This window comes from Motacilla alba, chromosome 1, assembly GCF_015832195.1.
Source record: "Motacilla alba alba isolate MOTALB_02 chromosome 1, Motacilla_alba_V1.0_pri, whole genome shotgun sequence".
Taxonomy (NCBI): Eukaryota; Metazoa; Chordata; class Aves; order Passeriformes; family Motacillidae; genus Motacilla; species Motacilla alba.
In genome coordinates this window covers 35,200,355-35,488,712 of record NC_052016.1, presented here as the reverse complement: position 1 = coordinate 35,488,712, position 288,358 = coordinate 35,200,355, and the positions used below count along the sequence as shown (strand labels likewise).

The window sequence follows — 288,358 nt, the reverse complement described above, 5'->3', positions numbered from 1 at the left end:
AGGCAGCAAGGTACAGAGGAATAAAATGAAGGAGACAAAGAATTGTGTGCTTTTCTATTTCTGACCTGTGTAAATATGAGATTTAAAAAAAAAAGACATTTTTTCTTTGAGCTAACCATATCAAAAATGTGGAAACTCTCACTGAGAGCATCCTTTTGAAACCTGTGAAATCTGCTTTCTGGCCATAATGCTGTCCAGCTGTATCAGGGCTGTTTCTTTCTGAACATATTCAGCTGACTCAGTAAAGTGCAGGGCTTTAAAAATCCCTGCTACGGGGAGATCTGCAGCTACACAGCCTCTCTTAGGCTACAGGGAACTACTGGGGGAAAGTATCCAAGAAACCATGTGCACAATCCAAACGATTCAGCACTGACCTTCTAGTGTAGTGTTTATTAGCTCTTAACTATTAGCATTTGCTCAGTGTGCTTCATTGGGTGAGACTGACATAATCCAAGAGTGTGGTGTGGCATCTGGATGATGTTATCACACATACTCTTGCGTGCGCAATCACATTCATCCACAGCTGTGTGTGCGCACACGCACAGAGATCTACAAGCACGGCTCAAAAGGCTTTTCTTTTTCCAATGTTGTGGGTGACAAACTGGGGAGGAGGAGTGGAATCAATGTCTTTCTTTCCTCTCTTGTTGGAAAAGGCCATTTGCAGCATCATCAACAAGTTTTGAAAATCCACAGAAAAGTACGAGAGTACACAAGAAATACAGAGGGAAACGGTTTTGTGGAGCTGGAGGGTAACAACTGCACTGTGTGTTTCTGGTCAGGCTTTAAAGGCAGCAACCTCTGACTTTCCACACTGAGATGGAAGAAGCCCTTTTATGCTTATATTCATTTGACAGTGAACAGACTAGTGGTTACTCCTGGGCATGACCGCATGTCTCCAGATACAGCCCTTAGTCCCTTAGGATAGGGCACCACAAACTGAAATGATAATCTACTACATTGCTTTATTTATCATTTCACTTGCCTTGGGAAACTGATGTTACATGGGAGTATTGCAGCCAGAGCCAGAAAGAACACTGACATTAAATGTTCCTCTGATCTTCCCATGACACCTTTGTCCTATCTCTCTTAATGAACTGTGCTGAACCTGGGTCACTGTTAGAGTTGTTGGAACAGATTTCTGCCCCCTTGAGGGTGCTGTTCAGGTTTATTTGTCCCAGGAAACTGACTAGGCAGAAAAATACTGTTTCATCCCTGGTGTGAATTTACGACAGGATTTTCACCAAGAGTTTGGTGCTTCAAAACTTAGAAATCAGCAGCAGTGGGAGCTCAGATGGAGGGGTAGATACAGGCTTGGGGAAGAGGGAGAGGCTGAGAGAGGATACTAGGAGATGGAAGGGGAGGTTGGGACTCAATGAAGCAGCTGGTGACTGGAAACTGAGATGAGGAGGTGGAGATAAGGAGTTGAAAGTAGGGGAGGATGGGAACAGGACAGAGCCTGGAGTGTCATGGAAAACCTGGAAGGGGAGAAGAAATTAAATGATTGCAATTATTTGATCCGGTGCTTCCATACCGGGAAAATGGTCTTCCCTGTAGAGACACAGGCACAGCTGCATGCAGAGTCCTGGGCCCTGCCAGCCTCCCAGCTGCTTCTGTGTGGGGCTGGATGGGCACCTCTGTACCACTGTCCTCAAGGTGGGAGTAGGTGACCGTGGCACCTCAGGGCAAGGCAGGGGGGACCCTGAGCCCTCAGGGACCCAAATTTCTCAGGTGAGGTCCAGCTGGGGTTCTGGGATCATCTGGTATTAGCAAATTGGTGCAGCCTTCCTGGGCCTGTTTGTCCCCTTGTCCCTCAGTCCATATATAAAAATGACCACTTTTTGGATCGTTTTCATGCTGCTCCCTCAAGGAGGGCTATGGAAACCTGTGCTTGTCTGAGGAAAAAAACCACCACCACTGACTCCAGCATGTGTTGATATTACTCAACCATTTTCATTGCTGTGAAAATCCTGAAAAATCTAAATGTCTCATTCAAACCCTTTGAAAATGAGGAATTTTGATTTGTACATGTGGATTTACATATTGTTTTAGTTTGAACCAGAATTATTAATATGTCACATGAAAAAAAAAAAAACAGAATGAAACTACTTTGCTTGACCTCTGTGATTCTTTTACATTTCTGACAGCCATGAGCAAAGGAACCAGTCATCCTGATAGTCCATGTGAGAGTAGTTATTGCTTCCCATAAAGAAATTCCCAAGCTGTTTTTTTAAAAGTTTAGTCTTTAAAAAACTGAGAAAATTTCTTTAAAAATTACATTTAAAGATCATTAGGGTTGTAAAACCAAACAGTTAAAATTTAGGAGGGACAGAAATTAAGATACCCATAAAATTTGAGTCCTCTTACACATGCACACTATAAAAATGTATTATGAACACAACCATTTATCTTCAGGATCCTCATCTCATGCAATATGCAGATGGATGGTGCCATAAAAGGGGGTTGAACTATGAAAAAAGCTGTTTTCTACCCGACTTTGCACAACTGCTGAAGAAGACAGAACCTTCAAAGTAAGTATGAAAAAAGAGAGAGGATGAGAGAGGGAGAGAGGATCATGCTATGTCTTAGACTACTGAAAGCCATTCTGAGTGAGCTGGAGCCCAGCCTTGCTTTTGCCTCAGAGCTCCAAAGCAGTGCCTGTCAAACCACTCCACCTGTTGTTTTTGGGTGGTGGTCAGTAGGTGTGCACTGCTGTCTTGGTTTGAAAAGACAGGTGTCTGCTAAGGAAGACAGGAGCCTCCCCTGAAATGGAAAATATAAACCCCCTACTTCCAAATTATTATAATTTTGAAAATAAGGGGCTCTCGGGCTAAGATATAGGAGTGGGAATAACAGTTCTTTATTAAGGAAGAAAAGAAAAATAAATTAAAAATGCAGTAATACAAAACAACACTGACAGAGTCAGAATAAATCTGACACCCTGTTGGTCAAGGTGCTGGTAGCAGTCCAATTGAAATGGTGGCTGCAGTCCTCCTGGAGTGACAGATGTGGTTCTGTTGAAGCCATGATCCTGTAGAAGGGTGTAGTCTTCCTCTGAAGATCCAGTGGTAGTTTTAATGGGCCTGATCTTCCTTGGAATCCAGTGGGAAAGTGCTGCTCCTCTGGGAATCCAGTGGAAAAGGCTGCTGCAGTCTTCCAAATCTCTGACTATATCCAGGTAGGAATGCTTGGCTCCTCCCTCTGGGTGGAGCTTCTCACAATTTTATCAGTCATGCTGTGGCACTCAGGGGCCCATTAACAGAAGATATCTCCCCGGAGGGAGGATTGGTTGTGGAAGGGATAAAGTAAACTGCTCAATTAACAGAAGATAACTGCCCCACCTCTAACAGATGGGAAATAGAATAGACAACCCCAGCTACGCCTTTCAACCTAAGACAACTGCTCCCTCCTCTGTGTGCCAAGGGTGAGAGGCCAAGCCTGCAGTGCGGAGCTGAGCGCTGAGTCAGTGGGGGCTCTCCTCTGAAGATGATGGTGTGCCATGAAAGCAGTCACTTATTTATTTTGTTATTTATTTAACATTAGGCTTTCAGATGTGTCCCTTGCATGTTCAGGAAGCGTGTTGCACAAAAAGCCTACTCATGGTCTGACAGCTTTGCCTTTGGCCCCAGGGCTGAGAAGCGATCGGTAGCGCAGGGCCAGGGACTGCACAGTGAACAGTGAGGAGGATTACAACAAAACTCTGAACAACTTGTCAGTAACTGAACACCATGCGCTGAGTGAGGGGCATCTGTGGAAAGAAGATGATGTGATCTCACAATAAAAGACTGCAGCACCTTAATTGAGGAATTTCTTAACTTTTGGTGCCAGACTGTGCAATTTTAATATTTTTATAATCAATTTAACTTATGGTGATAAATCAGTGTAGCTCATTTCTAAAGCACGTTAAGAATGTCCACATGTTCAGCTGAATCAGTGGCAAATCATATGCCTTTATGTATGGAGAGACTCTTGGATTAAATTCCTTATGGCCATCAGTTTTGTTGAGCTGCAAAATAGTCACACAGGGGTTTGTATTGGTTTAGATTCATTATTATTTTAAACCAGTTTATTCTAAGCTGGTGCAAACTCATCACAAGCATGTCTCTGGGGAGATTTTGTGGGAGATCTCCAAAGGCACATATAGCAGTTCAAGCATTTAACTCTCTGTGAACCAGCAACATGCAAGGTTCATAAACAGGCTGACCTTTTCTCGTTTCTTCTGGTCACAGCAGATCCATCTGTAATGGCTCAGCTGTTCTCAAACTATGTTAGATCTACTTGTTTTATCACGTTATCTTCAGGAGGAAAGCATTTGCGGAGCTGTTTATTAACAGAAAATTGCCTCTACAATAGAAAAGTTTCACCTTAGACGCATTTCTCAAACATGAAGGAATCCCTGCCATCATGAACCTATTTTAGCTGTCTCTTGTCTAATTGCTGCTCTGTATATCTTCCTTTTCCTCTCTTTCATTTCCCTGAAGTTCTCTTTGTTTTTAATTGGTGACGCCAGCCCAGCCATCTGGAAAGCGAAACAGGAAGGAGAGTTTTCAGAGGAACAAACTTTGGGTGCTTCTTCCCATGCAGTTCTCACTGTACTACTCAACTTGCAGATGGGCATCTGAGACACAGAGGAGGCCAGCACAGACCCAAGCAGTGGCACATCACCTGGCTTCCAGATGCCCACTCCCAGCTACATAGCAGGCAGCAGTGGGTGCCTCAGTTCATGTCTTTGGAAATTAATTTCCTATTATCTCCAGAATTATTTCTTTCCCAGGTTGGGCATATGCATGCACACACGCACGCACGCACGCACACACATTCACTCACTCACTTTCCTTTGTCAGCTTAATGACACCCAAAGAGTTTCTATCTGCTGTCATTCCCTAGTTCTGGCATTACCAGATCTTGCCTCTGACATGGGGTTTTCCGTATCATGGCTTCAATCCCTGGGACCAGGACACTGCTAGTCCTGTGTTTTCCACCTCCCCTCAGATGGAGACTCATTGTCTACTGAGAACATGTAGCCTCCTCTGCTCTTCTCTTGTCACTGCTCGAGGCTGAAACTGCCCAGCCAGTGCACTGAAGGTACCCTGACACCTGCCAGTCCCCCTGAGGTGCTGGCAGCTGGTGGCACTCTGGGGTTTTGTGGAGAAGGCTGCTCCATACTCATTTCCCTTTACCCTTGAGCATAAGTGGAAGTGAACCTGCATTCCTCAATTCACAATGAACCCCAGGCTGAGCATGGGGGGTGCACAGGGCAGAGAACTCCAGCTGAGAAAAATGAGCTGTATCCACACTTAATGCAAAAGCTTCCAAATCCAGGTATGACTGAGGGACTGGCCTTACAACAGGATGACTTTTAGTGGGTTGAGTTCAAGGGTTTGGTCTGGCGGTATACAGTCTCACGTGTCATCTTTCCAGGTACTTTTATGGGGCAGTGGATTACAAGGAGGGAGGCTATATCTGTGAAAACATTCACAGACAATACTCTCCAAGGAGAAAAAGCAATTTGTAATTGCTAAATTATGTGCTCTTCAAAGGCAACAATATTCTCTGCAGCTAGGAAAAAGACTCAGCTGTGCTGTGGACAGTGAACTCGGTATCCAGACATAAGGATGAAATTTGCTAATGACAGGAAAATGGCTCTCCTGAGTCCACAGTCCCATTTTTCTATTACACCGTGCGGGATGATTTAGCTTCAATGCATGACAGGTCCCACAAAGGGAATGATGCTATTAACTTCTGAACCAAAATTAATATAATCATATAAATAAAACACACAGTTTCCTGACTGCACAGTGAATAAAGCTGAAAATTAAAAAGGTCTCACTCATTTTCTACTTTACATTTAAAAGACCCTGCAACCTACATGCTTTCTTCTTCCATCTTCCCTCTTTATACCCATCTCTACACACAAAGTCACACAGAGTCAACAGATCAGTTTAGAAACTTAGAGCTACATTTTTATAGCTAAATGTAAGGAGGCCTTGCATAGAGTTAGTGTAATCAGTGATGAATCCAGGCAAATGAAACAAATAGAAGTTACTTCTTAACCTTTCCAATTGCTTCCTGAATTGATTATAGTGATATAATTTTGAGTGTGGAGGTGGTCCATGTGCCAGCATTTCACTTGCTCTTCCAGGCCAGAAGAGCAGAGCAGCGTCTCAGTCTTCAGCAGATTTGCCTGCAGATAAAGAGAGAGAGATCTTCCAGGGTCCTTATTCCTATTACAGAGTTATTTAAAAAGTTAAAATCAAGCAACCACTTCAGAGAAAATCGAATGTCTTAATGCCTCCAAAGTTGCCTCTGGAGATGTGTGTTCAAAATGTTTATTTCTCACAATGATTGCAAATATTCACCGGTTATTCTTCTCTCTCACTTAGTCTGTTTCTTTAAAAAAGTATATGCAAAGTGCAAACTTTCTGGCTGTACAATTTACTTTAAATATTTGAGTTTTCTGTTTAAATCTGTACTGACATATCCTGGAAAAAAAGCAATAACTCATTTACTAGTGGAATTCTTCGAGTCACTTAACCTATTCGCCTTTCAGATGGGCATCTGAGTTTGTTACCTGAAGGCAAAGAAGTTTTTATTTTCTGACAGAAGGACACTGGCACCTTGCCCTTCCTCATGCTCTGGGGAAAAACACACAGAGGAACCTGTTCCCATTTGTATGGTATTCTATGGCTCAAGTACCACACCTGGGGCCTTAACATGTTACACTTGGATGTTTCCCTTTCAAACCACCTTCCTGCAGTGGACCTATTCCCACTGTTTAGATGCCACAGCCTAAAACAAATTAGGAAAGCAGAACATCCAGACAAGTGGTTTCAGTCTCTTTAAGGCTATTAATATTCACCTTTTGAAGAGTTTTCTTTCAATTTGCTGCACAGAGATGCTGCTTTAGTAAGTGACATCATGAGTGCACAGTACTCCTCTGGTTGGTGTGGAGTAGGTCTGTGAATAACTTTCAAGTCCACTTTCAAGTGTATTTTTTGGTAGGATTAACAACAACTATGAAAAAAACTTTTAACTTCTTTCAGTGGAAGTTTCTGGGTTTTGTTTTTTCCTAATAATGGAGTTCTGATTTACAGTGGAATGAGCAGAGAATCTGTACACTGTGCCTAATTAAAGCCAAAATGAAGGATCATGCTCAAAGCTTGCTCTACTTTCCTCTGGCAGATGTGCCAGTCTGAATGCCTTAGGTGCAACCCTCAGTGTTACTAGCAGCAAATGCACTTGGAATAGCAGAGGGGAGAGTTTTCCTTCCTGGATCAGGAAGTAATCATGGGTTGCTGCTGAGAATGTGAAATAAGCCATTTTGGTGTCATTGACAGGTTTCTGCTTATCACCATCCCAAATATCTATAACAAAGTGTACCAGTGCAGGAACACAACCCTTTTAATACAATCCACCCTACAGGCTGAGAACATCACCATCACCATGTACTGCTTTACCAGTCTTTAGGGAGAAGAAGTATTTATCTCAGCAAACCTTCATTATCTCTCTCCATACCCAGTGAGACTAAAACACTCACTAGTGGACTTGTGCACAAAGTAAATCTCAGTGAAACTATAACCTCCTTTGCTCCTGTCTTTTTTTTTTTTCCCTTTCTTTTCCCCACCCCCATGCATCTTCCATGCAATTTCCACTGTCAAGTATTTAAATCTAAAATGCAAGCCACAGGAGCAGAGGCTCACTACTCATTTTTTTCTGCTCTACCTGTAGAAATCACCACCAAAATCCACTGTAAATGAAAAAAGCCAAATCAGTTTTTCCTCACCTAGGCTGACTGTGTTGGTCAGCAGTTACTGAGACTAGCCAGGCTGTTTTAAGGTAAGCTACTCTAAATTAGGTGCTGTTTTAAGAATCTAGCTTGGCCTATTTTCTGTTATATTAACACTTCAACATACTCCATATGCTTACAAGATGGGTGTGAGAGAAGAAGAGAAACACAGCTGGCCCAGAGTGGGAAGAATGTAAGTTTAAGCAACCTCACCCCTTCCCAAATGTCTTTTTGGCGGCACTTTGTGACTTTCTGGATATTTTCAGTTCTCGCTTTCCTTTACAAAAGCTCATCATACCCAATTTAATTTTTTACAATAAAAAAATGAACTGAGAATTGTTGCCAGCCCCCTTTACGGCTGCTGAAAGTGCGCTGGTATTCAAGATTAAAAAGAGAAAGAAAGGGCCTGTAAGAAGTCTTAAGAAGGGACACATTATCCATTATATTTAAATGTGAAGATGCTAAAAGTTGCAAAGGAAAGACATTCTCCTTTATCTCCTGTTTTAACAGTTCCTTTTGATCCTTTTTCTTGCAGTTATTTATTTGAAGACAAATGTTTTATTACTTAAAGCCTTGGACCTTTTCTTTTGTAAAGGATATAAAGAGCCAAATTTAGGGATATATTCCAGAAGTCATTGCAATAGTTTGCTCAATTTCTTGCCATGTGATCTTAAATTACATGCCCCAGAAAGCATATCCTTCCATGGCTCATTGCTAATTTCTTCCTTGCCTGAGACAGGCCAGCTTGCAGTTTCCTATGATGATTTAATCCATCCAGCCCACGAAGCTGGAGGCACAATGGGTGCCACGCTCAGGCAGGTTCAGCCTTGGTAACTTGGAGCCAGATTACAGTCAATATTTTTTGCCGTGCACCTTAGGTTGCTCCCAGTGGTGTCCCAGGAACCAGAGGAGAAGGGGATGTGGTGTCCTTCCAAGCTCCACCTATTGAAATAAATCCTAAGCATGCACCTAAACAAGAGCTGCTCACAGCATATTTTATAGAGATTTAGGGTATGACGTGTGCTTTCTGGGATCCCATCAGCTCAGCTTTCACTGGATATGCCCAGGGGCTCTTGACCTTGGCTCCTTTATGACTAGGGGTAGAAACATAAGATGCAGTACCTCCCAAAAGCCACCAATTAATGGCTCAGTAAACTGTGCAGTTCTGCAACTCTCCATCTTCTTTTCACATGAATAATGACATCACTGACAATCATGATGTTTAAATACCCATATTTAATGTATTATTTTGCTGGACTGAAGGAGGTCATTTACCTTTCCAAGCTGGCTGCTGACTCCCATGTGTATCTCCCACTCAGATATGGTCAAGTCCTGCTTCTGTGTTTTCTTGACATTTGTACAAATGGAAGTCTTGCTCTCCTTTCACAAGCTGAGATGGTGTGGAGCAGAACAAGAGAGACACTGCACTGAAATCTATTTCTTGCAAAACATGAAAGCACCCTTCCTTCACCTTGCTTTTGTCTCTGCTGGCTGACCCTTTCCATGCTGTATGCAGCAGAAGCAGTGCAGGATTCAATCACATGTTGTAGCCTGTCCTCCCATGTCTTGGTAAATAGTCAGACTTCTTGTCTTCAATTCTGCTGCCCCTCTTCTACATGTGCAGGTTAGAAGATGCTAATTCTGGATTCTTTCAAGCATTTTTCAACTAAGGAGACTGTAAAACAAGTGTGAAACATTTTTTATATATCCAGAACAGAGCAAACCTTCATCAGAGATGAATTTCACCAGGCTCAATTGCAGTTTAAAACAAAGATCAGCTCTTTATCTGGGCTTGGTTCCAGCCCAGAGGCATCCCCTTTTTGAAGGAGTAATGAATACAAAAGGTCTGGCATGCACCTGAAACCTGGTACTTTCTATCAAGATGGGGTTTCAGGAAATAACTCTGGAGATCGCTTCTAGCCCTCAGTAACTCCCTATGCTTGTTACAGGGTTTCATGTTTGGGTGAAGGCTACGAAGGATTATGGACAACTTGAAACACTGAAGTCAGAAGTGCCTCAGGCCTCTGTTTTCCCCTCCAACTAATCCATCATTCCTGCTGTGATTTCAGGAAAGTGATATAGTAACCTGTCTCCTTAGAAGAAAGGATGGCCCACTGCTGTCTTTTATATTCTGTTGAATTATAACACTTTCCTTTTTCATCTGGCCTTTCATCACAGACCTAAGTGTTTTTCTTTCTGTGTATACAACTGTGCCGCTTTCTCATTCATTATCCACACAGGGATGGACACACTGATCCCATATGCAATCCTTCCTCTCTGCTCCCATAGGACTTTCTGGGGAGTGAAAGTTTTCTAATTCAGAACAGATTTCCAATTCCTTACCAGAACCTTATCAACAAATGCATCTGATCTCACCACAGACAGGAATTTCATGCAAAAAAATTCTGCCTTCCCCCTCATTTCCACAGCAGCAGACATAACACTATCTTCCAGCACTGCATTCAAGAGTCAGAGACAGCTCAGTGAAGCATGGGAGGTCAGTTCTTCTGGTCTTTCACATTGCATGTGGTCAAAAAAATCCCATCAAAATCTAGGTATGGGTGCAATTTCAGTAGCTTTAATGTGTGGTTTTACTGTGCACAGGTAAGTTTTTACCCTGATTAAGAGGTACCAAATATCTCACATTCTGAGACCACGTTTAAAGATATTATCAGATATGGTAAGATATCAGATATGGTAAGATTTTATGGGTAATTCATTAAAGATTTGATTTAAATGTGTCCTACTCCTTGGTCAAGCAATTACTGAATCTTTGCTCATGCATTATCATATTGTGTAGTCTCAAGAGGAAAGCAAAGGCATGGGGGAATGATGCAGTTTTTCATTCAGAATGTACAAAACAGATTTACTTGTGAGGCAACAGGATTACAGGGAACTCGCAGGTATGTCAGATGGATTTTCTGAGTTGTGGAAGTTGTTGGCAAGGTGCCCTGCAGTCAGCTGGCTCCCTGTCTCTCATTAAATCCACAAATTTGCTGTTGATCTTTTGAGGATCCTTTAAATTCAGAGGAGTGCCTGACCCAGCCCCTGTGTGAAAGTGCTCGGTGAGGATTCCTCTGCAGGGTGAGACCTACTGAAGTCACAGAGTCACAATGAAAACAGAGCCACAATCATGAGAAACCACACAGCAGAAAGCATCACCAAGAACTTCTCTCTCAGTTTGTGCCTCTCTGCACTCCATTTCCCTCTCAGAGGATGCTGCCTCCAGCCTGTTGTGTAAAGCACCCACAGAAATGGGTCGGGGGATAAAATACCGAAGTATGGGAATACAGGTGTATATGTGATGCTTCAGTAGTTGTTCTGAGGTGTGCATCTATTCCCCAACTTATTTAATCTTATTTAATCAACCCTGCCAATAAATAGCCCTAATGAGGTCACCATTCCTATATTTTATTTATTTGAGAAACAGGCATCAGTAGAGAGTGTGGTTTTAGTTTGGAAGTGTCCCTCTGTTCTTCTCAGTTTCAGTTGCTTAAAAGTCGAAACCTGGCATGGATTGCACTTCACCTAACTCATATAATGCCGCTACCTCCACATGGGCTGGTTGCTATCAACTCTGGTGCTGTTCATAACCTATTTTGGATAAATTTTTTCTTTCTAAGACTACAAAAGGAGCCCAAACTATCACAGCTGAAGAAACCTGTATTCTTCACTCCTCAGCTTAGGGAGTGACAGATTCCACAGCTTCAGCTTGGAGCTCCAGTCCTGATTTTCACTGCCCAGGGCAAAAGAATTTTGCAGGAACAGAAACAGGCCATGGTCTTTTGAGTCAGTATCTTCACATACTGGACAAGCCCTTCATCTAGTACTGGCACTCAATTCTTTTGTTTGAGCACAAAGACATTTTCTTCTCCTGGGTAGTCTCTCCCTTTGCAACTGTTGATACATAACACTGCAATAACCTCTTCTGTTCCCTTCCCACTATCCCATTCCCAGATGCTTGTATCATGCAAAAATCTCTGTTTTTAAAGACCATTTCATGTGCTACCATTTATTTACATTCCCTAAGTTCTATTGTAGAATAGTTTTGTGTGTTTTGCACTGTTTTGGGTACTTTTCTTACTCCTCTCTTCAGTAAAAACTTCTTGAAAGTTTTGCTTGTCCAACAGCTTTGCTGATAACTCTGGGATTTTATAAATTGAACTCCCATACTCTCAGTAAAGACTCACATATCATGTCTAGAGCTGTGTGTCTGTGGCATATTCTTTAATGCTTTCCTGCACCTGTTAGATTCTCATGAGGAAAATGAATTTTTCATATGATGCATTCTTCTGGTAGATACAATAGGTTTCAGTTTGTGCAATGATCCTATCAATTTCTGTGCAGCTGTGAGCAAGATCAAGATGTAACTGAAGATATACAGGACATTTGCAACAATGACAATAAAAATAAGAATTATTTTTCAATTAAGAATATTTGCAAGCAAAAAATTCTTGGCACTGTTCAGCACCTCTGTTGTTGTTCCAAATATACAAAGGAAAAAAATCCTATTGAAAATGGTACAAGGATCCCACAAAACAAAAAGCTCAATTCAGGATTCAATTTCATGCTGTCTGGCCTCATTAGCTGTGCTCTGTATGTTGTCCTCATCAGATACTGGGCAGGTACATTTCATGGGAAAAAAAAAGTCCCTTGTATCTGCACTTTAAATGATTTTTATTTTTAGATGGCTTTAAGGAACAGAAACTAGACCCTTCTGTTAAAATGTGTAATCCAGATCTCTGTCCAAGACCTTCTGGCATTTCTGTGCTCTAGCAGGTAAAGGTGCAGCCACCAAGCTGATGGACACTGCAGAGCTTCTTCTCCAAGACTCCTGACTGCCTGAGAGGATGCAGAGGGAGAGGAGCAGGGGGCAGGGTGTTTATTTATTGCATCCCAGTATACTTTCTGTATCACTGCTTACTCCCAAAGCAGTGAGTTCAGCTGCATGTGGCAAGTCTGGATTTGGAGCCCCACAGAATGGAGATTTCTGTTCATCCACAGTGCAGGAATATCTGCCAAGGTTTCTCCCAATGCTCTGCACACCAGACTTGCTTCTGGCTGACTGAAAACCCTCTCCCCCTCTCCCATAAGGACATCTCACAGAAAGCCTGTCCAGTCAGACAGTGCAGCAGCAGTGCAGGAGCATTTTGCCATCTGTTGTGCTTTGCCAGCTGAGCTGCTCAGTCTGTTTCTGGGAACAGGTGCCTTTTGCCAGCCCTATCTGCTGCTTCCATCCTCAGCTCGCCCTGGCAGGATGATGAGCAGAGAGGTACAGACCTGCTGAGACCTCTTCTCTCTTTGAGGACCACAAGTGTATGCACTCCTGACACCCTCCAGGTGTGGACCACATGGTCCCAGCCCATGCGTTTCATCTTTGGTGGCCCCAGTCTCATCTTCCTGAAGAAATACAGCTGTTTTCAAAAGAGAGGCGACTCCTCCTGTGGAACTGGTCCAATATTAATCAGTCAGAAGATGGGGATTTTCAAAATAGGTATATAGACAAGATAACCTCACCATTTTGCCCCATTCAGGGACGTGGATCCTCTTTGCTCCTTTCTGTCACCTTCTGTTTACTGTCCCATCTCCTTGGTCCCTTAAATTTATGCAAGGACAATTTAATATCGTGCCAGAGGGCCATGAAATGAATTTCCTCATGCAGCAGATTTCAGGATTTTTAGCAATGACATCAGAGGCCATCTGGAAAGGCCAGCAGCAGCCACATATCATCCCAGAACACACACATACCCAACACCTCCTTCCTATGTGGAAAAATGCAATCAAGTCCTTCTGGCTCAATGGAGTTGTAAATGTCCTTTAAATCTGTCACTTTAATGTCCTCCTTGGAAGATGCAGAATGAGGAGGTAGTTTTTTTTCCTTATGGCTCTTTATATTATAAACCAGAGGAATTCAAAGTACTCTGCGGGTTTGTTACAGGAGTTCTTTGAAAATATTGTGTTCTGGCAGGAGCAGCAATAAAGTTTTGCACTGTGTTTCCTTCTGACATTCAGGAGAGCCAGAAGTCGACCTGGCTGCGAGCAGCTGAGACAAGATAAATCTTTCGTGGCAGTAGACTTGCAAAGTCAGGCATGCTCTGTAGGGAAGGCTTTATTCTCTCAAAGCACGTGTAGGAAAGGTGTAAAACTCAGATTTTCCATCCCAGGGCAGAACTTCATGCTGGAGTACGGGACTCCAGTGCCTGCTGACTGTGGACTATTGTCAAATCTGTAAAAAAACGTATTGCAAAACTGTAGAGCAGCTAGCCATCCTCACAATCACATAATACCTCCAAAATTGTGTCAGCAAAACCAGGAGTAGTCAAACACAGTATAGCTGTACCCCAGGGCACCAGCGTTTTAAGCACCTTTCCTGACCATTGGAACTACAATGGTTTATTGTACTGAGTTAAACAGAAAACTGCATGGAATGAGGAGAACAGCACAACGGGACAAATAGCAAACATAACACATGGAACAACCAGCAAGCACAACATGGAAATCATCAAATCAGTAAGGTGCTGTAATGGGAAAACCAGGTATTTTGATGTTGACAACTTCAGACAAGCATTCTTTTCAGTTCAATTATTGCCTCCATACATAGGGAAGTTACACGACATTCATTTTTGTATTTTTTTCACTTTAATGCTTTTTCCTCCACTGGATATTTATTTTTCAGTCCAGCTTTTTCTTTCTTTTTCCTTTAATTTCTTTTTCCTCTACAGTTCATTTTAGCATAGTGGCATGCTTGACTGGTGTACCTGGCAGACATGAAACATTCCAGGTCTGTATTTATGAAAGCAATAGATGAAATAGTTTCCCTGCTCAATAGTTTCCTTGCATTTTATTTAATTCCTGAGAATGCAGTAAAAGACATAACCAGCTTTTGTGTTTTGATTTTCATAGATTTGTCTTTTGCAAACCTTTTTTGCCTAGTAATTTCTCACTCGTCTTGGTTTGATCTGCAGTCAGCTCCATCGTCTTCTCTTCCAAGTCTGCAGTAACTGTCATATGACTTTTCTTGTTCTTGTTTTTTGCTCTGATTTTGTTTTCTTATTCATCCTGAATTTGAGTCCTGAATTTGAGTTTCATCCTTGTACTTACTAGCCCAGCAAAAGACTTGGACCTAAAGGACCCTGAACACAATGTCCCCACTTGAAAAACATGTCACAGAAAGTGCTCAGAATTTCTGATCCCAAACATGCATGAGGTGTTTTCTGTACATGAGTAACTCTTTGGTTTGCTTCTGATTACTGTACTCATTTTCCTTAAAATAGTTTTGCATCTCAGCCACTGCAACCTCTCATCTGCATCCATTAGGATTCTATTACTGTGGTTTTTACTCATTTATTGCAATTTCCTTTTTTTTTTTTTTTTTTTTTTTTTTTTTTTTGTGGTCAGTCGTTGTTTCACTGTTGTGTGGGCAGAAGAAGAGGTTTTGTGCTGACAATGTTGATTAATCAGTATGGCCACATGTTGGGATAATTTTAGAGGGAAAAACCCCCAAGTTTTGAAACATGTTATACATGGAAAATGAAAAATCATTGTAACTCTAACTAATATTTAGGTGACCATTCTTGAAAGCAAATAATTATTCAGTGTAAAGGACTGATGAAATTAAAATAATTTTGAAATTTTCTTCAGCCCTTATAAAACTTTGGTTCTGGCTGTTTTAAAATGGTTCTGGTAAAGCAGACTGGAAAGTGAAGGAATGTATATAGACCATGTAATTATCTGTGAAAAGGGAGAACAGTGAGACTGCTATTTCCACAGACTGATTTCTTAAGAAACTTTCCTTAGAAGAAATTGGAAATGAGTTTTCAGGACTCAGTCAACTTAAAAATTATAAACAAACACAATGAAGATCCCAGAATGCAAAACCTTTTTAGGCAAGTAGCCCCATGAGCACTAGACAGAAAGGGCAAGTGATACTTTTAAACCCTTTTAAAACATAAAGTTTATCTGCAATTCAAGTGAGAGTTTTTAATGTATACAGGGAAATTATATTTAGGTTTGGCTATTGCAGGTCCACCAAAAGTGGATCACTTTGATTTGCATATGTGGCTGTGACTTCTGTCATTGTTAAATTGGACTGGTACATCAAGGGAAATGGTTTGGAAGCTGACAGACAATTACAACTCCTCCAGATAGACTTTTTCCACAAGGATGTTGTATGGTCCTGTTCTTGTAATACCTCTCACTCTGTTAATCCAAAAGCACAGTTAAGGGCTGTGTGTCAGCATCAAGTGCAGAACACCTGGAGGACAGCAGCATACTTTCAGTCTTTCTTACATACAACATCCAAGAAGGGATTAGGAGACCCCCAGCAGAGCAGATGTGCTGGTAATCTTTTTCTACCTCCTCTGTTTCATTGGATGATTCCCTAGGTGCTAGTGAGAGTATATGCCCCGGGAGGAGAATAAGTGAGCAGGAGAAGGCATAAACTATAATGTGCAAAAATGTTTGTTTTTATTATGGAAAACAATGGGAAAATTCCTATTGTGAAAGTCCTTCTATGGGAAATGAATGTAATGACAAGAAGTGTGATCTGCAGGGCAGAAATTTTAGAGCAATCTGGAAAACTCCAATTATTTAAATCACTGCAAGCTGATGGGTCTGTCAAAGGGTTTAGAAGGAAAGAAAATATAAAATTTCACAGGTATTTCTAAGAATGCAGAGGTTGTGCAGAAGTGTAGCAACTGTTTGTGGAGCCTAGAAATCCTCTTCTATGTTAATTTGTTCAGTTTTTGACAAGGGGCAAGAAAGAGCTGAGGAATTGAAGATGAGTCACCTATCTCTGTACTAAAGAGACATAAAGACTTTCTCCTTAGAAGCAGATAGGAGCACTCCTCCTTTATTTATTTTCCTTAGGGAGAGGTGAGTTCCACTAAGCAGGACATCTTTTGCAGCATTCCCATGATATTTGAGCATGTCAGCATCACCTTTGCAGCACCTTGATTCTTACTGCAGTGCTTCAGTGAAAATGATCCTTGTGTATGCCAGGATAAATCACAACTTTTTGCATCATAGGCAAGAACAAACCACATTCAGATTTTAACAGCAAACAGCTCACACAAAAGATATGTGTAACACACATCTTCACAACATCATATATATTCAAAATGAGGTTGTAGAAGACAATTCAGCTTCCTTTTAATCTATATTACTTCTCCAGATAGAAATTCTACAGATACTTATAAAGGGCCTACAGACTGTCCATATTTCTTTAGTGGTGCTGCAGGAACCAATTTATATCCAGAGACATAGTGAGCTATCAAACCTTGTGCAGTGTCAAATAAGTGAGCAAAGATGCAATCTCCACACTAGCATTACCTAACTTGCTGTTTAATGCTTAATTACTGATGTTTAGTCACATAATGTAAACTGCCATTTCAGAGAGTGTTGTGGGGTTTTAAAACCTTGATGCTATTATCAATGATCCATAGAGAATACAATTTTTGGTATTAATTTTTTTTGTTATTCCAACTACTAAAGTTATTAATGGAAGTATATAAAGGAAATGAATATAACTATGTACCACAGCCTTTTCAAATAAAAATTCTTTCAATAAAAAGTAAATATATAAATAAAAATCACTTATTAATACCAATGTCTTTTAAAGCAAATGTCGTGAATTATGCCAGAAATCCAAAGGGGAGCGGGTGCCTGGGCACTGGGTGCCAGAATGTTGCCACAGGGTTCATTATATGACAGAAGTACAACCAACTGAAATTCATCAAATATTTCCTGTTGAAGAGTGGAATTTGCAAAAAATAAAAATTTTGGTAAAACTCTCAGGGTGTTATTTCACAAATACACACACACACACACACGTTCATACCAAAACTTTCTTTTGTAGAGTTATTGAGAATAACTGCTCAAGGAGAGACAAAAGGGGTCTTTACACTCTGTAACTACTGGTTTCTGCTATTGTCCTGCTCTTATTTTTGTCATAATTTTTGGCATCCTAGATCAATTTGTGTCCCTAAGCCTGATTAAGCACTAACACTTCCCCGCAAGACTCGTATTTCTCACCCATATCCTTCTGCAAACCTTTCTTTCCATTTGCACGATGACAACTGGTACCCATAGGTAGAGAAGAGAAACACCAGGTAGAGTGACCTCTCCAGTCATGCACCAGTCACCAGGCTGATGCAGCTGCCTCACACCTTTCTCTTCTGAGCTCAGAGAAGGTCCCTGCAAGAGCTATTTCTTGGTCCTGAAGATCTATGACTACATGTTTTTTTTTGCTCCAACACAGAGTGGAAGCACAGAAAAGGCCTTAAACTCAAAATCTGTGGTAACATTAAGATGCTCAAGTGAATAAACGAAAGAATTTCCGCAAAAAGGAGTGCAAGTGGTTTTATTCCAGCTTTGGGGGTATCTCTGAACACCCTCAGCAGTAGAAAAAAAAAAATTGATAGAGGAAAAAAGACATTCTTTAAAAAATCAACTCCTTTGCAACTTAATAGGACTCTGATCACCCATGTAAAATGAGTCATGTTTTATTGCAATCTTCTCTAACCCTGACCTCCTTCACTCAGACACACCTCACGGAAAGAGAGGTGGAAGCACAATTTCAAGGGCAAGAAGCAGGTAATAATATTAAATGGCCACGGTGGGACTGCAGCAATGGATCGAGCAGATTGGATTTGCCCAGTGCACCAAAATGCCCATTCAGTCCTCACTTCTTTACAGGCTGCCTTTCCAGTCCCTCTGTGCTATATTTCATGGTCAAATTCAGGTGATGACATGGACAATTTAGTGTCTGAGTTCTTTCTAACCCAGGACATGGTGTTGTAATTACACGCTCCGGCGCAGGCCTGCATTCCGAGATAACAAACAACCTTGTAAAAGAGGGGGAAAAAATCCTTTAATAGAGTGCAGTTCCCTTCTCCACGGGCTGAGAGAGCTGAACAGCAAAGGAAATTCCTCTGCATTGTTGTGTACCTGGAAGCACCAAACAGAATGAGCCCAAGTCACGCCAGAAATTACTCACCAGGAGCTAATGGCCACTAAAAGCATGATTTCTTCCTTTGTGCTAAGTGCTTTGCTACAGGCTTGATGCAAATGCAGTTTTCATAAGCAGCTCTTTCCCAGACGCATTACCTCTGACAACACTACTTCAGTATCTGGTCTTGCTCGAAACACTCCTCATTGAGCATCAGAGGCTCATTCCATAAAGCAGTTTTCACGCAGGCAAATTATCTCCCAGCACACACTCAATAAATCTACACGCAAATCATCTGCATTTCCATGCTTTGGCCTCAAGACAGTCATAAAGGACTACAGGTTAACACTGCAAAGTACTGTGGGATGCAAATTACAGGAAAAAATACCCATGTATCAGAACGTAGAAGAAACAGGAATGTAGAAGATCACACTCAATTTTTTAAAAGATATAATTAATGGAGACTTCATAGGGGCAAGATGAGTCTTGTAGGTAGCAATATAATTTCATAGCTGCTTGGAAAATTTGCCTTTTTTTTTTAAAGCCAGGGTCAGCTTTAACTTTCACCAAAAACGTGAGTTGTTGCCTGGTGTATTTGTTAAAAAAACTAAAAGTTACCACTGCCTCAGCCACAGGTTAGATCTCTTTTTAGGTCCTTCACATCTTAGTCTTTTGTCCAAGTATGAAAAAACAAAACATTTCCCCCTCTGGACTGGGTTGTTGAAGCTTGTCTTTCTGCCATTTGCCTTTTGCCCTTGGGTATTTGTATTCTTTAATTTGAACCTCTTCTTACTTCCCTTTTTAATTTTTTTCCTTATTAACTACTTATAGATATGAATGCATTCACAGCAAACATCCCAAAAATCAAGATACAGTATTTGTGTATGGAGAAGACATTTCCTTTCCCTTATATTTTTTCAAACTCTGTCATGAACAGATGTTATTTTATCTTCTGGCTAACTGGAACAACAGTTCTAAGAAGTATGAACCTTATTATTCATCTCAGCATGGTGTTAATTCAGGGTTGATCTATATGTAGGCTGGAACTAAAAGAAGACCTATAAATCATACCTGCAGTTCAAGTGTGTAGATGAATATTTTGGTGGCTCATCCACATAATGACCTGATTTTGTTAGTAAATCATGACCAGAATAGGTAATAGACAAATCCCTACCTTAGCCCCAGTGTTTCCCGTGCAAATCTGATGGAGATTTTTTTAACAGAGAAAGGCCACTCTGAATGGAAAACCACAACGTTGTCACACCAACATTCACTGGTAAGCTCAGATTTAAACTCAAGTTGCCATTTTGGTTCCAGTTTGGATGCACTGATGCCCTCCAACACCTGAAGATAACAGTTATGATGTCACTAATATTAACCTTTTCATTCCTGCTCCCAGGCCCCCATTACTGATTCACTGTGCATCACTCCATTGCCACATATAAACAGGCACAGGAAACACAATGCCTTACATCTCTCCTTGTGTTTCTCTGCAAAGAGCTAAACTCACCAGAACTCTGGGATCTTCTGGGATAGATCATCAGGTATCACCCCAAGCTGGAAGGGTTGCTCTGGTGCTCCAAAAGATGGTCCTTCCTGGAGCCACCTCTTCTCCCCAGGCAGCTCCCAGAGAGAAACAGACTAAGACCTTGGACTTTTCTCACACTGTTCCCATAAACCTGTCTCCCTTTCTGCTGTACAGAGAGGAAGAATGTATTTGGGGTGCAGGGAGGATCAAGGTAGTTGTGGGCAGAGACTGAAGGAGGGTGAAAAAGGGAATGATTGTTCACCAGAAGATCTAAAATAAGGCAATAGAGCAGCTGGTCTGCTCTGTTGAAGGAGAGGATGAAAGAAGCAGAGACCAGACAAGAAGGAAAGTGGTTTATGAATGCATGGCCCACAGGAAGGTGAGGGTGGGGATGAAAAGAAAATTAATTTTCAGGTGAAGATAGAGTAGAGAGGGAATGAAGATGAAGCAGGGGAAGAATTAAACTTGTGACAGCAAAATGCTGGCCCTAGCAGAGAACTGGCACTGCCTCAGTGGTGATTAATTACAGTGCCTTTTTTCATCACAGGCTTGTTCCTTTTGGAATACAACAATATATGGTTTCATTATATGCAGACTCTGAGAACAAATTTTAAAAAAACGCTCCTCATCCACATTACTGCAAATATGGCTTCAGCACTCTGTGCAAGACCTGCTGTGTTTTATGGGTGCTGAGCCTCAAAAGCTGGCTTGATACATGGCAGGATGTTTTTTAAAGGCCAGCAGAGTGAAACTGCTAGTGATGTAAACAACAATGTTTACAATATTTATTATGTGATTGAGCACGTTGCATAAACACACCCAAGCTCTGTGCACAAGCAATCACTGACATATTTACACCGTGGCTCTGGAGCCCAAATGCAAATGTGTACAATAAAGCAGCAGACTGAGACTGTCAGGCACGAGGGAACAATCAAGTACCGCGTGGTGAAACAAAATTGGAAGCCATTACATCTTCTGGATTCTGAAAGCAGATTTTTTAAAGAATATTTTAGAGCTAAATGCTGCTTTAAAAGACATCATAAAAATTTATTTTCAGATGAAAGAGGAGGGGAAAAAAGGGATCCCTCCCTTTTGAAATGACAGACGTTCCTAGGAGCTGCGCTTCACTACAGAAGTTTCCAGGGACAGCAAATAACATTGTATTGGCAAGGTCTTAGTGGCAGGATGCATTGCATGTCCAGAACTGCTATCTGATCGTGATTTCACAGGGGGAACGAGCATCTCTTATGCCAAGCCATTATCTTAAGCCTATGATAACAAAACTGAAATGACTGAATATAAAATGCATGCTATAAAGTAGGGATAAAGTTAAAAAATTCAGCTGGATGATGACCTTGTAATTCAGCTAGCAGAGGATTTAGATAAATGTGACTGTTTTTTTCATTTGTTTCAATGACATCATTGATATAAGGTCTGTAACACAGCTACACACATGCACAGAGTGCCACAGCAACATACATATAGCTACCAGATGCTGAAATAAAAAATGTACCAGTGACATTGCCTAATTTCAAGAGCCAGCTGAAGGTTAAGATGTGTCTACAGACCAAGAATGAAGTAGGTATTTATGTATCAAAGGTTTTCAGCATTGTTATCGATGCTCATGAGGTATGATCAATAAAAAAATTTGATTTGATACCAACTTGTGGCACTACATGTTACAGTGTACAAAGAAGCATTGGGGATGAACAAGGATTAAAAAAAGGGAGACATGATAGTGAGACTTTAACCAAAGTTGTGTTGATTCATGTCGTAGTTGAGACGGTCACAATACAAAGCAACACTCCATTTTCAGAAGGCTTCAAACCCATTTTTATTTTAGCATGCATGCTTTTTATACATTCTTACAAAACTCCTAAGTTTACACTTTACTCATTGGTCACAAGAGACAAAGTGCTTATTGGAATGGACAGTTACAGGTTTCTTTTATTTATCCTTCTTGGTTGGTTTCTATGTCAATGACCTTGGTAGAAAATTCTCTTAGGGGTAAGCATGGATCCTCTTATCAAACTTCTCTCTGGCTCACAGAAGTCGCTGTAAAACCTCTTCCACAGCTTCACATAGGTTGACTCTTCACTTAGGGTGAAGAGGATGGATAACATCTTCACCTAGGACCATTTATGTGAAGTTGCCCCACAAAAAGAAAGCACTTAACAAGCAAGGTCATTGATTTGCAACAGCAAGCAGCCCCTTTGCTAAGGGTTTGAAGAAAACAAGCCCATTTCTGGAAGACGAAGGAAATAAGTGACACTGATCCAAGAAAAAACAAAAAACCTCAAGTATTTTCAAGATCTATCCTTACCTTCCCTGTTCAATAGACTCTTTTTGCTTCTTCTCAGACTTTGTGTCCTTTGCTCATACAGCTAAACAATCTGAGGCAAAAGAAAGAGAAAGAAGTTCCTGCCTTTCTTCTTTCTCTAGACCAGAAAACTTCCTCATCTTGAGGCAACTACAGCAGTCTCTTTTTTCACTGGCCTAGCCTCCTCAAACTTCTCCCCACTGAAAAGCAACATCACTAAAGATAAGTTCCAAGTCCATAGTTTTGGCCACTAACCGGTGACATGCAGCCGAAGTCTTGTGAAGGGCCCTCCCACTCCTACCAAATGTTCTCCATTTCAGCTGTGGGTCTGTGACGTGCAGGCTAATCCCAAATCATGAGCCTCCCTCCATGAAGTAACTCATTTTTAATCCCTCATGACTCTTACTGACACTGTAAATCTCCCACACCCAGCATCTATTTCTTGGCTGTAAGAAAAGTCAGCGTCAGCCTCCCCCTAACATGCCCATGCTGAGGGAGTAATGCAGCCTGTGCAACAATTTAAAGGTCTGTTTGCCCAACTTAAAGGACAGAAAAAAGTCAAGTACAAGAAGTAATTGCTATAAAGCTGTGGCCACCAAGAGACAGGAGACCCCACTCCTCTTCTTCCTTGATACGTTCCCACATTTCCCCAATGCCCGCTAGTTCCTAAAATGCAAGATGTCCTCTTAAATGCACTCAAACTTTCCTTCTCTGACTTTGCAATTTTTAAGCTAATTTTAAAATAAATGTCCTTAGCATTTTTTCTAGATTCATTAATATTTATAACCCCATAGGAAGCTCTGTCAGATCGAGACTCATTACTCCCATGTCCCAGGGGAAAAAAAATTCCCAGAATTACAAAACCAAAGCAACCCCAGTGAAAATTCTCTCTCAAGAAACCTTTCTTCTGTGAATCTGGTTGCAGGAAGCAGGTTGAGAATAGCCCAACAGCAATTTCAACAGGCCCTTCTGCAATTTTAGCGGGCCATTTTCTTGAATAGCACATTTCCATCTGCCATAAACTTTTCCCTCTCCTCCCTTGTCTTATCCTGCATCCACTGAGTAGTGACATCAGAGGGGACGGCATTTGCCCCGGCACTAGTGCAAATCAAGGCCACACAAAGCAGTGAGATTGTCAGGAAGAAGCCAGAACGGGGCTGCCATATGAGTGGAGATCAAAGGGTGATCCCAGCCCACACAGGGTGGTGGAGATGGAGGGCAGTGCCAGGGGGCTGATAGCCACTTCTGTTGACACCCCCAAGGAAGGCAAGGTGATGGATCCTGCCCAGACTCCGCCTGGGGAGTTCCGTCAGGAACATCTGGAGAAGGGGGACAGAGATAAGACTGGATATGAGGCTACAGCACAGGTCTGTAGATTCCAGAGCCGAGACAGAGCCCCAGGCCCATGAAAAGTGTTGGTGGGTGGAGTGACCTCACTGCTCAGGACTGATAGAGCATGAGTCTTACGAGGAGCAGCTGAGGGAAATGGGAGTGTTCAGCCTGGAGAGAAGGAGGCTCAAGGGGGATCTTATTGCTCTCTACAACTCCCTGTAAGAAGATTGCTGCAGCAAAGTGGGGATCATCTCTTCTCCCAAGTAACCAGTGATAGGACAAGAGGAAATGTCCTCAAGTTGCAGCAGGGGAGGTTTAGGCTGGATATTAGAAAAATTTCTTCATATAAAGGGTTAGCAAGCCCTGGTACAGGCTTCCCAGTGAAGTGGTTGAGTTGCCATCCTTGAAGGTGTTTGAAAGATGTAGATGTGGCCCCTTGGGGACCTGGTTTACTGGTGGACTTGGCACCGCAAGGTTGGACTTGATGGTCTCAAAGGTCTCTTCCAAGCTAAATTCTGTAATTCTATAATTAGTGCATTAAGGACCCTGACCAAATATATCTTGATAAATTAGGTTGAATATCTTTTTAAATGAAGTCTCTGGAGGAACTCCCCAACAGTGATCTCTAGTCCCCAAGCTGCAGTTTTTGTACTTCCCACACAAAGCATCAGTGAATTATTGCAGAACCAGCACACAACCCCAGTAATAATAATAGCAATGATGTATAGTCTCTTGTGTGTTGGTCTGAAAGAGGATTGGGACTCCTGAGCAGAGGCTTGTGGAAGCCAGATATTGCCAGTGGAGGGGAGAGATGATCCCCTGCCATGACAAGACACCACAAAGATGAACAGAGAATATTTCTGTAAATTTTTGTTGTTTTTTTTTTCCCCTTAAAAGCAATCTTATTTGAGCTGAACTCTTCCTTTGCTTGCAAGAAGATCTGTCAGCTTTCTTCAGTTTTCTGGGGCTTTAATGAACTTGATGGTTTGTGGGTACCTTAACTTGCGGTATCTTCTGGATCTCTGGCCTGTAGTACTACACAGCTCCTAATTTTGATGTGTACCCGCTGTGAAACATCTGGGCTGCAAAGCAGCAGTCTCTGCTCTCACCAGATAAGGAATTGTTCTGCATTAAGATGAATGTTATTCCTTTCATTTTCTCTCTCACTGACTTCTCTAAGAAATTTCCCTGCCCCCTCTCCTGCATCTCCTCTGCAGTGTTTAAAGGCAAGAGACTAACCCTGACTTACCTCCACTCTTACCGTGGACCAGCTGTCACTAGAGGACACGAAAAAAAATGACACAGACACTGGAACCTCCAAGGTAAAAGAGGGGAAGTTTAATTTCTGACTCCAATATTTATAGATTTTTAAAAGTGACAGTGGATTGAAGGATGACAGTGCCACCTCTCCAATGCTACGGGATAAATCAACAGTCCATCAAAATTTTCCTCCTCCAGAAAAGAATGTAAAACAATAATTATTTACATAAAACTGTGTGAGAAAGTTTGTTGCAAGAATGTAAACATCAGAAGGCTTAGAAGAACTTAGAAGAACAGGGTGACAGACCAACCTTTCTGTGAATCCACACCTCCCTTCATCTGCAATCCCACTCATGTGGGATCTCTACTCACCCTTTTTGTGAAAAAGGACACACATCCTTCATCTGTACTTCTCACCAAATGGGCTGCAGGCCAAGGCACCACCCTACACAGGGGCAGGCAGGTAAGACTACATGTTGTCATTGCTTTTTTGTCAGAGAAATCCTAAGCAACATTTATTTTTTGCTTGGATTCTCTCTCTGCATATTTTGCTCTGCATAACTTTGCTATATATATTTTTAATTTACTTTCATGCTATTAATAAATCAATCTTTTTCTCTTTTGCACAACATGATGAAACTTTCCTCAGGAAAGACTGTGTTCTGAAGAGACATTCTACACTTTGTCTTCCCCTTAAAGAACTTACTAACATGGATCACTTTTTTCCTTTCTCTTTTTTTCTTTCCTTTTCTTTCTCTATTTTCTCATTACAATCTGCATATTTGTTTTGTAATTCTGCTTTGTGGGCTGCTTTGCTTATTTAGGGGTGATTCCGTAATTTAACTTAGATTCTCCTTACTTCCCCTTAGCTGCCTGCATTGTTTATGGCACATGTGTTTCTCATAAAAAAACATACTGGCAGTGCTTTGTTAGGGTTGGTTCTAGCTGGTTCCTGTGTGTTGGGAAATGAAAAAAAAAAATAAAGACGAAGAACCAGGCTTGTGGTAGAAGAAGGTATGGTGTTTGGAAAAGCATTTTCCCACCATCCTCACTACTATGCAGTTACCCTGGCATCCTGCCAACACTTTTTGTGTCCAAATTTGTCAAATTGTCAAATTTGTGTCCAAGTTTGAAAACCTGGCCAGCCTGCTAGCCAGGAAAAGAAAGATTGGAGGTGTGGTGGGGAGGGCCAGCCTCTTGCATTAGTTTCTGCCACCGGCCATGCAAGATGAAAGACCCCGGTGTTTAGGACACAGTTTGATGTATCTGCAGGGAGAACTGAAATTCAAGCAGAGGAAGACACTTCCAGAGGCAGCCAGGCACAGGTCTGCAGACTGGAAACAGAAAACAGGTGTCAGATGATATTGATTCCTTGATGTCCCTCTCTCGCCCGTGTATTCTCCCCATCTGAGCTCCATTCACATTAGGACGGGGCTGTGTAATCTGTCTTCCATATGTTCTGAGGGGAAACTGTCTCTTCAATGGCAAAACCATATCAATTGTTCCCTGCCAGACCCCTCCCCGTGGCTTGTGATGAATGGCCCCAGCATGCAGCCTGCTCTGGGAGAGATGCACTTTGCTCACTGGAGATTGCAGCCTTTCCCCAAACCTTTCAGCAAGGTTTAACAAGTTCATATTTCTTAACCAGACCTTGCTTGCAGAACTCTGTCAGAAGTGGATAAATCAGGCTGGAGAGTTACAAAGAGGCATTATCTTGTCACGTGGGCTAAGTTCCTGGTAGGTACTTGGGATCCTGACTACCACTCCCACTGCAATCCATAGCAGAGGGCTTAGTAAGTGCTTTTGGACCCTGAGCCTTAGTGGCTGAAGTAGATTTTTATGCATTTTAGGATATTACTGTTACATTTTTATGCTATTACCTTCAATATCAATTCAGTGGTTGGGGAGTCGTCCCATGCTTTAGGGGGCAGGAAACTACTTTTACTCATCAATATTTCTAGTGAAATCACTTTGTGCCTTTATCACTTTATTTTTGATTGACAATATTACTCCGTTTCCTACTTAGAAGTATGGCTTTAAAGATGAATGATTTGAGGTTCCACAATTTGGATCCTACAAAAAGTTCAGCAAAATCAGAAATCTTGTACTTTGTGAATCTGTAGACACCAGTTGCCACAGTAACAGGAAAATGGTATGTCAGGTCCAAGCTGCTGAGCAGCATCCCCGGCAGAGTGGAGTCAGGGCACTCATTGTGTCAGTGCTCGTTGTCTGAATGTCTGTAACATTATCTGACACAAAGATGGTGTGACTGACCCTAATCCATGGTTTGTGAAAACAAGGTTTGTGAAAGTCAGAGTGAACATGGGGCACACAGTGTGGCACAGAGAGGGACAGAATGGTCAAGTGCTCCTTTTCACAGGAGAATCATGACCTTGCATCTTCTAACAAGCAGTCCTTCTTCTCTACTTGTGTTACTTTCTCTTGTTGTTCTCACCTCACCAAAACCCTTGTTTCTTCTATTACTCCATGTTTTAATGTTTTGCCATGCTCACTCACTGCATCTGAGATTTTTGCACCTGCTGCTGACTGCCCATGTCACATCATGGGACCCTGTCTGCCCCTCCCATCAGAGCTCTTGTGGGATCAGAACCTTAAATAAACCAGGTGAAGCAGTTGCATCAGGAAAGGCTCACAGAAAGTCAGATCCAGAGTCCAGGGAAATGATTTAGCAGCCCAGCTGCCTCCTTACTCGGTTAAAGCAGTGCAGGCGGGCTTAAGGCAGAAAAAGCTGAGGTGGGTGCTCTGTGCTCAGCTTCATCACTGTGACATGAAGCTGCTGCTGCCAGCAGGAGCATCTGAAGGTCTCTGCTCTCAGCATTTCTGTGGCCAGGTGCAAATATTCTAAAGGAAGGCAGTGGGGGGCAAAAGGAGCAGGACCATTGTTGCTGCAGGCCATTAACGCCTCCTGTAGCTGTGCACATACTTCAGGTCATCTAACTTGGGTCTGGCTGGGCTGCACAACCCTCCCATTCCTCCTAGCTCCAGATCCTTCCATGGTCCATGTGCAGAGTGTGTAACATACAAGAAATTTGACATGCCCACCTAACCATTCCTTAGGGAATAAGGGGCACTGACTACACCCATAAAATTATTAGTTTAAAACTGGGGAAGTAGGGGGAAAAGATAGGGGGTTGGTTGATTTTCTTCTTTTTAAGTAGAAATGCTGAACATGCGAGATTCACTGTACCACAGAGGCCAACAGTTTGTTGTTGTTCAGAAAGGGATTAGGGATTTATATGGATAATGAGAGCATATACAGTTTTATTGGACAGACTCGGAAAAAATGTTTTGAGACAAGATCTAAGTCCATCTCATGTTTCAGGGCATAAGCTAAATATTAAGTGATAGAGACTGGAAAGAAAAATGCTGTATTCAGTAATCACCTACTTCATCACTCCTTTCTGCCTCCTCTGATACAGCAGTAACCAAAAAGAGACCCTGAACTTCAGATTGCTGGTACCTCCCAGTCCATGTCAGGGTTGTTTCTAAGATAGGACAGAATCAAGGGACTTGAGTTTTCCAACACAGCAGCACATGTGCCCCTACCCACCAAAACAGGGGCAAGTAAGTATTCATCCCTACCCAGGCACAAATGCAGGTCTCTTGAAAAATAGGCACAGCGTTTCCCCATTTTTTTACAGCAGGATGTTGTTCAGTTTGTGGCACGTTAATTACTATTTACGGGGCTGCTATAAAAATTAGTTACCTTTTTATAACAAAAGGCCCACAGCCAATATTTTATAGACAACACACGAAGAAGTTTGGAATTGATGATTTACAGATCAGGAAATAACACTTAATCAGCTTCCCTACCTTCTCAAGCACGACTGTGCAGTTTTACGCCACCTTGCTGTTTTCAACTCATTATTTATTGATGTTGATTGCTTGACATTTCATGACAGGATATGCTTGTTCTGAGAGGTGCACTCTGGGATTTATCCCGGCGTGGCAGAGAGGTGTGGGTTATATTATTTTGCCCGCAAGTCAGCTGTATCATGTGTCCCAGCACATAGAGTGGTCCCTAGCGTTTATGTCACACAACATAAAACCTACTTTCACGGAGGGTGACCGCCTTCCCTGCACCACACACGAAGGGAGCCCAAGAATGCGAAGCAAATACCTCATTTACACCATCCACACGGCATGGAACACACTGCCAAAACACCGCTCCTGCTCACCACCACTGACTTCTGTAACATCTTTCATCGGGTGGTCTGAAAGCTCTTTACCTCCATGAATCAATTGACTGCACACCGTCACCATGATGTGGAAAGACAGGGGATAGCTGTAGGTAATTTATAGATAAGTAAATGGAGGCACTTCTTATGATCATATTCCATCCTAAGTGCTACAAATCACAGCCGGTTGATTAATGTCTGTGAACCCCTCGGAGTGCTTGTGCTTTGTGCATCACTGGTGAAACACTGCTAGAGCAGCTTGTGCCAGTGTGGAGCAAGGGATAGTCTGACGTGCTGCCAGCAGCAGCAGGAGAAGGTGAGAAACCAGCTCAGTGTCACACCTGATGGCTCTGTGGAGCTGTCAATTACAGCGTGCAGCATGGAAGATGCATTGCCAGGGTTCTGCCCTCACCACTTTGCAACCCTCCCTTGCTGCACGAGACATGGAAGAAGAAGGATCAAATAAAAGCCTACAGTCGCCAATACTGCAGCCTGCCATCTGCATGGAACACGGGGTTACGCAGTGATCATCCACACCCAGAGCACAGCACTCCTAGCAGAGGCAGTTTTACCTTGAGAGCTTCCAAACCACAGCTGTCACCATCTCTTGGGGAACAGAAATTGTAAAAGCAGGCATGTAGCCCAAGTTAAATCAAAATAAAAACAAAAAGTTGCTCCTGCTGGTTTTAGACTCCAGCGCAGACTTGCATTAGGTTTTGGAGCCACATGCTGTCCTCTGGAAAGAGTGTGATTACTTTTGAAATAGGCACAGCTTTACATTCATACACACTGACAAACAAAAGGATGGGACCACCATCTTCCACGAGAGGATGATTTTACTAATTCGTTTTCCTGGAATTAATTTTTAAGGTAATCAAATTTCATGTGAGTGTTTGGCAAGCCAAAAGGTAAAGATCCCAAGGATAGTTTATTGATGTACTTTGCTAGCTATGTTTTTGAAGAGGAAGTTGTTCAAATCTGTAAAGTTTTACTTCAGTGACTTTTCATTTTACTGACTGGGTTAGGAGATTTTTTTTTCTATTCCCTTCTTTTCTTTATATTTTATTTAAAATTATACACAAAACTATTTAGTATTTGTTGACAAGCATTGCTTTAAGATAAATGAGTCAACACACATTTTTATCAGACAGTATGAAACATATTCCAGCAGTATTTATGCTACAGCTGTCTGAACTGGAAAAAAAGCATCTGCAAACATGCCAGCAAACCCCCCTCCTTCGATGCAGTCCCACAATCTGTTGAACCTTTCCAGTCATTTTCCATCATCCAGTAGTACAGCAACTTCTCGTTTCTTTAAGTGCTTAACCCAGGGCACACACATGCATAGGCATTTGTTACAGATTGAGTTTGAAAGTACTTAGCACCTATTTAAACTCCACATGCTTGCACGAAGTAATTGCTCAGAGTTCATCTTGAAAAGGAGACAATATGGGCAAAGCAAACAAAATATATCATATTCCACAAGTCCATGAATGTGCTGAAGCTCGAACAGAACACAAAAGAGAAAACCTTTAGGAGCTTTAAGTCATGAAGACAAAATGTATGGCCCACCGAGTCTGAATTTTTTGAGAGCTTTGCAGTGAATGACATCCTGACTTTTAACAAATGTCATTTATTGTTAATGTAATTTATTAATGTCATTTCATTAGGAAAGATTTTCAGTGACACTGAGGCGAGAGCACAAGCCCAAAACCCTAGTGAGGCTTTATGAGCGTACAGAAAAATAAAGCTATTGAGAAATTTAAATTAGTAATTAATATATCTGTAACATGTAGTGGACAAGAGGAGTTGGGTTACAAGGCTTTATGAGGAATGACAAACCAGTCTGTTACACAGAGGCATGGAATGTTTCTGGTGTCCCCACTGCAAAAGACCCCTGGAAAACCTAAGAGCATCCACATGGCACCTGTACTGATACAATGAATCTGTCCGAACTCACTAATGTTACAGAAATTGAGAGCAGCAATTCGAAGGTAAGGTATTCCAATGTCTTGGAATCTGTCTATTCCAATATGCCTTACTGGAGAAAGCTATAGCAAATGTTTTTTTATCAAAATAAAGAGGTGATTCAACCCACAGCTCAAGAAAACTAAAGAGCATTTCAACATCAAATCTGTTCTCATGGTTACCACAAGACAGAGTAACAGACTCACAAAATCATCAAGATTGGACAAGACCATGAAAGTTATCTAGTCCAATCCAGCACCACCATAATCACCTCTAAACCATATCCCCAAATGCCACATCCAGACACCTCTTAAACACTTCCAGAGCTGGTGACTCCTCCACCTCCCTGGGCAACACATTCAAATGCCAACACACTTCCAGTGATTTTTTTTTTTCCTAGTATTTGATCTGAAACTCCCTTGGCACAACTTCAGGCTATTTTCACTTATCCTTTCACTTGAAACGTGATGGGAGACCTCAAAATTCAACCCTATGCATTTTTATTAGTACACATATCTAAAGATAGGAAGAAATAAAGACTCCCAACATTGTTCCTGGTAATTTCCAGTGACTATCTTTATTATCAAAATATTTCTCTATTTTCAGTTTGGATTTGTCTGGCTTTATCTTTCTGTCATCAGTACTAATTAAGCCTTCCTATGATAAAGTAAAACCCCTAAGGCATTTATTGTTTGTTTTCTTTCCATGGAAGTATTTCCACAGTGTATCACACTCACCTCTGACTAGTCTATTCAACAGAAGAGAGCAATGGGCTCTCAAAGTTTCTCCACTTTTTCTATAGCTGAAGTATCCATAGCACCCAGACAATTGTTATGACTCTTTTCTGCTTTCTTGTCAATTTTGAAAATATTTAAAATTAAGGAAGCTGGAATTGCATGAATTATCCTCAACCCATTTTCACCAGTGCTCCTTACAGGGGTGAAGTCTCTGTTCTTCCACACACTTCCACACCCACCTAATGGCTGTGCCAGCTTTGTCTGCCACCTGAACTGGGTGGAGATATAGAGAGGTCACGTCTCGAAGATGGAACTTCACCTTTGACCTATGTCTGGATGGTATGGAGTTAACTTCCTTTACAGTGGCGGGGAGTCAGTGAGTGGCTGTGGGGTCACTTGTGTGGGGCCCATCCATGGCAATACTTGATAATACATTTTGTGACAAAAATAAATAATAAACACTTGTTTTGAAACACTATTGAAATTAAATTGCTGGCTGCATGAAACCTTAAATGCTTACCCCAAATTGAGGTCTCCATTACAGTATGCTGATAAACTCTATAGTATCACCCTTGTTAATTGCATTGATTGGACCACTGAAGAGATTCTTGCATAACTGATCTATACACTTCAAATATTCCCTGTTAAATTTCACCTTTGTTCCTGACAGGGAGGAATTAATCATTCCAGATCTTCAAACAGTGTATATCTGGGAGAAGATGTCTGATATTAATTAAGCCAGCAAATGAAAAAATCCAGTGAATGTAACTTGAATTTAAGCAAGGGGAACCATGCACTATTTAACCTTTGGAATGAGCAGAAGACTCTCAGCTCCCAAAGTCTTGAGGTTACTGCTATGTTTCTTTCAAAAATGTATGACATGGATCAGAGGTGATCCATGGAGCACCTGAACAATTCAACCTGCTCAGAGACTGCCTTGGATGGTCCTGTCTCCTAAGTATGGGGTAAACTGCTGGTAGCTGCTTCATCTAGCTGAGTATGCCAGAATGATCCCTCCATCATGTAGAGGGCACCCTGAACCTCATGACACAGACTTCTGTCTCACTGAGAGGCTGATGTGGGAGAATCCAGTGGTATTCATGGAAGAAGTTACCTGGGAAAAAACCTGAAGAATTTCCTCTTGAGGTAGAAGTCTGTTTCCAGCCTGCATCTTTACTAGGGGCAATTTAAACTCAAGAAACAGGCAATGAGAATGAAAGGGATGCATGAGATGGACAGCTAACTATAGGAAATGTTATACCTACAAGGCCTGCCCAGCCTAGCTCTGTATGATTCCCTACTCCTGGAATAACGTTTGTGATTTCTTTGTTCAGAAAATGATCAGCATCTTTGGCCTAGTTGAGGCTCAAGTTAAACAGCTCAGTGCAGAAGTTAGGGTTGACATTCTCTGGCTAGTGCTGTGCAGGGTTATGTTTAGGACTGGTTTTAAAACTGATTAATCAACTGAAGGAAGACTAAAAGAAGAAACACATCAGGCTTCAATCTGTTGCAGTGTCGAGATGACACTAGTAATCCCTCCAAGGCTTCAGAGATTATAGGGAGAAAGTATCACTGCTACAGGTGACTTACATGGGCACAAGTAAAAGCAAGGGGTATATTAAGGCAAATGAAAGATATTTCCCATCCTGCCATGAAGATGTGTCAAGAAGTGATCTACACCTCTATGGGGAGAGTAGAAACTCCACTACTGCGGTCTTGCTAACTGGCAAAAGACTGGAAATCCCCTGAGAACCTTCTTCTCAGAGTACTGCCATCAGCACTCTTGCCTTATCCCAAGTCAATCCTCCCTGCTGCTTGCCATGGTGGCAGGAATACCCTTTCCCTGAGACCCTGCTCTGTTTGCTCCCAGCTGGTGAGTGGGGTCCCTCTTCAGTCACCCTTGCACATGTGCACTTCATTGTACTAAAGCTATGTAACAGTGCTGGCTTGATTTATGAGGGCTGCATTTCTTCCAGTGATCCCTGCTGGTACAGGACTCACTACTTCCCTTTTATGTGTCTGTGTCAGAGGGCAACTGGCAACCAGCTGTTGGAAACTGATGTAAAAAAAAAAACCTAACACAGCAAAACCTTTTATTATCATTGTGATATTATTTTAAGTCCCAGTACCTGCCTATAGCCTCTGTAAGGAGGGCCATGGAGACTCTGGCTGCGGGCTGACTTTATCACTGCTGTGAAGAAATTAAAACTATATCATTGAATTTCCAACTTGGACAAGTGACTGGGGTTGGAAAACCAAAACACATCCCCACTACAAAGTTACACTGCTTCAGACTGAGGGTATGTTTTCTCAGTAGTCTTTATACTCAGAGACCATATGATATACATATTTCCTTCTCCTAGGTGTCTGTTAATAAGAGGATATCAAAAGCTCAGTAACAGTAATTATAATAATCTTTTCTTAAGGGCAATCTCCTCTCATATATCAAATCCAGTCGATCTATTGTGCTGTTGTACATTGTACAGATACAGCAGGGCTGGAGAGAAGAGGGTGCTGCTCCACAAACACTCTGCCTTCTTCCCTTGCCAGGCAAACACAAGGGTCCTGACACTCCTTAGCTGGCTCTGCTCTCTTTGTGTGCACCCACCCCGGGGGTGGCTTCCCAGTTCAAAGAGTCTCAAATTCCAGCTGTGTCAGGATTACTGGGGTGACTGGCCCAGGATGCACAGCGAGACATCAGCAAATGGCCCAGGCATTACAGGAATGTACTGGAGAGAAGTGGCCAAAATCATCAGTTTGAATGTTGTGGCCTCGTATGAATTGTGCAGAAATGTGTATTTACAAAGCCACACATGGTGTTTGCAGAACACACTTCAGTCTACTTTGCAAAATGAAAAGCATTTATAATTGCAGCATCCATCCTCTTGAACATGTCAGTCCGTCCCCCAGGATCTGCTGAACCTTTAGGACAGAATCAAGCAAATCTGAGGGAAGTTGAATGGCTCTGAGATAAGTTACTGAAAATTTCATGTAAATGGACAGCTAAAGAATCGAGAAAGGGACATATGAGTATTTTCAGTAATTGAAAGGCATAGGAAGGAGCTGGGAATATTGTGGTCAGGTGGAGAGAATAGGGGAAGGTCTAGGAGAATCCAGGAGCACTGGAGGTACTGCCAAGGGAGTTGGCTTTGGGCAACAGCAGAATAAGAGAAGAACTGTAGGAATGTAGGATACAAATCCATAGAACATCAGGCTCGTGGAGTTGGATGGCTTACGGATCTAACTAGAATTCTGAAAAATTAATTTGCTAAAAAAATAAAATTAAAAAATCTACTTTATCTGATGCTCTGATACTCTTTATCTCTCTGTGATGTGCACCAACTCTCAGTACACACACACCCGCTCTCGTGAGGTGCTGTGTCACTGTGGCACAAGTGAGATAAAACAAACAGGACAACAGAAGTGACAGAATCAAATTGAGATGGCCTGGCAGGAATCACCCGGGTCCCTGGCAGATACAGGCAGAGTCAGGGGATCTCACAAGTTCCTTTAGACCCAGTGAGGTAAATCATGCTGGAGCTGGACAAACACTCTGTTGTCTTTCTCCTGCTGTTATCTTCCCCACAGAGGGAAGGTGTTCTAAGCCAAAGAGAAAGCCAAGCTCCTTCATGCAGCCCAGCACCCTGTGCCTCCCAAGCTGTTCCTGTCCTTCTCCCGTCACCTCCTGTGCCTATGCACATGCCAGGTGACAGCCTGTCTCAGGAAGATATTTATTTTTGCATTATTGGTTAGCTTTGTTTTACCTCCTAAGTAAACCTTCCAGTATTTATAGCCTCGCCTCCGCACTTGTAGTATATATTAGCCTTTTATGCCTTCTCTGTCACCTGTTGAAATGAGAACTCAGGGTCTTCGGGCCTCTGCGGCCCTTCCCTTACATTAACTTAAATCACACCAGATGTGGGCCCTTACTGCAGAGGAAGACTAATTGATTTCGCCAGTCACAATACGCCTATTGTTTTTTAACACAAATAAACACTGTGGTGTGGGGGGCTTGGGGTTGATTTTTTTTTTGTTGTTTTTTCCTTTTTTTTCCCTTTGCCACAAATGCCAAAGGTTATTCAATTAAAGGACTCCAGAAAGTGTGACTAATAATCCACGGGCAGGGTATTTCTACAGTAAAAAAAAAAAAAAAAAGGAAAAAGAAAAAAAAATAATCTCCACGCTACCCTGAGAACAGCAGCCTCACCAGGGCTGGCCATAACTGTGATGGATGGCTGGTGTGTGTAAGACGTTATTATTTGTTATGTGAGTGGGGGGACATGGCAGGCACATTGGGCAGTACACCTGCTGGGCTCCAAGAAGCAAGAACAGCTGTGTGCATTGATTTAGACGCTTGCTACTTGGGGCTCCAGGAACGAATCAAGCGACAGCTCATAAAAAGAGAGGGTTTTATGATTTTTTCCCCCTTCTTTCTGCAAACAAACGGCCACATCATATGTTTTCCTAACGCTGCTATAACTCAAAATTAAATCCCAGCCCAAGGTGTCAGGCTGGTACCATGTCAGAATTGTAACGGCTTACTTTAAAGGTCATTATGGATGTACCGGGGAAACACTGGGGGTTTCTGCACAAAGGTGCCATTTCGTTTTGCTGGAGCTCAGGCACTTAAGGGCAATTAGCTCCACTGTTAAAAAATGAGCTGAGAGTGTTTTAACTGGTGATTTTATGCTAATAACAACTACTAATTCATATTGTTAAAAAAGAAAGTGCGGGCTGCCAAAACAGTGTACTGTATGGCCCCAAAGCTTCCCCTTGTCTTGGGTCCTGCCCGCAGCAGAAGGTGCAAGACACGCTGAGGTGCGTCTCAGGGTCAGCAAACCTCTTCCAGAGTGCAGGAGACCAAAGCCTGAGCACACACCCTGCAGCAGGGTCATCCAGACCCTTTTCACCATCCTGCACACCTCTGTGGCACTACAGGGCTGTAGTTATTCCCAGATCCTCTCACTCAGCACCAGGAAAATGCCACTGTTCTTCCAGAGCATCCTGCAGGCTGCTGCCTAGGCTTTGCTAGTCCCTGCTCACCGGTTCTCGTGCACCAGGGTGCCTGAGAGAGCACAGCAGCTGTGCCCTCAGGGACACATCTGCAGTCCCATGAGCAGCTGGGGTCAGGGGAGGTGCCACCAAAAAAGATCTCAGATGCTGCCTTTGGAGGAGCCAGCTCCAACAGCTTCTGTCTTGGCTGTGCTGGCACTGCTTGGAACCAAAGATAAAACCTCACCATAAAAGGTGCATCTGAACTGAGCACATACAGCTCTGGCACACGAGAAAAAAGATCTCTCGTATGAGCACTCATTTCTCTGCTCATACGAGAAAAAAGATCTCTCGTATGAGCACTCTGTGCACAGATGCTGTTCAGGACAAAAGGCTACTTTAAATGCTACCCTAACATCCATTCCTCCAAGTGGGTGCAGAAGAAGTCATCAGAGAAGAGCAGCTCCTGTTCCTTGCCCTTTAGATCTTTCTTTTCCTTTTTTAAATCTCTTACTGATGCAGAAGATCCCAGCCCTCAAACCACAGATTTCACTCATTGCATTATGCTTGTGATAAAGAACTAACATTTGGCCACTTGTACAAAAGCACGTACAACAAATAGGCATAGACACTTAAACAAGGAGAGTCTTATAGGAAGACAAGACCACTTGGCTGGCTTATCCAAGAAAATGCAATTGGTTTTGCTTTTCTTAAAGAGGAAAGAAGATGATCAGCTTTCAGAACTGGTAGAAAGTTGATCTATTTCTGCTAACTGACAAACAATGTGGTGCAAAGCCATAAAAATTATAAAAATGAAATTAATCTGAAAATTGTAACATTATCTGGTCTTTTAGACTTTCAGACTTGCCTTTTATTTATGAGAATAGCAACAGTGAAAAAGTATAAAAATGAAATTAATCTGAAAATTGTAACATTATCTGGTCTTTTAGACTTTCAGACTTGCCTTTTATTTATGAGAATAGCAACAGTGAAAAAGAAAAAAGGTCTTTGCAAACATGAATTTGCACTAGGGGAGCTGTTTGTGAAGCTTCTTCTCTGGCCTTCTTCTCAGCATAAAAGCCAGCAGACAGAAAATTTCAAAAATTTCAAAATAAAAAATTTCAAAAATAAATAGAAAGCACTCTAACAAATGGAAAATTGTATCAATTTCAGAATGAAATTCTGAAAACAAAACCATTATATCCCTTCCTTCCATAGACATGGATGTGTAAGCCACAGCTGACACAGAGCAGCAAAAAGCTTCAGAGACCTTTGCAAGCAGCAGAGAAACCTTTGCTTCTCCTCCTTGTTCCAGCTTGACACAGTCTTAGGTCTTTTAGCTGTATTTCTTCCACAATCAGCAGACATCCTTGGGAGCCCTGGCTCTTCTCTGTGTCTTCTCTGTATCTTCTCCATCCTGACAGCAGACAGATCTCAGGCTCCCCTTACCCTTTGCTGAAAGCATTATGTATTGAGCTGTTCACAGTAACACCAAAAAAAAAAAAAAAAAAAAAAAAAAAAAAAAAAAAAAAAAAAGAGGAGAAAATTTCAGTTTTCCATATTAAAGGTTGGATTAAATAAATTCTGAGTCCACAGAGTGGATGGAAAAAATTCTTGCCTGCAAGGCCAGAGCTGAAGTCCCTCTAGCTCTCAGGCAAGCTGATTTTGTAGCTGGTTGCTGGCAGTAGCAACAGGATATGCAGTTTTGAGGTAAGACACAAACCCAGCCATTACCTGAGGTCCTCAGGACACACCATCATTAAATTAAGGATGCTAATGACCCCATCCCTTACTAGCCCTGTTAGTCCATTTCATGGACTCACTATTCACAAATTTGCCTAAGTCCTGAGTTCTGTCTGTCCCTACAACTTCCTGTGGCAATGCATGCCAGAAGTTTGCATTGTGTTAAAAACTTGTGTACTTCCATTTGTTTTAAAACTGTGTGCTACCACTTTCATCATATGCAATTTTTAGAGTAACAGTTCTCAATTCACTTTATCTGCCACTGATATGATTTAGTGGGGTGCTGAATAAGGGAAAACACTACAATAGCTTTCATGGAAATACAGGGTCAAGGGTCAGGAGATAGGATAGGATGGGATGGGATGGGATGGGATGGGATGGGATGGGATGGGATGGGATGGGATGGGATGGGATGGGATGGGATGGGGTGGTGTCATTTGGGTATTGAGTGCAACTCAACATAACAAAGCCATGTGTTTTACTGAAGGTAAAACCTTGGAGGGACATTGAGACACAAGAGAAGGTGATACATATCTTAACCTTTGGGACTCAGAAATCTCTTTTTCTTTCAAACAGAGCAATAGTCACTGTACCCTGGCACAATACATATACACAAATAACAAAAACCACTGTGGAGCAAAACCTCAACTAAAAATGCCATAAACTTCACTGTCATCAATAATATAATGACACTTTCCAACATATTTTTGTTTTAATAAAATAAAGAAAGAAACAAAAAAAAATTAAGGTTCAAAGGCTGCTGTGGTCTTTGTATGCTGTGAATCGTAGTGTCTTCTCACAGACTCAAGAGCTGTAATTCTCATTGCCTAAAAACAGGAATTAGAATAAAATATGAAATCATTACCTCAGCTTCTTTTTTAATTGGTAGACTTCATTTATGTAACTTTTTATGCATAAAAATGCTAAGATGATAAATATTTCCTGTTTTTTCCTGAAAAGTTCCTCCATATAGAGCGTACCTGTGAAATGTGATCAGCTCACAGAGTCCTTATTTCTTCTGATGTTCTATGGAAACAAAAAGCTGGGGAGGAGATGCTTAGAAGCATTGTAAAAATTATTTTTAATGTGTGTTAAATGAATATGCTTATGCAGCTGAGATTATGTGCTAGAACAGAATCCCACTTCTCAAATTTTTACGTCAAAATTCTGCATATGCATTGCCTCTTAGACATCTCAGACTTTAAGGTTGTGATAAATCCTGGTGAAGAAATGGAATTGCAGCAGCAAGGGAAAACAAGACAACTCATGCAACTAAAATAATCTAAACACATGTGAAGCACCTCTTCTTCCACTACCAAGATGAAGCAAAGCACAAAAGGTAAAAAGCTGCTATCTTAGAGATAAGCCCTCTAAGTCCTGAACTTACCCAATACTGAAACAATAAGACTGTCATTTCCTATAGGAATTTGGACATGAGATAAACCTACAGGCTTCTGTTAAGTGGAAGAGGACTTACAGAAGATAGATAGAACAGCCACAATGTAAATTTTATACTCTGTATAAATAAAAAATACAGTGTATGCATTAAACAAAACAGGTACTACCTGCATCTCCTGAAGGACATGCATCTCTCTTGGTAGAAGCTCTAGGTGGTATTTAATGAAACAACACAGCCTTTTAAAACAGCATGAGGAAGACAGTGGAAAATCCCCAGTCCTACAGGAGTAAAGTTAGAACATGAGATGGCACCAGTGGTAAAATTTGTCTGAGAATTGGGTTTAATATTTTAATTTTAGCAAATAGCTCTGTAAAATCTTCAATAGTCTCACTTTTTTTCTATGGCTAAAAATTTTCAAGCAATAGAAACAAAATTCTTCATAATTTCTTTAATTGTCTGATATGAAACAATTACTTCATTCATGAACAATTTTTTGCCCAGAAGTAGGCAGAAGAAGTATTTTATTTCTAATTTGAGAGTGGATGTCTCCAATAACCCTAATGCATTTATTCTTTGCCTCATGAAAACCATGTTGTCTTCTCAGCTTCTGATGTCTTCTTCTGACACTCTTCAAGCAGTTCAAAGTTTTTTGGGAGCTCCCCAATTATGTGCTGAACACAGTCTCTTTATAGAATGCAAATTCTGATAGGATTGTAGTCCACAGGAGAATTTTTGTTTTTAAAATACAAAACAGTTACCTCCTTCCCTTTTCAGGGTTTTGCATAGGGGCAGGCTGCCAAGGCTTGACATGTTCCAGATGGATACACAGAACGGCAGTGGTGCCTTGTTCTGTGGTCAGACCTCAACACAGAAGGGTAGGAAACAATGGCGAAAGAGTAGAAATTAGGCAAAGTGTCCTAGTTTTGGAAAGGACCACGGGCTTTTTGTTCATTTGCAAGCACTTTCTCACATTACGAGCTGACGGGTTTCTACTGAAGCCTTTGTCAGTCAATCTCTTTGTGTATTTCTCCCTGGTGCTCCGTTAAAGCCAAATAAAACCTATTTGCCTCTGCTTTCCCTCCTTGTTGATGTATGTAGAGTTATCAGCTTCTTGCAGGTGTCTGCTTCTTGCATTTGTAATGACAGTTTAACAAAAAAATCAACCAAACTCGAGGCCATAGAAAAGCTTTCACAAGAGGGGTCAAAAGGGTTTCCTCTTCTGCTAAAGGTCTGCTACATTATTAGCAGTGCCGTGATAGAGATATTTACCTGTTGGTTGCTTTTCAATTGATTCAACATGTGGCTACAGGGAGGTTGGAGTCCTTAGATTAAACCCACTTGAAGTTAAAATCCTGGGATAATTCCGGGGGGGGGGGGGTGGGGTGGGGGGAAGAAAAGAGTGCTCATCTTGCTTTGGCTCCATTGTGACTTTTCGCTCTGATGGGCTCCATTGTGAATTTTCACTCTGTTTTTAAGTTTAGCTTCAATTAAAAGAAAACAAGCAAATAACAAATTGAGAACAACAATCTCAAACAATTAGGGTTTTGACATCTTAGGAAGGCAATGTTGGATGAGGTCATCTCATCACAGCCCATAAAGCTATCTCTTCCTCCCTTTGTTAATACCCATGTTCCAGTCCAAGTTCCTCCTTAGTTTTTTTGTGGCTAAAGTGAACTAAACATCCCAAGCAAAATATGTCTCTGATTTATTGGTTGTCTGGGAGAATTAATGCTACAAATGCAATCATGTCTAATTTCAATTCAATAGGAAAAGCAAAGCCCAAAAGAACAGACCTCCCCATGAAAGAATTAAGGAACAGATTCAAGGTTTATAAAGCCAGATGGGAGCAGCCTGCACATCGATCTTGACCTCTAGGAGAGCACAGGCCAGACCACTACTTCCCTGAATTACTTCCTTTTGGAAGTATGGCACATATCTTTAAGAGAAACAGTCAATCTTTATTTTTCAAATTGCCAGTGATAGAGAACCTTGTATAGCCACCACATCTATTCCTTTGGTGATTAAGTGCCCCTCTCTGGTAAAAACATGTGTGTTTTATTTTTGGTCTGAAGCTACCATATTTGTATTTCCAGACACTGGATGCTCTGATGTCTTTATCCAATAGATAAAAAACCCCAAACCCAAACAAAACAAGAAAAAGTTCTCTATGTGGAGATACATGGACAGTCATTTCTATAAAATTCTTCAAGAAACCAAGCTCTTTTACAGTCTTCTGCTCTGGTGCAAGTTTTCTAGCCTTTTAACCATCCTCTAGATTATCCTATGAGACTTTTTCTCCTATTCAATGTCCCCAGTTTGGATTATGCACACCAGGGAATATAGATGTTATGGCCACATTGTCACCAAATGCCATACCTAAATTCTATTTTCTCATTTCTAGTTCATGTCCAGAATCCTTTCTGGAGGTCTTCAGGGAACCTCTAGTGGACTGTGTACCCACTGTAGTCCCAGCTATCACCCAGAGTACACAATAAGTATATTCTGTCATTCTGTCTGTATTCTGTCTGTATGGCTTTGTTCTTTTTTTTTTTTTTTTTTTTTTTTTTTTTTTTTTTTTCAGAAGATTGCCTTTACTTCCTAATATGTTGCTAGCATCTGTTTCACCAGGCAATCTGGTCTGCATCACTATTTTATCTTCCTGCCTTTTTTTCTTTCTCCCACTCCATAATATTTGTGTCATATCCAGTCTTTGTCAGTGGTTAGGGCATTTTTTTTTTCTTGAACATTGATACTAATACTAAATAGTTTAATTCTTAAAACTGAACCATGCAAGGCTCCAGATAAAACTCAGTTATTTAACAAAGAGTCCAGATTTATAGTATTTCCAATTTCCAATTTGATTTTTAAAATACTTAAGTTGCATTCATTTTTTATTATGCTAGTTTCTGAACAAAAACATATCATGACACCAAAGGAAATTTCATTCTGAAGGTTATTTTATTGACATACAAAGCTCTATGCCATATATTTAGAACCTCATCTCCCTTATATCCAAGGCTGCTTGGAAAAGATCTATTTTACATACACCCATTTTGAACATACTGGTTTTTGATTCCAGAAGCTCTGTCTCAGCCTCCACTATTTAATCTATCCGTTTTAGACAGGCATCTGCTTATTTCAATCATTTTACTTTCCCCTTTATAAGCAAGTGTTGTCAGAAAGCTTTTACACAGATATGTACATATTTTACATTTTTAAAGATTGCCAGAATTTACAGCCCTGTTTTCAAAGCCCAAAATTCTCCCTTTCATCTTTAGGCTTTTTAATGTGGTCCTTTGGCCAAGGAGGGGCTTTTGCATAATTTCCATCTTTCATGCAGAGCACAAACTTCAACAGTCTGGAACATCTGCATTGGCGCTTACAGAGCAGCATGTCTGGTGAGTGCAGTGACCAGAGACACAACCAGCCCTCTACTCTTTTCTGCAAAGTGCATTTCACAGATATGCATGAAAAGCAGGGCCTAGGAAAAAAAATGAACAAGTAGAAATATGGGAAGACAGCAACCAGCAAAGTGTCCAACCACATCTTTAGCCATCCTCTTCCTCTTCTCAGAAGCGCAACAACAAGCAAGGGAGGCAATACTGACAGCTTTGTGAATGGAGCAAATATATGAATTTTGATGAAGCTGTGTGGCTTGTGTGTATTCTACCATGAATACATGATAGACAGACCTTATTTGAGCTGCACACATTGCTTTTGTGCCAAGTGTCTTACCTACAACATCCATGCTTTGTCCTCAGGGTACCAAAGACAAAATGTCCACTGCATTCAGGAGTTTTAAAAGAATTGGCTAAGGAGTTTTCTGATCCACTGACATAGCTTCTAAATTAATCTCAGTCTCCTGAGGATGTTGCACAGGGAAAAACAAAAAGGCTATCTCCTGCCAGTAATTATAAATGATCAACAGGAAGGCTCAGGAAACTATAATCCCCATGAAACTCGGCTTAGCAGGCCAGGGTCTGGGCAGGTGGAAAAGAAAGATTGGAAGAGATACTCGTAGAGAGAGAAAAGAAGATGTACATTTCCCAGTGGAACATCTAACATCTCCCCGAAGTATTTTGCTTTCTCTTTGACTGAAAAGTGGAAAATATCCTTAGCTAATCATTTCTGGAAGAAATGGGAGACTCAGAGTTCAACATATGGAGAAATCCTTTGGTTCCAACAGTCTACTTTTCATGTGCATGTCTGAGGCTGCCAGACACATGCTTCCTTCACAATAAAGTATTTCATCTGACCGCTGGTCTTCCTTTTCTTTTTCTTCTCTTGAGACTGGGTGGTGGAGGGAACGCTTCATTACAGAGGGGGGAGGTTTTGTTTGTCTCGCACTTTTTATTTACTCCTATCTGTTGTGTATAACAAGGGCTCTTATTCAACTTGCTCTGGAGAGTATTTACCAGATATCAAATATCACAGTTAATTTGATATGGAACTTTAATCCTAAAACACCTGCTTTGACCCTGTTTTGGCTAAACTGTAACAGGCATTAGTCTCGGTGCAGAAGGGGATATTTTTGGAAGTCACAAGAAAAACGTCAGTTTTCATGTTACACAACATATGGCTTTTCTGAATTGTTTTTAGGTTTGTTTATATATATATAATATATATATATAAAATATTAAATATATATATAAATATATATAAATATAGATTTTATTTATATATATATATATATATATATATATATATATATATATATATATATATATATGCTTGTTCTAAAAAGATACTATTTTTGTGCCTTCATAAACAAAGAACATCTGAACTTTTCCAGTTGAAACTTCCCAGGTGTTTACTTCATGCTGTTCTCATGTTGCAAATAAACAAGTTAAAATAATGGAAACACAATCCATTTAACACACTTCTGTGCACATCCATATTCCAAAACCTCTTTAAGAAGAAAAGAGAAGACTCCAGACTCCTGGGGCTATTAACCTCCATGTCATCAAAGACAACTCATTCCAAGATTCAGACCTTGCATAGCACAGATGAAAATATGGGGAGATACGTTACGAAATCAGCATAGTTTAGGAGTTTTTTGCTGCTGCCATTTGGTTGAGGCTGGCCCCACTGCTGTTATAAGCAGACTGTGACATTTCTTGGCATAGAGTTTCAGACTGGTTCATGGAAAGCTGATAGTTAGTAGGTCTCACAGATTTAATCATGAATCATGTGATTGGTTTTGTTCAGAAATTTCTCTCTAGCATGAATGAATAGTGGGAAAATTTAAGCAGTAATAGTTCAAATTGAAAAAAGTTTTAATACCCCTTGTGTTTGCCTATGTTTTCAATAAATATTTAAACTGCACCAGGATTAGTGCATTAAGCTTCACTCCATTGATCCACCTGTTCCATCTTTCCATCTATGTCAGCAGTCAATATACACACTTATTAGGCAAAACTTGCCAAATAGATTAAAAAAACCACTTATATTTTTAATCTTTTTTTTCCTATATATGCTGATTAGGAAATGAGCTTACGTGTTCAAAGTGCAAGGTATTTGCCCATTATCAGCTTTGATTTAATTATATTTTACATTTGGCACACAGTTTTACCTGTGTTGCCTGGCATCATAGTTGTTAAGCACTAAGCAAAGGCTGTGATGGAAAAAGCTGCACTGGTAACATTTTTTTTTTTGTTATATGGATAATAAGGACTGACAGCTACTAATAAGGACTGACAGATGATTTCTTCTGTCATGCACAGCTTCTTCCCAGCATTGACTGTTACTCATCCACTGAGAATTCAATGGCGAGAAAAGCCTCCATTGCACCAGGTTTGTTGGTAGGACCAGGACCCCAAGGGGGACCCATGCTGAAGGGACTGCACCCTGTGGAAAGCACCCATGCTGGAGCACTTCTTGAGGAAGGACTCACACTGGAGAAGTTTGTGGAGGACTGTCTCCCATGACTGGAGCAGGGAGAGAGTGTGAGGAATCGTCCCCCTGAGTAGGAAGGAGCAGCAGAGAACAGTGTGGACTGACCTGCCCACAGAGGCTGAGAACTCCCCATCCCTGGATGAGAAGCTGTGGCTGCCCCAACCCTCAAAGTGTCCAGGATCAGGCTGGATGTGGCTCTGAGCAGCCTGGTGTAATGGAAGGTGTCCCAGCCCATGGCAGTGGGGTTGGAACTAAATGATCTTTAAAGTCCCTTAAAGGTCCCTCCCACCACTCTATGATTCTTTAACCTCAATCACTTCTCCCTACTTTCCTGAGCTGCTCTAAGGGAGGAGATGGACAAAACCAGAAGTCAAACGAAATCTGGGAAGAAGGAAGAGGTGGAGAGGAGGCGTTTTTAAGATTCTGTTTTATTTCTTGATGTCCTACTCTTGATTTGATTAGTAGTAAACTAAACCAACTTCCCAAAATGAAGTATGTTTCCCCTGTGATGATAACTGGTGGGTGGTCTCTCCCTGTCCTTATCTCAGGCCATGAACCTTCCATTGTATTTTCTCTCTCCCATCTGGCTGGAGAGGGAGTGACATAATGGCTTTGGGGGGGCATCTGATGTCCAGCTGGCGTCAACCTATCCCCCCACCCTATGGAATCATCTAATACTTGGGGTTGGAGGGGACTTCAAAGTCATCTAGTTCCGACCCCCTCGTCATGGCAGGAACACCAGCCCTCTACCCATCTTTGTGGCTCCCCTCTAGACTCGCTCCAGCCGGTCCATGTGTTTCCTGAGCTGAGGCCCACAGAGCTGGATGCACTAGTCCAGCTGGATTATCACAAGTGCCAAGCAGAGAGACAGAATCACCCACCTCAATCTGCTGGCCACTCTGTGTTTGATGCAGCCCAGGACACCTGGATTTTGATCCATGGTGTTCTCGGGGTGGCTGTTGGAGGGCAGCACCTGGATGTGATGCAGCATATGTGTGGAACTTTCCCATAGGGTGGGAGGTGCATTTTGCCATGATGCTGTAAGGAGGCTGAGGCTGCAGCTTCCACCAGGGATGGGCTCCTCCTGAGGCAGCTGGAACAACCACCCCTTCACAGGCAAAGCCTTTTGTCCCAGTGGAAGCTGAATGTGATGAAAATCTGCCGGGAATTACCCATGTGAAGACTATAAATAATTGGGGGGAAAAAGGTGGAAATGGCAGGAATGTAAAAATCTGGCATCTCCCTTCGTGATTTGCAAAGCAACACCCGGAGTCCAGCTGATAACACAAAGAAGATCCTGAGATTTGGCTTGCCAGAAACAGAGGCAGGAACCAGCCACCTGAATTATGTGAAGTCCATCAGGTGCTGGCACTGGTAAAAAGAAGGGAAATTTCAAATAAATAGGGTGAAATGGGAAGACTTCCTTAAAGCACATGTACAAAATTTCATTATTGTTAAACTAGGGAGCCAAGCACAGCTTTTCATTTTCAGCTCCCTGCAAGATTGATTTGACTCGTATATAGTGAGGGACTTCAGTCTTTTGTAGCCACCTGGAGCAGGGGACCAGCAAAGGCCAAGGTATTTCCCTATCCAGGTGGCCCTCATAAATATCTCGGTGGAATTTATTTTCTTTCATTTACTTTGGCATTGCTTGGGCACTGCTTGATTAAGGGGCGGTGTGTAGGAACTGATATGCCCAGAGATAGACAGCCACATCTGCTAACCATTTGGATTAATTATTACACCTGTACCATAAAACACATGTTAATAAAGGGTTGGTGAACAGGTTCAGGTTGCAGTTTTTAAAAGGCCCAAAGAAAGCACAATGCTAGTCACATACAAGAGTGAGCCAAACCTTTTGCTGATAAGATGCTGCGGGTTCCAACCACATCCAAGGAAGAGGCATCATCAGATACACATGAAAAATAAATCACACTCAGGAGGAAAGTGAATATCCTGGCAAGCTATGCCTTTGTAGTCTATTGGCTAGAAGGTGAGCGACAGTACACATTCTTTCTTCCCTTCTTTCTTTGCTGTTAAATGTAGAAGGAAAAAAATCATTAATCACTCTGCAGGATACAGCACTTAAATGGGTAAAGTTGCTGAAGGGGTCTGGTTAGCATCAGCCGATTTTTCATTTCCTTTCAGTGGGGACAGTGTGGTGCTCTGGAATCCCTAGAGCCCAGGAGCATGAATGCAGGTATTGAATTTTCAGGAGGAGACAATTAAGACCAAGCATGTGAGATACAATCATATTTAAATTAATTCAGATACCTCAGCTGAAGACCTAAACCCTCTGCCTTCCTTCTTAGGGAGGCATATTTGGGAGGGCTTTACTGGGCTGGCATTAATCATTAATCATATAAACCTTGTGTCAGTTATGATGGAACACAATGGAGCTCTGTATTTATTATTTCTTCCCCTGAAAAGGTTTACCATATTATTTCTGTCTGTGGAAAATCACTTTCCTGAACAATCACTGCAAATATCTTTTCCTGTTTTTTGCAGCTCTTTATTCTGAGATGGACTGAAGTCAGAATGGAGTGAATGTGGGCCCTGAGCCTGGTGCCAATTCTTTATTATTTTCCAGATATCTCCTTAACCAAACTAGCTTCCATTGTGATCTGCAGATGAGCTGAAGAAAGAGCATAGGACCATTGTGAGGACACCTCAGTGTCATCTCATCTGCAATCCTTCTCACTCTGGGCTTCATCTGTGGTCGATGCTGGTGTTTACCTGGTATCTTTGATGGGTAGTGATAACCAACACTGCAAATACCACTAACAGAGGGGCACGTCGTGGGCTGCTCTGATGTCCAGCACCACTGGGCAACAGTGCGTGGTTAAGGAAATCTTTCCAAAAAGAGGAGGCCAGAACATGCTCCTGTCCCTTAAACCTGTTCAAATGATATTTCAATGACAAACCCAAGAGCTCAAAACATTTTGTCCTGACCTGTGGCAAATGCTCTAGCCAAACACTTCCCAAGCTGAGTTTGACACTGAGAGATTGGCAAAAGATTTGTAACTCAGCCGAAAAAAGCTTTCCACTGGGGAAAGACACCTTCAAAAGGAGGATGGATCTTTCATGTCATCGCAACTCCACCTTCAGACTCTACTAGAATGCCTGCAGCAAGGACAGTTTATAAGTAGTAATAAGCCTACCTTTGGGAAAGTCCTGGAAAGACAGTCTGGCCGTCCAAAGTGAAGGATGCTCTTTCAAAGAGATTTTTCATGAATCAGGACAAGAAGATAAAGTTAAATGTCTACCTCATCTGTCCAAAGAAATATTTGTATGGAACTATGGCAATGTACAGGGGAAAGGAGTATAGACATGTGAAATACACCGGGATATAATTTTAAGAGTTAAGGGATAGCCCACGATAAGTCTGATGAGGCTATTTATCTTGAGATATATGTTTCAGTGTCGGAGGTTTACTTTCCCCTGCAGCCTCAATTTAAGATTTTATGGTCTTTACCTGTATATGCATATACTTCAACATTTTGGAGGCTTGGAATTAAAATTAGCATTTTGTTTTCTTTATTTTCAAACCATATTTCTGCAGTCTTTTTTTTCATATTACCAATAATATATAATAATGTACACTTTTGTGGCTACTCTGATCATTTGAGCTCTGTCCAGGTAATAGGTGCCAGTTGAAGTATATGAATTGCAGTGGATAGGAACTACTGGTACATCAACAACATTCATTTTTCTGTACTGGAATAATCCTTGGAATGTATTCATTTCAAGCTATTGTTGTTTAGATTTACTATCCAGCTCCACCTTCTGGTAAACTTGAATTAAATCTAAGTTTCTCTCTACTTGCAAATACTGAAAGAAAATTCTTTCTGCTGTAACTATGCTAGTGATCAACACTTAGCATAGTTACAATTATACTGACCTGTATTAACCTGGCCAGTCATTGAATTTGTACCCCATGTCCTTTTTCAGGGATACACGAAATAAAAGCACTTTCAGAATAAGCTTTAAAGCTTTAAGGGAGATAATCTGCATTCTCAAGTCATTAAATTTCTGATTTGAGACATTTCTTCATGAATAGGTCCCAGGCTCCAAAATTACAGAATTGCTTCCTTAGACTTGTACTGCCACACTTCTTTTAATCTTGGCTGCTTTTGAAAAAGAACGTATAAAAGTGTCTAGTGAGATATCCATTCATTCTCAAAGAGTTTCTGAAAAAAAAAGAGCACGAATACTCAAAACTGAGCATAAATTTTAAATTGCTCATTTATCCCTTTGCTTCTCATCCGTTTTGTAAAATATATAAATAATCAGACAATTAGATGTCACATACAAGGGACATCCAATACTACTGAGTTGTGAAGAACATAGGAGAGCTGCATTCCTGTCTTGGACAGGGCATGTGGATGCTATAAATTTCAAAACCAGTTATTTAATTAATCCATTTATCCAGGCTCCTATCTATGGTGTTTGGGTTTTCATTCACTCATCTTACCTGTGCATTTGCAGTTTCTTTTGAATCCTCACCTTTTTTATTTGTATACTTATAGTATATAAGCTGTATCTCTACTAATAAACTAACTAGGGCTCAAGGGTTAGTCAACAATCATCTATAATGTTAAATTTTGGTACACACGCTGACACAGCTTCCCCAAACCAGCTAGATCCTCACGGACAAAGCCAAGGCACAGTCTAAGGGGCAGCACAGGCCAGTGAGAATTTTCCCCAGGCATTTTGGGCAGTGGTAAGCATACCGCTCCACTGCTCACTTTATTTTTAAGGATTGACATTGTCTATCACTCTTATTTTCTGTTCCTGAGAACACAGAAGACTGACAGCCTGGCTCATCTTGTGACTGGGCAGAAGGTGCAGCAGGACATACAGCCCTGGTATACAGCTTGTACAAACCAAACTGAAACTATGCAGTTTATTTCCACTTACTCCCCATGAGCAGACCAGCTCTGTGTCTGACTGTGGCCTGTAATGTGCTAAGAAAGGTCTCTTCATTATACTAGTGTGGAGATTGTAAGGTTCTCAATATGCAGAAGGCTGAGGGCAGTGTGCATTTTTATTTATTTTCTCTTGACCCAAATACCTATCTTCTTCCTGTGTTTCTACTCAAAGAGTGTTCGGCTGCACTACAGCTATTGGAGGTTTGCCTGAGTAAGAACTTAACATTTGTCCTCTTACTGAAAAAAAGCATCCCATTGTTTCTTGCTTGTATTACCATAGGGCATAAGATGTCTGTTTTTCAACCAAAGTCCCATAGGTCTGAGGACAAAAGGAAAACACAGTTCCGCCCTTCAAAGTGATCATAAGGCAAAACACAATGGGCAGCTACAGACAGATGAATGAGCACACAGACACAGAGAGACAGCGCTGGTCAGTGCGATGTGCTGCAACCTAACCATTGTCACCGTGGGCATCACTGGAAGGAAAACAATTGGAAAGAGAACTGAGCCAAGAGAGACATTTTATTTGCAGAGGAATTTGCATCTCAGCACTTGGTGACAGTCCAGCCAGAACAAAAACCGGAACTGTTGCAACGTTGAGTGAGAAGGGGCACGGAGCCCCTGCTGGGGACGTTCTCCTGGCAGGCTGGCCCTCACGGGACTTGCACAACCTTCCAGTTGCAGCGAACTGGCACATGCCAGCAACCACAAAAACACTTCCGTCACAATTTTTCCAGCCAGTGAAGCCTGAAAGAGAGTGGTGGAACAGATTTTGTCTCCTATTACAGGGAACGCCTCCAGGAATGAGAGGCAAAAAAGGAGAAAATGTGGTCATTAGATCTTAAAATGTAACATACAGGCACTATGGTGTGGCACCATAGTCTGGCCAAAGATCCAGTAGCTTCCAAGTGAATGAGAGATGACGGGTAGTGTAAGAACCAACTGCAGATAGCTAGAAAGGATAGACCAGTTCCAACCCCAGGCGGTAGCACAGGCTGGGGGCATAGTGGCTGGGAAGCTGCCCAGAGGAAACGGACCTGGGGGTGCTGGTGACAGCAGCTGAACACAAGCCAGCTGTGCTCAGGTGGCTGAGAAGGCCAATGGCACCTGGCCTGGATCAGCAATAGTGTGGCAGCGGGACCAGGACGGGGATTGTCCTCTTGTATTCGGCACTGGTGAGGAGTGCTGGATCCAGTTGTGGGCCCTCATTGAAAAAGCATTGAGGGGCTGGAGTGAGTCTAGAGAAGGACAATGAAAATGGTAAAAAATCTGGAGCACAAGACCTGTGAAGAGTGGCTGAGGGAGCTGGGGTTTAGCCTGGAGAAAAGAAGGCTCAGGGGGACCTTATTGCACACCACAACTCCCTTAAAGGAGATTGTAGCCAGGTGGGAGTTGGTCTCTGCTCCCAGCAATCAGTGACAGGACAAGGGGAAATAGCTTCAAGCTGTGCTAGGAAAGGTTCACATTTGACATCATGAGGAATTTCTACAGAAAGGATTGTAAAGCAGTGGAACAGGCTACCCAGGGAGGTGGTGAAATCATCATCCCTAAAAGTTTTCAAGAAATGACTGGATGAAGCACTTAGTGCTGTGGTTTAGTCCATATGGTGGTGATTGGTCAGAAGTTGGACTTGATGATCTTGGAGGTTCTTTCCAACCGTAATGATTCTATGATTTAATGCAGGAGGTACAGAAGAAGCAGGAGAAGGTTGCAAACAAAAAATTACATGATCACAGTGGCAGTCTGTGAAGACAGAAATGCAAACTGACAGAACTGGGATGAGTTTATCTGTGTACATGGAAGCTCAAACACCTTTTGCACATGGAAGTGCAAAGTATGTGCATGGTCTGAACAGGATTCATGAGTCACAGGCTCTGCCCAGGCAGACTCTGAGTGACCAGCAGAATGGTGATGCTCTCCCAAAGAATTGAAAAGCAAGTTTTATTCAACTTGAATTCAAGGTATTAATTAACTGTACATAAAGAAGTGTAGCTGATGCATGTGAGATTTTTAATTGGAAGGGAAAGTGATTTTTCTCTGGCAGTGACATGAATTGCTGACACGGAATGATTTGTGTGGAGACACTCAATGGATTTTTGCCTTTGTCTGACTAGAAATTTGAGGGATTTTTACATTGAAAGAGGTGTCAAAAAGGATCACACTCATAAGGAAATTTGAGTCTGACCAGGCTCTGGCCAGAGGAAAGAGAAGTTACCTCTGAATTCAATTATCTGCAGGATATTTTTGTCCTAGAGTGTCAAAAAGACTGCAGAATGGTCAGCCAACACCACCATCAGACTGAAATGGCTGGGACATTTCCTCTGCTTTGACAGCTCCTCTTTCCCTTAAGTGGAAGGCAACTGACCCAAAAATACCCTGAAATATGATTAAAAGGAAACTGCTTGGCTACAGTTTCTCCTTGCCTTTCCCTGCTTTTTGCAGTCTCTTCCTCTGACCTATTGTTCCTTTTTTAAAAAATTTCTGTCCTGGCAAGCAATACTAAGAGGCTCCAGACAGGCAGGGATGTGTCAGACATACAGGTGAATCAGAAAATCAGGGTTGCATCTCCTCTGGTTGCTGGCACAAGTTTGCTTGAGAAATCTAGGTGGAGACCACAGTTTTCTTTGTAAGTTCCCAATGCTCTTCTTTTCTCACAAAAAAAAATTTGATGTTCTCTTCAAAGGGTTGCCTGTTGACCTCATTTTACTCTACATCATTTTGGAGGTCAGTAGGAGAGCTGTTTTGCTGATGCACAAATTTATTCTCATTGGTAATTTGGTGCCTTGGGTTTTGGCCTATAATGACAACAGTTGCCAGTCTAAAAAGTACTTCATCTCACTTTTTATTGCCAGTAGAGTTTAAATGTCTTACATGCTACGTGGAGACTCATTACGCTTAACAATTTTTAACTCTTTTCTTAAGCCTAAATGGAAGTTTCCACACATCTAATGTGTAACAGGATACAAAAATTACAACTGTGATTAAAAAACACAACTTGTAGTCTGTCACAGTATTCTAAGTTTCTTTGTGTTTAGATACTCAGTTCAAAATTGTACATGCTAGACCTCTTAGTGGTTAGAGAAAACAGTGGGGAGTTACTAGTCTGGAGCCAGAGGGTGTCTGATTTTCATTGGAAGCTGGAATATCCAAGGCAGGAGTTGGAGAAGCCAAAAGTCCTTCAGAATAATTTTTCTGTTTTGCAAAATAAACAAAGGAGGATTCAAATGAAAGCAGTGCTGGGACAGATTCCCATAGGAACACACAGCATATTCTGGCAGAATCCTGGGGCTCTTTTCTGCTCTGATTTATATCAGCAGGATAAACACTCTTTATTATTTACCAGCTGCCAAGGACCAGCAGTATCTATAGGAAAAATATTATTCAGTAATCTACAATACATCTATTTCTTGTATTTTCTTGTATTTCCTTGTCATTGCCCCAGCTCTGTGCTCTCATGATCTCTGTGCATATGATCTGACTGACTTCCTCAGTAGGAGAAATGAGATCCACTACAATGTCCTGCCTTCTGGCACTTTTCTGTCCTTCTGCAACAAACAGATTTTACAGCGGCTGAGATATGGTCCCTATAGAGCAGATAGTTACACCAATGCCTTACACCACTGATCATGTGTTGTATAAGGACAAACTGTATAACTGTGATATTAACTACCACATATGATATAGTTACACTGGAGTAACTGCATCCACAGCCATAGAATGCTCCACCAATTTAACTGTGCTGAAATAATCAAATCAATGCCAACCTCACATTCAGGCATGTTCTTACAAATCCTAACCTTAAGCAGGAAGTTGCCTATTTCCTTAAACTCTGATCCAGATTCAGAGGAAGATCTCACCTCCAGTTCCATGTCTGCCTTGTCACCCATCATAAATGGCCAGCTAAGATCCCCAGGGCAGCTGGGGGGAACTGCTGTTCTTCAGGATATTTTTCAGATTACAAATGGATCAGGATCAGCACAAAGTCCCATTCCATCTCCTCTTATTCTCCTTCCTCCAGCCTCTTCAGCTGCATGGCAAGCTATTAGGAACTGAGAGTTGATCAGACTCTGCTCATCTTGCACGAAAGCAAGACTGTACTGCACTGAAGCTCTGGGCAACCTCTTAACAACATGTGATTTTACTGTCTTCTCCACCTAGTCCAGTGCTTTGTGCACACAAGGAAGATACAGTGTACAATGCAATAATGTATATCCTCTAAAGAAAAAACACATAATGGACTCCTTTTTAAGAAAGAGAACTGGTTTTACTACTCACATGTTACTTCATCTACTTGTAATGATTTTTTTGGGATTAGAATACACCATTATTGGCTGTTTAAAACAATTCTTGAAGTAGGATATTTGTTAAAGTTCTTTCATTCTTTCTGCCAGACACTTTAAACTATACAATGCACTGCTGCCAAAAGGTCACTTCCTGCAAATGAAAACTAATTGCAATGTCATAAACTTCAAACACCAGAATAGACTCAAGGTCTTCTATTCTCAACTCATCATTTTACCCCTCACAACCAGAGAATCCCAGGAAATTGTCCCAAAAACGATCTCTAGAGGTCATCTTCTGCATTCCCCTGGCTCACAAAGTATCAACTCCACCCACATCATCCCCAGTAGCTATTTTTCTCTCTGTGCAGACACAGCAGTGAAAATGAATGCCACCTTCATTTCCTCTGGAGCCAAGAGAGTTGGAGATAGGCAACACTAGAAGGTGTTCAACATATCAGTGAATGGAGAAAGACCTTACTTAAAAGCAGGATTTCCTATGCAAAACACAGGAGATCAGAGATTTAGGCATCTTCATGTTATGACCAGGTCAGTCTGTCCAGCTGCTACTGAAAGACATTCATCTCCTGGGTCCTAGTTCCATTTCCTGACTGCTCCAGTCCCAACACCTTGTCACCTACTCCTGTCTTGGTGCTTACCTAATCCCACTGGAGCCTGGTTCACACAACTAACCCAGCTGTAACATCAGTATTATGGTGTTTAAACAGTGTGGAATCAAACTTGCTCAAGAGAGGTGCAAAAGCAACAGCAGGAGCACAGAAATGGAAAGATGTTTATGGTGTGGAAGAGGAAGCAGGCCCCCACAAACATCTTTCCTGACTACTGTGTCTTAGGTTTAGTTGTAGCCTGGAATGGCACCATCAACCTGCTCTTGGCTTTTTAGGTAAAGGACATATGCTGTCACTGCTACAAAAACAGCTGCGCCATTGCCAGCTGCGAAGTCCACTCCCCATCCCACCCCTCCTCGCGCTACTCTGTGCGTCTGTGCACCCTCACAAGCAGCCAGGCAAAGGAACCAGGGCTAATAGCTGATGGGATATGAGGAAAAGGACAAGGCAGCTCCTGTTCTGTAGGGAAAATGTTTTGTTAGCCAGCACCAGGGGAAAAATCCATCTATTTTATTGTGAGTATGGCACTGATCTCTCTCATCCAGTGGTTGACGTTCTAGTAAACTACTCAGATGTGCTGGCCAAGCAGCACTTCATGATTTATTTTAAAATTCATCTAAAAAGAGGCAAAGAATAGAGGGATAAAAAGCTAGAAGTTGATCTATTAAAGTCATCATTGCCTGCCATGATTGGGGATTTCATGGGAGGTATTTTTGGAGGCAAACTGATCAGGAACCAGAGCTAAGTGGTACTTTGTTAATTCCATGTTAAGGGAATGGCATTGGGATGGTTGATATGGAATCATGCCAGTTCCCCACTGCTCACCTGTCTCAGATGTCTTACACTGTAAATACACCAACTGTACATTCGTTATGTTTTCTTAGCACTCCCATTGCTTCTGCCTTCAGTAAGGTGCTGTGGCATCCTACAGCCACAGTACAACAGCATTTGTCCAAGATGTGATCTCTCTCAACACCAATTGCTGCTGTTGGTGTTGTTGTTATCATTTGCAGGCTAATTTTGCAACAAGACTCTGAACTATTTCCTGTGATGGCTCCAATCCACATTATGTGCTCTAGCACCATCACCTGCTTGTGCTCCAGAGAACTGGATCATCAGGGAAAGTTTTACAGCTTATACCTCTTCAATAACATCTTGGTACCTGCAGGGACTCCATCGACTGCCATCTCATCTGTACAGCACAGAGCCCTACAGAAACTTCAGGCAGTAGGACATGGGGGAAGGGTGAGCAGCTGCAAACCTTTACTGGTAGCAGAAACTGAACTCCCTGGCCATTTCTGTTCACAGCTTGTGATATGAAAAAGCTTGGTGCAAACAAAAACATGGCAGAGGAATGCTGTGTTCACAGAACAACACATTTTTCTCTGCTTCTGTGAAGGCGCCGTGGCCTGGAAGACAAAATGCTACTGCTGAGTGAAGACTGCCTGCCTGAGCCACAGTCTAACCAAGCACTCTGCTTGGACTTAGATTTTCCTCGAACCACAACCCTGCATGAATTCTAAATTATCCAGAGAAAGGAAAGGCATAAATGAGGTGTTTGTGGTGAGACAGTCTCCACTTAAATAGAACCGAAGCGACAAGGAGTTTTCTGCAGGCCTGGTGAAGAGAAGCCTCGCGGGGCAAGGATGGGGAGTTTGGGGTGACCCAGGAAGCAGGCTGGGCAGGATGCTCAGAAGCAGGAGGGACACCTGCAAACAGTCAGTGCTGCTGTCAGTGCCTTGGAGATGGAGAGATGAGCCATGGCCCCGAGCTAGAGCAGATTTGGCTGCTACACCTCCCAGGCCCTGGTCAGGCCTGTGGGAGGGTGTCCTTGGTACTGCCCCGTGGGGCAATTCAGTGTCAACCTCCTTGACCTGCAGGCAGGAGTTTTGCCAGCCCAACAAACACAAACCTTCTCTGACTAAGTACACAGAAACCGTAGTCTCTGCTGGAAATTACTTTCTAAAGTCCTGGGGCCTCTCTCAAAAGTCGAGTCAGCATTTTATCCCTGTCTGGGTACCAGAACTACAGTTCAAATTGCACTGTCACTTGTTGAAGGTGTCTAACAGAACTCTTTGCTATTGGGGAATTAATTTTCTTGCAGTGGAATTGTTTTACAAGTCTGTGACAATTTCATGGAAGTTTTGCTTCAGAGAGAAAGCTGGAGGAGATAACTATCCTACATTATCAAAGGTTCCTCTGAACGAAGCCTTGGGGTGTGGCCTTGAATCTCCTTTCTGTGATGTTTTTCTTTGCAGTGTATATGTGAATATTTTTAAAAGATTGTGTTGAAATGAAATGCTTTTATCTATCAGAAATCAGTATTTCCTAGCATATTATTTCACAGGAATATCTATATTTCAGAGGCAGAGGAGTGAGTCCTGACTTATTTAATTTCTAGATTAAAAAATAAAACAGATACTGCATTTTTCACGTGTCCCAAAGCTATTATCTGTGTGAGCCAAAACTCTATTTTCTCATACTTTTTACTAGGACAAGTGTGTAATTCTCCACAGGAATATACTTAGTGGAAAGAGTAATTTAGGAGTGCAGCAATCTTCCTAGGGAAGGTGTATGAATCTCCCCAAATGTTTGACCTTCCTATAGCCTGCAAAAACGCTAATGACTCTAATGCCTCTCACACTCTGTGCCTAATGACAGCCACTTCTGTTGCCAATTAGATGAGATTAGGGGAGAGCTGTCTTGTGCATACTGTACATGACAGCCTATTCCTAGAGCCGTATATTGCCTCTAAATTGGCTAATGCTGAAGTCAGGATGGAAATGGAAAGCTATTTGTGGGAGGCTTGTCCTGAGTCCCCAGCAGGGTGTGAGAATTTGTACTTAGTGCTGATGGTATGGTTATGCTGCATTGCTGATGAATGTAAAAGAGAGCTGCCAAATAGAGACTCCAGAACCATTTCCTAAATAGCAGTGATAAAAATTACTGTTAGAGACTAAATCTGCACTGTTTTCTTATTTTCTAGGCAACTTCGAGCTGCCTAGGGAAGCAAGGACATAATTTGCCCTCAGAGTATCATTATGTGAGTTTTTGTACACTAAGCTTTTTCATACCCACCTCACAAGAAGGAAGACTGAAAGGGAAAACCTGGCAGGAGAGTGAGAAAGAAGAAAGTGGAGAAAGAAGAAAAACAGTGGAGCGGACTCCCCGGGAGTGGATAATGCGAGAGCGCCGTCGCGTCAGACCACATCGGATCGCCGCGCGCTCAGAGGTGTCTTAGGAGCCCATGAAAAACCTGTACTAGAGTAACCAAACCCAATTCTCACACATTCCATTCCCTTTATGGAGTCTAGGTGGGTACTGCTTTTAAAACACAAATTTTGGAATTTGGAATATCATCTTCTGGTGTGCCTTATCTGTTTTAAACATGATGCGAAATTCTTGTCAGTCAGAAATTTCTGTTGAATATTTGTGTTACACAAAAAATAACTCTTTTTTAGGAGCAGAATTTTCTTTAGAAGCATTTTTTTCCTGCTGTCTGACCAAATGTTTCAAACCAAATAGTCCAAACCAAAACATTTCCAACCCTTGGAATATGAGTTACAACAGAGTGTATTCTAATTTAAAATGTTGTTGGTATTTATGTTGTTCTAATTTTTCCTTTTTTCTTGATCTGTATTTTTTCTTCAAAATTTCTTTCTTTTCAAATTCTTCACAGCACTGGAAAATTTGCAAGAAAAAAAATCTACAATTTAGAAGCTCTTTTTCAAAGCTGGTGAAGTTGCAGGTTAGCAGTTTCAGTTTCAATTATTTTCCTTCTCAAACCAGTTTTTCTAATTTTACATAGTCCTAAAAAGTCATATAATTCAAAATTAGAAACTAAAAAGTGAAATAAAAGCATTGACATTCTCAATGTTGTTTGCTTTCAGTGACCTAAATTAAATCAGCAAAAAAGAATTTCTTTGGGAGAAATAGAAGAAGGTGTACAAACATTAAAAACGGTAAAACATCCTGCTGTTATTCACTTGAAGGTGAAGCAATTTTGTATTTGGGGCTTTTATGTGAAATAGTTTTGCTGTTTGTGTAGCGGTTTTAAGCCATGCATGTGTTTTAGCAGTAAAAAAACCAAACCAAACCAAAAAAAGGCACATTCAAAGCTACTCTCATTTTCTCGAGCATGAGTGGAAATTGTCCTTCCTGGTGCCTAGAGTAGATACACTTTTTTATTGTACAAACAGAAAATACATCTACCCTCCACAAGCACTCACTTTAATAAGAGAGTATTTTAAAAAGAGGAATGGACATAAAAATGTTCGGAGTGTACAAGAATTAAATCTCCTTCAGTTTTATTTTCACATATGGCAAAGTGGCAAAATCACATCACAGACAAGTAATATTAAAAAAAAAAAGAATGCATATCTGCTAGCACATTCTTATTTGTATTTTTTATTTACACACTATCTAAAAGAGTTCTGTGCTTGGCAATCCAATCTAGTTTTAACTTGCACCCTCCAGAAACCATATTTGTTTACAGCTTGTTCCCCTTGTTGGTCACAAGGAAGAATTTGTTTTCAGGCAATTTTTAGATCCCCTCTGCCCTTCTGTTGCAATTCAATTATATCCTATCAGGAGGTTCTGAGATATTCCCAACACTGGACTCCTCTACTGGGGAAAATCTCGGGCTCTATATTCTTTCTTCCTTATCTTCAGCTAGATAAAAATTAAAATTATTTCTAAGAAAGAATGCAAGATATATTTATCTCCTTTAACTTCTTAATTCAGGTTTATATTATCATGTTAAGATCAAGAACATGTTGATTACAACTTCAAGATTATAGAGAGCATGATACAATAAATAAAGAATACTAATCCCCTCATCCTTCTCTTTTTTGCCATCTTTACTAAATTTCATCCTGCAACATGAAGCCATTATTGAGAAAAATTTTTTCCCTCATCCTCTTTTCCTTGTATCCACACCCAAGTCTTTGCCTATTTCCTGTTTTTTCTCTTTCCAGCTATTAGGCTGAAAGTGTTGTACAGGACCTTCACATAGAGACAGCTTTTGCCATCTATAGCTGGGACTCTCTAGACACTTCCTTGTTAAGTTTCATTGGTGTGTTGGTATAGAGGAATAACTTCAGATAATATTTCGAGCTGTGTAGACTGGAAATTCATGTCATAATCACAGTAACAATCTCCATATTAATAATTAATTAAGCAACCTGCTTCTATTTTATCTCAAAGCTCCTAGGAATATTTTTCACAGCATAATGCTCAGATTTGTTTCCTGTGGTATACTGAACCAGAAATAAACATGACCTGCAGTCATAATATCTCTTGTTTATCTCCTGTGCTGTGATTTATGGAGAATTGGGAAATGAAGACTGAAGAAATCAATATTTCTTTTGGAGGACTCCTTTGCCTCCCCACCCCACAGCTGTGAGATCCTGGGGAAAGTCACACAGCAGATCAGATGCTGGTTCATCTGCAGCCAGTAACAGAATATTTTGGGCAAGTGTATATCCCACCAGGTCAGCTGCTAATATTTCGCTCTTGCTTTTCAGCGAGCAGGCAGGCATGAGATACTCTGACTAAGACCCAACTTGCACATTCCCACTAAAGCTTAATTTGGCCACATTGCAACATCTGTGTTGTGCTGAGTCCAGTATCTCTCTGTGCTACCAGGGTCAAACTCATCTATCATCACAGGCAGCAGTTTGGAAGATGGTAACTGCTGCTGCCTCCATTCCAAACTTACTGACAAAAAGAAAAGAAAAAAAGGACTAATTCATACTTTAAAAGGTGTTCAGTAGATGAGGCTACCCTTCTAGGCAGAATCAGGCCAAGTTTCTCCCCAGATATTTCTCCCACACAAGAGGTGCATGCCCTTGAAATTTAATAAAGAGAGCAAATGACACTCCATAATTTTCGTCCCAAGCACTGACTGAAAGGTGACATTACACAATAAGAGTAAATCTCCTGCTACGCTTATACCAGCCAAGAACCCAGAGACATTTCTGCCATAACTCCCAAACCAAAATAGCAATTGGTGAAATACAACCTGCATGCTGTTGTTAAAAACAAGTGTGAGTATTGTAGTTAATGCTTGGCAGCAAGCCGGGGAGCCAAAGTTCACCAGAGGGGCCCCGCTGGGGATTCCTGGAGGCACTGCATAAATCTCTGCTCCACTCCCTGTCACTGACACGCTGGGAGTGTATGGGAGCACCCCGAAAAATATGCCCCAGGCTCCCGGCAGCAAACACCAAGCACACGTCACAGCCCAGAATAAATAGCCTGGATGCACATGTCCCCTGTGTGCATGCAGGCACTGAGCAGCAAGGGGCAGCTCTTCGCTTAATGCAACAGATAATCAGTTCTTCCTTCGATGCAATAGAGAATCTTGAGCAGATGATTGTTAACCAATTATGAAGACTCCTTTGGCTCTGGGGTTTTATGTCTGATATTGTGACCTGATCCTTTCAGTCCTCACCAGCTCAGCAACTACCACCAACGTTCCCCAGTAATTTGGTTTCTGACTCAACAGCTCAGAGTCACATCTTCTAGGGAATCATTCAGTCTTATTTTAAAGGTTCCGAGGAATGCAGAATTTACCTTCACTATCCCAAACCTAAATACATCCACTTAAAAAAACCTTATTGAAAAGCTGTACCTTATATTAGATTTGAATGGTTTGGCAGTCAAATCTTGTTATACCTTTGTCTACTGGACCAAAGAGCCCTGTAATATCAGATACCTTCTCTTCACATAAGCAATTGTAGAACACGATTGAATTGTTTCTTAAGCTCTTTTACAATGAAACAAATAGATCCCCTCTAATCTCTCATAGAAAGCATGTTTTCCAGGCCACGATCCATCCTGGCAGGAATCAAGCGGCAGCTGAAGTCAGAGGACCTACACCCATCCTCGTCTCCTTACGATGTGATCCCTAAAATGCTAATGTGAATATTTACAAACTAGAAAGTGCTTAGGTGTGTAACTAGAAACATTCTCCTTTCATACCTTTTATTCAGTTCACAGAAAGCATTCACTGTGTTGACCACAAGTGCTCCATTAAATATAGAATATTCGTACACCTATTCAAACACACAGACTACCTGTAAATGCAAAACTAAGCAAAATTCAGAATATTTATCCAATAGAAAATTCTGAAATCTCACCTTCTTATTTCATCCCAGCTTAAAACCTGAAATGTTAACATTTGTCAGAGAGAAAGTGACATTTTTACACCAAATGACAGAACACTGTGTTTTCATATCCTTCAGTGCAGACATATCAGATCACCGTTTCCCAATGAAAGCACTTCCATGTAGATCAATGCTGTTATGTTCTGCATTCCCTCATCATGGTAAATTGCCTGGCAGGGGCGGCAGGTTGGTAGCCTGATGAATATGCTCAATGCTCTTTGAAGCCCTGCTCCCTCTCCTCAGCTGGCTCATGCCTTCGGGGCCAGGGAGTAACAGGGCAGCAAGAAATCTCTAGGGCATTGTGTGAAATGGGGACTTTCTGGGAGCTTAGCTCTGGGAAAAGGTTATCAGGCTAAGTTATCACACTGGCATTTAGCCTCATGCTGTACCAAGCTGCTCTGGAATATTTTAGGTAAGCAGAACATAGCAGAATTGTCTGATCCAGGCTGAAGGATGAGTGAAGTATTTCATACTTACAGTGCGCTCTGCAGAAACTCCTGCTGGCTGCTTTTCACACAGATAAATATGGGCACAGACATTGCAGAAATGTCTACATGCATTTTGCACATAGAAATAGAACTGCCATGTAAACTCCAACATAAATACAAACCACAAGCAAACACACATCCTGAACACACACAGTCAGCATACCCAAAAATCAGATGGCCAGCCCGAATACAAGCCCAAAATGCCCCCACCATTAGAGGAGATGAGTCTTAGGAGAGGATGATTTCTTTGCTTAGAAAGGCTCTCTCTACTTACTATGAAATACTTAAACATCTGATTTAGACTAGAAGCTAAACCTAATATAGCTAGAATTACACATTATACCCACCAACATGAGGCAAAAACACATAAACATTTAGCTAACCCATGAATGCATGCAAGCATAAAGCACGAGTATATGGTATTGTTATTACAAGCATATACCCAGTTTTTTACTCTGCAAACAGAAACAGAAACTCTTTTTACCAGCTACCAAAATTTAATGCAGATCCAGCTTATCTTCTTCATGCCTCTTAAACTGATCACTGCAGAATCAGAAATCTACTTTTACAATAAAAACGTTGCTTTTCTGTCATCAAAGCTGTAAAGATCATACTGAAAACATGAATTCGACAGGCTAAGAGAAAAGGGGGAAAGTGGTCAAAAGAAACCAAAATCTATCAGTTTCTCAAAACTTATGAGTTACTTACTCAGTCTTGCTCTGTTATTTTTAACACTGTTGGCAGCTCTGCAACAAGCCCATGAACATTAAAAGCACATTCACAAGGAAAACCTAAAAACATAAATACAAGTAGATATTACTGGCACGAACTCAACATATGTGTGCATATCTTACCACCGCTGTGCAAATGTAGATGTACAAACTCTATGGATGAGGGCCCATTCTGCAAAAGTATGTGTGTGTAACACCTGCAAATACTCAACAGGCATCCTGCACAATAGTCACACCGCCACAATTATGCACACACAAACCCTGCAAACCCGCACACCTACAATTTTGGAAGCACAAAACAGTCTGACTTTCTGAGTAGAAGCAACGAAAATATTTTCATTTGTAATTGATACTTTGAAAGTAAATGAAAAATTTTGTTTGGGTTCAAATTAAAATGTCAATTTTTGGCTAGAAAAATAAATGAAACACTTTTACGTCAAAATAACAATTTAAAATGACAGATATGCTTCGGTTTCAATTTAAATTGTTGTTTTGTTTTGAAAAAAAAATATTTAAAGCAGAATGAAAACAAAAATGAGCATTGTGTTTTAACGGGCCGACCCAAGACAAAAATACGGTTTGGAGAAAATGAAAACCGACTGAAGAAATTGTAATGAAAAGTTTTTCATTCAAGTTTTCTCTTGGGAACCTTTATTCTTTAGACAGTGGTAACACACACGTACAACTCACTTCGTATTCTACATACGCATGTGATCCATAAGAATATTTCATAAGAGCACACTCCGAGCCCTTTACACACACACAGAGGCACTCATGGGCACTTTGCGTTCATGCTTTTGATATGTGTGTGAGCATCAAACACACCTTAGCCCACACTGGACACACACATGTGGTCTCTGTTAAGAAACCCAAGAAATAAAGCCAATTTTAGATCAAGTGAGCTGTGGTCCCCTGGCTCAGGTTCTACTGCAGGTGATTCTATAAACAAAGTTTAGTGCCAATGTGAAAGAACAAATATGCTATAAATAGTTCATGACTTCCAAAAGCCCTTGTGTCTTTCCAGTCCTTCTTCTAAACCAAACCAGCAGATGGGCTGAGAGCACTTCAAACTCTCTCCTTGAAATAAAATGCTGGAAATAAAGAAGAACAGCATGAAGGCAGTAAAACAAAATAGGAAAAGGAGGGAGGGGGCAGCAGGGGCAGGGGGAGAAAGGCTTTAATTTATTGGGGAGAGCAGTGGGAATGTAAAAAGAGCGGGAGTGGAAGGAAGAAAGGGGACATCACCCTGCCTGATTGCAATTGTCATTAAGTTGCAGCAGGGGTATTAAGTTGCAGTGTGGGTGCAAGTGCACGCGGCCCACCTCCAACCCAAACCTCCTCGGCATCTGATTCTCCCCCGCCCTGAGTGATTTAGTGCCCCGGCCCATGCGGTTTATTTACTGCCTTTTGCTCCATTTAATGGAACCCAGGGGCCTTCACACCAGTACGGGTCAGTGACGAAGCATTTGTTACCTGTGCCAGGCAGCACACCAGAGGCAGGGGAGAGGAGGGGAATCGGCCACTCAAGCACAAAAAGCAACAGTTGGAGCCTGTGCAGGGGGAATGTGCTTCACTGCGGATTCTGATTAGTTTTATGAAGCAGGAGGTTGCTCTAACATCTGGAGGGAGTTTGCAAGGAACTGAGACAACATGGGCCTGATGCAGCAGTCTCCACACATAATGTGTTTTTACACCCAGCCAGAGGTGTTAGGAGAACTTGAGAAAATCACCGAATTCTCTGGAGCAGATTAAGTGCCCTAAACACGGTTAAGGAGGCAATTGGTTTAACTATAAGCTTTATAGTTGCCAAATGTCAAACAACAATTACCACGCATTTAAGAGAAAGGACTAGAGAATACTGAGGTATTTACCTACACAACAAACTGGGGATTGCAGCAATTAAAGAAGGTGAGACAAATTAGTAATAGGTTATTAAAATTAAGATCTAGTGGGACTAAACAAAACCGGAATCACATATAATGCAATATTTCCTTGTGCTGGCTGAAAAATCAGTCTTCAGTGACAGTGGAAAAGTCTCAACAGAAAAGAAGCAGCAATGATAGTGATAGTGGATCTCCAGGAGAGGTCACTGTGTAATGACAACATCTAAAATTTTAAGGTACACACAGCAGACAGTGCTTGAAAGAAAAAGAACAGTCGGGCTGGGACCACATAACTCAGGAACAGAAACAAGTTGGTCTCATATGCCATGCAGTAAGCAAATAAAAATACAAGTATCAGAGACATGTTGAAGAGCTATGGTCAGTGTACAGACATGGAATTCATGCAGAAAGAAAAAAGGAAAATGGAAAAAGGAAACACACAGTATCATTCTGAGTACTGCAGTAAAGAAGAAATGTGCTATGTGCTGCTGTTTTTATTTTTTCTCCCCACAGGAATCCATGCAAACTACTTTGCTATTTGTTAATGGCTATATAGACTTCTGGCAGCTAAATGGACTGCCAGACATTACAACAGTAGCAATCAGAGACTAAGCAAAGAGGTATTTCAGCAGGCATGGCATACCCAAAAAGCAAAATAGTTCGGTTTTCTTTCAGGAATTATCCATGAAAATTATTATCTCCATCAAATAAAATGGGGACACTGTTAAAATTGCTAAAATTCTTTCAAAGTTGCAGAAATTACTCACTAAGCTATTCCAGAGAAACTAAATGTCCCAGAGGTGCGATATCTGAACAAAAAGTGTCCCAGATTTAACTGTTCTCGTGGGAGAAATTTCATCCTGGGAAAAAAAATCCCAGATGTCAAACAGACAAAATTTTGTTCAGAAATACAAGAGTGGATGGTCATTTTCCCTGCAAGCACAGATAAAACGCAAACACACAATCAAAGCAAGAGCAGAAGAAAAAAGCCCATTTCATTTGTCAGTGCAACATGAGAGAAATTTTGCCACTTTTTTTCTGTATGTCAGCCAAAATAGGTTTTATGGGACAATTACCCAATGTTATATATGTGAACTGATTATCCTCTTTGTGTTTTATTTTATTCCAAGTAATTTTGCAAAAAAAAAAAACAAAAACAAAAAGCCCCACAAAAAAACCCCATCCAAACATGATCTGTAGCAGGACTATTTCTATAAAAATTGCACTCTAATTCTAGATGACAATAGTGAGTGTTTGAGTGTTATGTGGGCATGACTGAATAAAACCTAAATATTGCAGTATTTTATCATGATATCATGCTGAATCAAAACACATAGCAGAAGTGTAGATAATGCCAGTCAAATACTTTGAGAGGATGAAGAATGACATTGGAGTTGCTGAATAAAGGCAGACATTGGAGATTTAAGAAATCCTAAAATATACATGGCTTCTGCAAGAATAGACATCTGAGAATGGGATTCTAAATCAGCATTTTATGTGCAGCAGGAAAAGCATAAAATACTATTTTGGTAATTGGACAAACACTTCTTCCCTGATATCATTCAGTTGTAAAGACTAAAGGGTTTAAATTATAAAAATCAAGTGTGTCTGTGAGCTGCTGCTAGCAGTGGATGAGACTTTGGAGAGGAATGATCTTTTGGGGTTGGACTATATGATCTTTAAGGTTCCTTTTAACTCAAACCATTCTATGATTCTATAATGTTAAAACTATCACTTGTACTGGTGTCAAACTTGCCTGGGATTATAAGGACACACAATGCTTCTCGCGCAAGTGTCAGACAAAATCAGTTTATTCTTTGCTGTCAAGCTGAAAGCAAGATGAGGAAGAAAACAGCAAAACTCTAAGCCATATCCCATAAACTGTAAAGCTTTAAACCATAGCATGTGTATGGTTCTATCACCAAACATTTGGAAAGTTTCAAAAGGAATAAAATCTGCAAAATCAGACTGGTAGCTAGGCAAAGTTGACAGCTTACTAGCATAAACTTTTCCAGTTGATCAATGCCTCAGCTTTAGACTGCAATAGTACAAAGCTGCTACAGTTGAAGAAAGTGAACAACAGGGAATAAAGATTTCTAGTAGGTAATCTGGCCCTGTAGTCATCTGAAAAATAAAAGAAATGGAGTTAGAGTGTCTTTCCTGTTAGAAATTTTCATAAAGAAAAAAAATACGCACTGACAAATGCCACCGGGAAAAAATGTCTTTTGCAGGGTGCCACACTAGAGCTGGTTTTACCACGTGAAAATGTTTCCACTAAAGGCCATTCTGAACTTTATCAAATGGAAGGGGAGCTGATTATAGAACAGAAGGCTTCAATTGCTTCAGAGACAAAATCTGAAAGAGGGATCAGGGATTACAGAGAGTTGCCAGGAAATATTTGATAAGCAGCAGACCTAAGGAACTGCTATGTGTCCATTTTTGAAATCCCTTTTTTTCCTGCTGTGCAAAAACAAGAGCATTACTTGGCTATGTGTGAACCACAGAATCTGAAACATCTGGAGGGTAGTTAGACAAAAGGAAGGACAAAGAAGGAAGCATTTATGTATTCTTGTTCCCTCAACAAAATGGATATTTTTCTGCAATGTGCGCTCCATAAGCTCTGGGTATGCTGCAGTATGGGGAAAAGGGGCTGGAGTCTGTCTAAATGTCTCTGCTGAGGACAGACACAGCTTCAGCAGAGTAAGGGGCCTTGCATATTCCTGGCAACAGAATGAATAAAATAAAGGTGTCATAGAGAAATACGATTGGTTTGGATTCATGGGTTTGTAGCAAAGACAAGAGAGATGAGAAACTGGGAGAAAGCAGGTATCAGGAAATGCCCATTAAAGCTGTTTCCAGTTTGCTTGAAATGGGAAATATCCATGCAATGAAAGTCCACACCAGTCAGAGCTCCTTGGATCATGGGTCTCCACAGGCATTCAGCCTGCCCTGCAGCTGGGGATCCCAGAGGGACACTTGGGCTTCTGTGGGATGCATCAGGGTTTCAAACGTGTTCCCATGGTAAAACAGAACAGTTAAGGCTGCCATGGGAGTATAAGGGAGCATTAGTTAAATGATTTTTAAGTGCTTACCTGGGTTTCCTTTTCCCAGGCCCCATCAGGTAGTTCCCTGTTGTGGTAAAAATTAGGTAATTTGTTTCCTCCTCCTTCACCACAGCGAGCATCCTCCTGTGAGAAATTATGAGACTTGACACCCCATTTTTGACCTTTTTGTATCCATTCATTGATCCTGCTAATTAAAGGGATGGCAGTAGGTAGTAGTGAGGAGCAGAGGAAAGGAAATGGGCTTTAAGTGGTGAGGTTTGACCATTGAGGATTCCTGCAGAGAGAAAACTCATAGGAGAGCACCTCCTCCATTAGTTTCTCTTGCACCACCTTTGCTGTGGCTCTATTGCATCAGGACTCTGCTTGTCACTCATTCACCTCTAAGAAAAATCCTGAAGCACAGCAGGAGAGATTTGGAGGTGGTCACCAGCACAGCAGGAGCAGCTGACAGATCAGTCAGCACAGAGCAGTAGGAAGGATTAACACTTTGTGAGAGCAATAGCGAAGGATGTTCACCTTGTGCTGAGTTGAGAAATGCACACAAGCCTCTTCAACAGAACCTTTCGTGCGGGGGTGGGAACAAAGATTCAAACAAAAACAAATGATATCTGCAAACTGTGATTACAAGCTATGAACAAGGTACGAAGAGAGAGGGACAACAGCTTCTGTCTGGACAGAAATGATTAGCTTCCATGTTTCTGGGTGTGGGCTCAAAGTGGGCTTTCCTCACATGCCCTAAAAACTGGACCAGTAGCTAATTTTGGACACTATGCATATTTGCCTTGGGTCTTTTTCTGATGACAGTGTGGCAGTAGGCAAACCAGGGAGAGAAATGATTCCCTGAACACTAGGTTGGACCACTGCTTGCAAACATCTGTCCTGCTTCACTACTGAGGTGGAGACCTGGGATAGCTATGTCACCAGCTGCTACTGCCAATTTATGTACCATGTCATTGAACCCTGCTTGGAACAAGTCTAATTGACATGCTGCTTAAAACAGTGGTAGCAGCAGATTTCCCCCCATTTGCGCAGGGCTTTAGGGACAGCAGGAGTGCTCGTCCAACACAGGTGTCTTGTAACTCTCCCAGTGTCACAGCTTGGTGCTGGAAAGGGGAGCTGTAAGCCCATTGTTCAGGGGCCTTTCCAGCTAGGGGTAACGGGTCAGTTATTTGTCCTACAGCCAGTGGGGCGCAGCGGAAGAGATGACAGTAGACCCTCGTGTCCCATGAAGTGGCTGTGGGGCTTGACATAAGACATCTGCCTAGCAAAGGCAGCACTTAAAATACTTGGGCATAAAGGGTAAAAGGACAAGTAGCTTCTACTTAGGCTATAGAACATTAGTTTTTATTTGATTTTGTCCACAGCCACCTTGTTGAAGTGCTCTTTTTATCAGCTCAAAGGAAACAATTCAACATATCTTCACTATTAAGAATTTCGAATCAGCATCTCTGGGTATTTCCAGCAAGGAATTTTAGCAAGCATGATGAACAAGAACTTGTATGTATGATATTCCCAAGGTTTGAAATAAAGCAAATAAACCCCCAAATCTGTCTGACAAGACATTTTCAGTTGAACACACTACTACTTTATAAACATTGTAGGCTGAGCTATACATAAACTAGAATTTACAGGGCATAAGATTTTACTCTTTTTTTGTTTGTTTGTTTACATACTTCATTTAAGCTGTGTTGCAATGATGTTTCCTGTATTTTAAGACGTCCATGAAGAGACTCAGATGCTGTCTACACAATAGTATAAGAACATGAGAGCAGGACAAGGAAATACAGAATACATTCTTTCTCAGCTTTTGTGAATCAAAAGCATCTTGAACAAGTAGCATGGCCATTGAAGGAACCAAAACCATACAGGGGACATCTCTTGTAGTTGCTTATACAATAAATGAATGGAAGAACCAGAATCTGAGTCCAGCATTCTTGCTTCCTCATGCCTTTCCCTATGTCATTAGCCATGGCAATGTCGTTAGCCATAGCTAAAGCAGGAAGGAAGCCTATAGGATTAAGTGCTCATCAGTAAATACAGAAATCAATTTTCACTGGCTTTGGTGGGGGGTTGGAGATTAAACACTGATAGACCAGACCCACACATAGCACATGGCATTTGGATGTGATGCACTGCCATGATGACAAATTTCTATCCAAGATATGGTTTAGTGGATCAGCCAAAACAGAATTTCACTGCAGCATTGAAAACCACATTAGTTATTTTCCTCACATCATATCTCAGAATCAGGTGAGTGCTCTAGATGTGATGAAAATTTGCAAGAATAGTTCAAAAGTGGGAACATTCTTTATTCCCTGCTCCACTAAATGGTTGGTGCTTTCTTCCAAAATATGGCCTATGCAAAGGGTTACGTCTGAACGGTTATGTAAATGGAACTGGAAAAACTTAACCTTGGGCAAAATTAAATATGTATCTGTCAATTTGTTTATTGTGATACTTCATAGATGTTAACACCAGAGGACTGTTACTGCTGCATCTGATGTAATGCAAATCACATCCTCACTCAAAGATTTGTTTCCTTACTTATGTAATATCCTCTATTGAAATGGGCCAAAAATTCTCATTTCCATGACCTGGAGAAGGCTTTCATGATGAATTGCCCAGCAGCCCATCATTTCATGATGAATTGCCCAGCAGCAGACCAGGGACTGGTCTGGAAAGCAACTTTAAAATAGACATTCATTCCTAATTTGAAGTTTCCAATCCATTACAAATTCAGCTTTTTGAAAGCTTGATTGATAAGCTGATTAATTATACTGAAGGTTAAGAAGCTGTATGTTTTATTCAAATTTTCATCTTTCTAACCTCAGTTTCTAGATGCCACATTTTACTGTACCACCATCAGCTAGACTAAAGGGTCTCAAAATGACACACATCTCTGCCTTTTGTAGACTTTTGTAGACTTCTACTGATGATGATTTATTTACTGTTAATGTTCCCAATTATGGGCTAAAAAAATAAGCTCTTTTAATCTCTCATTTTAAGGCATGTTTTCCAGAATTCTTTCTTTCTGTTTTTCATACCTTCTTCAATGTTCCAACATTATTTTGTGTACCAACACCAACATCAAGCATAGCACCTAGTAACCTTTGGAGTAACCTACACAGAGGTTTCATCACCACCTCAGAACAAAATCATTTGAACTGCTTCTGGTTTTCTTCTTGGCTCCTTTTCTGTAGTCCCCTTGAATAATCAGAGTGTCTGTACTAATTTTCAAATCACAAACTTAGTCATTCAGGGGATTGAGGCTGTGACGTTTCTTAAAACGTTTACTAGAAGAAAACGCCTTACTCTAAACTTGATTTAACATTTAGTGTTGGTCAGTAATCTTACAAAAAAGAGACAAAGGATGTTACAATTAATGCTAAAAGTTAAAGGAGCTAATAATAACACAAAGATTACACAAACATGTATTGAATTTAGACATTCTTATATTGTAATACATAGAATTTTGAGGAATTGTTCCTATTTAAAATTTTTTGATTCTGCTTTAGAGATGTGTGGATGTACAGCTTAGAATAAATACAGGAGATTGTTTTGTCAAAAGTGTGAATAAGCCTTGTAGCAAATAAGAAACATATAGAGAAATGATTGAATAGTCACATGTGTGCAGTACGAATTCAAGAAACAGGCAGACACAAATGTGAGGTTTTATGTGATTACACATTGCACAGTCTCTGCTACTGTCAAATGATATTTGCACTGACTTAAAGAAACTCAAAAACATATACTGTGAAACAGTACATTTTCCAGAATAAAGAGGAGAAAATAAAACAGTAACCAGGAAAAAACTTTTCACTTCAGAATGCCTCATCTCTTTTTTGCCTCAAGAATAAAATATCCTTTTACAGACTCACAGCAGCTCTCTCCAAGCAAGCTACAGGGCACTTATTTATAACACTCATGTTTGTATAAGGCAGTCTGTCCAGTGAAATATTTTTTAAAATAAAAAAAGCAGCATATATAAATCTTTCTTGCACATATTTAAATCTGCAATCATTCCCTTAAGTGACATGTTTCTGTAATTTGGAAGTTTGAGAGAAATCTTTATAGGCAAATCTAACTGATTTCTTTTTCATTAATTAGGCTAATTCAGGAAATAAGTGGTTTAGGAACCATCCTGATTGTTAGAGAACGATCATTTGGAAGAGGTATATACTGAGATACACTCACTGTGTCTGACTTATGGTCTCAGTTCAAAAAGCACCACTGAGATCAGCCAGGAAAGTACATGTGCACAGTTCGGCAAAGCAGAATAATTCTGTTTAAAATAATAAATTCTAGTAAACCTGGGGAGAAAATACAGATGTCATGTCAGTCTGCAAGTGAACTTTCAGTGAATCATTAGGTGGTACTAATTTGTTGAAGTCAGGAGTCAATGAAGACAGTGAAGTCATGGGAGAATTGTGCTCCAATGGTTACATCATTGATTATTTCATTTTAATGTCCATGAACCAAAACTATCAGGATGTCCCAGCATTCATGCAGGACTCTTTATGGAGTAATCAATAGCCAGTGCCAAGGATGCCACTGGCCTTGAGATCTGTTTTTTACTTACTTTTACTTGTCATTCATAATTTCCTGCATATTTTTTGCAAACAGTGACAGGAACATAAGGATGAGAGGAATTTAAATCCCCTAAAAGTAGGCTGTTGAACAAGCCAGGAAAAAGAGGATTCAGCTTCTAATAGATAACAGTTCCTTAGATATACTTCCATCTCAAAGTACCATTTGTACAGAGAACAAACGTGCTGATGATGTGGTAACTCACTTGGCCCAAAAGAGGAAATTACATTCAAGTCCAAAATATTGAATCACTTGGATACAGTTTTCATACTGAAAAGAAGAAAGTTTTTTTTCTGCAATTGGCACTAAAGAATACAATTTTAGAAAGGCCTGTCCTTGCCAGTTTTTGTAAACAGCTGTGCCAGGTCACCCTCTGAGTGTGAGGAGGGCACTTTGGGGTAGAAAAGAGGAGAAGGCACATGCCAGTATGAAGTTACCAATGCAAGCATGGCCTTCATCCAACTCCATTATGTCAGCCCAGGAGTCCTGATGTTAAGGATTAGTTCTGCTTTGTATGACCTTCTGAGTTTCTAATATCACATCTGACAAAAATCACAAGATGTTACTGGGTCTCTCAGCTCTAACTGGTATTGATCTACGTGAAGGTTTCTGGTATGTGTCAGTTAAGACAAAGCCCCACACAGAAACAAATTGTGAACATGAGATTCTCCCACTTACAGCGAGATGTTAACATTTATAGTGAAACACTTACACTTTTCAGGAACTGCAAGGGCCAAGTTTTCTTACAGTTGAAGGAAGAACACTTACTAGAGTGTATCTCAAACTACTGCTACTCTACAGGAATAGCTGTGACATGTCACCCACTGTGACAATACCCTATCCATTGCAACACCTCTAAAGTAAGGTAAAGTGCAGGGGGTTGTTTTATTTCTTTTCTGTGACCCACTGTATTGCCTGTAGCAAGTTCACTTCTCTCTCTTGAAATAGCATTCACAAACTTTTTATGAAATAAGCTGTATGAAGTACACTCTTTCATTGTGGGGAAAAATTCTTTCAAGCTTGTCACATTGTCATATGATAGCACAGATGTCCTACAGCCATTACTTCATACAAATCATCAGAGCAATGCTAAGCTTCTTAGAAGCTTTTCTATATGTGCATGCTACCTATATGTAAAAAAACCCCAAAAGCCTAAGTCTAGGATGGCTGATAAGTCATTTGTTTGATTTATAGACTAAAAGAGGAATGTCCAGAATGGCACATTGGCCACTGTTATGTTATTAAATATTTTTTCTGGTCATTCTGAGCTAATCTGCTGACATGCTGCCAGGAAAACAACATGCTATGCTCCCAGATTGCTTGGGGTTAGGATAACTAATGACATCAGATGGATTTGTCGCAAACTTGAGTTTGAAACAAACTTTGTGATGCATGAGTGATTCTTAGAGAAATTATCAGTTCTCGCAGATCAATGCAAAAGACACAAATTAAAAAAATGGTTAGATCATGGGGGTGACAAGAAGGTAGCCTAAAAAATGGCAGGGAGATTGGACAGAGTAGCAGGATGATGTGCTGCTGGCAGCCAGTACTGCCACACACATATTTGACTGCATGGCGCTTCTTGTGTGATGGATTCCAGTGGATGTGATTATCTTCATCACCACAGGAGAATGACATTGTTAACTGGCTGTTACCAAAGGCAGTGTGTGTCCATGAACCCTTGCCTTCCCAGGAAGCCCCCTTTTCCACAATGTGCTCAGAGAACCGCCAGCAGTCAATCTTCTTGTCATGTGGAAAGTGTTGGCAGAGAGTGCCCTGATGAATTACAAACTCCAAATTGCATATGATTTGAAACAGCTCATGATTTAAAATTGTAAGGGGTTGCTCAGATTTAGGGACAATATGGCTATTGATTGAAAATAATTTTTTGTGCTGGTTGTGATGCACACCATAAGTAAGAGAGAAACTTCTATGAGCACAATAGAGGAAGCCAAAACTACTTATGAGAAACTCAGATAACAACAAAGTTGTCAATCCTTGTCCAAGCCTTGAGGTAAACTCCTGGTTTTACTAGTGCAGTGCTTCCTTGCCTACCCACACCTGCCTTCCCTTTTTCAACAACATTCTTCTGCCTGACCTGGAAGACTATGAAATGTGTTGTCCACCTTCCACCATCTGTAAGAAGGGAGGCCCAAGCAGCCATACCTCCTTAATAATCTCACCCTGATCCAGTCCCTGAGCACCCTTTCTCTGTGCACTGAAAGAAGCAAAAAAAGCAAATTCACAATTAAGTTAGTGAAGTCAACATTGCAACACACTTCCAAAATAGGTTGAGCTAAGCTTGGGCAGGCAACTTTAATCCCTTGATTTCTTAACTTTTGTATACATAACTCCTTATAATTTTTTATTCATTTAATATTTTTAAGCAATTGGGCATAGAGAGGCATATCAAGTATGAACTTCTGCAAAAGCTTGCATGTGGCTGCATGTCTGAAAACCCACTCAGTAATGAAATTGTGTCTATTGTGTCTCCTGCACATATCTGCAGGATTACTTTTCAGATTGTCTCATTCAAGTCTCAGTATTTCTCTATACATCATAAGAAAGGCAAGCATAGGCTTGGTCTGCCTATCATACATGTGTAAATACTGGCCAGCGCTTGCACTCAGAGCACAAGGGTGCAGTCTGCATGCATCCATCACATCCTGACTCACACCCAGGGCTATAAAATGCTACTTGAGAAAATGGCAGTTCTCTGCTTTTTGAAGGATGGGCTTTAGTTTAAAGAGACAGACAGAGCCCTAGGGGTGCGTTCTGGGTATTTCCTGCTGGACTATGCAGCTGGAAAGATCAGTCACATTATAAGCCTAACCAACTTGGCAGAGCCCCTTTAACTAAATCTGCAAATGAGGGAAGCCCCTGGCAGGAAGGAAGGGCCACTGTGGCTTAATTAAGTGTTAATGAAAACCCGGACTTTTCCAATACCAGCACAGAACAACTTAAAGTAACACAACCAGTTGAGGGTCACTCTAGGGACAGAAGTAGGCTTGAAGCCACCTTTGCAGAAATTATACTTCTCTTCCTTTTAGTGATTCTGGTATGCCCCAAAAGCCTCCAAAATATGAGATGTAAGGTACAATTTTAGCTGACCATTGCAAATTACCCTCTTATCCTACCCTGCTGTTCCCCTCTCTCCACATCAATGTCCTAGCCATGCTTACAGAGTTTTCAAACCTAGAAATTATCTTCTCCTGTAAAATACATTGCAAAGCGCGGAAGTCACTTCAAATCTACCATCTGAATCCCTTTTAACATTGCCTTGAGGGATGGCCTCAATTCAGCCCGTTAATTTCTAGATACCAAGCAATGGTTAGATGTGGTGAGGCCCTCAGTTACAAAGGTTATGCCTGCCAGTCTCAGGTACTGATCTGCTGAGAGACTGAGCGATCAATTTCTGTCTTTCCACAGTAGTCAAGTGACCTGCAGCATTCACTGATCTACTGTGGCAAAAGAAATGAGGAAGGAAAATAAACCATTGGTGATATTAACTTCTTTGCTGCTGACAAAGGTTTGCTACAGGCACAAGATGAACATGCCCATGGATGTTCAGTCACCAGCAGTAATTTTCCCATGAGCTAGCTCTTCATTAATATTGTCCAAATTTTCCACACTGTGAAACAATCATGGGAGTAGAAGTGGGAAAGTCCATTGTTTTAATAGTCTGTTAGACTATTAAAGAAGGCATACTCCTTTTGCTACATTAAGCAATTCTGTACTACTTTCAAATGCATCACTGTTTCAAATGACTCAAGAACTGGCTTTCACCATCTCTTGTAGATGGAGTTCCACAGCTAATAAATGTCACTTTTTTTTTTTTTTCCCTTAGTAGACCACCTATGTTAAGGTTTCTTCATTCTTATCTCATTAGTCAAACTGTAGTACTTTACCCTCTTTGGTGTTTGATGCTGGAATTACATGTGGATTGCTCACACAGATTTATAGAGTTTAGAAGGGAACTCCGTGATGATTTAGTTTGACTTCTATATAACATAGGAAAAAAAATGCCAAGCAATTGCTCCATCTCAGCCATTAATTTTTGGCAGAATCAAAGCATAACTTTTAAAAAGACAATGAGTCCCCATTAAGAGTCTTCAAGTGCAAAGAATTTACGATGTCCCTGGGTAAAGTGCTAAAAACAGATCATTATTCTTATGGTTGCAATTTTAATTCTGAGTTTTAGTGACCTGAACACTGAGTCACCAACACTTGCTAAAACTTTTGCCATTAAAGAATTCTCTATTTTCAACTCTGCTTGAGTAACACATTAGTTTTCATTTTACTTATACCAATTGTGAGTAACACATTAGTTTTCATTTTACTTATACCAATTGTGAGTTTTATGCTGTCACTCATGTAGTGTTGCAGTCGTCAAAGAAACAGAGATCTCCAGATTACTCAGAACTACCCAGCAAATGTCACTCATGACTGACAGGGATCTTTTCCCCATACCTTAAAAGATCAATTTTTGTGCCTGCTGTCTTTCCAGCCCCCCATCTTTCCATCAAAATGGCCAAAAGAAAGAAAATTAATTTTGAATGAGTAATCATTACCAATTTTTCTATTCTACCTCTGTGACACTTTTCATTCAGAAGATCCAAATTATCTGTCCCAAGAAGAACAATGAGACGCATAGATCATTTCCATGAAGAGAAGGAGCTGGAAGGGAAGGATCTGATGAATTTATGCACCAGTTCAGAAAGGAGGAGAGGGCAACCCTTTTCCCCAGAATACTACTGTTACTAAGATAAATTGTTTTTTATAGAAACTTTCATGTGCCTTTTTCAGACTAACATCAACTCTGAGTAAATAGGATCCTGGCTTTTAAGGATTCCTCCCAAAAGCCTTTTCACATGCAGAACAGAAAGGAATTTATCCTAAGCACCCAAAAAACTTTGACAATATATAAAAAAAAAAAATAATCTTTCACCATGGTTTACACATTTGGCCTTGTTGGACTTACATTTCTGTACCAGCATAAACTGAGGCTTGACTTTATTTTTACCTTTGAGTTATTGCCTCAGCTGTTGATACAGTCACACTTCATGCTTATCGTGGTATAGATTATCTTCCTCTGGTAAAGAACTAAGCTACACCAATGGAAAGAGGTGTGGATTCACTCACCTCAGGTGACTACCCAGAGCACCACCTGCAGTCTGCTTGGGCCTGGATCAGACATGCATTAATGGCCACGCAGTCACCTCCTCCACCCATCCTGTCCAACTATTAGCACTCTACCTTCCACAGGAGAGGACGGATACAAGTGAGAGACTGCGTGCAGTGTTTAACTAAAGCAACAGGACACTCATCTCTAAATAAGGGGATTGCATAATAAATCCACTCTTCACAAAGGGAATTGGTCAAAGTACAGAGATTGCTTGTAGCTCAACCTCCTAGGCTGATTCAACCTCCATTTTAAGATAAAGTCAGGAGAACATCAATGCAAAATCACAGAATTCAGACCAGAAAACAATGAGGACATTCTGAGCTCCTCCATCTCCTACAGAGAATTTTGTTAGATTTCATTGTATGACCTTGCTGTCCTTTGGCACTGCTACTCGGTGTCTGGTTTGACTAAGACATACCAGCCAAGAAAGATCTAGTACAAAAGATTACCTACAAAGGGAGCAGAAGGTTTTCTGATAATACAGTAGTATGATATCTGACTAAAACTGAGATGAAACAGTGAGCACAAGTCACTTTTCCATTTCTAACTGAGCAAGAGACGGAAAATGCTCCAGTATGGGTCAACAGGACCATTTTATGTAGTGCAATACTTCCAGCATCAGGTAGCATCAGGAGCTGTGTACAGCACACTGCCAGCTACTGACTGCAGCAGCTGCCATCTCCCTTGGACACGAGGCAAAATCCAAACAAGGAGCCTACTCAGTTCTACAGAGATAAAAATTAATGAGTTATCATTCCATGATGGTACATATCAGACAACAGAAATGAGTGTAATACCTACAGAAATCTCATCTGGTATCTGGGCTGACTAAAACAAGGCCTAGATTCTTTGCTGCAAGATGATGTCTACTCTATGCTGTTTCAGGATTTCTGCAGGTCTTAAAGAGCTATTTAAGTGAAATAAAAATAAATTTTCATAAATAAATAGTTTATTAACCAAACATGCCAAGGCTGCATCTCCCCAAACCTCAGGGGAAGAACTGGCTGTACTGAATCAGCTACACTAAGAAAAGTCCCTCTCTTCATGCCTTCAACACCTACAAATCTTCCAGGGCCTCCTGGGCTGCCCACAAGCTGACAGCATTTCTGCAAATAAAATATACTGGCCTACAGTCAATTTCACAAAAGGAAAGTGGAGGATTTCTTTACAGCTTACAGGAAAGAAGACTGGATTAGAGGTTTGGGGAAAGATAGAGTAGTAGATACAGAGTAGAAGCAGTGTAGCAGAAGAGAGATTAGGTGGATTTGCAAAAAGATGTCCTGTGTTGCCCTCTGTGCCTAGAATTAGTGAGCTTTGGCAGGTGACAAAAATACAAGTCTTTCCACCAAACAAGAAGAGGCTTTTTTTTTTTTTTTTTGGTGTTAAACACCTTGTTAATTTTTCAGCGATTAACAGCCGTTTAGCACATGGAGAGTGTGGTGGGCAACTTATGTAGACGAATGAATTAGGGCTAAGAATGCACACTAAGATGAAATTCAAAGCTGTCTGTTTTATTGGAAAGACATCTGCAAATGAGAAGGGAGGAAATTGGTATCTCATTAAAAATGGGAAAGAGAGCAACAGCAAGGGGGGGAACTGAAATCTCGTTAAAGTAGCAGGAGAGTCTGTCCCAATTATACGTTTCTAATTGCTAACAAGAGGATATTTGTTAGAGGCTCAGAGTGTTTTTCTTCCAACCAAAACAAACTATATTAATGGCATTATTCTGTCTCCTTGGTGCAGTAGCAGTGATGGAATCTTTTGCAAAATAAACACTTCAGGGCTGAAGATCAGCAAAGTTAATGCAAGCAAGAAAAGGTCAATTACTTTTTCTCCTAATGACTAGTTGGAGTTTTGTGGCCTGACCTCTATCCCACTGCACGTGAAGTGGCAGGTGAGGCTTAAAAATTGGCAGCTCATTTTAGTAATGAACAACTCCACAGGGCAGCAGAGGCACCCCTGCCCTGAACCACAAAGCTAAGAGCTCCTTTCAGCCTCACCAGGTGACTGTCTCTGTGCTGGAAAACAGTGAGACTCATCACTCACCTCTGAAGTCAAAGATAAGGCATCCTGTCCAGCAACCTGTGACATTTCATTCTGGTATTTCCACTGGCTGATTCAATTGTTTTGCAAATACAGCCTTGCCTCCAATTGCTTCTGTGTAGATTGAAAGTTAAAAACACTTTCCTCCATTGTTTCAAGACCACAGTAGATATGGGATGAAAATATAAAGTTCTACCACACTGCAGAAGGAAACCTAGAGCCTGCTATCACTACTGGACAAACTGCAACTGATCTTGGCTAAAATGCTCCAGAACATGGCCCTCAAACAAGTCTGGTTTGCAAAACCCATTACAGGTCATAATAGGGCTGAGCTGCATCATTATATTCAGAGCAACTCTAAGCATGTGCTGTGGATACCATGGAACGCACTGGTCAAAGTTGACAAGTCTGTCTTGCCCACGCAAATGCAGAGTGGATCTTTGTCAGACAACCTTCTTTCTGAGCTCCTTTCTTCCCTTCTTCACTTTTTTCTTTTTCACAAGTGATTCCTCTGATAATCCTGCATGCTGGTATTACCAGCAACACACAAGTGTGTCTAAAACCTTGACGACAGTAATTAATGTATTCCATCAGCACCCATGTCTCACAGCCAGCTGTTTTGTTGTGAAACCTGCCAAGCCCTAGAGGCTGAAGACTGTGCCCCCTGCTTTCACTCCATACAAAGTCTGGTGTGACTTTCACTTAATGATTAGTGGCTTTATTCAATCCATCAGCACGGGGCAGGGGTTACAGTGCTCTCAGAGGCATCCAGCAAAACTTGATCTGATAGAAAGCACTCTGCTCAAGGAGAAGCGCCTATCAAAAGAGTAGCTGCAGGTGGAGAAATGAGACAGAAGGCAGAGAGGCCTTTTAGGGAGAGAAATACCACTTCTGTTCTGCTTTGTAATCAGAGCATACAATAGGATGCCTGAGGAAGAAAAATCTTGGCTGTCAGAGTAGGCAGATAAGATAGGGATTCTTGCAGGGACCACCAGACTGTGCATCTGGGATTCTTGTCTTATTCTGCTCCAAGCTTTGTCTAAATAACCTTCTAAGAAACCTGTTTTGTACTGTCAAGCCCCCATAATTTTGCTGGAAAAATGTATGGAAAACTCCATTGTATGGAAAACTCCATTGTTTACAGCACACAAAATAGGAAGAGAGTGTTTTTATACAACACAAGTGTTTTAATACAACTCCAAGTAGAAAAGGAGCTTCTGATCATCTAGAAAGCAAGCCACTTGTTTATCCAAAACATAGAGGAAGTAGAAATGGAAAGTCTCCTTTGCACTTCTGGATTAATAAGTTTATGAATCACTAAGATTACTCCTTCTCTGATTCACAGCAAGAATGTGCATGCAAATGAGTTTTCCACTACTATTATCTCAGTAAAGGCAAAGGAAACTCAGGTAAAATTTCAGGACTTGAATTTTGCCTTTAAAATAGGTAGGTTTATTCCCTTTCTCAAATCAGTAATATCAAGGCAGCAGTATCAAAGCATTCTCCACCAGGAACTTTAAACTTCAAATATGGCAGACAGGAATGTTCCATAAAGTCCTTGTTTGCTTTGTACCCGCTACCCAGCCAAGCCTACCTGGAGGTTCTCAGACTGTGTTGGGTGCCTTAGGAGTCCTTCAAAGCTACCACTTACTCCCTTCCCAAGCTGCACTGCAGGCTGCAGCTGTCATTCCTGGTTCCTGCACTCCATGTCCTTTGTTTGCAGTACCCTTCTCGAGCTAAACCCTTGCACCTTTTGCCTCCTCTCTTTCCGCAGTAAGTCTATGTGCTTTATTTCCAACTTCATAACTCTGCTCTTAATTCTGTGTCATTCATGAATCAGAAAAGATTCTGTTTGATAAACTCTGACCTATGGGGTAGATGAAGAAGCCTGTCTGTCACTGTATGTACTGTATGTAGACTTGCAACACCTGAAGCGGTTGGCACAACTCAGCCTCCCAGTTCAGGGCAGCGCCATGCTGTCAAATGTTGCAAAGAGCAAATGCATTCTATCCTCATGACTTTATGTGCTTTCCTATCCTGTTGTCTTCTTTAAAATATCCTGGACTGTCTATATTTAGGAGCTTTGCTTTTTATCTCCTTGGTAGTTTTTGGTTTTGCTTAAATTTCCAGGACTCTTTTACCAGACCTTACATCTTCTTATTCTCTTTTGCACAACAGATGGCAAAGTACTTTCATAAATTCATGTCAGGGGAGAGGGAAAGCAATCACTTTACAATTTCTAGAAGAAAATCAAGCTTGACACTTCACTGGAAAACAGTCAGCGATGCTACAATATACATGTGAAATATTTTTCATGGACTTTCCAAAGTTTGCCAGACTCAAATCCCAAGGCATGGGCCATGTTGACCAAAGAGGGTGCACCCCATTTGACCCTTTTGCAGAAAAAACACAAATCAGCCTTTACCAATAATCACTCTAGGTGGCAAATACCTTCAATAACTAGGGGTGGTATTTAAGTATAGGTAAAGACTCCCTCCTGTGGAGCTTATGAACTCTGCAAAACCCTATGAGAATTTGAGACTGCTCTGCAGTGGAAGAGGAAACTATTAAACAACTTTTGGGACAGCCATCAGCTTTGGAGGCAAATCCCTAAAAAGACTGTTTGAGTCAGTGGGTGAGAAAAAAAGATTCAGCTGTTGCCAAATCAGTGGGCAGCTACAGCAAGGTGGCTGTGCATCACTAAACCATTTTCAAAACAAATAATGATGGCTGTGATGTTGTCACCACATGCCTGATCTCACACTCTTTGCACTTTTGGTGTCATGAGAGGTATGGGGCCAGAGGCAGCTGGGGGCATTGGTGGCTTGTAGGGGAACTTCTGCCTCATGTTCATGCTTACAACAACTGCTTGGACATTCGAAAACACTGTCTCGTTCAACAGATATGAAGAGCAAAGAGGGCATGATGAAAAACTCTGTGGATGAAAACTGTTGGTCTGGATGAAGTCTGAGCTTCAGAGACAGCTCAGCTTTTCACACTTAGAAGATTCTCAGGTACCTCAATGAGTGTGCAGATCCTGCTCCAGCACAGCCCGCATTGGTCAGTGCCCACCACACACCAAAGCCCTCCCTCTGGCATGGCCAAGAGACCCATGTTGTCCCCATGGCAAGAAGCCCTGAGGACCTTGGCCAGTTTTTGAGAAGAAACATGGAATGGCCACAAAGGACTGGATAGTGGTTGAGGGGAGAAGCTTTTGAAATAGCCACGGCTGGAAGTAAGGCAGGACATGACTGCAGGAAGCCCCAAAGGGGCTCAGTGGAGGATAGTTCATGACCTGTAGCATGTGCATTTCAGAAGCCCAAAGGAACCATCTTCTCTAATTCTTTCCTAAAGGAGACCTCTGTGCATTACTTTTCTCCCAGAGGACTTGCACTCAGCTCTACCATACACTTCCACCCCTGCCAAAAATAGTGTAAACAAGGTCCTTCTGTTTAGTCTGTAGCCAAAGAAATCCCTGTTCTGAACAACTCTGTCCCTGATGATAAGGATTGTTTGACCACCTTTATTTTCCTTTCATTTGTTCTGCATTTAATGGGTGGTAGATGGTGTGTTCTCCTGTATTTGTGCACAGCCTCACTTCTACAGGTCAAACACCTGAGCACAGCTTGAAGGACTGCAATGCTGCACTTAGAGGAGTCTGAGCTTGAAAGCAAAATGTGCTGGTTACACTGACAGCCCTGCAGCAGTGTAGGTGCCTCTTGTAGACAATGTGTGCAGCTCTGTAAAAAGAGAAGGATGCTTTTACTGCTTTCTTCAGCTACCTTCTTCATATAGATCATTATGAGCAGCCAGAGGACAGAAGGGCATCCAGTTAGCAGAAGGCTAAGTCTTAAAACATGATAATTGCTTTAGCTGCAGAGAATTGTTTTAGTGTGATTTAGGATAAACTTCTTATTTCAAAGTGCCTTCATTTTATTGTAATTATTTTTAGTATTCCTTGATTAAAAAGCATCTAAACACATCATGTGATGGGAAACCTTTTTCACTAGCATAACTAAGAAACATACAATGAGATTGTGGTCAAACTTTCTAAAACATTTTACCTCCAGAGCTAAGACCACGCACTGAAATGGGAGATTATAATAAAAGTCCAGACATAACCTTGATGATAGCTTTTGTTGTTTTGAAAGCTATAATATAGAGTAACTACTTGTACCAGCCCACCAAATGGAGTATTTCTTTTGTCTCCGACATATACAAAAGATTCCTTTGGGCTAGGAAAACATCTTTGGGTTCCTTAGCTAAATCACCAAAAGAAATGAGGAAAAAAAAAAGGAGAATAAAATTACAAGAGAAAAAGACTTATTGACTCCATCTAGTTCAATGAGCTCCCAAAATAGCAAGAAAATTTTGCCAAACCTCCAACGCCACAAGGTTGATTTATTCCCTGATCTGATCTGGTGTTTTTCATTCCACACTGGGATAGAAAATTTCACTAACCCTTCCCAGAGCTGCACAAATTGTTGAGCATTGTCTGCTCTTTCTCTGCTGGGAACACCTCTGGTTATAGAAAAATAAGGGCAATAAAGAATATTTGGGGGAGGGAAAGAAAGAGAGAAGAATGGTTATGTGGGAAAGCCCAAAGACAGGAGAAGCTGAAGGGATACACAAAACAAGAAGGAAAACACAAGGGAAGGAGAAGAGGGGAAGGTGATGAGAGGAATAGAGGTGGCCCTCAGAATGAAAAGGAGATTACGAAGAGGTATTTTATTTTCCCATCCATCTGTTAGAAGCAGAGAAAGCTATACAACAGCACTTCTCATTTCATTGTGCATTTGGTGGAATTCTCCCATCTGGTTTGACATGCCAGCTGAATCTACAATCCACCCTGAAGCCTCTACAAATATGTCAATCAAAATGACCTGCTGGGAAAGCTGTGAGAAGGCACTCTTTTGTGTTATCCTCACATGCATGTTAGACCCACACAGAAACCCTGCTGTATCTTAGTTTCAATCACAGGACAATGGAAAGCTCCTGCAGATGTTATTTTTGCCATGCAAGTAAAGGAATATTGTGATGTGACTAAACCATGAAAGATGAGGAAAAGCCATGAAATGGAGTCTGGTGTGTGAGCTAGCAGAGGGGGATCAGTCACACATGGGAGGCTCTGACACAGGAAAAGCTCAGCACTCTTTTACATGACTCATCCTGGAACCAGGGAGACAACCAGCTTTGCAAATACTGCTAAAGAGCCGATGATGAAATTGCTGCAGTCAACCCAGATGTTCCTATAAAGAAGCCCTTCAAGAAACTCCTGAAGCATCAGTGATGGCCAAAGAAAACTTCCCCATTATACCACAGAGCAATTTAAACAAGTTTCACTATCCAGCTGCAGGAACTATCTCAGTGTTATGATCTTTCTTTTGTGCATTTCAGATGTTCTTGGACCCACAAAGTCAGTTCCCTGATTCAATAACAGGTCTAAATCCTTCACCTCACAGGAAGTTTGAGGAATAGTTTCACTGTATTGCAATTTAAGTTTAGATTTTGTTAAATTCTGAGGAAGCTTCCAGGCATATGAGACCTGCTTGGTTTGTCATTGCCAAGCTGGGATTTATCCAGATGCTCAGTTATATTTGTCTGTCCTAGAGCTGTCTCTTACCAGTGTTCACATTATGTGCAAAAGGTGAATGATAGTTGTTCATGTTTGCATACCACTATTCAAATGAAAAATACCTGGTCTGCCAGCTGGTACTGCAGATACCATGAAACTTTAAGCTATAGAAAAGTAATTTGAGGAGTCTGCCCAGTAAAATATCAGGTTTTTTTTCTCACCTCATGACCAAACTTTCAAAGGAGAGCCTGAATAAAAACCCTCTGTTTTCCAAGATCATTTCATGCTGCTAGCTTTTAATCTTCATATGTTTCCTCCATATTTCTATTCTCATCAACATAGTGGGAGAGAGTTCTTTTTATTTTTTTCCAAGCAAATAATGCAATTAATTGTAATCCCATGTTGTAAGTTGACCTCAAGTGAGAAATTCTGACATTTCTGTGAAAAGGACAAAGTCAGTATTGTCACATTTCTTGTGAACAGTTACACAAGTGTAACTTGTGTACACAGTTACACAAGTGAAATCAGAATTATCTTGTGAGCATGCTGAGAAGGAAGGGCTGCAGTGGGACACCCATCATGTTAGGAAGCAGTGATGTAGTTAGAGTGGTAGGGTAGGGACTAACAAATATATAACTAATACATAATAAAGAGGCACTGTTTGCTACTTCCATGGACAGGTAGAATCCAGAACATAATTTTCTTTACATCCTTCATACCAACTTAGGGAAAAGCATAAATGCTCTGTAGCCTTGCTCCCACCTCCTGATTCTGAACATTGGATGTTGATGCCTTCTTGTTGGTATTGTACTGCTGATACCCGGCCTTCTGCAAAAACTGGCATACAGCTCCGTATAGGGCTCTTCTGTGATGAAAGGCACATTATTTCAGAATAGCCAAAACCTTATCAAGGGATGCCTTAGGAAATATTGCCACTATTTCCTTCTGACAGGTAGTCACAACTTAAATAAATGTGTCTGGGTGGAAAATTGATACAGCAATGATCGCTCATACATGACCCCTGATAGAATCCTTGGATGCTTCACTGATTAATTCATTTCAGCTTTAACCACTGGCACTGCTGAAGTTAGTAAAGTTTTCAATTGGCCTGCAATTGGATCTCAATCATCCATCTCAAAGGTATGGGGAGACAATTTGAGCCAACCTGATGACTCACTGTCATGCTAAGCAGGTCACACTTGTCCAGAAGGGTTGCGTAAGGGTGGGGGAAGGGAGGGAGTTCTCCAGAATGATGCTAAACTGATCTGTGCTGATCTCAATCAAGCCTCTGTCCAGCAGTAAATCAGATCCTGTGACACAAGTAATTGAAATAGAAATCTGGTGTCTTTGTGAGCTGAAGACTGTTCCTCTCTTTAGATGGCAGACTGGTAAAACGATGCCTCATGTAAACTGTAGTGGAAATAGTTTTAGTAAGGCCTACTGTATCAAACAGATTTTCTGTTCATAGTGAGAACATTGAAAGTACCACTGGAATTGATTTTGTTGTCAGGTTCTGATAATAAGACTGCCATCTCTCTCATGCATCTTCTGAGAAAACCAAGAACCTCTGATTTAGAAGAAATTGAAAAAAGTTCACTGGGGTCCAGTCTGTGCTTTCCGTATTTATACTGGAGGTTTGAGCATTGGTTAATAGGTTTTCAAAATCTGAATAAATTAAACAGCCACTTAGCTTTTTCTCTTAGGGGATGTCTCATCTTCTTCGGGAGACTTCCTTGCTACCTTGCTTCACAAAATTCCACTCTCTATTCCCTATCAGATAACCAAGGCAAAGTTTTAAATAGGGGAAGCATGGGGCCAACTACACAGCCTCATATGGGAGAGCTGCTCTCTGTTTTCTCCTTTCCTGACATATGATCAGATGCACAGAGGCCATGTGCCAAAAATGCCACCACCCCACATCATGTGAGGGGCACGTATGCAGTGGCATAATGGGGAATAACATTCAGTCATGTGCTCATCTCCCTCCCTGTCACTTGATGGAAGGAAGGGCTGTGGGGACTTGGAAAAGTTGATAGCAACAAAAAACTAACAGAAAAATTATTCCAGTCTGCAGAACACTCCCTCTTCAGACACCTCCAAAAACAGTTTCAAGTGACACATCTTTCCACTAATGGGCAGCTGGGAGGCTGTCCTAGCAGAGAATGCCTTGGCTGTGTCTTCTGTCTTCACCATCCTAAGGCTGAACTACACCAAGGCCACAGACTTTGTGAAGAAGCCTTTAACCCATACGAAATTCTGGTTACATACAGAAGGGAACAGGCTATCATTTCATCCATACAGGTTAGTGAGCCATGATGTCTGATTCCCTTTGTGCTCAGGATGTGTACTCCAAAGATGTGCAAAATGTGAATAAGGATATAGGAAATCAGGATAAACATCTTTACCATCTGCTCCTCCACATGCCCACCATGCTTTTTGATACACTCTTCTCTGATAGAGACCTGTAGCAAAATATTCTTTTTATATTTTACAATAATAAAAAATTACAATCAAAGGGTTTCTTCCCTTGGAACAACCATTCGTCTTCCAGCAGCAGCTTCTTCCACTTTTGTCTCCACTGTTCAGGATCACTTCCTTCACCCATGCATCCTCTGAGCCATCTCTAGTACTGTCTATGGTGTGCCTTCTTGGAGCCACATCCCTTCTGTGTAAGAAAAGATATTATCTTCATTTCATTTTTTGGGGGCAATTACAGGTCCTATCTGACAAAGTGCAAGGATCTGTGTATGCAGTGAGTTTGGCTGAGGCTGTAATAAAGGGGAGAGTACATGCAACTTGTATCAGTTACAATCCTTCTTCTGCCTCCTCTCTTTGTCTCCATCATAATTTTATTTGGAACGGGATTATTTTGTGTTCTTTGTATCACATTTAGCATGGGGAGATCTTCATCCCATCACAAAGGTCTCCAAGGTTATAAGCACAATGATGACAGCGATATATATAGAATGAAATCTACTGTGCCATTCCTGTTACTTCACATGTTCCTAGACAAGCAATGGGAGAAGTTTGGGAGCCTCTGTTTCAGTAAAAGAAGATGTAAGGATGATTGTTCCTTCAAGGCTTTGTTATCTACAACTTGAGGCACCTCAGTTCAGTACATTCTTGATTTGTATTTCCCCATCTGACCATTGCTTCTTTGAGCTCTTTGAACTGTCTGTTCTGTTTGTTTCTTTGAAGTGTCTGCTCTGTCAGATAAGTTCCCTGTGAGTTACCTTCCTCTTCATGTCACGGTGCTTCATTTCTAACCAAAACTTGATCATAGGTGCAGGCTGCAATCCAGCTACTAAGCTATATTCAGAGCTGTGACAAAGGGGCATCAGGCAAGGAACTCCTCAGAGAGCATTGGCTTTAGTGGGGAGAATTCAGTGCATCATGGGTTGATGTTTCATATGGATGAACCATATCAGTTCAAAACAATGTCATCAGTTTCAGGGGTTTAGCTTGGGCAAGATATTAAATAAATATATAAACATTCACTATTTGTGAATCTTTTTTTTTTTTTAAGGAGAAATTTTGGCTGTTAATTTTTTTTAAAGAGAACATCCAAAGGAGGGCCAGAAAAATGGAGAAGGGCCTTGAGGGGAAGCCTTGTGAGGAGCAGCTGAGGTCACTTGGTCTATTCAGCCTGAAGGAGACTGAGGAGAGACCTCATTTCACTCTGCAACTTCCATGAGAGGGAAAAAGGAGAGGCAGGCACTGATCCCTTCTCTGTGGTGACCTGTGACAGGATCTGCGGGAATGGCCTGAGTTGTGTCATGGGAGTTTTACCTTGGACATTAGGAAAAGGGTCTTCACCCAGATGGTGGTTGGGCACTGGAACAGGCTCCCCAGGAAAGTGGTCACAGCACCCAGCCTGACAGAGTTCAAAAAGCATCTGTACAATGTTCTCAGGCACCATGATATGGCTCTTGGGGTGTCCTGTGCAGGACCAGGAGTTGGACTCAATGATCCTTGTGGGTCTCTTCCAACTCAGGATATTCTGTGATGCTATGATTTGTGTTTTGATTTGGGAACAGAAATGCTTCTTGAAATATTAGAATTTCTCAGAATGTCATGCAATGTAAGTAAATCATGTCCTGTTACAGTTCCTTATGATGGGAACTGTTCACTAGTAATCAACTGAGAAGCTCTGCTGAATTTTGCTGAAATGGGAGGACAGACATTATGTCTGTTCCTACCACCCATCACAAAGTGGCTTTGTAGCTTTTGGGCCAAGCTGAAATGCCAGTGTGTGAGCTGCAGATGTACTTCCTATCCTTGCACTTCTGCTAAAACACATGATTGCCTCCAGAAAAGGACTGAAGCAGAAATGCCAGGGGAAAGTGGTTCCTTTGGCCATCTCAGCACATGAAGTTCTTGCGCTTGCTGTACTGCTGAATTTGCATTCCAGGAGACACATATGATCCCCTCACATGAAAGCTATTGCCAAAATATTTCTGTGGTTGGCCTTTGGTTTTGCAACACAGATTTCTTTGCCCTCTCCTCACCTGGTAGTGTGTGAGTTTTTGTTCCCTGACATCTGGCAGAACTCTGTGATATAACTTAGTGTAATGCAAGTGTGATTGAACACTAAAAGAGGAATTTAGGTTTGAGTTTGTGTGGGCATTCCAGTATTTAGCCTTTAATTTCTGCACCAATGTTTGAAATGAGCTAAAAATACTTCCAATATGAAAACAAAATATACCTGATATTTTTTTTAATTAATTCACTGACAATAAGAATATCCTTTCTATATTTATAAGCTATCATGACATGCTGAAGTGGCACTGTTAATGATAATGATAATTATCTGCATATAAGATTAACTCAACAGTCAGAGTTTATTTCAGTGCTGAATTACTTTTCTATAGGCCACCTTGTGAACCACATTTCTTTTCCTTAGCTGATCATTCTTCTCAATATATTTTACTGTGATTTTTTACAAAGAAAGTAAAAAAACTCCTTGATTTGAACACTCATATATCAGCTGATCAGTCAAAATGACAAAAACCAAAAATGAGGTCATATGTTCCAAGAAGCTTTATATTTTCTAATTTCTTTCCATTATATTTTTAAGAATTGTAATATTTGAAAGTATTTATAAGGATAACTTTTAGGAGGATAAAAACTAAAATGGGCTGCTTCAATCTCATAAGCCATTTGCTATTAATATTTTCAAACCTGAAATCAGCCCTGTGAGAACTGTAGAGTGTATTGAGAGCTCTTAAAGGACAGTTTGACAGAACAGCAAAACGATGTTTCTTTCCTACTGGGACCTTTAGCCACAAGCTGAGTCCAAAGTAGTGTCAATGAGCTGATCTTCAAGCTGGGATTGAAACTTCAGACTTCTGTAAGTCCACCATTTGAATATTATTGAAATAACGAAAACAAATAATGAAACCAAACTGGTGTTGTTCCTGCACCAGGCATCCCAGACAGTACTTGCAATTAGCAAAAAAAAGGGAGCATTTTAATTAGGTGAAGATCTTCTGCATTATGAATTTCGGCCTTTGATATCATCTGTGTCTAAGGACAGCGCTGGAAAAATTCCCTCTCTGTTTCAATGTCTGACCGAAGTGAACTCTCAAAACACTGTCTTTTGTGAATTGCATTAGAGGCTAAGATTCCCAAAGAAACAATTGTGTCCAGCACTCAAAGGCCTGTGCTCCAGAGAACATGTCTTTGAACAAAGCAAGGAACATGCAGATACTGAGATATGGAGATCCCTCTCGTGAGTGTTTCCCACCAAGGGGGGAAGATAATCTAGATGCTGTTTCACCTGGAAATGCCACCAGCACTCAAACAGCACAAATTTCTCAAGAAAGGGCATCAGTACTCTGAAGAACCCCATGAATGAAAGAGAACAGCACATTACTATAAACTTTAGTTAATAGCATGAGTATTTAAACCTCTATTTTTTCTGCAGTAAAACTGTTATTATCTGAACTCTCTATCTTGATTCCAAATATCTGGATTTTATCAAACTCACTCATTTTTGAGAAATTACAAAATAACGAAATCCATTTAGAAGGAGACAAGGAATAAAATCCTTCAGGAAAGTTATAGTTCCCTTTAAAAACCTGGAATGAGGCACCAATCTCCAGTGCCAGATTGCAACAATGGCAAAGGAAAAAGTCACCAAGGAAAATGCTGACTTCGTATCACACCTGATGGTAAGAAACCCAGCTGCAGTTTCAAGCAGGGGAACAGTACTTCTCCCTCATCACTTTAAAGTCTGATCTGTTTTAAAGTTCCTGCAAATCTGACAGTTTAAAGGGACATTTAATGGAATTGCTCCTTGTACCTTGTGTTATGCTTTAGCTCTGGAAGGAAAAACTCGCCAGTTTTGCTGAAGTCCTGCCAGGAGTGCGGCAATGTGCGCTATGTGTGATCATCCATTTGGGACAGGAGCGAGATGGTCACTTGCACAGACCTTTTATAGCCATCTGAAGATCGAATGACCTGCTGTGGTTCTAATCAGGGCTCAGCTCGGCAGGAACTGCCAAAAGGAAAAGGCCAAAGGAGAGAGAGAATTCAACGCTCACATCATAACAGCAATCAAGTGGGGCCACAGTTACAGGCAAACCACAGAAATGAGCAGGGTAAAAGAATTATCCAACTATCACAGGCACATTAACACTGGTCGCATTCCAAAGCACTCATTACAGCACTCCAGTGTGGCTCTCTGTACAGCTGGTCAAATAATGCTCATCAAATAAATGATTTGACAAATTTTGCAGAGTTTCAAAAATAAATTATCCAAAAAATGTGCTTTTTAAATTATTCCCACAGCTGTAGTCTTGCAAGTCTAGAAATATGTTCAAACTCTCCTCTTTCCCTGAGCTTTCTCACTCTCTCCATTTTCTTAATTCATGCTCCCCAATTGCACCTTCTGAGCAACCCTGTTAAAATCTCTGGGTGCACATTGCAGGCTTCCTAAGAAACTCAAAAGAGTAGCACAGTGCACCTTGTTCAGTTCTCCTGTGCACCCCTAAATTTTAATAATAAATCAGCATGTCAGTACACATGACAAAGCCCGGAACCATCCCAGTTTCTCCCAGACAATTTAGGCATCCAGTGGCACCTCACCAGCACTGCACTGCAGTTAAGGGCACCATGTCGGATTACATTATGTGAGGATCTGCTCCATCATCACCATGACTCAGGGCAAGGCACATTTTAAAAAGGGTCCTGCTTACTTGCCTGCCTGAGTATGGTCCTCTGTTGTCTGGTACTCTGGGATTTGCTAGTAAGTACATTTCTGCATATTTGTATTTTTCCATGATAATCTCATTTGAATAAACAACCAAAAACTAGAGCATATATTTATTGACTCTAATGGATTTTTTAAAAAAAGATATTACTGGAGCCAGGAAAATGGCTTTTTATACATAACAATGCATTCTGAGGGCTTGTCCCAAAAAAGTACGAAAGAACAGGTTCAGCAATTTTTTTCTACTTTTTCTGAGTGGCTTCAAATGATAACTGTGTTAATAGAGCCAAGGTGGTGCAGTCATACCTAAATACTCGACCCAGTTCTTGATTAAGTTCTCCACAGCTCCTGTTTGAAGGCGCTTCAGGTAAGAAACATGTAGGCCAAAGTTTTTCCTTTCTTCACTGTCATTAGGAACAGAGACACAACACCAGAAAGACGATTTATTCTGTATCAAAAGAAAGAATTAGTTTTCCTAGTCCTGCTGGACCAACTCATTCAACAGTATAAGCATACATTTAATCAACAAAAATAAGTCAGTGTAGAGACTATTCAAAACTGTGCAGATAAAATTTTTACTTTTTTTATTTTGTTGGCATATTTCAAGACCATTTGCAAGAGGTCCCAGATACCTGGCAGATCAGGTCCTGTTCCTGCTTCTGGCCAAAGCTCCCTCCTCCTGAACAGTGAGATTATTGGTCGATAGAGGGAGGCTTCTGACCACGGGAAGCAGGAGCCTGGCCAGGACCCAGGTCAGGCTGCAGAACTTTTCTGTCTGATGAAAAGTGAATGTTCAGTCTTCCCACTTTCAGAAACAAATGCAATACCTATATATTTGGAAAGGCTTGGGTTTTGTCGTTTATTTGGGGGGGTGGTTGTTTTTGCTGCTATTTTTGAGTAATAATACTTTTTCTGGTGCATTCATTTAGAAAATCAATCCAAACTTAACATTTCCCCATAGGAAAGGGAGAGCATAATGTTTTTTATCACTTACTCACTACAGTCATGATAATGAGGGATGTACAAGCATCATGGTTATTAGCAGAATTACATAATATCACATTTAGAAGGAAATTACCACTTCACTGCTGTCCACTAAAAATATGTATCCAATATATTTGAAACACAGAAATACAAGCTTCTCAAAATTTCTCTTTTATTTTTGACTATTTCTTTTTCCAAACTTGAAAAAATTACTGTGGCTAAGAGATGACAATGGAGAGACACACACTATTTCTTTAAATCCAGAGCAGGAAAAAGTCACATGCAATAGTAAGCCTAGAGAGTAACTTTGGAGATAGATCAATTTTCCTTAATCTAATAAAGTTTAGAGGCAGCAGGAGTGTGCTTGTACTGATCCATATCATTCTGGTAGTTCAAACCCTTCAAAAATACTCTATCAAAATGGGTGTTAAGCAAGGTTGCAGTCTCACTGGGAAATTAAGTTGTAGATTGTTCTTACGATTAGGACAGGAAGAGTAGTGTGTGCCAAAGGAAGCGGTGTTGGTGATTTTAGGCACATGACCAGTTTAAATTTGCTAAGATCTGGACAAAGATGTGCCAGTTCACTCCATAAAAGCTCCCAAGCAGTCAAAGAAGTTCAGTAAAGTCAGTGGAAAATTAAGCATAAGAAAAAACAGTACAGTAACACAAACGTGTATCTGAAATGGTACCATGATGTCAAAAGCAGAGGAAAAAAAAAACCAAAGATTTTGACCTTTCTAATTCTGTATGTATTGCAAAAGTTCTTAAAAATCTTACACATTTTACATTTCTTTCTCTTTCCTCAGTTGTGTATTTTTTTCACCTTTATAGAAATGGATTCCAAAGCCACATTTATTACCCAAGAAGGAGCTTTCAATTGTGTCAGAATATTTAGTCTTTAAAATATGGGAGAAGGAGGGGAAAGGAAAAAAAGGTCTAGGAGTGAGAGAGGCCAGAAAGCACCAGACTGTTATTTTCCAGATGCAGGATAACCATCTATTTCTATTTTTATAGGCCAGTCCTGAAACACAAAGGACATGCTTCCATTTTACAGGATTGCAGATTGGGACTGTCAGACTTGCAGATCCAAAGGCTGCAGCCCTTTTGGGAGGCTCTCTCATCTTACTGTCCACATACACAAACTAGTTGTACATGGGATAATTAGGTCTGGGCTTTAGTGTAGCTGTTATGAAACCTCAGGAATATTCCACGAGGCTGAGGGATGATGGAGCTGGGCCTGATGTGTGGCCTCCATGCAGCATCCTGCAATGTTTGTGGTGCTTCTCAGCTAAGTCACTGCAGGTATAACAGCTGCTGCTGCAGCTTCATGGATGAGGAAAGCTGGAAATAGCTTTTCTTTCCTAAGTCATCTACACAAGTCCTAAAGGAAACTCAGAGAACAGGGCTGAAAACACATTTATTTGGGGCAACAAAGGAGTCAACAGGAAAACAAGGCAAAAAACATGTCAAAGATAAACGAAGCAGAGTAGGTATAAGCACAGATGCTAGAGATATTGTTAGGGAAGCAGACCCCACCAAGATTCTAAAAGGGCTGAGAGAGAAGTGAGGAAGAAATGAAATAAAGAGGAAGAAATTTAGAGAGACCTATCAGAAGGCAGGGTGTCACAGAAAATATGCTGTAAGAACATCTGAGTGGGAGCATAAGAATATTGGACCAACATTGAAGAGTATGAAAGAGAAAAGAAATCTAAGTTCAAAACATCACTAGGGCAACCAGGGATGTCATTCAACATAAGGACTGGGCATCAATGAAGGAGAAAGGGATAGGCAGATAAAAAATTCAGAGAAAGAAATTAGAGACACAGGAAACAGAGCAAGAAGAAGATTCATCAACAACAGTCATCCAGGATCCTCAATGCAGCAGCTGAGTCAGGCTTTTCATCAGGGGAAAACTTTGGTCTCAGTGGCAGAGGGTAGAACCATAAAAAGATCCCAAGGTCTAAATAAACATTTTAACAATCAAGCAGGGATTTGAGAGGAAGCAAATAGAGAGAAGAGGGAAGAGGCATAAAGCTGGACAGACTAAGTCAAGGAGAAGGAGAGGCTGTAGGAATAACTTGGTATTTAGAGTCTGCATATTTCTTCCTTAAAGTGATGAGGCAATTTATTTTGGATAGGTTTGTACTGTGTGGAGGGCAAAGGGGCTGTAGATGATCTGTCTCATGCAAGCTACAATTGAGCCATCGGTGTCAGGTGGCACAGGAAGAGTTAACTTGAAGTCCCACCAAGTGGCAGTACAGCTGCTGAAATGCATCTGTCAACAGAACTATTACTGTCATCAGATCAGCACAATGTCCTTGACCCTGGAGGTCAACTGTGAGGCATTAGCTGCTACACAGACAGAGCTGTCATGCTCCTGTGGGAACCCAAAGGTTACAAGACCAATTGGACCAGCCCCAAAAGCAAAACCATCCTTCCTCATCCAATAGAGGTGCAGGTGGAGCGGTGTGACAGAGTTCCGCCAGTGCCTTTTCCCTTCGGAAACCTAGATTTAAACATTCCCTTTCAAACAGGCAAGGAGAGGGACTCTGCTTATTGCTTTTCATAGTCCCCATTTTTGCACATCACTAAACCATTGTGTAGTTTGTTGGGTGCAAAGCCTGCACTAGACATTGAATGGCTGAAGGCTGGAAGAGGGTGGGAAGTAGATTTGCCATGGGGAAATGGCAGCAGTGGAAAGGCTTGGGGAAAATAAGTAGCATGGGATGGAGGTTTTAGGACTGCAAGAGTGAAGAGTTGCAGGACAGGACTAAGATGTCTGTGCTTTCAACCATAAGGAGATGAACGCAGGTGCTAAAAACTCCTTTTTAAGTAACTGATGGCATTCACATTGACTTCAGCAATGTTTTACATGATTTGTTTACAGTAAAATCTACTGTAGACTACTGTAAATCTACTGTAATGTTTTACTGAGTAAAATCTCAGTGAAAGTTCTTGGCTGTCATAGAGGCAGAGGGCTCTTAATGTCACATTTCTCTGAAGGGATGTGAAGTCTTAAAGCTAAGATTTCATTAGTGAACAATTTCATTAAATCTCCTCTGCTGATATATATAGACACATAATCCAGTGCTGTTCAATTTTCAAGCCTGGCAATTTCAACCCAGCTTAACTGAAATATTATCTAAATTGCATTTTTAAACAGGTGATTGGCAGTGAAATGGCAGCATTTCACTCAATAGTAGAATATGGCAGCATTTAAGGGAGATGAGAGAAGGCAGAGCAAGAAGGGAATGAAGACAGAAAAGGTCAAAGGGAAAAGGAAAATCATCAGCATTTTTTTTTTTTAATTTGGTAAAGTGATTGTAAACTGTTAGTCTCACATCACATTTTTCAGCTGGTGGAGGTGCCTCCCCTCATGCTCTTCCAGCTTACCTCCCCCAAAGTGTGTTTTTTTTCTTTTGAAACAGCTCACACTAGCAAGTCATATATGTATGACTTAAACCAGGCACAGCCTCCCACTACATGCCAAGCAGGGAGAGGACTCTACCCTTTTGTTCATCTTCAGGTTCTGCAAATCCTGCAGCACTCGCGAAGTCAGCTCAGCCCTCACAGCAGGTGGAAGCTCCCAGCCCCACAGCAGCTGCGCACAGACTTGATCTTCAGGTTTTCACACACAGTCCTCAACTCCTCAACCTCCCCTGCCCAAGCTTTTTTTCCCTGCTTTTTTTTTTTTTTCTTTTTTCTTTTTTTTTTTTTTTTTTTTTTTTTTTTTAATGCAGAAAGCAGTAACCCTTTGGCCCAGCTAGCCCCTCGCTATCAGATTCCAACAGAGGAATTCTGGGCATGAAGCTTCACAGAGCAAACAGGTCTCCCGCCTTCTCTAAATGTCTCCCCCTCCCTCTCTCCCTCCCTCTCTGCTGCTGGGAATCCGCCCTTACCCAGTGCAGCAGGGATGATATTTTTGAATTGTGTTTATTTGTTGGCACCCTGGTGTGAAAGCGTTTCCCATCAACTCCATATTAATCTTGTCAGCAGTTTGTGAACATTTTCCTCTCTGCCCTAAGCAGTCCATGACTTTTGGGTCTCTTGCTCTTTTCCATTCCCACTTCTCATTTTATTTAAAGAGAAACTAATCCTCCTGGTTTTTGTTAAATTGACATCAACCATGCCAAAATAGTAAGACAGGGATTGTTTTAGCCTTAGGAAAAGTGAAGTTAGAAAAGTTGTAGATTGGCTTTTAGAAAAACATAGATGGGGATGCAGGTACCTAGTCTTTGCATGTTCAGATGATCTTTAAAAATCCTCAGTCATTTGTGCCTGTACTCATTGGAAGCTATGCTAGGTTTTCCTTATCTTGAAAACTCCAGGGACACTGCAAACACAAAAAACTGTATAACTTGAAAATGTTGAGTCCATTACCTATATTCATTGATACAGCCTTTTGTTCACTATATCCATCAATACATTCGTACTTCTTTACTTGATTACCCAAACAAGCCTGGGCATTTTTTGCAACCCCAGATTCATGATCTCTATTTCTTGGGTACATTGTGATTTTTATTTCAGGCTTATTTTGGAGAACTGAATTGAGAATATTTGCACTGAACAGTACTCCTCAGAAAAAGGCACTATTAAAATTTCTCTGACAGATGATACAATATTGGGTATGGATGGGGACATTGGATATTGGGAATTATAAAAGAGGTAACTGAGAGCACCCATCACATAGGGACTGGACATATCCATCTCCCCCACACCCATCAGAGAGGAAGGTGGTCTCCCCACCCCACTGGGAGACTGAAAATAGCAGAAACCCTGTATTTGTTTTGCTCATGAAGATTCAGATGTCCAGATGGGATCTGGAGCCATTACCAGAACACCCAGCTATATCTAGGATGGGTAGTACCAGCTTGAAATAAGCTCTAGCTGATTAAAAGTGGAACTGCTTGCTTATACAGCACCCCAGGCTGTATTTACCATCTTATTTTCCCAGGACCCTTGCTAAATAGCCCAACCAAATGCAGAGCTTCAGACCTTCTGGTTCCTCTATGATAAGAGACCTAGGCATTTGGAAAACCCAGCACATGCAGTCTCATCCTTCCAGATCCAAACCACAGATGGTCAGAATTCAGAGAAGCCTCTGAACTATGCCCATCTGTGAGCTAACAAAAAGTCTTCTGTAGCTGTTTTGCATTCATATGATGGTAGTAACTCTCAGCCTTTCCACCTGAACTAGGGTGTGACTTTTGTGGGGACTCAGCCACTGTGCCATTACAATTCAAGCTTTCATTACTTCACAAGCAGATCACTGTTATGTACCAGGGAAGGGCTGATACTTGAAGTAAATTCATATTTGATGATATTGATGATATTGATGGGAGTGGGAAGTATTACTTGCCCTCTAAAGGAGCATCTTCCTGAGATAATATGTCCCCACAGCCCTAGGATTTGTACCACATGCCTATTAGGCTCCAACTTTCTCTTTTTGACCCAAAATAGGTAGAACCAACACGCATAAAACATCCCCTCTTGCCAGGATCCTGTCCTCACTGAAGCTAGGGATGGCTGACAAATCCAGATTCAGAATCTCCATATCAATCATATCATATCATATCATATCATATCATATCATATCATATCACATCACATCACATCATATCATATCATAGCATATCTCATATAATATCAATCATATAATACCTTTTCTTCTTTGTGGTGTCCAAAATTCCCCAGATCTGTCAGCCTTTTTGGTACACTGTATAAATTGTTTATATGACTAGTGTTTCAGGAAAAGGATCAGCTATAGAATAGAAGGCAAAGAATGAGCTTTTTATCTGTGTGAAGGAAAGTGGATAGTGGTTTGAATTCCTAGTGTTGGGCTATCTCAGTAAGAATACTTTGTGATGCTGGCTGACAGATGTTTTGTAAGAATTTGATAAGTACCTTATCAATGCTGTATTCAGAATTCTTTTGTTACGAAGCATTTTGCAGTAGGCAAACAGATTATCATCCCAGAGAGGCCAATGACTTGACTGCAAAATTAACAACCTGCTTCCTGTGGACTGAAAGTTACTCTGATTTTTCTCTTTGACAGCCAGGTTTTTCTACCACACTGTGGAGCTGTCTGCTTCAAGGTAGTTTCTGCCTCCCTTCAGATATCAAGAGAAAGATTGTACTAAGCACTGAAAAGTGCAGCAAGGTGAGTAATCTTGTACTGGTTAAAGATTGGAAATGCAACAGGCAGAGGGCATGTGACCATTTAGATGCTTTAAATTCAACTAATTCCATAACTCAGCCTCTTCCTGCAAGATTTCATTGGCAAGGAAGATTTAATTTGCTTCCTGTCTGAATACTCATCTCCTTGTTCTGCTAACAGAGCTACATATTTCCATTCTGAGCTCTGATAGCACCTCTCCTACCAAATTTACATCAGACACTTGTGCCACTTTACATGTGCCACTTTGTTATTTATGTCAGCATCACCCTGGCTGGGACTACTGAGGCTTTGTGTGCCACAGGGCTGCAGATTTTTCTTTTTTTTTATGTTAATGAGTCCTGCATAAAAGGTTTTGCCAAAGTCTAAAAACATGCAAAACTGATGACATAATTGTGGGAGAGTCTACAGAATATGAAGCAGGATTAGGATACTATCAACAAATCAGAATTTAAGTATTGTTCCACTGGGCAAGGAGTGTTTTCAATTAATTTGTAATTAAATAAGGGAAGCAATTTAGTGAACTCGGAGAGATATTCCAGCAAACGGTTTATCTCATCAGTCTGAACCACACATTCCTCCAGAACAGGATCATTGTTTAGATCTTGGGCATGTTATATGATCTGACCTATAGGAGTAATTCAATAAAACATCAATATTTTCCTTCTATTAACCCTCAGTGTCATGCTGAATGGAGAGAGCTGCCTCTGCCTCCCTTCACAGTCCGCATTAGATCTGTACCCTCTCTAACTGGTTGGACAGGTGTTATCACTAAGCAGCCTGGGGCTTTCAAACCAGACACATTCTCCAGCCAATTTGCAGCACAGCACTGATGTGGGGAGGAATGGAGATAAAGCAACGGAGGGACAAACAGAGGACAGAGAATGATAAAGGGGAAACATACACTGCTTTCACAGTGGAAAATATAGTGTCGGAAGAGAAGAGATTTCCAACTGACAAGATTTGCTAATTTTTTCTCAAAGTATTCTTTATAAAATCCTTTTTCAATCAGACCCAGAAGTATAAGGTGGTTTAAGAGGACCTGAGAAAAGACGAGCAATTCCAGATGGAGTTCTATGCATTAATATATTCAGGCAGGCACAGCAGGGATTTGTTGATTGTTTAAAGGGCTTAGTGCAACAGCTGGGCACATTTTGTGTATGACCAAAAGTAAGAGCACAAGTGAATGCTGATGTCCAGACATCTGGCCTTATAGCTATTGTTCTTGGCTTTTTCTTTTTTTTTTTCATAGCCAGAATTATTCCATTAAGTAGACTGAGGGGGGAAAGAAAATTATGACATGAGAGAGGAGCCAATATAAGAGATTTAGGAGATAATTAAAAGGCAGAGTAAGAAAGAAAAACAAAATGAGGTGCAAAGTGAGCATAAGGAGATACAGCAGGAGACTAAACAGGTATAGAACTGAAGAATAAAAATGTTGGGGCCAGGGAATTAGAGAAAGGATTGAATGAAGTAGTAGGAGACAACACAGGCAGAGGAGTAAAAGAGGACCATAATAACCATAGGCTGTTAAAGACTTACTGAAACTGCTGCTAAAGAAATGAAGACGTAGACACATTTGGGATAGATTTTTTTCCTTTTCAGGTCTCCACTCACTTTTCCTTCTCCTCTCCCTCTCTGTTCCTAGCCTTCCCTGCCTGGTCATGGTCATATTCATGGTAAGACACTCGTTTGAAAAAAGTATCTTTAAAAAAAAATTAATTTATGGACTTTTTTTCCTCATATTGATCATATTCTGAGAATTTTTTTTTTAATTTGTAGTAGTATCAATGTTCAAAGGAAAATGTAGTCCCATCAGAAAGAATGGCTGTTGAGTCAGGACTGTTCCTCATTTTCTAATTGTGAAAACTATCAAAGCTTGGCCAAGTTCAAAGGTCACATTTTGATATGCGCAGGTCAGAACTGTGCATGTGAAGTCACTAAAGATTTTGTGCATTCCCTGCATGCATAAGAAGTCAAGTCAGTTGCTTCTAATAGTTACTGCTCCTGTAGTTAATAGTGGTAGGACAGACTCCCCTTAGGATTGGGATGATCTGCTACTGGCAATCAGAGAAAATGGTGGAGAAGACATACTGAATGGAAGCAAATGTGGAGGGAAGAGGGAAGAGGGAAGGAATAAAACCCAATTGATACTGAGAAGGAAATTGACCGCAATGCTCAGGACAGGAATCTGAGTAAAAGGGAAGGCCACATTCAGAAGAGTAGAGGAGGAGGCATCTGAAAGGAAAGACTCAGCTTGGGAAGAAGGACGGAGTCACAAGCTATTTGGAAACCTGTCAGATGAAGAGGTGTGCAGGAGAGAGATTAATTCTAGTAAGAGCTGTATGCAAGGTAAAAGAGTTGGTCTACATAAAGCCCAAGGCTGGAGAGGGAGAAGGGCACACAGAAGACAGAAAAGAGAGTGAACACCAAGGGGGATTGAAGATTCTGAGAAGCTGGAGTGGGACAGAGCAACAGAGAAAGTGAGAAACACAGGTAGGGAGAAATTAATGTAAACTCAGCGTGGAAGAGAAACACTAATCAGTGAACTAGTCAATGCTAGTGACAGAAATCAGAGGCAAGCTGAGCCAAGAACCTGGGGCAGGCATGGGGGAGAAGGGATTTAACTTCAATACGTACCTATGAACAGGAAAAAGGAAAAACTGCAGCAAGGTTCAGGGAACAGAGATGGAACACAAGGATCACAGCTTGTTTGGAGCTGGCAGAGGGGATCCACTGTGATCACAGTCCCCATGGGAACAGAGTCTACATCTGACCACTCCTCTCCTGCCACACATTCTCTCCAAAATCCAATAGTTTCGGGTAGTACAAATTGTATGACCTCATCTCTTTTTGATGTTCCTTCACCATCACATAGCAAACCTCTGCTGTTACCAGTTGTTTCAGTTAGCTCAAGTGAGAGGGGCTTCAGAAAGTGACCTTAAGTTATCAGTTGTTAAGAATGTCAGTGTGATCCTACATAACTGGTTTATTTTTCCTTGAGCTCACCTTTCCTCTTTGAGGCCTAGGAACATAATTCAGAATAATATTTTAAGACAATACTTTTGAACTGTTAAGGTCAAAGACTCTTGAGTTGTTTAAAATAAGCACAGCATTGTGAGGTAAGTACCAGGTCAAAAGTATGAAGTTATGCTACTGTATGAATTTAACCATTTTTCATACAGTTTATCCTGTCATGTTGTATTAATTTCTATTTTGTATCTAACAGTGAACTCAATCTCCAGCTTGATTTTTAGTATGCTGAGACACAGTGTTCAAAATACCTGGAAATGGTTCTAACAAAAAAATAATTGTCCGCATCCTTCTTCAGCTACGCATCCTGCAAAGAAAATTACTATGACAGGAAACGTATAACTTTCAGAGGTCCTCTCTTTCTTTAGAAAGTCCTCCTTTCCTACTCCAGCAGCTGAAGTTCACCCTGCCCCTCTCAAGCTCCTAGAGGTTGGTCCCTTTAAACTATGGAGTTGCCTTGGCAATTTAAAGTTAAATGCTGTTTGAAAAATCAGATCATATTTTCCTGTTTCCATTTAGCAATAGGTCCTTATCTGAATGTGACTAAAGCTTCTCTGCCCATTCCTGAAACAATCATGTACTGTTATGTTTTATTTAGCTCAGAAACCTGAAAAGAGATTGCTTTCCTCCTGGAGAGACCAGGCAGGACTGGGTTACAGAACAACACAAACCTATGGGCACATAAAGAACTGCCTTGGTTGTGGTGCTGTGGTTTTGTATTTACAGTCTGCCCAACTACAGGCATGGAACACAGCCACAGACTTGGCTTGTTCATCTTTGTTTTGGTTGCACCAACACCTATAAATGAAACAAAAAACCCAGAAAAGGATTTCTGATCTTAACCACTGCTGAGCCTTTGCCCAGATGTACAACTTCTGGCTTTCCCTCATATCATTACAGAAGGACCAGTAGCTTGATCCTCAGTCATATATGAACCTTCCCCGCTGCAGAAGAGAAAACATTTGTTCTTATGAGAAGCAAAACAATACTGATGATAAGGCCACAGGAAGCCATTGAGATCGTCTGCTCCAGTCTCCTGCATAACATAAGGCATAGGGCTTCCTTAAAGCATTTTATCTTTGAGTTATAGTGTCTATTATAGGACAACAAAACGTTCCATTTTGCCTGTTCCATATTAAATACATGCTGCCTTGTTTCCAGTCTGAACCAGTCTGTCTTGAGTTTTACCCACTGCAGAATATCAGGAGTTTGTTAGCTGCACTGAAGAGGTCTACAGTGAAGAAGTCCTAAGTTGCCTTACCTGCCACACTTGAGTGACAGGATAACTCCACTGAATGGTGTCATCTCAGCAGTGCAGCTCCAAAAAAACCATGGACTTGAACACCAGTCATCAATGACCCCCTGGCTCCTTACAGAGTGTTACAGAGCATTGCTGAGAGAAACCATTCCTTTCAAAGCCCATAGGGATTCATAGCAGGAAAGACGCGATGACTTTCAAAACACTGAAAATTGTTTATAATTGATGTGGTCGCTTATAAATAGCTCCCACTTGATGTCATGTGGCCAGCTTAATTAAGTAGTGTGGAGCGTGTGCGGTCACTCACCTCTGATAGAAAAATCTGTATTGGGCCTTCACCCTAATGTGAATTTCCTGACCTGACAGATGGGGATTGAGTGTCTGTTTATGCCAAGAGGAGTTTGCTAACATTATTCTTCTAATTACTAATTATACCAGTGAAAGGGGCTTTACGGCCAGAGTCCTGGATACATGAAACTTGATCATCAGAGATTTGCAGGAAAGATGGAAGATTGATGGGTGACATCAAACAGCTGACAAGGAGGCCAAGGCAGCCAGACGGACAGCAGCTGCTCCAAGGGGCTCTGAGGGGTGGGAGGGGGCAGCTGCTCAGGGGGGACATGGGTCCATGGGGCCGCAGCACTAAGGAGAACAAACCATTTTAAAATTTCGCACCCCCCTGTCATTTCAGATATGAATGGGTCTAATCTCCTCGGGCTCAAGGCTGCCTGGGAGAGCACGTCCCCCAACAGGTGGTAAGGCAAGGGCAGAGCAGCAGAGCTGAAGGCAGTTGCTGCTGCAGAGGGGCAACAGCTTCAGCTGCAGCAGGACGCTACACAGGACACTGTGAACAGTGGATCAAAGAAGAGGTGAAGGATATAAAATAGATCCTCTGGGCTTCAGGTTTTTCAGATCCAAGCCTGAATCTCAGTGTGTCCATTCCCTGAGGCCCCAGGAAGCCTGTCCCAGTCAGCTACAGAGTGAGGCCAAGGACACTGTGAAAAGCTCCTTTGCAGGGCAGTTCCCTTGTCTGAAAGAGACAGGAGTTGCATAATGTCATCAAGCTGCATCAACACCTGTTTAGGGGGACCAGACTTAAATCATCCTAGCAGTCAGTGTCTCAGTGGTGGCATCAGCATGTTGCCTGATTCTCTGAAAGATATTTGGGCCAGGCTGGTCTGTGCTTCCCCTGTCCTGCCAGCATCTGGCAGGCTGGGGACTGGTACAGCACCACAGGGCTTGTACAAGTTCAGTCTTCTGGGATCCTGCCATAGTGTACTTTACGTGGTCTGCAAAACACTGGTTTTCTTAGCATTCTTCGTAATCACAGGGATTGGCTGCCAGAGCTTCCCCTACATGCTGTGTTGCCTAGATTTCAGATCTCCCCAGCTGCAGCCACCCTGCCTGTGGAGACTCTGTGGAGACATGGAGACTCCCACACCAACAGGATCCTGCTTCTGCTGGAGGAGTTAAACCACCATCTTGAATGACATTCCCTGAGAGGATACAAAAGTCCTCATGCTCGCTACTCCTGTCCCCACCATGAAGAGGATTAGTTATCATAGCCCACATCACTATGTTAGCAAACCAAAGCTCACATCCTGCCCAAACCCTCTATTGTACAAACCAAGCAGAGGGACCACTGGAAACACATAAACTGGGAGTCTACCGAGAAGCTGAGAGAAAACAGCTTTCACTGCCCTGTAGCAGCAGGCATCTGGCTGATTTGTTTAATGTTAATTGGAAATCTATTCTTGAAAAGGGACAAGTGCTTGGTTTTGCATTCCACAAATACGAAAGGAGTATGGAGACAAACAGTGAACTGTCCTTATGAAAATTGGTTTTTGCTCAATGTAACAGAACACAGTAGCATTAGCACAGGGATGAGATACTAGAAATGTTTCCACTAGTGATATTAGAAATGTTTTAGATGTGATATTAGAAATGTTTCCACTGTGATATTAGAAATGTTTAAATGTGATATTAGAAATGTTTCCACTGTGATATTAGAAATGTTTCCACTAGTACAGTAAGCTGAATTTCAAAGTGGTATGATACACAGTGTACATGTACATCAAAACATAAATAAACTCTACTGCCATCTAGCCAATAACTGAGGTCTCTACTATCAGCTCTATCTCAGGTAACCTGAGTCTACCTGTCACCAGATTTGTCAGAATATTTTCATAACTTGGAGTATTTTCCAGAGGTCTAGGTCATGAGTGTAAATTTGAAACAACCAAATGGTAAGATAGGAAATACTATAGTTTCATGATTCAGCATGTACACAGATCCCACTGTTTCTGCTCCAGGTAAAGTGCAGAGGTTAACTCTGTAACACGTATACCTGTTACTGAAGGATGGAATACCTACTGATATTTGCTTTCCTATGTTTGTACTTTTCATAGATACAAAGTACTGAGCACTTGTTAGCTTAGAGAACAGTCTTGCTCTTCCACTGCTATTAAGAATCTCTCCTGAGTTTTGTACCTCCAGCTTTACAAATGCATACTGAACCACACTGAAAATATGGATATTTAACATTACAAGTAACTTACCTTTGTCTTGTTCTTTCTTTCTTAAATTTATGTTTTAGACATACTACTGTACAAAAGTGTCTTATACACTTACAAAAAAACACTCAAAAAACACCACTTCAGATTCTCATACATAACCCAGAAAGCAGCTGTGCAAAATATCCCTAGTTTGATCTTTATCAGGCTGATAAGCTGGTCTTTTAAGAAGTCTGATGCAAGTGAGTTCCAGGGCTTCCCATCTAGGTAAGGAGCCTTTTAAAATGCAATTAAAATATTCTAGTTCCCCACTGACTTGAGGAAAATAATGGATTAAAGTGTCTGCATAATGTTTCTTCCTTTCAACAATTCTTTAAATTCCAAATATGTAAGTGAAGGTTTAGAAACCAGCATGGGAGGATGGGCAAATGAATGGGTTGAGGAAGGTCAACACATCTCAGTTTAAAAAGACATTGAACACATGGCATAGTCTCAAATGGTAATATTGCCATGCCTCACTTGTAGTGAATTTGTACTAGGAGAATTGGAATTATTTTTTTCCAGCCTCAAATACCTGCCTTTAGTGCATTCTCACCCTTCACCACACTTCGAGCTGTACAGACTGCTTTGTTTGTGTGTTGGAGCAGTGATGTAGTGGCTCCCAGGGTTCTGAGCTCTGTCACTCCTTTGTTTTCTCCATTTTCCTTTGCATTACTTCTATAGATAAAATCAAGATCAGAAACGTACTCATTCTCTCAGAAGATCACTCTATTCCTGGCTAGTCGATGAAATCTCAATGATGATAATGAAATTATGATAATGAAACCTTGAGGAATGCCTCCCAAAGGCCAAGCTGCATCATCAATAGTCCTTTATCATGAACACTTGAGGAAAAAAATTGGTTTATGGCACTGTGAAGCCTTCCATCATTTTGCCATGTTCTGAAAAGCAAAAAAGGACAGTGCTTTCTACAGGGCACTCCACTGTTCTTGGCAGAAAAGATCTCCAAGTCTCTGATTTGAACAGTCCTAGTACATGTAGTGAATCAACTGTCTAATGTTTCCTTAAAATCTATTAGAACCACTGGATGAGAAGTGCTGCCAATCATACCTACTGCACGTTGCTAATCCACTCATTCTGGGTAGAAAAGAAGGGTAACCCACTTCAGTCTGCCCTGTTTTTTCCCTATCAGACAGCACTCTGATCAGGGGCAAGGATACCTCCAGTGATCCAGGGCATGTGGGAGAAGATGAGCAAGGCAGGTACAAAAGCTCAGGTCACTCAAGGTGTCTGGGGAGCTCAGTGCCTACAGATCTGGGCTTCAGCCTCTTGTTCAAAGTATCTAGAATTACTTGAATTCTGACGGCAAGGTCTGAATGAGGTAAGTGTTGAGCTTTAGTAGTGAATAATTTCCTTACTTCAGAACTGATCAGCTTTTCCCACAGCTAACTTACTGCCCCAAAACAACCAACAGAGATATATTTGCTCCAGCTTGAAATCTCAAGTACTGAGCTCCAGAAAGGAACACAAAATGCTGATTGAACCTTTTGTGCAAAAGCTGTTACGAACTCCAAAATATGATTCCATCACCTCTGAAGTGAAAACCACTCTAGGAGTGATTCATTTTCAGAGCAGTCTTTTATTCCATCCAAACTCCCACACTTTTTGGTGGCAAAGCTCTGTTGTCTAAACAACATTACACTAGAAGACTTTTGATCTCAGTTAATGAGCCTTCCGTTCTGGAAGACAATATTTGCTGTTACAAAATAAAAAAAAAAATTAAAATATCAATTAAATCTTGCAAATGTTAGCTGTTTGTCTAAATGGAAACCAGACAAGTTGCAGCTCATTGATCCACACTGCTAGTAATGCCACTCAAAGTCTACTGGTGAGAGTTTGCCACTCAAAGTCTACTGGTGAGAGTTTGCAGTAAAAATAACTAATTTGTCAGTGTTTTCTTTAAATTATTATTGTTTAGTCATCAGAGGATTCTGTGGGATGATGTAGAAAAGCAAAGATAATTCAAGGCAAGTGAAAAAATATGTTTTCACCAAAAAAAAACTTTCAATTGGCATGTGACTTATATTTTAAAGAAAATGAAAAAAAGCTGCTTTCTTTCATTTTGCTCACAGTCCTAATTTGACATACCAAATGACTAACACAATGACATTACAACATTTACATACACCAAGCCTAAGTGTGCAGTTGAGAATTAGAGTTTAAACACCATAGCTGGTACATTGGGCCAAACTGCTGAGCTCAACTGTTTATCTCAAATCTCTCCACATTCTTTTCAAATGTTGGTTACTACCTCTCTTAAAAATCACTGGATACAAAAGTAAGTATTAAGGATGCATAATCTGAAAGCACTGGCACAAGCAAGTCAATGCATCTGGAGCATGGCCAGATTTTAGTTATGCACTGTACCTTTTCCTTTATTGGCCCTCCACATCTTGCAGCCCTGCCACGGTAAATGTTTTGCTTCATGTGAAGTAATGAGATGGAGAGAGATGGAAAAAGGCCTGCTTTTTCATTTTGACTGATCTTAATGTGAGTTAAGGAATTTGACTGATGGGAATTAGTGCTAACACAGTTTGTTAATTAAGATAAGTGTTAATTAGAAATTAATGCTTTTGAACTCAATCTCTGAAATGATATAATACAAAAACTTGCCACATTTTATTTGTTTAAAGCTTACTGAGTCCATATGAATGGCTGGTCATGGCAGAAGCCATCCAATGTTGATGATAAAGCATTACCAAATCTTCTTTCTAACTTTTATTCATTATACAGCATCTGCCAGTAATAAGTGGAGCTTTCGCATTAAAGCAAGTGTTAGCATCTCATAGAGATGAAAATATTGTTGATCTTTCCTAAAATTATTTAATTTTACCTTTAAATAAACAGTTCTCTGAGAATTAAATCACTCTGACAGAGCCTTGGTTTTGCTGCCATTTGCAGAAAAAAAGACACCACAAATTATTTCAACTTCCCATATTGTTAAGACTTGCTAAAATCTTGCACAAAGGATACATATGTGGACTTTGGTGGGGCAGAAAACTGTCTTTTTTTGTGGTTATTTCACATAACTGCATAGTGTCCTTCCAAAGAAGCTGAAGAATGCTGCTCCCTTACAGATAATTCCACAAAGGTAAGCCACATTTCATAGTACTTTCCAACTCTCACTGTCTTGGTAGGACAGGGCAAGATGAGGCCCTGGCAGGCAGAGACTGCCAATAGCTGGCTCATCTCCATCACCTGGTTCTCACCATCCTTTTCCAAGTAACAGGGGCTACAACAGTTGCAGAGGACACTATACAGGCTCAGGCCTAGGTCCTGATGCCCTTAGGAGTAAGTAAATTCTGAAATTATCTGAACTTTCTATACGAGGGCTCCCAAATTTTAGGCTTTGAACTCACCAGCTATCACAGAAGCTAGCCTTCTCATATTCTTTTATTTCATTTAATTGCCTGGGAAATGGTGGTAGTGGGGTGCCCAATAAAGAACAAGAGAGGAGGCATTCCAGCACAGCTGATGAGGAAGAAGACCACACCTGCACAAATATGTGAATTGGAGCACTGTGCTTGGAGTTCACAGGATGGGGTTCTTGGCAGGTGTAGCTCAGATCACACGGACCAGCTGTGTCTAGAAGCAAGGACTGGCAGAAGAGTAGTGCTGGTGAAAGACGAGCTCCTACTGGGCAATACTGGATTTGATTCTTTATGGTGCCACAGTGTGAGATCCAGTTTGAATTTTGGAGATGCAGGAAAAGAAAAGCTGGTGAAGTAGGAATGATGCAGGTAGGGAAGAGTGAAGCACAAAATGCTCTTCTAGTCTGCAGTAAGGAGACAGTAGCTGCAATTCAGGGTTATGAAAGAGTAAAGGATTTAGTGGGTGACACTGTAAGGCATGATAGTGTTTTATGATATAGCCCTAGGACTGGGAAGTTTAGTCGTGGCTGTTCTATAAAGCAGATTTCAGGCACTAGTATGACTGAGAGCCAAAATGGAGCAGGAAATAGTCATTACTCCATGTACTTCTTTCCAAAATGTGCTCACTGAACCAGATCTATCTGGGGGTGTATATGCTCAGGAAAATGGTTTAGAAAGAAATGAGGGGGAAATAAAGTCAAAGCAACAGTTTCAGTATAGTCTACAATGTGGCAATTTAGTTATTCTGCCATTAGACATCACCTTAAGAAAATCCAGCAAAAAACTAAAAGTTCACTGAATGAGACTACCAAGGCCAAAGAAGTATAGCCCTAGCCACTAAGTTACTTCAATTCTAGCACAGCTTACACTTATTTTTTAAAATAATCTCTTGGTTTTTTTAAAAAAAAACCAAACACACCATGTCTTTCCACCTTCTTTCATCAATATTTTCATTGCAAACTCTGGCATACAGCTCAAGTCTGTTTACCCTCTATGGTGCTAATGTTTGTTTTTAATGGATTTGAAACTTTTTTTTTTTCACCAGTAATGGCATAATATGTCAAATCCTACTTATTTAGACTTTGCTTTGTTTGGCTGTTGAGAAATGTTAGCAGTTAGGGCTCAGCACTACTGTGCAAGTCACCCTTTCTGGATGGTGGTAGAAGTAAGGACTGCTAGAGAAGCAGATCTCCATGAAAGACTTTATAACCTTAGGGAAACTACTCCTTTTGTGCCAGAAGAAAGCATGCAATGATGCAGGATCTGAAAATGCTGGAGAATTGAGTGGAGAAGGGGAGTTTGGCTTTCTGGAAGACTGGAAGAATTTTTTCTTTGGATTTCTTCCTATAGGGAGAAATATAACAACTTGTGATCTGTTTTGGAAGGGCTCAGGAATAAAACCTGAGATACCTGAATTTGAATTTTTTTGCTGGCTGATAGCACTGAACTACTTCCAAAATTCAGTTACCTAGAGACAGTAAAACTACAATACCAAATGCAGGAATCTTTCTTTAAAGAAACTGTTGCACAGCATCCAGCTGGAATTTGGAAGTCATTTTACTGACAGATGATAATGGATTTCATTTTGAGCTTTGCCAGGAATCTTTATGCCATTTGCTACAGAGAGGAAAAAAACATTCTCCTTGCATATGCATGCACGTGGGAGAGCAGACTAAGAAAGCATCTTTTCCAAAATTAAATACAGGGCCTTGCAAGTTTTGAGATTTTTTCCTGGTAAAACAAAGTTGGTGGAGACTCTTAAATGTAAATGTATTTATACACAGAAAGTAGGAAATGTTCTGTATGTTATACTTGCAATAAAAAACAAAGAGTACAAACAGTTATACCTCAGCTTGACTAGAAACATTTGAGTGAAGAGAAAAAAAACTGACTGGCCAGGCACCCACTAAATGCAAAAGCTGGAGGGAGAAGGGAATATTTACAACTTGCTTTGCTTTTGGCCATGTTATTAGATAGACCAGGTTAAATATGTAAGGCCCAGAGCGTGCATAGAGTGGCCGAGCACTGGAAGGCAGGCCCTGCCATGTGGTGGATGGAGTTGTCTGAATTGTATTGTCTTTACAATCCAGCTGTTCCCTTTCCCTCTAACCATCCCTGCAAGTTCTCACAGTTCAGCAAACATCTAGCAACCCTTATTTAATCAGGAAGGCCCATTACAGTCTGAGAAGGAGAGGTTGTTTTATTGTCTCATGATTAGAACTCAGTCTAATAAAGAAGTTACTGATCTTTGGCACTAGAAAAATAAGAGCACCATGCCATATTCAGAAGGAGAATGTGTTAATATATTTACACTTGGCTTAACCTTTACCCCTTTCAGGGCACATGCACTTACAATTTACTTATGTAGAAATAACCTTTTTAGATCCTAGAGCCAAAATAGATACTTGGTCCACATCCATAGGGCCAATTCAGCCCATGTGGGAAGCTTTATGCAAATTACATAAACAAATTTAGAGACTAAGAAATAAATTATAAAGTATCATTTGGTGGCCAGAGCAGCAACTGTAGGCAAAGACCTCCTACATCCAGCTTGGTATGTGAGAGTTCAGGGAGGCTTTGGTAACACATGCTATAGCTGTCAAATCTGTGTAACTTGTGAGACACTTGTGTCCTGGGGGGTTGCAAACTTCAAGTAAAAGCTGTTCTCAGCCCAGATGCTGCAGTGCTATGAAACTGGAAAGGAAAGCAAAATGAGTTTTATGTTCCTCCCCTTCTTCCTTTCTGAGGGGAGAAAGGACTGAACAGTGTTCTCTTGGGGGGGCTGGGGGGGGGGGGTGGTTAAGGGGGAGGAAGTGTGCTTTTTTCTTTTTTCTTAATACCTTTCTTCTTCTTTTAGAAATATAAGGAGAATGAAAGGCTGTTTCCTTTACAGTGATGAGGCCATGTTAGCTGTTCTAGACAACTTTTCTGGCCAGTTTTCTAAAACAGAAACAGCTTTCTGAAGCCATAATTCAGGAAGCCTCCCTGTTTCAGCAACATTTAAATCTTATGAAAGCAGTATAAAGCAATTAAGTGTTTTCTTAAGGACTCAAGCAAAGAGATTCTGCTTACTTCCCAACTAAAGCTGAGAAGGTGATGGTTCTTACTGAAAATATCATTTTTTCCAAATAATTTTCAAGAATATAAAATAAGCACATTTTTAAAACAAAACAAGCAGGATTAAAATTAATTCCTCTCTCACTTTATCAGGCTTTAATTAATAAGAGTCAAAACCTTTACTGGTTCTTCCATAGTCTTTCAGAAAATATCAAGTAGGGAAAAACTGACATGTACAACTAGTAATGTCTTTCCAATCCCCACACTTTACTGAAGAATAAGGAAGTGCGAATGTTCTTTAAGTTGCCCTAAAAGAAAAGGCAACCAATGTTCCTTCTCTTCCTGAAGGAAGTAAAGGGTATACCTCATTTTTAAACACCCATTCTATATTACTATGAAAAATATGGGCATACAGACATGTTATTGTGTCTAGCTACTTCACAGTACACCACAGCACTGGTACTCCAGTATTAACCATGCATGCTTTCTTACCCTGCCATATAAACTCATAACACACAGGCCTGTTAACCTGTCTCCCAGGGAAAAGTGAGCTACACTTTATTTACACAGAGTATTATTCAGAATTGCAAGTGTACCATAAATTCATGTCTTTGGTTACTCCACACTTGCATTCACAAATGGTGTTTTTTAATAGGCAAAAAATTAAAGGCTTATCTTGGCATTTTTGGGTTGCCACTCTCCCTGAAAATCTCACCATAAATATTCCTGTCACACACAAAGTCATCACAGATAGTCCCGTTAACTCTTGCACTAGACCAAATTTCACTTCTTGGAAATGTCCAGCTTACATTTGCACATTCCTGTTTTCTGTGACGGTACCCCAAACTGCATACTGTCTCTCTGAATCTGAAATTTGCCTATTCCTCTAACCAGAGGCTTATCAGTATAGCTGAATTACATTCAGGTTTGCTAATACAAGTTTTGAGATTGCAACAGCTTCATATTTTAGTTATCAGAAGGAAGCTGAAGTTTTTCAGATGGCTCAGCTGCAAAACATGCAGCTGTATGTTGTGCAGTCCAGACCATTTGGAGGAAACAAAGGCTGTAGTTTCCCAGTATTTCTGATTTGTCTGTCTGTTTCACAATTTAACCAAGGGGGTTTCAGTAATCTGGTTCACAGCTTGGCCTACAAGCATCTTTGGCAGCACAACAGAATGGACAGGGACAAGCAGCCAAACAGGACATGTCTTCAGCTGGCTTCACTGATGGATAACCCATTTTATACACTACAACCCTTTTTAATAGAGCATAAATACAATTTCTTCCTCTTCTTTGTTTGTGAGAGTGGTGGAGGTCATTTTAAATGAATTAAAAGTTCATTAAAATTAAATGAATTTAAATTTTAAATGAACTGGTATAAAGTCCTAGTGATCAGCAGTTTTACTTCAGTTGGACTTGCTATCTGCCACAGCAGCCAACAATAAACAAGTTATCAAGATACATTTACTAAGGTGGTAAGCAGAACAAAATAATTTCCTTCAAATAGTCCTCATGCATCAGGCCACAGTTCATATAAACAGGCCACTTCATGGTTCTCACAGTTACTCTGTGTTCTCATTGTTGGCTGGCTAACATCAGTCTCTCTGGTTTTTAACTTTCCAGGTATGGGCATAATTAAACAATTATCATTTCCCGCCAAATTCATGGTAATGCACATTCCAGCCGCACCAACAAGATCTGGGTCCACAACCCTCTCCTGTCACTCCTCTCGAAATTTATATTTATTCCTGAAAACTGAGCCATGAAAAATCTGAAGGGTGGTTCATATTTAGGATATTTAGCAACATTATCTGCGCATTCAGTCCCAAATCCCGATTTGTTCTGCTACATCAGCTGATGATCCTGCCCCATTTCTCTTTTCCATACTCCTGTCAGTGCACCTCTGCAGGCACAGGTTGTGTATCCAAGACTTTAATGAAGAACAAGGATATGGTGGGAATGTCATGCAGCCTGTTTCTTTGAACAAGTGAAGCCTGATTTGTGTTTTTTGTGGACAATAAAAGAAAAACTCAAAAAGAGAAAAATGGATACCAGCCAAAAGATGGGTTGGGGGAAAACATTAATGGATGTTGGCAAATCTGTTGTGCAGCTTTCCCATGTTACCAACTGTATCACTATTTAGAAACTCTGGGAAGATACCTTTCTGCAAATTAAAAATATGAGAGATTTGCCTGTTGCATCCCCTATGAAGCTAAATTCCTATTCCTTCACTAAAGCTGCGTAATGAAAGGTGTTTTATACAGCACAGACACCAGGTCAGTATCATCCCAGAATAAAATCCTGACTAAGGCAGTAACACACTGCACAGCAGGGTTTTAAGCTCTGACGAAAATAAAATAAAGATTTGGAGGCTCTGAGCAACCCCGGTCGGTATAAGGGGGTGGGGGAAGGGCAGCATGTGGTTTGGGGTATTTTCACCAAATGTTAAATCACACAGAATATTTCACTCGTCTCCAGTGTGAGATCACAACATGACTCCTCTGTAATGAATTCTTTATCTTGGCAGCTCTCCTGTTTTCTCCCAACAGTGCCTCCCTCTCCCCTTCTGGTCCCAGTGCCGTAACATATGGTAGTATTTGGAGAGCCACTTGGGCCTGGGAGCCGGCCTGGCTGCCCACACCTGCGCGCTCCCCGCCTCGCCGCTTGGGTCACGCTCCACCGCCAGGCCCAGAGCTTGCTCCTTCCTCCTCTTCAGGGGCACACTGAGAGCTGCCACAGGTGCTGCCATGTGGCCCTAGGGATTTGATGGGTCACTTGGTGCCCTGGGGACAGATGAGATGTGTCACTTGGTGTCCCTGTGAGCTCGTGTCACCCCAGAACTCCCCATGCAGCCTCGGTGAGGCTTCTCCTTTGGGTGGCCATGATGGGGACCACTAGTTGTCTCGAAAATGACCATGAAAGTACCCAAAGCCCCAAGAGAATGCACAGAATCCATCAGGTTGGAAGGAACCACAGTGGATCATCTGGTCCAACCTCCCACGGCATGGAGTTCCATCCAGATAGCTCTTGCCTATCTCCAGTGAGTGAGAGTCCACAATCACCCGGGGCAACCTATTTCAGTGTGCAGCCACCCACACAGCAAAGTTGGCACTCATATTCAGGTGCGACTTCCTGGGCATCAGTTTCTGCCCGTTGCCTCTTGTCCTGTGGCTTGGCATCACCGAGCAGAGCCCGGCTCCATGCTCTAACACCTCCTTTAGGTATTTACAGACACTGGAGATGTCCCTTCCCGAGGCCGAGCAGCCCCAGCTCCCCCAGCCTTGCCCCGTCGGAGCGATGCTTCTGGCGGCCGCCCCGGCCGGGCCCAGCGCTCCCCTGGCGGGCGGGCTCCGCCCGCGGGCGCCGTCTCCGTGGCGACGCGTGGGGCCGGCGGAGCTGCCGCCGCCGCCGTTGCACCGCCATGGGCCCCAAGCCGCCCAAGTCCGTCCGGGACACGCCGGTGTCCGGGCTGCCGAGCTGGGAGCCCGCGCTGGTGTCCGCCCGCCTCGAAGAGGTGAAGGCAGCCGAGGGCCAGAGCCGGCGGCGCGGGGGGAAGGGGGGAGCGGGCTGGAGGCGGCTCGGGCCGCTCTCCCGGCCCGGGGGTCGCGGCTGCCGGGGGCTCCAGGGGGGCCCCGGGGAGGTCCGTGAACGGTCCCGATGTGCGGCGGAGCCCCCCTGCCCCTTTGCCCCCCGCCACCGAGCGCGGCCCTGCGGGTTTCTTTGCTCCTCCTCTCCTCGCCACTTTCCTTTCGGGGCTCTGGGTGCCAAGTTTCGGCTCGGAGTGAACTTTTTATAAACTGCTGAACAACGAGGTTTGATGGAGGTGCTGACACAGCATTAACTGTAGCGTTGAAAATGTGAGGCTGTAATTTTCCTGCCCGAGTGTGTGCAGCTAAAAGGCACTTTTTTCCTTTTTATTTTTTTTTCTTTTACAGAGTGTGAGGATCTAAAGGCATATTTAGGTTTCCAGGTTCTGTGTAAGCAATGTAATTCTCATAAATCTTGACTTGCAAGAGAGAATTTGGTTTCAAAATAGGGTGGTAGTTTAGCAAACAATAATATTTATCTCACGTGTTTATCTAGCATGGCTTCTGCAAGTGAGACAAATTGCTTCCGTGGTTTCCTTGTTTTCTGGATTTCTGGATTCCTGTTGTGCCCTATTAAAAAAAAAAAAAAAACAAAACAAAAAAAAAACCACCAAAAACCAAAAAAACCCCCACAGTTTCGTGTTTTAGCTGATGCAGGTTTGTGTATTGTTGCTTTTTTTTTTTTTTCTTTTAAAATGCCAGCAGCACTGGTTATATATGAGGAACTTTTGATTCAGGAGGAGGCTTTTAAACTGGCTAATTGCTTTTCCCGAAAAGGCCACAGATGTCCAAAAATCTCTTAAATATTTACTTGCTTTTACTTTTACTTGGTGGTAACCATATAATACAATTAGCCAAACAAGACCACTTTTTGAATAGCTTAGGCTATTTTTTCCCATTTTCCCCTAGAACACAGATTTTTCAGTAGAGTTCTAAGATGCTTGAGCCTTTTCTTACGTGTGGATCTTGTCCCTACCCTTGGGAAATGTCCCTGAAGCATAACAATGGGGGTGAAGGTTCAGTCTCCTTTACCTACTCTGTTCCTCGTCTTCCTCCAGTGCTTGCTTACTAGCAAGGTGCCAATTAGTGATTATGTTTTTTATGGTGGTGTTTATTGTGGCTGTGGATATTGTGCAGTGAATTCCCTGAACAAGGTGTTTTGTATGCTCTGCTGCCTCTACACGTAGTTTATTACATTTCTTAAATGCAAACCATTATATTGCAGTATTTTTAAAGGTAGGAAATAAAATGCTCAAAAGTTAGGAAATGTCGAAGTTGGTATTATTCAGGACCACTCATGAGGCAGATAAAAAAATGTTGAATGTTCACTGAATGGGGAAAGAATTCTGTAGGGAAAGGTATGTGATCAACTAATTAAAGATTATCGTAATTCCTGTACCCATGGGGGCTGACTTGAGATTCCTTGTTTCCTTAATTCTGGTATCATCTGACTGCTTTCTGCTCCAGTTAATTTCTGTTCTTGTTAAGCTAATTTCACTTTCTCTGCCATGCTGTTCACAGACAGAGCCTTGGGAACTTGGGAAAAACTGTCCCCTTGCTGCGGTCAGCTTGAACTCAGGCCTCTGAGATGCTGGGCAGCCACTGAAATTTGTTACTGCAGGAGTGTTCTTATTCAGCTCTTACAGTCATGGGCAAGAGAGCACTCGGTGCAAAACTGTCAAATGCCAGCAAATCTCTTCTGAGCATGTGTGAATCAAGATTCATCAAGTGTGGCCAAATGTGGGTGTACATAATGTAAATAAACATGCTCTGTAAAAGCAAATCTTTGACACAAGTACAGCTCTGCTGCCAAATTTAATTCCTTCCTCTTGAACACAGAGAGCATTGAATATCTTAACTACTTAATCACATAGGGGTTTTTATTAAAGGATAAACATGATTTTTAAAAATCAAATCTCATTCTGCAACTAGTCTAACCACACTTTCCCTCGCCCCACTCAGCCTACCCCAGTAATCATGCAACATATGAAGTTTAAACTCAAATATATGAAGCTCAAGAACTGAAAGCAGTCTGTAAAAGAGAGTGTTGAACAGCTTGAATTTTTTATCTCACCAGACACAGTGCACAAAACTTATTTCTTACTTGTCCTCAGTATTGTATATGAAATGCCATATGAATTGGAAATTATTTGGGAGATGACAGGAACTCCTATCAAGTAAATAAATGTCTCTCCTCATAATTCATATGTTAAGAATTTTTAGATCTGCTTGTATCAATTTGAAAAATATTCTTTCCCTTTATTGAAGGCAAAGGGAATTTACTACAACTGGTCTTAAATTGTACCAGATAGACCGAGTGGTGAAATTTCACATTTTAATGTGTTTATGACTTACACTATTTTATTAGTTCAATCTATGAAAAGCATTTTACCAGTGCTGTTAAGATTTTTATGAACGGGTATACTAACTAAAATATGATTTAAATGGTATTTACAAACCAAATAATTGCTTTTACTAAATGCACTGTGAAAACTGGCAAACACACAACTTAAAAACACATACAGAGGAAATATGGATTTTCCAGAGCCTCACATTATAGTTTATATATATCTTTCTTGTTTGTAATGTGCTATGCAGAAGAACATGGAGGTGCAAACTGTATTTGCCTTTAGATATTTCTCATCTATTTTGGTTGGTCTCACTACAGAATTAAATTGCAAATATAAATTAAGATTCTTAAGTAGTTTTAAACTTTGCATGTGCTAAGTAGTTAAAGGGTGACATTTGCTAAGTGAATGGTGAATTCTGGGCAAATACAGCTCTTAATTGAAATAACTGTCATTTATTATTTGTTCTTACTAACTAGTATAACTAAGCATAGCAGTGGGAAGCCATGTTCTGTGCTGATTTTCCATCTGTATGATTCCTCTCATTTCATTGGCATTTTAGGGCCTGAAAATTGAATTTAAAATCTTGTGAAACCTCTAAAAATGTTCTGAATAGGATAGCTCTTCTTTTGATTGCTATTCATACTACTTCTTCTTCAGAGAAAAATTAATGTTCTGTTGAGCTTTGATATTCTCTCACTTGCCCATGTTGTACAGCAAAAGCTCAGGCTCTTAAGAACAAAAGCCATTAGTAAATGTGGGTGTGTCATGAGCAATGGAAGTGGGTCTGAAGATTTCCAAGCAGCAATGTCCTACCTTGAGGCTACAAAACTCCTGATAAACAACCTTTCGGTATAATGCCAATTGTATTTACTGGTTTACAAGCTCACTCATTGTTGAAAGTAAAGAGTGCTAGCCAGAGTTGCTACTACTCTAATTGTTCATAAATTACTAATATGTTTGATGATGCTCAGATTTTTTGAATTTGAGTTTTCAAATGTTTCTTCTCAGCCCTTACAGGTAAATTTGAAATTCTGGTGCAATGAAATGAACTTATTGGTTGTTGTCCTAAGGGAAAAAAGATAAACAATCAAAGAAAACAAACACACAGCCCACCAAAAAAAAAAAAAAAAAACAAACACCAAAAACCAAACAAAAAACCAGTAAACCCCACAACAGTAAGTACCACAAAAATAAAATTACATATACCCGGATTGTCTGGAAATAGGAGGAGGGTAAGATGGCTGCTTGATGCTTTTCTTGGCCAAAGAGATCTAGAAACTGGTACTGAAAAAATAAACAATATACCTGACTTGTTCAACTGTCTTCCCTAGAACAGCTGCCCTTTTGTGTCTAGGAAATGAAGCAGAGAAAACAAGATATGTATAAAAAGGAAGAAAAAAAATGGTGTGCTACATCTGCTTTTTTCTTCAATGTGAATTAAAGTTAGATATTTTCTTAACATACCTATGATATTCCAGTACTGCTGTGATGAAGACATGCAGGCTATGTGTACTGGTTTTTAAGAGCAGGGAAAAATCACATTACAGAGGAACACAGTGGAGCCTTGAGAGCAAAATCGTGAGAAGATGAGGCACTTTCTGTGTTTTGTGAAAGCAAGGTTTTTGGACAGCCATTTGCTGCTTACATGGAGCTTCCAAAATTAGGTTGATCTTGCGGATTTGGAGCCTCTCCAGCTGAGGGACATAGAAGTTTCCCGCACAGATGGTTATTTCTAACACCGAGAGCCTTTGGTGCATTTCAACACTTGACATGGCCAGGAGTTTTAAAACCAGGCCTGTGTCATTTGTAGCAATGGTTGTCACTGGATGTTTTCCAGTGAAAGTGATCTGGCCTGCCATTAACTGGAGTTTGTTTCAGATTGCTTAAGCAATATTCAGTTGCCAATGCCACATTTCCAGCTTCAATTTTTTTTTTTTTTAATTCACATTTCAACCAGCATTGTTGATTCTGTGGGATATCTGCTCCCTGCATTTTGGTCTTCTTTGTGCAGTTTGTAGTGCTCATATTAAATTCTTGAACAGCTAGTGGCAACCTCCCTAGACTGTTTCCATGATTTTCCAGTAGTTATTTTTATGGTTTTTTCTATCCTGTTCATTAAGCTGGGAATGTCATTTGAGGTAGCCTTAGGGTCACTAATCTATCCTCTTTCAGATCCTTTCTCAAGCCTTCATACTACAATAACATTTGAAAGAATAAAACTAAGTAGAGGAGCAGTTGTATATTGAGGGAGAAAATATTTTTAGAGTAACCATATACATTTTACTACTTTTCCTTCACATTTTTATGTTGTGATTTTAGGTGGTGAGCTGTAGAAACAGGGTCTGTTTCTTCTCTGTGCTTTCAGTGCCTTGAACATTAAGGGTACTGTTACAGGATCAATAATATAAAGGCAGTATTGCAAAAATATTAGATTTTTAACCTCAGAAAATAGTCTAATCAATTAAACACCTTAAGCCGTGTATTTATGCTGCACATTGACTATTGACTTCAATTCATGTTCTCAGTGTGCAGCTTTTCTGAAAAAAGATCTTTAAGGGCTTCAAAACTGGTCAGTCTAGAAATAGATGACATGCTATTAATGACTCCAGGAAGTCTAGATCATTATTGGCTGCAAAGATGTGTGTAGCTACTTTGAATATTTACTAGCTACTTCCAGCTCCCATTCCCAGGTGTTGCACTTTTTTAAGAAAAGCTGTTTCTTTTCTTCATTTAGCTCTAGTGAGGTATAGGCTGTCTCTAAAAATAATTAATTTTTTGTGCAAAAAATCTTGTATCTAGCTGCATATACTTCTGTAGAATTAAGTAAGGATATAATTTTCACTACCAGTTCAGTTATCTTGTAGAGGCTCATTCCATGTACTTTATTTTAATGTATTAGCTAATGGTTTGCCTATAGTATAAATATTCTCATAGCTGTTCCATGGAGCAGCTTTATCACCTTGTTTCTTTGAAGCAGAGCATTTTCAGTGGGGAGAAGGTGTGGCCCACTGATGATAACTTCTTCTTGGGTAACAAAAATCTGGAGTTGGATAATTTTGTTTGCATAAGTCCTGTTGTGTTTTTTTAAATACTCATTTTGCAGAAACAGGACCTACCCTGATGTTTTGCTTTGGTGCTTTGTCACAGGCTGCTGAGAAGGAGGGCACCACAGTGGAAACAAGGAAAATTCCCTTTGTTGGAAAGGCTTGTATACTTTTGTGAAGGAGGGTCTCATTGCTCAACCATAACTCTGAAAATGCCTGGGAATTATATAGGCTAGAGAATAAGAATTTGGAGAAGGAATCTGAGGGTGGAAAAAGCTTGAAGTGGCATCAGATAATTAGCAAGGAGACAGAGGACAAGAGCTGGTGAACAAGTCACAGGTGGGAGCAACATTAAGACAAGTGGTGTAACTCAGGAAAAAAGAGTGGAAAAGGAAGGAGATATTAACTAGGAACAGTTGTGACCGAGGGGTGGAAAAATAAGAAGAGAGATGACAATAAGGAAGACAGGTTCCACAGACATTGTTGTTGCAATGTTATTAATCGGTGCTAAGCAGGTTTAATTTGTGGGCAGCAAGCTATCAGCATGTTTTAAGGAGGAACTAAAGAAAGCAAATAAGGTAGGGTTTTAGAACTCTCTGATAGATTTTTTTTTAATATATGTGAAGAACTGCAGGAAGTTGTAGGAGTAAACTCTGTATTGCTGCTGGACCATTCTTACCGCAGGATCCTGAGTAGAGCCTGACATTCCTGATTCATGCTGCTCTTGAGCTGTCAGCATCTCTCTGAGAGACTTATTGGGCTTTATTTCCCTCTCTTAGTGGTCCTCACTGAAGTGGGCAGTGTAGTGATAACAGTTGCTCCATTAGCTTATGCCACAGGTAGATGGTGTTTCTAAAGATTCTGTGCCTGCTGGTCAGCATTGGCAACACCAGGATACTGCCACATGAGAACATTTCAATCTCAGTTCTAAGACCCTAGAAAATTATGCATTTCCACACAAGCATGGGCATCTAAATACTTCCTGTTCAAAGAATGCTGAAGTTTTACTGTCCAACTCTTGTCAGGTATACAGTGATAGCTTTAATCCAGATTAGCTGCACCTCCTGTGCATGTTGACAATATTGGAATACCTAGAGCTCTTTCACAGTGCTGTGCACCAGTAGCTATCTTGCAGCTTTAGGCAGAAAGACTTCAAATGAAGCCAAAATGAAATTCAGTGTACTTGATGCAGTCCCCACTACTGCTGCCACTTCTCCAATGAGCAGTATCTGCTGCCCCAGTGCAGCTGGGCACTCATAAATTCCACCATGTTTGCACACTCCTAGACCATCCGTGATATGCCTGATCTCTCCAGCACTTCATAATTTTAAAAACTTGAGGTTTATTTTGTGCTGCAATAAACCATCAAGGAAGTTCCTGATGTGTGGAGCTGTAGGCACCCTTTTGGATTAGCTATCTGATCTGTAGCCACTTGCAGTTTCACTTCATGACCCAGGTGATCTTTACATCTTTTTTGTTTTTCTGAATATTCTGTGGTTAGAAAAATGGGGCATACTCATGTGGTGTTATCCTTTGTTACCTTGAGTGTTTGACAAACTGTTTCCTGCCGTACAAGCACGCACTGTTTTGAAACTTAAGTCAGCTATAGCTTTCTCCCATCCCAAGCCGTCAGTTACACAAATTGCAGACATTTGGGTAGGCTTTTTACCAGCTAAGGAACACGTGAATAAGGGTACTATAAAACTGGAAGAAGATGCTTCTCTTACCATTTGAGTCTTTTTCTTAGAATGGTCCTTTTCCTCACTTTGCCATAACTCAGCTCAGGGTTTGTTCCTATTCCTATTCTACAAGGACTGTGTGTGTAATATAAATATATTAAAACATTCAATATCCTTAAGTCACCACCCTGTCTTAAATCTCTTAAAATCTTTCCTTGCTATGATGCACACCGGACTGTGTGGTCCTGATTAATGTGACTGTCCTGGGACTGCCTTGATCTGACTGAATCTCTTTCCGTGTTTACCCTTATGCATCTGTATTGGTAACCTTGCAGTTTACACATGCAGACATCATTGAAAAAAAAAAACAAAATTGGTGATTCCTGTACATCACAACCATTACAAATGCTCCTAGTTCAGCCACCACTAATGCTGATAAAGAATACTTGAGAGTGAGATGTAGAATTGCTGGAGGTAGTGACTCACTCTGTGAAAGGAATTCCAGTAGTAATGTGAAAGACAGTAACCAGTAAAAGTTGCTTAAGTTACATAATTTTTAAGCTTTTGTGGATGTACATCTCTAAAGAAAATTTTCCTGTCTTCTCTTGTTCTGCATTTTTTTAGTGCTGAAAACATTTTTATACATTACAATAACGTGTATGCTACCCCAATTGTTTGAAAACTGCAAGTGTTTTTAACTTATCAATATCGTAGTGTACAACTTGGCATTGGTAAGTAATTTTTCTATATTCAGAATATTTAGTGAAACCATGCAAGAGCCATACTATGCATAAATATACCTTCATAAAACAACATAAAAATTATGCTACGATGTACAGAAAATAGTATCTGGACATTATCTAATTCACAGGATGAGGGAGCTGAAAATTGCTATTTTTTTTCTACATCGAATAATCACAATAACACATATATTCAAAACTCACTTCTTGTTTGCTACCTGAACTGTCAAATCTGCAAATGCCATTTAAAAGTTAGTACATCTTCGTGAGATGCTAATGCATCATTTGCGTGCGAAAAACGTTTTAGGCTGTTTGTAGGGATTTGTGTTTTGTGTAGCATAATGCTGCCACCTGATGGCAGAAAGAATTGGGACAAAGTAGTAGGGGCTTTTTCGAGTCTTATGCAATTTCAGTGATTATTACAGTGATGTTTAATATGTCTTAAAGTGACATAAAGCCATTTCAAAGATTACTCTTTGAAACTGCAGAGAACTTTTGTTGTCATGAGTTTTAATACCTTAAATATTTTATTTTGGGATGTAGGATGACTGGAAACCTAGCATCGCTTTCGTTGTTGGAACCAAGATTGAGGATGAAATCCACACCCAGGCCCTGGCTCTTGCTGTGCAGGTGCCACTGCGAAAGCTCTTCAGCGTGGTAACATGTGAAGACATTTACAGACAGGTATTTCAAGAAAGTAACTTTTAATAATGAAACAAACTGTAGATGTCACTTCTAGATCCTGCCTTCTTTGGTCTGTGGTAAGGATAAACTACTCTGTGGAAGTTTCAAAAATTACACCAATTCATAGAATCATTAAGGTTAGAAAATATCTTTAAGATCATCAAGTGCAACCTTTGAACACCACCTTATCAACTAAAGCACAGCACTAAGTGCCACACCTAGTCATTTCTTGAACACTTCCAGGGATGGTGAGTCTACCACCTCCCTGGGCAGCCAGTCTAATGCTTGACAACCCTTTTTGTGAAAAAATTCTTCCTGATGTCCAGCATGAACCTGTCCTGGCACAGCTTGAGGCCATTTCCTCTGTCCTGTCACTTGTTGCCTGGGAAACGAGGCTGATGCCCACCTTGCTATGACCTCCTTTCAGGGAGTTGTAGCAAGTGATAAGGTCTCCCCTGAGAAATAGACTTCTCCAGACTAAAGAGCCCCAGCTCCTTCATCCACTCCTCACAGGACTTACTCTCTTCTTACCAGCTTCATTGCTTTAATTCATAGGAGTTAAAAATGGGAAAAGAAAATCTTATGGTGTAAGCTGCTCTGTTCCCTGTAAGTGAAGTATTGTTACAGATTTTTCTTCAAGGTGCTGATCAAAAAAAATCCCTCCCTAAGGTACAGAGTTGCCATAAGATGATTTCTCACTGTTTTGGAGTGTGATTGTAGTGTTTGCAAAAAGGAATAATGAGTGAAGTACTTTGGGTAATGAATGCTTTATTTACTTGCAGATCGCAGAATCTGGGCGTCAAAAGGGAAAAAAGGCAAAGGACGTGCCTATGTACCATGAGGTAGGTTAAAACAGCTATTGCAGAGTCAGTACGCTTTTACACTGGAGTGTGTAGAGCAGTGTGGTTTTGTTATACATTCTTGAGTAAAGGCAAATTTGTTGACTCTAGCTGTTAAAAACATTCAACCATCTAGATACTTAAACTGCTTTGTTGTTGTGATACCAGCAATATTCTGTCAGACTGCTGATTAAGTGATGATAAAATCTGTTTTCAGGGATAAGAGTTTCATTATTGAAGAATATGTTATATGGTCATATTTTGATGGTGATGTCTCAAGTTATGGAAAACCTGCCAGACTCTTCTGTCTCAGACCCTCCCAATAATTTCGAAACTTATACCTTCATTTGTGGGTATCCAGTGCCCTATAAGAAACACTCTTCTTTGTGCTAGTACCCATGATAATCTCAGTTTGATGTAACCTGATTCATCTAGTGGGCTATGTCAGCAGGGTTTGGAATCATGCTTTGCACAAAGAGTACTTCCTCCTACCCTGTTAATGTTTTACTTACAGCTTGTGAGAGGTGATAAAATCCTGTGATTAATTAGAAGATAGTTTAAAATTTTCTCAGGTAGAGTTTTATGGTCCTTACAGACCTAGAGCGTAAAGAATTTTGGATCCCTCTAAAAAGACTTTGTTTGTGTTTTATTTCTGCAATGACTAATAAACTTTTTATGTGTCTCAGGTTTTGGTGGACTTTATAACAGTACTTTTTAGCTGCAGTCTGTTTTTCAGTAATGCCAGGCTACTATCTGAACAAGTCCCTTTGGAATTGTTTCCCACTGAAAGGACTGTGAATTTTATGCAATTAACCCTCTTCATTTAGGACTAGCCTCCCAGGCAAACTCACCCTTATATTACCTGGTATGTAAAACTTCTTCAGTCCTACTTGACAGAAGGATTTTGAAGTCTAGCTCTAAGCAGAAGCTTTGTATGATACCTGTATTTAATTACTAAGAGCAATTTTACTTGTGAAGTGACACTTATTAAATTCCAGCTGTCAGTGCTGTGTCTCATTAGCTACTTACTTTACTCCTCAAAGACATTTTTTCCTCCCCTCCTTTAACACAGAATATAAAATGCCTGTTCTGACCTTTTGCTTGGACTCAGTTTCCGTTCAGGCTGTAGCAAATTAAAAGATCGATCATGTTGCCACAGCATTAAGATCCCACCTCTCTGGGCAGAGTTTGTTCCTGAATATTCACATACATTCCATGTGCAGTTTGAGCAGTCAAAGCTTTCACTGCTTCCACTAGCAAAGATAAACAAATACAAGGTTGGCACAAAATACAGGGTTGTGAGAAGTTCTGAGAGGAGCATTTCTATCATTGCCACATACAGTTCTCTGTGGCAGGATTAAACATGCTGCCATTTCCACAAGTTTCCATATTCATTTTTAGAGGTATTGTGAGTTTCATGACATTCAATGGTCTTTGAACATCTGACGTGAAACGTGTGTGAATTTGGGACTAATGACATGCATAGTAATGTGGTTATTATTGGTATTAGTAGTAATATAGTTACCCATGCCATTGGTCTTACACTTTACATCCACTGAAATGCAGGGGTTTTAATAAATTTCAGTGCAGCAGTCTGCAGTGCCTAGAAGTCAAGAACCTTTAACAAATGGCTCATAATACATTGCAAGCTAATTATATCATACTAAAATAATTCCTGCTGTCTGCTCTAAGTTATTCCCCTTCAGGCTTTCTATCATTTTATTGTTTTGTATCTCATATCACTCTTATTGTACAAAGTGAAAAGGCTCATGGCAGGGTTTATAAATATGTAGCTAAAAGATTTCCAAATCCAGGAGAAGTAGGTATCCAACACTTTTCTGACTCTTACATGACTTGATGGGGATAGGAGACCTGTTGGTAATTTTGTACTTAAGCACTTTATTGAATGATGATAGGCTGATTCTCTCATAAAGATGCTGAGGAATTTTTTTTCCTTTATATATGAATGGGAAAATGTTATGCTTCCTGTAATATATCAACAGATTTCATAATTTATCAATGTACAATTTTTCTGACAAGACATACAACTATCATCAAGGTTTGTATTTTTTATTGTTTATGCACCTGTTTGTTGGGTCAGTTTTCTACTAAGGTTAATAACATTGTGTAATTAAGATATTTTGCCACTACTAAATATGATAGTGCTGTTAAGATCTGATTGTTGAGAGATGCCTCTGCCCAAATTAAGGTGCAAACAAGACCATATGCCAAAGTCAATGGTACAGATTTTATTTGACAATTAATTAGAAATAGAAGAGAGAGGGGGGGAAAGAGAGAGAGTTCAAGCAGAAAATAACACCACCCATGGATCCAGCAGCATCCTGTTAGTCCTTCTTTGCTCTGGGCTTTTTGGTGGTGGGAGGTCCCAAGGTCATTCAAAGCTTTTCATTATCTCTGCATTTTAGCAAAGAAAGAAGTTAATGCCTGTTGGCTACACAGTTGTCTTATGCTATTGGGTAAATTATACCTCACTTCTAATACTGGTTAGTCTGCATGCTCAGTCTTTCTCTTTTTTTGAGTTGGTGGGTTTCTGGGATCAGTGTTCTGATTTAATACCAGACCAATGCCATGTTAATGATTTTTTTTGTCTGATACAGTTAAAAATAGACTCATCCTTATATCTACTGGCATCTGTTGTCTCTTTTTTTTTTCCTTTCTTCATTGAATATGAAATAGTAAGGACTTTTAAATTACATTATCCAGGATCTTGTAATCCCACCTGGTTTATGTGAATTATCTTTGATATTCACATGTGATGAGTAAGCAAACATAATATTTCAAGTCACATGCTGGAACTTTAAATATTTAAACAAAAGATAATACAAAATTTTGACTACAAATTGTTCTACTTTTTGTTATCACTGAGTGAACACAAGACCTGTTTGATTCTCCTGTTCCAGATCTGCATGACAGATTGTTTTCATACAAAACCTCACTTTATTTTACCTCCTTGCTGACAGGAAAGCAGTGTCAGCTCAGAAACTTCAAACCTGTGGATGGAAAGCAGGAGAAGCTCCAGGCTTACTGTCAAGATACGTAACAGCCTTATCACTAAGCATACTGAGATATCAAGTAGTTGTGCAGTTTCAAGAAACAAACCAAAGAGATCCCGAAACTAGATCCTTCTTTTGCCAAGCTGCATAGTTTTGCTATTAAAATCCAGTTCAGTTGAGTGCTTGCATTTAAATCTTAATTAGCTTATGTTTTGTACAGCTCATTTAAAGGACTAAAAGGTAATTGGTTAGAAATAGAATCTTACTGTTTAAAAATTATTTATGTTTTAAAATTATTTATGTTGTACATGTTTGGGGTTTTTTCCTTTGGTCTTGTTGTTATTGTTATTGTTATTTTTCCCCCTAAGATTGTGAGGCCATAATCCTTGAGAAATTACATAATGTTCACAGTACTTCTTGCCTTAATAGGCAATAGATTGTAGCAGATACAGAAGAATCCTTGAGTTTTCTGGGTGTACATGAAACAGATTCCTCTTCTGTCACTTCCCAAACAAAATATATAACTGAGATATTAAGAACTTCTGTAAGATCATAAAACATAACAATTAACAAGCCCAAGTTGAAAAAAGTGAGATAAGTTTAGCCTGGAAACAGTGGATGTAAAGCAGTTTTCAAGCATTCCTGTGAATTTGTGCTTTGTTAGGAATGTGTAGAGTGTAGATTTATGAAGGAAAGGTTGCTGCTGGTAAGATTATTTGTAGCTCTGATCACATTATGATGTAGAGAGAAGGTCCACTTTAGATTGGAACTGAGTGTGTGTTTCCTGGGATAGGCGCTCCTGCTATATCATGAAATTTTATATATATTTGTGTTTTCTAATATGTATAATTATATTATTTTTATATGTAATTATAGTTAGGTAGTAGATATATTTAAAATAGATGTTTTTAAATGTGTATACGTCTGTAGAATTATTCAAAACTACCTTCTATTACTCACCCCAATTGCCTGAATTTCATTTTTAAAATGTTAAGAATAGTTGTTCTCTTTCTAAATATCTTTCATATCCTCTCTTCAGTAGGTCTTATATACCTCATACCTTTCTATTACCTTATATCATTCTATTGTCTATGCCTCTTTTTTAGACTCTCATCATTGTGTCTAACAATAAGGAGGGTAGCACTAGGGATGTGGAGTATGCATTTATTTGTGTTCATTATAATAAACTCCTAGGGTAGAAAAATCAAGAATGTTTGGTTTAGGTTGATGAAAGGGGACTTTCAATGTCAGAGACATAGTGCTTACGGGAAGGAATATTTTCACCCAAGTACAGGCTCAGAAGAGTTGTCTGCCACAGGCAGAAGAGCAAACCCAGTAGTAGCCAGGATATGGGGCACTTAAGAAAATGGTTTAGTCAGGAGTGTTTTTAAGAAAGCCTTTTTATTTCTTGTGGAAACATATAATCAAAGCTTTCCTGTTTTTGTGTAAGTGTATAGATCTTGACACAACACCATAACAAAGGTTGTGGTCAAGATTAGGCTTTCTCAAAAGTAAAGATAGCCTTATCGAAACCAAACCTCACTCTATATATGCGTGTCAATAGAATTCTATTCTTAATACAAGTTAGAAAGATTTTGTTTTCATTCCAATTGAACGAAAATAATTTTAGAAAGTGGTGTAAAATGGAACAGCTTAGGTGCCAAAACTTATCTGGTGTCATTGTTTTCATGAGAGGGTTTGACACTAGAAACAACCTTGGCAGCCATGCTGAATGTTTAGAAGGATAGAAAGACTTAATTTTATTTTTCATTCCAATACAATATAAATTTCACACTGCACTCTTAAATGTCATAATAAAATGGAGCAGTTCTCCAGTCAGCCTTTGTCAAGTGGTATTGTGTGGATGCAAGTGAAGAGAAATTTATTGCAGAAGGACTTGGCCCTCACACTGTGTGGATACAAAGGGGTTTAATATGTACACTTGGGAATTGTTGTTAAATGAATATGCCTTTTAGGCAGGTACTGGCTTCAGTGAAGGTTAAGGGACTTTAAATCCTGCTGTGGGCATTATCTACTCAACTGTTTTCAGCTCTTTTCTATCTGTTACCAGGCTCCTACCAGTTTATAGTACAGAATATAGGATATTTCATAAATGATCCACTAAATGAGGTGGTGTATTTACCTGAGTTATTTAGTGTCTTATCTTCTGAGGAGGGTTTATCTACTCTGCCTGCTGGTTCCTGGTATTTAGGTTGATCTACTTAAAAGGATGTTAGGGAAAGAATTTGTTAATTTTGCTTAAGCATGTCTTTGCAATTGTCAGAGCATCTGGTGCCACTGCATGATCAAGTGGCCTATGTAGTTCTTTAAGTTATCAAATTGTATGGCTTCCATTCAGATTTAATTATTCCATGGGAGGAAACCATTGTTTCTATGAACCAAGCAGTTCTATAAATTGTAACTGTTCACTGTCAGTTCGGGTGTCTCCAGTTCAGTATCCCTTTCCAGGAGCAATGTGCCATGTTAAGAAGTACCAGCATTTCTAAATGTTACAATTGGGTGAAAAAGTCTTGAGCTTGAGCAGGAAATTGACCTGTGTTTTCTAATTTTGTTTCCTAAAATCTAAATCCTAAAGCGGTCATGTTCTGTTATTTACATGAGACAATTGACGTGCACATCTTCTAGTTTCATTTCAGAATAGTGACTCTTCATAGTCCTAAAGCTAGGATTTTAGAAACATGCATTGTTATTTTATTACTGTTAGTTGTAATTATTTGACCTGAGACCATTCATAATACTCAAATTGTTTTCAATTTATTTTCTAGGGAAGACAATTGATTACCTTTTGAAATTCATCTACCTATCTAAAATTTGCTTTAGGACACTGGTGAGACTGGGTTTCCTTCACAGATTACAAGAGTTCCTGCCTACATGCAAATTGATATCAAATTTCTGCTTTTTCTGTGCAGGTTTTGTTGAGATGTCTGTGTAACTAGAGGAAACAGCAATTATGTCTGTGAGAATGTCATCCTTGAAGTGTTAGAGGGACTCTCTGAAGTAGCCGAAGGCAATGCTGTCTTCTGGGTTTTTGTCATCAAAATTTTTGGGAGATGATAATAGGTTCATTAAGGACCATAAAGTGTATGACATTTTTCTCAAGTAGAGTAACTAATCCTAGAATCCTTTGTCTCCAAATTTAAAAAAAAAAAAAAAAGCTCAAAGCCCTGTTGCAAAGCTGGACCAACCAAGGTGGAAAGATCCTGCCCAGTTTTCTGGTGCCCAGTCTACAAGGCCATTGGAACTACCTGGCTTAGAAAATTCTTTCAAGATGTAGCTGGATGGCTTCTGCCAGCACAAGGTTTGATGACGCAATTTTATTTCTTAATCTTTTTGTTCCACCTCTGATTGGGTTCTCTTCCTAGCCAGATGCAATGCTAGGGAAGCATGACTAAATCTTTTAGCTTTGTGGTGTTCATTGTGTGGATTCAGTTGGTTGAAATTGCTGGAGACAATTTACTTCTCAGAAGCTTAAAATATTCTGTACCATAATGGAAAGATTTACTGAGCAGATTCATCCCACTGAAATGTAAACATTTCAGGATTTGATCATAGCAATATATTCCTTCATCTGAGCACAAATCACAACAGACTGGCCTGTCCTCTTTTTCTAAAAGGGTCTGGGTTCTTTAGGGGCTCTTCTGAAATCACTTAAACGCTGTTTCAAGTATTACCCCCCAATCAGTGTTAACAGAAAACAGATATATGAAAGGTCATGTGAGAAAACCTTCCCTGAGGTCTTCCATGTGCATAGAACTCCTTCCTGAGATAGCAGTGCTAATGCCTGATCTTTCTGATCACTGGATATTTGTATCCCTTAAAGCAGTTGGGTTTTCATAGCAGCTAATGGTCAGGGAGCCATAGGACGTGTACTTGCAAGATGGTGAGAGCTCCTGTATGAGCTCTCTATTAAAACCCTCCTTATTTTTATTTTCTCTTTAATGTATTTTCTCTTTTTGACTGAAATTAGGTTATTCACCATTTCTGTTTTTCTTAAAACACATATTATATGAGTACTTGACATAATGCTGGACATGTGTGTTAGAAAATTCTCACAGAGCATCCCTGAGATTAAATCAGTTAAAATATCCCCTCAGGTTGCAGATTTTCTGTAGAGAGAGGTTTAGAGAACAAACTTTCTTACAATGGATAATTCTAATAGGTTTCTGCTAACCAGATCAAGCTGTGTTGTGTTATGGCAAAAAACAGACTCACTTATATGAGTGACAAGTTATTTTTCTAGAGCACAAGCAGCCATTTACTTCTGTTTTGAGAAATGTTCTCACAATAGAAAGGAAAATATTAGCACATGAACAGCATTCATACTTGCTCAGTATTGCTTCATTTTAGTAGGTTGAGTTGAAAAGAACTCTGTGGGGTACAAGGAATCATCAAATCTTCTTTAATTGTTTTCACTCTCTGGAATACATCTTCAATGAGTAACAAAGATGACTTACTTGGCTTATCTTAGGTTTACAGTCTACCTTGTGGATACATAAGTGTTACATGGAGCTCTGCTCAAATATGCTATTGATTTATGTGAGTCCTTAAGATCTCTTTGAACTGTGAGTCAGTAATTCAGTAGTGAAAGACAATGATTAAGCAAGTGGTCTTTTGATATCATAGGTGGGAAGAGGTTCTGAGAGTTAAAATGAAGTTAGGTGAATGGTGTAATTTGAGAAACTGAATTCTTTCAACACACTGGGGGTGTCATCTGAAAAAAAAAAGTTATTTCAGTTAGCTCAGATCCTTCCTGGTATTTTTTTAAAAATGATTGTTTGTAGTATGCTTTAGTCAATGAAATGACAATGGCAGAGTCAGAAGTATTTAATAGTATACGTAAAGAAGACTTCTTTAGAAAAACAAATTATAAGTATGACACATGCAGCTTTTGTCCCCTACTCTGTCTTAAAATTTGCTTGTGAAGGACTCATAAGACTGACAGCAGATTGTAATAAGTCAAGACCACTTTTTCCTGTGCTTCTATTATTTTGTTCAGGAAAATATATCTGAATAGTAATTACCAGTTTGGTCGTGTAATCCATAGAGCCTCTTGACTGATGACTATCCTGCTTCAAATTAACTTGAACTGTGTCAGCAACTAAGGGATTTTCCTTATTTGGTTCTTCTAGGAACTATTATGTTTCTTTTAGGAAGTGTTAGATGAGTCTGAGGCATATGTGATGGTCTGGATTTCTTACAATTTCAAGAACAAGAGGGAAGACTGGGCTTCACTCTTGGTATGGGAGAACTGCACTGTGAAATGGGCTGACCACTGTTCATAGCAAGCAATGTTACTGCTGCCAGGTAGTAATAAAGCTGTGAAAGTTTATAATCTAATTTATCTTTTCAGAAGGTTTTCTGATTATAATTTGGCAACAACAATTGTTCTGTATCTTGAAAAAGAGGCATTTCAAAGAGAGATAGCACAAAGACTCTGGCTTGAAATGTTTCCCTAACTTTTAAGACCTATCTCCTATCATGGCGCTGACATCTGTCAGTAGTGTAGGGTCACTTACAAGCACTCATGCAGTGTTTAGGTGGCTCCAAATACATGCCCTTTGCACCAGACAGCTAAATCTCTGTGTGCTTTGTACTGCCACCATATGAGATCAAATACTGCATCACCAAAGCCTTTCTGCACTTCACCAGTGTGACCCCTGCTGTGTGAGGAATGCTAAGTTTCCTCTTGCTTTAGAGGAAAAGAGGCCCTACCTAACAAAGTTTGTCCATCCAAGTTTCCATGGTTTCTCACATAAGAAAAAGATCATCCCTGGTGGGATGAAGTATAGCCAATCTGTAACAAATCCACTTCGTAGTAGCTGAAAAACTTCCTTCGGTATTCCTACCCAATTTTTGTCTTGAGGTTTTTGCTTGGTATTTTTTTTCACTTGGGGCTCTGTAGATTTTTAACTGTTTATGTGCTTGCATAACTCACAGGACCACAGATGAAGTAAATATGGATGTGTAATAAATTTAATTTTTTTTATCTACTGTGCATGGATTGATCGATGTTCTGTCTTTAGGATTGGTTTTAATTTCCTCCTGCATAAAGCATATTTTGCATTTCTGCATGAAAAGGTATTTGCTTTCTTTGTATTGCCAAATACAGTAGTGCACTCATTCTGTCTTTGTTTTATTTGTGTGACCTCTTTCCACAGTCATGGAATGTATTCCTGTTAAATGGTTTTAGTTATGCTTCTCATGGCTCACATAAGACAATTTGTCCTTCCTACCCACTCTACTTTATCAAGTCTCTTCATTCCTGTATTTTCTATCTACAAAATAGGTATAATTATTATGCATTGCTTTTGACTGGTGAAATGCTTTAAAATTCTCAGGAAGAGTGGGGTTTAAGAATCTAAGCACTTTTTTCTTCTTCCATGAACAATAAATCAGCAACTACCATTGAGCTGAGTTACTATATATACACTTTTCAGGAATCCTTCCAGAATCCCTCCATTTCCTCTCTACTGTGTTTCAAGAAATGTGCAACTCATCTACATTAGACCAGTGAGAAGCATGACTTTCCATAGGTTGTTAACATCAGTTCTGAAAAAAAAAAACAACTTTATGAGAATTTTTCTCTCTGAGGGAAATTGCTGATATGATATTTCTACCAATGTCTTTTTCTTTCAGAGCATTGATTTGTGTGCCTAGCTCTGGGTGACTATTTTTTGTTGGAATAACTGGTAGCTCCTAGTGTGCCCACAGTATCTGGTAATTTTTAAGTCTTGTTCTTAACATGTCCTTGATTTTCTGCTGTGGCTCTGATGTCAGTGGGTCTTTCCAGAAGCCTTCTATGATTGGCTTGTTGAGCTAGTGACCAGTCTTACTTTGAGTACAAAACATGCAAAGCAAAACTCATCTTAGTCATGATGTATCTTCCTTTGTGTTTGTAAAGATCATTAGATTTATTTGTGTTGCAGGAGCAGGATTGTTTTGGAAGGGCTTTGAAATGCATATGTTTTGGTTTGTCTCCCTGTTATGCAACTTGGAAAATATTTGAATTTTAAGACATTTCTTTTTCTGCTCCTTGCTTTTGTTTGCATGAAACAATGATTTGGCATATAATGGTCTGGATTCTGATTTGGCTTTGCTTTATTCAGAGAAGCATTTTAGTGGCTACATTTAGGTGAGAAGTGAAAATTTCTAAACTAGGCAAGAATCTATGAAAGCTCAAAGCTAATGGTGGTGTTTGCATTAGACAAGACACAGTTCAGTGAGATGCAGTGTGCACCTTCATTGTCTCAGTATTAGCAAGCAAAATTGACACCATATGTGCCCAACTGTAATTGCTCCATGAGGAGAAAAGAGAAACATGTCAGAACATTTGAGTAACACCTAATTCAGCCCATGGTTATAAATAAAGCTGATGGTTGCTTAAAAACAAAAGTAAGAAAATATTATGGTTATATTATTCCTCAGCAGCGCTTCCTACATAGGTGAACTTTATTACAGACACAACACAAGTGAAAAGAAACATATAACAACTTTTTAACGGTATTTTTATGTTATTTTATTTTTTTCGCAGTAAATAAAGTGGTTATGAGGCTCCAAGGAAAACGGCCCAGATGTTAGTGAGTTGTATGAAATTTAGTGGAAACAAGCTGTAAAAAACATAGTCATAAAACAGCCTGTCAATGCCACACATCTGGACAATGCAGCTGTATGTTCCCGCTGCTGTCATCACCCTAAGAAAACTCAATAGCCTTATTTCACCCCAATTAGGCTGCATACCAACAGAATCAGAATTACACAGGGAGGGGGTGTGTTTTCACCAAGACAGACCCTCTCAAGTTCCCTTCAAGGAGTTTTTATCTTTCATTTAGGGCTAGTCCCTCAGACACTGGTCACTTTGTAAACAGTACTACAAACTATTCCCCTTGATTTGCTGTCTGTTAGGTGCTTTTTAATTTATTGCTTTATAATATGTAGTTGCTTAATGTTGTTTCTTTGTTTAAAACCTAAAGAGAATTACATTTTCCTGTGAGAACTCTGTGTCTGTTGACTTTGTCATAAATCATAGAAGGTTTTTTCCATTCTAGTTTTATCGCATACTATAGCTGAAATAACTTTATTTGAGGTCTTTGTAACCAAAGAATAGTGGTGTATCTTACTGATACATTGTTTCTTCTGGAAATGTGGCCATTTCAACCCACACATGGTACAATGTCAGGTAGCACTTCCTCATTTCAGCATGCCAATAAATATGAGTCGAGTGCAGTATTAGTGCTATGCAAGTAGTAGTTTTGTTGTGATTTTTTTTTCCCTTTGCAGGTGATGGAATTAGCCAAAGCCTTTCTGGACCAGGGTGAAAAAATTCCTGTAACACTAACTGGAAAGCTCTTGAAATTTCAATTGCTTTGTCTCAAACAGAAGGATCTTCAGAGAAGAGAAGAGGAAAAGAAGGTACTATAGTATGGCCTAGGAACATTACATTTTTGAAGACACTTCTGTTCTATGGTGGTGATTCCATAAATCCAGCTTTCTTCTCATCTTTGGCTTTCTAGAACTGCAATTAAAGAGAAATGTGATTAGAAATATTTTTTAAAGTTGATTAGATTTTGTGCATGAAGTTCTCAATTACTCAAATGTTGGTGAGAACATGAGGAAAAAAAATAAAAACACTATGGAAGAAGTCTTTGCTAGAGTGCGAGCTAGTAAGGGCTTAGCTGAGTGTTAAGACCAATAGAAAATGGAGCTAGGAACAGGCTTCTGCTGAATGTATCCCTGCTGAAGTAAAGGCAGGAGAGGTTGTTACTTGGGAGTTATCAATGATAGACACAGAGCAGACTATGGCAGAGTTCTTGTTATGAATCTCCTCTCTGGAGGGAATTTGGAGAAGTTATCTCTTCCATCTTCCGGCACTAAGGCAGAATAATATTTACATAAATTATTCCTGGCAGATGTGTGTTGAACCTTTTCTTAAAACTTTCCAGTGCTGTATCTTTGCTTTTCCATGGCAACCAGTATTATTTCTGAACCGTCTCTGCAATGTGAGCATTTGTAAAAAGTTTGTGATCCTACCAAACCTAATCTCATTTAAATCTGTTTGAGTTCTCCCTATGTATGGGGACAACATTGCACTCCATTCGACAGAAATCTTACATATTTAAGTAAACAAACCCAAATATGTGCCATGGTTGTTCGTTTTTGGTTATGCATGTTCCTCTCCTCTGAACTCTCTCAAAACAGTACATATTTTGAAGTCCACTTCTCAAAACCAGGTACCACATTTTCCAGTGTTCCCAAAACTTGCTTCCATTTGTCTCTCAGGTCGTCACTACTAGCTCCAAGATTGTCTCGGACAGATTGCTTATTTGTTCTAGGAAGAATTTCACCAAGCTTGCACAGAATCACAGATCAGACCTCTAATTTATTTCTAACAACTTTTGGAGTTGTCAGTGGTACATTTCAACAACTTACTGAACAGTTGGTTTTGCTATAGTCCTTTTCCAACAAACATTCATGAAACTGAAGAAAGTCAGTTAATTATCAGAAAGTCATACAATTGCTGCAGGAAGTTTACCCTGTTAATTGATCAAAAACTATAGTTTGGAGTGTGATGATATTGAGACCTAAGCAGTCTGTGCATGTAAAAGATGTAAGCAGAAAATAGTTTAATGGATTTTGTATAGCTGAAAAATCTGTAAATTTCTTTATCAATAGTTTTACTTGTAGGAGATGTTGGTGGATGAAGTGTAGCACACAATCACAAGAACATTAAATGCTGGGTGATTCCATTAAAATTGTGTCCTGTTCCCACAGAATTCAATTTATTAGGAAATTATAATTTAAAGCATAGAAATATATGAAGAATATGAGAAAAATAATGTGGTTTTAATCTGAAAAGAAATTGAGAGGCTGAAGCTGTAGAACAGATTGTTAATAGTGAATTGAGAAAAAAATGGCTTTTTTCTTAGATAGCAGTCAATTCTTATTGGTAAACTGTCAAACAAAACTTTGAAGTTTCATGGCAATTCAATATTAAAATGGAGTCCTTAGAGCTTTGATTTAGCAAAATTAGTCTTGTAACTGTAATTTTATTCCCTGGTTAATTGGAGGATAGTCAATGTTGAGGGTTGAAGAGTCTTTGGCACTTACAGTTACTTCTCTGTTTTAGCCAAACTGTCTGCAAAAGTTGTCACCTCCTTTGAATTGTATCTATATCAATGTGTGACAGGCAAACACAAGGGGAGCTGTTGAAGGACAGTCAAGAATTGGAAGGCTCTTGGATATGAGGATGCTCTGTAGTACAGAGAGGGCAGAAACTGACTTCTAATTTAGAGTTCTATCTCTAAATTGGCTACCATAGAATTTTTAATCCTTTCCAACTAGCTTGTACAATACAAGTTGTGTTGCCAACAATCTGGGTGTTGAAAACAGGATTTTACTCACAAATCAGTTCTCAGAAAGCAAACATATTTGTCCATGGGCCTTTTTCTTAAATAGATACCACTTAATAGACTGGATCAGCAGAACTAATACAGCATGTAAACATCCAAAAATAATGCATCCTGTGTTTCATTAGGAGCAGGAGCTTGTCATAAATTGACAGGCATAAATATTATGCAGACGAGAAGTAGTGTATCTGAATTAGAAAACTGTTTTTGAGGTAGTAAAATTTTGAAATGTGAAGCTTAAAATAACAAAATTGCAGAAGTTAATGGATTATTAGAAACTCCACAAAAAGCTGCACCTTGTAGGGAAGGAGAAATATGACAGTGAAAGGAAAAGGAAAGAGTCCAAGAAAGGAGAGGCTTTTACTTTCTAAAGTATTTAGGTCAAGTAATGTTCTTTATTAGAATCTTGGCAAGTCCATAAATGTCTCTGCTTATTTGAGAATTACTTAAAATTATGCAGACATGCAATAGATCAAGTTGATTGTGAACTATGTGGCATGATGATTGTATCTTCTGTTTGATGTGTTCATCAGCTTAGAATTCAAAGAAGTACTATCAAAATTTCTAATTTGAAATGTCAAAGGTGGAACAAATTTGAAAGAAAATAATGAAAGCCTCAAAATCCTTCATTACATAGTAGAAAGAGTTTCAAGATTCTGTCAAAGACATTTCTAAATTTTACAGAAAGGAAATTCAAGAAGGAAGGGAAAAGCAGGAAAAGATTTCTGTTTTGATTTTGAATTTGAACTAAATACAACTTCCACAGCTGGAAAGTCTTCTTTTCAGCTGTATGTAGGGAAAGCAACTATATAGAGTTAACTGCCTTCTCTCATTTGCATGAAGGGCTTTCCTAATTGCTTTAAAAGCCTTTATAGTGACATCCGCAGGATTGTAACTGTAAGTTGTTAATATTTTTATTTTATTTTATTTAGCTTTTTAATCTTGAAATATAATTTTCCATGGTTTGAATGTAGTATTTCTGCTGGGCAAAAATAAGGTGGACACTTTCTTGCTCTACAGAACCTACTTTACCCTAATTTTTTTTGTTTGTTTTTTTTGTTTTCATATCAGAACAACCCTCAATTTTTTTGGATTTATAATGTGAGGCTTTGGGACACTTGATCTTTTTTCGTCCTGTACTCTTAAATTATTAGGAAGAGCTTTATGTAGGTGTTTTTGTTTGAAGATAATGAGAATGGCTGAGTAATATCCTGTGTGAAATGAACACACGACTCTTGGTTTTAATTTACATTAGACAGATATTTACATCAAAGAAAAATAGTGCTGGTACCATTTTACACCATAGTCAAGAGTGTTAACAGAGATGTTAAAGATATTAACAGATACTGAATTTTTGCCGTATTTCCCTTCAGTCCAAGGAAGATTTCTGGCTGATGCAAATGCTGTAGTGTAAGTAACTACAGCACAGGGTTTTTTTACTCATTTTTCTACCCATACGCCTTTTGTTAGTTTGGTAGGTATAATATATACCTACCTCTTGAAGTTCCTTTTTAATGTGAAGTCTTAGCATTATGACTGAGTAAGAGCATATAAATAAATGAATGTGTGTTTGAGTAGGAAAAAGCAGGGTGTTCAAGACAGCTCCACCACATGAATATTATAGCAGCTGAGAGGGAAAAGTGTGAAAATAAAAAAAATTGAACACCTAAAGTTTTACAACAGTCTGACCTTTGTTCTGCACAAAGGCTTTAATGAGAACTTCATTTATTCATCTTGTCAGGCAGAACAGCAACAAAGAGAAAAAGAGAAAGCAAGAGAAAAAGAAAAAGATAAATCTCCTGATAAGGCAAGTGGAAAAGATAGTAAAGGAAAAAAGTCAGTGACACAATCCCCTGTTAAAAAGGACACCAAATTCAAACAACGGGGAGAAGTGGAAGTGAAAGACAAATACATTGGTATGTAAAATATGATTATATACTTCTGATAAGCTTTTGGAATACTTAGTTTTGTTTCATGTTGAAAAGTCAAGATCTATTTGGCAATATCAAAATTTTGCCACTTTGCATTTGAAGAGGGCACTGTGGATTGTGCAGTTCAAGAAATAAAATCCAGATAAGTTATATGCGGCATGTCAACATCAAAATGTATGGGCATATGTAAGACAACAATAAAGTAGCCAAACAAATCCTACAGAAAACTTATCCTAGAGAAAGATTTTGGAATAATTAAATGTGTCAGTATCCAAAGGTGGCTTTCTCCTTATACTATAATTTAAAACACAGCTGACAGAGTTGTCAACCCTGTCAGTGAAGAAATTTTTCATTACATCCAATCTAAGCTTCCCCTCTTCATATTTGTTCTAATATAGCTGTATAAAGAAAGAGGGGAAAAAAAGAACATGCCTTAAATTCAAAGAGAGTCTATATCTGTTTCTGGTAGCTAACAGTCATTTTATCATTCATCCCTAATACATTCTCACCTTTCTGGAATTAAAGAACTTCTGCTTTTGAGTAATATTGAGATTACTTGCATTGATGTCTTTCCTCTTTTGCATATGGACTAGTCACTGATAATTAGAACTTACTGATTGTTATGCATTTGTCATGATTATTAGCATAATCATAATTATCATTTTAAAATGGCAGGCATTCTTCAGCATGTACTCATTGGAATTTTTAGATCTCTGTAAGTGACTGTGCAGACACCTGTCTTTTTTGTTTAAAATAATTAATGTTCAGTAATTGTATGTGCTCATACTTTTTCTTCCTGCAGTAACTGACACATAAATTTATGTACTTCATTTTCAGTATTAGGAGTGAAATAATAAGCCAGTTTTTTTCTGGTTTTGATTTTTGCTTTATGCAATATATGTGCTGGACTGTGGTGGCTGCTTCCTCAGTCAGTCTCTCTCTAAATTTCGGTGTTATTTTATGTTTAGCTAATATTACAAGCAAGAGAATGCCTGCTGCTCCAGGTGGTAGCAGCATTTGCACAGCCCTGGCCATATATCTGAACACAGGCAGATGTCCGTGCCAGGCTAGCTTTTTTCCTTCCTTGGATAAATGAGTCTCACAAGCTGAGGAGTCAGTAAAGCGCTTGGACATGTGATGGGTTAGTACGCATAAGAAAGGATCTTAATGCTAAACAGAGTATAAAGCTGTGATTTGCTTTTAGTGTAGGTTTGTCTGCACTAACTCTATGTGTTTCAGCATTGATGGAGAGATACAGGAGCTACAGCAGACAGTTTCTGTTAACTTAAGATAAATAACTGCGCTGGATGAATTAAATCACCTAATACCTCTCTTACTACCTGTATTTCTCCATAAGGCATAAAAGGAAACTACACAACTCTAGAGCTTCTAGAGAGTTCATTTCTACTTACATGATGCTTAACCTTTTGCTTTGGTACTGAAATGTTGCTATGCATATTTCTGCCTAACTGATAAGCCCAAATAGAACTGGCACTCAATGAAACTCCTCATGTGCATTTTAATATGAATTTCAATATGCCCCTGCCACCTAAAAGGACTAGTGTGAGCTGGTATTACCTGCTGATGAGGATTATGCCAAGAATTACATCTAGTGAACATGATCCTGCTGGGTAGGGAGGAGTCAGCAGTGAGTCAGCTGATACCTGCAGCTAATCCTTTGAAATTATTATGACTTGGGTAATCTTTCATGTAAGATACAGTAAGTTAGTCTTTGTATGCTCCGTTTCCAGCTTTATGCAGGATGAAATAGGATAGTTTAAACTACCATTAAAGCATGTAGATATGTCCTGACACTAACCTCCTTTGAGAGGAGCGATTACAGAAATGCTGCTACAACATTCTGATTATAATCAGTTTATGCAGTTTTTCTCCTGGTCTTTCTGCAAACAATTATTACTTCTGACTTGTATTCTTCCTGCTTCTTGTTCTGGGTGGTTTGGTGCAGAAGACCCGAGTCTTACGCATGTAATCTTTGAATTTATATGTAATTTTCCCAATAAGAGTATAAAAGAACTGTTTCTCTGACCTTTATTTGCATAGTCCCATATAGTCAAGTAAAAATTTATTTTGTTTAGCTGATGAATGTTCTTACTCTAATTTGTTTTTGTTGTGTTTTGAACAGATGATGAACCAGATGATGGTGCTCATTATTACTTTATCATTCTGGGTTTCCCCAATCTTCAGTTGTTGCCTGTCTTGATTGATCTTGGGATTAACATTTCAAGTGTAATTCAGATTTCTTCTGAAAATTACAAGCCATTGCAGATATACTTAGAAGCAACTAAACTTGAAAGACAATCTTCAATTTCGCTTGAAGGTAATCTGGTCATTTAAAAAAAATGTAAAAAGGAGATCATTTTATATCCAGGGGATGACTGTTCTGGCTGTGTTTTTCTCCCTCTCTATGCCTTGTGTTTGTGCTTGCTACCTATGAGCTGCTGTGTTTGCCAGTGCCAAAGTAGTTTTGCCATTGATTGGCCACCAAACCAAATGGTTTGCCAGTGCAAAAACTGGACAGTAGAAAGAGGGACTGACTAAGCAGGCAGAGTTTGCAGCCACAGTAGCCACCAAAGAACGTTTTATCAAATGCATAGTTCTGTGAATTGTTAGGAAGTGTATTGGTAAGAAAACTTGGCTCATTTGGTAATTTCAAGGAAAGTGAACAATTGGTTGCTTTGGGACTGTGGCCCCAGCCACTGGAGAATATGCCTCAGAATAATGCTCTGTAATTATACTCAGGTGTCCCAAGGCTGTTAACACCTTTCTTGAACTGGGATCCTGGTAAGCAGCAAGCTAAATATGTGTCATCAGTGATGGCTGGCTATCCTGAGCTGTAGTGACATAGCCAGCAGATCAAGGGGAGACAGTTATTCCCTGCTACTTGGCTGTCATGAGAATAGAATTATGGACTCTACAGTACAAAAAAATTACCAATAAACTCTATTCAATCCAGCAAATAGCCACTCTATAAGAACTGGGTAAAGGACCTTGAAAGAAGAAAAAGTGGTTGTGATCATGAATGGCCTTAGGAATTTTCAGACCCCAGAAACAGGATAAAAGTCTGGAGAAAGTCTCTTGGTGGAAAAGGATTGAGTTAGGGATTACTTAAACAGAATGGACACATGTAAGTCCATGGGACCTGATGGGATTCACTCAGGCATTCTGAGGGGCTGGCTGTGATGTCGCTGCAAGGCCACTGTTAATTACTTTTGAAAAAACATGGCAATTGGAAAACATGCCTGAAGACTGGAGGAAAGCATCACTCCTATCTTCAGAATTGGCAGGAATGACTCAGGAATGTAAAGGCCACTCAGACTCTTCTCAGTCTCTGGGAAGATGATAGAACAGCTAATCCTGGAAACATTTCCAGGCACATAAAGGACAAGGAGTTGGTCATTTAGCGTGCACTTGCCAATGGAAGTCATTCTTAACCAACCTGATAACCTTCTATGACAAAATTACTGTCTTGGTAGAGGAGGAGGAAGCAGTGAATATTGTCTGCCCTGACTCAGTAAGACCTTTGGCACTGTCTTCTCATAAAGAAGCTGGGTAAGCAAACACTGAGTTGGTTTGAAAACTGGCTGAATGTCCTGGCCTAGAGGGTATCAGAGGGGATTTGTGTTATGAGTCCAGCTGAACATCTTTGTTAGTGATCAGGAGAGTTCCCTTAGCAAGTACTCATGATACAAAACTGGGAGGAATGGCTGAAACACCACAGAATTGTGCTGGTTTTCAGAGGAACCTCAACAGGATGGAGAAATGGTCTGGCAGGACCCCATAAAATTTGGCAAGGGCTAAATCCTGCACCGGTTCATGGTGGGGGCTGACTGGCTGGAAAGCAGCTCTGCACAGGAGGACTCAGGGGTGGTGGCCCTAAGCTGAATGTGAGCCAGCCCTGTGCCTTTGTAGCAAACAAGGCTGGTGATATCCAAGGCTGCATCAGGTCAAGGGATTTGAACTTTCTTTTGTACTCAGCACTGGTGAGGCCATACTTAGACTTCTGTGTCCAGTTCTGGACTCCTCAGTAAAGGAGAGTTACGGAGCTACCGGAGAGAGTACATCAAATTACCACAAGTATGTTCAAAGGACTGGAGCATCTCTCGTATGAGGAGAGGCTGAGAGAGCTGGGAATGTTTACCCTGGAGAAGAAAGAGCCTGGAGAGAACTCATCAATGTGTATAAATGCCTGAAAGGAATGTGCAAAGAAAAGGAAGCCAGGCTCTTTTCAGTGGTGTTCAGTGACAGGACAAGAGGCACTGGCAAAACTGAAAGAGGGGGTGTTACCTGAAGACAAAGAAACACTTTTTTACTGTGAGGGTGACTGAACACTGTCAGAGATTGCCCAGAGAGGTCATGGAGTTTTCATTCTTGAAGGTACTCAAAAGCCATCTGGACATGGTCCTGGGCAGTCTGCTCTTGGTGACCCTGCATGAGCAGAGGAGTTTTACCAGATGAGCCCCTCAGGTTCCTTTCAGGATCAATGATTGTACTTGGAATAGAAGATGATGGCAAGATATAAGTGGAGGTATTTTTTAATCCCCAAGCTGGGTGTCAGATATTTGCTGAGACTCTAAGGATGGAAATACTTTAACAATACTTAGACTGATACATGATTTATGCTTTATGTTAAAGGGAGACATTGTACCATGATTTGTCAAATACTCATATATTTTAGATGTAGAAGCAGAAAAAAGAAAGGAGGATGAAGCTAAGAAAGACTTGGAAACATTTTGGAAATTCCTGGAGCCCGTTCTGAACAGTGGAAAACATGGATCAAGTCTCTTTGATGTTGCCAGGTTTCATTACCTAGTTAAGGAAAGTGACTTTCCCCCTGATTGGTCAGACAGCGAAATGCTGGTCAGTACATTCTGTTTTTTACAGTGCATGCCACGCTTTAGTGTTTGTAACTTTTAAGAACACTTTAGGAATTTAATCTCAAGTCTTCTCTGAAACACAACCACATTAGTTAGTATATTTGTAATCTTAAACAAAAATTGTTTCCTATGTATCCAACAACTTCATTCAGCATCTGTTTACAAGGAGTCCTTTGAATAAAAAAAGCCTGATTTGGAGTTTCCTAATAATATAGGCCACAGCAGAAGAGTTGTAACATAGTTTGAGCTTTTAAAGTTATTCAGCATGTTTGCATCTTGTTTGAGAGTCATAAGTGTCTATGAAATAACACAGAAATTATATTTTTGTCCTGATAACATCAGGCCTACTTACTGCACTTCAGAATAGTCACATGAGAAAAAATTAGCTGAATGCAAGAATACCTGATGTTGCTTTATCATACTTAGTACTGCTTCTTTTTGTCCAAACCATGGCTCTAACTTAATTACTCCTTATAGCCTGCTGAGTCAGGACTATTACCATGCACTGAAGGAGAAAGTTAATCATTAGAAATGTTTTCCATCCTAGATTCTCACATATAATGAGGTAAAAGAGTCCAGCGTCAACAGTAAAAAATACAAACTGCTCAAACAAAATTAGGCAACATACTATAATTTAACCTACTGTGTTTGTAGTCTGTATTATTAGGATTACAGGACATTCTAGGGTTAAACTACATTCTTCTAAGCCTTATTTGTAGTACGGTAGATTCTGTATACAAACAACTCACAGTGCTTTCCAAAGCATTCACTGAAATTGCCTTTATTTTGGAATCATGTAGGCTTGCCACTTATAATATTACTTATCATTATACTCTTTATATAATCTTACAGTGCCAAGCCTCTTTTGGGAAAACAGTTTTTATCTTCCCTATAATCACATCTTACATGGTTTCTACTTTTGAGTATCTTGCAAGCGCCTATATTATAGTTGAAATAAAGGAAAAGCCATCTGTCACTGAAACAGATTTCAACAGATTGAAGTTACAATTTCATGAGCCCTACTGGAGTTATAATTTCATGAGCCCTATAGAAGTAAGAAAGTTTGTAAGTTTTTTAAGAAACAGGTAGGGGGCATATAAGTTCTGGAATCATAGGTTGATAAAGTAAGTCCGTTCTTGTGGACTTTCTGGAGAATCTCTGAGTCCATGCTTGCTGCATCTCTGAAGTGCAAGACAGATAGGAGGAAAATTCTTGGGGCAAAATGTTAGACATTAATATAAAAATGACAGAGTATTGCATACTGCAAGTAGTCTCTGCTCTCACATTTGAGATTTTTAGAATGGAAAATACTTTCAAAAATATTTACTTTGTTGAAGAGTCACTTATAGTTAGACTTTTAAAACTTTTGATAAAAATCTATGTCCTGAGGAGACACCAGGCAAATTGAATTACAAAATTGTAATTATGCTAAACTTTGCTTGGATCCCATTGAGTGGCAGGGTTTTGTTACTTATGACTTTGCAAAAAATCTTGTTTTGTTTAAAAGACTGCATTGAAAACCCTCCAATATTTTATATAAAACTTTTATGGGCTCAAGTGATACCTTTCATATACAAATGTATGGATGAAAAGGTGTTATAGTAACCCATTCTCCAGAAGATTATTGAACTGGGAAAACAAAGGTGCAAGAATATTAATGAACATTCTGTTTTCACAAATAGAATTTCTTTTCCAATTGTCTCTCCTAGTCTTTAGGAGAAAATGGAGTTATGAAAACGGAGTTATGAAAATGGAGTCAAGTATTCCATAACATATCAGTGATTTGGGATTGCCTGTTTCCCAGTGTCATAAAGAGGCACTGAGTTGAGGAAAGCAGATGTTTAACAATTTTTAAGTGTTTGTTATTTTTCTTAGTGCCTAATGCCAGTTGTGCTTCTTTACTGTGTTCTATTTTAGGAAATTTAAAATTGAGACATTCAATGTTGTTAGCCACCTCTTAGAGGCAAACTTCTTAGTACAAGACACTTGCCCTAAATTCACAAAAGTGAAAAAATCACTCAGAAAAGAGCTTTTTACAGAAATCATCTAAAAGTTATACTAATTACATCCTTTCCACAAAGTTCAGGATGTACAGGGGAAGAATACATCCATTAAAGCTGCTGAAACTTGAGTGATTCATGTGGTTTCCTACAGGGTATTGGTGTTTGTACATGAACATTTAATATTTAAAATAGCAGTTGCTATTATTCTTTTTATTCCTCCCAAGATTTGGTGAAAACCACAGTACATGACCTCAAGAACCATGACTCTTAGCTTGTCAGATTTTTGCAGATACAATGCTCTCCTTTTGGACATTTGGGCACTATGCTGACATTCCTTCACTCACAACTGTGGATTTCAGAATGCCATTCTTGAGGCTTTCTTTGTTTTCAAAGGGCAACAGAAAGAAAGAAAATAATTTGAGATTATATTAATTACCTGGTTAGAATTTTATTTTCTATCCTTCTAGAGCAGGGAAATGATTGACCATGCAAATGTGCTGCCGGTTGATCACTAGTAAAAATGTACATACATTACAAAATGCTTTAATTTTCTTTTTCCATTCCTTCCCATACAAAAAAAAAAAAAAAAAAACCCTTAAGTTCCATCTGCAAGATAGCAGACCTTTGAACAGTTACTGTTAAGGCAAGTAAGACTTTATAACAACTAAAGCACTTAGGCAATATACAGTCCATACTCTGCTGTGGCAGTGTTAAGGCAAGTAAAATGAAGGAGGTTTTAGAATAACTCTATAAAACATATTGAATTGGTGGAGGAAAAAGTCTTTTGAAAAATTTATAAACAGATGTAGATCTGCTGGTTAAAGAGCTAAAGATTTCTGTCACTAAGGTACATGACATTTTATACACACTCTTCATCCTTTGTCTCTGATTTTCTCTCATAGCTTGCATTTGGTACTGTGCTGTTCGAACACATTGCTTGTTTGATGTATGACTGCCTGGACTGGAGAAGACAGCATTGCAACTACTTGGAAAACACCGAGTTTATTAATGTGCCTGTGTTACCAGAGAGCAAATCAACACAACCATCTTCATTTGAGGCAAGGACCCTTCTCTTCCTGTTGAGAATAACTAATTATACGGTAGAATTGCCTGTCTTTAATTTTGACTCAAAAATTCACCTTGGACCATCACTTTGTGAATAATTTTCAGTGAATGAAAGTTGTATTTTTGTTTTTCGCATTTAAAACCCCAAAAAAATGGGAAAGAATAGCTGAGCATTGGGGAAGCAGAAAAAGGAAATTGGAAGGATCCTATAGGCATAATGTATCATAAGTGGAGAAATTTCTTTAATAGTGTCTGATGATACATTCTTGTGTCTGAAAACTCAATGTGCCTGCACAGAGCTACTATGCAATGTTGCAGATCTGTGAACTGTCAAAAAAAGATTATTAGTTCTATGCAAGATCAATTTCCTTATTTTATTTATAGTAGGCAAAAGGCTAAGTAGGCGGAAGAAAATAGCTTATTAGAACATGTGCTACGTTCTTACTATCTTGTTCCAGTTAAATGTTTAGCATGTAGTCTAGGGTGAGTAACCAAAGCTAAATAAAATTAAGTTCTCCCACCTATTTGTGCAATACCCATTTGTTTTATGGTTTCTGATTTTTTTATGTTAACTTTTTTTCACTTAGGAGCCGCCAGCACCACGGATGTCACCTATAAAGAAAAAAGGGAAACCAGAAGAAATTCCGTCAACAGTAGTTTTGTCAGAGAGTATGTTTAAAGGGTTAAAGCACCCATCTGTAGTTGATCCCTTTGTCAAACTATTTGTTCATCTGACAGCACAAATCCTCAAAATTATTTGTGCAGTTAGCTGAAGGTGTTGTGTATCCTGGTGAACGCATTGTGGAAGTGTCTGAGTGGTGATAACCAGGTTCTGTAGAAAATCACATTTTCTATCTGTTCCTAGTCAAATCTTCTGTTGCTAGAAGATTTCAGTAATTTTGTACGATCTCTTACTTTGTTAGACTCTTTCTAATAAATATTGTCAGAAGGTTCACAGAATCACAGAATATTCTGAGTTAGAAGGGACCAACAAGGATCACTGAGTCCAACTTAGCCCTGCACAGGACATCACAGCATGTGCCTGAAACTATTTTCCAAATGCTTCTTGAACTGTCAGGCTTGGTGCTTTCACCACTTTCCTGTGGAGCCTGTTTCAGTGCCCAACCACCCTCTGGGTAAAAATTTCTCTAATACCCAACCTAAAACTCCCCTGACTCAAGGTGAGGCCGCCCCAATGCAGAGCAGAGCGGGACAATTCCCTCCCTTACCTGGCTGGCAATGCTGTGTCTGATGCCCCCCAGGACACGCTTGGCCCTCCTGGCTGCCATGGCATGGCTGGCTCATACTCAATTTTCCATCAAACAGGACCCCTGGGTTGCTTTCTGTGGTGCTGCTCTCCAGCATCTTATTCCCCAGTCTGTCTGTACATCCATGGTTGCCTCATGCCAGGCACAGAATCCAACACTTCTGGTTTTTAAGCTTCAAAAAGTTAATAATTGCCCACCCCTGTAATTTGTCAGGGTCTCTCTTCAGGGCCTCCCTACCTCTGGGAGAGTCAACAGCTCCTCCCAGTTTTGCATTATCTGCAAACTTGCAGAACTGACTTGGACTATTAATTGGCATTTCTAAACAAACATATCATAATGTTTTATCTCTTAATATAGCAGAAGAAACTTCTATTCTGTTTCCTTCTGTGGACATGAGGTATTACAATGACTTGCTGAATCAAATTCCTGAGGAGTGCTTTTCTGTACCCTTAATGCTGAGCTGCATGTTGGAACAGGTGGGAATGTTCTCTTATGTTCTCTTTTTAGTTTCTGTGGCTATTTTGGCCTAGACCTAATATAATGAATTCTCAAAGATCAATAAATCCATCAGTTTAAACCTAAAATATGAGACTGTGCATTGAGGCACCGGGCAAGGAGATAAAATACAAAGGAGTCAAAACTCCGAACTTTTATTTCATGTTGTCCATTTACCTGTATATATATATATATATATATATATATATATATACATTATATATACATATATACATGTGTATATATATATATATATATATATATATATATATAGTGTTACTCCATAATTAATTTTTGAAGACTACAAATATAATCAAATGAGGAGAAAGGTGCAATGTCTTATCCAAATCAATAACAAGTTTTCTTGTCCTTAAACTGTGTTATTGATACTGAACTTTTGTTGGTTTACTCAGTTCAAAGGTCTTAGGTCAAGCCTAACATAAGAACATTAATGCTAGCACTAGACAGATCTGACTTCTGTTGAATTCAGGCACAATCTGTGATTTAGAAGAGACACACAATGTGATTTGGAAATCCTTCTTTTAGGAGTAACATTTCAGCATAATTTTGGAGTTTTTTCTTTTTGCAACTTAGCCTGAAAATAGACTGGGTAAGAATAAAGTCCAGCTCCTAATAGCCTAACAGTTCTTAATTACCTGTGTTCCTTAACAATCCTTAACATTTCAAGTTGGAAATATTTTTCTTCTTATTCTTTCAAAAACAACTCATAGGGAAAACATTTAATTCTGCTCTCACAGTCCTTGCTTTGTGCAGCAACTAATTTGGAAAATTGCATTTTTGCTACTTGTAGAAAAAAATTAGGCTTTTCTTGCCTCACAGAATTTATGGATGTGTGCTTAGCTTATAGCAGGATTTGCTTGGTATTTCTGGTAAAGTTAAGCAGCAGTCATGCTGTGATGAAAGCTAACATATACTGTATTTGCCAGGTTATTGCAAGTGAAGAAGACCTTCCACCACCAAGTCTGGTGTCACCAGCGCCTCAGGCAGATGAGCTGCGTCGTGCCATTGCAGATCACATAATCTCTCATCTTCCTTCTCTTTCACTTCCCATGAGTGAAAAAAAGGTTTGTGTTGTCTTTCATTTATTTCCTAAAGTGACAAATCTCATTGCTGGGGTTTAATACCTCTTCCTTTTCTTTTTAAACAGAATCTGTATGACTACTTTTCTCATAAAGACGATGAACAAGAGACTGTCACCCCCCAATACCCTCTCTTATTTAAATACCATGATGCCCTGGCTCAGCGGTTGCACCTGCTGAAGGTATAGTGCAACTTATTTATATATAAATATTTCCAAAGTTCACACGCAATGAATGCTCAATGCACTAGAAGAGTAGGAGTGGTATTTTTACGCAACAGTGCAGCATATCCTAGATCTTTTTTCTACTGAGGTGGGCACACCAACACATATTTAGTTTACTTAAGAAGCAATGAATTACTGATGGAGGGCACCTCACAAACATGGAGCACAAACAAACTGATTTCAGTGATCTATTTGCATTATTAATGAGAATGTTTAGCCTTTGGCATAGATGACAGATATTACGGAACTGTTGATTTGCTGTTAAACACTGATGATACAATGGAAAATGAGTTGCTAACTTGTTAATGGTGATTTAGCATGGAATTTAGACTGCATACTGAAATGTTGAGAAGTAGAAGAAGAAAATACCTAGCAGTTATTAATGAACACAACAAATGTATTCAGGTTGGCTGAATAGTTGCAGCCCAGCATGTAACCAAGATACTGCCAAATTCTAACAAAGGCAGAAAGGTTCAGAGACCTGCATAGTTTGGAACTATTGCAAAATAACAGTTCCCAAGCTTTCTGAATCAAAAAAAAACACTGTGAATGTCTTGAATTTTTCCAAAGACAAGGTGTAGTTTGACCATTAAACTTTAAAAATTCACTGAGCATAATAAAAGCGATAATACAGTTCTAGATTTCACAGCTAAGGTGTGTCTGCATGGCTTCATGGATTACAGATTATCTGGGGAATACTTTGACAACCATTGATTAAAACTATTCAGAAAAAAATCAAGTTTGACACACTGGATGTATTTAAGCAGAAGGAAAGGCTGAGTAAGGAAAGTAAGAGATGCTCTTAGGAGACATATGCTTGATGTATTTTCTATACTTGCTAAAGAGGAAATTCAGGCTATAGCACAATGCTTGAGGAAAGAGTAGAGGACAAATATTTGGAATATGCAGTTGAAGAAAAAGGTACCATAAGTGTGTAATACTAAAAAGACTGAAACTGAAATATACCACTACATCTGAAAAAAAAATCCTTGGATATAGAGGGATGCCCCTCATCACAGACTGATCAATAAGTTTATTGATTTCATTACTTTAAGAAGTAGCACAGGTCAGCTGAAACATACATGGAAGGTACCTGCTGCCAGTCTGAGTAGATCAGTACCTATTTCTGTATTTTTCAGTCTAGCTAGCACAGACAAATAACTTCTAAAAAATGTCTGTTATTACGCTGTCAGTCATCCTCTTATGTGTCTAATATTTTTCTGCCTACAGTATCTGACACCATGATTCAAAACCACGCTGTGGGCACATGTTCAAACATAAGTTTATGTCCAACTGGCTTAAGCACATGCTAATGTCTTCTGCTGTAGAAAGACTTCTTTATTCAAACATAACTTTTGGAAAGTCAATAGTGTGAAAGTTTACTTTAACTGTGGTCCTTTGATTTTTGTTCCAGGTCCAGGAGAACTTCAATCCAGAAAAGATTGAGCATGAAATGATGGATAAACTGCCTCTTACAGAACTTATCCATTTCACTCCTCCTTCAACTGAAAACAACACTAAACGCTTGGCCAGAGTTCATGAGCTCATGCATTATTTTACTACTGGTAAAATGATTTTCATTTATATAATTTCCATTCTTTTTATTTCTGGTTGATGATCCTCTCAAATAGCAGAAATTTTGGGGCAAGATTTTCAAGCAGCCAAATAAACCTTTGCAGAATTTCCCATTTTCACATTCTTGCTTTTATATAATTATAGCCTACTATACAAGTTAACCCTAACTTCAGACCTCAGTTTCATGGTTAATGGCAATGACTGTATGAGTGTTAAATATTGCATAACTGAGAGCTGGAACTTATCTTGGAACTACTTTATTTATTTATATTTGCAAACATACAAACACTTACTAATTCGGAGGGAAAAAAAACAGTGGTGAAAATTGCAATTTTGGTCGTAGAATGTAGAATGCATTTTGAGAGACACTGATGTAAACTGTGTTGATTTATCAACTCACTTTTGGAAGTAAAGCACATGTATCTTAGGTAGACAATTTTTATGGAACAATACACAGCTTTCAGAATGTATTCTGAAATACATCGTGTATTGTGTTATTTATGTATAAGCTGTTGGTGTTAAAAATGAAGCTATTTTATAACAGTCCCTTTATCAAACCAAAAATATGTTCACTTCTCCAGCCATAATCACTTCTGCAGTTACCTTTTCTTTGAGTGTGCTTGCTGCTGTGACATACACTGGGAAACAATCCCAAAGACTACATCAATACCCTTAGGTAGTATCAAAAGTCTGCTCTAGGTTATTAAGAAATATAAACATCCAAATCCCTTTGGTTACATTCATGTCATCATATAAGGCACAGGATTTGAAGGTTCTTTCCCAGCTCTTTCATCCTGAATGCCCTGTGTTGGATTAATGTACACTTTGCTGTGCTGTTTCTAGTTGTTGGTATGTACATTTTGGACAGTAAGCTATTAAAGTATTCACTATTGCTACGGTCTTGCAGCTGATGGGTAGTGAATTTGATGATCCTCACTGGCCATACTGTACTGCCAGACTCTCCTAACTGGTAACTTATCTAGCAAAGCCTTTATCAAAGGAGATGATTCATTTGAACAGAAGATGAGAGATCCAACATTCTCAAGATATATGGCATGCATAGGTGCTTAACCACCCTAAAGAGAAAACATTTCAAACTGAAGTTACTCTTTAGGTGATTTGGGCATTGTACTACCTGTCCTAAACTTCAGTCCTTTGCATGATTATCATTGTTATATGGACACAGATGCATACAAGCATAAACAGGATTTATTATTGCCTTTGCACCTTGCATACTTTTGTTTAAATTATGTGTAAAATTCTTTCAGAAGAGGAAAAAAATTATACTTTTTTGACAAGTTACAGATAATGAAAACATTTCATGAACTGAAAGTAACTAGTTGCTAACTGGCCTGATAAAGTCTACTCATTTTTTTAAAATCAACATCATTTATATAAAGTTAATGAGCCAGAAGGTATTCAGATGTAGGAACCACTTCATTTAAGATGGATTAATAGGTAGGCATATCATTTTGCAATTTGGAAGCATTCAGCTTTGAATGCAGTGTAAAATGTAGCCCACATAAGTTGATCCAGTACCATTAAGGAAATTGCTGTTGGCTTTTACGGAGTTGCCAAGAACAATACACTTTAATAGTCCTGTATTTATTTTCTGCTGAGCTCTAAGGACGTTTTCAGTTAATGATTGCAATTCTTTTTTAGAACTTCTGAGTTGGGCTGAAGTAGAAAGAGCCTTCAGAGTGTTTACTTTTGAAAGCCTGAAGCTGACTGGGATAAGTGACTCTGGTTTCCTGGAGAGCTCTGGATCTAGGGTTGGAGGTGATTCTGAAGAGTCTTATATCCCTTGGGATAATCCAGCCATGTTTGCAAGACAGCTGAGACAACGCTTCCTTACAGAAAAGAAATTTCATGGGAAATCTCCAAGAAGCTCTGGTAAAAAGTTTTCTGTTTACATTACTCCTGAAGAATTTGAATCCACTGTTTGTCTTACCGTATCATTTGCTATTGCAGGAATGTGATTTTTCTTCCTTGCACAAGTCACCAAATTTTCAAATATTGTTTATCCTGTACATTGAGTAACTCTGTAGGAATACTAGAATAAGACAAGACTTATTTTGTACTACAGCATTAACAACTGTAGATGATGCAAAATGAATTTTCTGAAGTTCTGCATTTTCTCCTGCAGATTCTAGCATAATGAAAAGTTGTTGGCCTGGTTAAAGGAGATGTGTTGGCCAAAAAGCAATATTAAAATCAATTGATTCTTTTTTCAAGACACGAGAGAAGTAGAAATTAGGTAATTTTACGCAACTATACCTTTAGGTTCATGATCACAGAATCATCTAATCATGGTTTAGGTTGGCAGGGACCTCTAAAGGTCATCTGTTCTGACATCCCTCCAATAAATAGAGACATTTTCAACTAGATCAGGTTTCTCAGAGTCCAATATGACCTTCAGTGCTTGCAGGGATGGAGCATCCACTGCCTTTCTAGGATACCTGTTCCAGTGTTTCGCCACCCTTATGATAAAAAATCCTTCCATATACCTAGTCTGAATCTATCCTCCTTTCCTTTAAAACCTTTACCCCTTATCCTGTGACTACAGATCCTACTAGAAAGTTTCTTCAAAGGCAACAATAATAAGAGCTCCCCAGAGCCTTCTCTTCTCCAGGCTGAACTCCCTGAGCCTGTCTTCACAGGAAAGGTTCTCCATCTTTGCAATCACCTTCATTAGGTCTACTCTGGACCAACTTCAGCAGGTCCATGTGTTCCCTGTGCTGAGGACCCCAGAGCTAGATGCAGTACTTTGTGATATAGTCCATGCTTTCCTAATAGAGATGTCTAAGCAAACAGCTTAAATGGGATCTTTTCCTGAGAAGGCTGGAGCAGACAAAAATGAGTCCTGCTTATCTGCTTTTCTTTTGCATCTAGGGAACATTTTTGGTGTTATTTTATTTTGCTTTTATACTAGTCATGATGTTAAATTTTGCAGTTACAAGCATAAGAACATTTCAGCACTTCTGCAGCACAAAAGCAAATACCAGGAAGATAAAACATCTACTTTCAGGTTTCTTCAATCTTCTAAAGGCAGTCAGTAAACAGGAGTAATTTCCAAGAGAAGCAGAGCCTAAAGATGTATGTCTGGAAGCTGAGCTGCTTATAAGACACTTACAAACAAATACTTTGTGGTATATTTTCCACCAGAAAAAGTAATTTTCTTGTACATGTGAATTTTGATCAAATATTAGTGACCTCTGCCCTAATTTCAGGAATAAAGAATTCTATTGAAAGGAATTTTTTTTTTTAATTAAGAGAATATAGAAGTTAAAGTCCTCACTTGATGTTGTTCATATCAGATGCTCATCGCAACAATGGAATGACTGGTCAGATCCTCAGGAGAGCTAATATTCTGTCAGTAGCTTATGGATCTGTAAACCAAATTAATTTAAACTTTTAAATTTGCATTTGTCAAAAATGTGTGAAAATACCAGAACAATTGGTCTTGCCTTTCATTTTAATGTCATCTGTGCAAAGGAATGCTTTTTAAAGTGTGAAGAAAAATGGTTCTTTGTTTATGAATCTGGAGGCTACTTCTTCTGGAGGCTACTTTTTAGTGGGCCAGCATGGGTCAGATAGAAAGGATGATTTGAATGGGTTTTATAAAGTCTTCTTTTTTACTTTTTTCTAATTATCTGGCACTTGTTGACACTGGATTTTAAAGTGCTCTCTTTGTAAAGAAGCATAGCAGACGTGATCGTGTAATTATAGGACAAGTGTGAAAAAAAGAAGCTTCAACTTGATGTTAATCTCATCAGGAAGACTAAGGAAATTGCACTACTCCAACCTTAGTAGGGCTGAAATTTCTGGAACAATTCTTGAAGTTCTGCTTTCAATTTTCAGGGTCTTCAGAAACAAGTGACGAAGATGAAGACGACGATCTGGTTTCTCCTCTTTTGAACATAGAATTGGATCGTCTTTATTCTGATATGGCAAGTGTGAGAAATTGAGTCAACTAGGCTTCATATAAGGCAGCAGAAGATACTGCTTGATGCCAGGCCATGTTACTGGGGATTCCTTTGCAATGCTTGCATGCAAATGTTAATTCTGTGATGTTTGGAAAATACTGACATAACTTCTAAGCACTGAAATCACTTTCTTTGAATTCCAAGGTGACAGGTTTTGATGAAGCTGTTAATGATAATTTTGTGTTGGTTTTGCTGAATACCAGGGGTCAAATACAAACGTGAAAGTTTAAAAGAAATTGTCAAACTGTGTCACACTAGAAGACTGTGTAGTTTGGCATCTTCAGAATCACCTGTCTGCCATACATCCCATAATAAACATAGCAATTTTAAAATTACATCATAGGACATGTTTGAATACTCATGATTGCTTACAGAACTCAAAAACATATAAGCTAATAATAGAAGTATTTAGATTATTTTGTCATAAAAAGTCAAAAACCAGACCTTCGTGGGAGTAATTATATTTTTTATTAAACAGTGCCATATGTATCATTATGCAGTTAACTGTGATGCAGCAAGGGGTGCTGTCTATTAATCCAACAAGATTACAGTCAATTTAATACTGACATTGAAATGTTGATATTCATTGTTTTGATTTGTTGTATTTTGAGGTGAGTCTGGAAAATTATGGCCTAGGAGGACCAAGTTTAGAAGACATAAAAAAGACACAGAGGCGTTGCTTGACAGACTGGAGTTTGGAAGAGCATTTTCAACCCCATGTTCTTTGTCAGGTATCTTTGAACTGACAATGTCATCTGTACGGGTCTCCCTCAGAGCACTATATAAAGTAGTAGTAGTGGAGTTCAGGGTATTTTTCTGCTCGATAATTGATTCAGTGTTATTTTTCATTTTTACCAAAAATCATTGTGCTTTAGCTATTTTTCAGTTCTTCATGTTACAGATTAAGTTTGTAATGGGTTTTTATGTCCCAGTTTGGCGAAACTGGAGCTGTCCTATTTGGCAGCAAGTCTCTTAGCTGAAAGTGTGGTGGAGACAAAACCACCTTGCCTTAGGGGTCATCCTCTGTAGCAGTTTTGGGACTCAGTGCAGTGGATGAGAAAAAATACTTTCCAAGTGCATATGCAGTGTATGTTTTATGGGCAAATAGAAAATTTGGTTGTTACAGTACTTCACTCTTTAAGGGCTAAAAGCATCATTTATAGAAATCTTGCAAGCTAAACACTAAAAACTTATCTTGCAGAAAGACAGAATGACAAATCTGAAAGAAATGTTCAAGTGTAGTTGGTTTGAATTGGGAGGCATCCTCTTGGGAGGACTGGATTTTTAGTTGCTATAACTGCCTTGAGCTTCATAGGTTGTAATTCTTATTTGGTCCCAACACATGCTATACATGGGTGAAAGAAGTGCTGCCTGGACTTTTGCAGCACCACTTTAGTGTGACAGTTTTAAAGTGTGGTCATGCATTTCAATGCATGGGAATTCCCTTCATATGCAACATAAATAGATAGCTCATACTACTTCAACTACCAATAATTAGTGAGCCTAGTAAAAAGATACTGAAGGAAAATTTAAAAATAGCATTTTATTACAGGTGAAAATAACCTTTTGAAAGAAAAGTCATGGCAGTCAGGTGAAGTCCCAGATGACTGGATAAAGAGAAACATTTTGCACATCTTTAAAAAGGGTAGAAAGGAGGACCCTGGAATCTACCAACTTAATCAGCCTCACCTCTGTTCCTGGAATGATCATAGAACAGATCCTTCTAGAACCTTCAGTTGCATAGTTCATAGAAAAATAATATTTTAAAAGAAGGCTTTCTTCTACCTATGACTGTAAAATAACTTTCAACCTGCAGGCAATATAAATATTGAAAATGATGGAGCAGTACAAATCAGGGTGGAATAATGTAGATCACAGCAAATCTCAGAGATGGGCAGGTCATGGTAAAGCAAATTGAATACCAATGAAACTCAACTGAGATTAAAAAAAGTATATTAGGGCTTTTTTATCTGGTGTATGATAATTCTGCTTTTGTTTGCTATTTATTTAAGTATTTTATTATTTAAACTTAGGTATTTGTTTAATATTTTAATTTATTTGGGTTTTGTGAAGCTGAACTTTTTTATTCATGGTCAGTCCAAAGGTGGAGCATAGTTGGTATCTCTTCTCAACATGAATAGCAATGCAGTTTCAATTTCCACCTACCTGAACAATTCAGGTTGCTGGAATCCAAATGCTTTGGGTACATCTTGTAGGAGAGTGTTCTGGAGCACCTGTAGCTCAAAGCTGTGCTATGTAGCCTCTGCACATATGCTACCATCTGCAGGAAGGATGTAACTTTATTTCTTTCCTTTTCAGGTCCTTCATGCAGCATCCCAAGAATATAGATGCATTGATTCCTTTTATCATACCCAAGATAACTCTTTACTAATGGTTTTTCACAATCCCATGAATCAACATCGTCTGAGCCAAGAGACTTGGAATATTGCTCTGCACTCTAATGTGGGATTCAGGTAATGGATTTTATCTTCCTTGTCTCATTCACAGTCATTTTTAATTAAAGCCTCCATGGGTGTGCTTAGGGCAAAGCTTTGAGATTAAGATATGGCTATGTGACACATTTATGAGAAAGAAAGTCAAGCAGGTCAAAAACAGTGCTGTATCAAAAGAATTCTGTTGAACTTTTCTGAGTAAGAACAATGGAGAGTATAGCTCCTTATTATCAAACATAAAAATGTAAATAATGTACACATACATACAAAATCGTATTGGAAATGCAAAAAATTGTAGGACATTTCAGGTGAAGAATGTTGAAATTATAATTCTGTGTAAGTATATACTTACCAGGTTTTTCTACTATATATACATAAATTGAGTGATTTAGTAGGAAATATTTTTGAGAAAAGTTCAAATCCCTTTGTTAATATTAGATTTTTTTTCCACAGAATAACACATTCTTCTTAATTTCTTATCAATACCTGCTCACCGGTTAGAAGTGTGCAAGTGGTTTATATGTCCACTATTAGATCTTTTGATAGTGGACCTATTTATTATGGAACACATTTTTGCACTGAAGCAGTGATATAAATGACGATGTAGATGCAACTACTATTCCAAATAATTGACTGAAAATAGAATAACTGCCCATGTACTGATATGAAAAAATGTTAAAATGCCATGGAGAGACAGCTGAGGTATCTTTTACTATGTCACTCTGGTGCTCTATGGATTAATTAGATTTATCAAATAAAATTTCAAACTAATTACCCAGTGTAAAAATACCTCACCCCCATTTGTCTGCAGGTATGCTTTTCTGAGTGTAGTGCCTCATTTATCATATTATGGGAATTTTTATAATAAACTTCTGTTGACACCTGCATATATTTGAACAGGTTTGAATACTAAATAGGGAAAATGTGCCTTCCTGAAGCTGTATTTTGTATTGTATTTTGTATCTTTGCTCTCAGTCAAGGAACTCTGTGTAGGTCCATCTCAGCTTTCCAGGCATTTGGACTTAAATTATTTGCCCTGAAAACAGGCTGTTGTGATTAGCAGTGAATAGGACCAGAGCCATAAGATATTTACGAGCAGAAATTCAAAGTTCCCTGGAAAAAATGCTGGCTGTTTGTTGGGCAGATCCACTAAATGTCTTGTCAGTGGTTTTGCATTTAAATAGCAACTAAAATCTTCCCCAAAAGATCAGTGAAAGATGGTATGTTCAGGTAAAGCTGGGTCTTGCATTCAGACAGACCCAAGCATGGGGTCAGTGGTCTCAAGGGCTGTCAAAGAGGAGTCTGTTAACACCCAGAGCTCTTTACTTTGCCAGTAGTTCTTACACTTCTTTGTAACACTGGACTTTAGCTGCCTAATTTAAGTTTCCTAAACATAAACAGTTGGTGCCACAAAACAGCTGCCTGGTGTATTTGGGGTTTCTGGGCAGAGTTGACACGTATGACATGAGACCCATACACGTTTGGACCAAACACCAGAGAGCACCTCACACACCCCCAAAACATCTAATGTGTCACCTGGTGTTTGCATACGCTAAGTAATGCCTTATGCCAAGAGTATATGAGTGCTGTAGAAGCCGAGAGAGGTACCAGACTTCCTCAGGAAGCATTTGTCTCTGAAACAGACACTGTTCATCTCTGGGGTTGTAAAACCTGACCTTGGCTGGTCACCTTGAAAGGGCATTCATTGAAATAGATCAAGACCAACTCAGAGATGGGAAAGGCTCTTGATACCTGCAAAAGAAAAGCTGCTAATTTTGCATCTCAAGGAGAAATTATGCATTTTATCTGCATTATAATTCGTTTGAGGATGAAATAACTGTGTGCTTTCTACTTCTTACTCTTCCACATCCCCTGGAAACAAGGCTTAGATATTAAAGATAACTTCTGCATCGGGCATGCCTGCTTTATCCAGTGACATTTCACCAGGTTCTATTTCAAAGCAGCAAGGAGTTCTGTAAGAAAGTGGAATGAACGCTGACAAGATGGTTTGGCTTTGCTCTTGTTTCCTAGACATATTCAACATCACTGCTATGTATGCTACTTGGAATTTTTGAAGAGCTGTAGGTCCTCTTTTGTTTCTGTTATGTGTCACTGATACATGCCTATACTCTGCAAAATTATCAGCACATTTTCAGTCTTTATTCAGCCCTCATTGCTAAAGATCATTTCCGATTTCCAGACAAAGTATCATAAATATTTGCTAGTATGTGTTTCCAAGCAACATAACACTTCTGTGGAAGACCCTCATTAAATACCTGGAGTGCTTCAGGCTATTGCCTGCAGTTAGCTTCCAGATCCTGCTGAGTTGCCAGAAATGGGCACAAACTCTACTTTTTAATTAGGAGTAGTATTACTTCTTTTTACCTTTGTATGAAATAAGTGACTCCTGATGAGTTTAGTAACAATTTACTGATTTTTATTTTATTAAAATTGCTATCATTCTAATTTTTGGTATAGCTTGAAGAACTGTGAAGCTCTGTGAACTTTCATCACAGAAGAGTTACAAATGCACAATAGATGCAGAGCTTGAAAATGTCTCTAAGAGTTCTCTATCTGTGTTCACTTGTTACTTCTTTATTGCAGTGGCTTACAGACTGCAGACCATCTTTGTAGAGTGACAGCTCATAGTTACTGTCTGGAATATAAATCTCTTATCTGCTAATCAGTTTGTTACAGAATCACAGAATAATTTCATTTTGATTACAGCGAGCCCTGTTACAGCAAATTCTCATGCAAAGAGGAAATAAAATTTCTGATGTTGCAGCAGCTTTTGCTCCTGCAGATCCCAGTTGCCTTCCTTCTTCTTTATGGATATCGGGTTCTGTAGTTCATGTAGAAGATCCAAAAATTCAGAAATTATGCTGTTAAAAGGGTAGGCAACAGGAAGCTGCATGTGAAATCTAATGGGTGCCACTGAGTAAGGGAATCCAAAGGTACCTCCAATGATAAGCGTGTATATTAAACATATTAATTCTGGTTAGAATAAGTGGTTGCTCTATCAGGAAACCAAATGAATTCAGGCATTATCAAAACCATTATTTTGCTCAAACTTAATCTTAATGACATTTGTTTATAGTTTCATAGTAAACACATTACACAAGTTACTGGAAAAGAATAATCCTTTCTGAGAAATGCTTCTGAGTCAGACTTTGGCAGTAGTGACATCAGAATACATATTAATAGAATGTGTATTTTAGACTTTGAATGACTGTTTCATTGGCCTAAAATATTTTCCACACGAATAGTTTCTTTTTTATTTATAACATATATTCATCTTCAAGTTATTCCAGTACTGGCAACTCTATGTTCCAGACTAGTTCTGCCTTTTGTTTTCAACACCATAGGTTTTTATAGCTTGTGCACTTTTCTTCAGATACAAACAGAATAATCTTCTCCCTACTGAGTATATATATATATGATCAACAGTTTCTCCATGCAAGTTTCCCAAAGCAGACTCCACCTACATAGCAGAAGTTGGGGGAGTCTTGTATATCTTGAAGCTGTACCTGAACTGTGTATTCCAGCCTGTGTACATGACCTACAGATTAATTCTTTTGAACAGACTGCTGCAATAAGAACTTTAAAACTGATATGAGGTCAAGAATTGATTGTATTGTCAGCGTGTTCATACCCCAATGCCTTTACTCCACATAGAGTTTTTGAATACAATTGAATCTTCTTGAACTTGAAAATACAAAATATCATGAAGATATTATATATACTCAGCAACTGAATCTGATGCATTCTTCAAAAGCTCCTTTTGATTTTGCACATATAAAGAATTTTACTTTCAAGAAATGTGATAAACTCTGAATGAGGGGTTGAGTAGTCATTGCATATAAGATTCCCAGGTTTCCTCCTTTATTGAAAGCAGTTGTTCACAGTAAGCTACTTTAGCAGTCATTTCAGACACCTTTGGAAGTACAACTACAGATGCCAGGAGCATCTAGATCAGTTTGTCTTTCCATTCTCACTTCAACTTAATTGTGATTTGTGAATAGTCTTAATTCATGGCAGGTTGTGGTACACTGATTCTCTCATCTTGATTTGGATTACAATTTCCAAACACCTTTCTTGTCACACCCGTAAAGAAGAGCTCACATCATATACAATAGTACTTCAGTTTCTGAATAAACAAGTAAAGCATATTTTAAAAATCAACATCAATCAAAAACAGCTAAGCAAATAAGTTATTCAGTGGTAAAACAGTGAGGATGACAATGAGTCTGAACCTTTTGGAACTGAATGTCTTGAAGTTTTCTGATTTCCTGGATTTTTCTTTAGCAGGTGTTCTTTGGCAGACAAGTTTCTTACATTTCTTCAGAAAGGATAACCAGAATTCCAATTGTAACATGTACTAAGCAAATACCAAACAAGCAAAAGTACTTGTTCCTGTAAAAACTGGGAGAAATCCTTTCAAATACAAGTCTTGTCTCAAAGATTATAGAATAATACTTGTATAAGAAACTGAGAAGCCAAGTGATCTTGTTTGACTTGAAATCATATTAGTGAATACCATATTATGTTATATAGAGAGATATTCTGCTTTTCAGGAGCTATCTTGAGCTGGTGGCCAACTTAATTGAAGACTGGGTGAAAGGGGAAGAAGCTAAATACCAAAAAGAGAAGATGGGTAAGGAAATAGTCTTTTAAATTGGAAAAAGCCATGGCAGAAGGCCCTCTAGGACCATCTGCCAGTGCTGTCAAAAGAGCTGGCTTCACTAAGAAAGCCAAAAGTGGGTATCTTTTTATTGTATTCTAGGAAATATATTTTTCACTTTTAAGTGCTGAGACACAGATTTTTTCAGAGCAGAATTGCATATGTTTTTTCATAGGATGACACTGTTTTGACATCTATATAGGCATAAATATGTTTTTGAATTAAGTGTATATATTTATATATTCTGCATCTTTCTCTGTTCTGAAAACTGACAGCTTTAGTATCAATTTACATTTTCAATAATTGTGCTTATCTAATGAGATTAAGGGTTATATACAAAAATGTATCTGTTCAGATGACGGAACATACGAAGAGGTGAACAGTAGTCAAAGCTGGCAGCATGGTTCAGGAAAATTCCTTTTTAAAGGGCAGGATAAAAGCTGGAAGTCAGAAGCTGTGGGCTGGAAGCTAAAACTGGAAACTTGAATTGACAAGACTGCAGAGCAAACTTGAATTACAAGCAGCATTTTGGGTAGTGTAAATTGTAAACAGTTCATACAATAACTGTTCAGCAGGCAGCAGAATCTGAAAACCCCTATTGACAAAAAAGAACTTCTGTCAAAATTGTCTACTTGTATATTTAAATGGTATTAACAATGATTTGTTTATCCTTAACCTTTGCTTTCTTACCTTTCTTGAGAATGCACTTTGAAGCCTCCCAGGACTAGCAGTTAGCATTTACAAAAATAGAAACATTACTCCTCAACTCAGTTAACACCTCTGATTATAGTTTGGAAGCTTAAAGTACAGTTATGACTACTAAATCATAATTTGTACATATCTAGCTGTCACAGGAGCTAGACTGAATCTTGCCCATGTGGTGCTTCATGACAGTTGTGATTCATAGAGTACTTGTTGAAAGGACATTATCACCTCTAGCTGGAACACACAGATGGGCAACAGTGTTCTTAGGTGTTTTCAATTTCACTGACACTGCAATTTCTACTTTATCATAGACAGTAATTTAACTAGAAGTTTCTGATAGTCTTAATTTAATTGAGTTTAAGTGACGTTTTCTAGAAGGTAAATATGGGGTATCCAAGCATAGTATAAAACTACACTTATAGAAGGTACTCTTTTCATAAGTCATAAATGCTATAAAGCTGTAATAGTAAATAAAGGATATGGTGAGTGTTCCTTTACTGAAGGTTTGAAGATTCAGATAGCATTTATTTGGGATTTTTTGTCCTGAAAGGTTGCAATGTCTGTGACTCTGATATTGAGCTTGTTCTGGCTCAGTTAAAAACAAACACTGCCAGAGCAAAGCCTTCAATAAAAAGAAGCAGATAGCCAGTGTTTACACACATTGTTGATATATTATTTAGTGTATTTGGTCGGCAGTTACGAGAATCAAGTTTCTTTTAACCTAAACAGACTTTCTGTTTTATTTCCAAATATATTTAAGGTTTGTTTTATTGTACTATTATGCTTTCCCTATTTTTAAATATACATTTTTATTTACTTGCACATCTTTTTCCCCCCATTTTAAAAAATTACTCTATTTTCCTGTGTTTATAGCCTTGCTTATTCTCCCTTTCACTTTTAAAAGGCAGCACAACCGAACCTGAGAATATAATTGAGTCTCAATCCAAGAATGAAGAAAGTCCCATTATCAGAGAAGATTCTCTAAAGGTGAGGCAAAAAAATATTTATGTTTCTGAAATGGACTAGGTAGCACTGCTTTCTTAGGAAGGTAAGCCTCTGTTCTGTACATAAGCTTGACTGAGACCTCTTACTTTTTCTGCTCTTAGTTATTTTTTGTATATGTTATTTTCTTTAATTTATTCCTTAATGGTTGTGAGTCATGTTATGTTGTTTTCTTAAGAGAAGACTATTTGGAGTTAGACTATGCATTCCAAAGTAATTTATAGTTGCAGTACTAGGAAGTGAATGCTATGAATAATATCCTACTATTTACTGAAGTTTTCTGATTTTAAAGGTATGAAAAGATAAGATCCAGATTCATGGAAATACTTGTGTGTCCAAATGTACTTTCACTGTCTACAGCTCTTTGAAATTAGGGAATGTTAATATGGTACCTCAGAGTTCCCTTATGTCAGAGAATCCCATTTTATAGATGGATCCATGACCATTCACTACAGATTAATTGACTCACCCAGCTTTACACAGTAAATTTCTGGCTGAGGTAGGGATTAAGCACACAGTTATTTTGGTCTTAGCATTGGTACTATCCATTAATCTGCTCAAATCTAGTTTTATTGATATTGTATTCTCCTGCTTTTTTTGACTCCTCACAGACACGTTATGTTATTATGTCTCATCTTCCTCACAGTGTACAATGCTGTGCAATTCAAGTCCTGAAAGGGAATGTAAATAGGAAATGAGGTTAACTGTCACAGCTCAATCTAGGCTAATTCCTGATTTGTAACTCTCAATGCTTGCCATTTCTTCCCCACAAACGCTTCTCCTTTAATATGTTTAGACTATAAAGTGCTACAAAAATCCTAAATACTCCAGAAAATCTCAAATGTCTTCCTGATGCAAGCTGATAATTTTGGAATTGACACATCATTCCTCTTTCAGTAAAAAAAAAAAAAATATATATATCTCACAGTTGCATTTGGGGAATAAACCAATACCAATGATGCATTGTGGTTTGGTGGTAAACATTGTGGAAAAGTATTTAACAAAAACATTCTCCTGTGACTGATTGTGTAAGACAAGAATAATCATCTGATTCATCTCCTGTGGTCAACAATGACTGCTGTTGTAGATTGAATGAATCACTAATTTTATCCAAAATTTGGTGTGTAATATTGTGAGACTTTTGACACATTTGGAAATGTGTCTTAGCTTAGAACTTTGATTCCTTTGGTTTTGTTTGTTTCTACTCTTTTCAGCATGTGCATATGAAATATCTTGTAGAACAAAGATAAACACAGTCTGTTTAATTCCTAATGTTGAACATAGGCTTGGAAGATTGAGCAGGACCAATTACAAGAGGAAGAAAAAAAAGAAAAGGAGGAAGAACAAGAAAAGGAAGAAAATTCGCAAAGTAGAAAGAAAAGCCAGGATATAAAAGGTAAAGGAAGTAAAGAATCAAACAGAAGACCTTCTGAAGAGAAGTATCAAAATGAGTCAGTAAAAGCCACTGAACTTGAGGAGGATCATAGCATTCCAGAACCATGTTCTGAAAAAGTTTATGAGGTAAGGAGTTGTATTATTATACCACATTAGATAAGTGTTATCTATATACAGAGTCAAGATTACAGCAGAGCTATTATCTATTGTGAAATTTGAGTTCAGGGCAAATTAAGCCTAACTGGGTCTCGTTACCTCTGTTGTTTTAGCAGCAGATCCTTTTCTAAAAGTTTTAAAAAGCAATTCTTGATGTTCAAGATTATCTTACACCAGATTTTTTTTTTTAGTGTAATATGACATGAAAGCAAATGTAAGTTGATCATGTTGAGATTTTTGTGGGAGAGGACAGGAAAAGGGAACATAAGAAGTTGTCCCATCTTCCACAGCAAGGAACTACTAGACCTAGTTGAAATTTTGACTGCCTACACTGAAAATCACAATTTCTTACATTTCCTCTTTCAAAATTCATGTTCTTGAAGTGCCCTAATCTAAAATACATATTTTTCCCATATTTCATAAACTCCATTGCCATGTGTGCAACAGGAAATGTAGAGCTCAGCTCACTTTTGGAGATTAAGGCACATGAAATCTAAACTGTAATTGTGCTTCATGTCCCTAGCAATCCCGGGAACTCATGTCTAGACAGTCCAATGGACACAGCAGCTCCCCTGTTGTACTAACAGAAGGAGCTCTTCACTAGTTTTGTTCAAACAGTTTTTCATCAGTTTGCACCGTCTTATATTTGTAGAGTCTATCTTGCATCCAAAACTTGCGCACATCAATATAATTCAGTTCTAAAATTGCTTAAGTACAGACTTCAAACTCCGAAATAGGTGGCATTTCAGTCTGAACTTATTTGAATACAGTCACGTAATTTTTGCCATCTTGTAGCACTCTGGAAGGCATAGCAATCTAATTAGATTTACAGTATCTGAATTCCAAAACCTAGAGGGTAGAAAGCTGAATCTTTACCTGCCCTTTATGTGATCGCATGGCATTGTACTTGATCAGAACTTCTCTTTCTCTCATACTGTATGTTGACCCACCGGTCTACTTGCTGTTCTTCAGTTTCCATGATGGTTTTCATACATAATGAATTACTTCACTTAACAACGGGGGAATTATTTGGATATGACTATAGCATGCTAGATATTTGCTCAAGGCTTTTTTTGTATTAGTTCAATTGCTAAGCAAAAGATGTTGTGCAGTACAGTGTAGTCCTGATAATCTATCCTTCATTGACCTCTTTCATGTGTACTGCCTTTCTCATTTACAGATAATTTAAAACTTCTTTTTTCCAGTTTCATGGCTACAATACAGGGGAGGATATAATTCAAGTATCAGGAACCAATCAGTATCTTTTCCCATCCGATGGAGGACAGATTCAAGTAGAGAAGATAGAGTTTGTAAAAAGTGATTATTTTTTTTTCTTTATGCTTTGGTTTGACTCACTGATGAAATAATTTCTCACTGATGAAATAATTGCTCACTGATGAAATAATTTCTTTATCCATAAATGCTTTTTCATGTCGCAACAGTAAAAATTCAGTTAAAGAAATTCAATATTAGGCTCTATCACCACTAATCTTTACAGTTACCTGTAATATGTTAACAGTTGACAGACAAATGAAGTACCAGAAAACTAGAAATGCAGGAAAATCCATTCATATTTATTTGTTCAATGGCAATTGATGAATGATATTTGCAGAATGTTCAAATTATTTTTCCAGTCAAATGCAATATAGCTAAGCCACAGAGTCTTCTGCAGACTCTCAGATTTAATTATCAGGAAGTTTTTTAATATTTAGTCTAAAGTCAGATAACCTTAATTTTGTTGCCTTGGTTTTCTACTACATAATTCAGTCCAGTTATGAGCAATTTTCTTTTTTTTTTTAAAGAAAGTAAAAGTAACAGGGACACTGTTTATTTGGGTGCAAATAAGTCCTGAAGCCTTGTAGAAGCACTAATACGATTCCATTGCTTTACAGAAACTTTGATAAAGATGAAAGTAATGAAAGACAAGCACAATTTCTTCATTCATGTCACAGACCCCAAGGAAAACTTCAAAGAAGCTGAAGAGCAAGAAATTAATGAAGAACAGCAAATTAGATCAGGTCAGTGGATTGATATCACTGATATAAAGAATTAATAGTTTTATGTATTTAATAATTGGATGCAAAACTTACCAACTAACAGAAAATATATTCTTACTAATGGCAGAGAGTAAGAAAAGTCAGTGTTCCATAAAATAAAGTAAAAATCCAGTTGGTGACTTTAGCACTGTATAGAGAGGTCTTAGCAAGATGTAGAAGCACAGTGCAGGTCAACATGTGCAAACCAGTCTCTTTTCCAAAGCAAGAAAATCACCATTCTTTAAGAAAATAGTTTTCTTCTTTAGTGGAGGACTCGTTCAGATCCTAAAATGGCCTGAGAAAGTGCAAGAAGATGAAAACTGAATCCTGTCCATTGTGACCAAAGTCACAATGAAAGGGAAGGTTTCCCCATTTGATGAGGACCTCCTTTTGTGGGTCAGATGACCATAGCATTATTGCATCCTCAAGACCTTTGCTTTGAAAACAGAGCTTTCTGCAATCCAGCCACTTCTGCTATTGGTTGACATATGGTTCATACTCAGAAAGCATTGAATCCAAATCCTTTCTGAACCCAGGTGAGACTTTTTCCAAGAAGGAAGACAGTTTGTAATAATTGGTGTATATGTTTGCCAAAAACATTATGGAATTCCTGTCGCCAAACTGAAGAGTATTGGAAAAAGATAACTTATACATATTAGCTCTTTTCATCTCCATCAGTGTTAGAAAACATCCTGCTCTTGCTTCTCCCCTTGGCTTACCAGCAATGTAATTGTAGGTTGTCTTAATACAAAATTTGCATCCCTTCCACAGACAAGATTTTTTTTTGTCTGCACTTCTGACAGCTGACCTGTATCATTCTGGGGTCTGCCAGACAGTACTGGCATCACCAGTGTGTGAGTATCTGAGACAAGTTGTATTCACTGGACACAAGTGCAAGGCTTTCCTCCCATGTGAACAGGAGCACCTTATAGAAAGGCAGTAGGGAAGACAAGAATCAATCCACTCTGATACTTGACTGTGGCTGGATGGTACAATGGTAAATGTGTAAAGCAGTCAAAATTCCACAACATCTTCCTATAGGTGGTATTCAGCAATAAGCATTGCAATGACAGACAAGAAATAGGAGCAGACAAGGTCTCAGGATGTGTCCCATGTTGATGAGTTTGGGAGATAGCTTGGCCTGCCTTAACCTGCTTTTGTAACCTTCTCTGCTGCTCCTCATCATTTTAACACATTTCCCATATGTTCCCCATATGGGAAATCCTAAGTTTTTCTCATACCAATAGAACATTTCTTTAAGGCAGCAGCAGCTGAAGTAGAGACAAGGTAGGACCCAGTGTCTGGGAGGTGTATCTTGCCTAGTTCATGTGGTTTTCAACATGACATATTCATCACATGACACCTTGATCTGCCCGTCTGTGTGAGTTTGACTCCTGATCCACTTTTACAAATCCCAGACCTGCCTTTGGATCTAATTTCACAATTTTTTTGTCCTTTCTTTTACTTTCTCCTCAAAGTACACACATAGAATCACAGAATATCCTGAGAGAAGGGAAGGGACCCTCAGGGATAATTGAAGTTCAGCTCCATCCCTGTGACAACATGTGAGGGACAGTGATTTTTATTAGTGCATGGGCCACATGCAATAGAAATGGGCAGTTTAACACTCTTATCAGCCAAGAAACAAGGATCCATAACTCCAGAACTGGGTCCTTTTGCTGCTTAAATTCCATAAGAGTTTACATTAGTTGTTGCTATTAAACCTGTTTTTACACAGCTAACTAATTAGAATGCTATTTCTGGATAAAAAACCACAGGTGTATTGCACAAAACTGACTATTATATTGTACCCTAAGAATGGAATGTTGGTTTTCCCTGCTCTATTTAGTCTATTTAGGTTAGTCATCCTCACTGAGGTTCCACTTCTCACACCAGCCATTGGTTTACAGGTCAGGTGGATCTGATACGTGTTGCTGTCCTTAAAATTAATTATTCTTTTTTTTTTTTTTTAGAAGAATTGGAAAATAAAAAGAAAGCTGTAGGCAAGTTTGGATCTTTTTCAGCCACCTTGGAAAATGGAATCCAGCTGTCTCTGAGCTATTATGGACCTACAGGGGAGGCAGCAGGTAAAGTAAGCAAATAGAAGAGGATATTTGAGAACCATAGGGGGAATTTTTTTCCTTTTTTTTTTTTCCATTCATACACTCCTTAACCCAGTAATGTGTTGCATGCAATTCTGCCTTTCTCAGCAGCTGTTACTACATGGTAGAGAATTTTCAGCAAGGCTCAAAATGAGATTACATTGTCAAGAATATTCTATGATTCAATTTTCAAAATGAAAGGAGGTCTCCAAGTTTTTCTGCTTACTGTGAAAACAGAGCAGTGCAAGTATTGTTATTAAGTAGCCCAGCAAAATCAGCCAATTAATTTGAGCCAAAGAAAATGTGATTTGCTGAGGAGTCTTCTTGGTTTTCCAAGAAATAATATTTTTGTAAACTTATACAGGCGATTATGGAACTTTCATTTTACTTCAGGAGTTGGACTTTAGGTTACAGTTGTGCAGACATAATGAGGGATTTCTCTCAGCCTTTCAATAAACACATTCACCAACTGGAAGCAATTGCTTCAGAAAACCACAGTGAAAACAGCATCTGCTTTTACCAAGAGCTTTTTGTTTCCGTTACGTTTGAAAGGCCACTGAAACCATCTTATGAATAAAAGTGAAACCCTTCTCTGATCAGAAAATAATTCCAGCATTTTTCAGCTCTTAAAATATGAAAACATTTATTTGAATGCATCTTTGTGTGGACTGTGGTAAACCATTCAACTCAGTTTTAATTGTTCAAATATATTTTACAAATTAATTACTAAAAAATAGGCTGTTTAGACTTGGGTCAAAAGAGCATTCACAATAGTGGCCTACAAAAATTTGAATTTTGGCATAAAAGAGAGACATTTCTGATTAAACACCTACATGTCAGCTGTGATGTTTAGGTTTATTCACATTCACCATAATCATCCTATTCTGCATTAGAATAATCCTTGCCATGTTGAGCTTTAGAGTGCTGCTAACTGGTGTTCTTTGATTGCTTGCAGTTTTTCTATGATCATTGCTTATGCCAAACTCCCATGGGTCTTTGTATTCCAAGCGCTCAGAATAATTCTGACTAGAAATACTCTCTTAGATGGTTCTCATGTGCCATCCATCCCTAATGCAGAATGATGAATGGTATACCATGAAATCTGCGGTTTCTCTCCACTGATCAGTTAAATGGTATGCAAATTACCCTTTTTCCCTGCAATACTGAAATAGTTTTCTGGAAACTCTCTAATTCACATTTTCTTACTGTTTTTCATACTTTATCTATTTAATCTTCCTTTTAGGGAAGCTAAAGTGGCAAAAAGTCTCAAGTTGTTTTTCAGCTTTAGGCAACTTTTTTTTCTTTTGGGGAGCAGATGTTAATATTTCTTCAAGTTTTAATTATTCTTTGTTTTCTCCGGCATTATCAAAGGTTAATTTCCAATCACCTTACATTTATGTTAGAAATAATTTCCTTGTCTCTTTATGAATCTGGGACTGCTTGAGTACCTGCAGGGCTTTTGATTCTGGATACTATAGCACCTCTGCACTTGCTCTTTATATTTTGACAAAATCATGAGAGTACAATTTCAAGTCCTAGACATGTGAATGTGTGTATCTGGAATTTTACATCTCTCTCAAGATTTCTAAAGGCACTTTATCTCAGTCTTGACAATCCACTCTTTTCCATTGTTACCCTCAGACACCATGTTCTTATTTTGGGGGGCAACCAAAATAAAGGCATGGGTGAAATTTCTATGAAAGTGAAGTGTCAGTCGAAATAATTACAGAAAATGTAAATTTGTATTTCTTTTATTTTCAAGAAATTTTTTTGAAAGGCAACATGATTGCTTCCTGTTGACATGCCTAGCAGGCTGTCCTAATGCTTGGCTTGAAGAATTGCAAGAGTCTTATCAAGTCTAGATCATTTAGAATCTTTCTGAAGAATTGCAACAAAATAGACATATGTAGTACATAATTTGTAGAGTCCGTCTGTGCTGGATCAGTCCATGATAAAGCAGAACACAGTGATCATTTACCAGATACTAGATTCAGAATGTCTCCACTTCTAAGTATTCTAGAAGTAAAGAGGAATTTTAAAATGGTATTTTTTTATTTTTGAGGTGACAACCAACTGACAACTATTGCGGGAAGCAATAGTTTCAAGATGTCTTTTAGGTTAATAAGTTGCCACTCGTGGAAAGATTTTCTAAATACTCTTATATGTATAGTCCCTCTATCTGAAGTAACAAACTGCCCCACTGAGGTTGTTATTTCTAAGGTAAAATTCAATGTACAAAATCTTTTTAAAAAGTAAAATGTGGCCATCTACATTTATGAAAATCTTGCTTTTCCCTTCCTTAGATGATGAAACAGGTCTTGTCTTAGCAAGAATTCTGAACATCCCTTCTGTCCATCTTCCGACGATAATTCCAACAGTTTCTCCTATTGCACCAGCTCCAGGAAAAAAAGATAAGTTTGACAGAGGAAAATCAGGAAAACCTTCTGCCAAAGGAAAAAGTCACAAATTAGCCCCTTCATCACCTGATAACCTGGTACAGAAAGAAGAACAAAAGGTGAGAGAAGAGACAGTATCCAATCCAAAGAAACAAAACAAAAATTCAAAGAAATGAACTTCTGTTAAGGGAACATATATTCTTCTCAGGGGGCTTTGAATCTGTGCCTTTACAAATTCCTAACAATTTGTAACACTCTTAAGGATATGTTTTACTCTTTCAGTTGTTCTCATATGTACATATTGGCAGCTGTAAAATGAACTTAGTCTTTATGGCTCCGTGATGTAAAGCTGTGAGTCTGCCATGGCCCACATTCTTTTGTCAATTTTGGCTTTACAGTTACAGCAGTTACACTGCAGGTGATGAGGGGGCTGGAGCACCTTCCCTGCAAAGACAAACTGAAACCATTGGGGTTGTTCAGCCTGGAGAAGAGAACGCTGAAGGAAGACCTTAGAGCGTGCCTTCCACTACCTAAATGAGGCTACAAGAGAGCTGGAGGGGGACTTTTTACCAGAGCTTGTAGTGACAGGACAAGGGGAAATGGCTTTAAAGTGAAAGATTAGGATTAAATATTAGGGATAAATTCTTTACTGTGAATGTGATTGAGGCACAGGAGCAGATGCCCAGAGAAGCTGTGGATGCCCCATCCTTGGAAGTGTTCAAGGCCAGGTTGGATGGGGACTTGGAGCACCCTGATCTAGTAGAAACTGTCCCTGTCCATGGAAGGGGATTGGATCTTGACGATCTTTAAGGTCCCTTCCAACCTGAACAATTCTATGATTATTAATATCTCAGTTACAAGAACTGCTAAATTTTTAGTTTAAACAAGTAGAATTTTTTTGGGCTTCCCAAAACCCATATTCAAAAGTCTAACCAACCAGCAAATTAGTGAAGACAGTTTTGCAGTATCTTGCTCTGTAATTTGGTCTTTCCAGCTGGTAACAAGCCAGGGACCAGCAATTTGAGGAAGTTACTTTAGCCTTTAACTGAAGTACTTCTATCATAGTACAGGTCTGTGGAAAGTATGAATGAATCTTTGGAAAGCGGATTCTGAATTTCTGTTCTGAAGTAGTTTTTAGTACCTCGTGGTTGAAATAACACTGTGGTTGTTGTTGCAAAACAGATTCTGTGCATATCCACAAAAAGGGCTCCTTACTTAATTTCATCATGGAAAGTAGTGTTGCCAAACAGCACTCAGCATAACATACAGCAATTGTATGACACAAATGAACCCTACAGAAAAATAGCCCTATAATTAAAAATCTGTCAGGATGACTTCTAAACCAAAAGGTTTTTAACTACTTGGTTTGGAATTACTTTGCATAGAGAGTATCCATATTAGTGCATACAGCACCTGTCTGCGTGAGTCTGCAGGTATTTTGGAGAATGGGATTAGAATCCAAATCAGACTTGACGAATTCACATGGACGTGGTCTGTAAAATAGGATGCGATTCAGTAGGAATAAGAGGTTCTACAATTACATATCAATAATCAGGGTATATCTACAGAATGGATAACAATTGTGTCAGTAACATTTCTATAGAGAAAGGTCTGAGTTATCATGGATCAGAAGCTATCCGTAAGTCAACAATGCCATCTTCCTGTGAGAATGGCAAAGACCACTGAGATGTAAATACACAGGACTATAGTCTGCTAAATATGTGAAGTTATTTTTCTTTTAGGACTGGTAGAGTCTCAGTTGGAGCATTGTGTCCAGTTGTGGATACTGCACTGCAAGAAAAATATGAGCCACACTGAAAGTTTTAAGGAAAGCATGAAAAAAGATTATAGGTCTTGAAAAATTAACAAGTGGGAAAGATTTAAAATAATTTGTTTGGGTATCTTTGATCTTGAGTTGAGAGACAGAATATCCTTCTGTAAAGACCTAAAAATAACCATCATCTATTATGTGAGCTTGCATCATCAGAGGTATTTAGAAGTAAACTAATTTTCTGCAGTAGTGATTCAATTCAATCTCTGGGAAAATGTCAGTAAGGCTAAGCAAGGTAAAGCCCTGGAACAGTTTACCAGGAAACTTCTGGCCCTGGAAATTTTTAGAATACGTTACATTAGAATTTTTCACAAACAGTATAGTTATACTTGATTATTGTTTTACCATTAGACAGGGAGAAGTAGATGACAACTGAGGGTTACTTCTGCCCTATTCTGTGACTTCTACCTCATGATGCTGTGACTACAATCTTAGGGTATTCAGAGTAGCCTTAATTACCAGTAATATTATGTAAAATAACTGTAAAATATTCAGCATCTTTTATGGTGAAAAAGAGGTGGCAAAATATCTGCCATTCCCCCACCCCCCCATATTTCTATTCCTAAAAAGCAAGAATATGGGATAATACCAGCAAAAGGTCTCTCTTATGAGAGAACGTTACCTATGTCTGCAACCCAAAACTTTTTTAATCTTATGACTACTGGCATAGCATAGTCCATTGTTACATAGGTTTTTGAGGGGATGATTCTTCAAGGTGAATGAAAGATAGCATAATCAAAGAAAATAACCAATGTTTCCACTTCTGAATACATAAACTCTGAAAATGCTAAATATGAGTGGTAGATAATACTAAGAAAAGAATACTGTTAAAACTGATTCTGTACAGACTAAACTGTACTCTAATTTTTTTCTTTATTATTTTAAAATGTGGACTAGAACTCAAATAATTTTTCATTCTGTAGATAGAAATGCAAGAACCGGCTCCCCAAACACAAGAGATGTCAGATGCTCCTGCTTTTCCGAGTTTGAATGTCTCCTGTCCCAATGGACTTGTATTAACTTTCCTCGGTGAAAGGTTTCGAGGTTAGTTTTCTGAGACACTGCAAAGTAAGGAATTTCAGAGAAGCTAAGACTACAGAAGAAAATGATTTCTTCATTGATGGGTTTAGATGTAACTCTAACGTTTTTAACATGTCAGAATGCTAAGTCTGTAATAATGTCTATTTCATAGTATTTACAACATGAATAATATTATTTTATTCAAAGAAATATAAAATCTAGAATCACAAGTCATTGAACATAAAAGATTGAGGGGAAGGAAGTAGCAACTCTAAAAAGCCCTTGGGAGTCATGTTGGATAATCATTTGAATATGCACATAGATTGGAATACTAAAGAAAAACAAGCAAATTCAATAAATAAATACATATATATTGAAGAATCTTGAGTGATAGCAGGAAGATGGTTGCATTACTCGTGTCTGCACTTCCTTTGAAAGCACATGTACTTAAGCCCCCAAGACAAAATGTTAATAATTTGAAAGATTTGGGGAAGAATCGCAAGAATGATTAAAGTGTCAGAAGATATATCTTATAATGAGCTCATTTCACCAGAGAACTCCATTTAAGTACCAAAGAAAAGGTCAAAGGAGTGACTGGTGCCAGCCTGGAAGTACAAGAAAACAGAATTTTGGTGATAACTTGTAAACACAGTATACAAAGTTATTACAATTTTCAGGGGCTTGAAACTGAAAACTAGGACTTTATACTAGATTTAAGTTATACTCATTTGGTAAAAATGTTACACTCATAAATGGTAGGAATGATCAACAAAACTAACCAAGGCTGCGATGGAGTCTCTGCTGCTGGTTGTTTTACAATCAGTGGGTTTTTTTGTTGCTTTTCTAAAAGATGCAATCAGTTTCAAACAGGAGGTATTTCACAAATGTCCTTTGGTTTATTCCATCCAGTACATACAGAGAAAACACCCAGAATAAGCCTTTCTGCCTTTATAATTTGATTTCGTTTAGAAGACTGAGAGGGTATATGGATAATTTAAAGCTTCTGTGCCAGACAAATATTCTGCAATAATTATTTTCTGCAGTGTTTTTGAAAATCAGTGTTAGGTTCATCTTTGCATGTTCTAAACTGTAGTTAATCTTGGGGGTTTTTAGTCATGCTGTTAGGTTTTGAAGCAGAGAAATGTGAATTTTGTTGTCACTAACCTAGTTAGTTCTAAAAACAGCCATGTACAGATGTCATTCAATATCTATGTACAACAAATCTGTACAGTTCAGTAAATGTGCTCTGATTAATCTGGTATGAAGTAAAGAACATGGAGAGTGTTCTTAAACATACATAGTTTGGCAAGAAGCATGAGTTGAAATGCTGAGTTGAGGTGAACAGAGCAATTACAGACACTTACGTGGAGTCTCTCAATAAAATTACCATAATTATACCCCTTAGCATACTCAAAACACTGCCATCATTTAATCTAAGAAATTTACTTGATCAAGCAGACAGAATATATTACTTGGGTTTCTATACAAATTCAAGCTTGATGAAACTCAGTTGGGTTTTTTTTTTTTTCACCTTTATGGGCAGTTAGGGAATTCCTCTCACTTGATGTTAAGTCTTCCAAATGTTTGCATCCATAAGAAATCCATCTTCGAATTCCCCTTGTTTTCATTTGGAAAGACAACCACCTTCACAAGAGGATGCAGAGTTTCTGAGTAGGTGACTGTTTTGAGCTTTGCTCTGAAATTAGGGTTGGTCTTTTACTCTGTGGATTACAGATTCAGCCAAAGAGGGTTAGTCTTACCTAGAGTTGCACATCTGTTGACACCGTGATGGTGGGTGTGTAGCACTGTTTGAATGTGGGCTGTGCAGTACTAAGTAATTCAAAGTTTGCTTTCGGATTTGAAAGGTGGAGCCACTGCCACTGAAGCAAAGAAAGAGACGGTAGAGGAAAGTAAGGCCAAAGCAGATGAAGAAGAGAAGGAAGAGGTTATGCCAAGTGGAGAGGAGGAACGTCAGGTTACAGAAGGTGAAATGAAGCAGGAAGACACCAAAAGTGAACAGGCTAAGCAGCCTACTCTGGAAATTCTGGTTAGACAGAGTTATCCCCAAAAGGTAAAGAACTCTCGTCTTTATTCACCTCCAGCGAGGCAAAGAGAGCAAGAGGTGTCAAGAGTCATCACTAGTCAAGGAACTGTCATAAAGCACCTGATGGATGGATCTACCCAGGTATATTTGGTAGAATTCATTGCAAGCAGTACAATTTAGTACAGTTCATTGTAAGGGAAGGTGATTACCCTTAAACTTCTTTTTGCCTACTGAGATCGAGAAGCATCTGGTTTGTAGATGATGGAGTTAAGTAATATTGAACTATGCAGCCATGTCAAGACTAAAGTACTCTTGGCTTTGTTCAGAGTCAGAACTTAAGGAGATTTAAGTAATGAAATTTCAGGCACTAAAAGGTTTTAGACAGCTTTGTGATTAGGAAATAGCTGAGTATGGTTCAGAGAACTGCATTCCTAAACTTAAGCTTCTGAAGTGTGGATTAGTTCAGCTTTGAGTATTTTTGGCAATATGAAAGCATTCATATATTTTTTTCAGTTTAAACACTCATATGGGATCCAGAAAAGACATGAGCTGTTATTCAGTTCTGCAGACATATTTACGTACCCTAAATTTTCAGGGGAAAAGTCTGTATATTCCTAAGTACCTGCTTTTTTTACACATGCTTTTGTTGTGTTGAATTTTGTTACAGTTTAGGTGATATAGGCTATCTTTGCAAATATTATAATCAATCCATGACCAACTTTTTTTTTAAACTCTAAGACTCTACATGTAGTTAGTGAACAGATGAAGAGTCATCTAATTTGACTCAGAATCTGTCAAAATAACTCCTTATTTCCTGAATTTCTTTTTCCTGTCTAAGTAGACCACAATACCTAGTGTAAGTTCTTTACATTTATTCATCACACTAGATGTTAAAACATTTTGCCTGGATTCGTGAGAAATGTATTCATTTCTTGCTGTATATCTATATATTCACAACATACTGTTTCCTGATAAAAAAATTTAGATCTTATGTGCCTAAAATGATTTTACAGTAGTCTTTGCTTATACAGATTATGAGTGCATCCTTCTTTGCATTAACTTAATGTCTATGAGTCATCAGAATTTTATTGCATATGATAAGCATTCAAAAAAGAAGAAATAAATAATTCCTTACAGTAACAATTTCAAGAGTTGTTTCTATATGTTGTCCATTTCTTTTCTACATTGTACTGTATTTATAAATTAATTTAGGGATGGTTGGAGTAATTCTAGAGTTTATCTGACACATAGAGAACAGGCATATCAAGAGATGAGTGTAATGGATCTCAGAAACCAGATATAATTTGATGAGTAACCAAGACTTCTTTATGTTGACTATCATGATGGCTAAAAAATTCATGGCAGTCCTAGACATGTGGAATATTTCAGTACAGATCAATATGTCAATACAGATGCATTATCACTGCTACCAAAAAAAGTCATTAACCTATGACCATTTAGTCAAAGAATAATCTTTACTATTTATTTTTATAACGCCTTTTTATTATTAGAAGAGTCCCCATTAATTAGATCCATGGACTGCAGCAAATAGCACTCCTTCTGGCAGTGACAAATGGGATGAAATTTAACAAAATTGTATCCTACACGTGGGACAGAGTAATGCCAGGCACAAGTACAAACTGTTTAGGAGTGTCTGCAGAGCGCCCTGCAGGGAGGGCCCTGGGGGTAGTGGGGGCAGCAGCTCAGTGAGAGTCAGCAGGGGGTGCCCGGGCAGCCCAGAGGGCAGGAACCGTGTCCTGGGGACATCAAACACAGAGCACAGCCGGACAGAGGGGGGATCATCCACTGTGCTCAGCACTGGTGCAGCCTCACCTGGAGTGCTGGCAGTATTTCTGGGCACCGCCACTTCAGAGGGGTGGGAAGGTCCTGCAGTGAGTCCAGAGAACAGCAAAGCTGGTGGAAGGGCTGGTAGGTGCATCCTGAGAGCAGTGGCTGAGGGCTCTGTGCTTGTCTGCTTTGGAGAGACAGATGCTGAGGGTCAAGCTCCTTGCTCTCTGCAGCTCCCTGACAGAGGAAGTGCAGAGGGAGGTGCTGATCCCTTCTCGCTGGAATCCACTGACAGGACACATGGAAATGGCTCAAAGGAGCACTAAGGGAGGTTCAGGCTGGACATTGGGAAGCATTTCTTTACCAGAAGAGTGGTCAGACACTGGAACAGGCTTGCTGGAAAGGTGGTTGATGCCCTAAGGTTGTCAGTGTTTAAGAGAGATTTGATCAATGCCATTGACAAGATGCTTTAACTTGGTCAGCCCTGAAGTGGTCAGGCAGTTGGACCAGGTTATCACTGTAGGTCCCTTTCAACTGAAATAGTCTGTTCTATTAATTCTCTTCAAGATAGCTTCTTTATTTCTTGTATTCATTCTGAGAGATTTTACTTTTTTCTTCTTCATTACCCGCAGTATTCTAGTGACTATCGCATTTGTGACACATTCTTTTCAGACTTTCTAGAGGTGTTTGAATTTATTTTAACCTCTAGTATGTCCTTGATTTCTGTAGATTCTGTTTGCTGATGGCACAGTGAGTAATAGCCCTGATTCTGGTCCTGTCCTACCACCACCTACAATTCCAGATGAAATATGGAGGAAAACACCCTTAACAGATTCAGACCCTTTATCTGAGACCAGCACTAAGAAAGGTAATATTTCTTGTGTTTTGGACAGATATAAAGTTAGTAGAGCTGATGATACTTAATAAAAAGCATATTTCTTTAGTCTGAAAATTCTGACAGTGAGAAAATGCAATTTTATCTGTACTCAGCTGCTGCACACTGCTATGTTACCTTCATAGCAAATCATCTCTCTCCTACTCCAAATTTATTTTTCTTCTAACATGGTAGGACTCTAATTAGTAAAAAGTTGTGTAAGAACTTTATCAGTATCAGAGTGAACACAAAGTATTTTAAAAGAAATCCTTGTAACTACAGTACTGTTAAATCCTTACTTTTGTCTTACAGTTTTTAGTCTTTGTATTAAGAAATGCTTCTCTCACAGAGGATATGTTTTTCCTTCTCACTCCATGTATTCCAAGGCACCTACTATTGGTCATTATCAATTGGTTGTATGGACATGTGCTTGGTGGTAATATAGCCATTTTTACTGTATTTTGTTTGACTGAGAAAGAACCAAATAATGTTTACTTCATACCTCAGAGTGCAGTCCAAGATCACTGTCAGTATTACTTAGTACACAGAATAATTCTGACCTGTCGTATTAACATAAAATTTATGTGAAATAGGTGAATAAAAATTGCTGCCAAAGAGAAAAGTGTCTCAAAAAGAGACTTTTTGAGTCAAGTCCAGTCCTTTTTCTTAGGATATTCCTTTAGATACCTGCAAAGATGAGACCAACTCTGACAAATTGTTTTCTAATATGAATTCTCAGTATCTGTGATCAGTGTATGTCCTTTATTCCTTGTCCTTTATTTATGATCACTTTTTCACTTTCCCCACCTTTCTTTTCCTCTGCTTATTCTTGACAAATTTCTAGTAAAGACTTTCATCTCTTTTTGTTTTGGGGGGTGCTTTTTTACTAGATATTTGATCTAAGTCTTTCAGCCTGCTCTCTGGACTACACTCTTGTCTTTTGCGTACATTTTGTCTGTTTTTCCTGAATATGGGAGACAAGAGTTCTCTATAACATTCCTAATAAGATCTCTCCAATTGCCTTTCATAATAAGTTCTTCATCCGTTTCTTCTGATGCACCATAGGACTGGTGGCATTAGCATGCTAGTTCAGGATCATGTCTTTGAGTAGCAGGAGTTGTAATTTTCTTCTAGCCTGTTAAATAGTTAATTTTGCAATTCTGTCAAAAGCAATGTTCACAAACTCTGAACTTCACTGGTTTTGTCTTTTGCCTTAGAGAATATCAAGTCTGATACAGAAATTTTTGTTTCTGCAGGAAAAGGCACTGACAAGACATCACTACAATCACAGAAGTCTGAGGAGTTTGAAAAGGCCAGTTCTACACAACCTAAGGCAGGAACCTGGATAACAACAACTCCATTAGGCATTCAAGTGGGCACAGAGGGTGCCACAAGATTGGATCTGAAGCCACTCTTAATGTATCAGGCCACAAACCCAGCTGATGGAACGGTATTGACTGTTTTGGTGCTACTGTCTATGAGCTAAGAAACAGGGCTAGCATCACATAAATTGTAGGATTTATTTTTTAAAAACTTCCTACAGGTCACAACCTATTGTTGCAATAACAACAGTGTTATTGCACTGCTAGAAATGCAGTAGCTTTAGATTTTGGAGAAAATGTGGTTCCTCTGTCTCTCAAGTAGATGACAATGTGGTAGGCAAGCTTCTTTAGAGCTTCAGTCCTGATCCCTTATATTGTTGTTGCTGATGTCAGAGGTATCACAGTGCCAATATAAATGAGTAGTCCTTCATTCTTTCAGATTATGACTGTACGAGAAGATGAAGTGATAATTGTTGAGAAGCCAGGCGGTAACAGAGTAGTAGACCATGCTGATGGTACCAGGATCACAACTTTTTATGAAAAATGTGAAGTACCAGAGGGTAGTGTGGAAACAGGTAACATCTAAAGGGGAGCGCTTACTTTTCTTGCACTTGACATATTTTATGAAGCAGAAAGTTGTCAAAATATATACTAAAGGTGGCTTACACCAGTAGCCTGGAACAGATCCACTAGTGAAGTCTAGGCTTAGTTTGCTTTCTTTCAGCAGTATGTTCAGTACAAAAATTATCCTGTTGCAAGTAATTAAATTTCCTTCTTTCATACCTATATGGTCCTCCATCACCTTGAGACCACAGTGCCAGAGTTTTGGTGTGTTCATCGCCCTCTCTCCCCTGCCCTAACAAGGAATCTGCTTTGAGTTTTAACTGAAGAGGTATGAAAGGACCAAGGCATCCTTATATTCCATGGACTCACCAACCTTGGAGATACTGAATATCTGAATATGGCTGTGGAAAATGTCTTGCCAAGAAAAGTGAAACTTATATTTGCCTGAAATAAGTGGGGCTAAAGGTCGTCTGTGTTGTTGTGGCATTAAAATTTGAATGAAAATGAAGCATTCATACAGAATACAAACATTGTTGTATTATATATATGTTGTTGTGGCATTAAAATTTGAATGAAAAATTGAGTGGTGTTGTATTCTGTATGAATGCTTCATTTGCAAGACAAGTTCCGTCCTCCTTAATTAAAATAAAGGGGACATTTACTGTGTGGGTGTCTGGACTGTTCAAACACAGTGTAGGAAAAGACCATTATTGAGTTAGCAGAAAATGTTCAGGGACATCTCCCTGTGGGGTTTCAAAAGTCAAAATCCCTTGAACTGACCTATCTCTTCAATGGAAAGGCAATACCCAGATTAACATGACTGTTTTCATTTCTTTTCCAAGATTTATGTTGCTGAATAGGAATTTCTTCACATTTTAGAGTTTGTATTACAGGCACAGAGAATTTCAGTGATCCAACTTATATATTACAAATATCTAGATCATTATGCTTAGTACCATACTTGATACATTATAGTGTACTTTCCTGGCCAGCTACAGATGGTTACAGATATTTTTTACAGTTGGATTTTCCTATATTGAATTCACAGTCCAGAACTTCAAAGGTTGCTTATTGTTTGCATAGCATAAAAATATATGATAAAGGATGCTACGAAGTTTATGAAGGTGTTGCACTGAAAAGATAAAGATCCAGAACTATAAGAGAAAAAGCAAATTGAATCATAAGACATTTCCATTATTCTTGTGCTCCTGTCTCATTGTTCTCTATTAATTCTTAGATGAACCCTCAGAAGCCACTGCAAAGAAGGTCCAAGGTACACGAGTAGAGAATCCTGAATTTGCTACTGTTATAACAAATTGTGAGGATGGTACCTGTTGTACTATCTTTGGAGATGGGACATCTATTCTAGCAAAGCCACAGGGAACATATCAGGTGGGAATTATTTTTAGTTTGTGACAGTGACATTTAATCTTTGTGTTCCAAGTTCCCTGCCATTAGCAGCTGTCACCTTCATTACCTCCCTTCTCTATAGTCTTCACTAATCCCTATTATTCTATCTCTTTCATACTCTGCCAATGTTTAGATACTTACTCACAAATGTACAGTATATTTAAATCACAATCTTAAATTTCCTGAAGTTAAATATCACAGAGACTCAGATCAGCCTACCTCTTGAACCTCATCTTCCTTCTTTCTCCCCCTTAGATTCCTCTGAAGTGGATGATTCAGTATTGAATGTCTGGAATCTGTCCTCTTGATTTGTATCTGTTCTTTATTTTCACAGTACCTTTAAATTAAATTTTTCACCTTTGAGGATTGAATCTCTTCCCTTTTTGCTGTCATAGGTTTTACCCAGCAAGGGAGGCTTTCTTTTCTTTGATGAAGATTGCTCAGCAGTTTATAGCCATGAAGTTTTTGATTTCAGCAGCAAGGAAGAAAAGAAACAAGCAGGGAGATACATTATGAAACACACTTCCAGCACTATTTGTGAGATGATGGATCCTGAAGGAAATACTTTCAAGGTAAAATACATGGAAGAAAACAAGTTTCTGCATTCTATTATAAACTTCTCTCAAGGTCAAATTGTAACCTTGTAATATTTAAAGTAGCCAGAACTAGGTCTCTGATATCTTCTTGACTAAGTGATGGATATCCTTTTTTTTATGTTTATCCCTCTTTAGAGAGATTGAAACAGAACACATGGTGTACAATTTACCTCACCTCTAAAGTTCCTTTAATTAGCATGATTTGTACTATAGCAAATAATCAACTCTGCAAGTGAGGATTAAAAACTAGGTGTGTCAGATTCATGGACTGTCCTTTGAACCACCCTTATTTAAACTGTATCTTGAAAAAGGCATTCTTATTCCTTTTTAGGTCATTGTTAGTTATCTTGTTTGAATATGTTAATGTCACATTAGTTAATAAGCACATAGTATTTTCAAGAAGGAAAATACTGTAGAAGTTCACTCAGTAGGTATACATCAATCTTGAGTATGTCTTGAGTATGCAGTTACCTGGCTTGACCAGTGAGTGAGTATTTTTGTGTAACAGTCCTTGGGAATTTATTAAATATCAGCATGTAATATTAGTATTTATGATACACCATGTCTTTTCAGAAATGTTTTGGGAGTTTTACTGTCTTTTCAGTTTTCCTCTTTATTTGTTTTTCCTGGGAGTTTCCATTTGCTCAGCATGAAATGTGTTTTTCTGTCTCTTTTACTGGGCTAGGTTATGTTAAAGCTCACCAGCAAGTCAGTGTTTTAAAAGGATCTTTTAACTCAAGTAATTTCACATAATTTCTGCTATAGGTCCTGGCTGATGGCAGCACAGATGTGTGCATTCCCAACATTGACTCTGATGACAAGGAGGACAGGAGTTCAGCAGCAGATGATGTTAACAAACCTATCACTGATAATGAGCATGTCCCCAGGTAAACTGCATTGCATTCATAGGTTAACGCTTGCTTTTCTTCACTACACAGTAGTTTACAGGATTTGTGCTCCCTTTGTTCAGTACTCTGTATTTGCACATTTGATGTCATCACACTGGAGTTCTGCTCTCTTGATAGAGCCTCATGTGTGTGTTTGGCTGTGCAGGTTTTTCATCATCTCTGCGGATGGTTCTGGAACGGAGCTCCTGCGAACAAAGGATGTACTCAAGTATATGGCTGAGGCTTGCAGTGATCCTGCCACTGCTGTCTTGCAGGATCCTGTAGAAGAACAGCCAGGTAGAAAATGTTTTTTCTCTGACAGACTACTAATAGAAAGAACTGAAAAGTTTCAAAACTCTTATTTGGGTAGGAAATGTTTTTACCCTTTTAAATAAGGATCCACACTTCTAGGAGTGAGGAGTTTGGGGAAGAACTCTGGGAAGCAGAGAATTAACTGAAGGACACTGTTAAGGAATAAGTGAACAAAAAAATGGCATATCTTTATCCACTCTCAGTCACACAAATAAAACTCATTGCCAAAAAAAAATATATTATTTGTGTTTATCATTTAAAAAATTGAATGTATCACCATCTTCATTAATGATGTAGCAATGAGCAGAGTGATGCCCTAATGTTGACCTTTAGGCTGTCAGTTGGAAAGGATACATATTAAAAAGCTGAAAAAACATTACTGGAATAGCCAATACTACATGGTACCAACCACCTTGTAGTAGCAATGCAAGAAATTGCATCCTGGAATTGTTGGTTGTCATTGTAAAGGTAGTTGGAGATGCTGTGTTTCTATAAAAGACACTGTGGTGTAACAGGTAGATGCTAAAAAATACCTTTAAAAGAGAAGAAAGTTTGGTTTCCCCCGGATATGAAGGGATGATAAGTTAAGTTTGCTTCAAGCCATAAAGTCCTAAGACATATTTCTCATAGATTTATGTCATAAGCATATGACATAAAGCAGCTTTCCCACTTACTACTCTAACAAAGTGTGGCATATTTTTAAATGTACTTTTATTCACACAAATGACTGGTTCCCCATTGCAGAAACCAAATGAATTCATTCTGCCATGGGAAAAAAAGAAAAAAAGAAGGGACATGGAGGGAGCCAGAAAAATGCAGAAGATGAAAAGATCAGAAAGATGGAGAGCATACATACCTAGTCAAAATCCCAGTCAAGAAAATTTACTTACAACCAGCAATCATTTGTAATAGTAACACATCTGATTTTCCAGAATTCCTGCTCCACCTTCACAATACTGGCTCTATTTGCCTTTACAGCAAGGCTTCACAATTTTGCATCATTGTGACAAAGTACATCAGTGGTGAAACCCATTTTGAAGGTCACCCGTGGGATAGATCATAGTAGATCAAGTAATTTTTGTGTTGGGCTGGAAAAAATATTTTTAAGAACATTAAAATTTATGCAAACAATGCAAATAAATAATATCTAATGGAATCCATCCAGTGATCAGGGTATGAAATATGAAATGTGAAGAATTATGAGTTTTCTGAATATGTTGTACTACTTCTGAGACTAGTATTCAGTAGACATGGATCAGTGCTCTGCTCTTCCTTGTTTAGGCTACACCCCACACTATACAGCTGAGCTGTTAACCAAGAATCAAAGCAAGTAGCATAAGCAATTTTTTGTTAAAAATGGGCTGAGTAATCTGAAATTGTACCACTATTCTGTAATCAACTCAGTGATCTGATATTGTCTGTAGCCATGGATACGTGGAGTTTTATCTGTTAGTAACAGGATTTTTTTGTAGATAGTTATTTTCTTCTGTAGGTCTGAGACACTTATTAATTTGAACTGATTCTTAGCAAAATGTGTCTATAAACCAGGTGTTTTAAGTATTACTATTCTCCGCCCTATGGCTGAAGCATCCCCCTGGGTAATGAAGAAAGAACCAGAGAGTATTGTTCCTCCATATCTACAGACAGAGACTCAGAAAAAATCTTCTCCTCCTGAGGTATAATTGTTTCAAAACTGTCTTTTCATGTTAAAGCATAAGGTGTTTGTCTCTGTGGGGAAATGAAGCTCTAAACAATGTGAATGTTAAATTCAGTTTATTAAGCAGATAGAGCAAAGGGTAGGCTGTGTCAGGGAATGCATGGTCCCATTCTTTTACCCTTAGTGAGGGGATTAGCAATTTTAAGGGGATTTTATCTTACCAAATGAAGATGGTTTTGGATAGACAAATTATTCCCAGGAATCTACTGGCTTTATTGTTTATGTCTATGCTTCTATAAGGAGAGCACATGCCTTTCAACTGAGACATATTGACAATAGGTGCATTTTTGGGTAATTTAAGAAGCCTCTTGCTCGTTTTGTTTGCTCCTGTCTGTTCAGGGGGAGATCACAGGTCACACAGGTCACCCACTCAGAAGACGTGCCTGGAAGGGTCTCAGCATTGGAGCAGCACGTTTGTCCTTGCCAGTCCCTGTGCGAAAATGTCCCAAAAAACTGCAGATCCGCCAGCTATTCCAGTATAAGCCACTCTGTGATGAACTAAGAGAAAACATGAAGCTTTCCCTCAAGGTAGTTCAACCACATTTATTCATTCTTCCAGTAAACAATAAAGAACAAACAAGTAGACAAATTGGGTGTGATAAATGTGTACTATATACCTGAGAAAAAGAAATCTACTTGATTGAGAAGAGAAATTATTTCATACATGGACAGGTGCTGTAAGTGTTTTTCTGAAAAAGTTCAATTGTTTCATTTACCTCTTATGAAACCTGGTTTTCTGAGCAAATACATGAGATCCAATCCAGCATACATCACAGACAGTACTCTAACATATAATTTCCTTGCTGTCAATATTGATATCTGTTATTTCACTTTTATTTTGCTTAGGGTATGTTTTCCTTCAAAAAGCCTTAAGAATTTAAATCTATGAAGCTGAACAAGAATTTCTAGCTCCCCATAATTCTACAATTAACTTGGTCACTGAGACACACTTTGGTCTTGGTTATGTATTTTTTTCATAAATCAATGTAGAACATTTCCAGGTGTCAGTCTGAGTTTGTTACTCTGTCCATGTCTAGGAAATAGCTGTGTAGCCTTCTGACGAGGTTTGTGGCCATCCCTCACTAGTGACTTGTTCATAGCAGGGTGCAAGCTAGACCTCCTATGCCAGTGTTCTGAGATGGTGTCCAAAAGTGAGCAGCTTTGCCCCTCTTAGTGTTGGTGTAAAACATTCCTTTATTTAATTCCCATTGTGAAGATGCTCTCAAAAGAGATTTTAGAGTCAAAACCCCATTATTACTTAAGAATTAGAGAAAAACAAAATATATGTGTCCTGTAATTTCTTCGTTTAACCTTTTTTGATAATGGCATTGGAGACTGAATTTGTAAGTTAACAGCATGTGACATGTGAAAGTAGTAGTATATTGTAGCCATTTATAGAATTTATTTTTTTCCCCATATTACATTTCAATGAAAACATGCTTGCAATAGAAGAACACTGACAGCTGTCCAGCCCAGGCATGTTTGGGATATTCAAGTCTATCAGAATGAAATGTTACCAGTTTTTCAGTCTCTAAATATGTAAAAATTATTCTTTAATTTGCATACTGATCTTTCAAAGGCAAACAGTTTAAGAAAAGTTCCACACCAAAATGGCAAGGGAAGTCTCTTCATCATCCAGATCTATTGTTGATTTTTAGAGGAAGATGAATGCCGTTCATTACATTGGGAAGGAAGATTATTAGCACTGAAGAAACAGTTGTATTAATTGCAAATGTGCAATGAAAATACCCTCATTGCTCATAAATCAATATTTAATTAATTCCTTTTTTTCCAGAATGAAGTATCTTAAATCTTTAGCCGCACCTTCACTTTGCAAAGAGCAAAATCAAGATTTAAGGAAAATATTCTTCCTTTCTCCATCTCCTATAAGATTAAAGAGATATAAACAAGTGAAAAAGAACTGGCACTCGAAACATTGTTTCTACAAACCTGTCTGTTTGTAAAGTTCTGTACTGCATGTAGCTTTCTGGCAGAGTGGTGTGTTTAAAACCCTTTTTTCCATCAAACTGATTTAAAGAGATGCAGGAAAGAAATGTGCTTCTTTTCTGTAGCAGTTGGTATGATTGTGTCAATGTGAATATCTATTTTAAACCTACATCTTCATCTTTCTCCTTCTTCTTCATTGTTCCACCAGGAATATATAGTCAACATCTTAAAGCAGGAAAAAGAGCTGGAAGAGATGAATGTGAAAGAACCAAGAACAGAAGAGGAAAAGGAGAATGCTGCAAGTCTCCTTAAACAGGTTACAGTGATAAAAATCAAATTTTTAAGTATTTATTTCAACAAAACCCTTGTATTGCATTGGAAGTGTGAGCTTTGAAACACATTATCCATTAATAAACCAGCAAATGTCAGAGTAGCACAGTGCCAGTTCTGGTGTAGATTAATGGTAAAGCAGAGCCACACTCAGCCTTCAGCTGGTCTGAATTCAGCTGGGCACTGCTTCCATTTGGGGAAGCAATGCTCAAAACAGTTCAAGAGTCTGGCTCTGCTGAATGATATGTTCCCAAACACACAGACCAAAATTACTTTCCAGTAATTTACTTTTTTTAATATCCCCCAACATCAGGATGAAAATGTTTCCAGTCTGTTGTCATTGCACATGGGAGACTTTTATTTCAACCACAGCCACCTCCATAGTAAGAATTTAAACCCTGCTTTTGGGATAATACAAAAACAGTCTGGAGGAATATTGTTATTACTGCTGAGCAGCATTTTGTTTTTTTAAAGATAATCTGTGAATTTTCATGGATAATTAGAGCACAAAAAGAAAAAAGGAGAGGAATAGGTAATGGGAAAGGTGGGTAAATAAAGAGGATCAGAGCTTTTCTGGAAAGAGGAACAAAGAAATGATCTGTCAGTAATTCCATCTGCATCTATCCTCTAGGCAGACATTTATTTACTTCAGTGAGGCCCAGGTGCTGAACCTCACATGCTGCTCAGATCCAGTGAACTTGTCTAGTGACTAATTATTGTTGATTATCCTGGCTACCTTCAGCACCTTCATGTCCAGTTACAGATTTCACATCAGACAACTCTTCTGTGAGCAGCAGTCTCAGTGTGCACCTGCTGTGACCCAGGAATCAGTGTCACATTGCTCCCAAGTCTCCAATAGCTCTGTTACAACCCAGACTGCCTGGTCAGGAGCTCTGGTTTCCAGTTAACTGCTTCAGAGACAGTATGAGAATAAAGGAAACACTTTAGAGCCTCTTAACCCTCATTCACTTTACTGTAAGCCAGCCACATGAGATCTCTTCGACAACAAAGTCTGCAAATTCCTGAACACATTTCCCATTTGACTTGGTGGGAATCTAAGTTTAATACGAGTACATCTTGTTCAGATTATTTTGCGGAAGGATTTTAATTTGGTTAGGAATTAGGTTAGTTTACCTAATAAAAAGTAACCATATAAAATACAAAGCTATCTATGCAGTGGGTCATCAAGAAGGAAACAAATACTGGTTTAAAACAGGGAAATTGTACTTCATATCCTTTTTTCCCACCTTATGTTTTCTGACACACTGAAATACCTGACAATGTGACTACAACAATGGGATAACAAGATAGCACTTGTTTATAATATAACTCCTCTGAATAAGATGTTGTTGTGAATTTTATTTCTCATGTAGTCACAGTTATTCCTTCTTCATTGCAGTCCTTCCCTGACTGGGAGAAGTCAACTGAAAAGCTCAGTGATAGAGGTAATAAAAAAAATGAATACCTGTACTTTTAAAATTAAAGTATCATAATAAGTTTAAAAGTATTGTACTCTTATTTGTAAAGAGGCAATATAAAGGTGAATTCATCTATGTACTGTGTACATGCTTCTGTGTGACTCTCACAGGTAACTGGGATTTCTTAGCATCAATGATCCAGTACATCTGAAAAATAATTCCTGGTTTTAGGCACATGTATTTGACATTTTTACTCATGTTTTCAAATGTAGTGAGTTTTCTCATGTGTAAGAACTATGACAATACTTGGCTACTTTTATGCAAGTAACAACTTTTCAGGCAAGTTTTTCAAAGCAACTAAGTAAATCCTTATTTATTACACTTCAAAATCGAATCTCAAACCGTCACATATTGGGGTTACATTCACCTACCTAAGGGAAAAGATGGAGCAAAGTTTCAGTTAAAGTTTTCACAAGATATTTATTAACATTGATTAATGTTTTCAATATGTACAAATAAAAGTTATCTGTTTCCTTATAAAAACTCATAACCCTTTTCTGTGTAAAAATTCATTACATTCTATCCCATAGTGATGTTCACCTTTAAAGTGTTATTTTCCTTGTCAAGAGTATTTCTACTAGTCAAAAAACGTCATACTGTGCAAAGTAAGCAGAAACTGCTGCCACAAATGTTTGCTGAACAGTTTCCTCTTAAATGGAGCTGCAATTTTAATGTAATATTGTTAATGAAGAAGATAGTGGGAAAGAAAAGCTCTTTGAAACAGGTAAAAATAGAAAAAGCTGAAAAATAAAATCATATTTTATGGTGAAAAAGCTGACCAAAAAAAACACCCCACATTTTGAAGTTTGAACTCATGTAATTCCCAGAACACTAAGAGATATTGTCATAGTCTAATAGGATCATATCTCTCAAATACTCACATCTCCTAAATTTTGCCACAGAAAATTGTTTTCAGCCAAGGAAATTTCTTTGGACCCATGATTTAGCTTCAAGTTATAAAGTAAACAACACACTTTATAAAATTTGTCAGAGACAGGGCAACTCTTTAATAAAGCCCCCGACTGGTCACAATATTAAATGTGGAAAGGCTGGCATTTCTCCATTATACATATTGAACTAGCAGTTCCTTCCATGAGAATGTTGATTATGGCTGCTTCACAGCCTCATTTAAGCACAAGCAAGCTTAAGCAAGCTAAATGTAATAAGGGTCCCTGAAAGCCCACGTTATTTTCTTCAGCTGTGGACAGAGACCTCAGAGCACCCCAGTTAGAGGGTGGCTGAATGTTAGCAACTTTTCCTATTCAGAAGTATTTGTATCTTGAAAGAACATAAAGATGTGTCAAGAAATACAGAGTGGGAGTGTGAACTTAATCTGCTTCTCGTCCTTTCAATATTGAATTCAATTTCTTATCTGTTAATGTTCTGATCTTGATTTTGGAATGAAGTTCTTTCTGCCTTTTCCCTCACGGTAACAAAAACTCAGGTTTCCATAAAGTGGCAGAAAGATGCATTTAAAAATATCCTTTGATGGTTTTTTTTCATAACACCTATCACTGCATAGCAGAGCACACTCATTCAGTAATGCCCTTGACCTTGCAGCCCGTGTGAGCCAGCTGTATGAGCAGGCAGTGGCTCCTCCTGCCCAGGGTCACACAGGGAAGACAAGCACTGCACAAAGAGAGGACCAGCAGCAGAGGTAGGACAGAGCAGCAACAACTGGTGCGAATGTAAATAACACAAAGGGTGAAGCCAAGCACACAGGGAAGGCACTGTGCTTTACTGACTGTCATTAAGGACTGGGATCTAGATCCCTAGATACGTATGGCAGTGTTTTACTGTCTTGTCCTGTGATTATTTTGTCCCTCTATGGCTCTCTTTCCATATCTGAAAGATAATTCAGAGTTTGTTGGGAAAGGATTTTGCATGTTTCTTGGATTGAATGATCTAATAAAAACACAGATATGAGCAAACACTTTTGTGCAAACCATACAAGTCTGAGTCAGAAGCCACCTGAAATGTTTACATAACATACTCTCATAAAAAGCATTTTCTTTCCAGGGTTATCTTAGAAATATTTTTGTATTTATAGAAGACTACTAGTTTTCTCATTCCCACTACTCTCTTTTTTTTTTATTCTGGGTGATTCAGTCTTGAAGGAGTAATATCCAAGTGGAAAAGCAAACTGGAACAGAACAGGTAATATTATTAGTAGGATCAAGTTCTTTTATGAGTTGGCCTGCTACACTGAGTCCCTCTGCTCCCGGCTGGGGGAGCAGGATCGACGGCGGCTAGCTCTGACACAGCCAGCACTGGGGGGCACTCTCCGGATGCACTGCGGTGTCCAGAGAGCGCCTAGCTGGAATATTTAGGGGCAGCTGCGGCAAAGTCAAGAAAAGAGGGTCTCCATCCAGGGGCACAAATCCGGTTTTATTGAACACCAGGGGGACCAGCCGACCGGGGACCCCGGGCAGCTGGCTACACGGGGTTATAAAGGGGGAGGGGAACAGGGGTGGAACTGGACCCAGCTCCAATCGGGAAAGAGGGGGGTGGGGGGCTACAAAGGAGTGACTGTTGGGGTAACAAATGCATTTGAACTGGGGGCGGGACCTCAGCTCCTAATCCAATCACTTGACGGGAACAGTAGAAGATTCTGGAACAACGGGAGGGGATGCTGAGTGATGGATAGGGGTCTGGGGAGGGGTTACAGTAATGAATTATTACAAATAAGGACAATTGGGGTGGAGATAAGGGGATTGGCATGAACTGATGGGGAGGGCAGAGACAGGGCAGAACCATGTAACAGGAGTGAACAGGGGTGAACAGAACATACCAACTTTACATAACTTGCAATAAAAATGACACACCACAACATCTCCCCCTTTTTTGTTTAAAAACAAAAGAGGACTTTGGGGGAGGGGAACCACAATTCAAAAGTAGCTGCACTCAATTTAGATGTTGAATTCAGAGTTGGGATCTAAGTCCTCAAACCAAGGTTGGTTCGTTGGGGCCTCATTCCACATGCACCCGCTTAGAGATGATTCACTTTCGGGTGCTGGAAGTTCAGGGGAGTGGGCTGCATGGTTGATAGTAAGAGGTGTGGTGGTCTGATTAATAATTCTCATTATCAACTTATAAATTATAGTAATGCCAACAAAAACACACATAGCGATAAAAACAATAGTAAATACAGTTCTGAGAATGGATCCGACCCATCCTGAGATCCCCAGCTGAGAGAAGATGTTCCCCAACCAGTCTGATGTCTCTTGCTTGATGTCATGTACTACATCGGCCATCTTGATGATGGTTTTGCGAGCGTCCTCAGCCTTCGATGACAGATTGAGGCAGCAGAGGCCCTCAGACTCCTCACACTGGTGGTTGTGGAGGAGTAACAGAAAATCGATTGCTGCTCTATTTTGCAGCGTTGCCTGTCTCGTAACTTCCTCGTCTGCTAGGAGGTCCATCAGGGCAGCTGAAGTAAGATTCGCTTGTTTTGCCACCCAGCACTCTAGGTGCTCCAATTCACCTAGAGCCTTGGCTGCGACCACCCACAGTAAAAATACCAAAACCGCAATGTTTTTGGAACGGGACCAATGAACAATTTCGGCGTCACACTCTGGGTCAATATGATGGGTGTTCCTCTTAACTCGGGCCAAATCTCGTGTGACATTCTTTTTACACCAATTAATAATTTCAGTATGATTGGGGGAAAACAGCGTCAGCTATCCAAAAGTACAGGGACCTCCGGTGAGGCGAGAGGGGATGCCTGCCCATGCTCGGTCTCCGCAAATTAAAAAGGTGTTTTTGGGAAGAGTATGGGGTTGACCATAAAATGTGGAAGCCATGTTAATGTGTATAACTGTATTACACCATGCTTTTGCTTGGTATTTAATTTTATTTTGGCGGACTAACTGAAAGGATTTTGCCAGGGGAGAAGGGTTGAGCATGAACTGGAAACATAAAGCGGCACTGGCAGAGTCAAGCAATTCGAATTCTGTGGGTTCTTTTTCAGTGGGCTGAAGGGCAGCTAAAGTGTCCCTCCAAAGGATTCTAGGGTCGGAACTGGGGGAATTGGCAACACTTTGGGGAAGGAATGATCTCAAGGGAGAGGCAAGGGAAGGGGGAACATCACCGGGTTTGAATGGGATCCCCACAAGACAGGTCAACAAGGGGTCTGCTGCTGATGCGGTGGTGAGGCAAAGGTGGTCTTGGCCGAGGGCTCGAGCAAGAGTCTTCCACACGTTGGCCTTTGGTTGGGGAACGATCCACGAGGTGGATGGATGGAACAGGAAAATCAGGATGAGCGTGCACAGTAGCATGATGGGGAGGTGGAACATTCTCAGGCCGGTATTGACTGAAAGAAATAAATAAGAGAGAAATTAATGGGAAAGTTCTTGGTTCTGCCCAGGGGGACCAAACAGTGAGACACTTTTCCTCTTCCTTCTCCAGGCCACTTACTCTATTTGTGCCACAACACCTGTCACATGTGCTTTGCCTGGAAGGAACGGCTTGACCCACTTCAAAGGGACCCATTTCAACCCCGTGGGGGTGGATACGCAAGCATATCCCCTTCCCCACATTACCAGGTCAAATGGGCCCTCGACTTTCCAGGTTTCTGGGTCTTTGATTAGCACGGGTGGCCTTGCCTTCAGCTGCAGATCCTTATGTTGCTGGAAATGCCTCCTGATGGGTGGGTTCAAACTCTCAAAGGTACAATTTAGAAAATTAAGTGTAAAAAGTGCCCTTGAGAGCTGAACCTGAGGGGATTCCACCTTCGTCATCCCCTGTTGTCACTGAAGGATTTTTTTGAGGCTCTGGTGGGCCCTCTCCACCACGGCTTGGCCTGTTGGGGAATAGGGGATGCCAGTTTTGTGTCCTACTCCCCACTGCTGCAGGAAAGCCCTGAATTCCTTGGACTTGTACCCCGGCCCATTATCAGTTTTTATTTCTTTTGGAACACCCAAAACAGAGAAGGCCATCATGAGGTGTCTCTTGATGTCTGCTGCCTTCTCCCCTGTGTGGGCGGAGGCATAAATGGCACTAGAAAAAGTATCCACGGAAACGTGTACAAACTGAAGCCTGCCAAAGCTTGGGATGTGTGTGACATCCATCTGCCACACTTCACAACTGTTCAACCCGTGGGGATTGGCGCCAGTGCTAATAGATGGAAGCTGGAATGACTGGCACTGGGGACGTGTGGCCACAATTGCCTTGGCTTGGTCTCTGGTTAGATGGAATTGACGGACCAAGCCAGGTGCATTTTGATGGAAAAGTTGATGGCTGATCTTTGCCTGTTGGAAGACGTCAGGGAGTGGGGCCATTTCAACCGGTGCGGCTAGGGCATCGGCCCGCCGATTGCCCTCCGCAATGAACCCCAGAAGGTCAGTATGCGACCTCACATGCATAACGTAGAAAGGTTGCTCCCGGTGGGAGACTAAGGTAACCAATTTCGAGAGCAACTGAAAGAGTGCCATGTTAGAAACCTCCTGCAAAATAGCATTTTCTGCTCTAGCTACTACCCCTGCGATGTAAGAAAAATCAGTGACCAAATTAAAGGGCTCAGAAAACCTCTCGAAGGCTCTGACGACTGTTGCCAACTCAGCTATTTGAGGTGATCCTTCCATCTCAACAACGTCTGCCTCCCACTGCTGAGTCTGAGGATACTTCCAAGTCATGACTGACTTGTGGGATGCTCCGGATGCATCTGTAAACACTGTCAAGGCTTTCAATGGCTTCCTACTCTGAATTGTTGTTAATGAAATTTGTAATTGGACATCCTGATTGAACAATTTGTGAGCCGGCTGATGAATAGAAATTTGACCAGTGTAGGAGTCTAGAGCGAATTGCAGGGCTCGGTTTTCCTGAGGCAGATGTTCTAGCATGGCTTTTGTAATTTTGCCCGTACCTAATTGAATTGGTAGATGAATGCATGTAAAATAACATCCTGCCAACTCCCTGATCCGGAGGCGAGCCTTCCGGATGAGCTCAGCCATCAGCTCCTGTGGCTTGGTCATTCTTTTGGACCTGTGGTGGCTGAGGAACACCCACTCTATGATTAAGAGGGGGTCCCTTGAGCCCTGGCCCTTTGTTTTGACAGCTTGGTCCCATTGAAAAATCATCCCATGGGGATGTGGCATTCTACCTAATATGATAAAGTTAAAGGGCAGGCTAGGATGGTATCAGTGTGCTTGCCTGGTGGAAATTGTCTCCTGGACCTTTTTCAGTGCGGTTTGAGCCTCTTGGGTAAGGATCCTAGGAGAACTAAGCTCCTCTCTCCCTTTCAAAAGATTGAAAAGGGGGGCTAGATCTTCCGTTGGAATTCCCAGCCAAGGTCTTACCCAATTTAAGGACCCACACAGTAGATGGACGTCTGCTAAGGTTTTGATGTTATTTTTGATAGCAAATTTTTGCGGAACAATGGTCCGCTTCTCAATTTCGAGGCCGAGATACTTCCAGGGCGGCATCCTTTGAATTTTATCTTCCTGGAGCTCAAACCCTGCAGTAGTCAATGCAGTGATTGTCAGGTCAAGCACGGGGGTAAGTGTGTTGTCGTCCGGAGCACAAACTAAGATATCGTCAATATAATGTAAGATGACAGTATTTTTTGCTACTGCTCGTACAGGAGACAGCAAGGAAGAGACATACCGTTGGCAGATGACAGGACTGTTTTTCATTCCTTGGGGAAGAACTTTCCAATGGTATCTCTTCCTTGGGGCTTCTCGGTTGATGGTGGGCACCGAGAAGGCGAAACGCGGGGCATTGTCAGGGTGTAGGGGAATTTGGAAAAAGTAATCCTTAGTATCAATAACGGCCAAATTCCAGTTTTGGGGGAGCATCGTTGGGGACGGCATCCCTGGTTGGAGAGTGCCCATATCTTCAATTACGTTATTAATTTGTCGGAGGTCGTGAAGGAGCCGCCATTTGTCTTTGTTTGCTTTTTGACACAAAGACAGGGGAGCTCCACGGACTCGTAGTCTCCACAATGTTACCCTTTTTTAGCTGCTCTTCAACGAGCTCCTTGAGCGCCTTTAACTTCTGTTTATTGAGCGGCCACTGTTCTACCTAGATAGGCGAATTTGTTTTCCAAGTCAATTTTTGGGTAGGGCGCTCTTCAGTGACTGCTGTCTGAAAAACCTGGGGAGCCTTTGGAAAGTCAATTTTGGCTCCCCACTGGGCCAAAACATCTCTCCCCCATAGGGGTTCCGCGTAATCCAAAATGAATGGACGGATCGATGCCAATTGTCCATCCGGCCCCTTAATTTGTACAATGCTCTTTGATTGCTTAGCTAATTGAACACCCCCTATACCTTGTACGCGTCCAGCCGCGTTTTGCAATTCCCATTGTGATGGCCATTCCCGAGATGGGATGATCGTCACATCTGCTCCTGTATCGAGGAGTCCGTCCACTGTGGTTGTTTGGTTACCTCTACTCATATGACAGGTGAGTCGTGGTTTATCCTGCCCCAATACCTGTAACCAACAAGCATGTGAAACATGACCTTGATTGTGATGTTTACCTGAGTTTTCACACTGGCTAAATTCAGACTGTGTTACCGGTATGGCCTGGGCGATGACTTGGCCCATCGGCATAAACACTGGTGGACGGAGGCAGAACAAACCTACAGCAAATTTGCTGATGTCTGCTGGCAGCAATCCCGGGATGATGTGAATTTCCTCGGGAGTGAATTTTGTGTCTCCGACGACAACGCACTTACTTCTGATTCGACTCCAAGTACCTGGGGAGCTTGGAGCCACCATCATGAGGCAACACTGGGAGTCCTTAAGATGGAGCGGCTCGACCAGTTGCAACCTGAAAGGCAAGACCGTAGAGGAAGTGGTTAGGAGTGGTAGTGTCTGCACTGGTAGTATTGTCCTGTCCGGTGAAATTGGGCGACTAGAGTGGGATTCCCCCCCCCAATCCCTCTCCCCTTGATGTAACTATGGCCGCCACATTTGTGTCCTTGCGCAGGGAGGGACTGCGCTCATGCCCTAGTTTTTTTGAGGTGGTTTGTCCCCTTGTGAGGATGCCTGCTTCCTGCGGAAATCATAAAATGCCTGCCACAAAGGGCAGTCAGGCATCCAATGGTCCAGTTCCCTGCAAAGGTGGCATTGACCATGCATTGGTGGAGGTCGTCGTGGGATGTTTGGAGTGCATGGCCGTTGGTCCATCATCACGGCATCAACTTCAGTGTTGGAGTCAATGATGGACACCTTGTGCAATGGTTGTCGAGGTCTGGTGTCTTCTTCCATGACAATAGGAACCTTTCGGGCACACACTTCCAACATGAGCTGCAGTGTTGGAGGAGGGTCCAAAGGAAGGCTGAGGATAGCTGCTTTCTGTGCGGTGTTGGCATTGGTGGCTGCCATCTCAAGCAGAAGATCAGCTCGGGCACCTTCGCTTCGGACCTGCAACTCGATGGCTCTGCGAAATCGCTCAACAAATGATATAAAAGGTTCATCTGATCATTGGAATATTCTAGAAAAGGATTGAACCGGGGCGACTAGCCGCAGGGAAAGGAAGGCTTTCTCTGCCACTTTTGTACTTTGGTTCAAAGACTCCCTGGGGATAACCCTAGCTTGAGTTGCCCCATCTGCCCAATTCCCCTGTCCACATAGGTGGTCGGTGCTAAGCATTCCACCATTAAGGTCTTTCCCAGTTTGGTCATTCTCCCACAATTGTGGGAGAATTTCACGAATTCCTTTTTTCCATGCCTCCTCCCACACAAGAAACTCAGTGGGGTTGAGGAGGCAGGAAAAAATTGTTTGCAGATTAGCAGGAGCGACATCTGATTCTAATAAAGTGGCCCTCAGGATTCCCCTGAAGTATTCACTCTCCCTGGAGAATTCCTTTTGGGCTTTGCACAGCTCCTTAATTGTGGAGTGGGGGAATGGGGTCCACTGTACTCCGAGCCTCCCCTCTCCCTCAGGGTGGTATGTGACTGGGGCTGCAGTGATGATAGAAGCAGTCCCAGTGTTCTGATTTCCTAACCCCCACCCCCCAGAGCCCAGAGCATGGGAACCAGGAGGAGGGGCATGAGAATCAGGAGGCGGCGTGTGGGAATCAGGAGGAGGGGCATGAGAATCAGGAGGCAGGGTGTGGGAACCAGGAGGTGGGGCATGGGAACCAGCACTGGGAGGGGAGGAGCCAGGCGTGGGAAACTGGGTGGAGCTAGCTGATGTCACAGGCTCCACCTTAGGGGCATGGCAAGGAGGCGGGTCTTGGGAAGGGGGAGGAGGAATGGGCAGGGGCAAAGGAGGAGGGTCAACTAAGGAAGGGGAGGGGTTTGGAGGATGACATGGGGGGGTGAAGGGGTTGAGAGACAGCTGAAAGGGGTTATGGGAAGAAGAAGGAAAATTGGCGGGAAAAGCCATGTGGCTTCCACCATTTTGAGCTCCATAGGAGCCATTTTGAGAATAACTGGGGTCTGGAGTTACAAACCTGACTTTGGGGTGCAAAACTGGGGACATTGGGGAGGGGTACAAATGGGACAGGAAAAGATCACCAGGAGTCTGGCCAGGACTTCTGAAGCAGGGGGATTTAGGGATTTGAGGAGAGCCCGGGAGATGGCAAGAAAACAGCACCGTGTCAGGGTGGGCTGCTCCCCTCAATATTACTTTTTTCTGAGGGAAAGAAGGGGTGGAAGGAGGATCAGGTGCAGAAGGACAGGGCAGGCAAGAACCCGAAGCAGCAGCAGGTGGTTGCTCCCCCAATTTACCCCGTGATTTTAGAGCCGATAAAATTTGGAAACTCCAGTAAGTTAAGTTTGCTGCTGAAGATCCCCCTGCTGAGCTTAATTGAGCTAATTTACTTCCAACTTTATTCCAAAATTGTATTTCATGAACATTTTCAGGGGTGATCTCGGGAAATTGGGTGAACAACCAGACCACTAAATTTTTTAACTCCTTTTTAACAAATTCCACATTCCCTCCCCCAAGGATACCCACAACTTAGAAATAAACTCTTTTCTGGGGAACAGACAATTTAACACCCATGCCTGAAACCCCACAAAATCCACTTCCCAGATAAAAAATGAAAAAGGGCAACAAAAAAGCTCCCGGCAACCGGTACTGACCCTAGCTAAATCTGGGCGAAACCAGAAAGTCGGGGGGGTGACCTACACCAAGATGGCTCAAAGGGGGTATTCACCCTCGTCTGGCGCAAGGGGGAAAAATCCGGGAAAGTGGCACTTGCCGGGAACGACTCCTCGGGTGTTTGAAGAGCTCCCGTTCCCTTCCCTCTCGCAGCGCCACCCTTAAAAACAGGGTCTGCTCAAGGAGAAAGGGTAGCTTGATAGCCGAGGAATCCAAGCACAGGCGATGAGAGACAAAACTCGTCAGCTCCTCTGCTAAATTCCAGCCGCGGGCTCCAGGGATGCGCTCGAGCCCCGCGTGGGTGCCAAACTGCTGCACTGAGTCCCTCTGCTCCCGGCTGGGGGAGCAGGATCGACGGCAGCTAGCTCCAACACAGCCAGCACCAGGGGGCACTCTCCGGATGCACTGCGGTGTCCAGAGAGCGCCTAGCTGGAATATTTAGAGGCAGCTGCGGCAAAGTCAAGAAAAGAGGGTCTCTGTCAGGGGGCGCAAATCCAGTTTTATTGAACACCAGGGGGACCAGCCCACTGGGGACCCCGGGCAGCCGGCTACACGGGGTTATAAAGGGGGAGGGGAACAGGGGTGGAACTGGACCCAGCTCCAATCGGGAAAGAGGGGGGTGGGGGGCTACAAAGGAGTGACTGTTGGGGTAACAAATGCATTTGAACTGGGGGCGGGACCTTGGCTCCTAATCCAATCACTCGACGGGAACAGTAGAAGATTCTGGAACAATGGGAGGGGACGCTGAGTGATGGATAGGGGTCTGGGGAGGGGTTACAGTAATGAATTATCACAAATAAGGACAATTGGGGTGGAGATAAGGGGATTGGCATGAACTGATGGGGAGGGCAGAGACAGGGCAGAACCATATAACAGGAGTGAACAGGGGTGAACAGAACATACCAACTTTACATAACCTGCAATAAAAATGACACACCACAACATTGGCCTAATCTGCTTTTGTCAAGAATGTTATTGATTTCACCAGGTCTTGGGTGATAGTGCAATGGCTTGCCTGCAAATAATGGGGTGTTTTCTGCTCAACAGAAATGCTGAATAAATAGTTTGGGTTTCTTTCTTTTGTCTTTTCTTTTTCCAAAACCTAGCAGTGTTACTGTTAACTTACACTATGCAAACCAAGGTTGAAGTCAGAAGCCCTGTGTTTTGTTTTCTGGTTCTGCCACTAATGTAGAAAATACTGTATATTAATATTTTCAAATGCTGATGCTTTAGGTTAAGATTCAGGTATTCCACAAATAAAAGCTGATTTTTTCAAATAGAACCCCAGACCCACCTCACATGGTGGTGCTTCAAAGCTTCTCTAGGCAAAACTGTCCCAGCTCTCTCAGCCTCTACTCACACGAAAGGTCTTCCAAACCCTTAATCATCTTTGTGGCCCTTTTGTGCACCAGACAGGTCAAAAGTGGACACAGCACTCCATGTGAGGCTTTCCATATTGCTTCTTAATTATGTTCTGGTTTGCATGAGATAAAAAAGCCTTTTAGAATTTCAGAGTTACATTTTAATATAGCATTTCACACTGTTTTGGATCCTGTTAAAAATAGGATTTTTTAAAATTTCTATTTTTAAAAATAGAAAAATATTTTTTAAATTTTTATATCATTTAAAATTTAAAAACTTAAAAATTAAAAATTAAGAAATAGTTTTTAAAAATTAAAAAATAATTTAAATATATAAATCTGAGCAGTCAGCACCCAAGAACATCATGTGCAATTCTGGCTCTAAAACCAGTGTTAAAACTCTCAGTATGATTAAGACTGATCATTTCACAGCTGATATTAGGCCCTGCAAGTCAGTGAAATTCTAATAGTGTAAAACTGGGCTATATCAAGCTGAAAACATGACTGATCTTTACTCTGGTCAACCTTACCTTCAGAAGTTTGAACAGCTTCTTCTGTATCCACACAGCCGTCAAGTCTTTCTGTGATAAAATAACGAAATTAGTTGAGTTGTGTGTTCAAAATTTTGGCAATGCATCTGGAATACCAATTCTTAGCTTGAAGTGTTTGTTGGAAGGTTGGAAAGACACCAGTGGCAGTCCCAGACATGTTCCATAAGATTGAGAGAAATGGAGTATGTTCTGAGGAGGAGCTCCTCATAGCAGGCAACTCACTGTCTGTGTGCATTCTAACCAGTCAATTCTCAATTAATCTCCAAGAAAATTGCCAATTAGAAGAATATTACTTCATGTGATGAACCAGGGAAGCAAATGTCACTTGCCTTTACCAAATCCATTTCTTGATGCGCAATACTGAAAAACAGGGTGAACTCGGTTATAATGCTTTTTTTCTTTCTTTTCCTTACCAACAATGTGAAAAACATCCCTAGGAAAGAACTGGATAAACAGAAGGCTTTACTTGTGGCAATGATAAATGGAATTTTTGCTCCATATTTTGAATCTGAATTCGGCAATAAATTCTACCAAGAAAAGGTAATGCAGCTGAAAACTGGATGAAATCTGTTAGGCCAGCTAGTATCTCCCATGCTCCCAAAGAGAATTTTGGTTTTGTATCTCAGTCTCTGTTTATCTCAACAAACCATTACAGAAGATAACTGTGGTAGAATTAATAGTAGAAATTATACGCCCTTGTAAAGGAAACATATCTTGAAGATGATGTATGTTCACTGAGTACAAACTCTATAAAATTCCCTACACAAATTCTGGAGAGAGCCTGATTCAGAGCAAAGCTCAGCCTCAGGTTTTTTTTGCTTACCCCTCAAACCCCTCTCCTTGCTTATTAAAAAGGGAATAAGTAAAACTAACACTCCTAATTTAGAGGTGACCTTGGGGGCTTTTCTACTGGTAAGAGCTGTAAGTGCATAAAGCCTGCTCAGAAATGTAGGTTGTAATCTGATGTAACTGTTTTTATCTCTTTTATTGTCACCATTTTGTTTCTGCTTGTTTCCTTTGCATTCCTTTTTAAAAAAATATTTCCTTTTTTGCAAGGGGAAGAGGGTGTCTGCTGGCTGGTCTTCCTAGGTGTTTATTTGCAAAACCTAAGCCCTCTTTCTTCCTTTTCTCCAGTTTCCTGATTTGGAAGCAATGTCTAAGGAACTTTCTCCACTTCAAAAAGAAAGAAGTGAGACTTGGCCTCTGTGGCTAAGAGAACCCAGCAGAGGTAATCGACTGTCTGGCATCAGTTTTGTATCTTCTTCAGGAGGAAGAAGCCCATGCAGACATCGTTGAATGTGGAAGAACCATCAGCTATGGATGCTAAGCTGAAGAATTGTGCTATGAATGAGAAGTGGATAGAGGAAAAATGCTCAAGAAAAACTTGAATGGAATAAATAATAGGGGTGGATGAGCAAGAACCAAGGAGGCCAAGTTTAGAAAATAACTAGTACGACTGTAGGAAAAATATGGGAGATTTATTTCTGAAACTCAATGGCAAGAGGGAACTGGTGCAAAAGCAATGTGGACTAGGAAACATGCAGGCTAAAGAGAGACTGGAGGACATAGGAGGAGAGCAGTGACTCCATGACAGGAAGCAGGGAAAGAGGGATCATTATCTTAGGCTTCAGCTTTTCAGATCTGAGAGGAATACTTCAGTTCTGTTTAAAAAGCAGCCTGACAAGTTACTGAAGTCATACAGTGAGATTAAAAGCCATACACAGCAAAGATTCATATCAGGAAAATAGTCCTCTGTGGGGCTTTATCAGACCTCCACTAATTCCCATATTTCCTCATTTGCAATCACCATAAGACCTGTTCTGGATTGTCTTTTAGTCCTTTATGGCTTACTGTTCAATTAGCCAGACAACAAGAAATGACTGATCACACAATAAGCATTTTTGAAATCCCTATGGCCCAGTAGAACAAAACATTGCGTGCAGAATTTTCCCAGCCTCTCCCGGTTATGTAGCAGCTTTCCAAGATTGTGTAAATTAAAGTGCCAAAGACTGACGTTGTTTTTCACATGTTTATGAAAATGATTGTGATCATAAAAAAATACTTGACTCAGTATTCCATTATTTTCCCTTTAGCAGCTGAATTTCTTGATACCACAAGTGATTCACTTTCATCTGGCCTTCCCCTGCAGGATCCTTCCAAACAAGAGGATGGTTCCAGCAGCACAACAGGTACACCTGCCTTCCAGAATGTAGTTGGAGCAGCTTGGTATCTTTTTATAACTTCTGACACAATATTTGCGATACGAATTTCAATCCATCCATGTCACTTTTTCATGCTTTTGGAAATCTTTTCCTTCCAGACCTAAACAAGGCTGAGAGAGCAGAAGAGACAGCCTTTCAACATAAAGCTCCAAGTGTGATGGTAGATGTTACAGGACAGACAAGAAAAGAGAAAATAATATTACCATCATACCTTCAGAGCATAAAACGAAAAACCATACTAATTAAAAAGGTAAAAAATAACATCTTTCTTGTCAATTTTCATATCCTCTGAGTCCTCTCTTTTCCACAAAATCTTCACCTTGGAACAATACTGGAAGGTATTTTGACTCTATTTACTGTAACATGGCTGTTGCAATTTATTTATGTTTACTGGCAATTCTAGAAGTACCTTTCCTCTCAACTGCTAGGAAAAACCCATTCTGCATCAGGCACCTATGTGAAAGATCTGTTTCCAAAAGAGCAGAGCTTCCCCCATTTTCCGTGAGACACCTCAATGGCTTCATGCATCTGAAAACTCAAACCAGTATAAATTTCCAGACAGTATTCAAAGTGCTGCTTCAGTTTTTACTCAAATTAGGATGTCTTTTTGTGATTCTTCAGGGTGAGTGGACAGAGGTTAAATATAGGTTAAGTAATTCTCTACCTGACTTAATGGCCACCAACTTTCTCTTTGTCTCATATTTCGTTTGCAAAGATAGAAGATCCTGCTTCAGGAAAGGTCCGCACATCTTCTCTTGCAACAAGACAGGATCTTACCAAATTCCATCTCATCCCACCCAGGGTGATATTTGGAGTGCTAAAGGAAGGCTGCACCTATGCAACCACTGTAAACATGAAGAATGTTGGTGTGAACTTCTCAAGGTTAGTTTGGATTCTTAGTACCCTGGTTTTTATCTCTCCAAATAGATCCTGACAAAAATCAAGTAGTTTCTCTGGATCCACTACTCAGAGAAAGTGCAGGAATTCTGACAGCCACCTTATAGATCTGCCAGAGCTTTCCATAAGATGGAGCCATATCCTAGGAATGCCTCTTCTATTGCCTTTCCTTTAACAGCTCCTAGTGCAAGGGCATGCTGGTAAACTATTCTTCAGGGGGGAATGAGATCCACAGGATCAGTTCCAGAGCAGTGCAAAAGTAAAGCTCGTATCTGATCTAATGATCTTTAAAAATCTGAACAGTAGAAGTTGCATTCACAAAAGGACTGAATCTCAGATGTGAAACAATCAGTAACCAATGAGGAAGCAAAACTTCTGCTTTAGTTGGTACCATTTAATTAAATATTATTTGTAAAAAATTCATACTAGTATCATGCTTTCTGCAATAGAATCACATCAAAGGACATTAAATAAAGATTGTTATGGATTTTTGGGTCTGCAACACACAGGTGTTGCCAAGAAGCTGTTTGTAACTTCAGCTACCTTTGAATGTGCAGATTTAAAATGCTGCTGTTTCACATTCTGTTATGTGACCAGGCAGCGTTAACAAGCTCTTTGAAGGCTTACTTTGGCCCATTCATCTGCTCCTTTGGGGTTTTTTTTTGTTAGAAACCTGAGCCTTGGCAAGAAGCCCAGGAATTGCTGTAGTCCAACTTGTACATTATGATGGAAAGGATGAGCTAAGAAATTCTGCTGTCATTTAAAAAAGCCGAGGAAGAGCAGGCAGCCTAGATGAGATTTCTCCTGCCTGAAACAGTTTCTGGCAAACTGATTCTCCTTTCTTTCTGGCAGGTTTCGGGTAAAGCAGCCGCCTCCACACACAGGACTGAGAGTGATGTACACACCAAGACCTGTAGGTTACACAGGAGAGCTTTTGGGTTTTTTTCTAGACTCAGCTGGCCCTCAGGCTAGCTAGGGCACCTTTCTGGGACAGCAGCTGTCTGGGAATAGAGCTGCCAGGGTACACAGTTTTGTTTAAAGTTACTTGAAGTGATGCTGTCTTCCATCATCCCTCTGCCACAACTTCAGCTAAGCACGCCATGCATTCAAATCTCAGCCCGTGCCAGAATGCAGAGGGATAAAAATGTAAAGTTCAATGGAAAGCAGTGGTCAAGCAGTGAAGTTATAGAGAGCTTTTTCAAAGCAAACAGGATTACTCTACCACTGCCTCTGAGTTTTGCCTTCTGCTTAGGGTGTTTGTTATATCTGCCCTGTCTTATGCCTAGACTTAACTTCCTGTCCTGATACCCTCAAGATTTGAACCTAGTAAACCTTTGCCTCAATCCTTTCTTCTCCTGCTTCCAACTGTTCTCTACCTTACGTTTTTTATCTAGCAAAGCACCATAGCACATTATCTCACTAAGTAGGAAGCTCTCATTCCTTCTGCTTTTGTTCAGTCTCTTTTTACCTGCATGCTATCTCTCAATAAATAGTGCTGACCACTGTCCCCACAGCATCCACGTAATACCAGGCAATGTCTTGGAATGCATTGGATTCCATGCTAGTGCATGGAATCAGGAAGCAATGACTTGTGCAGAGAGGCAGTGCCAGAATGCAAGTCAAACCTCCTAGTTCAGAGCTTTAGCCACAACACAGAACTTGAAATCATAGGATAGTGTGGGTTTGAAGGAATCTTTAAAGGCCCCAGTTGAGAGAGAAGGATGGTGTGGAGGACTGTGTAAAAGGCCTGACAGAAATCCATCTAGATGGCTGGAATAATTTCCATTCTTTTCTTTTCTCCTCACATCTGCCCCTTTTGTACCTCCCTACCTTTATGTTCTTTTTAGAGCAGAATATTTTATTTCTTTTGGAAGGGACCTACAATGGCCCTCCAGTCCAACTGCCTGACCACTTCAGGGCTAGCCAAAAGTTAAAGCATAGTATTAAAGACACTGTCCAAATGCCTCTAACACTGACAGGCTTTGGGCATCAAAGACCAGCTCCAAGGACTGCTGGAGGGAACAATGTATGAAACTTGCACCTTACCTATGAGTCATTCTCTGTCTCTCCCAGGTGGCAGCAGGCTTGCACGCTGAACTGGAGATAGAGATTTTTGCCATGCTAATTGAAGGGAAAGACACTGGTGGCCCTGAAGAAGTTTCCCATAATATTGAAATATTAACAGAAACTGAAACTCTTCTCCTGCCTGTGAAAGCAAATATCCTTTGTTGTCTTATTTCTCACACACACCTCATAGCATCAACTCTGAGGATCATCTTCCTGTTGGGAGCATCAAGCATTGTTTCCAGTGCAGGTTGTTGCAGTAGCAAGCTTTACTACTGTGCTTTTCAGAAATACACAAACTGGTGTTTTCAAAAGCACAACAAATGAACAATTTAATATTCTAATGCCAAATGCATTTTATATCAGAATAACGTGGTTTGAAAAGTGGGAAAAGGAAGAGCACCAACTCAGAAAAATGTTGCTTATAAAAACTAAGTGAAAATAATAGGACTGTTTCCCACCACCCCTCATATAAATACTTTATTATGGTTTTGAATCTGTGGTAGCATCTGGTGGTAAACCTCATGAGCAACAAAATGATGTATCATCCAGATACTAGACAGGCAAATGGGACAATCCCTGCAGCAGCAAAGATGCAAGCACAGAAGTGCATGAATGCTGCCAGAAATGAGCCTGTGTGGGTTCAGTGGGCTTTTCAGTTAACTGATGACAGCAGTACACTAAAAGAAAAGAGCCAAGTTAATAGCTATTATTTCTATTTCCCTTGTGCTACAGGTGAAGTTCCATTTGACATTTAATCAAATTTACACTTAGAAGTCTGGGAGAAGGGGTCCTCTGGAAACCTATAAAAGAAATAGCAAGGCAAGCTACATCCAGACATGCCAGAAACTTCATTCAGAGTAAGGATCACCCTTACCAAAGAAAGGACAGCTTCAGGATACTCTGAGCCTGACCAGAGTAATAGCAACTCCTCTGAGGCTTTATATGCTCTAGATGTGACTTTGAAAGTCCCCAAATTTACTTGCATTGACCCAAAGACACCTTTCATGCCTATAATTGCAGAGCTGAGCTAGACAGGACCAATGGCATAGCAGCAAAACCAGCTGCTGTTCTGTTCCCACTCACCCAGTCCTCAGACACAGTTGCAGACCAGCTTCCAAAGCATGTGCCCTTCCCCCATACTTTAGCTGTTCCTTTCATCTTTGAGCTGAGGGCACTAGTCCAGATTCAAGATGTTTCACAACCTTACTTCCAGAATTCATTCCTACGTCCACATGTTATCTTACTTAAATAAACATACCAAAATGGTTAGATCCTTAACATGGTATTCCACCTGTGCTATCCAGTGACATTTATAGGTACCGCCCAAAAGGATACCCCCAGGGAGGGATGGCAGCAGGAGTCCGGGCAGTTCCTCCAAGCCCCAAGCCACGGTTACAGATTACACTCCCATGAAAGCTTTGTAGTTAGTGTAAGTAGTGGATGCAGTGACACCGGCTGTAAATTAAAATACACTTGTTTTACCTACTCTTCACTTCATCAGCACCATCCTGAACAATGCAAATGATGCACCTAGCACACTGACTTGGTTACTGTGACAAGAGAAGGGAAACACTGGATGACTTTAACCAAAGCACTCACTACAAGGGTTATTACAACAAATATTATTATAACTGCTCAGCTCAGTGGAGGCACTCACAGCAAAGCCTCCTTAGTCCTGTCCCAAATCCTTCACTTACTGTCTCCACAGTAAACAAGTCCTTGAACGTCCTGGCTGCTGGATTTATTACAGTTAAGCCCTAATACATCAGCCTCTCTTAAACACTTTTGACTTTCTAAAACCAAGTCTTACTGGTTTTAGAAACCACTGACACTGACAGCAAATCTAATAAGGGACAGGAGTCTTACAGATAGAGCAGCCTCAATGGGACAAGTTCAAATACACACAACCCTCTGCACACGCAGTTTCATACAGCACATTTATGTAGCCTTACAGATTCAGTCTACATGAAGAATCACAGAATATCCTCAGCTGGAAGGGACTCACAAAGATCAGGCCCAACTCTGCACAGGACATCCTGAGAATCACATCATGTGTCTGAGAGCATTGTCCAAACATTCCTTGAACTCTGTCAGGCTTGGTGCTGTGACCACTGCCCTGGGGAGCTGTTCAGTGCCTAACGACTCTCTGGGTGAAGAATCTTTTCCTGATATCCTAACTCTTCCCTCACACAACTTCAGGCCATTGCCTTGAGTCCTGTCACTGGTCAGCAGAGAGATCAGTTCCTGCCCCTCCTCTTCCCCTTGTAAGGATGTTGAAGACTTCAATGAGGTCTCTCCTCAGGCTCCTCCAGGCTGAACAGACCAAGTGACCTCAGCCACTCCTCACACTTCCCCTCAAGGCCCTTCTCCATCTTTGCAGCCCTCCTTTGGATGCTTTCTAAGAGTGTCTTAGAATGGCTAAGTCTTCCCTGACAACAAGAAAGCCTTACTGGGAATTTCTCACAATCCAGCAGTCAATGTGTTTAACATTAGCCTGGTATTTACCTCACCCCTATGAGCTCAGGCACTCTACAACAAAATTGATGGTGACAGCTGATAAACAGGGAACCCTATGGATGTCTCTCCTCAGCTGAACAGTCCCTCCTTGCTTCATATGTGTAACACTGACATCATCTTTTTCTTTCAACCTAATCAACTGTAAGCCTGCCATGTTATCCAACCAATCAGCAAAGAAATTCCAGCTGTATCTCATTCCTCTGCTCTGGAGAAAAAGAAAGGTGACCACATCAGTCAGTTCTCAAAAACTTCACAGTCATGTACTTCTGACTGCTGCATCTGCTCTAGACTGCCCAGTATACACCAAGTATAGCTTTTTTTTCTGTTTAAACATCTTCTTACATTTTCCAGTGTGGAATTCTACCCCCAAAGTAACACACAATTAGAGTCTATAAAAAACAACTGGTTTAATGCCTTCCACCTTAGGGATTTACAACCTGGAGCTCATCATGAAGGAAGTTTAGACAAACTTCTCTCACTCCATGTTGAAACCTAAGAGAAATACTCACCCAGTCAGTTCACATTTTAGTGAGACACCCACAGTCCCAAGAGAAGTTCTGATCAGGGCCATCTTCCATGACAAGCACAAAGGGAGAGAAATTAATTACACAGTATTCTCTTCTCAATGTATAATCCAGCTAATCATAGCTGCTGTCACCACAGCCAAACCTCCCTTCTCTTCTGACAGTGTCCTTTTGTGAACTGATTGATAATTTCTACCGAAGCTGGCTGCAGCTATCCCGTGCTACCTAAACAACTGTACCCAATGCCTCTTTGAACATTCCTCCCCTCAAAGTCTCCTGGACTCATATCCATATCCAAAACCATATCCATCTCAGACATACCAAGGAACTCTGGATTGGTTGGTTTAATCTCACAAAACATGGAACACTGACACTCCTGGGTTAAATCCTGTTATTGGTTAAGTATCTTGTTCAGCCATCCAGAACAGAAACAGACAATTCACTGCAGAGGGACCCTGGGAACTTTCTATCACCTTTCCCAGGTAGTTATCACCAGAGCCAGTGATTCTCTCTACTGAGACCTAGAAACCTCCTTGCAATATTGATCACAAATTGGCCAGACCTCCTAGCAGAGACCAACCAGCAAAAAATCACTGATCAAGCATCACCTGGCCAAACTTAGTCCTATCTCATTAATTTCCTTTGTTATTTCATATCAATATTTAAAACATTTCAAAAAGATTCTCTTAACTTACTCAGAATCAAATACCACACAGGAAGCTGCCCATGAAAGTCTTCAATTCCTAAGCAGACTGTCCATCCTGAATGTGTGGTTGTGATTTTTGTACCATTTAATTTGTGCAATAAAAGCAAGCCCCTAATCTACTTGAAGCCTGTGTAAGAACTCCGTCTCCTGTTGCTGTTCCCTTCCAACAGCAAAAGGCCAAATCTGAAGCCAGTCTGTCTGTAGCAATCACAGTGCTCACACAACACTTGCAGAGAATCTGGACGTAATTATTAGGTTTGGTTCAACAATTGTACAAAGGTGGAGCTGGGATTCCTTCTTGTTTTTTCTTCCTTCCATTCATGTTAATTTTCTGTCTTCTACTACAGGTTAGAGCCTGAGAAGATCAACATGAGGATCAGCAACACTGAAATACCTAGATTTTAGTTCAACCGTATGGAAACGTCCAGTGTAATTTTTCCATTCATTTAATCAGATTAAATGAGAATAAATATTTTGCCTTTTCCCTGTTAATGGGAAAGGTGGTCCAAAAGTTGCACAATCTCCTGACCTGGCTGTCTGAAATGTAAACAGTGGAAAGATTGCTGTATTTCAACCCTACTACAGAGCAGTGCTGCATGGTTCCAACTAAGTTTGTTTTTAAAAGGGATTAGGTTTCCAGTAACCTGTGCTGAGGCACCTGAAACATTTTTTAAGTATTGGGAATGCACCAGGTTTCAACAACTGTGAGTCTTCAGGAGTTGCTGACCTGCTCTGGTCTTCTGATTCCCAAGTTTCTGTTTGCTTTCACAATCATATGCTTAACGTTCTGTGTGCTCACCTACCTTTAATAAGCTGCACATACCAGACGGGGGTTGTGAGTACACGAAGTTACACTTGACAAGAGAGGGATCCTTATACCCTCTTGTTCACAGTCACACATGAGCACCTTCAAATGTTCACCTGCTCATCTCTCTTCAAGTGGAAGATTGAGCCACTTAGAGATGATCTTTTGCCCCTCCTTGCTCCCACCTACACAGCAATGGCTAAAAGAAAGATCACAGGCTCTTTTTGAGCCACCACATTTGCATGCCCAAGTGCAGCTCTGCTTCCAGTTTATTAATTCATTTCTCACAAGGTTCTTTCCCATGTTTCATCTTTTTTCCAACATGTGACATGCTGAGAGAGAGATGGGGAATTTTCCTTGATACATGCAGATGACTTATTCTCTGAACATTTCACAATGACTGAGAATCCCATGAGTGACCATTAACAGCAGCTCTCACCAGTGTGAAATATGAATGCCAGTTCTGAACCCTCACATCCACACTGTTAGGTGAGATACATGTTCTAATAATAAAGATTTAAGCTTGCCCTGTACTTGAAAGTGCTTTCCTGCTCAGGTTTGTAAATCCAGGGAATTTTACCCAAGAAAGGGCAAATTGATGTCCCAAGGATATTAAAATTTCTATCAGACCACTGTTGGTACAGGACAGACCTCTTCCTTTTAAAGCAGATGCTGGGCTCTGTTGTAGCCACCCAAGTACTGCATTAGTACAGACCCGTCACAAGTGATAAAAATCAGAGAACCAGAGGGAAACTTCAAGAAGGCAGCCTGTGTCAGTAGCTAGGGAGAGACAACAACTTTTCAACACCTAAAAGACCTTTTCTCCAAGGATTCTTCCCTAACACCAGTGACAGCAAACAGAAACAAAAGTGTAGGAATTCCACCTCTTCCAACTTAGATCAGAGAATATCTGTCATTATAAGATGACTCTGCATCCCAAGCTACTCTTCTGTATCACCATTTACATACTTCCCATCAGTCCCTGAGTTCATGTTTTTTCCCAAGGCCATGTTTTTTCTTCCAGGCCTCCCAAGGGATCATCAAATAGCAGTTCATTATACAGCATCCATAACATCTATTTCCCTGTCATTAAAGTAAACAGAGGCACAGTCAGCCTTCCCCTTTTGGTACCTGGTTTTGGCATCTCTCTCCTCAGTCACCTCAGCTGAGGGTGCACTGCAGTGTCACAAGCCAGCTCTCCATCTGTAACACTCTCTTTCCAGCGGGCTGGCCCATTTCAGCAGCAGATAATGTGGATAATAGATGTCAACTGACTTTACCAACAAAATGTATCATCCTACATGGCCTTCTCTTCCTCCTAGTAATCCCTCTTATGAGGGTATATTTTGGGAGTAGTAAAGGAAAAGAACAGAATAAAATGAAATAGAACAGCAAAAGTCAGGACAGAGACATGTTTGAGTCCAGCTGTTTCCAGGTGCCCCTATAATTTCATATTTGTCCAGATATGGATAAACTTGTGATTCAAGTGAAACTGGCAGAGCTGTATGAAGGTTGCCATTTCTATAGAGTCTGAAAGCCACCTGGAAATGGAGCACGATGTGCTCCTGTGAATTACCCAGACTCTGAAGAGGCAAGTGAACAATCATCGGCTGACAAAGTTACTTATGAACAACAGAAGTATGGTTGTTACACCTGAGGTGCTGCCTAGAGAATGACCAACTGAACTGCTGGCCTTTTGCATAATTGCTAGTAATAGACAACCTGAGTCAAAGACAGCAGTCAGCCACAACTGGGACTAAAAATCCATATGAAACTCAAGTCATAAGTTCAGCTTTGAGTACCTACCACAAACATGTGAGCCCAACAGTCAGCAAAGTATCTGGAAGCAGCCCCCACCACGTCCCCCAAATCAGCGACTTGACCATTGGTAAAAAAAACACAGCATGTGCTATAAATTAATAACAGCAGCAGAGACTTGTTCACTCCATTCTGCCCCACTACCCCCACTGTGAAAATAAATCATTTTATCTGACACAGGACAAGTACAACATTGCAACCAATCAGTGCAATTTCTAAAGCCTGGAGCAAGTAAAAGGCAAACAATCCAGGCTTCTTACACTTGGGTCTGCCAGCTCTCCAGAAAAACACAATCTGGGATGACAGGCCTTTCATCTGCTCCCGCTGATTTTATTCTCTGTAAAAAATCCTTTAGAAAACTGACACACAGGCCAAGGCAACTGAGGATTTACAAAGGAAATACCAAGACAAAACACTATGAATAAAAATGTCTCACAAAGCAAATATAAATATGCCTTCAGTAGAGTGCAGCCATGTTCCTCCCTGTTCCACTAAAGAGTGAGTGGCTGTAGATCAAGACCTCACACTTCAGCAGAAATCACAGAGCTTTTTCCACAGGCCACAAGCCACCAGCAGGTGTCAGTGAAAATCCTGCCAGGATTTTAATCCTGGACAATGGCATGGTCTCACTAGCAGTCTGTGTGCTGGATTCCATTGAATCAATGCTGCCAGAACAAGCTGATCTCAGGATAAATCAACTCAATTTCTAACAGGCATTCCACTAGAGGAAGAGCACGTGCCTTTGACAACCACCTCAGAAAGGCATCCATCTGCAGCAGACTAGATGTCCATCTCAGAGACAACCATTCTGAGTTGGGTTTACATGCTGGGTTATACCACATATGGAGGGGACAGACTTTGTCCCAGCCAAGGGACATCATCACAGATGTTCAGCCACAAGAACACTTCCATTGTTAGCAGTGAGGCTACATGAGTCCATCCAGGTGCTCTGGTATTGGGCAGCAAATGCTAGAGCATTGCAAGAACCATCTTTTCTTTCTTCTTCCTTTTTCTCTTCTTCTCCTCAAAACGTTCAGTAGCATCAGCAAAAAATGTCACCTCTTCCTTGGCCTCAATCTCCCTCTTCAGGAACTGGAGCCCTGCCATGTTGAATCCCAGCACATCCTGCAGAGATAGACCACACTGTGAGGCACATACCAAGCTAGTTAGGGGGCAGAGTCCTGCACTGGCCACCCTCTAACTAAGAGATGATGAAAACAAAACAATCCACAGATTTAAAGAAAGCAACATTAGTTTACATGTAAACTTCATCTGACCAGGAGAACAGCCAGTCCTGTACTCAGTTCCCCACAGTCCTCTCTTAAAAGCAGCTATAATCCGCCACATTTTCTGAAAGACAAGTTGCTGGTAGGCATCTGAAGCTTCCTCTGGGAAAATGCAGTCTGCATTGAGGTAGCAGCCCACAGAAAAGCCCAAGAGAAGCAGGGAGTTACTTTACCTCCCACATATTTAGAAACTAGCGAGCCAAGATCCAAGCACATGTATCAGAAAACCAAGTGCAAATGAGGCAGGGAGCACAAATATTAGCTCACCACTGGGGTATTCTCTCATGAGGAGGAACATAAAGAAAAGGCAGCCTATTTGCAAAAGAGGATGGTTTAAATGAGCTCAGATCCCTGACCAACTTCCCCACTGGACACCACAGACAACTCATGCTCACAAGCATTGTTTCATTCCATTTTTCTACATCCTGGAAAAGGGAAGGGTGCAACACTCACCCGGGCCTCACTGACTCTGGAGATGGTGGTTTTCTTCAGATTTTCTATCACTGTCACCAACATCTGGTTGCTTGTGATCTGCCCGAAATGTATCCTGGGAACAAAGCAGACAGTGTATTGCAGCATTGTTATTAGGATCAAAGGCTCTCTCCTGAGCCCCTGGACATGTATGTTCTGGACATACAGGCTTTTTTTTAATTAGTCTTCCCCAAACCAGCATTGGACATGGACAGGCATGGACAAATTTATCTGGAAAAGCTGTTTGCTGAAGTTTAACAGTGGTTCAGGGGGAAGGTATTTCTGAGAACATAGGCTCTACAGTGACTCTGTGCCACCAACAGTGCTTCATCAGACTTGATGTGGGATTTTTTTCATTCCAGTGACACTTGGGCCACCAGGACCAGCATGCCCATCTGGGCATGTGAGCAATCTGCATCCCACACACCATTCACTGTGGGCTGCAGAGATTCCTTATCTCCTGCAGAGACCACATGTTTATTCCCAAGGATGCTTCCCAAGAGTTTCAGGCCCAGAGACTCAGAAGAAAGCCCAGATACTGTCTGGGCAGATAAAGGACTCACTTGAGCAGGAAGAGGAGAGCTCGGCACAGAAGCTCAACATCTGAGCCCAGCTGAATATATTCATTGAAAAGTCTGAGCAGGTCAGGGACATAGGAGAAAGGCAGCACCAGGAGAGACTCTTCCAGCTCACTGAGGGAAAAAGAAAGGGACACAAGCATTAGTCTCAGCCAGTACACTGCTACAGATGAGCAGGAAACACATCCTCATAGGTGGGTTTGGGTACTCAGCTGTGCTAAGCATTTCTCACAGCTGCATGACTGCCCTGCATCTGCACAGCCCAGGCATCTTGTGGTACAGGGAGCAGGCACACAGCCTTCCCTCCTCAGCACCCTCAAACTGCTCTCCACATACATGCACATCTCCAAGCAACCAACCCACATCCAGAAGCTTCAGTCCACACTCCCCATGGAAGGAATACTTTCCATTTCCTATGCATGTTCCAAAAGAGGCTGCTGGAAACAGTGACTCCAGACCCTCTAGCACTGTCCATACCTTGCAAGAGACCACTCAAGGACCCCAACCAGTCCTAGGCCTAGAAACCCAACACTCACTCACAAATCTGTTCAGCAATGAAGCTCTTGGGACTCACCTCGACTTGACCTTCTTAAAAACTTCCAGCACATAGGCAGAAGGCTGCAACAGAGGAAAGACAACAGCCCTGCTTAATAAGAAACATTCCAGGACCAACATGCCCTAACGTCCATTTCACACAGTTAAAAACACACTATCTCATCTTGTGAGACAGACACATCAAGCTGAATATAACAAGGAGGAAACCCTTTTGGCTTCAATCACCTGCCACTCTTAAGAAGTTCTCCCTCAGCTTTCTCAGGATACTCTACACTGGTGAAGAATATTGTCAAAAATCTAATTTATATTTAATCAGCTAAGTTATCTCAATTTATGTCAATGATTCTTCTTGTAAAAATTGGACAAAAAGCTTGGTAAAACAAATTATATATAAAAAAACCTTATACAAACTAATCTCCCAGACTTAATTCCTACTACTCCTGTTTATCTGCTGGAAATGTTTGGCACAAGGAAAAGATTTCCCAGAGCAGAGCTGAGAGTTGGGAAAGAAAAGTGCCTCTAACCACTAAGTCATAGGATTTCGTTCACTTCTGTTAAGTCTATCCAACTTATAATTAAATAGACCTATAATCATGGAGGAAGGGACAGCAGGGCTCTTGCAAGGTGGTTACAGGTAATTAGAAGGAAGACAAAAGCTGTTTCATCAGGCACTGACATTCAGCTTTGAGCAATCTAGTCTAGTGGGAGGTGTCCCTGCCCAGGGCAGAGGGGTTGGAACCAGATGATCTTGGAGGTCCCTTTGAACCCAAACCATTGTATGATTGCATGAAAAGGGGAGAGAGAAAAAACCAGGATCTTCCTAAAGATACTTTAAAAACAGTCTGGGAGTGCACATTGGAATAACCAGGAAAACAAACCAATCTACTCAAAGTAGTGGATTTTTACTTATCAATAAAATCCATGCATCCTTGTCTGTGTATTTTGTAATATGTCAAAAATCCACAGAATTTAGTGAAAACTGTTGTGCAGTAGTATGACATGAATGAATAAGGGCACGTGAAATATGTTATGGAATAATTTGTGCTTGTGTAAAATATGCATGAAGTAAGTTGTGCTTGTACGAAAAATTCTTAAAAATTTAAAACCAAGCCACAGCCAGGGAAAGAGATTGTTTCACAAATTGTGAAATCAAAGATGGCAGTGAAGAAACCTAATTAGCAAATGAAGGTGGCTCCATTCGGAGATGGGCCCTTTCCCAGGACAGTCCAGAGTCCCTGAGCGATGAATACCCCGTAAGTACTGGTGATCAAGATAGCCAGAGTCGTCAAAGGTATGCATCCCAATACCAGGTTCCCATAACCCGACAATCAGCACTCATCACTTCCCAGAAATGGTTTTGTCCAGCCCAGCACAGAGAAAGGAAATTACATGAATATGTGCAGCCAAGAAGAATAGGAGAAACTCTGCCCCAGGCAAAAAAAACCCATATAAAACTAGCCCAGCAGAGACAGCATTTGTAAACAGAGGGGATTCAAAGGAGTTCGGATCTGTGTTCACCCAGCACCGATCGCAGGCTTGACACCCACCCTTTGGATTGTGGCTATCGGAGCCTGAATCTGGGTCGTGAAATAATAACTTTCCCCTTGATTATTAATTTGGCTTTATCATTTATTATTTATAACAGGGCACCACCTCTAGCCTGCAATACCCAGGCATTGAACTACCATTCAGAATTTTCTCAATGTAAACTCTGCAGGATTAGGAACAGAAACAGTAATTGTACCCACACCACATATATAACAAACCTGGGATAGGTTTGAACTAGCTTTCCCCTATCTTGGAGGAGACTGTAAACCCCTGGCTCGTGACAAGGAACATAAAAGTCATGGCTACCATCAGGGCTGTTTAACCCTGACAGGGTTAAACCATGTAATACACATGCATGATACTAAAAATTAACACAAAAAACAAAAAAAAAACAAAAAAACAAAAAAACAACCCCATCAACATGAAAACCCTAAATTATGTTCACTTTGCACAGGCAAAAAAGTTGAACTAAGCCGTCCTTCCCCACAGCAACCCAGGATGTTGGCTCAGCCAGCAAATTAACCAGCCCCACTCCAGTTGAGAATGGACTACAGCCTGTGGCCTGGTCATTCCACTTACTGTAATATTTCCATAGGCACGGAGAATGGGATTGACAGGGAAGGGAACCTGGAGACACAGAATGGATTAGAATGAGGCAGGTGTGTGTGTATAAATGCATATTCAGAGCAAACTCCTACCCACAGCAGAAGAGAGCTTTTACTGAGTGTGCAATTCCCACACCTCCACCCTCTCCAGAATGTTGCTGAAGGCCTCATTTGAAGCCATCAGACAATCTCATTCTCAGACATATATGACTAACTCAAACATGGATGAATTTTCTTCCACTTCTTGTCACTTTTCGCCCTTCTATAACAGCCCCTTATTCAGCAAGGAGTGTTGAGATGAAGGCTAAGTTGAGGTTTGAGGATGAACCTGCAGCAGCACACTCTTCCAGGGACAAAACTTATATACTTCTATGACTTTAAGCATAAAGATCATGGGAAATAACACACCCTTAATTATGTCCCAGAGCCCAATGCCATTTAGTTCTCCAAAAGATCTGAGCAAATGTCTGCTGTTTTTAGCTGTCCTGACTTTATATGCATGCTAAGCCTTTCCACCTGAGCTGGAAGGATACACCCAACACACCTTGGAATGTTTACATTCCTCAGTCTTTTACCTCTTTTCCTGCAGCTTTACATATGGCATTGTGTTCCTTTAGTTTTGCAGTCTCTTCTCTGTACAGCTCAATAGCTTCCATGATCCTCTCAGCCTGTGCAGCACAAGAACAGCACATCAGTGACACGAGACAAGCCAGGACAAAGCTCAGCTGGACAAATGGAGGTGGAAGCAGAGGTACTGATGCAGAGCACCACACAGCATCTCCCTGCTAACCTCTACTCCAGACTGCACCATTACTCTGAACACACAAGTTATATCCTGAAGATGTCACACACCATCCACATTCCCCCACTGCCCTGAGTGCTCTCTGCTGCAGCTTCAGGTGTTGCTTTGACCACCACCCCCAAGCAGTGTCTCTTTGAGGCACGAGCCAGGGTCAGGCCATTTAGACTATTCAAATTAAGAATTTCCTCTGAAAAATCACCGAACTGTTGAAATCTGCAGCCATGGAATTACCCACCCCACACCTTCCAGTACACCTCCCCATGTCAAGCACCACAATAGATTACCACCTTCCACAGATCCCCACTGGACTGCACAGCCCTTCAGGAAGAGGCCTAATGCCTTGAGAACATCCCAGCTGCCTTTTGCTCCTTTGGAATGCAATCCCCAGAGGACAAGAGCGGCTTTGTCTGTCCCATATGTGATAGGCAGCTGCAGGAACCTCACACCTCATTCCTCTCAGAAGGAAAGAATTCCTGGTGTGTGACTCTCCAAAGTCAAAACCCTCCCTGTTGGCTTCTGAGCAGGACAGACTGCCTGTGCATGCAAGAGCAGTCTGCCCCTATGTGACAGCACAGGTTACTCTTCAAACTGATGCTATGACCCCCCTGAGAGTCCCTCTTGAGAGACTGGTAAGGCACAAAGCCACGCTGGCAGAGCCACAGCACCTTACCGCTTTGATGGTTTCAATGGTCTTCTTCCCTGCCAGCCCTGTCTCTCCTTGCCTCTCTCCAGCCACCTACAAAATACAAAATACAGAGCTGCAGTTCCATCCTTCCACAGGACCACAGCCAAGTGCACCATGGAGCAGCCACAACTTCAGCACCCCCTTCCCCCCTGCACTGTCTCAAAGCAAGAAAATGTTCTTTTCTCCCTGATACCGCTTCCATGCCTCTTACAGAAATAGTTTTTCCAGAGTTTGTACAGTCAGACTGACACACATTCAGATGGTGCAACTCACCACAGGCTGCTCTTCCTTTGCCACACTCTCTTCATATTCAGCTTCCCGCTGCTACAGAGGATGAGAACACATCATGTTAACAGCAGTAAGGCAAGGGTGCAAGTCCCTTCCAGACTATTTCAACAAGACAACCTGGAGGGCTTCATGCAGCCCATTGCAAAACCAAGACCAATCAGCGAGTCCAACAATGCCAGTGGCAAAATACCCATTTGTCCCTGGTCCCAACCCCACAGTGAACTCTAGAATCTCCCACAGAGAAAGAAATCCAGGTCTCTGCTCCGGGTGCAGGAACAACCCTTCAGGATTCCACCAAGCTGAGACAGACACCACAGTTCACCACCACACCTTTCACCAGCCACATTTATTCTCTCCCACAGAGGGAACAAATCTAGAAAAGTCCCAGGGTTGTCCTGGGCTGCAAAAGGAAAGAGTCTCTGGTCTGCCAATTCTCACATGAAAGGGCACCAATTATGTTATGCATACTTCACTACTCATGTATTCATGCCCACTTTGCTATTCAAACTTGACCCAAAACAAACTTTTCTGGAATCTGGAAAAGAGCTACCTCTGCCTTTCCTTTTACCAAAAACAGGGCATCAAGGTACAGCATGTGGGTCAGCTCTTGCAAACAGGCTGGGATAAAAAAAACCCCAAACACCTATTGCAGGTTTCTCATCCACTCCTGCTTCTGCATTTCTGCTTCCTCCCCCCTCACTGTCGTTTAAGAACTGCCTTAGGAAGGAGTGACAGAAACAGGTTTCTCTGAGGGATCCAGCAAAAAGATAGTTACAAATTGTTCCAAGGGAACCTGTGTTTGGGTACGTGAAACAAACACATCTGCCAACCCCAGTGGTGGCTCAATACTGGAACAGTGCTCAGACAGTCTGGAAAATATATTTCCTTGGAGATGTCAGTGTATGAAGGCAAGGCTCTAAGCAGTCTGATATAGCAATAAGACCATCCTGTATTGAGCAAGGGGTTAGACAGGAGACCTCCAGACTTTCCTTCCTATTGAAGTCCTTCTGAATTTATGATTCCTCCCAATACATGCCCAAATGGAATGGAAGAGGCTTCTTCCAGAATCCCTGAGCTCTGGGGCCTGCTACTGAGACAGGATGGACCTCTCACAGCTGGAAAACGGGCTGCATTTAACAGGAGCAGTGCTCTCCATCCCTCCACATCAGCCACCTGCTGAACTGCCTCCCAAACACACTTGTGCTGAAAGGCACACAAGAGAATGTCAAAGACTGTAAGCAACAGACATGCAGAAAGCCACTGAAGACCAAGGAAAAAAAAAGGTCTGGAAGTTGGTTTTGGTAGGAAAGATGCAACTCTCACCATCTCCCTCTCCTCTTCCAAAATCAGTGGCTCCCTTGTCCTTTCCCAGAGGCGCAGGGACTTGTCATGGGACGCTGACACCACATAGTCTCCATTGGGACTGAGTGCCAAACACCAAACCTCCTGGTGATGCCCCTGCATAGATGACAGAAGAGCTATGACATTAACATCACCCAACTTTCACCCCAAGGAAAATCCTGTTCATGCAGGGATAATGCTTCCTTTCAACAGACTCAAAAACTTCCTACCTCCAGTGTTTGGATATGCTCAAATTTATCTGCATCCCACTGTTTAATCTTGCTGTCCTTTCCAGCTGTGAAGAAGAGATGGGATTTTGGCACAAACTGCAGATACATCACACTGGAATAGAAAAAGGCTCAAATTTACCCACTTGGGGAACACTGCAGAACTCCCCCTGTCTATGCTGGACAAAAGGATTATTGCTAGATCACAATTCCTTGGAGACAAGTCCACAGCCCAAAGATGCTGTAGGATTTGACTAACCTGTCATCATGGGCAAAGAGAGAACGGTGACAGTCCCCAAAATCCAATCCCCAAATCTTCACATTCCTATCAGCAGAGCCAGTTGCTATTAGAGTCCCATCCTAGAGAGCAACAAAGAGAGGAGGGTGTGGGGAGCTGGCTGGCAGCCCCACGAGGAACTGCTGCTGTCCCAAGTGACTCAGCACTGCTGAGTAGGCAGACACCTGGCTCCTGCAATGTGGTCCCCTGATCCCTCCAGCTCCTTCCCAGTGGCCCATGCTCTGGTACTGGCACAGCCCACTGACAGCACTCAGGGCCCCCTCTGACCCTCTGCAGGTATTTGGTTATATCCTGACATTCTTCTTGGCTTTCAATGAGCCTCGTTGCAAAGAGACCTCAGAGCAAAATGTAGCCCAAGAATGAACAGGCACGAAGAGGCTGCTTCCTCTCAGCACCTGCCCTCTGCTCCCACTAACAATTCAGGCTCCCCTCACACAGTAACTTAAGCAGAAAGCAGGCTGTACCTGTTACAATGAGTGTAAGGGACATCACAGCATTTTGATTTCCACTCACTCACAAAATGCCCCAGAGTCAGTTCTGTCATGACCCCAACTCTGATACCCCTTCCATATCACCACAGTCCCAAGTCACACAGCCCTGATGATACTTACATAGCAGATGTCCATACACAGCACTGGCAGCTTGTGTCCATACAGGGAAAGGAAAAACTGAAGCAGAACAAAGATGACTCAGTTAGACATGCTGGGTAGAGAGGTGTGCAAATCTCAAGCTCCAGGCTACTTCTGCTCTACCTCAGGAGCTGCTTTTCTAGCACTGCCCCACTTTCATTCTTGCCCTGAACACTGTTAGCAGCAGGGTCATGAGGCTAGAACTGAGAAGGTGGAAGTAGCCAAGCAAGCTGAACTAGCTCTGTTTGCTCTCTAGCTAACTCTGCTGCCAATCACCAGTGTCAATAGAGTTCATTTCTGTTTCTCTCCACATAATTGCCAGCACCAATCTGTCCAGTGTCATTCCATAATATTCACGTTAATACACAGCTCACAAATCCACCACACGCTGCTCACAAGGAAGGTTCTCCACCCACAGGCTTTGCCTCTGCCATGCCCTATTTAACACCACATGAGACACATTCATCCCCACCTTCACAGTGCCTGACAGACCCGGAGTACCACCACCTCTGGAGGGTTTAGAATGAACCTTGCCACCTGCAGGCTCAGAACGCTTTTTAAACGAAAAATGGATCTTCCAGTTCCCAGCGTGGAACAACCATGGTTCTGCCACGTTTGCCAGCAAACAGGCCTCTGAAGGAGGATGCATGTTCCACATAAAACAGACACTTTTCCTTTATATTCCTGATCTTGCTGGCTACAGTTACATCCCTTCCTGCACAGCTTCACAGCCTGTTTGGTCATGCACCTTGAGCGTGTCAACGTAGAAAACCTTCACGGTGCAATCCAGCAGGGAGACAGCCAGCAGCTTCTGGTTGGGGCTGTACCGCACACAGAGCACGTCCTCATCCAGCTGTAGAATGCGCACGTGCTTCATGGAAAGCCTGGCAACAAGAGGGAAAAAACAACTGGTAGCCCAAGCAAACAAACTAGGAAGAGAAATGGATACAAGTCCCACACTGCACCCTGGAAAAGCAAGTGAATTCTAACATGCAGCACCTCATTCCTCACTCTGACAGGCTCTGGTGGCTGATGAATTTCACTGCTACATTTATGGTAACAATCTGCAGGCCCAGCCTGATTAGACACTGAACCCACACACACAAAAAGGGATCAGAATGAGCCAAGTGCCCTCCTCCAGCTAAGCTCAGGTCTCCACAAAACTGCACTGAGCCCACACTCTCCTCCATGTGTTCCATGGGCAGTTATTGAAGTGCACAGCAGAGGCCAAAGCACCCATCAACAACAATGGCACAAGATTTATCTCCTCACCTTTTCTGAACACTGCTCTCATCCTTCACAAGCTCAAACTCCCAGAACTTGACACATTTGTCAGCACCTCCTGTCACAAAGCCATGCTGTAAGGAAAAACAAAAAAGTTGCTGTGAAACTAGTTCCTATCACCCAGAGAAAGTCTACAGGAAGGAATTGCCAACACAGAGAAGGTTTTTGAAATGTCCCACGTTCCTACACCATTAATGATTAAGTGGACACCACCAGGAGCGTTTGCTCTGGGTAGAGCACACATTGCCTGAGCAACAAAAACAATTTCAAAAGCTCTACCTTATTTTGGAAGGCTGAGACAAAGACCTCAAATGTAAAACAAAACCTGGATTGAAACTTTGGGATGGAAAGCAGTCATCTCAGCTGCAGGTAACAATATGTTTTTGATTTATGGGCAACTTCAGACTCTTACTTCTATTGGATAACACACAACTGACCACCAACAACAGAGCCTTCTAACATGCCTTCTGAAGCAACAGCAGTCCAACATTTTATATTAAAAAGGAGGGTAAAATCTATCCCATATGTTTTCATCTGTAGGGTGGATGAATTTCAGGCAGATTATTTCTTGCTATGGTTTTGATTCTGCTAGAAAGTTATTAGACACTATCAGCTGCATCCTCCACCTCTGAGGATAAGGGGCTCCATGCAACAAAGCATGTGGTGCAAAACAAATTCCATGGTGCAAACACAGTACTATGGGAAAGAGTTACATGAAAAGATGTGCAGGTAATACTTTTAAGGGTGGCTGAGTTACCTGGTCTGGTGAAAGAGCAATAGACCACACTGCCCCGTCGTGAGCATCAGTGGTCTCTATCAGACTGCCAGAAGCCAGGTCATACAGCTGCAGCTTCCCTGTCTGGGGAGAAAAACATCACAGAGGAAGAATAAGCCTCTGCTCACAACTCATGACTGCTCCTGGCAGAAGAGCTCCCTGCCACCCCTACCCACAGCGGTCAGCTTCATTAGGTGGCTGTTACACACAGATGGCCAACTCCTGATCTCCATCAGGGCCTTCCCAAAGCTCTACTCTGCTTTCCACCTCAAGCCACAAGAGTTCTGTAACGACTCTGGGAACAGAGCAGTGCTCCAGATCAGGAAAGGAAATGCATTTTCTGTGAGGCTGCCTTAGTGACATTTTCCTAACACATTCCCAGACCTGGGCAGCCTGGAGTCAGAAGGCCACTCCTTACCTTGGTGCCAACGATGACCTGCCGATCCCCAGGGACAAATAGCGAGCAGAGCGCGTACTCACACTCCATTGTCCGGATGCACTGCAAGGTCGACCTGTGGACAAAGAGAGAACCCAAAACTTCTCATCACCCACAGAATCTGACCTGCTCAGTGAGACATGCTCCAGTGTGGCCTCTACCCACAGCTGTCTTTCATCTGGGGTCAGAAGATAAGCCACCACCATCCTATTGACCCAAACACTACCCAGCACTACTGCTAACAATGTTGCCCACAACATGATGCCACTATGTTGTCCACCATCATGACCTACTGCTGTTGTGAACAAGAACAGAGGTCCTAATTTAAAACAGCATTTCAGGAGGGGACAGAGTGTAAGACAGTGTACTCAGAGGAAACTGAGCTTGAAATCAACACCACTCAAGAAACACTGGGAGAGCACTCTACATCAACACACAACACTCTAGATCAACCCAACAGGCTACTCAGTCTAATACTAGATCCTTCAGATAAGATGTCAAGAAACCCACATGTTCCCCAAAGAACAGGCTTGTTTAGGCTAACAGTTAATACCTCTAATTAAAAATGAAAAAACAGAAAAAAAACATAGCAAAATAGTCTATACCTGACTGCTACGTATGACCTTTGTGTTTAGACCTTCTGTTGAAATTTTAGATCTATAGTTTCTCAGTTTCCTTAATAAGGAAAAAAGAAAAGAAAATTCTATTTACTTTCTTTACTTCATTCACTGTTTTATCCCTTTCCATTGTCCCCTCTTTCTTATCACTGCCTTTCTTAACATAGCATCCCTCAATTCTAGGAGACTGACACAACCAGACTGCGTACCTGTTCCAAATCTTCACAGACTCTGCCGCTGCTGAGAGAATGGCAATGTTGTCAGAGCTAAAAGCCAATGTCCTGACATCACTGCGATGGCCTCCAATGGTTATCCTGGACACACGGACAGCCTGGGGCACTTGTGCTGACAGGTCCAGGTTGTACAATTCAATTACATTATTCTGGAGCAGCAGTACCATCTTCATCTCTCCTTTTGGAGGGACAATCAAGTCGAATGACCTGTTTGATTAGATAAAATCAGAGCTGTACACAGGGGTAATAAGACAAAATGTTGGAGGGATCAATTATCAAGAACAGCAGAGACAGAAGAATATAGACAGAGCACATCCAACAAGCAAGTGATCACTGAGCCACAGAGGTGTGAATGGACGGGAAATCATGGTAGGCCTCTCCCCAGCTCCAAGGTAAACATATGTTGAGGAGGAAACTTATTCCACCTCTGCCTGCACTGAGCCATACAGAGCTCTCCCCAGGTAGCTGCATAGCCACTCAGACTCTACAAAAGGCTTTCCACTCACTTGATTTTAGAAGAAGCTTTGACATTAGCAACCCGCTGAATCTCTTCCTGCAGGCTCAGCTCCACACTCTTTTCAGGCTCCTCTTCAGAGTTCTGTCTGGAAATGTCAGATAATGGAGGAGAGTCAAATGACCCAGCACAGCCAACACAAACTAACATAGTAACACAGAAAACATAAGGAAACCACTTAGCCTGCTCAAAACAACTTCCTCCTTATCCAACAGTGCTAACCACATTTAAGAATAGGGACAGTGAAGGGTGGACAGTGAAGTTCATGCCAGTATGCAGACTACTGAAGACACAAACTGTCCTAAAAAAACCTCCTCCTCTGGAGCCATCATTACAAAGATGGATACAGAAGAGGGAAAATAAGCTGTATTTGAGAGCAAGACCAGCTTCTCTCATCTCCTATCACTCACCAAAAGCTCTCAGCCATTGCCAAAATGCATTTCCAGATTCACAGATGCCCAGATTTGCGGATTTGCAGATGCCCTGTGCTTTAGTTTCTACCCTGGAGCCAGACCTTTCCCTAAGGGCTGTTTTGAGGCACCTTAACACAGAGTAACCATTAAGAAAAGTCTCACCTCTATCTCTGCCTGCTGTAAAACAGAAAATGAAGTATCAGATTCTCTGTGACTTCTCAGATGAAACTCTCATTCCTGCATTGCCTAACAAGATCTTATGCTGATGCACCAAGCAGTATAAACACCAGTGTCAGGTAGAGCTGAGCAGCTTTGAAAAACCCATTTTATATCCATTTCTTTGGACACTTTGCTTTCTTTTTTCAGAGGGAAGACCCAGAAAGAAAGGTATTTCCCTAGTCTCTGGGAGCAGGGCTGCTCAGACAAGCACAAGGATGCACAGAAAGATCAACCCCAAAATACAACAGCTAGCACAAAGAGAACAGCCAGAAGCTTGGAGTTCGACCACTGTGTAATGCTACTGAAGTTTTTCTAAAGCCTTCTGGACAGAGACAGAATCCAAAAAATTACTTACTTGGCTTTCTTCCTTGCTTTCTTCATTTTTTTTTCCAGTTTCTTTTGGATTTCCTCTTCAGAAAGGACAGAGAACACTTCCAGAACCGCATCTGTTCCCTAGAATCAGAGCAAACAAATTCAAAGGTACGCAAAGCCCAGGCTGACCCTTACAGAAAGTACCCAAGGTCTCTACCAGCCTCCTCTACAGCTCAGTAGCAGAGGCCCCATTACTCACATGGCAGGCTAAAAACTTGCCCATCCGGTCTGTGCCAAGAGTCACCACTCGGTCTCTCCCTTCCCGCAAGATGGATCCAACTTTGCTGCACTTAATGATGCGCTACAGGAAAAGAGGAACAAACTCGGGTCTGAAAGGTCAAATGATCTTCTCAAGCAAACTCAAGAAACCTGCTGACAGGAAAAGTCAAGGAGAGGGGAAAATGAACCTAAAGGGTCCTGGCAGAACAGCTAGTAAGGATAATAAAGGGACAAACAAGCATCTGTGTGAACTCCAAGCTTATCTCCTGTGTTTTGCTGCATTTCAGCTGAAAATAATCATTGGCAGCCTCAGTGGAAGAATAACTTAATTTTGTTGGCAAACAACATCCATTTAAGAGACAGAGCTGATTTTTTATGCTACAGAGGCAGCAGAGCTCAGTCAAAAGAGGCAGGGAAGGTGAGAACAGAAACTCTTAAACAGGGCATTGAAGGGAGAGAAATCTTCTGGCAAGGAAGCTGTAAAATTAATTAACCAAGTCAGGTATCTATCACAACTACAAGCAGCCTGAGATCTGAGCAGTGCTCCAGAAAGTTCTACCTGAAAGACATATTCAGTAAAAGTCTCCAGCAGCAGAAAAGTGGGAATGGCTTTCTGCAATCCAATCTCACACTATATTTCATTACAGTGCAACTCTGACCTCTCAGTTTCTGAAAAGCTGAGCATCAGTACTGAACTCAGCAGCTGCAAACCAGCAAGGAACTATTTCATTTCTGTGATGTTTGATGAAAGACCTCTATTAGCACTGTTTAAATTTATACATTTGCTAGTCCTTCTCAAATAGAAAGGAAAGAAAAACTGTCAGTAGAGAATAAATCTGTGGGTGTTTTGACACACATACTTCTGCTGATGTTTGGCAGGTACATGAGGCAGCAACTGCTGCTGAGGAAGTTTTCATGGAACAAGACAAGAATTATCACATTTTCTCAAACAGGCTAAATGTGACACTCAGGACATAAACCATGCAAATGGGGTTAGATACACCAGCTCAGAGACAGCAAGGAAAACTGATCTTACATCCTCAGGATGCTCATCCAGCTCTAAGGTCTCATCCTCTTCAGTTTTTTCATCTGCTCCAGGTGAAGATGACCCTTTGCTTTTCTTAGATTCTGGTTCATCAGGATCTTTTACCTGCTCACAGGAAAAAAAAAAAACAGCAAAAGGAGTATCTTAAACCTCAAGAGCTATGGTATTGTGGTTTCTGGCTCACACTTCATTTCCCTGGAGATACAACTGATTAGCATACACTGGAGTGTCCTACAGAATTCCTGTAGGCACCAAGCACTCCATGTGCTCCCATGACTATCATCCACCCAAAAGGCTGTCTTCCTCAGCTGTAAGTGTCAAGCAAATTGTATTCTATTTGCCATCTGTATTGTCTTCTGGTAAGTGGGCAGTTTTCCTTATATATTCCACACCCAACCCTCTCTCAGGAGAGACATCTGCTGATAACGGGCTATTGAATGCCACTGCATGGCTGTTAACAACTATAGCATCCCATTGTGAGATTCTCCACCCAGAGGGGGAAGAGCCCAGCATTCCTACCAGAGATATAATCTTGAGATTCTGGAACACCAGCACAGCTTCTGCACTGGATTTCCCAGAAGAACAGCTGTGTCTTCTTCCATTAGATCCTCAGAGGAAGACTACACCCTTTCTACAGGATCCCTGCTCCAACAGAACCACACCTGACACTCCAGGAAGACTGCAGCCAGATCTCCAATTGGACTGCTACCACCACCCTGACCAACAGGGTGTCAAGTCGTATTCTGACTCTGTCAGTGTTGTTTTAGTTTACTGCATTGTTTATTTATCTTTTTAAAATTTTCTTCCCTATCAAAGAACTGTTATTCCTGCTTCCATATTTTTGCCTAAAAACCCCTTAATTAAAAATTTATAGCAGTTCAGAGGGAGGAGGTTTACATTTTCCATTTCAGGAGAGGCTCCTGCCTTCCTTAGCAGACTCCTGTCTTTCAAAACCAAGACAGTAAGTCAGAAGGCAGGAAGATCTGACACATTGTGAAAATCTCATTCTGGAAGTGCTCACAGCTTCACTGGAAAGCGCAAAAGACAGGAAACAGCAAAGCCCACCCCATGAGCAGCTTGTGGACCCCTCAGATAGCAAAGACATTGCTTTGGCTGTTTCCCAGAACATCCATCAGATTTGAACACGTTCCAGGTCTTTCTCAGTTGAAAGACAAGCAGCTGGGCAGGGGGGCTGAGGGGTTACAGGGGGAATGTCTTACCTCCTGGATGTATGTGAGATCCCACACCCTCAGCTCACTGTCAGCGCTCCCAGTGATCAGACGCTTCTCTTTGGACAGCAAAGCCATCCCCCAGACCTGTCCAGAGGCACAATAAGGAACTGACTCCCCTAACTATCATAAAAAAGCACAGCAGCTTTAAATGACCTATTTAAACAGCAACCAGAGAATGGATCAAGCTGGGACCGCCTCTGGGGACATGTGCATGGGAATTGTCACCCAATGCATGTGATGACAGCTCTTGGAATGTCTGAAATTTCTCATTTGCTCACTCCTAAAGCCTAATGAAAGTAAAATGTATGATGGTGCCAGCTTACAACTCCTGAAAGCAAGGAAAGCCCAGAGTCAGCCCTGACATCCCAAGTCCCTCCAGCCCAACACTTCCACACATCCTCTTTTTACCTCAGCTCGGTGTCCAACCAGAGTTTTGAAGCAGTGCTGGGTGTCCAGATCCCACCATTTCACCAGTGTGTCTTTGGCACTGGAACAGAGAAGAAAAACTTAGACATGAGAAAAGACTCCAGAGCTCACCATTTTTCTAAGAGGTAGAAACACAAAAAAATCTAAAACATGTCAGAATGTATCACAGAGCAGCAGCTCAAACGTTGACATTTTGCAAGCCAAACAAAAAAGGCACAGCAAGGCTACAAAAAGATATCTGTCAAGTCACTGAAGCTGACCTGCAAATATTTGAAATTGCATTAAGAAATGGGTATCATCTACCAACAAAATACTACTTTTTCCACCTGAAAAAAAAGCAAAGTTGTTTCAATTTCAAAGTGGACTGACTGCATGCACTTTTCTATTAAGCTAGTAAATGGCATACTAAAATTTAAAAAAATTAGTGACTGCTGTTGTCAACCAATTATTATCAAAGGGATTCAGTCAACTTTCAGCTCTTTTAGTTGAATAACTTAAAATCAGCTTAAAAAAACCCTATCATCTTTTAATTAATTTGTGTATTTACAGCTTACAAGAAAGCAATTTTTCTGTCACACTGCTGTGTGAATTACACATACAGAAGGTTAAGTCTATTTAATTCTTCAAGATAAACAAAAAAAAAACCAAAACCAAAAGCTGTTACGTACATAATGAACATGTTTTCACTATTTTTTGTTGCAATAATTTTAAGTTGATGGATTTACCAACAATTTAAATCCTTTTCCAAACACCTTTTTCAATATGGCCATATCAGTTGCTCTAAGACTTGGCACCAGACTTTAAAAATACGTGGATGTGACAAAATCATATTCAAAGATGCTGGGGAGTCTGAGTTATCACAGGACAAGAAGGAGAATACAAACGGTTGTGGCACACAGGATATCTAAATTGCAAGTACAACCACGCCTGCTTTCCTGATCAACAATTTCTCTTAGTCAGGCTCACCAAGTGACCAACAAGTTCTTCTCCTTCAAGAAAAGGACTTGAGTGATGACATCCTTGTGTCCCCTCAGCCGGTACAGGCCACTCTCATTGATGACATCCCACACGATGACTTCTGTATCCTGGAACAGAGAGAGTATCTCCATGGGACTGGCCCTTGTCTCTGCAAAACTTCTGCCATGAGACTGAAAAGATTACCTGAGAGCACACTTTCTCACTTTGAATCACAAGGGTGATTAATGCAAGGGACACTGCTTCCCCAGAGGTGCAGTCAGACTGATAAATGTACCATCATCCTAGCCTGAGACACTTTTGCTATTCCTGATCTCACAAGATTCTTTACTTTAACAGTTCTACCAGTACCCTACTCCTGCCTGCATCCCCTGCTGCTCCCCCAGCCCGGGCTCCCCAGCTCCTCTCACTGCCATCCTCTGGCTATGGGCTGAGACCACACTTAAAATACTGAACACTTCAGCACAGGCCAGCCTTCCCCATGGGGCATCTCTGTGAAAGGTCATGCTCCAGATAGCAAAGCCTCACCTTTGAGCCAGACACCAGCCTGCCACCCAGGTGGTCGTACTGCAGGGCTGTAACTGCAGCCCTGTGCCCATTGAAAGTGATAGCTGATTCTCCACTGAGGAGGTTGAAGACACGGATTGCTCCATCTTCATACCCAACAGCCAGGTGCAACCCATCTGGAGAGGGGCAGAGGCAACTGACTTGCTGCTTGAGACCCTTAAGGATAAGAACCTGCAATTTTTAGGAGACAAAACATGCATAATATTGATAAATGACATGTCAGAGTCAGATACTTACACAGCAGAGAGAATATAGTCTATTCTTCTAGAACAGAACTTCCAACTGAGCACTTCTACCACTTCATAAGTTCATTTTTCAACTTCCTGCACCAAATACAGTATCATTAACCCCATTTTCCAAGGTAAACAGCAGCTAGAAGGGAAGCAATTTCTCAGGACACTGGTGCAGAATGAGCCCTGGAACTCAGAACCTGAAATTTCTGCCCCCACATATTATGAACCAGAGAGCAAGAAATAGTGTTTGAGAGTATAAGTTGCAAAGTTTCTTCCTGACTGCATCCTCTCTTGCCTGGCCTTTCTCAGGTATAGGACAGAGCTGCTCTTCCACAGACTGCACAAGAACTTGAGAATGATGAAAACATCTCCAAAACAACACACCAGAAGTCAGCACTCCAGAGGCTGTGTGTTTGTAGTGTGTTGCAGTGTGATGTCATGGTTTGCCTCAGATACCTCGGGTTTCTCCCTGAAGATTCCTTCCCCAGGTGTGCCAATCAGCTCTCCTTTCCCCACCCTGACCCCTGCTAAGTACTGTCTATCCATCCTGGAATTCCAGAAGGGCGTCCAGTGATTGGCAAGTTCAAAAGATGCCCTAGACCCCTGGGGGGGCATTGGACCATCCAGGTGTCCTTTGTCCCTGAGACCTCCTCTCCCGTACCTGATGGGTGATCCCCTGATTCTTTCCCTCCCCCTCTCCCCCAAATAAAAGGGCGAGCAAACCATGCAGTCAAGAGTTCTGTTGGAGCTGTTGGAACATTCAGAGGCCTGGGGCTAGAACAAAAACTCTGGATTAAAATCCTCCATCAGAACCTACTCCTTTCCTTCACCTCGCCTTAAAGCTTCTCTGTCAGAAGGAACCTGAGGAGCACACCCTCTGCGAGAGGAAACTTCAGTGACACCACTGGAGCTCTGGACTTGTTGCCAGGTGCCCAACTGCAGCATCCAGCTAGCCAGTAGTCTCTGGGGTGAAACACCACAGTTGCCGCTACGCAGGGGCCAGGCAAACCAAGGCACGTCCCATCAGCAATATTGGTAAATTCCAGTAGTAGTGGGCAGTAGCACTTACAGTGATTTCTGAATCTCACAGGAGACAGTGTGTGGCAAAGTCCTTAAAGTTACAGCTCACAACCCCTCTATGGGATACAACTTTTACATGAGATGCCCAGTTCCACAGCCAAAACACAAACTCTGTGACATCCCTGATTTGACCAAGAGTATTCACACAACCAGCTAAACCAGGAGCAGCTTTCCAGTTACTGTGACAGCAATTACTCTTCCACAACTGAGATACTGAGGCAAATCGCACAGGGATCTACAGTGAGATTCATTTTAAGACCAAGGTGAGATAAAATAAATTACTCTCAAAATGAGAGCAGAGCAGCAGGACCACCACTCCCTGTAACAACTAATGGCTACAAGTTACTACCAAGAGAAAACAAAGGTGAGAGTTGCTGCATTCCATTACCCAAATCATCCACAGCCTCCTCTGTTCTGTGTGTGCTGGTGCTACCTGTTGGATTTCAACAAATGCGACCCTTATAAATTCCTTAAACAGAAGTAACCAATTATCTTCTTGTAACTAGCAAGACTTTCTTGTAAATATCCAACATTGCAGTATATTTTAGACTACTCAAAAGGTAACACGATGCACAATTCTTTTAGTCCAGGGACCAGCTTGGAGAACTGAAAGATACCAGCACTTTGGGCCAGGAGGCGGCCAGAGCTGCAGACCCATTCCACAGCCTAACCTCACGCTGAGCTCACCCTTCCCAAAAGGCGGGGATGCTGTGGAGGGTCGCTTCCTTCCAAACGCCGCACAGTAACACAAATCGCTTCGCTTCGAGCGGCCTAAAAGCCCCTCGCACTGCGCCCTAACCCTGCCCCGGCACCGGCCGGCCCCCCTGCACCGCAGCCGGGGTCCCACCTTCTCTCCTTTCCTGGTGTCCCACACGAACACGTGCTCGCAAGCCGGCACGGCCACGTAGCGGCCCCGCTCGCCGCGCAGCGCCACGAAGGCCACGCCGGCCCTGGCGCTGGCCACCAGCCCGAAGAGCGCGGCGGGCTCGTAGCGCAGGTACTGCCGCGTCAGGCCCATGGCGGCGGCGAGGAACGCGGGGAAGGAGGGCGCGGAGAAGCCGCGGTGGCCACACGTGCAGCGCTCCGGGCCCGCCGCGCTGGAAGTGCGTCAGAGCGGGCGCGGCTGCGAGCGCAGCCCCGAGGCCCCGCCCGGGAAGGGAAGCGGAAGCGCGGCAGACGCGGGGCTGCCCTGGGTGATGTCGCCAGACCGGCGCCGACCGGGACCGTCTGTCCGGGCGGGGCTGGCGGCGGCTCTGCGGCTGTGCCCGTGAGTGCGGTGCGGTGCTGGGGGCGCAGCCCGGCCCGCGCCGGGCGGGCGCGGCGGGAGCCGGGCGGGGGCCGCTGGATGCCGGGCGGAGCGCGGTGCCGGAATCCCGGCTGCGAGCCGTGGGGCGGGAGAGGCGGGAGAGGCAGGTTCTCCTCCCGGTACGGGCACGGCACTGCGGGCACTGGGGCCTCGGCCCCCGCTCGCAGCGCTCTGTGCCCCGTTCCGAGCCCGACAGTCCCTCGGGGCCGCCTCCGCCCTGGGAGGGCCCGGCAGCGATCGCGGGGGAGATGCCCGGGAGATGTGCGCGCCCCGCTTCGCCTGCGTCTTGCTGCCATAGCCAGACCCCTGGGTTCGGCACTGGGAAGATGCTGCTGTAGATGAGCTCCTGGCTGGGGCCAGTGTAGCCGCGCCTACCTTCCCTTTCTCTCTCATTGCCTTTTCTCCCAGCGAAAATTATACTTAGATGCTCTTACGGCTATCTTTGTCCTAGTGTCAGCCTTTATTACCCCTCAGTGTGAGCTTGGATACTTGGTTGTTTTGTTTTGCTGTGTTGTGTTGTGTTGTTTTCCCCGGGCTAATAAATGTACTTAGTGAGTCGCGTTTCACAATTACTCCTTGTGGGTGCGATCGTTTTTAAATTATTATCAATTATGAACCTGTAAAAGGAGTTAAGTAGCGGGTGTGTATGTGGCAAATTGAAGTTACTTACGCGGGTATGTTTGCACTAGTTTGATTCACTAGTACCGTTCTGTAGTCACTATGGAAAGGCAGGAGCCAAAGTGTTACCTGCCCGCAGCTGAAAAGTGAGTATTGGCATGTTTGAGCCATCGTCTGGCAAACAGTGTCATCTCAAAATCAGTCAGGGGGCAGAGTTCAGTCTTAAAATGCACTGGGCCAGCGTTCGAATTTACAGCTTTACTCCTTCGTGCAAAACTGATTTGGGTGAAGGGGTTTTGTGCCTGAGTGCATGGCTGTAAGAGCTATGTGACAGTAAGTCTTGTGTGCAGCAGTTCAGAATTCACTGAACTGCAAGGGCTGTATTATTCAGGGAGAGGGAGGGATTTTGTTGGTTTGTTTGTAAGGTGATTTTGGGGGGTTAGGGGCATTGTGGTTTGGGAAGCTCCGTCTTTTTTCTTTTTTACATAAGTATTTACCAATATCTCTGAAAGGATAGATTATACATTTCCTGCTACAAATTTGCTTTTGGTCTAGATAAAGAAACAATACTTTTCAGAAAGACTGAGTTCCTCTCTGCACTTGGAAATTTGTCCTTGCTATTTCCAAAATGCAAGATCACAAGTCAGTTGGATCAATTTAGTAGAGAAGGTGTTTTCACCTTGAATTGTTGTAAGAGGTTTGTCTCACTGTGAGTATCTGCATGGCCTTATTGCATACAGGTAACAAAAGTGGGAGTGTTTGAGTGGGATATCTGTTTTTCTTTTGTCTGCTAGCTGTTATTGCTTTGCAGTCTTGTGAAAGGTATCTGTGGGACAATTACTTTTAGTGAACAGCTGATGACTTGGTTTGATTTTTTTTTTTTCTTTAAAGCACCTGGAAGACTCCAGTGAAAATTGGAGTGTGAAAAGTTAGCAGAGGAAGGGAGTTGCTGTTTCCATTCGATGGATCCCTTGGGTGCTCCTTCCCAGTTTGTGGATGTTGATAATCTGCCAGGCTGGAGTGATGCCTATGAGGCCAAGCAGCTGGATTGTCACCAAAGTCCTGTTGAAAAAGCTCAAGTTGATGTTAGATCACCTTTTCCATACAGGAAAGACATCAATGAAAAAATAATCTTGTGGTAAGTTCAATGTGGCTCTCGTGTGTCAGTCATCACTTCTCCATTTACTGCAGGATCCGTATCTTCCTGTAATGATCACTGCTGTAGAATAAAACTTCTAAATCCTCTTTTCTTGAATCAAACATTACAGACCTGGGAATAACATAATCTTTTGTCCACTGTAACTTTTAAAGTGTGGGATTTTGCTCTACCATAGGGTGTGCTCATAGGCAGTCCTTGATGCAGCAGACTGGAGCTGTACTTCCTACTGTGATACTGTATGCTTAGTATCAAAATCTAGTTGGGCACTTGGATATGAGGTTTTTATTTTTTAAAAAATATGTTTACTGTCAGTTAGCTTATTTTCTGTATTTGCTGGTGTTATTCTGCTTTCACATCTCTGTTTTAAATCAGTATTTCTTTATTTTCTGTGATTCTTGTGGCTTGCTTTTGGCTCTTCCTACCCCTCCTTCCTCCATTCTGTGTTTTATCTCCATGACTTTCTTCCAAAATCTATTGATAAAGTATAGTATGCTGTAGTTACTCTACCAGTGTTTCTTTCCTGTAACTCAGATACTTGAGGCTGTTCTTTAGATTTCAGTAACTCTTAACTTAGTCAGTGTGACGGGAGAAGGATTTCTCAGGGATGCAGATTCAGGGATCAGCCTGAACCTCTTTCTGGTTAATACATGCAGGGAATGGGACTGTTCATGGGTTTCCTGAACTAAGTTAAGTAAAGAAAGAGAGGGGTAAAACAAAGAGTAAAGAAATAGAGGAGTAAAAGATTAAATATCTCTTATGGCTTGGGCAAATCTGTGCAATTTCAACTGTTAGTTTAGTTTCTCCCTGTGCGTGGGAATCTTTATTTCCCTTCCTATGCTCTTTGATCCCAAAATCCCGATGGCTGCTGCTGTGACAAAAAGCAGGTCAAAGTTCTGCTACTCCATTGTCTCTTATGCATCTGTGACTTGTTTATCTTCTGCATGTCTGATCTTTGGACAGCAGAATGAACATGATCAACTTGAGGGTTCACAATTTGGGAGCAAAAGAGAAGAAAACTTGCTCAGCTGCAGTGTCACTTTAGACCCACAGTGGTCTGAGGAACAGCAGCTGTAAGGTGCCCTGGATATTCTGTCTGCAAAAAAAGAAGTACTTCGAAGAAGTTAAGTTTTGAAAATAATATAACACAAGGACTGTCCTCTTATCCCCAAGAGAAAATATGTGGGTTTTTGGAAGTGTTGCACGCCATCAGTTTAACAAGCTGCTTTGCGTGTTTGCTGCCTGAGCTGCCCTACATACAGCTACAACACTGCCTTTTCTACAAACATCCCTCAGTTACTGCTGAGGCTGCAGCTCTTTAGGGGGCTGAGTTTTGCATGCAGTCTGTCTTCATCAGGGAGAGGTGAAAGATGATTTGGCTTGGTGAGCATGTCAGGGTACGCTACGCTGTGTGGGCACTGGAGTCCTGTTAATGCTTTTCCTGTAACTTGGCATTTCTTTGCTTGTCAGCATTGATTTGAGAATATCCTGCTCAGTTGTACATTCAGGCTGCAATAAGCTGTTTCCTCAGGAAAGGAGATGTCGCGTTACTGAACTGCACGGCCATTGTAAACACCAGCAATGAGACTCTCACGGATAAGAACCCGGTGTCTGAAAGTATATTCATGCATGCTGGGCCTGACCTGAAGGATGAGCTCCAGAAGCTCAAAGGTAAGTGGCCAGAAACATTTTTATCTTACTGAAATTTCCTGTCCTTGCATAGTACAAAGCATCAGGATAAGGGCACAAACGAAAATGGTAGAGCTTCCCCCAGCCCCCAACAGCTGGTATGAACATGAAAAAAATGGAGGAAACACCTGCCAGTCTAGTCTCTTTTTGCTGCTCACATTACAGATAATTGAAAGTCTGTGGCAGATACTTGAGTTGATGAGCCCTTACTTTGTGATACAGTAATTCCCATTGCTATCTGAAGCCACTTTGAGCAGTTAGCTTATCAGAGCTTTTGCTCAAGGGCCCAGTCTTGCACATCTTGAGATTTTATCCTGTTCAGTGTGTATACGTTATGAAAGACAGAAACTGAAGTTCACCATTGAAGAAATTAAGTGGATTATGTCATGCACTTTGTGTATCCTCTTTCAGGGTATTAATATACACAAAGTCTTTCAGAAAGATATGATGATAATAGATGGATTGATAAAACACTGCATGTCTAAATAAAGTCTTTGTGACTTCTGAAGTGGGTTGGTTCATTTGTCTCTTGTGTACAACAAATTACTTTATTGGAAAGCTACATGTGCAGCCCTAATGCAAGGCTGTTCTAGAAATGGATGAGGTTTGCCTAGAGTTTTCAGTAGCAGAGTTTATTGTGATAATGAGAGATGAATACTCAGCCTTTTTTTTTTCATCCAACAGGCACTGGGAATAAGAGTTTCCTTATTTTGTGTGTGACAAACAAAAGTTTATAGCTATCCAAGGTCATACAGGCGTCTAATATGGTTTACAGATAAAAATTCACATCTCTAGGAACTATGGTACTGAACTGAATTTTGAGGTGTCTGTGTGGTACTGCTCACTCTGGATAACAGCTTGGTCTCCTTACATAGTAACAAAATGGATATAGAAGAGCCATATTTCTAATAAAAACTCTCAGTAGCTTAAATTGCAATTGAATAGAAGCCCTGTTTCTATAAAATCATCCTTTGCTGATTCAGCTTGCTTTTTTTGAGTAACCTAGAAATTAAACAGGAGGAAGAGTAGCCATTTCATAACAGAGCAAAAATTCAGTGTGTGCTGTAGGTGGAAATTAAAATACTGTGGGTGCTCTAGAATAGTTAGGACCCCACATAATACGCCAGAACTCGTCTAACATACACTTGGGTTTCTTGTGTGGACTGAGAGGTGAGAAGAGAGGGACTGCATATCGAGGAGTCCTGAAGTCTGAGATCTGTCAGCTCTGTAGGGAGCTGTTGTGCTCAGCTTCTTAAATTCCCTTTTACCCTGCTGAGTTATGCGTAGTTTTGCATCTTCTACCACAGTAAAAACACTATGTCTTCTCTCTGTAATGCATTCTGCAGGTTCACAACTCCCTATGAAGACACTTCTCTTTTAATCTTGTGCCAAGAGCTGTATGGAAATCAGTTCTTCTGTGACACCCTGCTGACATGTTGTGTGGGGGAGGAAGGAGAGGCTGGGTTACAGATTTGGCATTTAAGCACCCATAGTATATTTGTCACAGTAGCAGAAATTGATGGAGAGCTTCCATTTGATGGCATTTAACTCCAATTGATGGAGTTAAAAAATCAGTTTAGTATTCATTTGTCGCCTCTGCTTCCTTTTTGCCCTGTTTCCCGCTTAGTCTTGACATTCTTTCATTGGAGAATGTGCTGAAAAAGGGAAAATGCATGGACTATACTCTTAAGTTGTAAAATGCATTTTCAGTTAGGTCTCTCCTGCTTTATTCCTGTTGCTTGGTATATATTCACATTTCATAGATTCCAAGTAAAATCATGACCTGAAAGCATGTAACTTGCTGACTCTTCAAAGGCTTGTGCCTTCTTTAAGACTCAGCTAACTTGTATGTTCCTGGGAGCAGCATGAGTTTTGGTTAATGCAGAAATACTATAGCCAGGGGCAGGCTTGCAGATGAACTGCTATGGATAGAAGCTTGCTTATCAACAAATACGTGTTGCAGTCTAATAAAGACCTTTTGAGGCACTTACAGCTCTGGTGATGCTTTTTCTCTGCCACACACATGATGTAGATGATTCAGACTTTCCATTTTAAACTTGGAGAAAGCTATTCTAATAGCTGAAATCTTATCAGATAAAAAATAGTATCGTGACTTTGTTCCCAGTTTTGCCACAGACCTTGACTCGTGCAGCTCCCCTCATGTGTCTTAAAATCATTTTAGTTTTATCAGTTGTATAGACATCTCCAGGCAGAACACCTTGGGAAGTATGAAGTGTGAGCTGAGTATAGTTAAAGATTACCAACGCTACATCTGTTTCCCTGAATATATTGGTTTCCTTACTGAACTCACAACTATACTTCAATCAAACTTGCTTCATTATTTTTTTCACAAGTTTTTCCTACACGCCTTTGCTTGCTCCTCACTGGTTGTGAGGTGTGGGGACTGCTGAGGAAGAAAAGTAACTTGATATCTCATGCATTGTTTTGGGCTTGGCTTTCCTTTTTTGATATTGTGCTCATTTAATCACTCTCTTGAGCTGTCTTAGAGGCTGTGCAGGAATTCAGAAGAGTATGCTTAGTTTTAGTGTGGTGTTTTCTTCCTTCTGATTAATCCAGAAGAAGCACAGTGGAGGTCTACAGAAGCTAATGATGTGATTTGTTGGATCAAAAATGTTACAAGATGCCGGCTTCAAGGCAGCATGTAGTTGCCATTGAAAAGATATGCTTGAAGTTTTGAGTAAGGAAGATTCTCCGCCTGGAGTGTCCCTTCCCATAAAATATGCTTTCGTGCATGCTGCTGGCTTGCCTGGGCACTATGAGGAAAGAGTGGAGTGGGGGAGATGAACATTAACCTGTTCAGTGGGCAGCTTAAGCCAAGCTGCTGCAGCACTGCTGCCTGAACACTGCCTGCAGCTGCCTCTTCCTGTCTCATTCCCTGTTGTGGCCACCAGCAACCTATAAGACAATCAGATTGAAAGCTAATCCAATGAAAATACTGGTTTTCAGTCAGATCAGAAAGCTGAAGTGCAGCGTTACAAGCAGAAGGAAGAAGGTTGGAAAACACTTGTCTTTGAGGGTAGGGAAATAGAGGGGCTAGAAGTACTTCTTCAGCTGTTCAGACCTGGAGTGGACTAGATTTAGGTGAAGAAAGGGAAGTTTAGCAGACTTTTCTTCCATGTGCTAAAGGAAAACCAGACCTCAAACACAGAATCTGTTCCTAGAGTATGTAACTGGAGGGGGCTGTGAATGGAACAATTAAATGGATTGCTTGGACTTCCTTTCCTTGAGACTAGACAACTGGTCTGTCCAGAGAGTCTGAGCTGCATGAGGATCATATGTCTGCCTTGTGGACATGAAGAAAAGTGCAAAAGAGAGCAAGCTACCTCATTCTGAGAGCACAAATTAAACAAATGTATTATCTATTCAGTTTTAATAGCTTTGCCAATGACTGGTTTATTTGATTAAGGAGACTTGTAGTCATTTTATCCGAAAATCGGTCTCCTGAAACCAAGTTGTTAAATTCAGAAGGACTTTTTATTGCTAGCTTGTGGTATACTTGTGCATTGTTCTCTGCATATTACTAAATCATTTCTTCCTTTACTCTGTAAGTAGTGTAGTAAGCACTGCAATTAAGACAGAATTTCTAGCAATCTCTGGTTAGTCCTTATACACATAGTTTTAAAGTTGAGAGGAGCAGCACAGCTCTCACCTCCTCAGCCTGACGTGGTGCTAAGCAGCTGGTATGAGTTCGGATGCTGTCCTTAATGTTTGATGTCTAGAACATCGGACTTCTATGTATGAAGTGGAGTTGTCTGACTGGAGGAAGACAAGGGCTTGAATACTTCTGCTTTTCTTACCATGACGTGTACACTTACCCTGCTGTTTTATTTATGGCAGGCTGCAGGACAGGCGAGGCCAAGCTGACGAAAGGATTTAACCTGGCTGCACGTTTCATCATTCACACGGTGGGCCCCAAGTACAAGAGCCGGTACCGCACGGCGGCCGAGAGCTCCCTGTACAGCTGCTACCGCAACGTCCTGCAGCTCGCCAAGTAAGCACAGCACAGCCCACACCGGGCTGCCAGCTGGGGCACAGCTGTCCTGGAAACTCGGCTCTGCACAAAGATCTCACCTCTGAGAACATCTTCTCGTGTATGCTGAGTCTGGTTAAGGACATGAAAACGGGAGTGGTTTCATAGTGTGCTTCATGCCTTTGGTTATCTCTGCTGTGGTGTAGGTAAAAAGCGCAGAGATCTGAGCTGGTTCAAGTCCTGAAACAGGGTAGCTAGAGCTGTGCAGCATTCAGTTCTTAAAAGGAGAAACATTAATAATTGCTTTGGGTTCTGTGCTGGAGCTTGCTCCAGCAGCAACTTCATGTGTGTCTGCAGCCATGGGGACACACCCACAGGCAGATCTGACTCTTGTGTCAGTTTGTGCGTTTGGCTTCTCTGCCCTTGTACAACAGACAGCTAAAATTCTGAGTCAGGCTATAAGGTTACTTCTAAATAAACAGTAGCAGCAGCTAGGTTTGTAGTTGTTTCTCCTTCCGTCTGTGGTATTTTCTACTTCCTCTTAACTAACAGGGGTTTTCTTCCTATTTTTCTGTGTTCTGTTCTTCTCCTGTGACAGCTGTTGTAGTGGTAGCAGTCACAAAATACACCTGAGCAAGAGCAATGTCAGAAAGCATACCTAACAATTTTTTAGGGTTGGGAAGATCAATTCTTCCAAGGTTGGACTTTGTGTTGCAGTACAATAGTAACTGTTTCAAACTCAAGATTTACAGCTATGATTTTTAGCATGTGCCAGTTTTGTTCTGCCTCAGAAGTTACAAGCAAATTCAGGCCTGGATTGAAACATGTTAAAAACTATTTTAAAATTCTTATACTTCTGCATGCTGAATGTCTTTCAGTCAATCTGTTTTCTAGAGTAACTTCTGATGTTTGTGAAATTGTCTACCATCTCTGAGCTTGCTCAAACTCCTTTGATTACTGTTTGCAACAGCTCTGCTTTACTCTTCTGAAAATACGGCTCAGTGCTGGAAGCATCTTACTGGTCTTAAAATGTGTCTCACTCCATTCTGATGGTTGTCTAATCATCCTTAAGATGGAGTAAGCCACCTTGGCCTGTGTCCAGACCTCTAACAAAACAAAATCATTGGTCAGGTGAAGAAACAGGAGTGTGTATGTATTGAAGAGCACCTTCTTTTTCCCTCCTTCTCCTTACTGTCAGTCCTAAACAGGAACAAAAGTATTTTGAGCAAGGATTGCAGGGAGTTTGAGGGAAGAACTTAATTCAGGATGTGAGGAACTGTAGGAACAACATAACTGAGGTAGAAGGAAAAATCTGAAAACAAGCACCAGAGGAACCAGTGGGGAATAATTAATGGTTCTCTCCTTCTCTATTTAATGAGGGTGTGTGCATCTTGCCGAGGAAGAGTCCTCTTGCAAAAACCTGAAAGAGGATTACTGCTGCTTAGAGCCAGAGAAGAAATTAATGGTGCTCCCTACTGCCCTGACAGACTTCTGTTTGCAGCTGGCTATCTATTAATTTGTTTCTCTTTTTCTGGATTCCAGGGAACAGGCAATGTGCTCCGTAGGATTTTGTGTCATTAATACTCTGAAAAGATGCTACCCCTTGGAGGATGCAACCCACATAGCACTGCGTAAGTGTGTTGGAAAACAGCATAAAGTGGATGGCAGCAGGTCACTTACCTCTGACAGATTGCTCTTGCAATGAGGAAACCATTTTTTAGGGGTCTGTGGTTCATTGGAGCCTGTAAAAAGGCAAGGCATTCCATGGTTGATCAGAAAATGGAAGCTAAAAAGAAATTATGCTTTCTCTCAGTAAAGATTCCTGGGATCTCATCAGTAAAGATCCGTGGGAATCTGTTCTGGAACTTGCATTTTTCAGTGTATTCATTTATAACCTGGAAAAGATGCTAAACATGAGGTGAGAGAGTTTGCTGGTAATAAAAGTTTGTTCAGAAGAGCCAAGATGAGGCCTTACTGTTGAATACTTGTAGGCAGATTAAAGCAACAGTGAATTTCATCTGCTGTTTTAGTGTCATCAGCACATCCAAATGTAAAGTGATATCCTTCCCCCACTGACCCACTCCCACAGGCTTCTGCCTTCACATGCAAAATGATGGGCTGATTATAGGCAGGAAAACATTGAGATCATAATACTTCCATGTAAAAAACCAGCTTGGAGGAGCTCAAAACAGCAAGCTGAGTAAGACACAACAAAATTAAGAATGTTTTGCAATCAATCAGTGCTTTGTTCACCCTTTAAAGCTGCAGATTCAAAAAGAATATAGTAGACAGAGAAGTTGGGGAGGTGAACAAGAATAGAAGAAGGCAAGAAATAGTGAAATGAGCTAAAGACTTTTTCAGACTGGAATATACCTGACTTGAGGAGAGTGTGATAGATGTCTGTAAACTCATGAGTGGCATGGAAATGGTGAAATCAGATGTTCACTGTCTCCCAGAATATGAACCATCAAACCATGCCAGTTCAGAACAAACAAGGGGAAATGGATCTTATGCTTGTTATTTGTTTTATGGAAATTCTTACTAAGAAGCATTGCTTAAACTTTTCAAATTGCCTTGCCCTCAAGAGGAAACTATATTAAAGAAAAAATGAAGATCACTGAAAACAAGTCAGAAAACATCCTAGGCTGAAAATAAAGTATAGAAAAATGCTCCAACAAGAATATTATATACTCGTGTATATATGCTTATATGCTGGTTCCTACTTTCCCCTATCTCTTTTGGTTTTTTCACATGTTCACATGCATTCAGGACTGTTTGCTGTGAAACTGCACAACTGCATTTGTTGTGTTAAGTAATGTCGCAGGTCAACATGATTACACAGGAATTTGTGTACAGTAGTACACAGGAAGTATTTGAAAATAGCTCCTTTTTTTCTCCTCTGCTGTTTCTTGAACTCCCCAGAAAGTATTCTCTGCAGATAACTTCTTTTATTGCTGTCTTCTGTTGTCTGTGTGGTACTTGATAAAATACTCCTGTACCAACAAATTTGTTTGGACAGTTTGTCTCATGATTTACAAATAGAAATTTTATATATTTTTGGCACAGCTGATCCCAGAGATTTTGTGTTGCAGAGCCTGCCTTGAACCAGCTTATGCTGTAGCTTGCTTATATTGCTTTGCTGATAAGTTTGGGCACAGTGACTTGTTCTAAGAATGCCTGGTTTTAGCAATTTGCACAGGACTCTCTAAAGGAAGGATTTGGCTTGATTTTTCAGGGCCATTGAATCACATTTCACAGTCTAAGGAATCCTGGTAAGCTAAAATTAGAGAGATTTATTCTCTATTTTTGTCTCTCACTAAAGTCAGCATCAGGAGAGAGTGGAGATGGAACTTCCAGTATGCCCAGCAACCCATTTGGTGTGTTAAACCACCACTTAATCCACACTTGCCTACAGCCTGTGGAGCTATTTAGTATGAGGAGAGATGTATCTCTCTTCTGCACTCTGAGTTCTTCACTTGTAGCTGTGTGTGTAGATTTCTCCTTCTGTTTTGCTAACTACATTTAATCTGCTTCCTTGCAGGCACAGTTAGGAGGTTTCTGGAGGTTCATGGAGAGACTCTGGAGAAGGTGGTGTTTGCTGTCTCTGAACTTGAAGAGGTATCTCGGCATTCATTCCACCAGAATTCCTGGGCATGATTGAACTTCTCTGCAGCAGTAAAGCTGGATTTGGATGTCCCCTTCAGATCACAGAGACTTTTGGTCTTGCAGCATCCTTCTGCCTCCTTCTTAGCATAGCCTCTTTTCCAGAACTGTCCATGCTCTTAGCAGTCACTATGGGCACTTTGGGAATCTGTCTGCATCTGGCTTCTGTGTTGCTGAGCTGTGGACAGGGAGCAGTAGGGGAGGTGATAGCATGCAGTTGTGCTGGATGTTACCTGTTTGCCAGAAAGGAAATTCCTCACACAAAATTTCCTTCTTACACGAAGAGGTGTTTGAAGAGGGCCATTTCAGCATCCCTACAGATCACCTACAAAGATCTGAAACACTGTTTGCTGGCTTGTTGGAATAGCAAACTTGACATTTAATGATCTTGAGTTCTGAGAGATACAAGCAGTCTGAATGTTTACTTTTCTTGTACATCAAACTTCTTCTTGTACAGAACACCCACGCTGTGTTCAGGTTCTATGGCATATGGATGAGGAAAATAACTAATTTGTTGGGGGTCATAAAACTGTTAATCAGTTGGAGAGAACCCATGAAGTAATAAATTCTGTAGAGATTTTTCACTATTTTCCTTCATGTGGGGAGGGATTTTCTTGTTTGGTTGGTGCTTTTTCTTTTTTCCCAGGCAGATCACTAAAGGTGATCTGTGTAGTGGTACATTTTAACATAAGCAACATTTGCTCAAATCAGTTGTCCGTGCATATTTTAACTTCATTACAAAACTAAAGTATCTGCAATCTACCTGAATTCGTGCAGGTTTTAGCAAAGTCCTCTCAAAGTCATTTGCCAGTGTGGCAAAAAAAACCCAAAAAGTTAACCTTTATCAAGATTACTTGATAAATTATTCCCAGCTCACAGCCCAGATTAACCATTGAGAGAGGCAGTACTTTGCCTTCAAACTGCTGACAAGTTCCCTGCCACAAAGGCAGATGCTGTCTAAGGAAGAGCACGGATGTGTGATAGAACCTTCACGCATTTTTCTTATTCTTAGGCCACTTACCAGAAGTTGCTGCCTCTGTACTTTCCGAGATCGTTGGAAGAAGAGGTCCAATCCTTGCCTTACCTCCCTGCAGATATTGGCAATGCGGAAGGGGAGCCGGTAGTACCGGAGCGGCAGATCAGGATTACTGAAAAGCCAGGTGTTCCGGATGGTGAGTTTAGAACTGGACTTTGGAGTAAGTGTCTCTCTGGGAAAGTCAGTGGGAAAAACAGAAAAGGAAGGAGAGAAATGTTTTCCTACCTCAGTTCACCTAAGTCAGGTTACAATGATGCCAGTTCTCAAGCTGCCTCATTGGCTTCTTGTGTTCCCCAGCAGTAACTGCAGTAGAGCTGTTCTGTCTTTTCCTTTCTTAGTGGAAGAGGTGGGTAGTTTGTTCCCTTTGTAAATTTTTTTTCCCAAAATTATTAGGATCTTTGAAGGTGTTCTTGCAGAATCTTGCGCAGCCCCTAACTGAAAAAGGTATTATGGTTAGTGGTCTGTCTTGTGTATTAGCAAAGTGTTGTTTATGTATTAGCAAGTGTTGTCTCAAATGATACTATTGTATTGATACAGCACATGCAACCAGTAAATGGGCAATGAAAACTAGCAGAAACTCCCTGAAGGATATAAAATAACTAGAGGAACCCAGAGATCAGTGTTTGGAGGTGCTATCGAAGTTCAGTGAAAGTCTGTTTGTGAAGAGGTTACCTAGATGTCAGAGTGGAGGTGTGATATGTGTAGCAAAAAAATTTAATATATTAACTGACAGAGCAGACACATTCTGCCTTACTTGTTAAGCAGTAATGTGCAAGTTTTACAGCCTTAAACCATCCAAAGCAGGTAACTGGGAATTAATTTTGATTTTCTCCTTTTGCATAGGCAGTTGGGATAAGGCTGAATATTTGATATTTCCTGCTGTGGCTGATCAGTGTGAGGTATTCAACCACTAGCTAATTATTTGTGAAATTACTGGATTTGCATAGTTGTATAGTGGAGTCCTGCACTCTTGTTCCATTGCTACTATAGCATGTAATGCTAAAAGGGGAAGCTCAGTTTCTGTCCAGATTTCCCAGAGAGACAGTGCTAGAAGTCTTAGCAACATGCCTGGGTGACATCAATTCAGTGGAGCATTCTGGTATTGTCACCAGGAAGTGAGCCTGTGCTCTTCTATTTCATCACCCAGTCGTGTTGTAAACAATACTATAAAAACAGCTACACTCAGATCACTACAGCATCTGTTGAGGAAGTGTCAGTGATACAAGAAATGGGCCCTTTCTACAGTACAGTTTCTAAATCGAGTAAAGCTGCAGCATCTGTGTCTCTGTGTGTTAATTTTTCCCCTTTTGACAAGTAGGATGACTGTAAAACTCACGTAGGATGACTGTAAAACTCAAGTAGGATGACTGTAAAGCTGAAGCACTCTCTCCAGAACTTTTTTTTGGGAGAGTAAACCCTTTGTTATGCTCCGAGGACTTGCCAGTTAGTTTCCAGGCAAACCAACACTTTAAGGGAGTGATTCTCAATCACATGCTGTGATCTGCCAGTGGTACTGGTGAGGTATCAGAGCCACAGCATGGTACCTGGGGGGCTTTGTGTTAGTCTGTAGCACAATGACTGTGTTGTTTCACTGGGACATGTACCAGTTCATCAGCAGCATTGCTGTCCTGTACACAGCCCAAACGTTTGATACCATCTTTGTTTCCACTGCAGATGCTTCAGATGAAGAGGGTCTGGAGGCAGATTTGTCTTTCATTGGGTCCCATGCTTTTGCCCGCATGGAGGGGGACGTTGATAAACAGAGGCGCCTCATCCTTCAGGGACAGTTGTCAGAGGCAGCACTGCAGAAACAGCACCAGAGGAAGTGAGAATTTGCTTGTTCATGTGAATATTTGTGTTAGTTAGGACCAACCCTTATGAATGATGGCTTTGTTTTCTGCAAAGCCTCATCTTCCAGCAAGCAAAAACAGGTAAAGCCTGGTGTCACCCTGGAATGATATAGTAGCCTCTTTGGCCTGAAGGGAGAAGGGACGGGGCAGTAGGAGAAAGAGGGAAGCTTGTGATGAACCCTTTAGCACATACAATGCATTCAGCCAGCTGCCTTACCTGTTTGCCACAAGATGTCACTGTTTTGTCACCACTTTTAGTAGTGGGATCATCTGCTTTTGATACTGCCCACTTGTTCCTGAGGCTCTGCACAGATAGCAAAACAGTTTTCTTCCATTTGATAAATAAAAGAAGGCTCAGGCTTTTTCCCCCTCCCTGCCCTGGTAACTCTAATGTGCATGATCACTTCTCTAGAAGGTAATTCCATGCTGGACAACTCTCAAGGCTCGGTGTTGGCTTGTTTTGTCAGATCAGGCACTAAGTTGTTCATGAAACTGATTACTGCGTAGTTGTGTTCAACATCTAGGCTTTTAAAGGAAATTCTCTTTTTTTTCCTGTCTTTTAAATACTGACATGTTTACATGGAAAAACCTCTGAGATCTTTTCAGCCCAAATGCAATGCCTCTACAGTTACTAGTTGATATATATTAATACGTATTAATTGCCTGAGTGAAAATCATTAGGTGTGTAACTAAGACTCTAAATTTTACTTTTTAACACTTTCTTTAAAAACCTGATAGTTGCTCCATAGGTCAGAAAACAGCAACATCAGAGAGGGCTCAGTCAGAAAAAGCTTGTTTTGTCCTTCCCTTCCCATATACCTCTTCAAGCTTATACTGCTAATCCAGAGGGGGATTAGATCTGACCAGATGTTTTTGACTTTCTAGTTATAATCGCTGGCTGTGTCAGGCAAGAGCTGAAGACCTCTCTGACATTGCTTCTCTTAAAGCTTTGTACCAGACAGGTAAGTTTGGGGTACTGATGACTGATCTATGTTGTCTTAAAGTAAAAATATTTTCTTTGGACATGCCTATACAATAGGTCATGCTGAAAGCTTAGCTGTGTTTCTGGAGAGAATCTGTTCAGCACTTTGGCTGATCTCCTAGGCCTCATGAAAATCCAGAGCTTACCTCTATCTTTGTGTAAATACCAAGGTTGTGTGATACCTTCTGCTCAGTAGCTGCAAATTTCAATTCTTTTGTTTGCCTTAGACAAGGCTCTGTGGGCTGCAGGAGGTCCATGAGGCGTGCTCTGGGAATCTGTGCATTGGAGTTCAGAGCCTGGTTTCTAGTAATAATTTTGCTTTGGTGGTAGAATTGCAAGTGAAGGGGTTTTTTAAATAAAAACTCTGTTGTTATTTGATATTTAGATAAATATGGAGTACGCAGGCAGCACAAAATTGAAGTTCTTAAGTTTCTCAGATACATGGGTTTTTTTGATCAGAATAGGTACTGGTATAGTGAGAGCAGTAACTAAGCATATTTTCTCTGTTGGAAACCAGATGCATTGCAGAAGTTCTGAGCTGAGGCTATTTCTCCCTGGTTTGAAAGGGCCCAGCTACAAAACCTGGCATGGCTGAGAGAAGTTGAGACATACTTCTTTCTTTTGTAGGTGTAGATAACTGTGGCCGCACTGTGATGGTGGTCGTTGGAAGGAATATCCCAGTAACATTGATAGACATGGAAAAGGTAAGGCTCTGTAAAACTGGAGTTGTGTAGGTTACTTATGAATATTTTGGATGGAAAAGTCTGATTATAAAGGTAATTCAGTTTTAACACTAGAAACATCATTTGTAGGACTTGAGATGTTAACTAGAAAGTATTTTTCTGGGCAGATGAAAACGTATACCCTTACAGAGCTATGTGTGCATTGGGCTGACACTTTTCAATGAGGCTGTTTTTAGAAAAAACAGGGCTAGTATGGACTCCTTTTTCTTCTCCAGAAGGAGAGTTACTGTGCTTCTATAACTGCCAAGATGTGAAGAGTGAAACATAACGAGTTAAATGTAGTTTTTTCAGGGTAACAGCAAGAATGTATCTCCATCTGTGAGGTCAGATAGACAAAAGACTTCCAAGTTATTACAGTCAGGTTGAAGACTTGGAATGTTGGCCTTGCTTTTGTAGCTGAAATGCAATGCCATCCAGCCTCATGATTCCTGATTTTTAGATGAAATAAGGGGAGTATATTAAGATGTAGTGCAACTGTGAAAGAGTTCCTTGCAAATATATATTTTGTTTCTTTCTGCCTCAGGCTCTTCTGTATTTCATCCATGTCATGGATCATATTGCAGTGAAGGAATATGTCCTGGTGTACTTTCATACGCTCACAAATGATTACAATCAACTAGACTCTAACTTCCTGAAGAAACTCTATGATGTTGTTGATGCCAAGTGAGTGTCAGTAGGAAAAGAACATGTTCCGGTCTTCCTCTGTGCTATGCAAATAATTGTTATTCTCTCTATCTGATTTCCCATTTATTTCTGAGAGAGTTTGGCTGGAACAAAGACCTAAATAAGGTCCCAAACAAGGGCAAGAAGAAGGAAGGGGTGTTTTCTTTCCTTCTCAAGTCCATCTTTTTAACCAGAAGTTCTGTCCTGTGCAGTCTCCCTCTGGAGCTTTTAGGGAGGCACTCTGGTTGTTTTGTCTGTCACAATGCAGAGCTGGAGCTTTTGGAGCCTGGCCTTGTTAAAATGTGTTGCTGGTTGTGAGAGGAGAGGTTTGGGTAACAGTGGCAGTCATAATTTGTCCTTAACTTTCTTTTACTTTCTACTTGAAAGACTGAAGGCTGTCATGTCTTTAACTGAAAAATAACCATTCTGCTTTTTTTTTTTAATTTTCTTTTCCCTTTACATTTACTTTTTAATGTTTGCCCTTACATTAGATCTAACTTTATAAAATTACATCACAGGCACTTAAGAAAAATGGTCTCTTTTGACAGTTAGCTTGTGTAGACGACTTTAGTTAGAATTCACCTTTAAATATATTTTTTCTTTCTCTAAACCAGGTACAAGAGGAACTTGAAGGCATTGTATTTTGTCCACCCAACATTTCGTTCAAAGGTAAGGTAAATCTTCCAAAAGAGAAGTGTATCTTGCATGTTGGTGGAGTAGCACGTAAGCCTGTAGCATGAAGAATGTGGAGATATATAGAAGATTCCCAAAATTAGGCACTATCTTCTGCATCCACTGTCAGAACTTGAAATTCATCCCATCTTTGATCTAGCTGCTGTCTTCCAACCTTTGTGATAAGCTGAACCCCAGCACGCTGTCTGTGCACTGGCTTTTGTGTGCTCTTACCAGAGAGAGGTGGAAGCTTTGAATCATGTCTCTTTTAAATGGAAACATCTTGTCATTTTTCCTGCTGGCAGGGTCACAAACCATGACCAAGCACTCAGGGAATTCTTTTTTGTGTAGTTCATCTCCTGGATGTTTCAACTTTTCTTTCACCACAAGAGGTGTCACATGTGTCCTGTGTGTCACTTCAGAGCTGCCCTGGGAAGGGCAGAGAGCAGTCTCAGGCAGCAGTGAGATTAGTCAGGGTTAGAGTGGAGAGCAGCAAAGAAAGATGGGAAGAATGCCTTTGATGGAGTGCAGAAAAAAATCCTGTTAATCCATCAGGAGACAAAAAACCTGAACTTGTCATGCACTAAGTTATTACCCTTGGCTAGGATCTGTGTGGGGCAACAGAAGATGGAGCTGGTTCCCTTCTGGACCTCACATCCCCCACTCCTATTGCAGCAGTATGAGTGCTTCAGATTAACTAAGTGGCAGCAGCAGCCCTTCCTAGAATTTCTATTTGTCCAATTAAAACAGAAATCTGATCCTCCATGTTCACATCAGATTAACCTCTGTGTTTGTTCTGCTTTTTGCTGACATTAATCAAATTTGAGAAAATTATATGCCTGGAAAAACACATCTGTTTGCACACGTTCAGCAAGAATTTCTTTGACTGCTAAATTTCCAAAGCATCTTTTCTTTGCCCGTGCACAGCTGGGACACCATGAGACTTGGAGCTTCCTTGTTTTTATGGAGATAAGACTGAGGCTTCCCAGCAGCATAGGTTCTGGTTGCTGTTAGCTAATTAGTTACTCCCACAGGATACAGATGAGAGGTCTGTGTCCTAGAATTAGAGCTTCCAGCTCTGGTGCTCATAAAAATGTAGGAGCTGGCATAGAACATTACTAAGGTCACAAAGTTGAGTGGAAAAGCTGAAGCTAGGAAGTACTAGTGTTTTAGATTCTCAGCAGCACTTCACCCCCCTTCTCTCTTCCCATACATTTCTATTTAGTTGAGAAATATTTTTCTTGTTGTTGCAGGATGACAACTCATCCTCACTGGTGTCTATTGCCATCTTGTCTGTCCCTTTGGAAACTGCAGTGGGACTCAACAGATCTGTAGGCAAAGCAGATGGTTGGTGGGAAGCAGGGAGGGTGAGAGACACAGAGTTCTCTAACTTGCTGGAAATAGTATTGGTTTGTATGCTATTCTGGCAGCGCAGCTGGAGGCAAAAGAGAATATGTATCCATGTCTTTCTGCCAATCTTTTCTATAACTGGAAGGCAGGCAAGATTGCTTCTGACTGTTGCATGGACCATCAGCTTATGAAACATGATGGGGAATGTGCAGCAGAAAGCATGGTGAAGAAGATGGCTGCTAAGAGGGAATGATTTTTCTCTCCCCTCCTTTTTTTGGCTCTTTCAAAGCTCTTGTCCCCATGGAAGATTGCAAGCTCAAAAGCTTAAAATTTCTTCCAAAATGTTTGGCACATTCATCTTCCTATTTGGACCACTTACTTACTTCTTTCCTAGAAGTAGTAGGAAATACCCCATGCCTCAAATTCAGGAGGAAGGTCCATACATTCATGTGACTTCCCAAACACATCACCCTCGTACACGGATCTTAAATGTCTGGTATAAATTGTCCCTTTCTCAGCAGGGTTGAATCCTGGCACAGTGGATGGCTGCCATCTGTTAGAGTCACTTCTGCTGATTAATGGGCTAAAAGGGATCAAAAGGCTTTTCATCATGTCTTTTGGAAAATCATGTGTCTGTAGAAAACCAGCACAGTTCTCCATGTACTTTATGGTGCCAACAAGGATTCTTTGTTTGGTTTCTAGGTATGAAACTGTTGTAAACTATGTGGTTCTGAGGGTAATGGCCTGTCTAGAATACATGGAGTTTGGTGTGCTGGGGGGAAGGTTCAGCAGTTATTCTAAAGCACAGAGTAAATGAAGAAGGGTGAGCCACTGTGCACACATTTTTGTACAGTGCTCCTGCCTTTCCTCCTGCTCTGAATGTTCTTGTGGTCCATGAAATGGAGCTGTGCTTGTCGTGAAATCATAGTATAGATGTCAACAGTTTTGTAGGTTGGAGTGGCTCTTGCTGCGTGAGCGCTTCGCTTGCCAGGCCTCAGATCAAGGTATCCATGAAGTGCCATCACAAGTTCCTTTGTACTCATGCATGCAAAGTTCCTCCTGTTTGGTTTTGATAAAGCTGCTGATAGATAAATTAAGGGCTTTTGGAGGCATTTTTATGTGAATCCTCTCAGCTCCCCTCTTGTGAGAGCTCTCCAAACAAACTTTTTCAGAGCTTGCATTTTGATCTGAAACAGTCTCACCCAGAGTAATTCTGTTCTCATTAATTGGCTGTGAATCAAGAATGTTTCACAGCTGAAACATACCCAAAGACTCAAATTAGATACTCATAATCATCGCAGTCTTTGTATTTATCATGAACAATTTTTGGTTTGTTTTTCTGTAATGGTCCTAAAAGCAGTTTCTTGACATCAGATGCCAGTGGAAAGGTTGCTGCAAATCACTTAGGTTTTCTCTACACAACATCCTTCCAATTGGAATAAAATTTCCTAGACTTTAATAAATTTCTCTTTGAGGTATGCCCAAATTATGAGATTAGAGACACAGCTAATCTGTGTTGCTGGTTTTTTTTGTGGAAGACATCTCATACATTCAAGTGTGGGTTTATAGCTTGGCAGAGTGATTTTTGACAGCCTTTTATTTAGATTCAGAATATCAGGACAAGAAAAATGAAGGGAAACTTCAGCAGATGTCTTGATTTTTAACTTTCTTTGGCTGCTCTGGTATAACTTGGTCTACTTTCAGTGAATTGATAGTTTAATTTAATTTAAAGTTCCATGTCCTGTTACCAGTAAGAAAATAGCTGCTCTTGTATTACTGTTTCTATAACGTGTGATTATCAAGAATAGAGGTAATAGAAAAATTCTCCAGAAGCATTTCTGCCCCCCTCCCTTCTCTCTGTGCTCCTGGGTAATGCCAAGCTGCAGTGGCTTGTATAGTGAGAGGAAGGAGGGGAAAAAGAAAAAACACTTTTCCCAACAGCAGTTTTTGTGATGGCTGCAAAAATATCTCCTATTAGGATTTTATACATTAAGCATGCATAGCAATTATGTTTAATGAGTGTCATTCATAACACACCTTGAAATCCATGCTACTTTGGTGCAAGATGGAGAAGGTATTTTTCAGTCATTAAACTGTCACTAAGTGTCACTCATAAGAGGTCTTGTTAGAACAATATAATGAATAATGGATGCCAGTAAAATCTGTCTCCCTGCTTTCTGCTGACATAAATCTCTAATTTTGCCCTCAAAATAATGAATTTATTTCAAATGTTCTGTCGTGTTCTTTAGCTCCTTTTCTCTTTTTCATTGTTCCTTTCTCATTAAAATAAGCTGTTCTGAGGAGGCAGCACAGTTATTCCAGGACAGTTTTTAGGAATTTACTTTCTCTTTAATTTTGTATTCAGACAGATCATTTGTATTGACTTAATCTTAGAGTTTATTTTAAGCTCTTGCTTTCCTCAAGACTTTTCTTGCAGTGTTGCGTCTTTTTTATTAACTTCCTGGAGTCAAAGCAAAATTATCAAATAGAATAACAGAATGGTCAAGGTTGTAAAGGACTCTGGAGGTCATCTGCTCTGACCTCTGGCTGAAGAAGAGTCAGCAAGAGCTGGTTGCACAGGACCATGTGATTGATTCCTACTATGAGCATTTGTGATGGGTGGAACAGGTTTTTTCTTCAGTCTGCCAGGAAAAGAATAGAAAAGAAATAAACAATAAGTAATACAGTACCGAATTTTGGAGAAGGTGAATTGAAAAGGTAAAGCTTGTGCAGTCAATCTAAGCAGGATTAGATTGCTGTCTTACTGGTCTTCAAAAACAAAAAACTCCATCTCTTGTTTGTACCAAAACAGACAGAGGTGTGAATACTTAAATAAAATCTTGTAGAATAAGTTGATAGGCTTATTCTTGTAGATTTAAATTAATAAGGCTTTGATAAAAAGGTGGTGAAAGAAAAGCTCGCTCAGACAACCCAAAGCAGGAGGGAGATTTGGGTACAATCTTTGAAAAGCCAAAAGTCTCCCTTTCTCTCGCTCCAATTGGCCTTTCTTTCAAGTGAACTCCTGAATGTAAAGGGTTGACAGAGTCAAATAGGCAAATTTCTGAACTGGCTAAACTTGGGGTGAAAACATGCCACTATACTGATGTGGTTTTGAGGAAAAATAGCAGAATTCACTCTAGGACTGGAGAAAGGCACCATAAGCTGGCATTTGGGAAGGAGTGAGTGTAGTCAGAAAACACCAGATTGAAGCCCTCAAGACACTGCTTGCTAGCAGTTGGTGGTGCGTATTTCCTGACCTTGTTGTGTTATGGCAATGATTTTAGTGTTTCAAGGTCAGCTCGAACCTGTTTCACTGTGGAGTATTACATTGAACTTGAAGGTTTTGAAGCAGCAAACCTTGTTAACTGTTAACCTTGTTAATTGGTTTTTGTGGGGTTTTATTTTCAGGTCTCAGCATGGTTTTTCACAACCTTTACAGTCTCAGGGCTAAAGGACAAAATCCACTATGTGGAAAGCCTTCAGCAGTTGTTCACAGCCATACCCCCAGAACAGATTGATCTTCCCCCTTTCGTCCTTGAGTACGACGCCAGGGTAAGTGACTGCCTGTGGCCACCATGAGACTCTGCCCTAAGAGCAGTTCTTGTGCTGCTCCCATTCTGCTCTGCAAGTTCTTTAAGGGCACTGACTTCCACACCCTAAGAATGGGGAGAACCTTCCCTAAGAGGGAAGGTTCCTGGAGAGTCTGTGTTGTTCTGTGAGTAATGATTCTCTGATTTTTTTTGTCTACATCAGCCCAAGCAGAGGCCTTGGCTGAGAAGGAGGGCTGCTTTCCCATTAGAGCAGTCTCCTATGTGCATAACTGTAACATAACACACCAACAGCCTGTGGACAAGATAAAATTATAAAATTTGTGTTAGCTGCTGTACACCTTTTACTGACTGGAGAAAGAAATAGTAGCTGTGTTTCATCTTCCCTGCCCCACATACTAACAAGCATGCAGGGAAAGGAGGAAAGAAAACACCAAAGAACAGCGGGGAAAAATGGAATAGTAGAAAGGTGCCCTGCCTTTGTATAGGACCTTCTTCCTCCTCCCTTCTGCACCTCAGTTCTCTAACCAAATGGTGGCATGAATACGGCTTGCATTGGCAAAATCCTTCCTAAGACTACGTGATGCAACTCCAAAGTAGCAGCCAGAGCTGTGCGTCTGCATTAGTAGCTCTGTCTGAGTCACTGGCTGTGCCATCGTCTGTGGCTTTCCAGTGTCACTGCTTTGGCTTAATGGCAAAAGTTTAACTTGCACTTTCTGCTTATAACACAGGCAAAACCAAGGCCTGTGTTTGCTTGTTTAGCAGCACAGTCCTCTCCTGGGTGAGTCATGGCACTCACTGTACCCATGGAAGACAAAACCAGAATACGTAATTATTTCTGCCTCTGTGGCACTATCACTGCACCAAGGTGTATTGGAGAAGACTTCTGTTTAACTGCTTGTTCTGTTCTCATTGCAGGAAAATGGGCCTTATTATTCCTCTTATCCTCCATCCCCTGACTTGTGATCTGCAGTCCTGTGATGCTGCCAGTTTCCCATGGATCCAATGACCTGATGCCTGCCAAAACCTGTGCATTTACCCATGTACAGAATTCAGAGAGAGGGTTTTCCTCCCCCAGCTCTGGTATTTTTTTACTGAGATATTTTCAAGCACTCAAGCAATCAGAGAACTTTATGCCACTGTGAACTGTACAACTATTTCAAATATATTTATCCAATGGAAAAGCTGATTTAAAGATCACTAGATGCATTTATTTGTTTGTTTTGTTGTTATTGCTGCTGTTATTGTTGTTTTTTGAAGCTGTTACATTATTTTTCTGAAGAGACTTTCTCTTTTCTGGGAAATCCATCAAAAGCACTTGATCATATTTTTAACTATTCCTATTTTCCAGCTCTGTTTGTAATACCCATTTCTGACTGGTCTGTACAAGTATTGTGTAGTACCAGCCTGACACATCACATCATCGTATGGTCTGTGTTTCACATCTGATTACTTTCCCTTTGTGTTAGTACTGATTACTTTAGTCTTGACCCAGCAAAACTATCTGGAATTGGGAATGCCATGTCTGCAGGCTGACAGAGCACAACAGCCAAGCCAACATTTCTCCAGGATTTAGTCCCATAAACTGCTAGGAGCCTTGAAAAAGTCCCTGTCAGTTTTCATTGGATGATGTGAAGGACCATGTCAGGATGCCACTACCCTCCCAGTAAGAATAAAACTGAAAAGCATTTGTGGTTTCTTTTCTCTAACTATACTCATTTATGTTCTCCTTTGCCATGGCCAGATATGTTTGTATAAGTGGATGCCATCTGCCTAAACTGGGCTTGGAGGGGGCGGGGGGGAAATAGTGGCTCCAACCCCAGCCGCTGGTGGCAGAAATTGTTTCTTGGAGATATCAGTGTCCCTCTGATTTCCTGTTACACTGACACTCATTGATTTTTGACAGACATGATATATGCCACAGGTTACTTGAGGAACTGGAGGTGAAAAGTGTTTCAGGGCTGCCCGTGGAAAGCTAAAAGCAGAGGGAGAAGGCTCCCTTGTAAAACATAATCAGGAATGGTAGACCCAAGTGCAGAAGAACTAAATCCTTGGTAGTAAGAATGTCACAACACTACTGAATTTGAAAATGATGGTATGATTTTCATTATTTGATTCTAGCTGCTTTCCTGCCCTGACTTGTATCTGCTACTCTCTCTTTACCAAAATTCAGTTTTCTTCGTTTTCCACTTCTGCAATAACTACCTTATTTAAGCATTAGCAGAAGTCATTGTGAGATATCCTAGAAGGTGGCTATTCATGCTTGTTGAGCTGGTTGGAAATTATACCCCTGTCTTGTTTAAAGGTACTGTAAATTGGTGGGATAAGGAGGGAAAAAATTCTCTCTTGGTCATCTGATGGCATGTCATGATTTCTGTTTGCAGTCAGAGAGTTTGGAGTGTGGTCTGAGACAGGCCATACTGATTTCCCTTTCTTTCCTACCTTTGCCTGCTGGCTTAGTGTCGTGTTTATCCTGCACATATCCTCAGCATATTGGGGTATCTGTTGCTGTGTCAGTCACAGATTACAGTAATCACTTGCCTGGGCTGTAACAGTCATGTGTGTACAACATATAAAAAGCAAGTGGATTTGCTTTCTAAGTGTCCCTCAGGGTCCTTAAGTGATTCCATAATCACATCCAAGGTGCTGTTAAAACCTGGAAACTCCAGTGCAATGGATAACTCCCTTAGTGCTAATACTGGGGAGCACTGCACCTTATGGTCTGTTCACATGTGATTGATTCAGCACTTTTCTGATGGCTTTGGAGAAGGAAACAGCAGCAGTTTGTACAGAGCAGCTACCACGTGTCCCTCCCGCCCCTTTTCACCTGGCTGTTCACAGCTGCCCTTGCCCAGTGACTTTTACAGCCAGCACTGAATTTTCCATGCTCCTCTAACGATTTGTGCAGCTTTCCACCCCCGTTAACCATCTGCTGTTTTTCACACCCGTGGCATTTCCAGTGGGGCTGTTGTAGAATTGCCGGGGTGCACTTAATGGGCAGATAAAAGGTGATTCAGAGCTTATTGTGGAAACCAAACTCTCAGCTTGACAGTTTTTAGATGGTTTCTGTCCCTTTAGCTCACAGATGGCTCAGACTCATAAAACCTAAACAGTTCTTGGTAGGACTCAGTCTGCACGTTTTCCAAACGTGCAGTCATTTTCAGAAATTATTTGGCTCAGTGAAGTGTGAATGGGCCTCCAGAGCACTTGCAGAGCAGAAAGGAGATTTTGGCACTGTGCATCTTATTGTGTATATTTTTCCCTTGAAAGACTTTGCTTTAAATCTTACCTTTTTTACCCAAGTCTTGCAAATCTCAGTGGCAAGACAGACCTGCATTGTGCTGCAAAGATCCTGCATTTTCCAGTGAGTCTGGAGCTGTGACAATTCACCAGTTTTATGTTTTTAATGGAGATATTTGAAAAAGTAATGTGACAGTGAAGAAACTCAAATCACTGAAATGCCCAGGATATTCACTGCTATTAAAATGTTTTATTGCTTAATTCTAAGATGCAAAGAACTGCATTAAACCAGCTGAGCTGCATTTGTTTTAGGCAGTGATAAACACTGGCCTGCCCTAGTTAAGGGTGGACACATTGCTTTCCTCTGGAAGGTGGCCAGGGAGGCAGTCTGTGCATGTCATAACTGCATTTTATCATCCCTACCCACTGCAGAATTTAAAGTTCTGATGAAGGGTTTATTGTCTTGCCTAAAGCCACCTTACACCATCTGCAGGCTCAAAAAGGGGAGTCTCCTTCGAGAAGTGTATTAGTGTAATTAGGAGGGTCATTATTCACCTCAGTGTGGCCCAGGGTGTCACAGTGGTAGAGTGGCAGCACTGTTGTCAGTAAAACTGAGCTGTGGTGCTCAGGCACTCCTTGGCCACCCTGTTCTGACAGATCCTGTGTTCTCTCAGCAACACTGCCATTAGATGTCCTTAGTCTGACCATGCACAGGTGACTCAGTGTCTGGGCTTACCTGTTCCTCATTTGCCCAGGCTGAGTTTGTAGCAATTGCCAAGGCAGTGACAGATAAATTACCTCGTGGCTGCTGCTCTTGTTGAGTGTTGTGCTGAATTCTCAGCTGGATGCTGTTGGGGAGTGGCAAGAAGTTGTGGGTGAGGTCAGAATGTCTACAGGCCTTTGAGCTAGGGTGAATTTAAGGAGTCACAGAACAGTTTGGGTTGGAAGTGACCTGAAAGGTCATCTAGTTCCATCTCCCCTGCCATGGGCAAGGACACCTTTCACTAGACCAGGCTGTTCAAAGCCCCATCCAACCTGGCCTTGAACAGTTCCAGGGATGGGGATCCACAGATTCTCTGGACAACCTGTTCTTGTGCCTTGTTTGCCATGTACACTCCAGCCTGAACTGTTCTTTTTTTCCTGTGCTCTCCTGCTCACAAAAATCTGAGGATGAAAACAGAGCTACTGAGTTTCCTGGACATCTCTTCCCCAGTGGTTGTCTGAACCCATTTTTCTCCAGCTGCCTCTGTTGCCTCAGCGTTGCAGTGAACAAGGCCTTCTCCCCAGTCTGTCCCTGAGCACTCCTGTGGCTGCAGGGGCTGCACAGGATTAGCATCCTGCTGCTGAGAGCAGACACTCCATGTGAAATCAATTTAGATGGTTCTGCTATTCAGCAAGCTGATACCAGCCTTTCTCCCTTGTCAAACTGAAAAACAAGAGCAAAAGGAGTTATCCCCTTTCCTTGGCCTCTCTGGGATGAATCTCCTGTTACATTTGTGACCAAGCAACCAGCTAGTCCTGGTCTGAAACTTGTTTGCACCTCTAAGTGTAATACAGGAATTCCTGACTGTGTTGATTCTGGCTAAATGGGAACGGATCCCAGTGACTTCTGTTAGCAAGTCCAGTCTTGGGAGAGAAAGGGAATTGTTTCAGCTGTATTTAGGTAAGAGAGAAAGAAGAAAACTACCTGGAACAATTCAATTTGTGATCCTCCAGTGCCAGGAAGGACTAACACCAATATATAGCCAGTACTTCTACGGCAACTGGCCTACTGGATTATCTTCAGTCTCCCCAGGAAAGTAATAACTCCCAAATTAGAGGGATGAACAACAGAGTACAGAGACTGGCAATGTGCAGTGTCCAGTCTCTGGGCTAGGCCAGGGTGAGGATGTGGGTGAGCTAAAGCAGCCCCGAGCCATACTGGACCTACTGGAGCAAGTAGAGGCAAGCAAACCTACTGCAAGGTGCTGTTTCCATCCAAAGTGAAATGAGAGAAAGATATTTCATGTCTCAGTATTGTGATACAGAGCCGTCTTTGCTCATATGCTTAAAATTAAAGCAGTGTGTGAGGTGGTAGGGAGGGTGTTCCTCTCTGGTTCCAGAGCTGATACAGCTCACTCCTCCAGGAGAAAGGGGGAGAGTGCTGTGTAAAGGTTAGGGACTGCAAGGATTAAAATGCTGCAGCCCTGAGCCCTCTGCAGCACGGCCTCCACCTCTTTGAGTACCAGGTGGATTTCTGATAAGCAGTCTACTGCTTGATTCTGCAATCCCCCTGAAATATTTTAAATGGCAAAACCATTCTCAATATGTATAACTGAAAAAATGCCAAGATTCCTAATGCAATTTAGACATAGCTATGGAGGAGGTGGCTTTGCTTGGAAGGACATTATGTACAGAAACGAGGGGAAGGGGATAGTATCAGATGATCCACAGCAGCCTGTCTGCCAGCACAGCATCTGTTTTTAATCGGTCAATCAGATCCTGTTTGAAGCCTTTCTCAGCTGTGCTTCCCTTGAAAACCAGATTCCTCATCCAGATGTGTCAGGACTGCTTTCCATTACAGTGTGGTTAGCACAAGAGCAGCAAAACTCAAAGTGTTACTGCGGTTACTGCGTGCTCAACACTTTCACCAAGCTGTTATGAGAAGTCCTTGCTCCAGGGAAGATGTAGGTACCAGAGCCTTTTCTCCTTCATTCCTCCCATCCACCACAGTTTATTCCTCTCCTATTTTTGAGGGGGTAGCAAGGAAGGTTGTTAAATTCCTACCCTTGTGCTGTGGAAGGTGTCAAAAACAGGTCAGTGTCCTCTAATACTGATACTTCCAAGTGGAACTGGTTTTGGGAGCAGGATCTGACTTTGTATCCAGGTAGCCAGTAATGGCAAGAGTACCCTGAGCCAGGTCCTGCAGAAATGCTCAGGATAGACTGTTCCTGGACTAGAACTACTTCTGCACTGTGTCAGTCAGTGTGGTCCTGACACATCTCTGCCTGGTACCTGCAGCTCATTTGCTGCCTGCACATGGGATTTTCAGATCCATCCACTAAGGAAGCTGTGGGCAAATGGGGTGGGCTTAATCTCAGCCCCTTGGGAAGGTCCTGTAACTCACTGAGAACTGACATGAATGGTAAACAGAGGAAAGGCTCAGCCTGATGATTTGTTCTCGTTGCATGTTGTTATTTTTCAGAAAGCAAAAGCAATTTTTAAGTAGTTGATAAGAAAAATTATTTAATTGTTAATGTTTTAATGAAGCTCTGGAGTGGTGTACTCAACACCTCTGCTGGGATCAACTGTGTGGCCTGTCACAGAGCAATAGGGGTCCTGTGTTGTCCATCTTTTCCCAAAAATCTTCCTCGTACCTGGTACCTTCAAGAAAGAGGATTCTGGGTATGACCGAGGAATGCTTTGGGTGAGGGGGTCTTCATGATTGCCACAAACCAGAGCTGCTGTCCAAGCTGCAGTCCTGGCTGGCACATGGATACTGTGTGCTCAGTGCAACTGGGCTGTAATCTGGCCTTCTGCTTGAAGAAAGGGCTGCAGATCAAGTTTCAAATGTGGCTGTAGAGCTACTTTATCAACAGGAGCATTCACAACTGAGTTTTGTTTGTAGGTTTGGCTTCTAGCACGACGCTCTTCACAAACTGACATCTACCATAAAGCAGTGCTTCACAGGAGCAGACAGAGATACTAGTACATGAGTGTCCTGCTCTGGGGGTAGGTGTTTGTCCCACAGAACAGGCACAGTGTCTTCCATCAGTTCATTGTGCTTGTTTCAGTGAAAGAGATATTTGCAAATGCTGATTCTCATTCTCACCAGAACATTTGTGCAGCAAGAAGCTCACTGTGGTTTAAAGGTTTAGAGGTTTAATAGCAGCATCTGGCTGCCATCACAGCTTGGACACACTTAGCCATTACTAACGGTTTGGCTGGAAAAGCTATTTTTACATCATCTGAACAGGTTTATTTATTTGCAACAAGATGTTACCCTGTCTGCCCAGAGAGGACATTTCACTGCATATTGAAGACTAACACTAATGAACATCTTCACAAGAACAGCAAAGGTGAAAAATGGCCCCTTGACTGAATTAATAGTGATAGTAAGGGAAAGGCCTGGCTGGGGTTCATTGTCTCTGCTGGTTCTCTGGCTCACTGATCCATTGGCACCCTCTTCATGGGATGCTAAGTGTGCAATTCGGGGCAGGTGAATCCATACCACTGGGAACCTGTTCTCTTCAGCAGCAAAAACATAATGCAATCACCCTCAGAGGAGTATACATCCTATGTGGATTCAGGAGTTCCTAAACGTTTTTGCTCCTCAGCGAGCTGCAAGGCCCCAGAGGTGAGCTAGTAATGGGAGATCCCAAAAGAGCATCGATGACCCAGCCTGGCCACTGCTCACCTGAGCACAGAAGAGTGGAGAAAGAAGGAGCAAATCCTGAGGTCACTTGAACCTGCCACTGTCAGTAGGTAAAGCCTCATCAGTCCAGCCCATCCAACCCTTGGAGTCTGCCAGCAAGGGGAAAACGGAGACAAAACTGCTGGGCATAGCTGAAACTCTCCCTGACTCCTGGCTCTGCATTGCAGACCAGGAGCAATCCCCCTCTTCTGGTCCCAGTGGACTTCAGAGGGTTCTTCCAAAGGCACTGAACAGTACATCTCAGTAACGTGAGCCTCTCTGATTTATTATGAAAACACATGCAGGAGCTTGCACACACTGTCAGTAGGAAATTTGAACTTGGTAAGAGGCTACTGAGCAGAGACCAGTTAATGATCAACATCATGGTCTGAATGATAACATTGAAGAATTGAAGAATTTTTCTAAGGCCAGAGCCATCAAAGAGAGAGCACGAAGCAGAAGAGCTGCTCTTTATGAAACCAGACAAGAGCATCTGCAAAATGCAAACATATTTTATGATAATGCTAGGATAGCTTCTTTTAGCAGATTCCAGTGAAGTAGTTACATTGAAGGGAAATGCTCCATGTCCTGTTGTGGTGCCTTTGTTTGCACTTGAGCATCTCTTTGAACTGGACTCTGTTGCAACCATACACCAAAACAGTTTTGAGGCGCTGATCCAAGAATTTAGAAAATAATAATAACAAAATGCTAAACCCCAAGAACTGACAACCATGAAGAAGAAGATGCAGAAACGTTCTGCAGCCTGGCTGGTGCAGTAGCAGCCATCAGTAGGACCTGCTGATGTGCCAGCTCAGGACAGCAGAGCCCAAGGGTGTGGGATACAAAGGAAGCCCAAGGGTGCTTTGTCCATCAGAGCATACTGAGACCCAAAGAAAGTGGTTGAGCAGGAGGAGTTTTTGCAGATGGAGTAGCCATAAATAAAGATGTCATTTTAGACATTTTTAGAGCCACTGGTGCAGTTAGGCAAATTTTCTTCTGCTGCATCACATTTAAATGTCTCACTCTGTGCATTGTGATTATCACTGCTACCATTAGCCAGCAAAACTGGTTACACAGTCATTACAGAAGCCACAGCACAGAAATAATTCACTATCAGCAATGAACTTTCAAAGTGAGTTACTAAAAATAGATGTTGGGGCTGCCCCTCTGCAAAACCCATTGCTCCCTCCTGCCCCATCTTCCAGTGGCCCTTTTCCAAGGGGCTCAAAATGCAACACCTTTTCAGCACCTGGTTTGGAAATGCCCATCACTGTTTGCTGATGGATGTAAAGTATTTTATGGATTCAGAGGGGCAGCAAGTCTAGTCTACAACTGGAAATAGTCCTTACATCTGTGGAAAACACACTGCAGCCATCAGCAAGGTTTTCTGATGCAAGGCTGCTTCCTTAGGCTGGCCTTGCAATGCTCCTCAGCCAGCCTGAGGGAATTCACCCCAACCCTGGAGCAACCAGCAAGGATGACAGGGACAGCGAGCAGTTCCTGTGTGCTCCCACTCCACAGCACACTTCACTGCAGTTTTAAACCATCAATGTTGAATCAAACATGCTGACTCCAGACACTTTTTGAGAGGCTTTCAGCTGAGGCTTTTGGGTGAGGAAGAGCAAAGCCATTTAGGAGCCCCCTGGATGCTCCAATTGTTCTTTGATGCATCACAGCATCTGTAACTGCAGCATGTGCCTGCACCTTGGCACTGCTGGGGAGGTCAGTGCCATGGCCCTGGCTGCTCTGCACAGCTGGAAGCTCGCGCTGCTCCGAGCCCTCCACCTCCAGCTGCCAGCATCCCATGCAGTCTAAACAGCACAGAGTTTGCTGTGTCTGAAAAATCCCAAGAGCAGAGCAGCTGCAGCCACTCCAGGACAGCAGTAAAGGGACGTGCACATGAATCCAGAGAGAATTATTCTTTTCTCCTGGCACCAGAGCAAGCCCTAACGAGAAGCAGCCGTCACGAGCTTTTGAAGAATGAACTCACCAGGAGACTCCTCTGCTCTGATCGGCCTCCAACCCTCTCATCTGCTCAGGAGAAATAATAAACTGGGACATACAAGTTACTTTCATATGCACAGTCGAGTAGCCTCACATGGGGAGATCCGGCAGGGAGGATGGGGGCAGTGTTGGAGCTGCTCTCCCAAGGATCGGGCAATGCAACAGGGAGCCTGCACAGCCCACAAAAGTCTCTCAGTCCCTTAGGCAAGATGCAGGAGAGGGTCAGAGGAATGAGGTGCTCTGCTTCTCAAGGCCAAAAAAGCTGGTTTTTAACCTGGGCTCAGCTGTGGTTCATGCAGGCTGATTGCCCCAGGACAGATACACAGCATGGCCAGGCACATCACAGGTCCTGGGCATCTTGTGCTTGCCCAGAAAAAGAGACAGAAAGAACAAGATTGTCTTCAACCAAAGAATAAACTTTGAGGATATTATTTGATGGCCCAAACTGTGTTACTAATGGGGGTTTCCTTTTCCTTTAAAAAAAAAATTAAATATTTCACTTTTTAAAATCTAATTATTTTTCTTTTAGCATTTGCTTTCCTGCTGGCAGACAATGTTTTGAAAGGTCACACACATTTAACTTCCATGCATCCTACTCTTACTACTTTCCAAGCCACATAAGGAGTAATTAAGTTTTTATTCTGGAAAACAAATTTGTAAATACAATTATAGGGGCAGCCCTGAGCCCAGCTGCACACAAATATAACTACATGCAATTGCAATTGCCTCTTCTTTCCAAGACCAATAGCAGCAATGCAGCTGTCTCCCTTTTCACAAAGTTTTAACAACTAAAGCTCCACTCATGTTTTGCAAAAGCTCCTCAGCTGGGCAAAGCCAGTGATCCAACCGGCACAAGGTTTTCCAAAGAAAATTCCAATCCTTCCCAAGAGACAATCCATGTCAGCTAAGCTGAAGTGTCCTCCCCAGGTAGAAAAAAGGGCTCTTCCTGTGGAGAGAGTCAGCCCTTTGCAATATTGCCAGCACAGACAGAGTCAAGGGGTGACAATCTCTTGTGATTTCCAAAAGGTCACAGGCAATTTGTGGCTCTGCTGGGTTTCAGGTATTGTAGATCTTTTGCTTTCTGGTAATATAAAACCCCCACAGTAGATAAAAAGTGGCTTGGGTTTGGGATTTTTTTTTTAAATAGCGATTTCTAAATATATATATTTGTTGTTTAATCCTGAATTGAGTTCTCCTTGCGCAATCTGCTTACCCTACGGTCCCCTGTCTCACTCCAGTTTCCTGCAGGAAGATGGTCAGGTAAAGATAAATGTGGAGATGGAAACCTTGTCCATTGCTGGCTGAAGCAGTGACCACTCTCTAAATTTTCACATAAAGTGCTTCTTGTGACCACGTGCCAGACATCTGGAGACAAACAGCTGCTAAAAGGAACCAACATAAAACATAGATGTTTTGAATTGTTTGTTTGACTAAAATATTTTTGAGCCTCTTGGTTGTTCTTGGTTTTTTCCCTTGTTTGAATTGTGTCAAAAGTCTTCCAGGAAAAAGAGAACAATCAAGATCTAATTTCCTAAATAGAATAATTTTTTTTAAAAAAAGAGCCTCAAGTCTGCCAAAGTTGCAGGTATTTGTATCTGCCTTTAAAGAAACAAACAGCCAAAACCATCTCTCAAACACAGCAACTGTTCATCCTCCTTCCTCTCGCATGATGGGCTAGAACTTCAACCCTCTTTTCTGGTTTAATGCCCCTTTTCCCAAGAGAAGAAATGTTTTCAAGTTTGAGACAGAATGAAATGGGCCAATTTATGCCAGCAATTTCTGCTGAGACTTCCAAAAGCTTGCCCACCAACTTACAGAACTGTAGAACCATAGGGCTTAAACCCCGACCTGGCAAATCTCCAAAGGCAAAAAATAAAGAATAAGCAAAGATGCATTTAGAAAATTCATAAACCCACTGACTGCAGCCTGGAACACCTGCTGGAGAGCAAATGCCATCATCTCACAAACTCAACAGAATGGTCAGCTGAGTCAGCCAAAAAGTGACTTAAAAAAAAACCCAAAAAAAATGATTTGGACTATTGGAGGTTTTTAACAAAGTATTTTCTAAGGTAATCTGCAGACACAATGTATGGATTGTAGGGTTTTTTTTTTTTCTTTCTATCCATTCTGCCTTGTGGTATTTAGCTTAAAGATTATCTAAAAAGATATTAGAACCTTCCTTTCTAGTGCCAGGCCACATGGACTTGCTGGTTCCTGTGCTGTATGCTTAAGAAGGAGCGAAGACCAGAGAGTCCTGCCTGCTGTGGTAAAAGGGGAGAAGTTCTACCATGGAAACCAGGCAAAGGGGTAGAAATGGACAGGAATATTTGATCAGGTTTCCAGGGCAGTGACTGGGATTAGTGAGCCTAAAGATGAGGTTGATTTGGGTTGAGGCTGGCAATGAGCGTGGCTGGAGGGACACTTCAGTGAAAGCACCACACACAGTTTCTCTCCGACACCACAGAGTGCCCCGTGCTTTCACAACTGGACTAACCCCTTCCTGCCTGGGAACAGCAAACAGCAGCCCAGTAAACCCCATTCTTCATATATTTTGGCCCACTTTAACTGATGGTCCTAATTGTTGGGGTCAGCAGCACCTGCCCCAGCAGGCTCTGCCACAGGACCGATGCCCAATGACACCGGCAGAGCCAGGTGCCCATCCCAGCAAGTGCAGGCAGAGCCTGGGATGCCAGCCCAGGAGAGGGGTTAGTGCCATCACTGCCTTCTTGGGACACAGCTTCTGCAGCACCCCGAAACATAATGTGACTCTGGAGCTGCAGCAGAACCTTAGGGATTTTTTCCCCTTTCTGGGATAAATGCCCAAGTCCCACAAGCCTGGGGATGCACATCAGGACAGCGAGCACTGCAAGCAGCTGGAAGCTCCCACCCAGGGCCTCTCTAGAAGGGCTGGGGCAAGGATCCCATCCTGGCATGGAGCCTCACCTCACTGCTTTCTCAAGGCCTTTTCAGGATCTTTTCCTCCAGGACAAGATGTCAACAACCTGGCACAGAGCTGATGTTTAGTCTGACCTCGCTGTCGTGTCTCCAGCGTGCTGCTGCCTCACAGGGATCACTGGCTCTCAGGAATTTTGCACTGCAGATCTCTCAGAGAGCAACTGAGCTGCTCCTCAACACCAGGGCTGGCCCTCCTGCAAAGCAGAGAGACAGCTCCTGGGGTCCCAAGTTCTGGTCCAGCCAGGAACACCAGGGTACTGACACCCAAGATGTGACAAAGTGTTCAAGAGGATCAGCCAGCACTGAGAACTCCATCAGATGCACCACGTCTGCCATCCACAGCTGCCAAACTCCACGAAAAGCTCTGACTTCCCTTCAAAGAGACCTTTCCTGTCACAAAACACAGGTGTTGGCCAAGGAACAAGTTATTCATTCCATCCCTTGTGCTCTGTCATTCAGACATGGGAGTACAAACCCTCCTGGCATCACAGGGACCTTTTGGTAGGATCACACTTTGGGCTATTCCACATTCCCAAAGGAGCAAGCACCTCTGGGGACCACACATTGACTTTTCAGATCAGTTACTGAGATGCACTATGAACAACTCATAACCTTCCTAAGCAGGTTCACCTACAAATTGCTCCTCCAGGATGGATGGGAACATCCTCACCCTGACACCCAGCAGCCCCAGGCTCCCCAGGATGGGATGGGGACGAGCACAAGCAGCTCATGCTGTGGGTGGCACTGGGCACTCATAGGACTGGACTCTGGGCTGGGAAACAGCACTGAAGAGCTGAGCATGGAGCAGCTGCTGCATGAGCCACAGACCTCATTGCAAGACACCACTCCAGTGGCAGGTGCTCAGCTGGTGCTGGGATCCTGGCCCATCACTGGGCTGGGCCAGGGAAACAGCAGCACATACAGCATTGTCTTGGTGTGTGGCATTTGGCTTGCAAGTCACCACCCAGCTTCCCCAAGAGCTGGGGGGTTTGAAGGCATCATACCACACCTCTGCTCAGAGACCCTCACCCAGCTCAGCCAGGCTGCCTGGTGGGGATCAATTTGTCTGTGTCAAACCCTGCAGGTCACCACACTTACAGGGATGGATAGAGGTGGAGCAGAGTCCTCTGCCATGGACTCCATTGCTGGCCATGGCCTCCACCTACCTACACCTACCTACTGGTGCTCAGGTTGCTCAGGTCAGAGCACAAAAGCAGGGCAGGAGTGGTTCTGTGGGGTGTAGGGGTGCAGGAAAGCAAGGGAAAAAATTCCTTTCCTCAGGTGTAGAGAGGAAGCTTCAGTTGCCATGCTGTCTATTGGCATGAGGGGAGAAGAGGAGGAAGATGGGGACCAAAGCATCTTGCAGAAAGGGGGCATCCACAGGGCCCACTCACTCACACACCCAGGAAAAACCTGCTTTAAGCACTTGGCTGGAAGTCCAAGTGCATGGGTAGGAGGATGCAGCATGTTTCTCTCTCCTTTTATTATTATTATCAGCACCTGGGACACTATGAAATCTTTCATGCTGCACCTGGCCCTCTAACCTCATCCCATTTTAGCTGCTGTGTCCTCTCACAAAGCTGCTGTTTTCAGTCAGAAAAGGCTATCTAGAGAGCAGCTGTTTCCAGCCACAAGCCCTGCTGCACCCCCCTCCGGGGTCAAAAGCAGCCAGCCCAGACGATGGATGCCAGGAGAGGGATGTGCTTCACAGGATGCTGACAGCCCCCAGGTGTCCTGGCTTTACTGTAACCATGAGGCTCCTGTTTCCAAACACACTCCCTGGTGGTTCTAACTCCCCAGGAAACCTGGCCCCTCCTTCGGGGCAACAGGATGGTCCCAATGGCCACAGAACCTGCCACCCACACTGCTGCTGTGACAGTGGGAAACAAAACAAGCGCAATGGCTTCAACAGAAAGGGTCTTCCCCTGGGACTGCTGATGTTCTGGTGGTCCCTACTTGAGCACAAGCAGCTTCTGCCTAGATCCAGCCCTAAGAGAGCTCTAAGCCTGGCTCTGGGTTTTCCCTTTCCATTTTCTCAGGCCATGTCTGACACACAGGTAACTCATCCCAAGCCATGCCCAAGCCTACAGAGAGCTACAGGTGGCTCTCCTCACGCAGAGCTATGTCTGGGACAGCCCAGGAGCATGAGCCCATCTCTTCCAGCAAGTCCCTGGGGCTCAGAGAAGCAACAATTTACCAGTGGGAAACACAAGCATAACCCCCTGTTAGCCCCATGTTAGCTCAGAAAGCCAAACCCCACCTGGGAGAGGATGTATTTCTCCACTTTGCCAGTGTAGATTTTCTCCCCAGGGAGAAGTGAAGAAACACACACTGATGGGCAGTGGCAACCTTCCCCATAACATCTTCCAGAGACTGAGAGAGACTGGAGCCATCCTGGCCCATGTCATGCCTCACCAGCCCAATCTTTCCACCACATGAAACTCTGGCCAGACCTGTCAGGGGCCAAGAAGAGGGCTTCAGCTCCTCAGCTCTTGGTTCCTGAGCCAGCTACAAGGCTGCTCCAAACTGCCAGCTGGGATCCTGCTTGTCTGGTTTTGTAGCAGCAGCAGAGGCAGCAATGGAGATGGGGAGGAGGTGAGGGCCCTGCCAGAGGTGAGGGACTTGCATGGCTCTGGACATGTCACCAAAAAGGGCACAGCAAGATTCCTGCCCTGCATAGCAACAAGCCTGCCTGTGACAGGCTGTTCTGCTGTCTGAAGTCTAAATTTGGCTCTGGGGCCAGCAGCAGCTTCACTGTTGAGAAGCCAAGGTAAGGGGAAGTGAAAGCCACAGGGGCTGTGACACCTGTTCTGCCTCGCTGTTTCGCTTGTGTCACTTCCAGGAGACCTTGAGTTGCTATATTTGAGCACTGATTACGTCCTAGCTCTGTTCTTATCCTTGTTTGTGAAGTTTGACTGAGTTCACACACTCCTGTGTACACAATGTGCCGCCCTCTGGCTGCCAAGGAGCACTCCCAGCTGGCTGGGGTTCCCCCCTCCACCACAGGGACACGGACTCCTGGGGAGGATGGAAATGCTCTCCCCAGGCCTTCTGCACCACCAGCATCCCAGAGAACACAGGAAATCAGAGAGGAGCTGCTGAAAGCCCAGGCTGGATGGAGGCCTGGAACTTGAGCCACCATGGCTAGAGGTGCCCAGAGATGATGGGTACTGGCCGTCGTCCTCTGGAAAAGCCAGGACTGCCATGGACATGGGGGTCTGCCTTTAAAGAGGGAGAGGATGGGGATGAAACCAGCACAGCTGCAGCCCTGGCAGAGGGATGGGAAAAGAAGGCTAGCAGGGGGCAAGTGGAGAGGGGAGCAAGCAGGGGCTGTGCGGGTTGGGGTCTGTGGGAGAGGAGGGAGAATAAAGGATGATTATTAAGCTCCAGGCCATCCTGGGTGGGTGGGGTCCTGATCTCCCAGTTGCCCACCACCAGCAGCACCTTTTTATTCCTGAGGGTGATGATAATGATTCTTCCACTCTAGGAGAGCTGCCAGCCTGGGTCATGCTGTTCCACTGCATGACCCCTCTTCCCTTCAATCCCATCCCATGGCAGCTTTTCTTCTCCCTCTCTTTTTCTACTGTTGAAGGGATCTTTCATTCTCCTGGGAGACAAGGACCATGCAAAACAACTCAGGCTTTCAAGCTAACCCCCCAAACTCTTCACCCTTCTTCTCCCTAGCCAGAGGGGCTGCACTGCAAGGAGGCAGCTGAGTCCTCTGTGACTGGGGACACCAGCACAGCAGGGCACATACCCCAGTCAGAGCTTTCATGGGCAGACTGAGAAAAGTCATCTGTGCATTCCAGCTCCTTTCTTCCACTGGCATTTCCCTGGTCAGGCTGACCCAGTCATGACTTCCCTGTCCTTAGTTACACACCCTCCTCCTGGTATTTTCTTTCACACACTGGTATCACACTCTTCCATGCAAACATCTACAGAGGAACCCATACAGCATGACTTACCCATTTATCTTCTACCACATGTCAAGGGGCTTAGAAGTTACAAGTTAAAATACTGCCCAAACTGTGCTGCAAGATTCATGATGCGGTCTCAGGCCCCAGAGCAAACAGTCTGAAGCAAGGTGAGGATCTCACACTGTAACACAGAAGAAGAAGGGGGGAATCTGCAGATCAAAACTGACATCCAGGTAAGCTCTGCCTTTCGAGGGGTCTCAGCTGGCTGAAAACAAGTCCCTCATGGTTTTGATCAGCATCCACTGAGTGTAAGGTGGGAGCTGAAGTGGGAAAGCTCTTCTCACATTTGTTCTATTATAGTCCTAGACCTGAGTTATCTCTTCTGTGCAGCTGTCTCCTAAAGAGGTTTTGCCTGGAGACTACTTGTTGGTAGTTTTTTGAGAAAGAAGCAAAAAAAGCCTTGTGAGCTAGGCTGCAAGAAAATCCGCTTCATGGGAAGTGTAGAGGTGACCCTGAATGGACACAGAATGGCAAGATCAAAAAAAAGGGACTTTCCTGTGTGATTATTTCCATTTTCTCCTCTTTCCTTCTCTTTTGAGGTCTCTGTGAAATAAAACTAGGGTTAAAATACCTTCTCCTCTCATTCTGAAAGGCAAATGAATTGGTCCTTACGAGACTTTCAGAGTGAAAAGATTAAATAAAATGGTATTAACCATTTGTGGCTATGGAACTACTACACATGTGCCATAGCTGTGAGCATCTTAGAACATCCCAAGTTGTTGGGAAGCCATAAAGATCATTGAGTAGTTGGATGCGCAATATTTGGACCGGTGACAGGTACAAGAAAAGCCCTGAGAAGACTGGACATGAGGCTTCATCTGGAGCTGAACTGAAGGAACCCGTGGGTTTCGAGCTCTAAATCCCCCCGGCTAGCTTGGGATTTATGCCCGCATGGATCCTACATGGACGAAGTAAAGGACGAGAAGCGCTCTTTCTCCACGTGGTTCTGATGTCCTGTTTATTAGCTGGAAGGGGACATCTGCATCGTAGGGTTTCCAGGTGAAAAAAGAGGAAGAGTTCCAAACCCAAGGGACATTTATACCCGCGGTATGGGAGGCGGGGACGGAAGGCCGCAGCCAAGGGGACACCAGTGGGGAGGGGCGAAGGGACGGGCTACACAGGACAGACCACCTTACCAAGGGATACCATGGGAACAGTTCACCCGGTGCAGAACATCTAAATACCTATATAGTGCATCACAACACTGAACAGAGAGGCTGTCTTCAGAAAGGCTGGTGGGAATAGCTCCTGGAAAACAGGCTCTCCCTCTAGAGCCTTCCATTCAGACCGGGATCTCATGGAACATCCTTCCCCATCTCCTTGCTGGCTAACCACGCCCGCAGCGTCTCCGCCTCATTTTTTGGAAATTTCTCCATCAAATGAGAGAGATCTTAAAAGAGTTAATTAGCCCTCTTAATTAAAGGATGCGTGCAACACCCAAACGTCCTACACACACACGAGTGGACCTCCCAGAGCCGCCCGTGTGAGCACGGCAGCCCCCGCGGGGCCCTCGGGGGTCCGGCCGGTGTCCCGGGGTGCCGGGCTGTCCCCGCCGGGAGGCGGGCGGCTCCGGGCGCTGTCCGCGGTGCTGAGCGCTCCGCGGGGCACCCCCGGGGTACAGAGACGCGTCTGCTGCTCGGGGAAGTCGGCTGACAGGGAGAAAACCGAACCAGCCAACAAGAAGGGAAAAAAAAACCAAACCAACAACAACAAAAAAAACCCAAAACCAAACAAAAAACAAAACAAAACACAAAAAACCCAAACAAAAAACAAACAAACAAAAAAAAATCTGAACTGGATTTTAACATTGGAAAATTAGTTTGATGCATGTCTTTTTCCACCCCCTACCAGCTCAGGGGTGTCATCATCTTCCAGTCTCACAGAGCTCATTGCGATGGCTTTTAGCTGAAGCTGCCATCTCTCTTGCATGCACAGCTCTTTGCCATCTAGTATAGTCCTCCTAAAGAACTTTTGCCATTTGAAAACGTATTTTTCCTCCACAAACTTTTTTTGCTATCCATCTTCCTCAGAACTTCCTCCTGTTGAGATATAAGGCTTTTAGAGACACATCACAATATACCAAACCCCTGGCAGGAATACTCTGTTTCATATCCTAAAGGTTCTCATTTGGATCCTCCAAAACCAGCTTCCAGACCCCTGCATGCTTCCTGGCTGAACCTGTCTCAGGTGTGTAGTCACCAGCACAGACTCTGTACTAACTGGTTTTCTAATTTGGGCTCCTAAATGGTTTGAAGTCATTTCCATTTGGAAATGAGGGAGAGTCCTTGAAGTTCGTGGGGCTGACAGTAACTTTACCCAACCAAAGATAACTGGAGAAAAATGGTTAAGAGCATGGACTGGATGTGCTTTAAAGATGTGAATTGTTCTGTGCTAAAGCTCTGGCCTCTGAGTCAGACTCTTCCCCTGAGCCTCTGCTCCTGCCGTGGCAGCAGCACTTCCTGCCACATTCAGGCACGGAGAAAAACAAAAGCTAGGACAAGTGGGTCACAGCTTCACGTGAGAGGGCAAGACAGAAGACTCAAAGACTCCTTATCCCTGCACGAGTCTCCTCCACCCTGACCCCTGCAGACTTTGGCTGGAAGAGTCGCTGACACCCAGCTTGACACGGAGCAGAGAAGGCTCCAGCAGCCTGCAAGAACAGACCCACGCTGTTATCACAGAGCCACCAGAAAGGGCCACATGTCTCCACTGGGCTTGAAAGAAAATTCCTGGTATTTTTGTCATATTTCTAGCAGTTTGGGATAAGAAGCAATGCTGTAAAGCTTAACCAGAGGCTGAGTTCAGGTCCCAGATAACCCGAAGCCAAAGTGCCAAGGAGCAGAAAAGCCCCAGACAGGTTTTGCAGCCAGGCACTGACACCAGGGGCTGCCTCAACTCACAGGAACCCTGGGCACAGGACACAGCACTCTGTGAAATTCCATGAGCAGCTTATTTTGGGTGGCTGTATGTCAGGAACCCTCAGTCAAAATAAACCCTTTCAATGCATCTTTTTAAAGAAAAGAATTTATATAAATACTCTTTTGTGAAAGAAGAATATTGCTGTGAGTCTGTGCACACGAGATTTCCTTTTTTTAAATTATCTTCACTTTGGAGCATAGGAGGTAAAACATTAGCCTGCACAACAGTCATACCTACATTTTGCTGTTCTTATCACCTGCGACAGGAGTCTCCAGGTAATATCTGGGAGCCAGGCTACAATCAGCACCCACCTGAAGAAAAATGAAAATGGCAGCTATTAATGAAAGTAAGATTTTAGTTCTTTAAAGATATAATAAGTGTATAACAAAACATAAAATAAGTAGTAAGAGTCCTCTATACATTAAAACCCACTCTTTAAATATTTGTTTACAGCATTTATAGAGCAGTTACACCTTGTTTACTCAGTGCTTGTGTTCTCTGCTCACTCAATACTGTGAGAATAAAGATTTGGTTAAAGTCTAGGTAAACTGCCAGCACTCTGGCATGTCTGGATTCTCAAGAATCCATTGCTACGGAAATAAAAAGGAAATTAAACCACTGGAAAAATTAAAAAAGTATGTTAGGTTTCTACGAAGCCTGATTAAAGTTGGGAGCAAGGTTTAACTTGCCACTTAACTCACACCATTTGGAGGTAAGGTTTAATTGACACTTACTTCACATCATTATGCAGTGACTGTGGCAGGACACTGAAGGGCCCTGTGCTGCTGCTCAGTGCCCAGCAGCACCCCCGGCCTTCTCTATAATGACCCATGCACAGAAATCCTCTCCTCAAGAGGCAGAGTGAGCACCACTGCCTTTCAGACAGCTCTGGCCACATGAACCTTAAACACTGTTCTGCAGTTTCTCAGTCCTCTGATACAACTCTTAAAAGTAGTGTCATTTCAATGGATGTAAAATTCAGCCACTTAGGCTGTCAGACTGGTTCAAGTAGTGCCACGAGCCAGTGCTGTGACACTGCAGCCTATCTGTCATGTATTGCAATGCAACATGTATAGAGATGGACCTCCTCCTCTGAGATGGATGATCCCTCTCACAAATGAAGCATGGCTTGCAATCTATCAAGCACGCCTGCAACAGCCTGAAGAACAGTCATCACCAAAAAAACACCAACAAAACCAAAACCAAACAAAAAACCCAAAACCAAAACCGGTTGATACTGGTTTTTTTCTGCAGCTTTTTTCTTATTCAAGTCTAGACCACTGTAGTGCACTGTAACAGTACTTTTCCAGGAGGTCTGGGATCTGGACCTTTTGGCTGCAGTGAACATAAACTCTCTGATGATGATCTGGCATTATAATACTGCAAATCAGTCAAATGATCCCTGAACTAGAGACCCTTTCAGTATTCATCTACTCCTTATTAGTAGTAAGTAAAACCAGCAATCAGGCAGCAAGCACCTTCAAAGTAAAAGATGCTGTTTTAGAATTAAAAGTCTTAACTTCACAAGCAGTTTTATAGTAAGACAATTTTGTCAAGTATCACGTTGCTAGTAAATGAACTCTCATTCATGAAAGACATTTCCTTTTTTTTTTTTTTTTTAACTAGATGTTCTCACCAAGTACTTCAATTAAAACAAAAATTCAAGTCCTGGTCAACTGAAACTCATATCTGTAGTTGCAACTATACCAATACAGAAATCTTTTCTTTATTTTAACTAGTCAACAAAAATCTGGCTGAGCATTCTGAAGGCCACAGTTCACACCATAAGTGCTGAGGAGAGCCATGTGTAGCACTGGATAACAGTAGAGCACATTTGCCACAGTTTATAATCCAATTGACTGCTGCAAGAAGTTACAAATTATACTCGTAGAGCGTCCTAAGCATGGGCATAAAAGAGCCCCACTGCAAGTTCTGCTGGCATGCTGCTGCACTTCAAAGTCAGGCCTGCTTGTAAGAAGATGGAACACCTCTCTGTCAGTTTCCTGGGTCATCTGTGTGGGGTTTATTTTTAAATCCTGAAGCCTTCTATTTGATTTCTGAAATGCCCCAATACCATCCAGCCTCCTTTTCCCTTCCCACTCCATCAACAAGCAGGGCTTCCAAAGTATCCACTCCTGGCCGTGCCAGCAGGTCCCTCTGTTACCAAAATGTGCTTTTTCCTCTCTTCAGGGCCCATGGTCTGGGAAACAGTATTGAATAGGAAACCTCCTTCTTCCAGAGAAGTGCTGCAAGGAGGGAGGCTAACCACCAATTTGAGGCATGCACATCTTTAGCTGGAATATTACTCCACATTGAAATTTTCCTCTGCTCCAAAACAGATGCTGGGGGTATTTTTTCCTGCGAGCAGCATTTCTCTGGAGTAACTCCATGAATTTGATGCCGGAGGCTGCGCTCCATCTGCACATTTTGTTCCCACTGATCAAACAGGGCTGGGGAAACACAGTCCAGTCCAGCAGAGCTGGGCAGCAGGACAGCTGTAACACAGGAGCCCATGCCACTCAGGTCTGCCAGGCTGTCAGCAAATCCCTCACAGCACTACACAAACTCCCACTGCTGTCACAGGGAATTTGGACCGTGCCTATGGCAGGCTCTCATCCCCAAAATAACTTCCTTTGTCCCAGCCTTAAGAAAAGCTGCCCAGGAGGACAAAGTGGAAGGGAACTCATGGGGGTCTAGAGATTTAAATCAGTCCTGGCTGATTTAAATTTAAATTTGGGGAGCCCCACAGGAGCAGCAAGACAGGCAGATAACTGTGATGAGTTACAGGTGTGGTGGCAAGGGCAGAAACATGAAGCTCTCCACTTCAGTTGTGCCAAACCAAAGACCCTTTGACTACTCATCTATTCCTTATAAACAGTAAGTAAAATCAGTAACTAGACAATAGGCCCCAAGGACATTTTTAACTGCATAGTTTTAAATGTGGGGGTGCAGAGGAAAGGACTGAGGAGTTGCTGTTAAACACTGACAGAATATAAGGTTTCTTTGCGGTCTCTGCTCTGTATTTGCAGAGCAAATAAAAACTCCCAAAATAACCTGCATCCAGCACCTCTGTGGACTTTGTGCTGACACTGGTTTTAAACCACCTGCAGGTTTCAAAGTGCCCACAACCACGTCACATACTCTTCAGTATGCAAGAACAATGCAAAACTGTGAGAACTATGCAACACTGAAGACAGCATGGTAGAAAAACAATGAAGATGAGTTACTCTGTCCATCCACCTTGTGAGTATTTGCCCATAGAATTCAGACTAAATGTTTTTCTAATACCCTCAAGTGCAAAAAACCACATCTGGAAACCAGGAGCACAGATGTTGTTGATAGCAGATAGTAGAGGCTGCTTCAGAAAGCAGCAGATGGAATTTGAAATCCCTGTGGATAACTGACTCTGCCCAAGCACTTGGCATGCCCTGGTAACAATGGCAGGCAGGACACAAACATCAAGGACTTGATGCTCAAAATCTGAGCACCATTTTTTTGGGGGTATGTAGAGCACTGAGCTAACAGCTGGGGCTGGGTCACAAGAAATGGGAACAAGGAAGTTACAGAAGAAAACGTTCCCAGCTTCTGAATGAAATGCGTACAACATAAAGCTTCAAATGCCCATTTTCTCCAGCTCATCCAAGAACTGAAGAGGTTAGTGGATAGCAGTAGATTGTCTGGTACTTCTCAGCCTTGTTGATAAGAATGCAGCAATCCACAGGCCAAAGATGAAGCCCGAAGCCCAATGTGAAAAATGCAATTGAAGTTCTCAGTAATGACCACAATCAAATATTAGAACAGGTTCTCCCAGTACACGATGCATTGCCACTATCTTTAGGGCAAGCTCAGGGCACTAATTTCCAGGGAGGTACATTCAGATATAGCTTTCAGAGTAAGTTTCTCAGATAAGCAATAGAGAGGGGGTGGGGAAGGGAACTGTTGCAGGTGGACAGTCAGTTCTGAAGCAAGAAGGGCACCCACAAAGGGAGCAGTCTGTGGGTGCAATTCACATTCCACATATCTGGCACACTCAAATGTGCCTTGCTGCATGGGGACAGTGACTAAAATAGAATTCTCACACTTCAACCCTTCTCTTGCAAGGAAGGACAATTTTCCCTTCGCTTGAGGTGCAATCAAGCCTTGGGAGTCTCCTGAAGTGTGCAGGAGTTTCTACAGAGGTTTCTCAGTGACAAAAGGTTATTGACACAGACTAGACCAGCCAGTCCTCTGTCTTGGCCAGACTTCTCCCAGAGTTTGCACTACTCCATTCCCCAGGCAGTGGGGTGATATGGATGGTCCTCTAATCTACTTACCAGTGATAAAAACAGCCCAGCATTTTGCAGCACAGCCCAGGAACCTCTCTCCTGCTGGTAAATTAAACCACTTAGCCAAGGGTCAAAGGGATAACACTAGCAAATGTATAGGATCCCTTCATCCTATACACAAACTACCAGCTTAGGCTCTAGCAGCTGCTTTGCACACAGTTTTTGTCAAGACTCACTTTTTTTCCAGCATGATGACTCAACCTTTTCCTCGGAGGAAAATCACTAAGGTTTGGCAGGCTAAATAGTCCCTTGGCTGGGCAGTGTTGCCTGTAGGATGTGGAACTCATTGAGATGAAGCAGAACAGATCGCAGCACTGCTACTGCAGCAAAACACAACTTTATGCCATGCTTTATACCCATATTCAGGTACTGAATAAATAAAAGTTATTTTATTGCTGAAAATAGCAACTGCAGGTATTTAATGTATTGATAAACTAAATATACTAGTAGGTAATAAGTAATATTAAATAGCCAGGAATGCACAGATTTTTTTTTCTCTCTCTCATAGGACCAACTACTCTCTGTAAGGGCACTTTGAATACTCTGATTTCAAAAATATTAAGTATTCCATCACAGAGGGAAGAAGAAAATAAGTACACCTGACAGAATAATGACAATAATATAGATTACCACATGTCTAATGCCTCACAGCCCGTGACAAGACTGAGCTCATCTTGCACAGCACGGAGAAGGCAGAGATCTAGCAGATACACCAGAACAGGATACTTATTTTCACTAACAATACAACTGCAATAGAGCAAAACCACCTTTCTTTAGTTCCTCTGAATGTTTGCCATTATATAAGCTCTACATGGAACATACGGAGTACTCTGGCAGCACTCGCCTAAGCACAGCTATTTTGTTGTTTCACTATTTGACCTTGCAAAGCTGAGCTTGGTTTTCCAGAAACATAAGGGTGTACCCAAAATAACTCCAAAGCTTTCATGGTGTGACAAACAGGAGTTAAGGTAAGAGAGTTTTAGGTGACAGCAGATGGTTTGTGTTGCCCAGCTGCATTATTAGTTCTCTATTTAAGTTCATAGGGAAGCAATTAGATCTGGAAAAGGGACTACACAAGGTTCATGATTGCTTCCATGGGATCACACCACTTCTAAATTCCATGGACCTTTCCACTGCACGTGTTACAAGGTCCTGGAGACTGGAATTTCTCCAGCCATACTTAACTGAGGCTGGAGTTTGTCTGAGCTCTGGAGGGGATTAGAAGCAAGCACACTTTTTAAGAGCACTTATTCTTCATTCTAGAGCAGGAGCAGCAGGACTGCCAAACAACCCTAGCTTGTACTTAGCTTTCACCTGCTGAACTCCCACTGACTATTGGCTAATAGTAGCATCAGTGTTTAGGATAATGTGAAAGCAGAGGCTTTCAACCTGTAAACAACCTGAAAAACAATTGCTGACTTTGTTTCTCACCCCCTTGGGTCATGAGTTGAAGTTTGCAGTAGCAGAGTGCTACTCCATAAGGTGGAGTGTGTCACAGAACAGACTGGCAGGCTCTAGTTCAGACCAGACCCTACCTAACAGGTCTGGGTCTGTGTTTCACCGTGTCTTAAAGCTGAGACCAGATGGTGGTCAGACAGGGAAAAAATGGTTCTCTAGAAGCTGTCTCTATAATGAAAGATTAATCATGTCTCACTTAACTGACTAATCTTCAATAAGTTGAGGCAGATATAAAACATGTACCTCAAATTACATCTAAAGCAAGCACTACTGTGTACCCCCCAGTATTACTCACCTCACAAGTGCACCTGCACACTCATTGGTCAATAAACTCTACACATACTTTGTCAGCATTATTGAGGTGCAAAAATAGCTTGAGGCAAGAGTTGTTTAGCATACGTTTATTTGCACAAGAATTTCAGCATCATTAAGGTCCAAACCCCAATTTCCAAGGATGACAAGTGAACACCACAGTGCAGAACAGTAGACAAAGTTTCTGTCACATTTGGGCTCATCATAAATCCAAATATTTCTAGTACCCTGTTTTACTAGCTAAAAGAGGGAGGGGGAGAAAGAAAAAAAAAAAAAAAAAAAAAAAAAAAAAAAAAAAAAAACCAAAAACAACTCACTTCTTCCAAAGAGATGAGACACAGGTTTTCCAAGAGCTGACTTCTTTTAATAGTAAAAAATAACAAGAAACATAGGAAAAAAGGCCTTCTAAATGTCAATGGGAAGTTTTATTCAGAGAGATGAGCCCAATCCAGATATGTGAGAAAAACCAGAGTGCTCCAACCATTGCCCCCAAAGTTTCTACTACAGACCAACGTCCCACTCGATATCTAGCTCAACTGAAAATAAAGAATATTTATGAAATACACTTAACTGTATGCAAGAAACAATTGAGCAAGACTTAGATATGAGGGCTAGAAGTTTTGTTATTCATTTGGCTAGCCCAATGCCCAAATTAGACCAAGCTGCTGGTGGCTGTGGTCAACTTACTGCTCATTCCTGTGCCTAACAATTACAGAATTCTGATGGAGTTGAGTGAGAGGAATGGGGGGAAAGTACCATCAGTACACTGCCATTTTAGGATTAAGGCAATTTGTCCAGGTTCTCTTCTAAGAGGCCTTTTCCCAACTACTCATATAGTGACAAGCAGAGATCACTATTAACGTCAGTGGTTACTCTAGGAATTGGGAACCCACAAAACCTAGGCACATATCAAATGCCTAACCCCAAAACTCAAGTCCAAAATATGAATCTTTAAGTTTCAATAAAAAGCTTTAGGTATTTGGACTAGATTTAAATACTACCTACTGCTTTGTAGAGGAGATGACTAAAAAAAGCATGAAGATCTTTTGAAAAATGGTTGTTCAGAAGCAAGCAGTAGTCTTAAACCCCCAACTTAGTGATTGACTGACTGAGCTGAGGACAAACACAGCAATAATTAAATCTTTAGCAGAGTAAGCACAAACTATGCTTTAGCTTACAACTTGTCACAGTGACCATGGATCAGCATGGGGATTTTACCAAAGTGACTAAAACACAGTCTTCTACCAGGTCTCTTGGTCATCTCTATCAATTAAAAAAGTCTATCTTACAGTGAGGAAGTCACAACAATAAACTGCAAGTCAAGGGAAACTTGGCAATAAATGTTGTCAACAGGTGCTTAACCTCAGATTGGCTTTGTCCAGGAGTGCTTATAAGCTACACGAAGAAAACAGCTATTTTACACCACAGACTAGTTAGTAGAAACTTGATCCTGAGGAATGATGCACTGAGTGTTACTGCAGCTTTGTTTTAATGCCACTGCCCAGAGGGAATGTATCAGGTAACAGTCTGAAGTACAGTAGTCTCTCTCTAAGCTCCACATGACACACAAGAGGTTAGAAGAGCTTTGCAGAGGCATCATTAGTGCTGAGGGGTGACTGAACCAAGCAGGCATCCTAGACTTGGCCCAGGGTCATCACTTTTACCTAGTGCTCATTCTCAAATTACCCCTTGCAATAGGGGTCACCATAAACCTGAACTCAAACCAGCTAACCCACAGCAAATCAAGCTGCCAGGA

General features: G+C 41.1%; 4 protein-coding genes across 5 annotated transcripts in view; 2 read left to right on the top strand and 2 right to left on the bottom strand.

The window, feature by feature from the left end:
• The first annotated feature begins 117,705 nt into the window (after positions 1-117,705).
• Positions 117,706-213,495, top strand: SPAG17 (sperm associated antigen 17). 2 transcript variants are annotated; one of them, XM_038134760.1, is made up of 46 exons: positions 117,706-117,845; positions 126,276-126,416; positions 127,199-127,258; positions 138,568-138,699; positions 142,435-142,609; positions 144,768-144,962; positions 147,321-147,502; positions 150,425-150,580; positions 151,175-151,256; positions 152,213-152,331; positions 153,298-153,435; positions 153,519-153,632; positions 155,089-155,239; positions 156,912-157,142; positions 159,111-159,199; positions 159,847-159,966; positions 161,555-161,709; positions 166,263-166,342; positions 167,979-168,061; positions 169,361-169,597; positions 170,833-170,944; positions 171,520-171,645; positions 173,637-173,750; positions 176,069-176,280; positions 178,916-179,036; positions 180,878-181,197; positions 183,574-183,712; positions 184,975-185,168; positions 185,480-185,615; positions 186,842-186,996; positions 187,410-187,586; positions 188,376-188,497; positions 188,664-188,794; positions 190,358-190,485; positions 190,866-191,054; positions 192,682-192,789; positions 194,203-194,248; positions 195,842-195,938; positions 196,391-196,438; positions 206,681-206,783; positions 207,378-207,471; positions 208,337-208,432; positions 208,564-208,715; positions 209,181-209,347; positions 210,215-210,275; positions 211,436-213,495. In XM_038134760.1, exons 1-46 carry the CDS (start codon positions 117,753-117,755, stop codon positions 211,751-211,753), a joined length of 6,399 nt encoding a protein of 2,132 aa, XP_037990688.1. In that variant the 5' UTR covers positions 117,706-117,752; the 3' UTR covers positions 211,754-213,495. The 2 variants fall into 2 exon arrangements, with proteins under 2 accessions (XP_037990688.1, XP_037990699.1); XM_038134771.1 differs by lacking the exons at positions 195,842-195,938; positions 207,378-207,471; positions 208,337-208,432; ... (2 more) ...; positions 210,215-210,275; positions 211,436-213,495 and having other exon boundaries at positions 206,681-206,752.
• A 4,619-nt stretch (positions 213,496-218,114) lies between these two features.
• WDR3 (WD repeat domain 3) lies at positions 218,115-238,893 on the bottom strand. Its single transcript, XM_038134786.1, has 26 exons — positions 238,600-238,893; positions 236,401-236,610; positions 235,864-235,982; positions 234,880-234,958; positions 234,460-234,555; positions 233,231-233,344; positions 232,175-232,276; positions 231,959-232,056; positions 230,964-231,059; positions 230,434-230,664; positions 229,590-229,683; positions 229,154-229,255; positions 228,385-228,470; positions 227,861-227,996; positions 227,095-227,151; positions 226,445-226,545; positions 226,189-226,300; positions 225,941-226,075; positions 224,603-224,653; positions 224,315-224,380; positions 223,418-223,510; positions 222,817-222,864; positions 220,709-220,752; positions 220,120-220,248; positions 219,539-219,632; positions 218,115-218,924 (listed from the first exon to the last, which is right to left on the bottom strand). Exons 1-26 carry the CDS (start codon positions 238,768-238,770, stop codon positions 218,769-218,771), a joined length of 2,820 nt encoding a protein of 939 aa, XP_037990714.1. The 5' UTR covers positions 238,771-238,893; the 3' UTR covers positions 218,115-218,768.
• GDAP2 (ganglioside induced differentiation associated protein 2) lies at positions 238,881-262,707 on the top strand. The gene is made up of 14 exons (XM_038134802.1): positions 238,881-239,019; positions 240,568-240,814; positions 242,364-242,503; positions 246,380-246,533; positions 248,055-248,143; positions 250,054-250,130; positions 251,188-251,347; positions 252,886-253,036; positions 253,947-254,023; positions 254,671-254,747; positions 255,310-255,449; positions 256,064-256,118; positions 260,880-261,023; positions 261,938-262,707. Exons 2-14 carry the CDS (start codon positions 240,639-240,641, stop codon positions 261,983-261,985), a joined length of 1,488 nt encoding a protein of 495 aa, XP_037990730.1. The 5' UTR covers positions 238,881-239,019; positions 240,568-240,638; the 3' UTR covers positions 261,986-262,707.
• A 25,642-nt stretch (positions 262,708-288,349) lies between these two features.
• The window catches only part of TENT5C (terminal nucleotidyltransferase 5C), a 6,759-nt gene continuing 6,750 nt past the window's right edge, over positions 288,350-288,358 (bottom strand). The window contains exon 2 of the mRNA XM_038154350.1: positions 288,350-288,358. This exon is cut by the window's right edge and continues 4,230 nt beyond it. The gene's annotated coding sequence lies outside the window, so the exon portion shown is untranslated.

What these genes read in the sequence shown, in the direction of transcription:
- SPAG17 (XM_038134760.1), top strand. Translation starts at nt 117,753, where the DNA reads ATGGGCCCCAAGCCGCCCAAGTCCGTCCGGGACACGCCGGTGTCCGGG. An exon ending in TGTCCGCCCGCCTCGAAGAG is followed by an intron (nt 117,846 to 126,275) that starts GTGAAGGCAGCC and finishes TTTGGGATGTAG; the next exon opens with GATGACTGGAAACCTAGCAT. An exon ending in AGAGGGTAGTGTGGAAACAG is followed by an intron (nt 185,616 to 186,841) that starts GTAACATCTAAA and finishes ATTAATTCTTAG; the next exon opens with ATGAACCCTCAGAAGCCACT.
- GDAP2 (XM_038134802.1), top strand. Translation starts at nt 240,639, where the DNA reads ATGGATCCCTTGGGTGCTCCTTCCCAGTTTGTGGATGTTGATAATCTG. An exon ending in AAAGCCAGGTGTTCCGGATG is followed by an intron (nt 251,348 to 252,885) that starts GTGAGTTTAGAA and finishes TTTCCACTGCAG; the next exon opens with ATGCTTCAGATGAAGAGGGT. An exon ending in TAAAGCTTTGTACCAGACAG is followed by an intron (nt 254,024 to 254,670) that starts GTAAGTTTGGGG and finishes TTTCTTTTGTAG; the next exon opens with GTGTAGATAACTGTGGCCGC.
- WDR3 (XM_038134786.1), bottom strand. Translation starts at nt 238,770, where the DNA reads ATGGGCCTGACGCGGCAGTACCTGCGCTACGAGCCCGCCGCGCTCTTC. An exon ending in ATCTCACATACATCCAGGAG is followed by an intron (nt 233,345 to 234,459) that starts GTAAGACATTCC and finishes TCCTGTGAGCAG; the next exon opens with GTAAAAGATCCTGATGAACC. An exon ending in TGTGTATGGACATCTGCTAT is followed by an intron (nt 226,546 to 227,094) that starts GTAAGTATCATC and finishes GTTGCTCTCTAG; the next exon opens with GATGGGACTCTAATAGCAAC.